A 288,358-nucleotide genomic window follows, 5' to 3' on the forward strand; every position below is an offset into this window, starting at 1 on the left:
GGAAGATTAACTGATCAGTAATGGTGGTATGCAAATGTATTAACCATTTTATCTTAGAATTCCAGAGAGCTCTTTTCATTGCTTTGAAAATGGATGAACAGTTTCTTTTTTAAGTTTCAAGACATTTAAAATGTTATTTTCGTGTTTTATTATTTTCCATTATCACCTTTTTGTAGATGAGCGTTATTTTCTGAATTAAACGTTAACTTCGAATGATTGTTAACAAGAATTCATCCAAGTATAACTGTTGATAGCCGTTGACTGTTTAAATGTTTTATGTAAACAGAAGTCCGTAGTTTTATTAAAAATGGCATCTGCTGCACTCGAAAATCTAATTATAAAATTTGCTTCAACATGCTAAAAAACGGTGTTTTCCATTATCATTTTTATATTCTATTTTAAATTACATTGTAAAATTTGTCTTTTTTGCTGATACTAGCATTGTTTGTACATGTAATATATAAAAAGGAATATTTGGATATTCGTATTTTATGCACTGCCGTACTGTTTATTCGGTTACGATAAAACTTTGACAACTGATTGCTTGCACTTGCGCGAAGGTTATAGGCAGAGAACAATTATTATATCTAATATTTAAAAATGAATTTTTGTTTCTTTGTGCCTTATGCGCTGTCTTACCATTCATCCGATGGTGATAAAATTTTTCCAACTTATCGCTTTGAACCTAGAAAATCCATGTTTTTGACATGGGCATCCAACATATGCTCCGACTCGTGAGCATATGTTGGATGCTCACGAGTCGGACAGCTAAGAAATTTATTTGTTTCCACTGAAGACGGAAAAAAAAATTGTCTATCCTAAAGCACTTGAATAATAGAGTAAAAAATAAAATAATTATTAATACTTCTCCTTTATATGTCATTCAACTTCAATTAATGTATTCAATGTCGACAAGAAAATAAATATAATTCTTTCTACCAATCCTAATTAAACAAGATCAAATTTGAAAAAAAAAAATCAAATTATTTCTTTTGCGGTAGCAACGCGGGTACCAGCTAGTTTTAAATAAAAAAAAACTGTGTATATTGTATCGAAGGGTATGCATATTCTAAAATTATATTTAAAATATATCAAAGTTGCATTTCCCGTATTTCAAAATTATAGGACTTATTCAGCTTGTGTAGTTTAGGAGCGCTAAATTAATGAAAATCAGTTGTTTATTAAACATCTCGCTAGTAGTTTACGTAGTATGGTCATAAAGTATTTCCCTGATTTACTAAATATTATTGTAAAAGAAACATTGAGAAAAAAAATTACTGTAAACTTTTACTATGGGATAGTAGTATTCATAATTTTTTTTAATGCAACCGATAGCGTACCTAATACAGAAATAGTGATTTTACATTTGACTATAATCGTAATGGATTCAACAAAGGAAAAAGTTCGCTGTGTTCTTTGAATCCATAAATATAAATCAACTATGTCAGTTTCGGAGTTAAGTAAAGTAGAAAGTGTTTGTAACGCCAGTTGAAGATATTAATGAGCTCACAGTTAAGATCACAGTTACTGTGTCTAGTGTGATAGTCTAAATGTTGGACAATACCTGGCGAGAATTGGAATACCGCCTTGACATTCCCCGAGCAACAAAGAGTGCTCCCATTGACATTTGCAAACGCATGTGGTTTTATTAAAAATTTTGTATGCATCATTACTATAAATCGAAACAAACATATGTGAAATTATAATAGTTTTTAAAAATATTTTTTTTTTTTTTTTTGTTATCAGACAAAATTTTTGTGTCAACCTTGCGTTATTTTTAAGAAATTATTCGTTATTATTGATGTTATTAGTTAATTAACAAATTATAGTTGAGATATACTATATCTTAATATATTAAACCCTATATATTTACTTTTCATAATATACCCTTCATTATTGTAACTCGTATATAAAACTGGAATAGAAATACCCAACAGTTATTCAGAATAGAATAACTTTTAAGTGATATTATTAAAAATCGAAGTGGGCATTCTAAACTGTCAGCAAAATAATAGATATCATGCATTTTTTGCTACAAACTAAAAATTTCAGAAAATATAAATAATGATTACGTTTTCATGACATTTGATGGATTGCACCTGCATAGATTTTTATAAGCTGCGTGAAACTCTCATCTGTAAACAACGATGATGATTTCTACTGTCGCATTCAATCGATTTATTTTCTTCCGAAATTATCAAGTGAAATAAAAGCTTAAAGACCGTACAGTTAGTTGTTCAGTAACTGCGTTCATAATCTATAATCGTCATCGATTGAAAACAGATTTATTGATCAACGGTTATTGGATAATATATTTTAACATTTAGAGTAGATTCCAAAATTATTTCGAGGTTATAACAAAAGAGCATTTTTATAGGAATCTATTCATCCCATTTTTTGATTGTAAATATTTTAGATCAGTTTTTATTTCAAAATGGTGTATTCAATAAATAATGATATAAATCTATTCATTTAATTTTCTGGATAAAAATATTTTAAATCAGCGTTTATTTCAATATAATGTATTCAATAAGTAATTATTTCTGTGGTTATGTCGCTGAAAACATTGATCATGCCTGACTAGTCTATCAACTTAAAATTTCTAAATAAAATATAAATGGAGACTCCAGCTGATTGGGTCTACCTGAAAGGATGTAAGGCCATAAAAGGGTCAGCGGAGAAGAACTTTAAGTCCAAAATTACAGAAAAAAAATATTTTATAGTTCTTAAACCTGAGAATGTTAGCATTTATACTGAAATAGAACAAAGTAAAATCATTTTATGAACAATGCCCGAAAACAAAATAAATTAAATTCTCATTTCCTCAAATAAAATAACATAAAGTCTAAAGATGTAAATATTTGTGGAAATCAAGTATAAAATAACAAATAATTTACTAAAATGAAGAAGCTCGCCGTAAAAAAAATAATAAAGTGCCAAAAATAAAATTTGAAATAAACTCGCACCTCAAAGAGTATAAAAAAAATTACCTTAGGAAAACTTTATGTCCTTAGAAAGTAACGACTAACATTTGAAGGATGTTTAGGTTTACTGAAACAGAGAACAGTTCTCCGTGTTGGAAGCAAAATTTCAAATTCTTGAAATTTAATTGACATTATTTTACCGTTTTGCCTATGATCCCACACATATGATTACGAGACTCTCTCTGTAAGAATTCCTACATCTAAACTAAGAAGTAACAGGACTGAATTGAAACAAGATATAGGCATTACAGCGATATACTTAAGTAACAGGACATAGGCATCTAAAAAATATGTCCTGTTACTTTATTAAAAAGCTGTGAATCTTATATGTCTTGTTAATCTTATAAAATATGTCCTGTTAATCTTATAAAACATTATTTATATTATATTAAAAAAAACTAATTGTTAAATTTTAAATTTTTATTTAAAAAACTTATTTGATAAAATTACTTTTGCACTCTTTCATAAGCGATACATAGAACAGGACATAGGCATTTTACAGCGATATACTGAAGTAACAGGGCATAGGCATCTAATGACATTACTGGAATGTTTTTAGGATATAACATCCTGATGCAGGGTTACATTGTCTTCTGATGTTATAATTACGATGTCATTTATCATATTACAGAATTAAGGTTACATATCATCATCATCACTGCGCATGCGCACTTACGCTATAATTATTGCCATAGAGTGGATCTTTCTAACGCACCTAATGTAATAAAGCTAGATTATTAAATAGGGAAAGTAGGAAACTGGCTAAGAAACGCACTAATTGTGTGTGGCCATAAATTTCGATGTATTTTTATAGTACTTTGGAAGTCATTTAGTCCTGTGTATTTATTTAATTATATAGGCTTTACAATTGTGGTTATTTAAATTAAATATTTCACAAATTAATTTTGTAATATTATTCTAGAAGTATTCCTAATTATTTCTTATTTCTAAGTTTTATATTATGCTGTTTCATAATTCTAAAAAAAATATCATATCCTATTATAAAATATTATTTATATTGTATTAAGAAAAAAACTAATTTTTAAATTTTAAATTTTCCTTTAAAAAACTCATTTGTTAAAATTACTTTTAAATTTCAAATGTGTACTCTTTTATAAGCGATATACTGAATTGAAATCAACTTTTTAAAAAATAATTTGCACCTAAATGCTTTGTTATTTCATTTCTTATAAATGTGCATTTTAAAACTTCTTAAACAATAAAAATTATATCAAAATCAATTTTGAAATTTTTTTTGGGAAAACGAGCTTTGAGATTCTGGAAGGCATAATTTGGCCTAATACTACAAAATATCAGTTTATTTCTACAAAATAATCAGTTTCATAGCACCTTAATTCCTCATTTCCTCTCTTTTTATTTTCGAAACATTTCTTTTGTGATAAATATTTAAAATACCGAAGGAAAAACATCTTTTCTATTCAATAAAATAGAAATAAATGTAAATTAATAAAATTAGAAACTAATTCACCTTAATATATTTTCATTCATTCTCTAAATAAATCGTTTGCTTGATTTTTTTTGTTAAAGTGATATAAAAAAATGAAATGAGGCCAAATACTGAAAACATCTGGCGACATTCATAAGTATAATAATATAAACAAATGTGGATGCAAGTTAGAAAATTTCGAATATTCTTTATTTTTATAAACTTGTTTAGTCAGCGCTCTTTTCGCGAAAAAGTATTTTTTTAAATTACACACAGAATTATTGATTGAAACTTATTGATTGAAATACAGTTCATAAAGAAACGCATGTATAATTTTATTTAATTTTTATGAAATGGTTTCTTTCCTTTTTTTATCAAAAACTTTATTCTATACGTTATATCTGACTTTTTCTGTTAAAAATATAAATTTTAATATAAGCTATTAATTTTTAACTTCAATTATAAGTAATACTGGTTAAAATATTATGATCAAATAAGAAAATTCAAAGGATATGAAAAATTCTATCATTAAATGAATTAAATATTTCAACACCGATAAATGATACCTTTTTTTTCCCTTTAATTAAATATAAATCAAAATGAATAATCATTGAAAATTAATTAATTAAATTCATTAAAATTAATTCTTTACTTAAACTAATTGTTTAAAATCTTAAACATCCGATTTTGAAATTCTGATTTAATTTTCTGATTTTGAAATTCATCAGGTTATTTTCATATCTCATTATTTCCAGTAATCTGAAGTGATAATTAAACAATCATTAAGCGCTTTTTTCAATGAATAAATTATTTCTGATTCAGCTTTATTTTGTTACTGAAAGTAATAATGCAGTACATCATTAAGGAATTTATATATCTCTGATTACACGTTATTTAATAAAAGAGAAATTTATTAAATAATCTTCAATTAATAAATATACAGATTTCAAATCGTTCAAGAAATCATTCTGATTGCAAATGTTTTAAATACCTATAAATATTTCATTAAATGGACCGAGGTATTCAAGTTGGATTTTTTATACATTTTTACTTTCTTGTATATGCAGTATAGAGAAAGTATAGTTATCTTCAAAATATTCGAACTCGAAATTTTGACGATTCTCCACTTTTTAGACCCTTCTGAGTTAGAAAAACATATTTTTAGAAAATGTCTGTCTGTCTGTCTGTCTAACAAAGATAACTCAAAAACGCTCTGAGCTAGACGAATGAAATTTGATATATGTCTTTACACCAAATATCTATCAAATTTTGAGTAAAATCCGTTCAAAGGAAGTCCGTTTTTCCGGCTGTTTGTTTATAAGTAAACATGATAAATACAAAACGAAGAAAGCTAGATAGATAAAATTCTGTAATTCAGATTTGACATATATATAGTGCAGACACTTTCCAAATTTTGAGCCAAATTCAACCACGGGTTCACTGTCTGTCTACTTTCAAACATATGTAAACATAATAACTAAAAAACACAATGACTTAAATATATCAAATTTGGTATGGAAATTTGTGACTACAAGTATAGTTTTGCATCAAATTTTAGTTCAATCGGTTGAAAAAAAATGAGTCTAAAAGCCAAATTCGATTTTCGGATACTATTAATGCATGCTGGGGATTAATCGCCAAATAAGTCGCCAAGGATGATACGATATATTTATTTAAAAAACTGAATTCCCGCCAACAGTTAATATTTCGTAACTATTGTCCACCAATGCTATGTAATTCGTTCTATGGCATGACATCATTTATTTGAGAGTATGCGAGAAAGGTTTTCGGAGACCACTCCCGCTGGTTTGGTAACATGTGAACTGGAACTATTATTTCCCCCTGTGGAAACAATAGCAAAAAGTAACTGAAATATGCAATTCGATAAAATATACTTTCAAATGAAAGTTAATTTAAAAAATTAAACATGCTTATTGTTATTTTTTAAGTCAAAATTTCTGATTTATTCAAAAAACCCAATTTAATAAAAGGAAATGTAAGTGGTTTGATTACAATTTTTTTTTTCATACGTTTACAAAAAACAGTAAAGGAAAAATTATTATAAATGGTGAAATAAGAAATTGATATAAAATAACAAACTTTTTAATTGGCAAATACTAAAAAGTTATTATTAAACATTGTTTGAGGGCAGATACTAAGTAAGTAGGACATATGCAAAATATCTGCGTGTTCTTAGAAATTTTTTAATAAAATAATTCTTAAAAATTTATTTCAATTATTACGTAGAAACAATTGTACATGAAGACAATGCTTACAATATCCATATAAAGATCTGTAGTTGCAGATCTCCTTTAAGAGCCAATAAAAATTCATAGTTTTAGAGCAACCGTAAAAGTGAAGTTACGTTTAATTATATATTACGTTTAACGTTTAATTATACAAATACGTTTAATTAAATATTCCTTACTAATTTTTCAGCATACATACTTTTCTAAATAAAATTTTGAATATTTACATAATTTTGTTGCTAAAACTTTGAATGGTGGTAAAATAAATTCGGCAACACCGAAATAGGGAAAAGAGAAATTCAAATCTCTCTTTTATTAGAAAACGTCCGAATGCGGTTTCGGTGAATTTAATGGTCCATCGTTTCATTCACAAACTCTCTTTCGCCTCTAGAGTGTTTTAAATACAAACGATTGATATTACCGACGGTACTTAAGACGATAGTTGCCCTGATTCGCTATTTCCCGCAGGCACTTATGGGTGCAGTGCTCTAAATTGAGCATTGCAATCAACTCATCAAATATGCTTTCTGCAACTTTCGTGGACTGTAAATTAGTCTATTTTCAGGAGCATTCTGTGATTTCTGCGGTCTAATGTGTTTATCTTTTATTCTTTCAGAATTAGCTACATTAAACTGTTATATCATTGTATATAAATGCTTATTCCATTTGTTTTGAAACATGAACCCAGGAGCAATTGTTGCATATAAATAAAGATCTTAAAGATTCTGCAGTTGGGGGATTAAGATTTAGCAATGGCTCTAGTGTGTTCCTTTCAAAAATTATTGTGTTTCGCATAAAGTAGAAAATGCTCGAATTCCTCAAATTTTGACTGGCGAGAACTCTGAAATGTGAACAAATTTATGCTGCTGAACTTATCATTCAAAAAGGGGTATAAATTTTAAACTTTCTAACTGCATAAATAGTTTTCTTCAATAGTGATAGTGTAGTTATACTAGTTGTTCTACAAAATGAAAGAATAACTATTAGAAAAGAAAATGTAAAAGTTGCAATTCTATAACTTCATCCCTTGCACCTTTAAAAAAAAATCAAAATACAAATAAGTCAATTGTGGCAAGTAAGTAATAATAATTCATACCAGATAAGTAATAATAATAAATTTATTTGTAAGTATAAGGATTTTTGCTATACTTAAGGCTATTTAAGTGTAGCAAATAATTTTTTAAATGATGAAGTAAAATATAAATTAATTTTTGATAAGTAAAAATATATTTGCATTTTGCTTCGCCTGTTAAATAAAATGCATAAATATAAATATATGTTACAATACCCTTTGTTATGTGGAAATAGACTGCATTTTTAATTTTTCGTAGCTTTCAGGTTTTTTGAAATGGAATTAGCTTTCTTCTGCTCTTAGTTTATCTGAAGAGCTACAGCTTTAAAGCCTTTCAAAATATAATTAATTCTGATTTTCAACAGCAGATTTTTTTTCGTTTATATATTTTCAAAACTATATCAGATTGTAAAAAGTTATGTTAAATTACTATTCGAGGTACTTAAAAGTATAAAGAATTTTGAATTTCAAATACAATTGACAAGTTTAAAAATAAAACTTTCATACATTCTTGCGAAGTCAAATTTGCCATAGTTAGACGTTTACTTCACTTTATTACTTAATAATACTTAATAAATTTGTTTAATAATACTTTAACACTTAAGTTTAATTTGAATATAAACTGAATTATTCATTTTTTATATATGAAATGCAACTCGTATGTTTGAAATGAAATAATTCACTTCTTATATCGCGTATTACTAACCGCCTGCCAGTGTCCTCGATTTGTTTAAACATTTGGTAAAATTATGAAATAAAATGCTCATAATATCAATGAAGATATCACCATTGGAGTTGGTAGAATTACATTAGACGAAGCTCGAACTTTTGTCTAACAGAAATCTTCAATGAGCCTAGTATGTTCCATCGCAGAACTTTCTAAACATTTTCATTCGCTCTCTCATTTCTATTAAAAATAAATACATAAATGAATATCATGTTTCGATAAACAAAAAGAATAAAGATTTTAGTGAATGTCAAATAAGAAATATTTCTGTATATTCAATATCATTTATTGAAATTAGACTTAAGTATCAAAGTATTAAATTTCTTCATATACTTTAGAACCCAACTGCAATATCCAATAAAGACTTATTACTATGTGGGATGCTTTATCAATAAGCAATAAAAGTCCTGTAAAGCAGTACTTAAACAGCAAAAAATTTATCAATAACTTTACTTTTCACATTCTTTTTCCTTAAGAAAAAATCGTAAAGAAATCCATATGGACATGAAGCATGTTAATAAAAGTTTCTAATAAAAGGGAAATACTTTTTATTTTTCATTCTCAATACATAATACTTCTTTTCTTTTTTTATTTTCAAATTTTGTTGGTTAATTAAAATATTTTTTGATTGAAAGTGAGGTCACTATGTTTATAACGCCTTGTAAAGAACCTTCTGATCACGCTCTAGATTCATGTCATATGAATTTTCAAGCTTTGTCTAACATGAAATCCCTCGCATGCAGCTCTAATTATGAAAGTTTCATTATGGTGGTTCTTGAATTTACCTAATAAATAAACGAGCAGAGAACATTTGCTGAAAGGGGACAGAAATAGTATGCATTCGAATTTGCAGTAATATTTATTTTCTTTAGAAAGCAACTGCAAAATACAATAGAAAAAGACTTCTTACAAATTTGTTGTTTCCCCAACAGTAGTCATGTAGTACAAAACTAAGATCGCAAAAAAAAAAAAAAAAAAAAAAAAAATTCGCAGCAATTTTGTTTTGAATATCTTTAATTTCTCTAAAAGAAAATCACAAAGAATACCCATATAGGCATGACATATATTAATAAATGGTGCTGAAAATACTGAAATAATTTTTATTTACCTTTCATTAAATTCTTTATTCTTCTTATTTATCAAAACAGGATATTTATTTATATCTTTATTTAGAATGGCAGCGAGACAACGAAAGAAAAATGTTTAGAAAATTTTGGGATGGAACACCTTAGGCTCTCTCAAGATTCATGTTAGACGAAATTCATGGTTCGTTTAATGCAAATCTTTCAACGTTCAGCTCCGATAGTGAAATTTTCATTCATATCATGTCCGTTTTATTTCATAAATTTATCAAATGTTCAAACAAACCGATGCCACTGGCAGGTAGGCAGTAATACGGTATATAAGAAATGGATTCCTTCATTTTCCACATATGAGTTCCATTTCAAGTAAAAAAAATGAACGACTCAGCTTATATTTAATTTAAAATTAAACTCAAAGTATTAGTTATTTATTTTCAATAAAGCAAAAACATGAAAAGGCTTTCAGTATAGAAATTGATCTTTTGATTGTCGAAATTAATTCTTCTGTAAAAATCCACGCTTTGATAAAAATTTAAATATTATAATTTTTTCGTTGTATAAAAACTATAATTACTATTTTAAAGCTCATTGAATATATTTGAATTAGTTAAAAGATACAACGTTGGGCTATTCTGTAACAGTTAAGTGAAAACAAATTTATATACAGTATCAAAAAAAAATTACATTAGAGGATTATTAAATGATTACAATATTAATCTGAATATTCAGAAAGATCTTATATCTAGAGAGAAGATTTCGTTAATCCAGAATTTTCAAATTTACTGGACCATAATATTGGTACGCTTTAGGAATCTGAAAACCCTGCATATCCCTCAAATATATATAAAATGATTTGATGTTTAAAAATATTTTCTTGTGATAATAATGAATATTTAATTATGTATAAGAGATTTAATTAAAAATAAATGGAATCAATATTCCGGGCGGTCCAGCTGGACGCCGAAGGCGGCTAGTTATGCCTTATTGTAAATGAAGAGCCAGAATATTTAACAATGATCGATTACTAGTTTTAGTGAATCGATCAACGTAAGCGAGATCCAGTGCTGTTCTGGAGGCAAAAATTCAATGATCTCAGAATGCCTAATTTTATAAATATTTATCATCCATATTTAAAAACATTCATTAAATGGTTTTTGAAATTACCTTTTTGTTTGGAAGTATTTATCGACACTTACCATTATTATTTACATGTACGAAGTGAAATTAATTTCTTATCAGAAACGGAATTACTGAATTTCCTCTTAGCCAGTTTTGAAATTAATTGCTGCAAGCAAAATATATTCCGAAACAGGAAACATGGTCGAAGAATGAATGTCAAGTGATAAAGAGAAAATATTAACTTTCCCATAGTTCTTTTTTACGCTTTTTTTATGAAATAAACTTGCATTTTTATAAAAATTGACATCTTTTCTTTCTTTTTTTTTCCTTAATGACTCTCATAGATGTAAACCATGTTTATTTGGTTCTCGATAGTATTTGAATATAATACCTTAGCTGTAACACATGAAAGAAATGAATTAATATGTGAATCCTATAAAATGATTAAAAGCGCCGTAATAAAATTTTATGAATGAAATAATGATAGCATTAATATCATTCAATTCAATATTTTATTAATGAAACGATAATAGTATTATAATCATTTCAAATCAATATTTTGTGAATGTAATCATAATAGTGTTATTTTAATTTTATTGTGATATTTTATGAATGGAGTTAAAAAAAATTATTTTCATTTCAATTCAAGGACCAGGTGAATGCATTTAAAACACGTCGCTTTTAACTGAGTGACTGTTAGGCAACTCTAGACAAAATTTGCTATAAATAAAATATTTTATACGCGTTTTGAGACTGATGTATTTGTTAATAAATTTTAAATATATATATGATATTAAAAAAGCAGCAATAAAATTTTATGAATGAAATTATAATAGTATTATTATCATTTCAATTCAATATTTCATGAATAGTGAATTATAATAGTGTTATTTTGATTTTATTCCGATATTTTATTAATGGAACTATTATAGTTTATTTTCATCTCAATTCAAGCAATATGAATGCATTTAAAACATATGGCTTTTGACTGAGCCACCGTTCGCTGACTCTAGATAAATTTACTATAAACAAAATATTATTTGCGAATTTTGAGGCTGAAGTTTGAGCTAATAATTTATTAAATATACAGTTGACTGTAGCAGTTGAATTCTTCATTTTATAGAATTGTTAACGAATAAAATATTTATATAAATCAGCGAGATTTTTGATCCTTAGTCTCTTAAATGTTTTTCTTTCCTAAGTTTTTTTTTTTTTTTATAACTAATCTAATAATAATCGATATTCATTGGCATTATTCATATAAAGATTTCGCCAACGAGCCAAGCATAAGATTTATTTGAATATTTGCAAGTTATTTATTGAAGGGTTGCTTCAGATATTATAATTACAATGTTTTGAAAAAGAACATCACGAGGATGTAAAGATAACTTTAATATGAATATTAGTTTGCATTTAATGGAAAAAAAACTATTGAAATGTTATATACTTTTTAAATAAGTGTTTTTTTTTGTTGTTGTTATTTAGCAATTATAATTTAAAATTCTCTTTTGTATAGCTACAATTTATTGATATTATTGTGAATGAAATTTCATGAACTTTTAGTAAATACTTAAAAAAATTTGAATGATTCAAGGTTTAAAGATTACATTTCTCTAATATTCTTTTTTTTTATTCTTTTTTAAATAATTTCTTGAATGTTTGGGAAATATTTTAATATTTTTTTTAATAATAAGTGATTTGGCAGATTTCTTTAAAACTTTTTAATGGTTTATTTTATGTTTAAATGCAAGATTTGTTAATCCTGGAATTCATAAAGGCAAAATAACAAAAATATTCAAAATATTGACTACGTGGAAAAGTCGATTTTTTGCGAAACTATGAATGCTTTTTTACTTAATATTCTTAATGTTTAAGCAGATTTCTTAATAAAACAGTTAGAATTTTACTTCTAAGTCCGTTTTTTGGGAAATTGCACTCATTTTTATATTTGTATTTACATACATTTTAATACTGCTTTACATCTTTAAGATGCTTTTTTCTCAAATATAGAATACGATAGATTTGTCTTACTAAAAACTTCATAAACGAAAATCTAATGCATATTTTTTTGTTCAAGTTTGGTATAACTTATCAATATGTTCTGCAATTCCTAAACTAGAAAAAAAGTAGCCATTTAGGAGTATTTTATTTGTTTTAGTGCTTCACATTGTGGAAAAAAATTGAAAATTTCATGTTATTTATCAGACGAACGCCAATGTTTAAAGAATAGATAGAAATACAACTTAACTTTTTGTTCAGGAACCAGATAATATATTTCTTAAGCTATCTGTAAAATTTTAAGCAGATTACTTGATAAACCTCTAAAGTAGAAGATTTTTGCTTTATACCTATTTTTAACAGAAAAAAAAATCTCCAATTTTTGAAGAATTTTTGCCATTTAATTGGTATATTTTGGTTTCATAGATGTTTATTCAATCTTTTTTAAGCAAATATTCAAAAATATAACTATTTTGTAGCGTTTTTCAAAAAATTCATCCCGAACTTTACCTAAGCTACCACGTACTTTAAACCTAAGCTAATTTAAATATTTGATATTACATTATAAATTATTAAACGCTTTATTTAAGGTAGAAATTTAATTCATTATTGTGATAGGGAAACTTGCATGTAACAAACTCTTCTATCTTCAAAAAATATATAAAAAAAATGCCCTTTTCTCCAATTTTTTAAAGCATTTTTGCCATTTAACTGGTATATTTTTTTTTTCATAGATGTTTTTTTTTTCAATCTTTTTATGAAAATATTCGAAAATATAGCAGTTTTCGAACGTTTTTCAAAATATTCATCCCGAACGTAGTCATATATTTTAAAACCAAGCTAATTTAAATATTTGATATAACATTATAAATTATTAAACGCTTTATTTAAGGTAGAAATTTAATTCATTATTATGATAGTAAACTTACACGGAAAAAACTCTTCTATCAACAAAAATTAAAATAATAATTGGGATGTATCAAGAGATAAAAGCAGAAAACTAAACTCACCTGTGATGAAGTCGGATACGTATAACCAAATTGTGAGTACGACATTACAGCATTTGGACGGATGAATAATTATATAGATACACAAAATATAAAAAAAATGTACACGGGCGACAAAAAATTGTCAACTGCTACTCCTCGCTGTCATTTTGAGCATTTCGGCACGCGCCGCGGTCACCGGATACCTGCCGGGCATGCCGGACACTCCCCGCCGCAGAATCGAGAACCGGATAACCGAACGGAGCAACTCATAATCCGACTCCAAAATAAAATAAAAAATGCCGCTTATTCTGAAAAGCAGAACTTATCCTTTACTGACTTCTAGCTTTACCGAACTGAACGCAATTGCAAATCGTAACTCGGCCCTTCCTGCACAGTACTCCCCTCCCACCGGTGATAATCCATCACCCACGTACAGTGGCCACGCCTTCGCGGTCATGATTGGCAACTACCGAGACACGCCCCCATCGTCGCCTTGGATACACAGCGCGTGCAAAAACAACAACAGTCGGACATCGCCGGACATTTGTGGATCTTGCTGGAGAGGCTCTAAAAAGGTGCAGGTTATCGATTACTACGCGCGCGCGATTTGTTCGAAGGGGTGGTCGAGGGGTGTAGCGGAAGATTAATAGCTGTGGAAAGTTCGAAAACAGGTTCGAAGAGGCGAGCGGTTACGAGAATTGACAAAATAGACAGGCTGGTTTGCAGAAGTCTTTACACGCGATCTAACGATGATTCGCTGACATATCCGGGTAGGTACAAAAGTGAACAAATTAGACTTTTCTGGATGGATGTTCGATTTTTATTATGTCATTCGTCAACTAAGCATACAAGAGGCACACGGATAAAGGAAAAAATATCCAATACAAATCATTATAAAATGACACCAAAGATAAATTTAGGTTTTTTTTTTAAAGAAAATTTTGTAACAATGTATTATTTCATGCTAATCACTTTTTCCGACTGGGAAGTCCCTCGGAAATATTGGTTATATTTAATTTGAGCTTATTCGTTTAGATATAACTTTATGCTAATAATTTCGTCAAATTCTCAGCTATAATTCAGTGTTTATTTAATTGTCTTATAAATCTTCAGTTCATTGCAATGTGACATTATATATATGAACCTTTCTAATGGGGACCACCCATCTTCTAATTTTATCGGTATTATAAGCAGTTTTTTTTTTTTTTCATTTTGTAAACAACAAAAATATTAACATACAGTACACTCCCGAGTATCCGGCCTAATATGGTGGAAAGGTAGACCGGGTAACAAAAAACAAAAACAGGATAGATCGGAATTCTATGCACTCATTTATTTACCCATCAATACCAGGAGACAAAGTTTTTATATCAAAACTCACTGTTTCAATACATATTTTCTCATTTCTTATTGAGTACTAAGCTCTCCATTTATCTCAAGCCACGTAGAGCGTGAACGCGAACGCGGCAGGGTGAATCACAGAGGCAGTTGCCGGTAACGTGCTGAATTAAAATAGAAGGCTCTGTACTGTAATGTAAGTTTATATGCTACACTGCACATCTCAAGAATCTTTTTTAGAGAAAAAGTAATTTAAAGGATATAAACAATTCGGATTTTAACACAAATTCTGTAATGCCTAACTTAAATACAGAAAACATTTATATCAAAACACATTATTATAATACATATTTTCTCATTTCTTATTGAGTACTGAGCTCTCCATTTATCTCAAGCCACGTAGAACGTGAACGCGGCCGGGTGAATCACACATGCAGTTGCCGGTAACGTGTCGAATTAAAATAGAAGGCTCTGTACTGTAGTTTATGTATGCTTATATGCTACACTGCACATCTCAAGAATCTTTTAGAGAAAAAGTAATTTAAAGGATATAAACTATTCGCATTTTAACACAAATTCTGTAATGCCTAACTTAAATACAGAAAACATTTATATCAAAACACATTATTATAATACATATTTTCTCATTTCTTATTGAGTACTGAGCTCTCCATTTATCTCAAGCCACGTAGAACGTGAACGCGGCCGGGTGAATCACACATGCAGTTGCCGGTAACGTGTCGAATTAAAATAGAAGGCTCTGTACTGTAGTTTATGTATGTTTATATGCTACACTGCACATCTCAAGAATCTTTTAGAGAAAAAGTAATTTAAAGGATATAAACAATTCGGATTTTAACACAAATTCTGTAATGCCTAACTTAAATACAGAAAACATTTATATCAAAACACATTATTATAATACATATTTTCTCATTTCTTATTGAGTACTGAGCTCTCCATTTATCTCAAGCCACGTAGAACGTGAACGCGGCCGGGTGAATCACACATGCAGTTGCCGGTAACGTGTCGAATTAAAATAGAAGGCTCTGTACTGTAGTTTATGTATGTTTATATGCTACACTGCACATCTCAAGAATCTTTTAGAGAAAAAGTAATTTAAAGGATATAAACTATTCGCATTTTAACACAAATTCTGTAATGCCTAACTTAAATACAGAAAACATTTATATCAAAACACATTATTATAATACATATTTTCTCATTTCTTATTGAGTACTGAGCTCTCCATTTATCTCAAGCCACGTAGAACGTGAACGCGGCCGGGTGAATCACACATGCAGTTGCCGGTAACGTGTCGAATTAAAATAGAAGGCTCTGTACTGTAGTTTATGTATGTTTATATGCTACACTGCACATCTCAAGAATCTTTTAGAGAAAAAGTAATTTAAAGGATATAAACAATTCGCATTTTAACACAAATTCTGTAATGCCTAACTTAAATACAGGAAATATAAACAGAATGTTAAAGTAAATAGTAGGTCTAGTTCTCAAGAAAATTGGCTCAAACTGAATTTATTTTTCACTGACAAATGATTACACAGATATGAAAACTTAATCCTAAGATAAGAGTCAAAACTTACAGTTTTTAGGTTTCAGAAAAGTCTTTAATAGATGACTGCCTCTGCAACGCCTTGCCGTCCTTATTTAATTATTATAAAAGAAAACTAAGCCGGATAGTACAGAAGCCGGATAATCGCGAACCGGATACTCAGGAATGTACTGTAGTTCTTTTTCTTTAGCTTTTAACAATAGCAGATAATAATTAAAATAATATTTTCTGAACAATGAAAAATTAAAATTCAGGGAAACAATATAATGTATTGTTGAAAATTACATTTAAACAATATAATTATTGTTGAAATAAGTACACATTAATTTCCTGACTATATGAGACGCCGTTTTAAATTTAAAGGGCTGAAAGGGTATGGAGTATAGACTTTTATTATTATTATTATTGCAACAACATGTTTAGCAAATAGACATTAAAAGATTACTATTTTTACAGAAATTTTTTATAATTAATTGTTTAGTGGTGTTTTTGTAATTGGCTAAAATTATGTAACGTTCAAGCTACAAGTTAAACGATACTTCAGGCGATAAGTTTGCATTGCCTTCTATTGTGTTGTGATATCGCATCATTATTTCATTTAAAATTTGCAATAAATCCTGAAATTGCCTTGAAACGTTTGCTGTAATTGAAATGAGAGCATTTGTTGAGGAACGCTAATTGCAGACCGTAGCGTCGCAGCATATAGACAGCGTCACTATTCTTGGTTGACTCTCAGATGTAAAAGTGCGATGCCATGTTTTGTAGAAGGGTAGCTTGTGATTCCAGTGATGAAAGCGAATTGCCCATGATAAGAAGAACATTTTATGTGTAATTCTGCCATGAAGTGTGAAAAAGATTTACAATTTGATCTGAAAAAGATATGCAAGTTTATAAGAATATGCTCGCTAAGTGTAGAACTTCGCTTAGCGAAAATAATTTCTTCCAATCTTATTCGTAAAGCGAAGCAATGTTTGCTATGCATTATCCTATTTGTTAAATAAGATAAGGCATTCCATCCCAACAGATAAATACTTAAATATATTTATATTTTAAAAAAATTTTTAATTTTGGAACAGAATAAATAAGTTTTTAGGCAGTAATATTTTTGGAAGTTATTGTAAATAAACGTCAAAATTTAACTTAATTTTTAATTAATTAAAATTTCTCCAAAATCGCATAAAAGTGTATATTTTTATCCTCCAAAGTATATATATGCCAAATTTGGTAGCCATAGGGCAAACGGTCTGGCTTGTAAAACGCCAACACACACACACGACGCACGCAAGCATGCACATTCATCTTTATTATTGGTAGAGATAATGCATGCTTTTCCTTGCAAGAAAACGACTAAAGAACTCTTTTTCATTTGAGGTTTCAAAATTTGGCTTAAACGGGTCATTAAATGCTTAATTTCGTCAAATTAATTTGTAAAATGCAATAGCTATTGTCTTATTAAGGTTGCTTCAGATGACGTTTCTCAAAGTATAATGTAGTAATTTCTCATTCTTTCAGCATCTCCCTTATTGCAATAGGAATTTGAAGTTCTGTCAAGTCTATTATTTTCTCCTTTCCTGATGAAATCCCCTCCGCAGAATTTTGCTGTGACACAGAATTCAAACCCATGAGTGAGTAGTTAAATCTGGCTACATTCATCCATCAACTCATTGATGTCGTTGCCATGCTCCTTTAGCATATAATCTTGGCCAGACGCACAATCTGGTTGATTAACACTTTAAAGGGCCATGTTTTTCTAGTCATATTATGTTAAAATATTTTTAATCTTGAAATTAGAATAAGAAAAGGGATTCATTTAGCTTATTAGATAAATTTAATTTAATTAATTAATTTGGTTAATTAATAATTAAGTAACAAACCAACACACATCATTTCGTATGGGATAAAGAACTGAAGCATCTAAGTTTCTGTTTTTCTAAAAAAATTTGTCAGAACTTACGCCAACCTACATAATTTCATACAAAGATTGATTGATTTGGTGGGAAGCATACTTCCCACGGCCCTAGAAAGGGTTAAAGTTCCACAGGCACTTTTTTAAATCCTTCGAAATCACGTTTGACAACGCTACCCGGCCAATTATTTCTTTCATTTGGAAATAAAGGAATAATCAAGCACTCTTCAAACTGCTCAAATAAACGCTCAACACAGAGTGATGCTGGTCAATTCAACATGTTTCTCCTCAAAATTCATTCTGCGAAACATCGCTCGTTAAGGAGTTACTTTTTTATTTTGGGTTTTTCTCCTTATATGAATCACGTTCCGAGAGGTTCTCGTTGAGCGAAGTTTGACTGCATGTGTTCCCATGGTGGTGAGCTTAAGATATTGAGCTATAAAAAGACAAACTGAATTTTGTATTCAATTCTGCTACGACATCATATCGCCCCCTCATTCGAAATTTTAAGTAGAACCGAAAATTGTCTTGAAGTTGATGGCAACTAATCATCCCCGAAACAAGTAGCGCTGCAAAAAATATCTGTAAAGAAATCGCATTGTGTTTGCAGCCCTTTAACCCTAACTGACGTACCACCACTGCTTATTGTTATGCATCACATGGCAGGGTTTAATGGTGCACTCTAATTGTAATGGTAGCGTCGAAGCATGCTGAAAGAGACATTATCTTCGCCTGACTCTTAATTGTGAAAATATTTCACGGCAGTTTAATGAGTGATTCCAGCCAAGAAGGTGTATCATTCATTATGAGAACATAATGTATGTAATTTCACCACAAAATGCTAAAATAATATGTGTGCCTTTGTGGTGTGTATGCAGTGAATTGCATATTAAGATGTGGAAAGATAATTTAAATTTTTATCAAGACTAAGCTATGATAATAAGCGTTGATTTGATTTGTACTACAACATTATATCCTTTTCTCCTTTTAAAAGTGCTATAAATCCCAAAATCGTCACAAATTACTTTATGCATTTGATTTAACAATAGAAAGTTAACTGATAAAAATTCTTAGAACTAAAATAATATGATCAATTGCCCATATAGCAAGAATAATTATAATATTCTTTATTGCTAATGCGATACAAAAATACATATTTTAACTGAAAGCACAGATTTTTATGAATTTTTGTTTTTTTAAAATGGAATAAATATAAAAATGAATGCATTGACAAAATTAGTGTAAAATCCATCCAAACCTACTGATTAAACAATAAAATAATGAATATTAAAATGAAAATGCCGGTTAACCGAAACATCGGTTCTTCGTAATGCTACTGAAATCGCAAATTCAAAAGAGGCATATTGTACTGCGCTTGAATGATTGCACTTATTCTCTTTGAAATAGAAAAATTGCTGAGTTTTCGATTGAGTTCTTTATATGATATAAGCTATTATTAAATAAATATTTATGTTCTTGCTGTTCTTATTAAATAAATATTTATGTTTAAATATGTTATTATTACATATTATGTTATTATTAAATAAATATTTATGTTCTTACTTATTATTTATGTTCTTATAAATATTTATTTTTTCAGACAACATGCCTGTAGCCCACAGAGTAGGTTTTGATTTTGTTTTACTCTCAAAACATTTCAGAATTAGTTATATAATTTGGTACAAAATAAGAAAAGATATTCATGGCTTAATCGAAAATATCGTTATCCGAAAAAAAAATGTATTTCCACTTCTATTTCGGTAAACTGAAATTATATTTTAATTCAGTTTATAATTATCAAGCATTGTTGTATTTTATGTTTAAATCTTTAATTTTTCAGAAATTATGCACAGTTTGAAGTATTACAAACAGTGCTCAATTTCTCTTTGATGATTTCTTTAATTTATGAAATCTTATTATTAAAGGCAGCTGCACTTAACCTTATCAACCTGCTGCATATAGTCTTAAAGCGACATATAAATACTACTTCATGCTGTTTGATATAAATTCTTGCTTGAAAATAAAATAAATGCGAAGAATTTTGTACTTCTGGAAGAAAGATGCGGATGAAATGAGAATGTACTGGAATTAAAGGACAATATAACTCGGTCATCAGACAAATCGATTGGAAATGATTCATTCTATAGTCAGTAATCAGATCTAATAATCGGTCACTTTCAAGTCATCCATAATACGAACAAAAGATATTATTTCGAATCTGTAATATTGCTTTTTTGCGCATTTAGTCTCAAAAAAAGGAAGATGGTTTTTAAAAATTGCTCTACCTAATGCTGAATGGATGCCATATCAGTGATCCCGACGTTGGCATTAAACTTGACCGCCATTTATGAATTTCAACACGAATTTGGCGACAAAAATGTAGGTTCCCGATATTACAAGAATTTTGGCAATATCGGAATAACCAGGATCATTCTAGAAAATTCAATATCCGATTGCGCAAGCTATATAAGCGGAGGTGCGCACATAAGAGTTACCTAATCGAATGAATTCTCTCTTTGAAATGTTATTTAAGGAGCGAGTTCTTTGAGTACTTTTGTGCTGTGTTGTTATTTAGTTAGAGATTTGATGTTTGTATCTGTATTGTTAATTTCTGAAACTACTGTCTTTGTGAACACTCTTACTGTGCCTTGCTATATTTTTACAGTTTTTTGCAAATAAATTTTATTGAAATCTAAAAATTCGACGTAAAGACCACATAGCAATTTTCATCCATCTAGTTCAAATCGTTCTTGAATTAATATTTAGCAGACAAAATTCTGCCCTCCCCCTTGAAGGATGTCTGTCTGAAACGCTGAAATTTATCAATCTCGAGTTTATATATATATTTTTCCAATTATAATTCTTTCTTTCTTTTGCATACTTCGTGCACAAAAAGAAAATAAAAAAGACTAAATTCACCAGATGACTTAATCCCAGGAGGAAATATTGTAAACGCAGACATTTTAGTTAATTATCTGATGCTATGGTGTGAAGGTGAGTACTTTTTCCTGCCGATGAAATACAAAGTTTCAAAATCAAACAGTGCAACACATGTGATGTATCTTTTGCAAACAAGAATTGACTTCATTGCTCTCTAAACTCTGGAAGGTTGAGAACTTCTTTTTTTTCTAAACGTTGAAATGTGTGCTTCATGCTTAAACGTGATCAATACAATTTCTATCGATCACGTTTAACATTTGGAAAATTTGTGTTTGTTTCATAAGCATGATGATTCATTTGATTCAGATATTTAAAGAATGAAAATGGTTTGATCATGACAAAAACAAAGAAATGTTTTGTATCGGAAAGATTAATATCGGTACAAAGCACGTTTTGTGTTTCATGATAGCAATAATTCCATGTCGAATGCATATAACGAATGCAGAATCGATGTACAGACACTTATTTATTCATGAATAAGTGCTCACATCAATGCGAATGATTTTTTCTTTGATATAAATAATTGAATAAAAGATATGGGAAAATCTTTTGTTTTAGAAATTTTTATATTATTCGCATTGGAATAAAGAACATAAAAGAAAATCGAAATCTAATTAAATACTTAAGACGAATTTCGCGATATTGTAAATTTTATCTATATATCACTTAATAAAAAGCAATAAATAAATAATTAAATTCAGTGTTTGGGTATGAAAATTCGACATCATTACATTATAACTAAATATGATGAAAATAATATATATTTTTTTGTTTAAATTATAAAGTGTATTACTATATATTGGATAAAAAATAGTTAATTCCGGACTTAAATAAACATTCTGAAACCAAACTCATTTTCCAGTTTTGGAAACTCTGTAAAATATCCATTCCATGTGATTTCCGCAAATTTAATTACATTTTTTAAAGTAATTTTATTAATTAGATATCAAAAGCTAATGAATAAAAATTATATTAAAATAAAAAAATAAAAAAATTGGTGTAAAAAGTAAATGAATTATTCGATAAAAAATTAAAAATTTGGCATAAAATGAAACAAAATTATTAGATTAAAAAATAAAAAATTGGCATAAAATGAAACTGAATTATGAGATTAAAAAATAACAATTTGGCTTAAAATAAAGCTGGATTATTAGATAAAAATTAATAATTTGGCGTAAAGTTATACTGAATTATTAGATAAAAAAATAACAGTTTGGAGTAAAATAAAACTGAATTATTAGATTAAAAAAATAATAACTTAGCGTAAAATGAAATTGAATCATTAGATAAAAATTAATAATTTGGCGTAAAATTATACTGAATTATTAGATAAAAAAATAACAATTTGGGGTAAAATGAAACTGAATTATTAAATAAAAAATAATAATTTGGCTTAAAGTTATACTGAATTATTAGATTAAAAAAAAATAATAATTTGGTGTAAATTGAAGCTGAATTATTAGATAAAAATTAATAATTTGGCGTAAAATTATACTGAATCATTAGAGAAAAAAATAATAATTTGGTGTAAAATGAAACTGAATTATTAGATAAAAATTAATAATTTGTTGTAAAATTATACTGAATTATTAGATAAAAATTAATAATTTGGCGTAAAGATATACTTAATTATTAGATAAAAAAAATAACAATTTGGGTAAAATGAAACTGAATTATTAGATTTAAAAAATAATAATCTGGTCTAAAATGAAACTGAATCATTAGATAAAAATTAATAATTTGGCGTAAAATTATACTGAATTATTCGATAAAAAAAAATAACAATTTCGGGTAAGATGGAACTGAATTATTAGATAAGAAAAATTTGGCGTAAAATGAAACTGAACTATTAGATAAAAAAATTCTGTGACATCTTATTTAAAACTAATTTCAAGAATCTTTGTTTTTTTATTTATGAATAATTTAATTGTTTTTTACTTATATCCGCTAACAAAATTTCCATGTTTTTATTTTTAAAAAGGAAATATTTCATCAATTTTACGATGTCAAATGCGATGTTGAAGGAAAATGTTCCAAATCGCAAATTATCAAATTGAATTTAAAGTTAAATTTAATCGATATTGTTCAAATTATCTTATGTAGAAATTCACAATTTTTTTCTGCAATTAATTTCCCTTTAGCAAAAAATCTTCTTCAAAAATAAATTCATAAAAGAAACAACATTCCATATTTTTTTTCAGCTTCTAAATCTCCTTAATAACGATAATAACAATGACTTTATTTAAAAATATAAAATAGTCAAAATATCAAAGGTGAATTTATTAGCTATTTGAATATCATAAAAATCCAAAGAACAGAACATATAAACTAGATATCATTCTCATTTCACAAATTGATAGAAATGCTAATATCCGCTAACGCAAACAAGCCATTTCCTTTCATTTTTCAGCTTAAAACTTATGCTCGCTATTTCGTTTTTGAATTTTATAAATGTTCAGTGAACCATTTTTCCCAAAATAAACATTCAAATGAAATTTCTATTCCCATATTTCTGATATTGCCAAATTTATGCATTCATATTTCAATTATTGCGATCATGTGTACCATAATAATTGAAATATGAATGCATAGGGTCAACGATTTTAACATTTGGCTGAACATTTCAATAAAACGCAAACGACATTGATAAAGAAACCCCTGAAATCTAAAGGAGGCCCCCATCCCCTAAAAATACGGACTACCAGCGGAAACTCTATTATTACCGAGCAATTCATAAATATGGAACAGGATCTCTTAACTGTGACTGCGCCTTTATATAAAAGCCTGGCAAAGAACTCATTCCGAACGCCATTATAAGAATTGATTGAAGTATTTATTACTTCGACATGGTAGAAATCAGATGTTACGTAGTTAGCTTATCATCTGTTAGGAGAAAAGAATGACTCTCCGTCAATTGTTATTACAGTTTTCCGTGAGTGGCAACAATAAGGTTGCAGACGATATGCTGAAAATCACGTGATGATGCTCGGAAGTCGGTCTTTGCTAATACATATGTTTTGGGCGGAGTTGTCACTTCCTTCTGGTAGAAAAAAGTTTATTTGGTGGACATAATTGGAATTGGTAATCAATTCGCTTTGAAAGGTTTTGGCTTTAATTATTCTTTCATGCGATCATGCGAAAATGTATCAACCAATCAACAGAAAGTTTCACCTTTAGAAATAAAATAAAAACATTCTCTTTTTGAAAACGGTTCGTGTGTACAAAGTATTTTTCAGCTTTATTAACAATTGATGTAAATAATATATTTCACTTCTTTTGTGCTAATGAAAATTTGAGCTTTGAAAAATAATTCACTATGAATATTAATATATTTTGGGGGTTTCATTAAGCATTAATAATATTGAATCACGAATATTTAGTGAAAATTGTTGCATGCATTTAGAAAATGTTAATTAGTGCATTAGCAACAAAGTTTCATTTAATGTTAATATGACATTATAATGTTCCATTAATTTTTATGTGGACAATATCCTAAAAGAAATAATATAATCAATTATTGGAAATTTATTTCGACATTAATTGTTCACATAAAAATATTAGAAACTACATGCAAATTAAACAGATTACATTCAAAAATTATTTTTAATAGTTTTATACTGGAGTAAAGGAAAAAATGTTATAATCATGTAAAGCATATTGTTATCCAAGTCTTCGAACTCCATCTCCTTCTCTTCAAACTGTATTTCTATTGATTGAAATATCATGAAAATTTCCCAATATCAATGTGTTTCAGATTAGAAACATTATTTTTACTTGAATAAAACAAATTTATGAAATGGAAATGCTTAATGTTATGTTTTTATTAACAATATTAAGCATTAAAATGTCTAAATAAATGAATTACAAATGCATCAAAAGCAGATATGAGAAAAACATATGAAGCACCGATATCATTTTGAAATTATAATATACAATTTTTTCTTAGAAAGTTTGTCTGTCTGAGAGAAAGTGAAGATGATGACTGGAAAACATGGAAAGCTGGAAAGAAAAAGAAAATGGCATACAATTTTAGCAACTAAAGTGCAAAACTGTTTCAAATTTTTAATCATATCCGTTCAATTTTTATCCATTAATCATATCCTCCTGCATTTTTGCCCCCATGTGTACACTGTAACCATACATTGACTACCCCGGCCAACTCTGAGGCACACCTGTAAAATCTGCATGACCGAATAGCTTTGATATCATTGACAGGAACTAAGGTTGAGTCTTAAGAGCCATCACCATCCACGTATAATTCTTCCCGTCATCGATAGGTTAGTCGACCCCACACCATTTCTGTGCCATCTGAGTGGTGAGAACCAACCACCATGCAGAGAGCTTTTTATTCTCAAATCTGTGGTGAGCAACGATGAGATTTTACACACTCAAACGCGTACCAATTTTGCCGTTTGCTTGGCGCAGTTTAACCAAATATGGTTCTTGCGCCATTAAACAACAACAAACAAACAAACAAACGCGTACCAATTTAGACAAAAAAAAAAAAAAGATGTTATTACTAAAATTATAGTTTTGTGCCAAATTTTGGCTTTGAACGGTTTAAAAAAAAGCATTATAAATGCATATTCAGTTTATTTATCAAGCAGAAATGCTCATAAGTGGGAATTTGGCAATTAAAATTTGAACACTCGGGACGTATCTATATAATCCCAATATCTATATTTTCTATGCAGGGAGATAACAACTTTATTAGGAAGTGCGCAAGTAAGTTTTGGAGGGCTTATTCAAGCTGGTTTATCTAAAATGTAGATATCTGCCTAATTTTTGGCCAAATAAATCAGATCGTTGACTGTCTATTATATTCGAGTGTATATAAACTCTTACTCGGAAGCGTAACTTATAAAAATAACATTTGGTATGTAATCTTGTCATTAAAATTCTAGATTGATATCGAATCTGGATTTCAGTTGGTAGGAAAAAAATCATCTCCCGGTATCAATATTTGGCTTTCTTTACTGTACTACAAAGCTTGAATCTCTTCTATATCCGGCTCTTTCACACTATGAGGATAAGTGTGGGGCACTTTGCTTCTGTGGTCACTCCTTTGCCTTTCCCCTGTTTCTGATTTCGAGGATAATAAAAATCTGAGAACTTTCGGTGTTCACGTCTTTGCCTACGATCTTCAATTTTCATGCAAGTGGAAAGAGGAAGAGACATAACACCTTTATTAAAGAATATATGAAAATATTAAGATACCATTTCTGCTGGTAGTTGTTCCAGTTGACGAAGTATACAGAAAAAGCATATTATAATCATAAATGAATTCCTCCCTAAAGACTTTAACAAATCTCCAAGTTTTGAAAAGAAAAATCCTTTTAAAATTATGTCTATCTTTGAATGCTATATTTCAAAAACGAAATAAGCTAGAGAAATGAAACTCATAATACGGTTTTCCCCTCTAAATTTTTAGATTCTTATAAAATTTGGAACGTTTTTGGTGAAGGAATGTCTATAAATCCATACACATAAGATTCTAATAACTCAAAAACATAAGAATCTGGACGAAATGAAATTCATTATATATTTTTTTGATAACTATGCAAATTTATATCAAGGTTTGAGCTCAATTTATTTAAAAAAAGAAGTCCAAAATGTATATTCGAATTTTCTCTCATTGTGTTACAAAGCCCAACACAAAAAGTATCGCATAGTTTAAATGTACGGGTAAATCGATAAAACACTTTTAATGGTTTAACTGAGGACAAAATTCAAGCTTTTTTTTCAAGGATCAACTAATAAGGTGGAAGATTCTCTCTCTCTCTCTCTTTTTTTTTTCAAAGACTACTGAGCATTTGAAATGTTAATACCACTTTTAAGGAAAACAAAACTTACCCACTTATTTCGTTTTCATATTTTGAAATGGCAAAATTAAGTGTCACTCATGATTAAAGTTTTCTGCTCTTTTAACTAATTTATTTTCTTTAAGTTGGTGCAATTATCAGTTTTAGAAAATTCTAGAAGCTTGGCATGATATATAAATTTAAGCGTAGATTTAACTATCTCTGAATATATTTTATTGTTATCTTTATTTTTGAAGCCAGAGTGTAAGCGTTTTTGCCTTCTGTGAAACAGAAGCATTTGAAAAAAAATAAATTGCATTTTGAAAAAAAATAAATTGTTTTCTAAGATTGATATTTTCTTTGTGATGATATTTGCAAGGATAATTCAGATTTTGCGAAAAACAATAAAATCAACATTTAGTTCTAATGATTTTATAAATGATATGAATTTAATTTTTTTATCATGAGCGATTTAAACTGCAGCTTTTTCTAGAAAAAAAATGAAAGAAAAAAATATAATAATGTTTGTGCATTTTGTCATTTATTAAAAAATAAGAAGAAAAAAACAATAAGAATAACAAAAATTATTATAATAAACGTGACAAAGCTAAATTTTCCACATTGCGCATTTATTTTATTTAGAGCGTAATCTGATAAAAAGTTTCTTATTGCGGTTCACACGATTAAAATGTGCGGAATTCGTTTCAGCGTAGTTCATATTTTTTTAATCTTTTCATTTGTTCCTTTTGCTGATTGAAGACTTTAAATCATTAGAATAATGCCCTTTATTTTCCATGTTAACCAATGATTAACTAATTTTTTTCTTTTACTTAATGCAGCTGTTATCACGCTATAAAGCTTTCATATCCTTGCTTAAAGTTTTTAGGTTATTCACTCTTTTTACATCCCAATTAATAATATTTTTTTTTTCAAAAACTAGTTTATAAATTTAATCATCTAATTTAAATAATCTATAATTATTTTCCCAAATCTTTTAAGTACGAGTCATAATTGCATATAATATGCTGAACTCTTTTCAAACAATTAATATTTGAATCAAATGTATTTATCATTTTTAAATTCTTTTTCAAAACCCCCTTTTTTTATTTGTTTCAGAAAAATAAAAAAATTTTAATCGCGCGAACAGTTTTTATGCGAACAACCTACTATCATTCGAATTATTCCGAATCGTGCTTCAGCTCATTAATCGCCGTCACTTTTTGATACTCGCGATTAACTGAAATCATTTTAATCAAGAGCGCATGTGCTATTAATGACGTCATAACGAGGTTAAAAAATCATCTGCCTTCCAAAATCAGCCTACGGCCATTGAGCTAGTAATTACAGAGTCTCGAATTGCAGACGATTAAAAAAGAAAGATCGTGATAGTTCTTAATCGGAATCGATTACAAGTGGCCAGACCGTAGTACCGGTATGACAGATACAAATGCTGATGAATAATTCCACTAGAACTATAAAACGTTGACTTGCTTGGGATTTCTTAGTTGGATTATATTCCTAAGGATATGATTTGAAAAGGAATTAATAATATCCTGAACAGCTTTGTGTTCAGATAGTTAATAACTTTTGGAACATTAATCGAAAAGATTTATCTTAACAATATATGGGGTCCTTCTAGTCTATATTTATTGTTAATCTTTATATATACAGCAATTATTTGTGAATTAATTTTAATTTTTAGAAAGATATTTTTGCAGATTCTTCTAATTATGCATTTGTATTTAAAATAAAGTTTTTCCAAAAGTTATTTAAAAACCAACTAAATGAAGATTAGAATCGCTTAACTCGAATCTACGCATCGATGCAAGCTTCTTTTTCAGCTGATTTCAGTGATAGAAAGAGGGCAAAAGGGTATACAAGCCAACACACGCAAGTCTAAGGGATACCATGAAAATTAATGTTAATTATGAATGCATTTACGTCGCTTTATAAAGCCGAATATGATGAAAAAACGATAAGTTAGTTTCATATTCCGGACATTATTAACAGTTGTCAAGCTAATGATGACAACTAAGGCTAATAACTCATATTATGTTCCAGGTATCATATGCATTTGCTACGTCGCTGCATATATTCTTTGCGTTTATTTTTCTTTTCTAAAATTTGATTGATAACAGATTTAATAAGTAATTTATTTATCATATTTTTATTTTATATGAAATACTCTTAAAGAATAATTCGAATTAAGGAATTGCAGAATGGGGTATATATTTATTATGGGGAACAATTTAAGCTCAATATCAATGATTTAGTCATTTTTCTACTCACTTTGCATTTATTTATACCAATTTGCAGTGCCACGTTTCAAAACTAATAATAATATTTAATTGTGTAGTGTAAAGTTGGGCTCTTCTCGTTAAAGATTCTACATCAGAGAAACTTTAAAAGCGGTGAAAAAGTATTATGACGTAATTTTTGATTCAGGGACTTTTTTAAATTTTAAGTGAAGGGAAAAGGAATCAAAGTGTATGAATGTAAAATAAAAAAAAATGGATTTTATTACACATAAACATAGTATTTTAAATTAAAATCCGTTTTTCATCTTACTTGCTAATCATAAAGAATCTTCGAGACTGTGTAATACTTGACTCTCAAGAGCTGATGAATTATTATAATAATTTTTCAATTTGGCTGGTAAACTTTTAAAGTAATTTTTGTCACTAAATATTCTTTGTTTTATCTATTAATTATTTTTTTTGTAGTTGTTAGAAGCTGTTTTTTCATTTATAAGAATTTAGAAGCTGTTGAATATTTTTAGAAGCTGTTGAATTCATTTATAAAATGTTAATAAAAACGGTTTTCATAAACAGTTTGCAACAATTTCGTGCATAAACAAACAAAAAAAACCATACATAAACATAATACATAAATAGCTTCATGCATAAACAATTTCATACACATAATACGTACATAAACAGCTTCATTCACAAATACAATACACATATAAACAAATTCATACATAGACATGATATAAACGTAAAAAGCTTCATCCATAAGCATAATACATACATAAACAGCTTCATTCACGAATACATACATAAACATAATATACGCGCAGACAGTTTCATACACAAACTTAATACATAATTAGAAAGCTCCAAGCACAAAAATAATTCATACACAAACAACTTCATACACAAATATAATTCATATATAAACAGTTTCGTACACATACATAATAAACACATAAAAAGTTTCATACATAAATGTAATACATGCATGAAGAGTTTCAGTGTTATTATGTAGGTCTCATTAGCTGCATTGCCTAGGATCACAAAATCCTTAAATCCATCAAGGGGCTTCATCCTGCAGTTATGGTTACAGAGCTCATAAAATATAATAAAAAAATTGCAGATATATAAAATATCTGCAATTTATCTTAACAGAAAGGAATGTCCTTTCGCATTCCCATTTTGCGACAAGAAATTTCGATTATCAGTTTATTGTTTTTATTCACTTAGTCATATATTTCGAAAAAAAAAATTAACTTGAAACGAGGCTTGTGGCATTGAAAGTATTTGAAAATAAATAATTGTCTTTCTTTCACTCACACATACAAAAATAAATAAAAAAAATAAAGTTTATCTCTGAAACTGTAAAGCGCTGTTTATAAATCAAAGCACATATTGTTATTATTATTTGAAAGAAAAGGTTCTCATTTGCATAACACAATAAACTGAATTGAACCATACTAAGGTTGCGCATTTACAAGCATTCGGTACAGAAAATTAACGAGGCAAGGCCATTTGAATATAACATATTAAAACGCAATCTCATTCTGCAGTCAAATCTGAAATTAAAAATTAATAAATAATATACAAATCGAATCCTTGCTGCATTGTAAAATGAACTTTAGAATTATTTGGGGATAATATGAATTGTATGGATTGTTGAATGCATTATAATACACTTAATTCATTTCGAATTCTCTAAACCCATGAAGCAGTATTCCAATAACAAAAGGCTTCTACTTGTTACCGTTGGCTCTATCTATTTCTTAAGCAGAATCAAATATATTTATTAATTAAAATGAAAACAAACAAGCTGCTAATTACAGGAAAACAATTAAAAACAAAGTGCGAAACTTTATAAGCAATTAAAAACTTTCATATATGAAAGCTTGTTTATTGTATTTGCAAATAAAAGCACTCCATCCATTCAAAAGGCAATAATTTGACCGTTGAGAGCTCTGCCATTGAATGTCAAATCCCAAAACAAAGGGCAAAGAATTCTTGGCAGCAAACGGAATTAAGGTCAAACGATTTTCCGTTTTAAGAATTCATGTCTCGCGCGATGAATAGCGGAATTCAAATGATTCCCTTGTGTTCAACATTTAATCTTAAGCCGATAAAGACTATGATTGTGGTTAAAAGATTTTGCCAGTGCAGGTGCTTTTGTGGTAGGCTACCACCTGCACCAACCAGTTTGGAGTATGTTTGTTTACCTTTAACGGAAATCTATATGTCCATATGGAGCAATGCACAGATAAACATCATTAAAACCAATTATTATTTTTGTTGGAGTAGAAAAATAATGACTTTCGCGCTCTCTTAAATAGATTATATTATAAAAAGTTAGAGGAAGCAAATTAGCTCCAAAATTCAGATCAAGAATAAGACCCAAATAAGGGACCGCGAGGTTACAAAGAAACTCGATTCATTTATTGATGGCATGTATTTGCAAATAAAAAATTGTTACATTTAAAGCTTGAAATATTTTACTGTTCAGAATAAATTAATTAAAATTTATTTAAAATAGAATTTTATTAATTCAAAGCTTTTCAATTTTATCTTGTCTTTTAAATTTCCTAATAGAGTAATATTAAAATATCTTATATAATTAGAATTTATTTTTGTGCAATGTATTTGTAGTTTATGAGCAATTTTTTATGCATTTGAATGGTTTCCTTTTGTTACGTACTTTGAGATCTCATTTATCATAAGTAATTTTAAAGTCCCACAAATATCCTTTGAAGAATTTTTTTCTGTGTAATCAATATATTCAATCAAAAATGTTATAACGTTTTTTTTTTTTTTTTAGTTCGCGAAAATTTGTTTGGAGTGAATTATAATGTTTATTTTGATATTTTATTGTATAATTGTTGTATATAATGTAATTTAAACTGCATATTTATTATAACTACTCACTCATTATTTAAAATTCTTCATTTAAAATAATAGAAATTTTTAATTATAATTAATATTTCTTTATTGATAATATTACTCGCAGTTTTTTTATCACTTTTATATTGTTTATTAACTTTGTGAATAATAAAAATAATTATCTACTTTTTTTTTATTTTTCAAAATTTTTGTTATTACACCCAATTTTTCCAAATTCAAATTGTTGGATAAATTGTATTCATATTGTCATGTTGATAAAAAAAAAACTATAATTTTGATTAAAGCGAGAAATACTACTGTACACATATATAAAAACAAATATTATTCAAAATATTATTTTATAACAATTGATAATTAATAATAGCAATATTTTACTCTAGGTTTAATAGTAAATAAATACATTTGACTTTCAAAATAAAAAAATCCTATTCCTATTTTATTTATTGTTATTATTTATGAAAAATCAGATTAATTCATGATACACTTTAAGAGATATTTGATACTAGCCGCCTTTGGAAACCAGCTTTCTCATTAAGATTAATGATCTCGAAATTTTCAATTAAATATTTTACATAACTTTGTCATTTAATAGATACCACAGCAAAACACTTTTAAGTTTCAAATTTTGACAGTCATAATCTTTATACTATAATATATAACCTTAAGCCATTCTGTTCATTGTATTATGCATCTCTCTATTTTCTGCCAGATTCCATAAAATGTGTACTTTAAATTGAAGCGTAAGTGATTAAACTTCCATTAATACTCTTTTCTTGCTGAAACTAAACACGATTTTTAAAAATATAAGTACAGAAAGTTGAATTGTTCACCATTGAAGTTTTGTGCACTAATGCACTACAAAATACCTTTTATAATTTATGCATTATCTCAAAGAATTATTCAATAAAAATGTCTCTGATTCATCAAAAATTTCAATTTTTAATTTTACTTTTAAAAGGATTAAATAAGGTAAATAATAATATTTTATTTTGTTTGTGCTTTTGTTTTGTTTTAAAAACGTGCTTTTGAAAAAATTATGAATTTTATATAGTCCTTTGGTCCTAAAAAATCACATTAAGAGTAAGTGACTTCCCACTCCAACTTTTAAATTAAAAAAAAAAAAAAAAAAAAAAAAGACAGCTTTTATATTTTGTTATGAAGTTCTAAATACTACTATTTTAAGCCAATCAGCAATTTCATAATTCGAAGTTAATTAAACTTGTAGAGACTCCAAGTGTTGATCGGCAAGCTTTCTGTTGTTGTTTATAATGGCACTTGCCATGGACAAGCTCGCTGACAAAGTCAGCGATTTGAAGTCAAAGGAGCATCTCTTGTTTTAGTAGCTCCAACTAGGGCCAAGAGTATGTCTTAGCTACTCACGCATCACATTCGCTTGCACAACTCCTTTTTACAGGGGCGAGGGGGGCATTCACACATCTCACAGATAGAACAGATGAAGAACAACCTTGCCCGAACCGCTGGCGCCAGTTTTCTGTAAGATGTCAATGGAGTGGTCCAAATTCACACGCTTTCATAAATTTTTTCAGAATTTTCACGCTTTCATAAATTCTATTCTCATAACTCACTCAATAGAGTAGATCTTCATTTTTATTTAAAATTTTAGTATTGTAGGAATATTTTGTAAATATGACTCAAAGGAAAGAAGGTCTATATAAATATATAAAATTCGTAAGTCATCCATTTATTGACCAAAATTGCATAAAGTATTATTTCTTACTTTATTTTATTTACGTCATTTATATATACATATTACATGATATATATATATGACTTGGTTTATATATATATATATATATATATATATATATATATATATATATATATATATATATATATAAACCTTGCTTGTATTAAGTATAACAAGATTGTTTGTATCGAACATTCACTTACAAACACATTTTCGCCATTTACGACTGCCTGCTTGTCCGTCTGTCAGTCACTGCAAACATATAACTCAAAAACGCTTTGAAAGAGACGGCTGCAATTTGGTATATGGAATAACCATTGAGTTTGTTGTGGTAATTGAACTAAGTAGACAAAATTTGGTGCGCAGTTTGAACATCTAAAATGTTATTCATCAAATTTTGAATCAAATCCTTAAAGAGTAAACCGTCTGTTGGCAAACTGTTTATTTTTTCTTTTATATGTATATAAAAGCAATAACATAAACGCAATGACTTAAATCAATGAAATTCAGCATATAGTCTTGTGACTACAACTAGAGTTCTGCAACAAATTTGGTGCCAATCGTGTGGCACAAAGGCATCCACAATACTTATTCGCACGATAGATACAGTAAAAATGCTTGTTTCCTGCCTATACAACTATATTTCGAAAATATCGTTCACCAATGCCATGCAAGATATTATGGGCCTTACCTGAGATCCCCAACTTTTTTGTGGGGTGGAGGGAGATGAGATCTTTATTGAAGAGTATACGAGAAAGCTTCGGAGATACCGCTCTCTCTGATTGAGTTATCTTGTTTATATTCTTTTGAAAGTACAGACAGATAGACAGTTAACCTCTTAATGGATTTGCCACCAAATGTAATGCATATCTTTATTTTAGATGTTAAATCTGAGTATCAAATTTCATTCATCTAGCTCTCTTCATTTTGTAGCAATCGTGTCAAATTTTATTCGAATACTCGGACAGACAGACGTCCTCTAAAAAGCTATTATACAAAATTATAGTGTTAATGTCCATATAACATTTATAGTGTTAAATCAAATTTGGTGTTGACGTCCATATACCAAGTTTCACCCGCCTAGCTGAAAGCATTTTTCAGTTATATTGCTCATAGATAGATCGAAAGGACTGACAATTATATAATTAAAAAAAGTGTTTGGTTATCTCAGGGAGTCTAAAACTTAGGGATTCTTTAAAATCTTGATTTCGAATTTTTGTCGATTACGATACTGTGCATATGCAAGAAAGTAAAAATATTTTCTTTGTTGGAAAGTAAAGAAGCATTGATCAAATCATGTACTTGAAAATAAGAATACATATTGAACTATACGAATATCTTTTGTTATGTATAACTCTATAAAAATTAAACAATTAAAAAGTTTGCTTAAAACAAAATATACTGTATAGTACAGACATCTAAATCTACAGTAATGTTAATATTTATCTTAATTAGCTAGCACTAGAAAAATAATCACAGAATTATCTTTAAAAAAATTGTCTCTGTTAGAAAGCGAGGAAACATCGATACATATCATGTCCTTGTAAATAAAAAAAATTATGTATATACATTAAACATATTTTCTTAAGAAGAAACAGCTAAAAAAATCTTTTAAATAACAGGATGATATATATGGCAATAAGAATCTTAATATGCACGAACAGTTTCATGCTAAAGTAACACTAATATTAGTCTTAATTAGGTAGCACTGCGAATGGGATCAAGTTAATGCTGTTGATGTCACAGGTCACAATCGTTCTCAAACTTAATACTCGATCCTCCTTCTAGAAGGCCTTCCTTTAGCAGCGTTTGGGGGCGGGGCCCTTTTCCCAGATCGTGACTTGCCCCAGGGCCCGAAACCGTTCATTCATCGCTGAAATTTTGTTTCTGTTTTTTATTCTTTGCAATCGTAGGGGCGTGTCTGAAGCGTGTAATCGGAGGGCGAGGTCAAATGATGGTGGACACAGGGCACCTGTTGCTTTGCCCCCTTACCTGTGTTTTCTTCGAATGTGTAGGGAGAATTATATGGTGTGAGATGGCAACGCGTTTACTAATCGCCGACAGACGGAGAAAATGGTGACGATAGAGTTTTGCAGAAAGGAATCATGGGAACATTCGCAATAAGTTTTGCTGTAAAAATTTATAATAATAATGTTTTATGTTCGATAAAATACAAAAATATTTATTTATTTTTACTTTATACGAAGTATTTTTCAAGAAAATATTTCAATCATTGAAAAATCCGGTAAAATATTTAAACTTTGAACTTGTCTTCCAAATTTCAAATATTTACTTACAGATTTTATATTTTTACTTACCTGATTTGACATTAAAAAAAAAAAAAAAACGCTGTATATCTGTATACCTAAAAAAAAATTTTTTTCTAAGGAAAAAAGAACAAGCTAAATGGTGAAAATTTGATGTGTGGTTTCTCATTAAAAATTATAAGCCTGCACTAAATTTTATCTGCAATTATAATTCTGCACAAATTTCTAATTTTTACCTATTTATTCCAAATTTTATATCTTTACTTAGCTTATTTGACATTAAAAGAAACATTATATGTTTGTACACGCGAAAATTTAAAAGGGGGGTGGGGTGGAGAGAAAGAACTAAGTGGGGGAAAATTGATCTGTAGTTTCTTATTAATAATTATAAGTTTACATCGAATTTCTAATTTTTCACTATGTTCCGGACCTACTTTGAATTGGAATTTCACTCAACTTAAGTCATAACTCTTGCTAAAACGCAGCTGAAGGACCCCAGTCGGTGGCCAGGTACTGCAATAATCCTTCAAAGCGACGACGACAAATTTTGACATGGCACGTATTACTTCCCATACAAGCCTCATTTCTTCAACTATCGAAAACGGTCACATCAATGGACTGAAGGAAAGGCCTCTTCTACCACCATGATTACCAGGGACAAACCGCGCCGGGGCTTGGCGCCCCATCAACCAAACTCACATTGCATACAGCACGCATTTTGGCTTACTACACTATGCATTTTTCTGTGTCTGTAGGTCATTATATTTACCTGTTATTCCGTTCGATGACAAAAGTTATTTTAGTTATTTGTGTGCAACTTGTCATGTCTACAATAAAAAAAAAAAATTGCATATTAGGAGGATTTAGTAACTGAATATTTTCTCGAGAATGCTTTTTCAGTATGATAAGTTGAATATTGTCTGTAAATTAACGATAAGAGTAAAGTCAAAATCGCTTCAAAACTTCTAAAATAATTTAAGTCACTTTGAACTGTTGGACACAGAGCTGCCAATTCTGGCACATAATTATTTCTGAGGAAAAGAGTAACCAATGACATATAACTTTCCAATATTTTAATTAGGTTTTTAATTAAAAATTTACCAAAATTTTAATGTTTTCCTCCAAAATTTCAGAATAAATTATCACACAGAAAATATTCTTGCACCACTATAAAAATTAGTATTTAGTGACATCAGTTTTAGATTCAGAAAATTGTGAAGCTTGAATGTGTTTTATAGATTTTTAAAAAATTTTACAATATTTTTCTTTTACAGTTAACGTTATTCTTTGCAACGGTATTAAGTAACTTTTGTGTGTGTACATGCTATACTTGTTACAATAAATAGTAAATTTTTTTAAATAATATAAAGTCAAAAAAAAAATCAGTCCTAAAGCATTCATTTGCTTCCATTTTTTGAAATGAAGAATCAAATCTCCTCTAATTTCCCATCATATAAGTTATTTTCGAAATTATCGCTTACTGCTAACTTCCCAATTAAAACACTCTCCGTATCAATGTATATCAAACTCCAAAAGAAGTTTTCAGTCTTTTTAATTATAAAACTTATCTCCACGCATTTTACAGAGCTCTCATCCTCAATTCACAGTCCCTCCAGGCCCGTTCACCCAGAATGTATAGAACAATCAAAAGTCTGATTGGGAAGAATTCACATCTTAAGAGACACACAGAGTAATAATTACTAAATAATTACTAATTAAAATAAGACACTATTATATTCAAACAATATACAACACAATAAATATTACAATACAAAACAATTCAAGTTACAGATATGTTAGAACCCTAGGAATGGTCACAAAATAAAGAAAAAACAATATCTAATAGCAGGAGAAGAGAGAAAAACAATACAGAATATCTCAAGCTTCAGAGGAAAAAAATATTGAAAATGAATTCCAATTATTTGAGACAGCTTACATAAAAAAGACTCGTGAGAGCTTTTAACTATAAGGACTTATGGGCAACTGCTGGACATGAGAGACAGAAATATTTTGTAATAACAAAAACAACATGCTCCGTATCACCAAATTCTTCACAGTGCGCGGTTCAGTCAACTTAATAATTTGAATCTGTTAATATTAACAGGGATAGACCAGGGCTGGTATCAAACCAATGGGATTGGTCTGCCCAAAACCTTTTCGCATACTATCTAATAAAGGTATTATATCAGAGAATGCCTTACTTGGAACTGGCGTACAATAGTTGCGAAATATTAACTTTTGGCGTGAATTTACCATTTTTACTCAATCTATCATGTCGTCCTTGGCGAGTGTTTTGGCGATTAATCCTTGACATGCGTTAATAGTATCCAAAAATCAAATTTATATTTTGGACAAGTTTTTCTCAATATATATATATATATATATATATATATATATATATATATATATATATATATATATATATATATATATATATATATATATATATATATATATATATATATATATATATATATTGGTCGACGAATGATTAGGGTTTTAATATGAAAATACGCATTCCCACCTCGCTCGCACTAAATTACTGAATTATTCCTATCAGAAATCATATTTTCAAATTTGCAGTTTGGAAGGAATGAATATGTTGCTGGAAAACGCAAAAATTCCCCACTCTCTGTAGCAATTTTTATAACACTGGCGACAAGTTCATACTCTAAGTTACCAGCATGGGATCTTACTTACTAGCCACTTACCCTAATATTGTCTCTTCAGCATTTAAAATGAAATTTGATTGAACATATCTCGAAAGCAAAATATCAATCAAAGGGAAACTATGAGGAAAAATTTTGAAGCTGATTCATTCTTAAAAAAAGTCAAAAGCTCGGTTAGGAAAATAGAATTACAATAATTTAATACAAAACAAACAAACAAATCAACGGGGTGTTCTCCCACAAACTTTCTCGCACATTTTTTTAATAACGATTTTATCTCAGTGAACGCCTTGCATGGCATTGGCGAACAATAGTCACGAAATATTAACCTTTGGCGTGAATTTAGCATTTTTACTGAATTGTCGTGTCATCCTTGATGAGTTTCGAGACGATAAATCACTAACATGCTGTCAAAAATATCCAAAAATCGAATTTGGGTTTCAAACGCGTTTTTCCAACCAATTGAAACAAAAAATTTCCATAAAACTGCACTTATAGTCGCAAAACCAAGTACCAAATTTAATATATTTAAGTCATTGCGTTTTTAAATTATCACGTTTAAAAGTTTCTGAAAGAATAGACCGACAAATGATCAATCGCTTGTTGGATTTGGCTCATAATTTGAAAGGTATCTAGACTGTAGATCTTAATTCCCTATACCGAATGTTATCTATCTGGCTCTCTTCGTTTTCTAGTTACCATGCTAAATTATATTTGAGCCGCCGGACTTCCTTTGAACAGATTTTGCGCAAAATTCGATAGAAATCGCTAATTTTAGTATAAAGACCGTACAACACATTTCATTCATCTAGATCAAAGAGTGTGAGTTATCTTTGTCACAGACAGACAGATATTTTCCAAAAATGCGTTTTTCGAATTCAAGGAGATCTAAAAGGTAGAGTTTCGTCAAAATCTCGAATTCGAATTTTTTGACAATTACTATACTTTCTCTACACTTCATATACGAAAAAGTTAAAATAAAAAAAATGTGGACCGAAGAATATTATTTTTGGAGATGAATCCGAAACTCTAGCATTGCCATCAATTCAAGAACCATCGGTAATTTTTTTGATACCACAAGATTCCCGAAAACGGACTGAAAAAAAAAAATCAGGGTTTTGCTTTTTGCAATTAATAATTTTAATACCTCTACATTCATTCAGAAAATCAAAGTCACAAATATGTAAACAATTTTTCAATTCCATTCTCCAGACACTACTTGTTTACACATTATATATAACCAATGAGGGATGTCGAGTTCAGTTACGATTTCCCCCAAAAAAGGATGTCACAATTAATTATTGAGTTTTTGCAACGGTTGACATAACTTAACATTGTACAATATATCAGGGCTGGGCAGACTTTTCCATGGTGCGGGTTACTCCTAATTTTTTCAAGATATTGCAATCCACCCAGTGGCTAAAGTGTAGCGAGCTAAAAATAAAAAATAAAAGTTTACAATATTTATGACAACTTAATAATAAATGCGGAATGTGTACTTACCTACATAACTACAAACATAATAATAATTGCAACTACAATAATAATATCAAATGATGCGTTTAATATCAAACAACTCAAAATACGTTAAAAGAATGAATAATTTTCATCTAAAATTAGTTCTCGTAGTTATAGTTAGTAGAAGACAGTCAGCGTACTGTCCGCCATCTTGAATATCTCTGTGTATAACTACTTGCTGCTAATTTTGCAGTGGATTCTAAGTGGTCATCTGTGAGACGGGAACGATATGTTGTCTTCATTATATCCACCGTTGAAAATGCAGATTCACACAAGTAGATAGAACCAAAGAACAATGTTAAATTATTGCAGAACAATGTTAAATTATGCAGTTTTTTTTTAATTAGGATATTTTACTTTGCCCATTCGATTACAGAATTTTAAACGCGTTTTTAAAATTATGTCATTTTGAAGGAGAAAAAATGCGTTTATCTCAAGAGACAAAGATAATATATAGTTTAAATTTTCAGTTACTTCTTCCAAATTCACATTGCCAAGCGAATAAAATAATCGTTTTCTTTTTAGTATACACATCTTAGGTCTTAGTACATGCGATCACCCCCAAAATGACAGACTAGCTGTTTTTCTTAATGCCTACCTGTGGCACGGCAGCAACTTAACAGGCACAGCCGTCATTCCTATACAGCTACGACGCTCCAAAAACAAGCTGTAAATTCCTATAACTCATTAGCAATACTAAGGAATGCTACATAAGAAATCAAATTTTAATAGAAAAGTGGTGAGCTTAAAAAAAAAAGTTAATTCCCTAATAATTAAATTCTATACATATCTAATTGATAAAAAAAATAAATGCAGAGTTCCAAATATGAATTTTTTTGCATGTAAAATATGGTAATCAAAAATTTTTTAGATTCTACATAGTCTTAAGAAGTAGCTTATATTATTTTCATTGTAGAAGTAGCTCATATAAGGCATTAAAAAAAATTGTCAGTTCATCATTGGAAATTTTTAAAAGGTTCCGCCTGCTGGAGAATTTATTACTAATTCACTAATCTGAATTACTAAGTAGGTAGCTGTTGGTCCATGGCCTGCTTTGTAGAGAATTCTGAACTATTTTTTCATTCTGCATGTTGTAATTTACAGATAATATCCCACTTTACAAGTATTATCATTTAAAAAAAAAGGAAGGTTACACACAAAAGAAAAAGGATAATGTTAGTGCACAAAAAATGAAAACAGTTTTCAATTGATTTTTGAAAGATTATTATTCAGTTCATTAAAGGTGTTTAGCTCCATAATCCATTTTAGGAATCATTTATAATCATAAAAAAAGTCATAGAAAGAGGTTTCAGATTATTTCAGGCTCCTATTAATTTTGAAACATATTTCGCCTGCTTGATATTAATGAGATTAAAATTTTTGCATTAAATGTGTTATGTGACTTACACTTTGTAAAAAGACGAGACTCATTATAACTTCATTATGAAGTTGATGGAAAAAAAAGACGAGTTCCAGAAATGCTTATTTAATTATTTTCTAATTTCCACATTTCAAAAGGCAAAACAAATACGAACACGAAAAATCACGACACTCAGAATACAATCTAATAATGAACCCAAAGAAGGATCATGGGAAATATATCATGATGTTAGTAAGGTAACGCCATCTGATGTATCAAAAGAGAAGTTAGCAGAGTCAAGTAACCACTACAAATTTTATTTATAAGTTAATAAAAGAAATCAAAGTGATCGTACCCTACGGATATGTAAAAATAATAAACAACTGAGGGTGTGTTTTTTTTTGCCCTTGTTTTGAAGTCATTGTTATCATATGACAAAAATAAGTACTTTTTTATTAAATGTCTAAAAGTCAAAAAATCTAAAATATAATGTCAAAAATGTCTCAAAAGAAAAATCTCTGCAATTACTGACAAAATTCCTCAAAGGAGATCTTTTCTGTCTCACCATGCATATACATGTGAGAATGAAATCATAAAAGTAATGAGTTAAAGGAATGAAATCTTTAATATGGTTGAAATTGCAGAATTTCAATTATTTATCAAATTTTAAACAAAATCCGTTTGTTAGATGAATGTTTGTCGTTCATAGATTAGTGTTTATATGAGGATGGTTACATAAACATCAAACAATTTTAAAAATGAAGTTTCGCATGGGATTTCGACGCCAAAATTGCAGATATGTAACAAACTTTGATCAAAATCGGTAAAGTAAAACCAACTGTAGTGGTCACCCCAAAACTTTCTCGCATACTCTCTAATAAACTTGTCATGCCAGAGAACACCTTGCATGACACTGGCGTACAGTAGTTAAGAAATATTAACTTTTGGCGTGAATTTAGCATTTTTTATTGAATCTATCCTGTCATCCTTGGCGAGGTTTTGGGAGATTAATCCTTGGCATGCGTTAATAGTATCCAAAAATGAAATTTGTGTTTTAGACACATTTTTCTCAACCGATTGAAACGAAGATTTGATTTTAAAAAAAACTGCACTTATTGTGACATAATCACATTCCAAATTTGAATATATTTAAATTAATGATTTTATGAATTACCTCATTTATATGTTTCTGAAAGTACAGATAGACAGACAATCAAGCTGTTGTTGGATTTGGCTCAAAATTTGGCAGGTGCTTACAAAGAAGTTAAATTTGTGTGCGGAATTTTATCTATCTAACTCTCTGCATTTCTTAATTGTCGTGTTACCTTTTCTAAGGCCGTGGGAAGTATGCTTCCCATCAAATTTATCTATCTTTGTATGAAATTATGTAAGTTGTCATAAGTTCTGACAAATCTTTTTAGAAAGACAGAAACTTAGATGTTTCATCATCTCACACAAAATGACGAGTCTTGGTTTGTCACTTAATTGTTAATTAACCAAATTAATTAGTTAATCAAATTAAATTTATTTAATAAGCTAAATGAATCCCTTTTCTTATTCTAATTTAAGCCTAAAAATATTTTAACATAAAACTAGAAAAAAAATGTACCTTTAAAGGGTTAACTTATATACAAACAACCGGACAGGCGAATTTCCTCTGAACGGACTTTACTCACAATTTCATACAAATCTGCAAATTTGGTGTAAAGATCGTATACGAAATTTCAGCCGTTTAACTGAAAGCGTTTTTACTTATCTTTGTTACAGAATATAGTCAGACAGATTTTCCAAAAATTTTGTTTTCGAACTCAGAGATGTCTGAAACGTGGGGATTCGCTAAAATTTCGATTTCGAATTTTTAGACAATTGTTATTTGTCTATACTGCGTATACAAGAGCGAAAGAATTGAATAATGTATTATCTTTTCTCCTTATTTTTCAACGACTCAGCACACACACATACAAAATTATTATGTAAGTATGCTATAAATTAGACAGGAAAACCATTCTTTTGATAAACTGAAAAGAGAAATAAGTGCTATTATGTTATGTATCGAAACTACACGATTGATTATGTAGTACACGTATTCTAAATTTGCAACCCATTTACACGAAATTGTGGTATTATACTTTGCATACTCTTTATTTGTTTTAGTTTTCTGAGCAACACATTTTTCTAATTTATTAATTACAATAATCTGTAATGTATATCGTGTTATTTAAGTAATTTTCTTTTAAAAATACAAAAAGTGAGAAGCTAAACATCGTTCTCACTTGACTGAATTCAAATTAACACGTATGTCATGTTATTGAATTTAAATTCAAATCAGAAAATAACAATTTACCCAATTACAAATAGCAAATAGCAATTTCTTCTATGAAAAAGATTCTTTGGCAAATGACTTTTTCTCCTCCTATCCTTTCGATGTCGTGACTTTATTGCTAAACCTTTTCATATAATTTAATTAAACAACAATCAATAAAGTTACAAGACCACAAATGGAAAACAGATTGTAGGTAAGTAATTACAATAATTAATTCGATGATCGCACCTATATTTTTAAAGCAAAAAATTAATTTAATTGTCCATCATGAATAGTTTATTACAAGGGATAAACATTCTTTGTTCTTTCTACTGCATGCAATATTCTGATTTTAGGAAAAGAATCTTGTTTTCTCTAAAAACTTTACAGTTTGAAGCAAAAAGAAAGAAAAAAAATTATCTTTTAACTTGTGAAAGTGTAGTCTTCTGAATTTCAATTAAATCCTTCCTTCCCTAGACAGAAGTGCTACTGAATGTTTAAAAATCTAAATATCACTTTCATTTATGAATTGTTTCTACTGTAAAAAATAATCTTTTGCAATCCAGCCGGAAAATTTTGCAGAATTATATTCAGTTTAATGAAGAAAGTCTTGGAAAGTTCCTGAATTATAAAGCATTCAATCAAACTAATTATTAATCTATTTTGAATCATTAAAACCATCGATTCAAATCACTCACACTCAATTTTCCCTAAAAGTATTTCTCAATATTTCATCCATCTAGCTAGATGTATTTTTCAGTTTTCATATCTACATGTTTACAGTTAGACCGATAAGTTTCGGATAGACTTCGTTTCCAAAGATTTCTGCCAAAATTATCCCGTTTACATGTTTTTGAAAGTACACACAGACAGACGACCAACCCGTAGTTGGATTTGGCTCAAATTTTGACAGATGTCTACATTATCGATGTTAAATCTGTGTACTGAATATTATCTTTCTAGTTCTCTTCATTTTATAGTTATCGTATTAACGTATATTCGAACAGCCTACTTCTGAACAGACGCACTACTTCTGAACAGATTTTACTCAAACTTTGATACCAAATTTCAGCTGTCTGGCTCAAAGCGTTTTTTTTAGTTATTTTTGTGATAGATAGACAGATGGACATTTTCTTAAAATGTTTTTTTTTTTTAACTCAGGTCTATGATGAGAAGATTTGTCAAAATCTCGGTTCGAATTTTTTGACTATTACTATATTTTCTCTACACTACGTATATGACTAAGTAAAAATATAAATAGATAATTAACGCTTAAGTCAGCTTACCTTTTTAACCGTTAGCTAATCATAACTTCTCTTTAAATATTCAATATCGATGGACTTAGAAGTATAACAGCATTGAAAAAGCGAAATGTCATAAATGGTTTCATAAAATTCGTTCCACAGCGCAAATGCAGCAAAATCTCCTTAAAGAATATTAGAAACGTACCCTGTACTGTACTTTGTTTAATAGACATAAATATAGAAACAAACAAACGGCAAGGATTTATTTAATAATAAAAGTTTTTTCGAGCAAGGTAAGACAGTTACAATGTATATTTGTGAAAAACATTGACTTTGCATCACTATTTGTACAATCATGGCTACCATCTACTCTCAAGCTTAGCAGTACAGCTTTGCTCAGTATACACTTTTTTTTACCCAAACTCATTTGTGGCCATCCTGTACTTTCACCATGTATGTTTCACGTAAGAAAAAATTAAAAAATTTGCACTGCAGATTTAAACCTTCGTTCTGATTGCAAACTCGTGCCTGGAGTTCCACCGAAAAAAATCTTTTGGTTTACCATCAACGCGCACAGCAATCAGAGCAACTGATGGATGAGTTCAATTAATTAAACCTGATGCGAGGCAATCTCGAGGAAATAAATCTTTTTCAAGCAGAGTGCCATTTTGAGATCATTTTCCTAATTGTGGGTTTCCATCCAGGTACGAATCGATTATTTCAAGAAAGGGCGGATATCAGTAATCGCGCAATTGGTACGCCCCTTCCTTTCTTCTATAAAAAAACTTTCCTTTTAACTGAATCTTAATGTTATGAACTGTTTGTGGTTGATAGACATGGTTAAAAGAGCCAAGGTTTTTATATACTCAATTACAAATTGGAGTCAATTTTATTTTATTGCTTTGTTTTAATGAGGGAACAAAGCTGTACAGGATATGCTAAAATATTGCTACATTTTAAAATCAAATATAAAAATTAATAGACATGAAGAGTGTTGTTAAGTAGTATAGGATATGACAAAACATTGACATATTTTTAAATTAAATATAAAGTCAATTAATAGACATGAAGAAGAGTGTGGTTTGCACTAAAATACTTCTCAAGGTGTTCAATTCTTTTTTGTCTCTTCTTTTAATTTTTTTATTTTATCGAAAAGTGGCTCTATACTTCAAATACATTCTTATTCCCCCCACCCCACCCCCCAAAATCATAAGTTGACGTAAATACAAGTATTTGTTTACATGTTTCACTTATGTATCATGTGGGTTTTCAAATCAGGGAAGTAACGTGTGCTTATATTAAAGTGGCTATACTGAATTTCTCGAAAACGACCCCCCCCCCCAGTGGCAAAGTAAGGCAGCTGCCAGAGATAACTAAAAAAAGCATAAAGGAAATTAACCAAGTCCAATAAGAAAACTTTTGCTATACCATAAAAATAAAACAAGAAAACATTTCATGGAGTATTCTGTAAAAGTGGAGGAAATATTTGTGATTAAAATATCATGTATTTTTTAAATTTTATTAATTTTGTTTATTTTTCCCACTCTTTACATTTTATTTCGCCGATACGAAACTCAGAAAAACTGTTTGATAATGCCGGAGGATATATTTTTCCATTTAATATGAACCCCTTTTAAAGTTCCAGACAGCTTAGTATTTCCATTGCAAATATTTCCGCCAATTTCTCAGATTTCTCCACGAAAATTTCCCCCGTGTTTATAATATGGTATAGTGTATATTTTTGATTAGAATGTTTTTCTGATAGCTTTTATTTTTGGAGCTATTTTTGTTACTTCTTTATTTCACCGCTAGGGACGCTGTAACCTATCAGAAATAATTCAGCAAAGTCACCTCATAATAGATAAATGTTTCTTTCCTGGTTATATAAGAATGCCATTTAGAATTTAAAATACTTAAAATGATTTTATCGATCATTCTGGATATATATTCTTGAAATTTAAAAAAAAATTTAGGTGATATTTATAAATTTGCCTTTTTGTTTCATCACTCTATATTTAGAATTACGCCTTTTATTAGACGGAGAAATTTCAATTCGCCTGCTTTCTGATAATGTTTAATATAATTTACCTTCGTTTAACTAAAATAATTCATTCCCAAATCTTATTCGTAAAGCGAAAGTTCTTTTTCCATAAGAATCCATGTTAAAATAGGACAATACGTTCCATTTCGAAAAAGAAAGTATTACAATTTATAGTTATATAATTTATTATTTATAGTACATACTTTTGCTAAAAGAAAGTTGTCTAACGATATTTGTGTTTGGCTAAGCTTCAAAATTTAGCGAAAATAAGGTACAGCATTATTGTTAAAGGAATTTGTAGAACTTATAGCCGCTGCCTGATTAGGATAATACTTAACGTCTTGTTTTTTTTTATAACACTTTGAAATCAACATCGGTAAATAATCTTGGTCACATTTAACGATATTATATAAAATATTCTTTGTGATACTCCTGAAAGTTTTTTTTTTTTTTGCCATTTGAAATTAACCATAAAAGCAATCCGTATGCAATTTTGAGTTGATATAAAAAACAGTACGATCAGAAATGACTCACAACACTCACATACACATGGGAAGAAAACTGAACGAAAAAATATTTAAGGCGGAAATCAAAGTCGAAGAATTCTGGAAATGCACTCATCTTTCCACATCTCATCCCTTAGCGATGTAGAATCGTCAGAAACTGGTTTTTTTTGGAATACTAAAACGATCAGTACTAGTTATCATTGTAGTTTGTTGTGAAAACTGCAATGATAAAAATAAATACAGAGTCGTAGTATAGCGTACGATGTTAGGTGACTGATGCATACACATCATCGGGGAGGGTGCGTGGTATCCTCAAAAGCTTTTTACCATGCTAAACTCCTTTATTACAATGATCAGTCATAAATAAATATGACTAAATACAATTATAAAAATAAGATTTCTCTCCAAAAGACCATGCTTACTAGAATCGATTGAGTAGTCAGACTTATAAAATCTTCATCTACAACATTAGTGGTGCATTTTTTTTAGCTTCAAAGCTGAATATTCTCTATGCCTGAAAAGATGATACACATTTCAAAATAATTGTTGTCCGAATTAATGGAATATATTTAGAATTAAAATAATTAGAGAAAAAAATCAAAGGAACAGTCCCCCGACTACAGTCAACTATCAGATTTCGCCAATTTTTATTTTATATGAAAGCTTATAAGCCTCAGATTTGTAATCAGCGGTTGCCTATTCCCCACTCACAACATTTTCGAGAAAAATCTCGAAGATACATTTTCACTGTGTATTTTCCTCAGTTATGCAGATTCCTCAATTCAAATCATTATTTCATTTGAAAACTCATGACATGACGTCTACTAGATCTACATTATCTATGACAGATCAATTGTCTACTGGCCCTATCCTAATTTTTCGACAGAATTGCAAAATAAAAACTTGACACCAGCGCCACATTCAATATTTGGATGGATTTAGCCTATCATTCTCGACAATTTGTGTGCATAGATATCCCGTTAGAATGATCTACGTTTATAATGCATGCATCGATTCACAATTGAGTTAATTTATAATTATCCACATTTCTCACTTCTTGAAGCTGTTACCATGCGTTAAATGGCACTCCGTAATGTTACAGATGGAACTTTTGAGTTTAGTTTAGTCGATACGAGTGAGGATCATGAATTTTCTTGTGATTTTTCTTGAAAGCCATCTGATATAGACAGATAAAGAAACAAGCTGAGTTCTTCTTAAGCCATACTTAGTTGTCATCTGCTGTGATCAACAGTAACTAATTCATCTGTTTCGCTGCTTATATATGTAATCAATGTTGCAATCATGCTACTTACATCATTTTTCTGCATGTCTTCCAAAATTTCACATTCAGTTGTCAACCAATAATTTTTACTAAAATTAAATATTCCTAAGGGGAAAATTCTATCCTATTTCTATTGATATTATTTTTAGCATGAAAACTTAAAAAAAAAGGAAAAAAGCGACCTTACCTTCAAAGTAATACTAAAAAACGTATTTTAATTTTTAAACTTTGGTTTTATTAAAATAATTTCAGGTAAGGTTTTTTTTTTTTTTGCAATAGAGTTTGCTATTGGTCACTATCTGGATTTTTTTCCATTTTGTAAACATAATTCATTAAATTGTGCTTTTTTTTCACGCTCCTTTTATTTTTTAAAAGTTGTATTAGTAGTATCATTGCAACGACTCAAAAAATTATTTCAATACAGTGTTGTCGTTTAATTAAAACCTAACCTTTATTATTTCAAAGACATGATGTATAACTTTTTACAAGAACAAGGTTCTAATCTTTTGCCGGTTGTAACATCAATCATAATGATTTCTTGTTTCAAATTGCATCATACACTCAATACCAGGAAAGAATAACCGATAACATGTGATTTTTACACTGATATCTAGACGACCTGAACAAAGCACTTTCACTTCCCAAGTCGATTAAGTCAGGACACTCAATAGAAATCCACACGATGGATATAAAGTACAGAAAATGTAGGTAGGGGGGGGGGGAGGTGGAATACAGGACGGAGAATTGGAGGGCCGGAACAAAAACGACAGTGGGGATCATGGGGTTTAAGTACTAATCCCCCGAAACAGCTAACGTTCTGTTGCCCTTTTTCGAACTGCAAGAAGTAGGAGTGAATAAAAAATCATCGCGGGAGGAAAGTGGTATTTTTTTATCATTTTTCATTACGTCCTGGTGGCAACGAGGCATAAAGGGAGGAGAAGAGGGGAAGGGAGAAGTAATATTTGTCGCCCCCCGTCGTGTTATTGCGGTTACTGGCGACTCCCCGTGGTCAAAATTCGAAGCTTTTTTTCAGACGATCTCAGCAAGTGCAGACGATTTTCATTGTGTGGGAGTGGTTGTGGGGTGGCTTTGAGGACTACAGACGATTGAACTCCGGAAAGGAAAAATAATCAATACCAGGAATGCGTTCTCCGGTTTTTTTTCCCACATTTTTTTCTCTCTTTTATTGAGAGTCAAAATTAACCGTCGTGTCTAGGGAAAAAGAAAGTTAACTTGGCAAAAGAGATATATTGCTTATCAAAGATGAAATGTGGTTCTTTTGACAAGGAAGACATTTGTTTTTCGTTAGATGAGAGAAAAGCTTTTTTAATTTCCAACTTTACCTTGCTATGATTATATAGGATGGCTATTAAAATGATAGAAAAAAATAGTTGTTTATTATGAAAAATTATGTAACCAAGTATGAAATTCCATATGATTATAAGATAAAAAAAAAACTCTTAAGGTCCAGTTTTTTTTAATAAATATTATATTTATGTAAAAACTTAATAAATGTAATTTAACATTTTTAGAGTAATTATTGGTTATAATTACTCTAAAAATGTCCAGTTGGTCAATCAATCCATGCCATCTATTTACGAACAAGTTCTTGACCGATTAACATATTTATAAATAGCTCATGTCTCGTTCATAATAATGTTTATGTTTTCATAAATAGTTCATAACAAGTTCATGTCCTGTTTATAAATATGAACTAGTAGATTCTCTTTTAAGGAATATTTTTCAGCATTTCAGCTGGAGATTTTGTTACATTTGCATAGAAGACAATAATGCTGAAAAAAAATTTCATTCAGGTATGAAGCTGATAGGCTTGCAAAGTCTGCTTGCAAAGTGTTCGGTAAATATCATAATCTAAATCTGTTAATACACATTTAGCAGTCGATTCCTTTTCAGACATTTTATAACTGCTAATATTTTTATTTCTGTTAAAATATTATTAAAAAGTAAAAGCAAACGATTTTTTCTTTGATAAACATATTTTGTTAATATTATTTCGTTTATTTTTTCTATAATAGCTGATGATCAATTGTAAATCTTCTGGAATCTGGCAACGTTTGTAAGATGTTGTTGTTATGTTGATGAAGTTTGTAAGATGTTATGTTGAAAGAATAAACAAGCCGATGGAATTCTAAATTACTTGGAGTATTATTTTGGTTTTAAGATGTTCTTCAAGCTATAGTTTGAAGCTTAAGAAACCGGGTAGTTTTCTAAAAAGCATGCAGAACAAAGTATACATTACTACTAACCTGCCTATGAACTGGAATTACTTTGCAATCAATATTTCACATGTTATTCACTTACAAAATTGTCCTTCAAATTTCCGCACATTCTGTATTTATTTTTGTAATATTTGAATTATTCTTTTCTTTAAAATAATTTTATCATGACGCTTATGTATGAAGGTGAAAGTTGATGTAAAACCAGCGAGAGTGGTGTCTCCTAAACCTCATCGCCTATAAACTTGCCATGCCAGAGAACGCCTAGCATGACTTTGTCCCACAATAATTAAGAAATATTTTTTGGCGTGAATTTAGTATTTTTATTAAATTTGTTTTGTCATCATTGGCGAGTTATTTGCCAATTAATCTCTCGCATGCAGTTAATAGCATCAGAAAATCGAATTTCTGCTATAGACATGTTTTTTTCCAATCGATTGAAACAAACATTTGACATAAAGCTGCACTTGTAGTCATAAAATCTCATACATGCGATTTTGAATTATCTCGTCAATATGTTTCTGAAAGTACAGACTGACAGACAGGCAATCGCATGATTCAATTTGGCTCAAAATTTGATACATTATAGATGTTAAATTTGTGCATCGAATATTATCTCAGTAGCTCTCTCCTCGTTTCGTAATTATCGTGTTAACTTATTTTCGAACATGAAGACAGGCGGACTTCCTCTGAGCAGATTTCTACTCAAAATTTGATAGAAATCTATAAATGTGGCATAAAGAATGTATGCTAAGTTTCAACTGTAGTGTTTTTGAATTATCTTTTTCAGAGAAAGACAGATGGATATGTTCCAAAAATGTGTTTTTGAGCTCAGGGATGTCTGAAACTTGAAGATTCGTCAAAATCTCTAGCTCCAAATTTTTGACGATTATTATACTTTTTCTGCACTACGTACAGAGAAAGAAAAAAAGGCATTTCTTTAATATAAAGCTTTCACTTTGGACTATATACTTATTCAATAAATTGTTCATGTTCTTGATATAATTGCATAATGGCTGATTGTCCTTTATTTACATATAAATCTTTGATTATATTTAATATATTCGGCTTCAGATTTCAACAATCATAGTAAGAATTTTCAAATTAAGGAGAAAAGAAGTAAAACGGAGCCAATAAAAGATGAAATATTTGAGAAAAATCTTTAGCTCCAATTTGGAAATAATTTTGTAAATTCTATTTAGTATGAGCGGAATTACTTATTGTATAGTTACGATTTAAAGTTGTTTCTTTTTCAAAGATTTTCGAGGCTGAGAATTAAAATAAACTGTTGATTGCCTTATTTATTCAAATTTCTCTCTGTGAAAATACATTTGTAATGACATCTATGGATAAAGCCATTTTATAGCAAAATAATATTTGAAATTTTAGATTTTTCCCGATTAATTATAATTTTACTCACACATTCCTGATCTTCATTATCGCGATTTTCTTAAAATATGTAGAGATCTGTTTTAATTAAAAGATTCTATACGAAAAGTGTAGTTAAAAGATGTTCTGCTTTGAATAACCAGTTAAAGTCTTCTCTCAGCTTTAGGTATAACTTATGCCATATTGTTCGTGCTGGATATAGATATGGAATAAGAAATTGTATCTTTGAGATAGTGAATTCACCTAAACATAGATATGCAGACAAATGCTTATGTCTTTGACAAATTTGGTTCAAAATTTGAATCATATCTAAACTTCTAATGATATTGTATGTTAAATTTCATCCTTTTAACTATTGCTACTTTTGAATTATCTTGCACATATTGTTACAAACCTGTAATGTTGTTTCCCAACACGAATAGTTCCATCGTAAGAAAGACCGTTTTACGGTGGACCCTGTTGGGTGCTGATCAGGTTGCCGTGTCAGTGATCTCAAAGCTTGGCGACGAATTTGGTGACATTGGCGACAAAATAGATATTGGAAGCATCGAGAATTTTAGCAATCGAGCCAATAGAAATCGAGATACTTCTGACTGGTCCAGAAACTTCTCGGCCCGCCTCCCGGGAACTAAAAAAGGCCTACATTCTCAAGCCGAAATGAACCAGAATCGTAGTCAATCGGAATGAACCATCAACCGTAATCAGAGACGGAAGTCGGAATCGGAGTTAGAGTGAGAGTGAAACGAGTCGTCGAGAGGATAACGGAGCAACAGCGGAATAGTCCGACGAAGAACCAGCGTGTTGTGGAGTCCAAGCTATTGCTGAGTGAGCTGTCTGCCGACTCCAGGTATCTATTGTGGAAGCAGCATCGAGTCCTGTGAAGAGTAGCCAGTCTTGTAGTAGTGTGTCGGCAGCTGAATACAGCTAAAGCGAGGAGACAGTGGAGAATTACAGCCGTTTGGAGAGACCATAGAGTGAAGCAACGAAGATTCCCTCTCCTGCTGAATTCTGTCTGGCCGCTTTGTGTGCTGTGGCTGTTATTACTACCGTTTACGACTTGTGGGCTACTGTTTGTTGTAGTGTGCAGCTGTGTGTTACCTGTCTTCGTCTCGGCTGTATATATTTATAGTCTGTGTATTCGTGTCCTTTGTGTTAATAAAGCCGTCATTGTTTTCTACAAAAGGACTATTCATTTCATCGATCAACAAATCAAAAAGAACCCCGAAGGAAGAGTAAATCAGTTACATTATGAACATGGATAGACGAGTAGACTTTCTTCTGATAGATTTCGTTCAAAGTTTAATAGAAATCTATGTTTTTGATGTAAGGACTACATACCATATTTCATGCTTATAGAATATTACGTTTTTGAGCTGCCGTATTAGCAGTCATAATCGGAAAATAAGTTTTAGGATTCAATATGGAGATTCATCAAAATATTAGTGATGGAAATCTTTTACGTGTAAAGCATTTTTCTACGCATATGAGAACATAAAAATTCGTTTTGCTACCATTTACACTGCAGAACATTACAAAGCTGAAAGCGAAATTAAATTTTTTATAAATTATCAGTTTATTAAGAAGATGAAGAACAAACGAGATTATGTAAAGTTGCCACAAACATGAAAGGGAAATTAATTTTTTTTAAATAAATGTATGAGTCTATTAATAAAAAGAATAATAAACGTGATTTACTACTTTTATTCACACTTATACAATAAAACAAAGAAAATCCTTATTTTTGAACTCATAATTTTAAGAAATTTGAGATGAGAAAGAATTTATTTTCTTTGATTATAGTTAATAATGTCTTTTGGCATTTATTCTGGGTCCAGTTATGAATCATCACCATTTATAGATCCATCCAGATATAGATCGCGTGTTTATTTCTTATATATATATATATACTGTTGTTGTTTTTTAAGTTTACTTCTGATTTATTAATATATTTCAACCTTCGATCATTCATTTTATAAATTTTCTTCAAATATATAACGTTTTTAATTCAGACTTTAGATTCAAACCGTAATATCAAAATGATAATCGACTATTTTAAAACGAAAAATTAATCTCTCCATTTTTATATCCTTTCCTTCTTTCTTTTATTTGGTCCGATATCCAGAAAGATGAATAGATGTCTATTTTAGACAGTCTTACATCTGATAAAATATCGTTTGGAGTAAAAAATTAAATTTTGATAATGTTCACGAACATGTATTTAATCTTTTAGGATTGCATATTATGTACAGACAGATAAAACAATAATTTTTCTTGATACATTAACTTATATAAATCAAATAATTAAATAGATAATTGACAGTCTACATTATAACAATAACAACTGACAAAAGATTTTTTTTATATTCAAATAATAATAAAAAAATTTTTAATATAAAAATGAACTAAAATTTTAATTACTAATATAATGCATAAATATTTATCCTAAAAAATTAAACAAAATTATGATGTATTTTCTAAACATAAAAAAAATAAAATCGTTTGCTTTACCATGATAAAAATGCTTTGTTTTATTATTAGATAAAACTTATTATTTGGAGTAACAGAAGTTACTACATTAAAAGCAGGGAATGAAAAGTTCAAAATACGTAGAATAGTCTTTCTATTTCTCGAATACTGAATAACTTAGTCACACGATACTCAGTATGGGGAAACAAACATATACACGCGTTTCCGAAGCCTAAATTTTTTTTAAAAAATTAATTAAACGATATTGCGCAAAATGGACAAAATTTTTGACAGTTGATGCAAAGGTAAATATAATATTAACATATAAAACAGGTGCATTTTGAGAGATCACGCTATCGAGTGATTCATAGGTTCAAACATTAAATATTTAACGTAACTAAAGTAATTATTTAAATTCACTTTTCATTATTAAATTTATTGGAGATTGATATTAACCACAATTCTGTCACACTTGGAATCAATTTAATGGACAAACATCAGTCGGAATCCAAAATTAATAGTTATTCATAGTCCTTTTTATTTACTTGGGGAACTATTGATTGAAGAGCAGTATTAAGTTATTTATTTAATCATTATCCAAAATGAATTGTCACATGAAACAAACTTTAACTTTATTAAAAGAAAATAATAACGATTTTCTTTTTCCAATTTTTTGTTGTTGTCAGAAGCAAAATTTGCATTCCAATTATTGAATTCTGTTAACCCTGAATGAAAACGCGATTGCTGCGAACTTTCACTGCAATTGTGAAGTCAGTTAGATTTATGTTGTCAGATAATTCCATTTTTTAAAAGTTGACGTATTTCTGAAACTTTCCAAACTGTGGTACATTATTTTTATACACTTCTCATTATACTTCTCCCTGTTTTTAGTGGTACAGATTTTTGCAGAAAATATTTAAATGAATGTAGAACGGGGCGCTTTTTAATATTTTGTTTCAATTTTTATTACTCAGATACTTGCTTGTATATCTCAGTTTTTATCACATATCCACTTTTAAATTTCGATCTATGATGCCTGGCCAGACTGGCCATTTACTTACAACTGCTAAATCTCAATTGCAGTGAGGAATGATTCTCAATTGGAACACGAACTTTAGACAGCATATGGTTTTTTTTCTCGGTTTATAGCAATAAAATCTCATTGGAACAGGATGTCTCAACTGAAACAAGGACTTTAGACAGCATATGGTTTTTTTCTTCTCTGTTTATAGCAATAAAATCTCATTGGAACAGGATGTCTGAACTGGAACAAGGACTTTAGACAGCATATGGTTTTTTTCTTCTCTGTTTATAGCAATAAAATCTCATTGGAACAGGATGTCTCAACTGGAACAAGGATTTTAGACAGCATATGGTTTTTTTTCTTTTCTGTTTATAGCAATAAAATCTCATTGGAATAGGATGTTCATCGTCTACAAAATACAATATCCCTTTCTGGACGGGAGGCCTGTACCCTAGACGCACGCGCGGAACGGAGTGTGCGCGAAAGGAATCATCCCACAGGATGGGAGTTTTGCGTCACTAAGCCTAACTTTGAGAAAAAGAAAATCACAAAAAATTAGTTTAAGTCTTAACGTCGTCCTTTTTGCTACGTTTGAGATTATTAGATCATTCATAATACGAGCACATTCGTTCCTCTGACAAATCGCATTTTTTTTTCCATAATAAAACCGAAACCAAGGTTTTCTGTAATAAAAAGAAAAGTGTGCGATATGTATCCTAAATCTAAGCAAAATACAACAGAACTGACTGTAATACTCGAAAAGTCTACAGTTACACAGTAATAACAACAACAAAAGAAAGAATTTGGAGGAAAACCAGAAACACGAATGATTCTATCAAATGGAAATTTACACAACCCAGCTCTGTTTATTTACATTACTCTTCCTCCCCCCTCCCCCAAAAAGCTGATGAGTATAATAACAAAGTGAGGCTGAATATGAACAAACTGAAAGCCAAGATCTAAAACTATATTTATTTCAAAAATAATGGACACAGGGATCTATCTAGTGGTGATTAAAAATTGCTCTAGTTCAAAATGCACATATACATCACCGTCCCATGAGTTCGGTCTCCAGAAATGCACGGGTGGTACGCTCGGCCATTCTTTAGAAAAAAAGCTTTACAAGGCTTTGATTAATTATTTATAATAAAGTTTTCAAATTTTAAATTTGTAAATTTGAAAAGAAAGAAAACGATATCAAGAAAGATTAAAGCTATTGTCTTTGAAATCCCTAGGGATTCTCTGAGAATTCTCAGTCACACAAATACTTGAAAAAAATATAACTGCATTTCTTAAAAAGTAATGATTACTATATATTGGATTTTTTTCCCCATTTTCGGATTATGAGGCCAGAAAGATAATATCTGGGATACATATTTATATAGTTGTAATTAACTAGTACTGTCATTTGATGGCTTCAGCTTTAATTTAGACTTTTATATATAAAAAAAATAAACAAAAAAACAAGTGTCCTTTGTATTGGAATCGAAGTGTAGAAGATGCTGAAGCAGGGAGGCAAGATGAATTTCACCAATAACTTTATCTGAGAATAATGAAATCTATGTTTGTATTACTTTGGAAGGATCGTTCGTTTAATTTGGAAAGATTGTTCTAACATTGATCTCTTTACCCTTTGAAAAGATCGTTTGTTGACTTTGGAAAGATCATTCTTACATTGATCTCTTTACTCTTTGAAAAGATCATTCGTTGAATTTGGAAAAAGATCGTTCTTACATTGATATTTACTCTTGTCTAGTGCTATTAAAGAATAGAAAAAATGCTATTTGTTATTGAACCTGACAACATTCGTAAAGCTCTTTAAAAATATTGAAGAATTTTCTCAAAGCATTTAATGTTCATGCATGAATCGATTCATTATTTTAATAATGTTATTGAAATAATGAAATTCTTGATAAGAGTGTATTTTATACCACCAAGTTGTTATTCTTTAAAGATTTTTTTTTTTTGCTTAAATGTTTATCAATTGTCTTAGACACTTGAAGTTTTGATTATTTTTGTTTGATCTTTTTTTCTTACATTCTAATTATTTTTACATTCGAATACATTTGCAAAAGGTAACATATAAATTCTATTGATAAAATAAAAAAGTTGCTCATTTTTATCTCTTTTTTTTTTTTTTTTTGCTTAGTTGAAATAAAATTTAAGAAAATGATTTTATTTAGAGAAATAAGAATACGAGTCATTTGCTTTCAATGACCATATTATCTTCAAAAAGTTGTCTGCGAAACTTTAAATTCAAATGAAAACATAGGTTCTTAAGAATTTAAAAAGTAGATAGTGGTAATAACAATGTGCTCTTTTATTTTATATTTTTACATTACAAAATCATCATAACAATTCCAGTTAGAAAAAAATGTCGCTCAAGCTTACGATATTTTAATAATAATTAAATTAATTCTCCCAAAAGGGGAGGGTGAATTTTACAGTGCGTTTTAATACTAGGGAATCAACATATTTTATTGCCGAAATTATTTTTTTCACTTTTCTAAAAGTGTAAAAAAGAGAGAACAATATTCTGGATATGCATTAGCTAAGAAGTCATGTCGCCGATGATAACTTTATAGATCCGCAGTGAAGAATTGAGTTGTCATATAAATAATTCTACGCAGTCAGATTGCTCAAAACAATCTTTAAACGAAATCACGCAAAGCATTACGTTTACAATTTAATGCAAAATTTATAACAATCAATTTTTCTGGAATATACTTTGATATGCAAATCAACTGCATTTACTTCTTCGCCGATCGTGGCATCTAGGTACCATATCAAACATGCGATGTTGAATAGTTCCGCCGATTCTTTCTAATTTATAAAACAAAAATTTGAATGAATAAATAAGTAAAAAAAAAAATCATTGCTTCCAACCAATTTGAATGATGTTTCGTGCGAAATCGTTACGTTGTACTTGTGCCATTATACATAATTTATATGTCATAAAACCTGGACACAAACATTCTCGCCAAAACGACAAGTCTTTCTCTTACGCAAATAGTACCATTTATTTGGGAATTCGTAATCAAACTGTTGTCTCGCTCAGGGAGAAAAAACAGGACTCAAAACATTACTACAAACGCCAAACCACAAAAACCTTATCCAAAAACCGCGTGAAGAAACAACTTTGGCGATATCACCGCTTGGTGTCGCGTGCGAAGCAATATTTACACTGTTCCGATAGCAGTTATTCTAAATGAAGAACATCACGCTATGTATATTTCCAGGCTTGTTCTTTCAAAATACAAATCAAATTTTACTGAGAGAGAAAATCATGAGTAGGCTATTATCGGTCGGAGGGGCTATTATGTCCCCAGCGGTTTGTTGAAAAAGAATACGTATATATTTTTTATTCTGTCACCGCCCACATCCGATTCCAACTTTCATTGGTGTTCCCATTTCGTTTAGTAAATACCTGGATATAATTTCTCAAGCTCGTTAACCTGATATTGTGGGCCAATGGGCGATCACTTCATGTTCGTTATGAGATTCAGATCACAATAAATAGCATTTTGTATAAACTGTTTAATATTATTGCTTTTGGAAGTGTTTTAAGACAGAAAATTTTGTTGTTCCATAATTGGACAGAAATGTAACATAGGTAGATACTTTGTACTAGACTTTTATATTTGTTGTCATAGTATTTATTTTTATATGAATATAAAATGGGTCATTTTCATCACCTCATTTTATGAGTCACTCTAATTCTCTTTGAATTCCATTTCTCAACAACGAATGTTTTACATTAAATGTTTAGAATTATTACTTTCGGGCGTGTTTTAAGAAAGAAAATTTTGTTTTTCCATAATTGGACAGAAATGTAACATAGTTAGGTAGATATATTTTGTTAGACTTTTATATTTGTTGTCATAACATTTATTTTTATATGAATATAAATGGGACATTTTCATCATCTCATTTTATGAGTCACTCTAATTCTCTTTGAATTCCATTTCTCAACAACGAATGTTTTGCATTAAATGTTTAGAATTGTTGTTCTTGGAAGGACTTTAAGGAAGAACATTTTGTTGGTCTATAATTGGACAGAAATATAACATAGTTAGGCAGATACAATGTATAAGGTTTTTACATTGGTTATCATAACATTTATTTTCATACGTATATAAATTGGTCATTTCCCTCATCTCAGTTCATGAGCCACTCTAATTCTTTTTGAATTCCATTTCTCAACAACGAATATTTTACATTAAATGTTTAGAATTATTACTTTCGGGCGTGTTTTAAGAAAGAAAATTTTGTTTTTCCATAATTGGACAGAAATGTAACATAGTTAGGTAGATATTTTTTGTTAGACTTTTATATTTGTTGTCATAACATTTATTTTTATATGAATATAAAATGGGTCATTTTCATCACCTCATTTTATGAGTCACTCTAATTCTCTTTGAATTCCATTTCTCAACAACGAATGTTTTGCATTAAATGTTTAGAATTGTTGTTCTTGGAAGGACTTTAAGGAAGAACATTTTGTTGGTCTATAATAGGACAGAAATATAACATAGTTAGGCAGGTACAATGTATAAGGTTTTTACATTGGTTATCATAACATTTATTTTCATACGTATATAAATTGGTCATTTCCCTCATCTCAGTTCATGAGCCACTCTAATTCTTTTTGAATTCCATTTCTCAACAACGAATGTTTTACATTAAATGCTAGAATTATTACTTTCGGACGTGTTTTAAGAAAGAAAATTTTTAGAACGGTTGCTCTTGGAAGCACTTTAAGGAAGAACATTTTGTTGGATAAAAACAATAATATAATTAGGCTGATACAATGTTTCAGATATTTAGATTCATTGTTTCTTTTATCGTTTACACAATCTTCATTTTGTTTAAATCTTTGACCAATATGTGGTTTATACCACAATAAAGAGTATTTATGCTATCTGTTTAGAATTGGCTCTCTTACCTCGCTTATAAAAAGAATATTTTTAATATTTAAGAATATTCTTTTTTAAAAAACTTTTTAATACAATATAAGTGTCATTCTATATTGTAGGACCAGGAATTGTTCTTTATTGTTTATTCTCTAGACTCTAGAAAATGTTCCCCTGAATGTGTATTTCGTACTATCTGTTTTGAATTGGCTGATAACTCTCACTTATAAAAAGAATAATTTTAATATTTCTTTTTTAATGATATATTATTTTTATGTGTATATTTCTTTTTATAATGTAATATTATAAAACCAGGATTTATTTTTTAAAATTGTTGCTCTCTAGAAAATACTTTAATTAAGAATATTTTGATGGGTAGAAAACAATAAAATGCCTCTATTAAATTCCATTCGTTATGGTTGTCATGAAATTTTTTTATTCATAGACATTGCTATATTTCAATTATATAATGTAAGAAAATTCACCAGTCTTCATTTTACATCCTCCTTTTCATTCAAAATTATGAAATAAAGGCAAATCTTTATATACCGGTCTTCAAGGTTTCTGGAAAAGAATTCGATGTTCTGAAATTCTGGTAACCAGAGGTACAAATTGCAATTTTCCGCCATTTTTTTTATTGAAAGTAACAAAGCATATTTCATTTTTCCAGATAATAAATAACATGCATATATATATATATATATATATATATATATATATATATATATATATATGTGTGTGTGTGTGTGTGTGTGTGTGTGTGTGTGTGTGTGTGTGTGTCCGGAGCATCACCCTGATGGCGCCGCTTGCGTCATCACTCAACAGTCAATACAAAGCTATTCCATTCCCGCCAGGAGAATTCTATATTCAGTCATGCAAAAGTGGTCGTCGATGTAAAACGGCGCAGCCGTTTGTCCAGTTCATTAAATTCGGTTGTTATCATTTAGTGTATGATTCTTGTAATATGACCCATCTCTAAGTATTTATCTCAACCGGGCTTTTCCCCCATGAGAGATATTTAATTTAATATATAATGCAGTTAGTAGAGGCCTGTTTTTCGAACAAGAGTTAACATGTTTCTCTCTCTCTATATATATATATAGTGAGCTTTTAACAAAAAGCGAAACATTTTAGCTTAAACTTGTCTAAAATAATAATAGTCTTAAAATATAAAAGGATAAAATAGTCTTTGCATCTTTAAAAAAAAAAAACTTTTGTGGAACTTTTTTCACAACAATTTTATCTATGTAAGAAACTGCAAGTATGTGTCAAAACGGGACAAATTTCTGCAGGAATGTTAGAAATAAAACTTAAGCCATTTAGGGCAGTTTGGAAATCTTCCATTATTTGTTTACTTGATGATTATTAATTCATCTTCGTCGTCATCATAATCAGTGACTCTCATCATTTTGATGAAAGTCATTTTCTAGTAAGCCTTGACGTACTAGATACAAGGTAATGAATTATAATGAAATTTTCATACTTGTAAAAATGACTTGAATTCAATAGCTTCATTTATTTTTGCCTTAATAAAATGATTCGTTTTCACGGTTCTTTTGTAATTTCGGTCTAATTTTTTTCTTCATTTTCTTCAGAAATTTGTTACGCAAAATTAGTTTTAATTAAACATTTCTTTTGCAGGGATTAAGCCACAATTTTTCCATACTTTTCTGTAGATTTTTTTAAATTTTGAATTGCAAAAACCACGCGATTGATTATTTGTTTTCGATAATGCATTTTCAAATTCTTAACTAATCTTTCATTTTAGAATTGTAATTTAGCAGTCATATGAAGCTCGTAAAAATATAAGCTCAGCGTGAATTAATTTTTTTTTTCAAATTCATTAGAATGGGCCCGCAATAATTTACAATAAGAAGCACTTAACTTTTTTTTTTGTTTTAACATATGTTTATCAATCTTAATTAACAACTATTCAAAAAGAATTTTGGATATCCGTGAGTCTTAAAAATCATATTATCTTATAACCATATCAATTTATTTTTTGTTATTATAAAAATATATTTATATATTTGCATGTGGTATAAGTCCAAACGATTATCAGGGTTCGGTCATTTTATTTCCCCCTTAAATATTTATGTTATTTGAAAATACGAGTTTTATTAAATAAGCACTTTGAAAAACAATTTTTATTCATGTTACTTTGTGCTTATATTCTATTAAAATGATGTTCAGAAACTTTTGCTATCGAGAAGCTGTGTGACCGACACTAACCCCTTCCCTCCCATATTGTCTATTCTGTATAACGCACTGTCAGTTTTTGATTTTATTGAGCTGTCTAGATATATTGAAAAGGAGCTTACTTTGAGCTACCGTTTACTTTTTGAACGACACAGGCAAATTCTAGTATCGTTGCATTTTTACCCTTTTCAATAACTCTACATCAAAGTTGATAAATTTTAAGGATTTAAATCATTTCCAATCTTCTTCAATACTTTTAAGAATTTTCAGTGCTTCAATTTTTTTTATTTTGATTCACATTTCTTTTCCCAAAGCAAGTTATCAAATTGATAATTTCGTTACCGCTTAAAAATTTCCATTTAGAGCCAAAACTTACTATAATAAACCAAAAAATTGAATTCCAATAAAAAATTTCGACTTAAATTAACAAAGGACTGTGTAGGAGACAAGCTAACATTAGCATTAAATAAGACGGTAGGTACTTAGTTTTTTCCGCAAACGATTTTCGGTCACCTAGTTTGTAATTAGAGCACAGGTAAGTGTACTTTTTTTTTGGGAGGGGGGAGGGAATTATGAACGAAATATATGAGTGTTTTTTTACTTCAATAGTAAAGCGAAATTTCTTATTCTATGCATTGGAATGTATTCGATTTAGAATAACTTTTCCAATTGAAAATTCAGGATTCTTCAGAAAAATTCAATGTAGTGAGTAGATTGAAGAATTCATTACAGAATATTAAATGTAGAATGTTCGATGTATAGAGATTGTAAAGCATATTCCTTTTCTATGATGTTAAAATAAAAATTTTCTGTTCGAAACTTTAATGATCATTATAAAATCATTTCATGCATTTTGAAGAAATAAATAAAAAAAAATTTTTTTACTATCAGATTCCAATTATCGTTTTCAAAACAGAAATTTGAAAAATGAAGCAAAATGTAATCTATTACAGCAAATCATATTTAGCATATTTCATAGCAAATGAAATTGATTGAATTTTCCCTCTAAATATAAATTAAATTTAGAGTAACACAAATTTAATACTCTAATAAATTAATTTACTCCAAATATAATATTAATTTTTAAATTCTTTAAAAAAAAGGGATTTATTCCAATTAGCAAACAAGTATTTATTGGAAAAATTCGAATCAATTTATAAGTTTGATAAATGTTCCTAAATATCGTACAGGTTATTCATCATTCTGCTTGAAATTGATGTGAAAAACAACGACATCCATATTAAAACAGCTGTGATGACAATATTTCATTGATGGAAACAAAGCCTGCTTTTGTCAGTAGTGTTAAGGAAATGGTCTAACAAAATAAGCCGAGGTCATTCCATTCAATATTATCATTAATATTCACTATGCATGAACGCTGCATATGTTTTTTCACGTACAGGTGACATGTAGGTGGAAATAGATATAAAAATGTAACTTCTACAAAAGCTTATAAGCTTATTTATCATTCCTATAATGACAGAATTCGTATATAAGTGCAAAACAGTTTTGATGTGAAAAAATAAAAATAAATATATAAAAATATTCTGATGTGAGTTATCTTCCTAAATATGAAAACATTTACCATTATTGAAAAACAAAGTTGTTTTCATTTTCTCAATCAGCGTAATGCATGAAATAAATGTAATCATTAAAATAATATAATAATCCGTTTTCAAAAAACTTTTTTTGCAGATGTTTATGACTAATTGATTGCTATCTCTGTTGTTAACCCCGAATTATACGATTAAATTGTTTATTAATATCTATAGTTACTAAGACTGAAGTTACTAAGTTACAGCAGATGCTGTAAGATAGCTTAACATCAATGTTTAAAATTTGATAAATTTACAATTATTTATACTACTTAAACAAAGACTTAAGTTTCTTCATGAAGATTTATATATATTTTTTTCAGTTTGAAAAATTAATAAGAATAATTTTTTTGATAATGAAACACTCCTCAAGCAAATAATGAAGAATGTTCACCGAATAATAGTCAGGAAAATTCTTCTTTAATAAATAAATATATTTCTTTCTAAATAAATGTATTTATCCTGAATTCTTCATCAGAAAATTCTTCAATTTTTTTATAGGGGAAATCCAGTCAGAAAAAATTAATTTTACTAAATTGTTTATTAATATCTATAGTTACTAAGACTGAAGTTACTAAGTTACAGCAGATGCTGTAAGATAGCTTAACATCAATGTTTAAAATTTGATAAATTTACAATTATTTATACTACTTAAACAAAGACTTAAGTTTCTTCATGAAGATTTATATATATTTTTTTCAGTTTGAAAAATTAATAAGAATAATTTTTTTGATAATGAAACACTCCTCAAGCAAATAATGAAGAATGTTCACCGAATAATAGTCAGGAAAATTCTTCTTTAATAAATAAATATATTACTTTCTAAATAATTGTATTTATCCTGAATTCTTCACCAGAAAATTCTTCAATTTTTTTTAAAGAGAAAATCCAGTCAGAAAAAATTATTTCAACAATTTATACAATGCAGCTATTATTTTAGTTTTCAAATAGGCAGATTTTTCTTTGATAAAAATTTTTTATACTAATTATGTTAGAAATTTCTTCGATTTTGGAAAAAATTAAAATTATTTATAGTGAAATCTTTGCCAGGACATTTTTTCAATTTACTAAAGCGAAAATCATAACACGAAAAATTACATCAGCAATTTACACAATTATATTGCTACTCAACTATTATTTGAGTTTTAAATAAAATGTAAACCATTTAATGAAGTCGATTCATTCTTTTGGATTTTACTGTCAATGTATATATAAAATATAAAATTAAAAAAGAAATTGAAATAATTTAAAGTGTGACATTGATCGTGCTCTAATATAAAATTAAATTATATGGAATTAACCCAAATGTTGTTTTGTGAAATATTGTTGCGGGATCCAAATATTTATATTAGAAACAGAAAAAAATAATAGCGCAGAAACTAATTTTAATCTTTAGAATGAAATAAAGGGATAGAAATTAAATATAACTTCATATTCTATACAAAATACAGTAATGTAAACACAATAAATGCTGATTGCATCTGGTAAATCTTCTGATTATGAAGAGCATGGCTTAAGAACGGAGACAAAACTTTCAGGCAGTGATCTTTTAAACGTCTCATCTTACGGATGAAATTTAATATCACAAAAGAGATCTCAGTAAGCCTTTTAAAGAGCAATTAGGGATTTTAAATTTCAAAGCGCTCTTTCAACATCGTATAATTTTTGTTGATTTTAGCTTAATCTCTATATAAGCAATTTTTACGTAACAAACATCATGACAAACTGAAAATACAAAACATTTAATTGAGAGTCACCTTCAAGAACAATAAATTACTCGATGCAAAAATACTCGAGTGTATAAAAAGATATATGTGGAATAAGATTTAGTTTAACATAATGGCAACACGCAGAATAACATCATGGCACTTATATTATCAACCTAGATCGGCAGAGTGCGAGAGGAGAATTGGAAGGGACTGACGCTTTTCGTTGTTCATATGACGCCTAATTGCTTAATTTGTGTAAAAGGCAGCCACTCTTCCTTATTTTTTTATTATTTAATCATTGAGCTTGTTCTAAATGTTGTGTTGTCCTTGAACAATTAAAATATTAAACCTTTTGTTATTATCAGTTTCGAATATCGCACTCAAAACTATATACACAATTAAATTTAATTTGTAAAAATACAGAAAAAAATTATAAAACTTTTTTGAATAAATACTATAAACTCAAATGCTATATTGACTTGTGAATCAAACAGCTTTCTGCGTAAGAGATTATATCTCATTAACCTGTAAACGAAATTTAAAGGCATAAAAATAATATCTTAAATTTAAATCATTCTTAATTTTAATTTGAGTCATTTCAAATGGATGGCTACGTTAAATAAAATAAAAGGAAAATTTTAATTACTATGTCTTTAAATAAATCGAGGACTCTCAATTTGTTAAGCTAAAAGGCAATTGCCTTTGTCACTTTCCTGATCTAATCCTGAGAACCAGGGTCAGATATTTAGTAATGGAGATCATATAGAAGACGATACAACATTTATATATTATTAAATATTTATAGACCGTTGATGCAGTTACTATCGTTGTGTGAAATTTGTTTTCAGCTAAGCAAAACATATCTGAACCATGTCAATTCAATTTATAGCTAGGGTACTGTGGTCTACTGCTTTCAGAATTTCTGCAAAAGCAGCGCATGCCACGAAGTTTTTCCATTTGTTGAATCAAACCTAATTTAATGGGCTTAAATCTAGGTCGAAAATTTTCAGCTTTAGAGGGGAATTAGTAAGAATCATTCACAGGTTGTTGTGGAATTTTCTTTATACTTTTGCAAAATAAGCAATAGATTAAAAGATTAAACTAATGCAACTCACTTAATATTTGATAACTATTCATTTGTGAAACTTTTCACACTGAAAGATGCATGATTAAATTTCATTTAGGATAAGAAAGGGACTTATTTCGATAGTTTATCAGTTGATTAGATTTTAGTCATCAGGGAAAAATCTAATCAGAACGTTATAGCAAACTGAAACTGAACAATAAAATTTAATATTGAAATTTTTCATGCATAATTTACACAAATAATTTTTCAAGGACTTTTTTTTTTAATAAAAAAAAATTTCGTTCTTATTCTTTTGTCTCTCAGAATCGCCATTTTTTCAATTTAAGATTTGAAAAATATAATATTTTCAAATAATACTAGAGACTGCAATAAAAAAAAGTAATATAAAACAAATAAATGAATGAAATAAGACTTACGAAAACCTGTAAGAGTATTTTAAAAAATTCAGCCTTCATTTATGAGCTATTCGTTTTTTAGTTAAAAATGTCATATTAATCGATATTAAATTACTTTATTACTTCCACTTAAACTGCTTATAGAAGCAGAGAAAAGATAGCTTACTTAGTTGCAGGAAGAATAAAATACCGATTTCTTGTGATAACGAAAATTACACATTTATTTTTCAAATATAGTTAGATGATTTAAATATTAAAACTTCATTGTATTTCTAATTTATACATATTAAACAGCGCCACTTTAAACAAATTTCTTTAACTGATATTAAATACATCTGCGCCATCTGTCAGCTGCTTGTTTGCATGAAGAATTGTAGCTTACTCAGATGAGTTTCAGAACGCATAGCGCGCCATCTATTATCCAATTTTAGAACTATATTCTACGTGGTAACTAAATTTCCGATTTCCATTTTAATATTCTAAAAATTAGGTGGATTTCTTTAGGTTATCATAGCTTTTTATGCAAGGCATGGATAAAATAATATTTATGATGAAGTTTATAAAAATTGTCTTATGAACAATCTTCAATAACAGCAAAGGAATGTTCTTTTTATACTCTTTAAAGTGAATAATGATACATTAGAAATTCGCTACTTCCAAGCTTAAAAGTGCACATTAAAAATTCGATTCATTCGAAAATTAAAAATTAATAAGAGCAAAGCAAAAGTAAGATTACAGAGAGAGAAAGAAAATTGTTTTGATATGATCATTATAATGATGGTAAAGCTTTATTTTTATATTTAACTTTTTTAATAAATAATATAATATTAATAATTAAACAATGTGTAAAATTTCTGTATATAAAAGAATTATAATTATAATTCAAACTTTTGATGCACTTCAAAATATTAATTACGTACAATATAATACAACTCGAATACCACAATTCTGTAATAAAGTATGAAAATAAGCATTGAAATTTGTATCAATAGTAATCGAAATGTAATAATTAAAAAAAGGCATTTTTTTATGCTTTTTTTAAAGAATTCATTTTTATTGAAAAAGATTTAACCGGCTTTATATTTAGACATTATCAATTTTTTTTAACAATCTGTTGATTATTATACAAAATATTCAGTCAACTATAATCATGCCTCGAAAATTACATGCAAATTTTCTTTGATAATCCGTTGCTTATAATATGAATTCATAACTTTATGAAACAAAAGGTTAAATGATTTTCCATCACTTCTTTTTCTCTTGTGCATAAACTAAACGTTCGAAAATATTATTGTCGTTAGAGGCGAAAGGTGTTAGGCAAAATCGTTTGCAGATTTTCTGTGTAATTTGCAAATTAATGCAAGAAATTTGTCCGGAAATTCTGTATAGGTGTTAGTGATAAAACTCTGTATAGTGATAAATGGTTTAATTTTCTGGTCTTCACAGACCGGCATAGTTGATATGCAAATTGCCATCGTAATATGGGTATTAAATATATTTCGCAAATTAATGGCAGCATGTTTATATTTAATTTGCAAATAAAAAAATTGCACTGCTTATAAACTCCATATCCATACTTCTTTTTCTACACAAATCTCTATGGTTATTAAATTGACAAATAATGATGTACATTTTAATAAATTATTAATTAATTAATTATTATTTATTTTTTGAATACTACGCTTTGTGATGAATTAAAAATTCCTTGAAAGTGAAAGCTTGCTTAGTTATGCTTTTCAATATTTATTTTCATAGATTAATTTTTTAAAGATGAAAGGAAATACATTTATCATCAAATGAATCAATTTTTAAATGCCCCTCCTAAATTAATGTACTCCTCCCAAATATAATTAGAAATTATTTACCATCTAATTCTATTAGCTAATCTTAATGTAATTAGGAACCACAGAAATTTTAATCATCACTTTGACCGCACAATTTGATTTTAATAATCAAAATAGTTTTTATTGTTTATAATCTTGAGATATTAATATGTTTATATTTATTACTAAATAGGCCTTTGTCAAAATTTTTAATGAAAAAAAAATTTGATGTTTTAATTTACCATAATGAAATATCTTGATTTGTTAACTAATTATCAATTAATGAATTTAATTATTAAATAATTAATTTTTAATAATTTTATCTAAGAAAATCTAAATAAATTGATTTTAAATAATAAATGTTGATCTCAAAAATATTGTAAAATATCATTAACAGTAGAAAATGACTCTTTGTAAGATTAATACATAGTATTACAAAATTATACTTACATAGAATTTGTTTTTCGATTTCTTAATGGGAATATGGAACTTTTCTGAGCTTATGGAACTAGAAGAAGTTTCAAATTTTTCCTTCCATTATAACTAAATTAAAAGGAAATTTTATTTTTAAAAACGGATTCAGGGGCTGTTTTAAAATTCAGTCTCTTAACCAAATAACTACTGATTGAAAATCGTTTATAATTTTTTTTTTTAAAAACTACCAGGATTTCTAAAACTTTTTCTGCTAGTTCTTTCAAATTCTTTATAATAGTAAGCGAAAAATTATTAAGAAATTCATATTGTCTAAAGTCTTTTTATTAAAATCTGCTCATTTCAGAGAGTGTTTTTTTTACAGCCAGATAAATAGCCCTAAAAGTATCTTTATACATCTCGAATGCAATGGATATATTTAAACGGAATTTAACTACAGAAATTTTCTGTACAAAAAAACCAACTTTTCAAAATATTTTTTTTAAACATCACACATTTAGGTTTCTCCCCCCTCCTCCCCATATGTAAAGTCACACACGTGGATTAACCTCGAAACTAGTGGATTAACCTTGATGCATTCCAAGTTCAAGCATTTTGTCTTGTCCTTGATATCTTGGGTTTGTATCAAATTCGATCTCGAAGTCGCCAAATGAAAGTCGATTGAACAATATGTGTAAATGAAAATTTCTGATGCATATCGATTTATTTTTTATTTGATTCAATTAGGGAATATGGTCAATACAATCTTAGCCTTTGTTCAATGCAGGTATTATAATTACATACTTTATAACTGACACAAATAATATTTCGCTTTTGTATATTCAAGAACTCTTTGTATCCTCTATACCAAAGTAAGATATGAGAAAGCGATTTTTATATTTCCTTTCAATTCCATTCTTTCATTCCCTTAACCCGAATTTTCAGGCTTTGTACAGTTTAAAATTTTTGATTCTTTTCAATATGAATAGTTTCTTTTGTGTTTCTACGAGTGGTGTTTAAATGAAAGGTACTAAATGACACTGTGGGTATAAATAAAAACTTTAATCAAACTATTCACCATAGGTCTGAGCACAACGATCCCATTGATTACCGATCCGGAGGATTCCTTGTTCCCAGAATTGTTGTGGCCGAGGCGAGACCCCAGTCCTTCACAGCGGTTTTGCGTTCACCGTCCGAGTTGAAGCGCTTCCCTTTCAGACGTTTTTTCGGGGAACCAAACACTTGAAAATGGCAGGGCGACATGTCCGGGCTGTAGGGCGGATGGTCGAGGTGCTGCCACGTGAACTTGGCCATTTCCGCGTGTGTGAGCCTGGAGACATATGGACGCGCGTTATCATGGAGCAGAACTATACCCACCGTGAGTAACCCCGGTTTTTTGTTCTTGATGGACCTGCGTAGTCTTCGGAGTGTCTCACAGTACACATCGGAGTTAATGGTTCTTCTGTGCTCGAGGAATTCAACAAATAACGTCAATTGGAGGCGTTCTTTATAAGAGCCTCTGCTGTTCCCCTGCGCATGTGGGTGACCGAGCACGCTCTGATCTACGGCAGGGACTCCAATCGCATCCCTAAATGTCTCGCTGCATTGTCCCATAGCGACATAGGCAAATATGTTAACGGTTATGTTGTTACGACGTTTCGTACCTTTTCATTTGAACACCCCTTGTATTTAAATCGGAATTACAAAAGACTTTTGAAAAAATTGTCTCAAATTATGCATTTGAAATTTATTCCGAAAAAATTTCTCCACATATTAACAGTTTTCCTTTTGTTTTGATATAGAGAAGTACGTGATAAATTTGACAACTCAAAAAACCCCGTTTCTGATTGTTGATTACATTCAACAACGAATAAGCAAAAGCCATGTCGAAACAAATTGCTTCTTTCATTAGTGAAATGGTTAAAAACAATCAAAAAGGTATCCAAACAATCTTATTCATCGTAATTTATAAAAGCTAAATGTCATTTGTTTTGGAAGTACGTCTGTCCTCTTTAAAAATATACAAACAGACTGTTTCCTCATGGAGGGTTATCTACATATTTATTATTTTTCATATTATTTTTATTGCAGTACTTAGTTTTTCATATTTAAGATGATTGCTAATTTATTAAATTTCATGCTTAAATGATGATAAGAAATCCGCCGATATAAAATTTTAGATAAATAGATTCAAAATAATCGATTATATTCAATTAAAAAAGATTAAGAGGGATATTTCTATTTACGTAAATGTTGTATATATGACGCATTAAGTATATATAAACCTACCTCGAGAGTTAAATGACGATTTTCCGATGGCAAATCCAGTATATTGGTAAAATACCGGCAAGCTTAGTGTTAATACTCTGCTACATTCAGATTTTCGTTTCAGACACATTTTTACTCGATAATATTTTTGTTATTTTTTACCTTCTCGTATATTCAATATACAGAAAGTATGGTAATCGGTAATCGTCAAAAAATTCCAACTCGAGATTTCCATGTTTTATACCTCCATCAATTCGAAAAATGCATTTTTGGAAAATGTCCGTCTGTCTGTGACAAAGATAACCCAAAAACGCTTTGAGCTAGATGGATGCAATTTGGTATACGGCTTTTACATGAAATTTTTAGATTTTTATAAAATTTTGAGTAAAATCCATTCAAAGGATGACTGTCTATCCGGCTTTTCGAATATGCATTAACTTGATAACTACAAAACGAAGAGAACTAGATGAATAAAATTCGTCATACACATTTAACGTTTATAGTATAGACGCCAATCAAATTTTGAATTAAATCTAACGAGGGGGATGACCGTCTGTCAGTTTGTACTTTCAAGAATATATAAACATGATAACTCAAAAGCGAAATGAGTTAAGTAAATCAAATTTGGTATGGGATTTAGAGATTATAAGTGCAATTTTGTGTTAAATTTTCGTTTGAATGGGTTCAGGAAAACATGACTAAAACACAAGTTCGATTTTTCAATACTAATAAGGCATATTAGGGATTAATCACCAACTAAATCGCCAAGAAGGAAACGATAAATTCAGGAAAAGATGTTAATTTCCTGCCAGAGGTTACTATTTCGTCCATTTACTGTACGCCAATGCCGTGTAAAGCTTTATCTGGATGGCAAGCTTATTAGAGACAATGCGAGAAAGTTCTACGAAGACCACTTTTTTTTTTTAAGTTTAGTATTATCAGAGAAGATAACTAAATAAAGAATCAAAATGTATGACTTATTTGTATATGTAATTACAAATAAATAGTAGTTAAATAATACTTTGAAGGCACATCGTTTTAGGTAATCAAAAACTCTAGATAAGTTTAGTTATCAATATTAATAAAACAAGCTTATCTTTAAATGTTTCTGAGGTATAGATTATGCACGAAATGTGCTCAAGGAATATTGAAAAAATAAAATTTATTTCCAAAATGTTCACCAGACGGCGCTTTTTCGGAAAAACCTTAAACTTAACACAATAAACGACCAAAACGCAATACAGAAACAATATTAACAATCCAGAACAAGAATTATGAGTAATAAAATGCAAAACCGGGAAAAGCTGTATGTTCTAGGAAAAAAATGTCGAGATTTGCATGCTTGCGATGGTGGCTAGCGCACATATAAATCTGTCGTGGTCACAAAGTCCTCCATGTCGAGAGTAATACCACTGGGTACTAAATAAGGTGTTATCGTTCTCTGATTCAGGTCTAATTTATGATTTGTGAATGAAATGCGTGAATAAATTCCGCCCTCTAGAAAGGGTTATGAAGCGTGAGTAGCTTCGACTCTTACTCCTAGATGGCACTACTGATAAACAAGAGACGCTCGCTCGGCTTCATATCGCTGATTTTGTCAGCGGGCTTTTCTTTGAGAAGTGCCATTAAAAACAACAAATCTACATTTGTATTTGTCCAAAGCAAGTTTTCTCTTGAAATGTAAGCGCAGTATATTACTTACATCGTTTTTTTTTTTTCTTTTTGAATGCTGAATTATTTCAAGTAGAAAAAAATGTATATTAACCTGATGAAAGACTGAAAACGCTATGCTCTACATCCCATTTTAATGACTTTTTATTTAATTTCAGCAAAAGAAACCTTTTATACAATTGAAATGGCCTGAAAGAAAGCAAAAATCATGCTGTTCTGCTAGATTTTGTTTTTCTGCTTTGTATTTAAAAAAGTATTTGAACTGTAAAGGATAAAATTTGTAACAATAACATTTTAGGTTACCCGCTAATTACGGATAAAACATTTTTGAGTGCCTATTAAAAAGTTTTAACTTGTGAATTGGAAAATTGATAAAAATATATGTATATATTTATAAAATATATTGTTTGGCAACGGATTCTAAAACCATGCGCGCTTTTGCGCATGCTTTAGGATTTGTTTAATTCGTCAAAATAGGGGTGAGAGAAGCGATGAAAGAAGGGAATGTTTACATTTAACAATAAAATAAACTACTCGCAGACTGAATTAAAATAATACGGTCAGAACCGACACGATACTCACAAACACGTAAAAAAAGAAAAAAAAAAAAATTGAACAAAAAAAGTATCTAATAGGACGAAAATCAAGGTCAAAGAAGAATTCCGGAAATGCGCTCATCCTTCCGCGTCTCTAGCCTTATTTGAGATAGAATCGTCGAAAAGGGGTCTCAGAATACTGAAACGAGCAGTAGTTTTATATTTTTAAAAGTGCATAGCTTTTGTCTTTTTTATTAATATTTATCCAAAAGTAGAATCATTTTGTAATATCCAATATATCTTGAAATAGATCGAAAAAGCAAAAACTCTCTTTCAGCATTAGGAATTGAAAATTTCATCTGTTTATAACAAATCCCCCGTTTATTCAAAATTACAAAAGATATTCCCCTTTTTTTTAATCTGCCGATTTGAGGGGAGCTCTTGAACTCAACCTCCGGACATAACAGGTGAATGGAGTAATGGCATACAGTGAGATTACTTAATAAGTGGTTGTGCTTAGAAAATAAAGGGTTTACTTAGGAGATTAACATATTACTAATAAATCGGGGGAAAAAAAAGAGAAAAAATTGAAGAAAAAAGATTTTATATGAATGTTTTTCGGCACATTCGGTTCAGAGTCAAATCGGTGTGGTAAAGCTATGATGATGAAGGGATGGCGAGGTTTCTGCATTTTTTGGCAGTGAACGGTCGTGTTTTTCTATTTCTTTAATTGTAATGTTATCGCTTCTGTCGATTTTTACAAAGAACCTTCTTGATAGTTCCTTGTGAAAATCCTAAAAGTTTGAGAGGCTAAGGTTCTTTTGGATGTCTTTATTCCTAACAAACCATGTCATATTATTGATTTGCCTAATCGTCATATTTTAATCTGGAAAATTTGCATATGAATTCCAAATAATCTATTGTTATTTCAAAAAAACCAAGTTATAAATAAGAAGATTACCCCTTGCTTGAAAAAGTATTTCATACACTTGCAAAGAATACATTTTAACAGCGACATACACTTGAAGTCTTGTTATTAATTAGCTTTTGAATAATGAGCTATTTTCGGATACTTTTTGACATACTGTACAACCTTTACCATTCTGCGAAGTCAAACTTTCTATCCATTAAATGGAACTTATTAATATTCTATCATGATATTTCATTCCAATTTCTGAATGGCAACAATATTTCTGGAATAAAAACACAACACACAAGAATATTTCTGGAATAAAAACAAAAGTCTCGAGATTTTTATCCTTCTCAAAGAATTGTTGCCAGTGGTCAGAATTAAAAAAAATATTGGTTTTTGTCAGCGATTATAGATTTAATCAAATAATGAGCAAATTTATGGGATCTGTACATCAAAAAACTACGCCACATACACTGTTGTCTAGATAAACAGACATTACTTACAATAATCTGAACCTCACAACATTGATACAAAATAGAGGATCTGCTAAATCTATATAGTAAATGTTATTATGGACCTACTTATTTAAACTTATTTCGTAGCAAATCATTATGTTTCAATTGAATGAAAATATTACAGTTAATCCGTTGAATAGCAGATCCTTATGCTGATTTGTGTGTTATGGTATTTCGGTCAAACATCGAATTTTCAGCAATTTAATCTCGGTAATGTTCTCAGTGTTATTGCAGATATAATTCATATTAAAAATTCAAAAACTCTTGTGAACTTTGCTGTAAAAGTTGGATGAAAATGGGAAACAAAATTCATTAACTGAGGTTAATATAATATTTCAAATTCCGCAGCTATTTAACTTATTTGAGTTTGACTCAGCGTTTGCTTTCAATCATAATACAAAATAAGCTTTATTTGATATTTATGAATTGACATCTAAATTCTTTGATAATATTACAGGATCAAAGGGAGGAAGAATTTTCAATCTGGAGTGAGTATTAAATTTGAATACCTTTAATTTGAACTTGATTATACTTGAATCTGTTGATAACTTATTGCATGAGAAGTGATGAGAAAAACTGATAATCTCAATTAGAAAATTTGTTTCGCCAATGAAACTGTACAAACTCGTCACCTAAAATTGCTCAGAATATCTTTATCCAATTGGCATAAGTTATGATAATATATCATAAATCGATACACAATCTTTGATCTTATGCATCACAGCGACGAAAGACAATTTATAAACAAAAACCAGTGGGCGTGGTCTTCTCAAAACTTTCTCGCATACTCTCTCAGAAAATGCCTTGAAGGGCATTCGTATACAATAGTTAGGGAATATCAACTTTTGGCGTGAATTTAGCATTTTTGGATAGTGATGATAAGGATGGCAAGATGATTTTATCTTGTCATCCTTGACGAGTTATTTGGCGATTAATCTCTGGCATTCTTTAATGCCAGGGATCGAATTTTGTGAAGATACGAATTAGATGTGTTTTTCTCAATCGATTGAAATAAAGATTTGGCACAAACTGCACTTGTAGTCAAAACATCACATACCAAATTGAATATATTTAAGTCATAGCATTTTTTCATTATCACGTTTACATGTTTCTGAAATTACAAACCGACAAATAGTCAATGCGGCCTGGTGGTAAGGTCTCGGCTCGTGAGCCGTAGAGTTTCAGGTTCGAGACCCAGTTCCACCGAAGACCCATCATGTAAGGGGGTCTGTTGCAGGTTAAATCCGTCAGGGCCAAACGTCCTCCCGTTGATGAGGTGTGGAGAGGGGGTGCCGTTTCAGGTGCCGTCCTCCTTATCTAATGGCAGTTCAAAATTACGAGGTCCTACTCAAACTAGACCTAGTGTTGCTTTACAACGGGACGTTAATATAACTAAAACATACAAACCTGTTGTTCAGTGTGACTCAAAATTTGACAGATGTCTACACTATATATGTTAAATCTATGTTCTGAATTTTATCTATCTAGCAATCTTCGTTTTGTAATTAGCGTTTTAACTTATATTCAGACAGACGGACTTCCTCTGAACACATTTTACACAAAATCTGATAGAAATCTGCAAATTTGGTGTAAGACCGCATATCAAATTTCAGTTGTCTAGCTCAAAATATTTTTGAGTTAGCGTTTTCGTTCAGCGTTGTCGCAGACAGACAGACGGATATTTTTCAAAAATTTGCTTTTCAAAATCGGGGAAGTCTGAAACGTGGAAATTCGTCAAAATCTCGAGTTCGAATTTTCCGATGATTACTATACCTTCTCTACATTACTTATAAGAGTAAATTAAAATGGGCATATAAATTTGAGTATGGTGATTTTGACAGGAAATATTTAGAAACTTACGTTCAAAAGATTTTGCTCTTTAAGAAGGAAATATTATCAAATTAAATAAATCATAAGCAGGAATTACGAGAGCAGATTTCTTATTATTTTCCATCATTATCATAACTTTGGTATCCTTTAGGTGTTTTATATATTCTATGGATGATATAGTTTATGAAAGTCGTCAGACTCAAATGTTATAGCTCATTCTATTTCGGATATGTAAATTTTAATACTTCGCCCTAATTGATTAAGGGGTGCAATTATACAGCAACGGCTTGTCAACATTTCTCAAACTGCTTGAAAGGTTCACTTTCTTTCATAAGTGTGTGAAGCAATTTAAAATCATGTAAAATGATAATATGTTTCCTGTAAAATCAATAACTTCTACAATTCATTACATACACTTATGAAAAAAAGTTCTCTTTAATTTAAAAAGGGTTTGAGATGTGTTAATAGGTTTTTTGCTGTTAAACTGTTTCTCTTTAACCAATTAGGGTGAAGTAATTATGAAAGTTGCTCTTATTAATATCTTTTTTTTTAGTTTTATTCTTTAAAGCGGCGAATTATTTCTTCCTAAATGGGGTTTTAATAGTCTGTCAGTCCAACTTTAATCGTTTGATTTTCTCGTCTTTTTTAAGTATACAAAATAATTAATCAAATTTTCGAGAAAAAAAATGCCAGAATTCATTATTTTTTATTCCAAAAATTTATGAAAATACAGAAATCTTTATGCTTTTTTATTCGATTTGGATATAAATATTGAGTACCAGAGCCAACACACTTCTCAATTTGAGGAGTTTTTAAAAGTTCCTGAATTAAAAATTTTTTTTAAAAAACTCATTTAATTTGTCGAAAAAAATTTTAGAATTACTCTTGGAGATATGACATTCGATAGTTTACTGTTAAAAGATTATTATTAGTTTAGGTTATTTGAATTTAATGTAACTGAGATTTTAATGACACTAAAGTTTATGATTATTTTTATATTGCATATTAAGCCTAACAATTATAGTCTGTGTATTTTCTGTAGGTGGTTCAAGGTCACATTTTCTACCTCGTTATTGGTTGTCTGGTACCAGTAACGCGGTAGAAAATGTGACCTTGAGCCATCTACAGAAAATACACAGACTATAAATATACTGTTAGTATGCTGGTTTTTCACCAAGTTCAAGTCATAAAGTATTGTTAAAAGTTCCCAATCATCTTGGCAAATGGCAATAAATATTTCCTCCAATTTTCATAGATCAATTTCTTTAATATATTTCAGGTCTGAAGGAACAATATATATTTCAGTATCTATCAACTAATCAGTTCAGGAAATAAGAATCCAAAAATCGAATACTGCGATCTGATTAATTAGATTATGAAAACACGGCAGAATCACATACATTCATCAAAAGATAATTGATCATTTATCTAAACGTCTTTTCAATCAGACTTTAAGTTCACCTTAGTGCTTTTCTTACATTTAGAAGAGGAAAAGTTAATTCATACAATTGAAATGAAACGGATGAAAGATAATTTTTACGTTCTCGCATACGAACTATAGAGAAAGTACAATAATCGTCAAAGAATTCGAACTCGAGATTTTGACGTATCTCCACTTTTTAGACCTGTCTGAATTCGAAAAACACATTTTTGGAATATGCCCGTCTGTCTGTCTGTCTGTGACAAAGACAACTCCAAAACGCTTTGAGCTAGGTGGATGTAATTTCATATACTGTCTTTACACCAAATTTGTAGGATTCTATCAAATTTTGAACACATTCCGTTCAGAGGAAGTCTGTCTGTCCGGCTCTTCGAATATAAGTTAACACAATAACTATAAAACGATAAGTGTAATTTTGTATCTAATATTTGTATCATTCGGGCAGGGAAAACGCATTTAAAACACAAGTTTGATTTTCGAATAAAATTAACCGCATGTCGGGGATTAATCGCCAAATAAGTCGCCAAGGATAACACGATAGATTTAATAAAAATGTTAAATTCACGCCAAATATTAATATTTCGTAACTATTTTACGCCAATGTTACGCAAGACTTTCTTGGGATGAAACCTTTACTGCGAGAAAGTTTTAGGAAGACCACTGGTTTAAGATATTGTTGTTTCCTTCCAGTTATATTATTTCTTCTTATGAATGGGGTAAATTAGAATCAATAACTACGTCAAGAAAGCTAATAATTACTGAATCGCAACCAGGGAGTTACTATAATTAAACGACGTGTCTCTATGCATCTATAGGATATAATTAGAGCAACAAGTAAATTAATATTAAATGTTTCAAAAAATACAAGTGACTTTTTAAATCTAAATTGATTTATAATCCAATTTTATTTCAAAAATTTCGATTGACTTTTAAATGCAACAGTAACATACGTAGGATTATAACTGACCACATCCATATGTCTTATTATATTGTCAGTTGATAGTTTCTGATTATAGATGCATATATTTTTTCTTAAATAAAGCAAAACGCAAAATGCAAAAAATTTAATTCACTAGATGGCGCTGCGCCTATCTACCTCTAGAAAATGACGAAACACAGCAAGCGGCTTTCATCTTTCTGCGGGAAAACTTTTCAGGGAGCGAGAAGCAAAGAAAGAAAACTTTTTGATCCGGCAACGGAAGAGAAAGAAATAGGAGAGTTTCTCTCTCTCTTAGAAGATAAAATCCGGCTCCCGGACGTTCAGATGGGGAGCAGCCGTCATTCATCAGGCGGTATGACGTCACCGAACAAGCCAAAGGCGTGCACCAATCAGGCGGATGACACAGAAAAGGAGGTCCGGCCATTTACATTCCGGGCGAATCCGGCTGGGGATAAGGGGGTGGGGGAGGACAAGGATTGACAGATGGCCGCGAAAGATGTCGTTTTCAAGAATTTCCCCTTCTCCGTTATAAATAAAATAAAGATAATGCTGGGGTGATGGGGAGGAGGAGGGGGGAGGGTAGAATGTCGTCAACAGTTTTCCGACTTGGATGACCCCCCGAGCGGTAACAGGAATAAGAACTGCTGATAGAGTGCCGGTTTCAGTTAAATCTTTATCGGACGAGGAACCTTATTCACCGTCTTTTACTGTTGTTTCTCCTTGGCAATGTTTGTTTACTTTCATTCCAATGGGTTCGTAAATCCTAATTGTAATGCTTACTGGAATTCATAGATAATGGCTAGAGACTTATCTCGGATATTTGTCTTGAGTGGAAAAGTTAGGTTACACATTTCTTATATAGATGAAATCGATAAAAATCGAATAAGTTATCTGTAATGAATCAATAACATATACAAAATGTCAGCAGGAATTAATTAACATTGTACAGTCATTTATTTGTACAAATATGTCTTTGGAATTTTTTTTAATGATTGAACAGATTGGAATGTTTATTTAAAATTGTAATATTTGGAATATTATTTATTATAGACCTCTTCGACACTTTTTAAATTACTGACTTTTGGGGAAATTGATTCATTAGAAGGTTGCGGAATCTTATAACTTTAAACGAGCAATTCTTGCATATATATATATATATATATATGCACTCACAAAAAAAAAAGGGAACTAACTGTTAGAATAAATATATTTAAAATCCGCTTTAAAGTGTGAGCAGCGCAGTAGAATACCCAGAACAACATAAATAACGCATGTGTTGCAGGTCTTCGGTTCGAGTCTCGCTTTTTTTTTTTAACTTATGTATTTATGTTTAATATTTTCGCTTTTTAAGTTTATTTATATAAGTGTGTTTCCTGAAAAAATGCAATTTTACACACATACACACACACACAAAAAAATATATATTTTTTATAACTTTTAGAACCTTTTTCTATCTGCTCTCATGCTGACAACGTCACATAGCGTCATCTCGGACCCGATTTCACCATGGTAAAACCGAGTGTCAGTCCAAAAATATAAGTAATGATAGATAAACTGTCGTTTCGTCGTTTAGTGTGTTACAATTAATGTTTTTTCGGAAAAGGCGCCCTCTGGTGGACATTTTGGAACTTTTTTTTTTTTTTTTTCAAAATTCCGTGAGCGCATGCCGTGTATAGTCTCTATACCAAATTTCGTTGCAATCCGTTCACCCGTTTGCGTTGTAGGATGCTGTTTATAGGGGAAGTTTAATTATAAACACCCTGCTTTATTCGTACTCTTTTTATAAACTTGGTGAACGATGAAAGGTGCCAGATCAGAAGTTAGAATAGGCATGTCTCATTTCGGCATTCAATGGTGGATTTTCTTCACACATTCATCCCCGCCGCATTCATAACCATTTATGATTAGCGGTCTTACTCACAAAATGTTTTGCACTTTTCAAAATTATACAAAGAGACAGTAGAATTTACATTTCTATTCAATCTTTTAAACTAAATTTTCATACCTATTCAGAATTTCAATTTCGCGTTGAATACTCGAGACAATTAATTTTTTTTATCCATTTTGCATTCATTATTCAATCGCTGTCAAGAGTGGTTTATAACTGTACAAAAGATTTTATACTAGATTCAGTAGCTCAACGTTTAACCCGATCCACATGACTCTAGTACAGACAAAAGAATATAAACTCCATCCCATGGGATCTGACTCTCAGATGCTTCTTTACAGGTGGAACAAAAAAATTCCATGGGCATCAATCATTTACTCTGGTTGAAAATGAAGGATCAATTATTTATTTGCTTCAAAATTGATAAAATTAATCAAGGAAGTGATTACATTAAATTGCGTATGTAAAAATACATACTTTTAATTGTATTGCATAGTTTACCACTATTATTAAAAGTAAAAGTTATATTACTTCATTAAGAAATACCGAAAAGAACCTATACAGTATTTAGATATATACTCTGAAACGGCAGTATTACAATGTAGTTTGTAATGTGGTTATTCTTAAGTTGGAACAATGTTCTTGAAACTGCAGTAGTGAAACATATTCGTTAAGTTGAATACTGATTCTCGGAAGTTAAATTTTTCTTCGGAAAAAACTCCAAAAATGGCATATGACAAGGCTTTTGCAACAATCAAGATATCGGTGTAGCATTCTTTGATGTCATTAAAGTATTCGACAGAGTTTGGATACTTATCTAATAAACAGTTCATGATATGCGCCAAGAGCCCATTTAACATCCATGTGGAGTAATTTAGGATCCAACTTCCACCCGTTTAATATATATATATATATGTATGTAATGATATTTTAAAATCTAATTTCAATTCTAATTAATTTCCAAATTTTATTTTAATTTAGCCCATATTAACTTCATTCCAAATGTTCTCTTATTTTTTGATTGCTTTCCACTTTTTTATTTAATTGATTCGACAGTAGCATTGTAACAATGCTGACGTCGAAGAGTTCCCACACTCAGAGTGAAGAGACAAACAACTGTCCAGCCAAGTACATTCTTTTAAAAGATACCCAAGTTCCCCTAACCTAAATCGACACGTGTAAAGAAATCCCTGTCAGAATCTCACAGTATATAATTATAATATAATAATTTCTTTCTTTTTAAGCTTTTCCTTATAAAAAAAACTATGACTTTTAATTTTTTTATTCTTTTACATTTTGGAAATTATTCTTTAATAACATTTTAAACAAAAAAAAAATCCACATTTTAGCCGAATGAGTTATGAAGATGTGAAGACTATTTTAATTGGCCTCCAGTTTAATTTAGCTTTAAAGCAACACTTTAATTGATTTCAAAGAAAATCTACGAATCATGCACTTTGTTTCCTTGATGGTATTTTTTTGGTCTAATATAAAAAAATCAAACAACGTTGCGTATTCAAAAAATTATTAATTCATTGATTTATTAAATTATTCTTTAATAAAATTTTAAACATAAAAAAAATTACACACTTCTGCCGAATTTACTGAGTTATGAGGCTTTGAAGACTACTGTAATTGACTTCAAGGTTAGTTTTCAAACAACACTTCGTAGATTTCAAAGGAAATCTACGAATCATGCACATCGTTTCCTTGACACGCAGTTAGTTGGTTTAAAATAAAGAATCAAACAACGTAGCGTATCCAAAAAATTATTAATTCATTGATTTGCTAATTTAGTCTTTAATGAAATTTTAAACAAAAACAGTTCCACGTTTCTGCTAAATTTACTGAGTTATGAAGCTTCGAAGACTACTTTAAGCGATTTCAAAAGAAATCTATTATGAATCATAAACATCGTTTCCTTGACACTGTATTTGTTTGGTCTAAAATAAAGAATCAAACAATGTTGCGCATTTTACTAGTTAAAATACAAGAAAAAACGACATTTGTCTACAATATTAGTCCGCAAAATATTTTTTCATTCATTAAAAATATGGTTTCTAAAACTTGAAATACTACTAAATGTAAAAATTCTTATATCGGTAAATATTCAAATAATCCCTGCTGTTTTACAATAAATCACTGAACAGAATATCAGATATATTACCATAATTTAATTGCTACAACTTGTTTTCGGAGTGTTACCATTATGCTGATAATTATACACACAGCGAAAAAAAAATGTATAATCATATTGCAACAAATACAAGCATTAGGAAACTGTAATGCTCCTTTCATAAAACATATCAAGAGAAGTGTGATCTGGTGACGGGAAATTGGAATCGAATAATATTTATGTTATATTTCTTTTTAATAATGGTGATGGTAATAATAACAATAAATAAAATTATATCAGCAGGCATAACCACTGTTAAAATAATAGTGGTAACCAAAGTCGTGTTTTAAAACATTTTCCAAAGTCCTATAAAGTATTTTTTTAATGTGAAATGGAGTCTCAATTAATTAGAGTAGAGAATTTCGTACAGTTGATTTTCAACTACGATTTCACGAGCTAAAAAGATGTAGCATTTGTTAAATCTTTGGGATACATTATCAAAGAAATTCATTATACGAGATTTTTAAAATTTGCAGCTTAAAAACAATCATCAATTAAATCTTAAAAATCTTACAGCCTAACCGCTTTTGCAGAGGAGTTGTTCTCTAGAATTAGTGATTACTAAAAATTTCAGTTAAATATTTTGTTAAATGTGTTCGTAATGGCTCTCTCAGGAAAATGTTTTTAATCTTCATAATTTGACCATACCATTTTATCCATTAAACCATGCATTTTCCTGATTTTCTATTCGCTTACTTAAGCAACCAATCCTGCAACAGAATATGTCAACAGTGCTTAAAAATGGATGTCTTTTAGAAATGTTCACCATTGATTAAATCACCCTTCTGAAGTTAAATTTTTATTTTAAATACAAAAAAAAGCTCAAAGTTTTTAAACCTATTAAGCATAGAGATTAAAACTTTGCAACTTGTAATAATGAGAAAAAATTTGCAATAATGGAAAAAAAATGCCAGAATGAAATATTATTAGCAACAATAAAAGATATTTCAATATCAAATTAGGAATGAAATATATTGTTTAAAATATGCTAAAAGTTCTTTTAAAAATTTAATTAATTGCTTTAAAATATTATACAGGACAAAAATTGACATTATTGATAAAAAAAAAAGTTAATAGAAATTATTATTGAAAATTCTTGGAGATATCGAATAAATTATTTTAAAAAAATTATTCTGTAGTGCACATAATGTAAACACAATTCTGTAAATCATTAAGCAGCTCAACAATGTATATAGTACAATGCCGAGAATGATTCTATTTTCTGTACTCATATTTTTAAAAAAATGCTTGGTTTCAGAAAAAATATTTTAGTATTAGTTGAAATTTGATCAATTCAGTTTTTAGGGGAGATTATAGAAAATAATGGAAATCCGCTATTTTCTATAAAGATGGAAGTCTTCTAAAATGGTATGAATTATATTGCTACAAAACTTTGAAATTTAAAATATTTTGTTGAAGAATACCACTAAGCAAAAGGTAACAAAACATTTAAATCAAAATCTATAAACCACGTTAAAAATGTCCCAGAAGGAACGCTGTTATTTCGGTCTGCGAAAATATTTACTTTTTTTTTTTCTGGGAATTATCACTGGTGTGTATATATATATATATTCAAAATGAAGTGCTATTAATTCCCTATAGTTGCTACAATGATTTCAAAATAGGATTTGTTTGTTTCTCTTTATTTTCAAAGTATATTTATTGTATTCATGTTACTTATGTTTCGTTTCAATATTTCATGAATCATATATCTAAACTTTCTATTCAAAAATCATAATTTCGAAATTTTAAAGCAATACGAAAATATCACTGATATAAAATTCGGTGTCAAAAGTACCTAGATGCAAGACCACCATGTAGTTTGAGCGAAAGACATCACATATCAATTAATTAATATTTATGATGTGAAAACTGCTGACTTCCGGGGGGTAGGGGATTCTACACCTGCCTCGACAGCAGCTGATTTCAGTCCTAATTACGTCATTTATTCTAACGAGTTCTCTCTTTCTCTCAGACGACATTTTTTTTTTTTTTTTTTTTGTGGGATTTGCACAAGTAGGAGAAAGCAGCCCTTTTTCGTTTGCAGTTTTGGAGGCATGCAATTACTAATTCCACTACAATGTCATTACAGGGTCTTGATAAGGGTGAGTCGGTCGCTGGGGGTGTGCCAAAGCCGTCTGATTTGTCTACCTTGTAGGCTGTAGGTTTGTTATCGAACAATGTGTTTGGAAGGAACTGGAATCGATTCGGAAATGAAGGAGTGGTGCGAAGTAATGCCATGTAATAAGGGAAAAAAAATAATATTATGAGATTAATTATTGGGTTTCAAATGCCTGCTGGGGGAAAGAATAAATATTTATGAAAGAAATCTGGTGTTTTGATGAAACCTCTTTTGATAACTTTGTTATACTTTATTAAGTAATCAGCTGCAAATGAATTTGACTTGTCTTATTGCTGTTGTTCAATTATTTATCGATATTTTTTCAAGCAGAAATAAATCTGTTTATTGTTTACGGAAATATTTTGTCAGTCACAAATTACTCTTTAATAAAAAAAAATTAAAAAGGCATAAAGGGAAGAATGAAGTAAAAAATAGGAAAGGAATAAAGTTTTAAATTAAGAATAATATTTAAATATAAATATTATTATACCATATTAAAATACCGCTATTTATTTAAATGTACAGCATGGGATAAAATAATATTTAGTGGTATGAAAGTAGTTCTCTTTTTTTCAATAATTTTTTTTTTTAGGTTTATGAACATAAAACATCAAAATAATTTGAAATAAAGTATATTCAATTCCTTATGAGCGATGATTTCTAGCAAATTTTTATTGCCAGTTGAACCAACTTTTTATGCCAATTACCATTCTATTGGTATAGAATTTTTAAAAAATGAAAAAACCCAAGTAATATTCTAACAAATATTCAACTGGTCCGGAAACCGGCTGCTATGAGAAAAAAATGACAGCTATCAAAACATATAGCAAATCGATAAAACCAAATCTGAACAATATAATATGTGAAATAAAAATTCAGTTAATGTTATCTCTTTTAATTTGTCTTGAATTATTTGAGACATGACAGATGTAGTATCATCCTATTGGATAAAAACTTATCCTCGACTGACCAAAGAATGGATTTTTTTCTTGCATCCTGTCCAGCTATATATTCACAATAGAATGCAGAAGAGACAAATTGTCCAGCTTGTAGAAATTCAATATGAATAACTCATTGAAAATTTTACTGACCAGTAATCATAAACATTAAAAACAAAAGCTTTCTTGCTTTGGTAATTCCGCTAGACATCCATCCATGCTTTTCTATTACCTGTGTTTTGCTGGTGTTCCCATTTTTTTTCTTCTCTGTTTAAGATCGCTATTGTCGAGAAAACAAAGATCCCATGGTGCTTCTAGAAATTTTTTTTGGCTTCAATTTATAGGCTTTTTTTTTAAATCTAAAAATCAGTTCGTAAAGAATTTCTCTAGATTTCCTGTATTTTTTTACAGCTTATATGATATCCAGCATTAGTTGGATATTTTTAGAATGTTCAGGCTTTCTTGCAATTGAATTAATTAGTTCAATTACTAATCTTGTCAGACGTTTCAACTCTACAAATTCTGATAACAGTTTCACTGATTTAAGATCAAATTTTAAATGATAAATCACTTCCTAAATATCACCAACATTCTTATTTAAAAATGAAAGACAGAAGTCAGTGAGAAGGAGTTGACGAAGTACTTAGGCTAAATCATCCTTATCACCGGAAATAAAGAAACTGCAGAAGGCTTACATTTGAAGTATGCACCTGAATAAGGATAGATTATAGGTCTTATATAAATTTTCGGTTCAATATAATGATGAGCAGGTACAAGTTATGATACACAAATAAATGGAAGGCGAAGGCATGTTTTGAATTGTCAGGTTATGTACAGGGTTATCAAGAAATAACAGGATGTGTTCGGAGCCCTGTAGCATGTTATGTACTGGACGAAATATAGCAAAATTTGGTCACCATACACATTAAGGCACGCGATTTCGATTTATCAAGAAAAAAAAATTAGTACCAAAAATGTCGATAGGGAAAATTGTGGCGCTGCAATCGAAAACTTCATTATGTAATTTGCATGTACAGGTACTTAGTGATACGATATCGATGATAAAAGGAAGGGTTGCCTATTGGTACTATTTAAGAAACTGCCATGGACATTCAAAGTTGATCATGTCAACTACTGAAAGCCAGGTCTTATGCAAGTCTTTGATCTACGGGAGATTAAACCCCATGCCAGGGGCTAGGAGCTCCTTGATCCATGTCATTACCAACAGAGCCTGACTAAGATAGGGCATACGGGGCAGTTGCCCCGGACATCCACTTAAGAGCTCCCCCCCCCAAAAAAAAAAACGAATAGAAAGTTCATTTTTCGTTTACTTCTTTAATGAACGCTCTTCATTACTGACTTCAGTAGTGAAGCAGAAGGGGAGCCCCAAAGAAGTTTTTTTCCCGGGCCCCAATTAGGCTAAGTCGGGCCCTGATTATCAATTCAAGTCATTGTGCAAGAATTCGCCCGTAGATGATGCTGTCACTACGTGAACGCGCCTTATTAGTCAAGCTGTTTTATCAGCCAGATAAAAATGTTAGTGCTGCTCTTCGTGAATACTGGCGGTCAAAACAGTTACGTAGGAAACCAATGACCATAACTAACTTACGAAGAATGATAGAAAAATTTGAAACAACAGAAATTCTTGGTGTGCAACCAGGCCGAGGACGATTTCTGGTTGTGGGGCTACTTGAAAACTTGAAAGACATTGTGTATCAAGGTCATGTTCCTGACATTCCTACTTTAACAGAACAAATAAAGTTATGTCAGACGAAGAAATGCCGATATGATGTTGTTGCGAGCTACCATCGAAATCCTCGTGTACCAAGTGCAATTAATTATCGGAACTTCAGTCTGGTGGTCACCTTGAGTCATATTTGTAAGTTGCTATAATAAACGTTTTTTTATTGATATTTGGGTGTTGTTATTTATTGTTTCCATTGGCAGCTATGTATTCTTTATTCTCACATTATGCGCTTGCAAAGCCAGGATTTTCCCTATCGGCATTTTTTGGTACTATTTTTTTTTTTTTTTTGATAAATCGAAACCGCATAGTTTTACGTGTATGTGGCCAAATTTTGTTATATTTCGTCCAGTCATAACACGCTACAGGACTCCGAACACCTCCTGTTATTTCTTGATCACCCTATACATGAGTTTAATGCATATCTCTTTTATCTGTTGTTCCTAATGGTGTTTCTAAATTAATCTTCAATAGTTTTTCTATCTGATATTCAATTGTCTTCTTCTACAATTGAAAATAACTCTGATAGCAATGCATTTTGGATTGAATGAAACCAATAAAGCAAAAAAAAAAAATGTCTTTAGTTTTATTAAAAGAAATTGTATGGTACTTCAAGAATTATTTCAATTCAAATATTATCTTAGCGATCAAAATCTCTTCTGGGTATATCTGGATATTTCGATTTCAAACCATACTCAAAGAATTTACTGTATTTTTGCAAATGCAATAAACGGACATATTCAAAGAAATTCAATAAAATTTATGCGAGGTGGTTTCTTAAAAAAATTTTTTAAGGAAGCAATTAAACTGAAACAATTTATTTCAAATTAAATAGCTGAAAATCTATAAAAATTCAAAACATTAAGTCCTGCCATCCTGTTATAAATTCAGAAACGAATATCAGTATATTAGGAAAACCTATTAAATTCATTCATTATACTTCCAGTATATACAACGGTGCCCTCTTTGAAAATTATCAATAATTACTCTCCAATGGTGAATCTATATGAGTTACGCCATCTGGTGATGAGTTAGAAAATGAATTAATTAATGATTTTTAATTTATAAATCATAATTATTAATAATGATGATATTTATACGATAAAGACTTAAAAATAGAAAACAATTAAAATAAAATTATTTTCCAATTTTTAGGATATTAATAAAAGTGTATTTAAAAATTATTATACATATTAATGTTTTTATAAGAGCAATTTGATTTTTTTTTTCGTTCCTATTAACCTTATGTTTTGAAAGTATGAAATGTACCGTTTCATAAATGAATATAATAATTACAAATGTTTTTAATCAACAAATGAAGGATTTAGTTTTTAGTTAAGGTTCCAAGTATGTAACTAAAGCGCAGATTCCATTCAAAATGGAATTCGCTTCGAGTAATCGATATGCAGTGAAATGATTCTAAATTCAAAAATTGTGTTTTGTGAGTCTTTTTTGTGTTTTGTTGTCTTTATTTACTTATGCGGGGGATGTACAGTCGCGCAAATGAAAAAAGGGGCCGCCCAGGTACCATTCGAGACGCATCAGTGAGATACTTTATTCGCAGTTGTTCATCGGATAATTATAAAAAGAGTATCACTCGAGATACATTAGTATAGTCTTAAAGATTTTTGAATTAAAAATTTATGGTCCCATCCATGTATTAAAATAAGAACAAATTTTAAAATTTCCAATAGTAATATCTCCTTTTCATCAAACTACTTTAAAAGTTTTTCCTGAAAACCAAATTTTATTTGTCTAGGTATTTATTTAGAAATCATAAGCTAACAAAATTTTGACCTTCTAATGTCAAAATTAAATATCGTAATTATTCATTTCGCTTCTCTTTGCAATGAAAATATAAGGTAATTTTAAACAAATATTTATCATAAAATAGTAAACTTTAATATGCGAAAAAAAATCAGAATTAGAGTTTAAAAATTCTTAAATGACAACACATTTAAATTTGGACAAAATCGAAAGCCAACATCATTTTATGGCAATATGCAAAATTTTAGGTCATTCCTATGATTAGTTTTTCGTTGCATCATGTTTGGACTTTAAACTGTTTGGACTTTAAAACAATATTTTTAGGGATACATTCGCAAATTTAAAAATGCTGATTGCATTTTATTTGACATTCAAATACACCTGCTAATGCATTTTGTAAAACAAACATCATTCAACGTTGTTGTAATGTAAGAATATAAACTAAATTCGTTAAGAGGCAAGGAATACGAAATTAAAAAAAAAAAAAATGTTTTTAAGTTTTCCTTTCTCATCATATTTTATTAATAGTCGATGCATTAAACGTGAATGATAATCTTTGTTCTTGTGACAAACTAGAATTTTCACACTTTGAACTCGAATAATGTCTTTTACAGACTTTAAGAAACTAAGAAAAAGGATATTTCAGTTCTTTATAAATACTTTGTAAAATTAAATTGTTACAATCCTTCGAGCATGCAGACCAAATTATTTCTCTTTATAATTAATGTGTAACGAATCCCAAATTTTGTAACAAGAAAAGTGTCATTTTAGCTCCTGATATTTTTTCATGTGCTTAATATTTCACACAAAAGTAATAAATCTGATGTAATTGCAATTATTATAATTGTAGCAGTTGCATTATTTTATCTTCTCTTTTGGATAATAGATGGCGATGCCTGATTAGATATGCATCTCATAGTGCATTGCGATTGTAATTAGAATGAGATAATATGCCGCTCTTTTAAGTTACGCGCTTGAATGTCTTGTCTTTGTGTTTGTGTTTGTTTAGTGTGTGAATGTGATTCTTAAAGAAATATTTCCGAAAACATACGTGCTATTGCTTCCTGCACGGATCATAATAATCTACATTCCACCACATAATATTGTATGTAATCATAAATGGTATAAAAAAATGCTTGCATCAGAATGTAACAAGATAACGCATTTAATACTAATTTTTGGAATACAAATACTTTAATACTAATTTTGGAAAAATATCTTACATTTATTCCGTACACACGTGAAGACGAAATTTTTTTAATAATTTTAGATTCATGTAGCATTAATTGATATTTTAATTTACCACTATTGTTGTTAAATAAAGTTGTGGATTGTTTTTCTCAGTATTTAAAATGTGGTACAAATGAATCAAGTAAAATTTTTAAATAATAAACTTTAGCTTATTTGAATGTTGAAATGAATAACCTTTTTGAAAAATAAAATTTTGTATGAATTACTCTTTGTAATCAAAAATAATTCATAGCAAAAAATTTACACTAAATTTCAAATGAAATTTATTTTTATGCTAATACTTATAAAAAATTGATACTCACAAAGAAGACTAGAAATCATAAATGCCTTTTTTTATAATATATTTGGGGTCATTTTTTATTTGACCTCAGTTATATGAACAATTGCAGTTTGGCAAATAATTCTGTACAAGCGCATTAAAGCGTTAATTCTTTTATCACTATGAAAAAAAAATTATAATTTTAAAACGAATGTAAATATCACGCATTCTAATATAAATTTTCGAGTCTTAAATTACATGTTTCTCAAAAACATCCTATGAAATAAATTGCTATAATAATTACATAAATATAATTATTTCCATAATTATATAAATTGTAATTATTCCTATAATTATAGCTGCGTTTAAATTTCTATTCCTCTCAGAAGCAGCAAAATATGGGACGAATAATAGAATTAAAATGTGCAACAATAATGGAAATTAAAAATCCGCAGAATAAATTATTAAGCATTTGGAATGATGTTCTCTAATTTGCGTCCCACGCCTGTGACAAGTGTATTATGCCCTGTACATGTCTTCAAATAATGAGTTCTTTAACAGTGAAAAAGCATACATTAAGTTGTAGTTAAAGCATGTAAGAAAACTGAATTTTAGTGAATTTAATATGATAAAGGAATATGATTTATTTCTCCATGAATAAAATGCAATTTCTAAATAATCAATTTACTTTAATAATTAATTTACTTTGACAATTTATTTTAATAATTAAATACTAACAATATTAATCAGTGCTTCCTTTTCAAAACAATTCTACTGCAAACTAGTGGGGATAGGCACCTCGGCATTTTCTTCCATACTTTCTAATAAAGGTGTCATCGCCTCCCACATAAATTTGTAAATCTTGGCATGGCCGGGAACTCAACGAGTGTTCAGTTATTTATTTTCACACATAACAGTAAAGAAAACGAACGCTTGTATATTAACTATATACCACTGGGGAAACAATGATTTCTAAAAAATTATTCGTGGAGGGATTTGTTTCTACTGAATCTATTATCGAGTAGATCATTGACAATTAATCGCTGACAGTGAGAGAATCGATTTTTCTGATCGACAAAAACCAAAATTTAACTTAGAACCACAGATGTAACCAGATGATCACATATTAAATTTCAATTTTTGAAATCACTGACGTTTTGAGTTATATCATTTTCATTCATGAGAAACTGTAGGTTAACTGACAGTTAGTTGCTACAAATTTGATACAAATCTCAACTTTAGATGGTAAACCTGTGCGCCAAATTTTATCTATGAAATATTTTTTTTTCTCTATTTAAAGTTACTTGTACGCGGGCAATTCTGATTGCATTCTTCTGGTTAGATTTCATTCTAAAAATTTTTGAAATTAAATTTTTTTTTCCATATACCAATTTTATCCATTTATCTGAAGGTTTTTGAATTATCCTCTTCACAAATAGGCGTACATATGGAAAAACGTGATACTTGAAATATGTTTTTTTAGAGCTTATGGAGGTCTGAAGAGTGGAGATTCGTCAAAATCTCGAGTTCTCGAATTTTTTAATACTTAGAATACTTTCTCCTTGAATACTTCGTATATAAGGGTAAAAACAGAGAAAATTATAAAAATATATTCGATTCGATTAGCATTTTAATATATCAGGAAAGATGCTAATTGATTAGTATATCAGAAAATTTTAGGAAATCCATTATTAATAAAATAATAAATAGAAATTTTTGAAAATCAGATTGAAAGAGGTAAGAATATACAACATTGTAAAAATATTTTTAAAAAATGATTGAATAATGTAAAATAATAAATCTAAGAAAAACAAATCCTTTTATTGAAGTCATTTGGAAATGAAATACAAATTGACAGCCGCCACATTAAATTTTACATATAAAAATCTTACCGTATATTTTCTATTTGTATCCTACCGTATATTTTCTTACCGTATATTTTCTACAATAATTTTTTTATTTATTGTTTTGTTGATCTAGAAATAATTTTGATGAAACACTTTTTATTTCATATCAACTTTTTAAATATTTCAGGATATTCATCACTTTTTAAAAGTTTGTGTTAGCTCCATCTAGTCCAGACAGTTTATACTACCATTGTTTAAAACGTGGCAGTTATATATTATGAAAGGCAAGAATAAGTACTTCGGGACGATTTTTCGGTATCTGTTTTAAATAAAAATTAAGGAAACTTTTGATGAGTTTTCTCCTTGACTTCCGATAATATTCTACAAAACTGATTTTCGCAAGATTTTAAAATTAGTTTAGTACAATAATACTTTCGGAAGTCCCATCCAAAATTTCCTAAAATGTATCAAATGTAATTCCTATAAGTTTCTAAAATATTAACAAGTAAATTGTTTCTAAGTTTTCAATTTTTTTTAAAAAGTATTTTTTGCACAACTTTATATTATAGATTTGATTGTTGCATAGGAATTAATACCGTCTTCATTATTTCATCAAATCTTTAATGGTGTAATTTTCTTAATTGTTGAAAGTTGGGAAAAAAAAGATTGCTTTAATTTATAATATCTGTGTAAAATGAAAATTAGAAGGTAGCCGAGACAAAGAGTTATGTTTGGAATGGCACAATGTTCGACTCCGTTTGGATGTATACATGTGCACTGATATTAAAACTAAACATTTTAATATCATTGATAATTTGCTACTTTACAATAATTCTTTACTGAATCATGAACTGGAATTTATGGATAAGAGATTTAACTGAAATTAAACAATCAATATTTCAAGCGAACCAGCTGGTCGTCAGAAACGCTAATAATATATATAGACATGAAATATTGAGATATCAAATCATGCTGTCTTTGTAAATTTGATTTTATACATCCAGAATAATGAAGCGAACTTCACCTCAGTATATTTAATGTTTATTTACGTATAAGAAAATGAAAGTAACGAAATTTTATTAATAACTTTGTTTTTACTTCTTAATTTTCTTTTTATGAAATAGGAATTTATAAGTGAGAATATGTAATTTGTAAATGCATAAAAATAAGAATATGTAATTTTGGAAAAATATTTTGGAATAGTAACAAATATAAAAAAAAATAGGTAAGAAATCTAAAGATTAATGGTTTAATCAACAAATAAAATGCAAAAAATGAAGGAACCAGTTTTAAAAACAATTGCCTTTCTATATTTATGCGTATTGAGACAACTATCAGAAATTTTTTCTTGCATGTTTCTTGTTACTTCGCTTTTTATTATTCAAAATTTTATATTCTGAGGATCCGCATTTTGATAAATCGTTTGAAAGATTGTAGGTGGTTTTAAAATAATATGAAAAAGTGGAATGATGCTCGAATTTTTTGATTATTTTATGAATTTTTTTGTATCGCTTCCAGTCTAAGCGAATTTGTTCGAGACCATTAAAGATTAATAGTTGACTACAGTTATTCATATATGACAATTTAAAAATATAATAACAGATATCTATTCATAATGTATTCTTAATATATTAAATTATCTAGTGGCAATCGATTTTACAAAGAAAAATATAAATAAAAGTGTTTAAGATTATTCATATAAAGTTGTTAAAAACAATGTATAAATAAGATTTCTTTTTCTGCATATTCAGGGAAAAGATTTAAAAAAACTACTTTTTTTTTTTAAGCTTTAAAGGAATAACTCAATAGAATCTACATTAAAATACCATATCAATCCTGGCGCCATCTACAGGTTTACAATTAAAGCAATCATAAGAAATACGCCTTTTTCATCATATGTTCATAATACTCTAGGTATATTCTTATAAAACAAATAATATTAATAATATGGGGAAAATATACAGTGAAAAGATATATTGCCCAAAGATAGTATAGTTAAACAAATACTCAAAAATCAAAATTAGCAAGCAATATTTTTCCCCACTAATTTCAAGCAATTAAGGAATGATAAATAAAAATTGCATGAGACGTAACTTTTACAAAATTCATAAATTTCTGCATGCAACGAATGTATATTCTAATATATACCAATTTAAGATAATTTCAAAGCATTTCATTTATTTAAACACAAAATAAACATAAACATATAAAGTCATATTTAAAAGAAAAGTAATATCTTGAAAATATTTTTAAATTAAACCTCATCTTAGCAGCATTGTTTTAATAGTATTGCTACAAATATATCATAAAAATATTAATAATGTAAAAATTAGTTAATAATTTGCATTGTCGTAATTTTAATGGTATAAATGCATCCACTGGAATTATATATCTCATTCTATTAATAGGAGTGAAAATTTAAATCAGATTTCTAACTTGACTACGCTGATTTAATAAATATGATCATGTCCTTTAAATTAAAAAAAAATGGAAATTCTTTTAATAACAGTAATATACTTATAAATGAAATCCATATTTAATATTGTTGCAAAATATCAGGTAAATTTTTAATACCCATGCATACTTCGGACAATTGTTTGCCAAATGTATTAGAAATTCTCGCTTTGAAAATCTGTGTTGAATATTGTGGTTTCTGGCTTTAAGTAAAATTGCCATTTTAAGTCAGAAATTTTTTTAAAACCAGAAGTAGTTTATTTTTCTTTTATTATAACTAAATTTTTAAGAATAATTTAAAAATCATTTATGTTTTGATAGACAATTAACTTTGATAAAGGAAAAGGCATGACATTTTATGTTGGTACTTCCGACGAGAAAAATAGAATTTAAAGAACTGAAAAAATTCTTACATTCTAATGGTTAGAAACTCTGAAAAAAATTTCAAATCATCTTTAACAGTGAATAAATTCGAAGCTATGTTTAAAAATAGATGAAATTCAAAACAGAAACACGCATTAAAATTCAATTTAAAAAATAAAATTACTGGAAAAGAAATAAAAATATTAAAAGATTAGTTAAAATGCGATTGCAAGAAATTTGTTTTCAACAAAGCATTAACAGACTTTCTGGTGGAAAGACTTTAAAAAAAATTCATTAAACATTTCAATATAATTTTTGAAAAATTTTAAGTTTTCTGACATAATTATGTTCTACCGTGCTTTGAAAATTTTAATAAAATTTCTCCAATTGCAGTTTTATTCTTTTTTTTCCCCCTTAAGAATGTTTTAATCTGGTTTTCCCAAACCTAAAATTTGGGCAGAACTTTAATTACTATTTTCGCTTAAATAGATATTATTGTATACATTACATATTTGAAAACTTCAATACTTCAAATTGTTTAGAAAAATTGTATAATTTTGACATTGGACTGGAGTGTATGGCTTTTAAATCGTATCCGATTCGCTTTTCGGCACCATTAGAATATGCACTATGAAATGCATAATTTTGCAATAACAAAAAAAAGTGGTACTTAAGAATTTTAATTACTGTTTCAAATTGTTCGTTATTTATATAGAACTGATATCAATATATTTTGCATTAAAATATTTAAAGTAATTAAGTAATTTTCCTCTGCTTTGATAGCTGATAGATTTTTCATATTTTCTATGAGAAAGAATTCCAGGTCCATTTCTTTATTATTTCTCAAGATTTGAATATTTTCAATCAATAAAATCTAATCAAAGAAAAATTTCCAAAAAGTTTGATCAAATATAAAAAAATAATATATTTGTCAATAGTCTGTTTAAATGTACGTGAACACAATAATTATAAATATACTAAAAGCTGGATATCTATTTTAATATTTGGTCTTCATGCTGAAATTACATATCGGCATCTAAGTTTGGATACAAGTTTGTCTTCTGATGGCGCTATGCGCAACTCCATGATTTTTTAAAAATATATTCTTATATTAAATAACTTTTTAACTCTTGCTGTGGCAACAAATATTTAAATAATATAACTGACAGACGGATGCATCCTCTTCCGACAGGTTAAAGCAAATTTTAAAAATATATGAATTAAAATTAGGTATATGAATTGAAAATATTATCACAATATAATTTGTATGAGTAAGTGAATAGTGCCCTGGTATCATAAAAACTAATTTCGTAAAAAACATAATTATTAAACATGAAAACATTGAAGTCTTTAAGTGATGCACAGGCATACATCTAGATTCAAATGATTCAGATTTGTAATTGGAATACAGGAAAATTTAACATTTCTATAATGAACTTTTATTCGTTATATTAATAAAGCATTGTATAAGATTAGAATACCAATATTTGTTTTTGTATAAAAATATCAGTCATAAGAAATACGCTTAAATCAAACAATTGCTAAGTTGTAACTGAAGTGATCAACTTGTATCAAAACGTTAAAAAAAATTCGATGATTTATCTGTGTGTTTGTAATTCGTGTGTCCATCAAATGAGATAAATCTGGATAGCTGCTCTGCAAGACGATTTTAAAACGCGCATTTCGGTGTTGCACCATTTGATTTCAATTAATAAATATAAAATATTCTAGTTTAATCATCTAAAATTTCATTTCAATTCTTGCAAATATTATTAGTTTGGCAACTTTTTACTATATGAAATACAGAATATAATATGGCAAATTTATTTTTACTCCATTGTTTATAAGTGGAGTACACGAGCAATTCGATTCGTAAAGAGAGAGATTTTTATTTCTTACTTTAAAAAAAAAAGAAAGAAAGAAAGAAAGCTTTTCTAATGCTACTGATGCATAACAATACTCTATTTCACACTTTGAACAGAGGATGAATGCACAGATCTAAGATATTTTCAACAGCTGACTGACAAAAGGAATTCTGGTTATCCAGTAGAGATCGACGATATTGCTGGAATACAGTGTTCCGCTCACACTAGAAAATTCCCCCTCTCTAGTTCTGGAATGGCCTGTTCATGGAAAGATGAAAGGTAATGTAAAGGTTTAGAGTGGGCCGCCATAATTTCTACCATTCCGTAATAATCTGTCTGATAAATCGCTGTAGTCAGAATCAGTCAAATCTGAGACTTTTTATTTCATTGTTATATAATCGCGTTTAGCATGATAATTATATATCATGCTTTGCGTTTTGACACGATTTGGCTTGTTCAGCATTTAATTTCGGAAGTTGTAATCAATTCTGAACTCATTACTTTTTGTTGTATTCTCGAGTTTTCATACTTAGAAAGTTTATTTCTCGAGGGTCAGATACCATGTTAATATTTTTGAAATGCAATGATCAGATAATTTAATGTAATCTGATGTCATTGGCGTAATACTGTTATTTTTTAATTTGAGAAAAATTAATTGTAAGATTCAATAGTATTTATAGTAATTAGTGAAAGAATAAAAAGAAAGAAAGAAAATGACTTGCCACTTTTTAGTATAAAGAGTTTTTTTAAAAACTGTTTTCAGAATACATATACAGGTTTTTTTCCTCTCTGGACCTGACGGTTCTATCGACTCACAGCAAAAAATAAAACTAATATTTAAGAATTGCCAGAAAATAAAAAAATTCTTTAGAAACCGTCCTTTCCTTTGAATCACATGAAATTCTTATTACATTCAATTTAATATAAATGAAATGCGCTAGACAATAGTCGATTTAAATTGCCTGATCAAAACTTTGTTAAATGCTATGGCACGAAGTTTTAACTGTAGAATTAGTAATAAAATATAATATATTTTTGACTTCTATATAAATTAAAAATATTTATAGAATTGTTGGTAAGAAATTAAAAATATTTATAGAATTGTTGGTAAAAAATTAAAAATATTTATGGAATTGTTGGTAAAATATTATTACAATGTTATCGGGACATGAAAAAAATGAAAACAACCCAAATGCTATTTTAGTTCTGAATCAATTCTGTACTTCAGATCATTTTTATCCGAAAAAACAACCGAATTTCACACATTTTTTTCACATTTTTAGACAATTAAACTAAAATATACTTTAAAAAACATTTTACATTTTTTGTTAACATTCATTATTAAATGTCTGAATTAGCTAATACAAAGATCAGAAATCTTGAATTTTGAATGTTTTCCACTTGCAATTTGAATACTTCAAAAGGGATTCGTTGAAAAGAATCGAGGGAGTTTCTTTAAAAAACGAGGGAGTTTGTTGTGGATGATTTTTGATTTCTGTAAAGTGTTAAGAATGCATTGAATCTTCATTTCATATCAATTTGAAATTTATTTGAGTAACCATAGCTAAGCCTATACTAATAAGGAAACTCAAACTTAAAAAAGCAGATTGAAATTAAAAAAAAAACAGCAATAAAATTAAAAGCCAAATTGGAAAAAACAAACTTCGTGTAAAAGCTGCGTGTGAAGAATGCTATCTATCAGCAGCCGGTAGTCATTATTATCAGAACATTAACTAATTTACACATAGTTGTTTAGAGATGATAATTTTTTCATGTCTACTTATTAGAAAAAATACGAAAAAAGAATCAATTTTGCATATTTTATAGAAAACTACCCGTTTTCTTAAGCTTCAAATTGTAGCTTGCAGAGCATCTTAAAAATTAAAATAATACTCCAAACATTTTAGAATTCCCTCGGCTCGTTTATTCTTTTAACTCAACAGCAAATATTACAAACCATTGCCAGATTCCAAAAGGTTTACAATTGATCATCAACTATTATACAAAAAAAAAACCGAAGCAATTAATAGAATATATTTACCAAAGAAAAAATACTTTATTATAAGTGAATTTAATTTTTTGATTTAAAATAACAGAACAGATTAAAATACCGTGAACAAAAAAAAAGCAAAATAATAAAAGATCTTAAATTATTCAGTATTAGGAAATCCAGTAAATTCAAAACTGGAAATTCAAATGAAGAGAAAATTTAAAAGACGTTAAATCAAGGCACCAAAATAAAATTTTAAAAAATATAGGTCTTTATAAGTTATTTTTTCACAAAAATTTAAAGATCATTTAGGAAATTTCTGCACGAACAAATCCAACGACAATCTGTCCCAACTTTATAACTGAAATGCACTGGTGACATCGGAAGTTTTAACCTTTTAATATTTAAAATCCAGTTCTCAACATAAGTTTAATTTGCACAATATTTGCAGCGGATGCTTGTTAGGTACCCTTGTAATGCCTCTGTTCCTTTTTTTTAATTGGATTTGGAAATAGAAATAACAAATATCACTTTGTTTGTTGACATCAATTTTAAGATAAAAACCTAATTTTTTCATTGGTAAATTATTTATCATTTTCCCAACGATGTTTATTTTTTAAAAATTTTGATATCCTTTCTTTCATTCTCAAAATATAAAAATTTTCCTGGTGATTAAATAGATATTACTAAGCAAAACACTAATAAAAGTGATCTTTCAGCGAAGCAACTTTTAATTACTTAACTAAAGTTTTACTTTTCTTCCTTCTTTCAAAGTACTGATTAAAATTCCAACTTCAAGCATGAATAATTGATAAGATACTTCATTTGCATTTCCTTCACTTTACTCTGAACCGATAGACGACGATCTATCCTCTTTTAACTAAAGCAAAACTTTGGTAAAAAAAATCGAACAAAAGAATCTCGCAGACGATAATATTCTAATGAACTAAACACTTCAAACAATTATAAGCTAATCCCCCTTCTTGTCCCAAAATACGCAGATTTATCTACAAAAGAAGAGTTCAATTAGCATATTTTTCATCCTAACCTATTAACCGCTCTTTGGCAATCAACCACCCTTTGCTCCACCCTCCTAAAGAATCGTCTGCGTTTGAGGTTCTTAATTTAAAGATTCGTAGCGTGACATTGATTATATAAAATGCCAGCTCTATTTGCATTTTACATGTGACAATCCACCCTCAAAACCGAGCGACTTCTTTTTTTAATCTGCCAAACGAAATTACTTCCGAATTTTCGATTAATTAGATTTGGCAATGACGCGAATGAAGCGACGGTTACGGATAACTGGAAAATTCTCAGACTTCCGGAGACGCGCTTTTTAGCGCCTTATCAAAATGCCGCCCCTTTCTCGTCTGCCGCTCCCTAGCAGGCCTCCGCTCCGATACTCCATCCCCGCTTCGAGTCAAAATCGTTTGCGAGATGTGAAACCTTCTATTTCCACCCGTTTTCGATCCCCCTTCCTCTTCTGATCAGTATTCATTGCTATACTCAGTCAGCCAAACGATTTTTTTTTCTTTGCGCAGTTTATAAATGGGATTTAATTTTTAATTTAATTAAGGCTTTCTGTTTATTGTCAAATTTTAAAATATAAAGACGTAAACAAAAAGACGGTTGTATTACTATAATTGAAAGGATTTGCAATGTTGGAAATAGATTAACTAATTTTATATAGGATGGTAAATTTTCCAGTGGATAATTCTTTTCCAAATCGCTCCAAATAAATTTTTGGAGCGGTACTCCTTTTTCCTCCTTTCATCAACTCCTTTCTTTCACAATAATAGCTACGAAATAAAGCGAGCAAATTCGCCATTGTATAACCCGCAACTGAAGATGGCAGTCAAAACGACTCCGTGTTATTCAATAGCTCTAATTATCATGTGGTATTTTGTCCTTGAATGCAAGCATCTCCTCAGTTCCTATACATTTATTTCCTATATTAAAGTATACATTTTACCTGTATAGCTTAGACATCTATCAAATGAACCAATTCCAGCAAGGAATTTACCATCTGTCGGTCTGTAATTTCAGAAACATGTAAACGCGATAATTCAAAAACTCAATGACTTAAATATATAAAATTTGGTACGAGATTTTGTGACTATAAGTTTTGAGTCAAATTTCGTTTTCAATCGGTTGAGAAAAACATGTTTATAGACACAAATTTGATTTTTGGAATACTGTTAACAGCATGCCAGGGACCAATCGCCAAAAAAGACACTAAAAAATTCAATCAAAGGGCCGAATTCACACCAAAAGTTAATATTTCGGTTTCAATCGGTTGAGAAAAACATGTTTATAGACACAAATTTGGTTTTTTGGACTACTATTAGCAGCAGGCCAGGGACTAATCGCCAAAAAACTCGTCAAGGATGACACTAAAAAATTCAATAAAAATGCTAAAATTCACGCCAAAAGTTAATATTTTGTAGCTATTATATGCCAATGCTATATAAGGTGTTCTCACGGATGACATCGTTATGAGAGAGTATACAAGAAAGTTTTGGGGAAATCATTTCCACCGGTTTGATGACGTACCGGTTTTAAGGCTGAAATGTAAGACTTGTCCATATAGCAGAAAACAAACTTTAATTACGAAGTTTCTGATGAAAATTAATTTCTTCATTATAAACTGCCATGCAGTCTTTTGAACTTAAATCGTTAGAAATATTCTCATGAAATTTTGTTATGATTTAGATTATTTTCTTTGAATTACTTTATTTAAATATTAAGTGTAAACAAACAAAACGAGATTAGTACATGGCTGGTACTTTCTCCCATGTTCTTCTATAAGGGCCTTACCTCTCTTCTTAATCATAAATTTTGGATCTTGAGTTGAAAATTCGCGAATTCCTTGCGTGATATTAATAATAATAGTTACAAAATATGGATTTTTCTTGTGAATTTAAAAGTTTTACTGAATATATAGTAAAAAAATATATATTTTCCGACACTTTTTTTGCATTCCGATTTACATTAAAATTCTATACAAAATTACAATTGTAATTCTATTCGCAAAGTAATAAACCAAATTTCATCGATTTAAGTCATTGCATTTATGAGTTGCTGCGTTCACACATGCGAAAGTACAGTAAGTGTAAGTAAGGGTTGACATTCGGTCAACCCTTTGATGTATTAGGTACAAATTTATCAGGAATGTAAGTTTTAGATGATGTGTGTACCATAATTGTACCATGATTGTGTACCATAACTGTACCATGATTGTGTACCATAATGTGTAGCATGATTGTGTACCATAATTGTACCATGATTGTGTACCATAATGTGTACCATGATTGTGTACCATAATTTATATACTTAGCTGTTTACGTCTTATGGTTATGAAATCACTTGTACTCGAACTTGACAGATTAGGTACAAATTTCATAGGAATGTGTACTTCAGATGTTAAACTTGTTTACCATCTATACTTATAATAAAGCTCAGTGTGTGTGTGTGTGTGTGTGTGTGTGTGTTGGCACTCTACAGGCCAGGTCATTTGACATAAAGCTACCAAATTTGGTACATGTATACCTTAGAGGTCGGGAATGTGCACCTGGGGTCCCTTTTTTGAAATTTTAATTAGAATTTTAATTATTAATTAAAAACTAACTTTCCCGCCAAAAAAAATCTTCCATTTTCCCCGCCGCCAACTTTTCCGCCAAAAAAATCTTCCATTTTCTCCACCGCCAAATGAGTAAGGGTTTAGTTTTTTTTTTCTCCCAACAGAAATAAGGCTAGGGTTAACATTTTACGTCGGATTATTTCAAACGATTCTGTTTATTTTCTTAATGTTTTATGCATTTAAAATTAAACATTGTTAATTAATCCATGTTTCAGATTCATTTTGAAGTACTTTTGAATTAAAATAACACAGAATAAAGGAAATTAAAAATGTATAATCTGCATAGCATTACCCCAACTGGCGTAAAAAAATTCACGCATTTGCGTTACCGTAAAAGGCGAAGAAAATTCACGCATGCGCACTGTGTTCTGATTGTTGGCATGGCAACCATTATCAACGGACGATTTAAATTACTTTTAGGTTAGTTGTATGCTTTTGTAATTAAATTGTATTTATGTGAGTTATATATTTTTTTATATATGCTTATAGTTTTAAGTACATCGTTTTTTAAGTAGTTTTTTTAAACCTGTTTTCGACCGATTATTTTAAACGATTCATTTTAATTTCTTAGTGTTTGATGCATTTAAAATGAAACATTGTTAATGAATCGATCCGTTCATGATGAATCTGAGAAAATTTTGTTGACAAATTCTTGAGATATTACATAAATTAAGAAAGATATTCTTTAGTGCCCATAAAGTTTAAACGCTCAGGGACTCTGTTATCAGTAATCATATTATTAAAAAAAATGCTTTGTTTCAGTAAAAAAATATTATTATATTAATTGCAGATTAATCCTTTACACTTTAATTTAAAGCATAAATTCTACGAGGGGTAACAGAAAATGAGAGAGATACATATCGCGTTATGACTGAAGGCCTTTATAATATTATGAGTGAATTATATGACTATCAAAATTTGAAGTTTTAAAATATTTTGCTGAAGAATCTATTAAAGTTGGAATTGCATAAAATATTTAATTATTAAAATTTTAACGAACATTAAAATTGGCGAACCGGCTGGTCGCCAAAGGCGGCTAGTATTTTATATACCTAACTCTTTATGTCTTATGGTTATCAAGTTCATTTGTACTCGAACAGCGAGACAGAGAGACAGACTTCTGATGAAAGGATTTCATTCAAAATTTGACGGAAAGCTACAGATTTGGTACACATATACCAAATTTCAGCCATCTAGCTTAAAGTGTTTTTTAATTATCGATTCACAGACAAACAGATATAAAACCAAAAAAATCCAAATCCAAATTTTTTGATAATTACAATATATACTTGATACTCGATACTTGATATACGAAAATGTAAAATCTTCACTGATCAAAAGATCATTTAAAATAAAAAACAAAATAGAAAGGTATAAAAGTATAAAAATATATTTGATTCATATATTTTGTAAACGGAATGATAGTAAGAACTTTATAATTTTAAGATAAAATCAGAAAATAAAAATTACGATATTTCAGTTTGAAATCCAAAGCAATTTCGATTAGATCTCTTAATTTTGAATTAAGCCCTATGAAAAATTAAATGAAACAAGGGAAGAAAAAAAAAACGCCCTACAGATATAAAGCTGTCTTAAAAAGAAAAACAATCGCATCTTAAATTCCAGTTTTAGAATTGACGAATCCATAAAAAATCTTTAATAGAAAAAAAAGTGCCATAAACATAATAAAGAATACTAAGATACTAATGTGCTACAACTATATAAAGGAACATTTTCTATTTTTCCTGTAAAATAACAGTTTCCAAGATACGGAAGTTGTTTTCATAAAACCAGTATTTCAAGCATGTACTTACTTCTAACAGCCTGTTGTTACACGGAAATTACACAGCCTGGTATGTAATCATAAGCAGCTGTTGCCTGTATTCCTGTGAGAGCAATGATTGTATGTTTTCCTACAAGAGGAATGGTTTTATGTTTATTGAACTTGTTGTTCCAAAGTTCCATTATGTTACGCACTAATATTCAACAAAGCAAAATTCATCTGTGTTATTGATCAAAGAAACAAAAATTTGCTAATGAATTTTGTCACGTGCAATTACACCCCAAAAAATAAATAATAAATATATGAAATACAACGATCTCGAAGATGAAAGCAGTATTGAAACAAACAAATTAGGGTTACTCATGAGATTATGTCTAAAATTAAATTAGCTTAAGAGTGCAGCATACAAGTTTTTAATTAAACACGCAATGCTAGTTCATTATTTCACCAAACATCTTTTTTATGTATTCTTTAAATCCATCGATTTTTGCCGTACCAGTCGCTTTTCTATTAGAACTTTATGCCGTTATTGTCTGTCAGTCTCTGTGTTTATTGATCATCAATCAATTCATATATGAATCATATAAATAACCAATGTAATAATCTCCAAAGGATTCGAACCCGCAAATCGCCACCTGCCTAAATTCGAAAAACGCATTCTTCGAATCATACATGCCTGTTTATCTGTGAATACGATAGCTCAGAAATGCCTTGAGCTAGATAGATGAAATGTAGTACGTGGCCTTAAAACCAAATATGAAGATTTCCATCAAATTTTGAATGAAATCCATTCAGAGATAGCTAGTCTGTACTACTAGTCGTTGTTGTTGTTTCGTATGGCACTTGCCATGCACAAGCCCGCTGTTCGAAGACAGCCGGTTTAAGCCTGAGGGGGAGCGCCTCTTGTTTCTATAGTAGCGCCATCTAGGGTCAAGAGAACGACTTTAGCTACACACACGTCACAACCCTTTTTACGGAGCGGACTTCATTCAGACATTTCATTCACTCATCCACAGATCGTAAAGTAGACCTGAATCAGAGAACGATCACCCCGGATCCAGTACCCCCAGTGGTATTACTCTCGACATGGAGGTCTTTGTGACCACGACAGATTTATACGGGCGTCAGCCACCAAGCACGGGGGAATCTTCGGCCGACGGGGTTCGAACTCGCAACCAAAGGGACGCGAACGCAAAGCTCGACAAACCAGGCTAACCCGGTCGCCTGCTAGTTGATTACACATTAGCGGGATATCTACAAACCGAAAGAGTAAGATGAACAAAATTTGATGCATGGATTTAACATCTAAAATGTAGATATTTTTAAGTATTTGGACAAAAGCCATGAATGGGTTGTTTGTCAGCTTATACTTAGTAACTCAAAAGCGCAATACTGTGATAACTCAAAAGTGCAATACCGTGATAACTCAAAAGCGCAGTACTGTGATAACTCAAAAGCGCAGTACTACGATAACTCAAAAGCGCTGTACTGCAATTTCAATATATTAAATTTTGGTTTCAAACGATTCTATGAAAAAAAAAGGCCAAATTTGACATTCAGTTTTCTGGTATTACTTGGGCATCAACCCTATTCCTACAATAAAATCAACAAAGATCATAGATAAATATGTTCTTTGGTAACTATTGCTCGCCCATGGCACGCAGTTATTAATGCATGAATACATTTATTATAGAGCACGCGAAGATGTTTTTAGGAAACCATTCGTGCTGGGTTTTTTTGCTACTTTACACATAATAATTTTATATTAAACTTCACATTAAAAGCAACAGTTTTATTGATCTTTTTTGAGTTTCTTTAATATATATTTTATAATGTTTGAATTAATAATAAATTTCTAAAAATTAAGAATTCTGAACTTCTGTGGAGTTATCGATTCTATAGTCGCATTTAGACATTAAATGCTAACATTTTAGAGAGAAAAAGAAAAACCTCCATACTTGCTGAAAAAGAAATACAGTGTCATACTTTTTACTTTTGTAATGTCCTGATCTAGACTGATCAAATAATTACGCAGAATTTCCAGACAATTCTTTATTTTACAGCCCTATATATACAAAGAACAACTTGTTCTAATCTTGTTTAAATAAATTGTTATTTACAACACCTGTAGTAGGAGATACAACAGTCAAAATCGAAGGTTTTTCTTTAAACTCAGTTCTTCATCTCGTCAACACGACCATTCCAGGGGTAGTTTCTCAGACTCCGAACTCGTGGGCGTAGTCCAACAGTTCCTGCAATTCGTTTTTTCTCTCCTCTCTAAAAAAAATCCCCGCGCTTTATTTCGGTGACAATCTCCGCCTCTTAATTTACATTGGTCATTGCTACTTTGGCACGATTATGCCTTAAAAATAAATTTCCAAGTTCTGATACACTTGCAAGAGAATAAAATGAGTCCACGTCTACCATTGCCAGTCCCAGAATAGTTCTCAGAAGGCTCTGTGAAGCTCATTACAAGACACAAATACATAGAAAAAACTAGTACTGCGGAAAAAACGATTGGAGTGGGCCAAGGTGCACAAAAATTGGAGTATTTCGGAATGGAGATAAGTTATACTCGGCGACGAAAGTCGCTTTTCTTTAATGTCTGACAACCCTGGCTACGTTTGGCGTAAAGCAAAGGACAGCAAGAGGCCAGAATTCCTAGTTCGTACATCAAAACACCTAGAAGACGTAATGGTGTGGGGGTGTATTTCGTATCAGTCAATTGTATGACTTCATTTTGTACAGGGAACCATGAATGGTGACAAGTATGTTGGGGGGCTGAAGAATCAATTGCTTCGTAGTGCTTGTGACATGTTCCCAAGGCACAAATGAATATTTCAGCAAGATCTTCGATACATCGAAAAGGTAAGACAAACCCAATCATACATCGAAAAAGGTAAGACAAACTTTATAATTAATTTTAAATTTCATTTCATTTCAATTTTGACCTCTCTATAGAAACATTCATTATTTTAGGTTAATGCTGCATTTTCAGAACGTGGTATTAATGTTCTCACATGGCCTGGAAACTAGCCATATTTAAGCCCTATTCAGAATCTGTGGTGTATAATGGGAAAGATAATACCTGAGAATCATCCCAGAACAAAACGAGAACTTCAGGAAGCAATAATTAAAGTTTGGCACCATGAAATATCGTAAGAAGTGTTACAAAACCTTTTGGATCCCATGCCTAACAGAGTGTCTGCTGTGATCGAGGCCAGAAGTATAATATATTTGTCAAGCTGTTCGAATATCAGTTAACCCTTTAAAGGGCCATTTTTTTCTAGTCATATTATGTTAAAATATTTCTAGGTTTGGAATTAGAATAAGAAAAGGGATTCATTTAGTTTATTAGATAAATTTAATTTGATTCATTAATTAATTTGGTTAATTAATAATTAAGTAACAAATCAAGACACATCATTTTGTCTGAGATAAAGAGCTGAAGCAAAAAAAGTTTCTGACTTACTAAAAAAATGTGTCAGGACTTATGCCAACCTACATAATTTCATACAAAGATTGATAAATTTGGTGGGAAGCATACTTCCCACGGCCCTAGAAAGGGTTAACATAATAATTATAAAAAGAAATAAACTAGATAGATAAAATTCGGCAAACGCACTTACCATTAATAGTGTAAAAACTTATCAAATTTGAACCAAATCTAATGAGGGGTTCACCATATGTATGTCTGTATTTTCAGAAACATGTAAACATGTCAGATATTTCGGAAATATTATGAGTTAAATATATTATATTTGTCATATCATTTTCTGACTGCACGTGTAGATTTTTAACCAATTTTTGTTTCAATCAATTTGTAAAATTGATTGAATAGCATACCACGGATAACACAATAGATTCTATAAAAATACTAAATTCACGCCAAAGGTAAATATTTCGTAACTATTGTACGCCAGTGCCATGCTAGGCGTTCTCTGGATATCCTTTATTAGAGAGTATGTGAGTAAGTTTTAGGGAAACCACTCCCATTGGATGTTGTTAGGTCTCCTCTATAATCCGGACCCCTCTTGTAATCTGGCGTTTTTAGACGAGTTACAGGTCCGGAAATGAATTCCGGAATGGAGTATTTATAGTGAAATTTCAAACTAAGAAACAAAAGAAAATTTGTACTTCTTTCAGAAATCATTCTTCTATAGAATATTACAAATATAATTCCCTTTTTTTTAATTTTATTTTTTTTATAATATAAAAGCTAATGGAAACTTCGTTAAGATATATAAATTACAGAAACATTCAATGTTTCTTCATTTAATTTTTTATAGCACTAAATATTTTATATTTTTTCATGCATATAGTTTAATATACTTTGTACAATAAAAATAAGTTCTATTAAAATATATTCATTAATGTGACTTCCGTTAATCTGGTCTTTTCGTTAATCCAGCAGTTCCCTGGTCTGCCAGTATACTAAAGGATTATAGAAAAAAAATTCGTATTGAAATTGCTACCTCATTTTTTTTCATCATTTATGTTGTCTTGCTTTAAAAATTAACAAATGCAGGTATTGTTTTTTATTATGCAATTCTTTCATCCATTTGTAAGAGAAATTGATAAACCAAATGCTAATAAAAAATACCGATTTTAACATTTTTGTGGTTAAATACGCTTTTTGAAAGAAAAAAATGACTGTGATTTAAACAAATAGTATATTATTCAATCCTTTTTCATCGCTCAATCAGAATTTAAATTAATAATTAACATTAAATAAAATAAATTTAAATTAAATTTAAATTTAATTACTGGAAAATTTAAATTTATTCCTTAAATTTAAATTTATTGGAAAAGGATAAATGAGTTATGTACTGATTATCTGTCTTTTAAGGCGAATTATGTAACAACAATTAATATCTTGATGAAGTATTGAAAGCACAGCTTATACTTATGAAAAACAATTTCATTAATTACCACTAGATGCAAGAATAGAAACCTTTTATATATCAATAGATCTATTTTTTTGCCTGTTTTCTAGTGCTTCCTCCATTTTTGCATACTGTTCCTAAGAAATTTGGAACGGTTTTAGTAGAAATTAATTTGTGGTTACAACGCGTTATTAAGCACGTGATTGTAAAACGGGGAAGGTTAATAAAGGGTTATTTGTTATCATTTAGTTAATTTTTCACACAAACAGATAGAAGAATAGGATAATAAAAAAATACCAGCATTTGTTTATTTTTTCATCAAGATCAATCTAAATAAGGAAAAAAGATTTGAAAAAAATCTATCAAATTCTAGACCTAATCTATGAATGAGAAGTCCAAACTCCATATTCAATATTTTTTTAAATACTTCGAAGCTGCACATAAATCACTTGGTATTATTTAAATATACAAGAAAGTCCATTAGAGAATTTTCTCTCTAGTTTAAAAAAAGAAATTTCTTGAGAGACACACTTCAATATAATAGAAATCTATTTCAATGAGTTTGTTGTCAATATGGTAATCCAAACATGAAAGCGAAGAAGTTTTCTTAGCAACCCTGTTTGGCTGATTTGTTGGCGAATTTTTATCTTATTGAACTGTGCATCTGCTACTTTGGGGACTTGGTATTGTTGACATTCTAGGCGATGTAAAGAACACATTAAAATAAATCTTAACCGAAAATTTAATTCCTCAAAGAAATAGATCTTAATCACCAATTATAATGAATAAATAATCCGATTATTGATCTGATTGATCACTTCTGTTTTCACTCGGAGGGTAAACTGATTTTCCGTGATAAGTTTTCTTTTTTATTATTAACGTTTTCATCCTTTTTCAACACCTGGCGCTTTAAAAGAAAAATTGAGCTTTGAAGCTAATCGAATTTGCTTCTTCAAAAGGGCTGGGCGTGTCAATAAACTTGAAACAATCGTTCAGCTATTATCATTTCCGCTTTTTTTTTTATTCTACTCATCGCAACTTTGTGGTAACTATTGTTTTATGAACGCCATTTGAGGTGTGAATCAGTTTTCACCTGTTCTAGGTCTTATCAGGTGTTATTATTTCAGGAAGTTCTAAAATTGTGTGATCATAAAAAATTTTCGATGCAAAAAAAAAAAAAAAGCAAATAAGAAAAAACAGAATAGAAAGTTCAAGTGTGGAAGTTGTTCATCATTACAAAAAAGAAAGACAGTTTCTGTGAACGGTTCAAAACACACGATTTCCCTTTCTTTTAAAATATTTTAAACAATTATTTTATTTGCAGCAAAGAATGTAATTATTTCATTCATATGTAATGGCATTTGAGAAATAAGAATTTGTAATACTCTTCATAAAGAAAAATATATTTTGATAAAAAAATTAAAGCACTTCTGAACATTTCTTCGGAAATATCGAAGCATGACAAAGGTCTAGATTTGATTCTTGATTTTTCTTCCACTTATAAAACATTCTAACTATGGCAGCTATAATGCACTCAAAAATTTATTTTATATTGTTGCAAAGTGGATTAAGTATTTATCAAGTAATTCAAATAATAAAAAAAAACCTAATACAAAAGATTATCAGATAAAATTTAAATCATTACATCATTTAGTGCTAAAATGGTACATAATGGTAAATGGTGAGGGAATTTAAAAAAATTATTGAATTAGAAAGAAAGGGAAAAAATATAGGCCTAATATGAAAACTGCGTATTATTAGAAAGAAATGTACCAGAAATGTTCTCAAATGTTTTCTTTATTACTTCCTAATCATCCTTGGCAATCAACTGTTTGCTGGAATTGATTATCGTGAAAAGTTTTAATTAAGTAATTTATATTTCTTGATCTTAATGGCTTTTTCAGTAAATTATTTTTAATCTTCAAATTTTGATAGATATATAATTCATACTATTTTAGAAGCCTGTTCAATTCATGTTGTTATGCATTTTCCTTATTTTCTATATGCTGTGCTAAGTATTCGTAAAAAAAATGAATGCACTTTACTACTTCTAGCCTTTTAACAATATACTTAACACTTTGTAACATTTGACATTTTATATGATTTTTAATAGTATTTCATGCATAATTTAAATATTCTAGAATTTTTTTTTCAAAATTAAGTAAATATATCGCTTGTTTTCCTGAAATCTGTTTCGCCAACAATGATTTGTGTTAAGGACAAGATAATAATTCGGATTGGGTGGGGGGAAAAAGATATTTACAACTTTAATAGTGACTTTTATCAATAAATTTGGTGTTCTTTCAAAATTCTTATGTCTTAGCCTTATCGTTCGGGATACATTTAATATTCTATCAGAATTCTTAGAATCGTCTTAAGAAATATTCAGAATATATTTTTTTAATTGATTAAATGTAGAAAAAATATTTACACTGCAAAAAACTTACATGAATAAAGAGAAAAACATTTAAATTTTTAGATGATATAAAAATCAATTTTTATAATAATATTTTCTGAAATTATCGCAAAAAATACGAAATTTTTTCTGAATTTTTAATTAAAATTTCAAAAAAAATCACTCCGAGGTACACATTCTCACTCTCCAAGTGCCTTTATTATAATTAAAGATAAAAATATAAAAAAACTAATAAAAAATTTCTCCATTTGTAAGGATATACGAAAAATGCAATTTTGCAAATCTCAACGAAATATTTATCTTAGTAAAAGAAACATGAGAGATCTGGATTATGAAAACAATTGTTTAAATCAATTCAAATTATTTTAGAAATTGAGGAAGTAAGATAAAAAAAAGGTATATTAAGCATATATTAATAACATTCATAAGGTTTTCGTTTGCCGTTCATAAGGATTCATAAGATAATGAAGTTAAACTGAAACTGACGGTCCACATTCGGTGTTGATTCTGGTTGAAATTAAAATGCAAATAATCAAATAATCAATATATCAGACTAAATAATGTCAGTTAAATTTTAAAAATATATCTTAAATGATTCAGCCGTTAAGAAAGCTAAATTTTCTATAAAATAATGTTTGGCATTTGGAAAAAAGAAATTTGAAAACTAACTTTTATTACTGCAATAATAAATAAAAAATATTTTTAATAAACAATTCCAATTCATAAAAGCATCAATCATATATAATTCCTTAACAAACAATTCGGTATCAACTAGATTTATGAAAATATAAACCTTGTATAAGCAATTAACAAACAATCGAGAATCAACTAGCTTTATAAAAATATAAATCTTGCAAAATAGAACTCATTTCTGATGTTATGCTGTTTAATAATAGAAGCCAAGATATTTCATTAAATAAATACATTCATGCTAGTATTAAATTATGAAAGAAGACAACTGAATAAAAATTACCTTTGAATATTTTTTTTCTTATTTTAAGGAATTTCACTGTGTTCACAAACTGTAAGTACTATATATATATTTTTTTGTTTAAACCTTGTCTATTTAAAGGAATTAATTTATTTGCTATTTAAACAATATATATACATTGATTTGAAAGTAAATTCTACATGTGCCTTGAAAAACGAGCATGAAGAGTCAATAAACAATTAAATACATCTATGTAATATAAAATATAAAAACAGCGGCAATGATATATCCGGAACTTTCTCGCCTACTTTGATAAATCTACTTGTGTATTATTAATCATATGCCATTGGCGAACAGTAGTTATGGAAGAGTCTATTAGAGTTCTAGTTTTGGCGGTTAAGCGCTAGGATGCGGGTAATATAATTATTAAAAAGTCAAATGTGTATCTTGACTGGCTTCTTTTCAGCCGATTCAAACAAAAATTTAACACAAAACTACAACTGTAGCCACAAAATCATATTCCGAATTTCATATATTTAAGTCATTGTGTTTTTGAGTTGACGTATTTACATGCTTTGTGTAAGTACAAACAGACAGACAGTCAATCCCTTGATGGATTTGGTTTTACATACAGATATCTAAATTTTAGATCTTACTAAATATGTGTACCAAAATCTAAAAATTAACAGAAATCTACAAATTTGAAGTTGAAACAATATACCAAATTTCACCATTCTAGCTCTAAACATTTTTGTGTTATTATGTTTATATTCAGACGGACATAAATCTGAAAATGTGGAATGTCAGGTTTGAAATGCAGAGATTTTTGACGAATTTTTTGATTCGAATTTTTTGACGATTATAATATTGTCTCTTAGTGTACAAGAAAATAATGATAAAAATCTTCAGAACATTAAAGAAAAAAGTAAAGAAAATGTCAGCCTTTAATCTGTAACATCTTAGCATGATAAGGTTTTAGATAAAAAACAATTTAATATTATTGTTTTTTTATAATAACGATTACATTAATCGTAATCTTAAATATTATGTCTCTTTTCAGGATTAATATTTATGTTATCGTCTGCTCTTATCTTCGTTTTAATAATTCTCTCCTAATTATAGAAAAGGAATTAAGTCCATAAATTGATATATGTATTCAATAACTTTGCAACTCTCCTATATATATAAGCTCAGTCACTTAAATAATAAAAAAATTTATTTAAAATATAACATAATCCATTCAACTAAAACAAAGGAACTTTTGCTATAAAATATACTTAAAAATAGATTGAAGAATTCTCTAAAATCATAAAAAAAGATTTGAATAAATCTAAAATTCATATCAAAGAACCACAATTTTTTTTTAAATTATAAAATAATGCACAAAAGTTTTTTTGTGTAATAATATAACAATACTTGTAAAAAAACGTTAAAATTATTTTTCCTTTTAAAATTGTTTTTCAAATTTTTAAAAAAATACTTTCATAGTGAGTACCAGTAACTGATGAAGCAAAAACTTGCCAAATTTGGTAGCTTTAGGTACAATATTTTTGATTCTGTGGAGAATTTTGTACGAGAAAAAATTATGCATATAGCATTACACATTATCCAGATTGTATGCCATTTTATAAACATTGTTATGTTAAAATTCCTTTCTGTATGCATCAGATTCAACATCAAATAAGAATCTAATTTTTTTTTATCCTAATTTCTAATTTTTCAGCTTGCACTATCTAAATAAATCCCCATCTAAATAGAAAATGAAAAATTGTTCTAAACTTATAAATCACTGAATCTTATTGCACGAGAAATCACAGCATAACGTGAATTTAAATAATTGGTGTAATTTTCAGGTTTTTGCAAATAAATGACTAAAAATATTGCTGTCCTTTATCTACTTGAAACCCTAAAATCTATGATTTATTACAAGTTGGCATAATGAGCGAGAGTTTGCTTATAGGAAGTAGCGTATAAATAATAGATTACAACAAAGCATTTGGCGGCAAGCAATTCACAAAATGCAACTAGGGATTGTGGAATAGGTGCCAAAGATATGGTTAATGTGACCGTCAAATCTCCTATTCAGCATTTATGGATGATTATTTCTCTCCCTGGCACTTGGTATCAGATGATTTGTACATAGAGTAGGCATAGGAAATGCTGCTGAGCTGCGCATGACCAAGATCCAGATGCTTTTGTCGGAATAAGTTAGTCTATTTTTCAGAATAATTCATGGGTTATATTTTGGTAATATTTATTGCTGAGATATTTTAATTTTTGAAAACTCATTAAGTATTAATTAATTAATTAAGGTACATAAATTTATCGAATTTTGTATTATAATTATTTACAGTTTGATTCTTAATAGATAATCAAAATATATCGTTTGGATAATGATTTATACGATTTTTTATTTGAATTTCATTTTTAAGATCAGCAATAAATAAAAACACTGAAAAAGGGCAATTTATAAAATACCAAGAAAGAAAATAGTGATTGAATTTTATTTAACTCCTCTATTTTCTAATGTAAATTATATTTACTTATTTATTATGCTTTTGTCATATATAATATGATTTGGTTTAGATAGAAGGTCAGTGAGTTCTACAAAAATATAAATAAATACTACGTATACTGTACGATTTTGGAGTCACTTGCATATTGCCTTTTCTTCAATAGACCGTTTCAGTAGAGGGAAAAGTGTTCTGCAGAATTTGTGCAAAGCAAGTGTAATTGTTAAACAAGAGTTAAGTATTATCTGTATAAACGATGTACAAGTAACGTTAACATTTTAAACATTTATCCATTGAGATACGTTAAGATAAGACTACAAGACTTCGAAATAAATACTACTAGTGTACTGTAAGATTTTCGGGTCAATTGCATATAGCGCTTTCTTCAATAGACCGTTTCAGTAAAGGGGAAACTGTTCTCCAGCATTTGTACAAAGCAAGTGTATTTGTTTAACAAGAATGAAGTATTATCTGTATAAACGATAAACATTTACAAGTTTTATTTTTAATACAATTATCCATTGAGATAAGTTATATAAAACATAGGTAAATTCATAGTTGCATAATAAATCTCGTAAATATAAAGCTATCTTATATATATTTATTATTTATATATTTATACTTTATTACTTTACTTTACTACTTTATTATATATTTATTTTTCATATATTTATACTTATGTCATTAAAGTTTTTATATTAATTAAATTTCTGATGATTCAAAATTCTGATGAATCACTCTCAAGAGATTTTATTTTAACTAACAGTATTTTTTTTTTATCCCTAATCTTACTAAGAGCGGTTTTTACTTTAAAATCGAAACAATGATCTTATTGTTTAAAGATTTCTCATTTTTGAACTGGATTCCCTACCATTTCAATATGAACATGTTTTTATTTTTTGTTCAAAGGAGAAACTAATATATTTCTCTTAACAATAAATTTTTTTAAAAGCCTATTTTGCGTTATATCATGAATATTATCAGAAGACATCGCCATAAACATTTCACACTTTTGAACTGGATTCTCCACCTTTTCAATATGAGCATATTTTTATTTTTTGTTCAAAGGAAAAGTAGTGTATTACTTTTAACCATACATCTAGGGAAAAAAAGCAGCCAATTTTACATTATATAATGAATATCGTCAGAAAATGTCGCCAAAAACATTTCACACTTTTGAAGTGGATTCCCCACCGTTTCAGTGTGAACACGTATAAAGAAAAATGTGGGCATTGAAAAATTCTAATTGAATAGCTCATAAAAGCATTATGTTGGGGGGGGGGGAGCATTTGGTACAAAAGTTTTCAATTTAATGTTTAGCATTGACCGAATTATATGAATTAAAATAGTGAAAGGAAACATTTATGACGCTTGCGCAAAGCGACAATAAATACTCCCTCGTTTTATTCGAATTTCCGCAGCGTTTTAGAACTAAAAGCGAAGGGTTAATCTCCCTAACTTCCAAGTAATTGCCACCTTTGCATGCCACGTTGCCAGATCCCTTTCAGATATCAAATATTTAATAGTCTGCAGAGCTACTTTTGCTTTGACAAATGAACTCGCATGAGAAGCCCACCCTACTCTCCTGCAAAAAGGGGTGGGTGGTCGGATGCGTAATGAATGGAATAGTGGGAACGGAAGAGTTAAAAGTGTTTGCGGTCGACTGAATGTGCCAAACGAAAGTTATTTGGTAGGGAGATAATAGGGGTGGACCACTGGGGAGGGGCAACTGTAATCAACTCAACGGAACTCCGCTGGATGAGTGAACATGGTTTCGGAAGTAGAACAACCCATTTTACAAATGGTTCGACGCGTCGTAAAATCTATTTCTTTTGATATGATAGAAACTGGATTTTTGTTGAGTTACTTAAGCTGTTTCAGGTACGGTGGAAACTTCTTTAATTTCACATTATCAAGACTTTAAAAAAAATGAAATTTTATTGTGAAAATTGTATTGAGTAAAATCAATTTTAAAAATAAATGCAGCAAAAAACAAACAAAAAAAAACAGTAATTTTTAAATTAAAAATGAGAAGTAAGATTTATTTGTAGCAATTAACAATTTCAATAGATAATTTATAATTAAATGTAAGGTTTCGCTTTCGCTCGCCAACCCAATGGTATTCGATATCGTACGCCAATTCCTGTTTGCAAGTCTTTAAACTCCACAAGCCATTCGTTCAATGATAGAAGCTTAATCTTTCCATGATGAGAACATACATTTTCCGATCGGCGTACTTCCGATTTAAAATTCAAAGTTCCACGGTGAGAAAATTCTTCGCCTATATCTGCGAAATCTAAAAATACCGGAGTCCTGGCCTAGGGATAGCGCGTCTTCCCCGTGATCTGGGGGGCCTGGTTTCGAATCGTGGTTCGGGCCTCATCCTTCATGTGTGGTGTGTGAAAGAACCCCCCCCCCCCATAAAAGGGGGGGGGGGTGCAATCGAGTGTGTGAGTGTCATCTTCATATGAGGTAGAGTGAGTAATCTTCATATGAGGTAGAGTGAGTCATCTTCATATGAGGTAGAGTGAGTCATCTTCATATGAGGTAGAGTGAGTCATCTTCATATGAGGTAGACTTCTGCCCTCAGGTGCTCATGGGCCTTTAACATCAGAAGCTGCTGCACAAACTCGGCTTAAATCGATGACTTCGTCAGCAGGCTTGTCTTTGACAAGTGCCATAAGTAACAACATATCTAAATATTGAATAAATTTTTCACATTTTGCCACCAACTTAATAGCTTTACGATAAGCTTTTCTTTTCAAACCGCCTCATTATCGTTCGCTTTTCCTTCACATTTTTTTTTTCTTTATTTGATATCGCTGTATGTCCCATTACTATTTTTAAAAAACAATACAAGCTTAACACGTGTATTGCTCAGATATTCACACGATTGCCATCCAAGTGGCGAAACATTTCCGTTGTTCGAAAAAGGTAAACAAACTGTAAAGTTATTCATTAATATTACCACAAACGATGTGTTTAAAAGCAGATTCACCAAATAAAATTGTTTTAAACACATTTACTGTTAATTTGGTTTTAATTAAAGCTTCATTTTCCCCTTTTTTGTCACCATTTTACCGTTGCGTGCAATATAAACGGTTTCTATAACGTAATAACGTAATTTTCATTAAATATTTCAAACAATACTGGCAAAACAAACCTCAAATGACATGAATCAGGTGATTCTCTATCTACCAATCACAAAGGGAATAAAACGCAATGTTCACATAAGAAAATTATATAATAGATAAATTAATTAATAGTAGTAATTTCACTGATAAAGGGAGTGACTATTATAATTGAAGTCTTTAAATTCTTTTTTTTTATTTTGTTAAATAACTATGTAATTTTATTAAACAAATGTTATGCAGCAGTTTGATGCAATAAATGTAAGATAAAATTTTAAATAAACAATATAATTTTCAATTGATATGTGATACATATTATTTATGAATAAGAACATTTCATTTGTTTCTATTGTTAAAAACCTGATACATTAGAATGGTCATCAGATTCATTTTTATGCATTTCATCAACAAAAATATTCCAAAAATAAAAACAATTCTTCGCATTCTTTTAATCTGGTGAATTAATCAAAATAAATTCGAATTATTTACAGTATTTCAGCAGTATGTTTATGGAAAATTGAAGCTAGAGAAAAATTCAAAGAATTTTAGGGAATTAAAACTAAAAAAACATTCAAATTATTCAACCTCCACAGCATTTCTGTACAATTTGTTTAAATGAGTTGAAATTACGCGACTTTAATTCTTTTGCAGGAAAGTTCTATGTCTTTTGAAAATAATGATAGAAAGTCCCCCCACCCCCACCCCCACCCCCATCATAAATTGTATTTTATACAAAACTGTGAACTACATTATTGCTTCCCAATTCCGTTCCAGTCTCCAACGTTCTATGTTTTCTTTTTTTTCTGTCTCCAGATTTCTGCAGTTTTTACTGTGCAAGTAAATTCCTTTAATTTAAAATTTTCCCTCATTTACACCAGTATTTCTGAAGTCCTTCAAAATATCTGAAAGAGGGAAAGCCAGGGACAGATACAAGGGAATGGATCATGGAAGTCACAACCCCCCTCCCCGAAGAAAAACCTAACATAGGCAATATTTTGTAGTCTAGAAGAAATAGTTGTTGATTTTCTTTTTAGCTGTTGTTTCAGCTATATATGAGTAGTTAATTAGAAGCTCTGATTAAAAATAGTTAAGTTAAAAAATCGAATATATTGGCTTAATTTATAATCCATCTTTTTCGCCCTTACATATCCTCTCTTCTATTAATAAAAGAAACCCTTCATTGATAAGCAGTTAAATCGCCGTCATATAAATTCACTAGGTATAATATATACGATATAATCGCTTGCAGATGCACAAATGAATATTTTATGTCATACATTATCAAAGAAATTGTATTCTTCTCTATATGTTTTAAAGTGAGTATTGTGTAATTAAAGTTTGGGACAAATTTAATATCGGAGATTGGCTTAAGTAATAACAGAAATTTAAAGTAATGCTTGCTCTACTACTTCCTTTTATTTCCTATGAAAATAATTAACTAAAGTTTTAACATACAAGCTATAATTTTGCATTTAAAATAAAATCATAACCGCACTGTTTCGCAGCGGTTAAATAGTTACGAAGGTCGCGGGTTAGCCCTAAATGGCCGATTTGGTGCTTGTTATTAATTCCCAAATTTGACCAGAAAATTTTAGCATATTCTTGACATCCTTCCACAAAGTGTTAATCTCTGTTCTCCCCTGCGGAAAGTATTATGTATATAAGAAAGTCAAAAATTCGCACTGTGCATTTGTAATACAGTTATTCAATTGTGGGATATTTAATTTTTATATATTTCATTACTGTATTCCGATATATCTCAAATGCAACTAGCAATAGCGAATAGAAACTTTTAACATTCGTAGCAATATTGACTGCTATCAAATTTTTGGCATTAATATAAACAGGTTGTTATTTCATGTAACTATAGGCTCTGAGGTTTGGGGATGCAGATGTTAATGGTCATTCCTTTCTTTATTGTCCAAACTTTTACTGTTCTCCCACGCACTGATTAAATATTTTATTCATTTCTTTAAATATTTGTATTTAAAGAAATCATAATAAATGTCCCATTAATGTGTTTATTTTCTTATTCGTATTTAATTCCTTTAGTTTAGACAGAAAGAATATGATATGCTGAGTTAATTAACATTAGACAATTTGTTATATGAAAAGTATACAACAATAAAAATAATAAGAAAAAATGTTTATGATGTCAGTAAATTAACCAATATAGTACAATTTCACACTTTGATTCTACTAGAGCACTTCCTTGAATACCGCTTTTTTTCCTTTATACATCCTGGTAGCAGTTAATTTGTCCAGAAAAATTTCACCAAAGACGATCTCTCAATTACGGCGCCATCGAGTCACAAAATTCACATGGTCTTATTAATTGTCAATGTATACGCAGACACCAATTTTTTTTTATTTAATTAGAAGCAAAGTTTATATCTGATTAGATAAATAATTTTTTGCTAGAAAAGTGTGAATATAAATAATGTAAAAAAATATTATTATTTTCAATTCTTTCAAATAATATTACCAATTAAAAAAAACGATTTAATTTTGTCTCTCCTCATATGGAGAGGTACATCACAAGGTCCTGTTCCGGAGATATTAAGAACCTGATGTAAGCAATGGCAAAATTTTAAAATTTTAAATTGCTATTCGATAAACTTAGCATTGACAAGATATTAAATATTACAGATATTTCAAAGTAATTATTAGTGGTAGTTAAGAATTTTTCTGTGTGTGGGCTAAACTTTAATTTATCATACTCTACATCAATATTAAAGATTTCTCTAAACCAATAAGTTTTATAAAAATTTCTGCTCCCTCTCTTTGTTTCAAAAATAGCATTTCATTGATAATATAGAGTAAAAATATATTGCCTCAAGAGCTATAAAAATAATTAAATAAATAAGACAGGAAACATTCTCACGAATTGTTATCAATTCACTTCAAAAGCATCCATATTTATATTTTATTTGGCAGTTCATTTCGGACTTGCAAAATTGTAATTTTGCATTCGATTTCCCATTTATTTGCCAAGGTTTTAGAATGTTTAAAATTCTCCACATTTTCACACTTTCGATTATGATACAATATTTTAAAATTTCATAATTCAACTCTTAGTTAATCGATTAATAAAATTAAATTTTGAATGCAAATTAGTAGAAGTAGTAATGAATTGGAGAAAAAAATAGATTTCTAAATCCCATTTTATTTAATAATATATATAGTAGTGAATTTGAGAGACAGTTGATATCAAGATCACATATTATTTAATTATATACTTAGTAGTGATGTACACAATAGTGAATTGGAGAGAAAGGAGATTTCAAGATCAGTTATTATTTGATTATGTACATAGCAGTGAATTAGAGGAAAAATTGATTTCAAGATTCCATATTATTTAAATATATACGTAGTAGAGAATTATATAAATAATAGTGAATTTGAGAGACAGTTGATACTAAGATCCCATATTATTTAATTATATACTTAGTAGTGATATACACAGTAGTGAATTGGATAGAAAATTGATTTCAAGATCCCATATTATCTGATTATGTACATAGAAGTGAATTTGAGAGACAATTGATTTCAAGATCCTATATTATTTAAATATACACATAGTAGAGAATTATATAAATAATAGTGAATTTGAGAGACAGTTGATACTAAGATCCTATATTATTTAATTATATACTTAGTAGTGATGTACACAGTAGTGAATTAGAGAGAAAATTGATTTCAAGATTCCATATTATTTAAATATATACATAGTAGTGAATTATATATATAGTAGTGAATTTGAGAGACAGTTGATATCAAGATCCCATATTATTTAATTATATACTTAGTAGTGATATACACAGTAGTGAATTGGATAGAAAATTGATTTCAAGATCCCATATTATCTGATTATGTACATAGAAGTGAATTTGAGAGACAATTGATTTCAAGATCCTATATTATTTAAATATACACATAGTAGAGAATTATATAAATAATAGTGAATTTGAGAGACAGTTGATACTAAGATCCTATATTATTTAATTATATACTTAGTAGTGATGTACACAGTAGTGAATTAGAGAGAAAATTGATTTCAAGATTCCATATTATTTAAATATATACATAGTAGTGAATTATATATATAGTAGTGAATTTGAGAGACAGTTGATATCAAGATCCCATATTATTTAATTATATACTTAGTAGTGATATACACAGTAGTGAATTGGATAGAAAATTGATTTCAAGATCCCATATTATCTGATTATGTACATAGTAGTGAATTTGAGAGACAATTGATTTCAAGATCCTATATTATTTAATTTTATATATAGTAGTGAATTTAAGAGACAATTGATATCAAGATCCTATATTATTTAATTATATGCTTAGCAGTTATATACATAGCAGTGAATTAGAGAGAAAATTGATTTCAAGATCCCATATATACAAGATTAGGATATATACTAATATCCCATATTAGTATATATCCTAAGGGTTATATACTAAAGCATTTAATCCAAGGACTGATACCGAATTATATTTTAGGTGGGGATGTAAGGGTCATACTCAAGAATAGTCTTGGGTGCGGAAATTTTCTAGAGACATTTAGGGGTCAGTAAAAAAATAAAATCCAAATTGGCCAGGAAAAAGATGTTTAGGTTTAAACTGTGCCGTTATACGCGCATGACTTTATTTTATATGAAATTAAAGTCAACATTTTCAAACTTTAGTTAATTAATATCGTAGGGAAATAAAATGCAAAAATAATACAAATCACTTCTTAAGTTTTCACGACTGCCAACCACCAACTTTAAATTTATCCCAAACTTCGACCATATAATGTGTTTAATATGTATAATATATAAGGTATTTATAAATTATATAGAGAGTATATTACAATTCCTTTTGAATGCATAATATATAGTATACTCTTCAATTGACGCGCTATCTTGTCCTAGCTACACAGATTGTATTACGCTTGGGGTTCATAACAGTAGCTTTACATGTTGCCTGTTGATCAATGAAGTAATTTTTTTTGAAAAAAACATTTTCCTGGAGGTGTAAAGTAAAAAAATAAAACGGATTATAAAAATAAACAAATTTATTTAATTTCTTTTCTTTCTTTTGGTTTCGACCCAAGATGTTTTTTTAAATCAAATAATCATATACAACTTGCTCAACTTCCCAAATGTTATAAACTTTTTATCAGCATTTTCCCCTGAATACAAAATAAGGTCTGGAATTTGAACCTCTTTATATCTGTCTTGATTTAATCATTCCATAATATAAATATAAATCCTAAATTAAACTGAACTTAGAAATCATCTAATCCTGTATCCATACTGTTCTCCAAATTATATCATTAAGTTCAATTATATAGTTAGATTGAACAATAAATGAACTCTTCTTTGCATGATGATGGAAATTTCCATCATAACATTTAGTGAAAAAAAAATTCTTTTCAAACCAGGTGTACTGTAAATTGGTTGTTGCTGGCTACATTTTTCATGACTAATGTGTAATAAGAAACGTAGTTGTTAAAAAAAATCGAATATTACAATCATTATAGTTAGTTTGAACTTGTCATTTTTCTGTTTGTTGTGGTTGGAAGGAATGTGCGATTTCTTGAATATTTTTTAAATAATCTGAGATTTTTTTGCTAATAAAAGCAATAATGAGGGGAAAAAAGGTTTGTTTTCTTGTGTTTCTGTTATTTTCTGCACAATTTATATCGAATACCCCAAATAATCTTCCCAAAACCATGAGACAGAAATTTACATCACAATGCAGTTGTTTCACTTCTAATGTATGACGAAAATGTTTACTATATGTTTGTTTTATGTTAGTTTTTTGGAAAATTTAGACGAGAGGGACATTGAAGATTGGCCAAAAGTATCATCCTGATTTATTTCTCAAAAAAAGAAGAAAAACCATGCAAAGAAGGGTTAAAAATTAGCAAGCAAAAAATAATTACATTCCTTAGAAAAACAACCAGATTTTTAGCATAACATAAAATTTTTCTTTTAAAATTGCTTAATTAAATTTATTTTAAAACAACAGAAATAGTTTCATCGAAATTACTTCTAATTAAACCAAAGAAATGAAACTCTCGACATGATTTGCCGCGAAAATGGAAATAACCGAACCGGTAATAACTCTCTTCTCTCGGTAGAAAAATTCGATCGTTTCGCATATCTCTATTATTTTAGGGTTCGTACTCTTCTCGCCGAAGTGTATCGACAAAGTATCGCCAACACTAATTACGTTTATGCGGCAAGTAGCATAGGTTTCTTCTGCATTAGGCTGACCACCTAACCGGGACACATGCCTTGCACCCCAGGGCCCTCGGTCGAGAAAGCAGACATGGGCTATCGTGCCGCTGAGTTTAGTTGTTTATTTTAGTATAGGTTTCAATATATAATCTCAAAAAGTGATAGTAATTGGAAAATGGTGACTTAGTTAAATGATTGAAGGAAAATAAGTCCCGTTTTTCCTTACTTTAACCTTAGTTATAAATTTCAGTGCCAGCTTTATTAGATTATTTAGCTCACGTGAATATTTATTAAGCTTAAGACGAATCTTGCTATCGAAATGATAGAGAAATAATCAAAGCTAAAACGATTCTCTAAATTTTTTTTATCAGCCTTAACTATTTAATTTTATTAATTCAGCAGTTGCACATCTTGCAATTTCTTTGAAAGAATGTGATAATCTTTATCATTATAAAAAATGAATTTTTATGTATTGCAAAATTTAATATAAATAATAATCCGTTTCGTTTCCGAGGTGAGGTTGCAAACTTACCTTTAAACATGGATTTAAAAATTTTCAACTGTAGGTATAAAACTTACAACAACCCTGTTTTTTTAGAATCATTTACTTTTATATAGTTGAATTGTTACTTATTATTATAGAATCACATGTAATTGAAAATTCATTTCGAAATTTTATGTATTATTACAAAATTGCGTATAAATAAAATTTCGTTTCGTTTCGGAAGTGAGACTGCGAAGTTACATTTAAATATGGATTTAAAATTCTGCAATTGCAGACATAATAGACTTAACAATGATCCGGTACTTTAAGAATCATTTATTTTTATATAGTTGAATTGTTGCGCATTTTTATAGAATTGCGTATAATTAAAAATTCATTTCGAAATTTTATGTATTATTACAAAATTGCATATAAATAAAATTTCGTTTCGTTTCGGAAGTGAGGTTGCAAACTTGCATTTAAATATAGATTTAAAATTCTGCAATTTCAGGTATAATAGACCTAAAAACGGTTCAATTCTTTAAGAATCATTTGATTTTATATAGTTGAATTGCTATGCCCCATTATAGAATTGCATATATTCATACATTCGTTTCGAAATTTTATGTATTATTACGAAATTGTATATAAATAATAATTCGTTTCGTTTCTGAAGTGAGGTTAGAAACTTACATTTAAATGTGGATTTAAAATTCTTCAATTACAGGCATAATGCACTTATAGCAATCTGTTACTTTTAGAATCATTTATAGAATTGAATTGTTACATATTATTATAAAATTGCATATAATTACAAATTTGCAATTCGAAAATGAAGTTACAAACTTGCATATAAATATTTATTTTAAAAAAATCTGCAATTGGAAGTGCAATAGAAACATAGCAGGAATCCGGCCTCTCATATAATCCGGCCTTTCCAGAATAGCGAGTGGAAAGCATTTAAGGAAAAACAGTACATCACATGAAACTTTGCGCAGAATCACCTAAAAGGCTTTGAATAATATTTTTCTACATTCATTGTTAGCAGTTTTGGCACTCAGCTAGTTTGCATGAGAATTAATTGTGTTTACTTTCAGTTAAATTTCATATGCATAACTTAATATTCACGATTCCTTCATGAAAATATTTTTGAATACCAAATTTGACAGATATAAAAGTCGTGTTAGTTTAATACTCTTAACAAGTGCTGTTCATTGTATACATGAACCATCCTAAAAGAGTCAACCCCCATGGCATTGCAATACTTAAAAGCTTAATTGCCTGGTTCAAATATTTTGTAGCATTAACGACATTGTAAATTCATATTCTTATTCCCGTGTAACCTGCACAGATATTAAACAGACCTCTTTTTCTTCAGCTTTCAACAGTGAAAAAAATAGCGTTTAAATATTTCATGAAACAATGAAAATGATTTAAATTTCAAAATAACATTGCAATCTGCTGTTGAAACTACCAAACGAGTAATGTTCAAAAAGATTATCAAAATTCAGGAGAAAGTTGCACGTCTTTTAGATTGATTAATTTTTGCACGTTTTACTAAAAGTATAATTTTTTGAGCTTTCAGATGGTATAAAAATCTTTTGTGTGCTACAGTATTTTCGGGAAATAGCTAGAAAATAACATTAAATTATTGCCAAAATAGAATTAGAAATAAATATTAAGTTTATAGTCAAAATTCAAAAAGAAAGATAAAATGAATCCGGCCCGAAGACTTTTTCAAGGGTCAACCTCAGGCAAGGATTCAAACCAGGGATTTTTTTCTGTGAAGGGTCTGACTCTCGTCCAACAAACTGACCCCTCGTGACCCGAATATCCCAGAAAATTGAGGTTTTGGAGACAAAATTAGTATCATAAGAATAAAATTATTATACCAAAACAAGTAAAATCAAGCCAGATAAAAAAACAGCAAATCAAATCACAAAATACCATGAAAATAGAGTTTTGGAGAATGGAGTATATAGATTCAGGAAATTTTATATAGATAATTTTCATATTGTTTATTTCTGGATTGAAAGTTGTTTTGATTAAATTATTGCTTGATTTTTAATCAATTAAAAGTGTAATTAAAATTTCAAAAAGAATCCACCCTGAGGTGCACATTTCTACCTTCCAAAATATAACTTTGCCAAATTTGGCAGCTGTATCTAATGGTCTTTCTTGTAGAAAAACGCAAACGAGCGCTCAGACAGTCATCTATTAATAATAGAGAGTAAAATTTTCTGTAAATTTTGATACAATTTGTTATATATTTTGAGCAATAAATATAAGTTTTACTATTAAAACGCATTTTTCTATTAGAAAAACAAATATCAACTAATCCTTCAGATCTTTGATTTGATATCAGCCTGATTAAAAAGGGTCTACTGCATCTTTACATTATATTTTGATTTAAATTTTTAGGCTATCTTACATAAAAATAAATATAATGCATTACGTTTGCATACAACTTTCCCAAATTTTTAGATTTTATTGAATCCAAGATAAATTCTCAGCAGTAAAACACCCTTTCTTTAAAGGTTGTTGTTTTATGTTGAAAAAAATGTGGCAGTATGCGCCTTATTATATTTTGGAGAGATTTCAGACTGTCACACACAACAGCTGCTTGAAGAAACGAAGTTTTGTTCCATCAAACACTCGCCGTCTTTGACCATGCGAAGGCCAGAGATAGTGAGGATTGTTCAACATGGTGCAGGAGAGATAATTGAAAAAAAAATTGCATATCTAACGATAGAAAAAATAGTAACATGCACAGAAAACTCATATCTTGGTAGTTTGGTGATGATATCTCGACATTAAACCGTTGCCTCCAGATTTGAAACCCAAATCTACCAAAGTTCTTATGTGCATGTTGGTCTGAAACAGGTTAATTGTTATTTTGAATGTGAATGACGTCACACATAAGTGATCATGTATCTTTTACTGAACCTACAAAGATGGTCTCTTCTCTGACAATTACTTATTCAATAATTGCACGCATATATTGTACAATATTGTATGATATTGTATGATATATTCGCAATATTGTGTGTTATTGTTAAATATTGAATAATATAATATCACACAAAATTGTATAATGTTAAATATTGGATAATATAGCATAATATCGCCTGATATTGTATAATATTGTTGAATATTGAATAATATGGCATAATATCGTACAATATTGTGCAATAGGCTGTAGTATCTGAATTTTTATTATTTTTTCATTCCCATAATGATTCTTTTTCACCACTTACGAGAAAAGTACACTTTTCTTCTATGGAGTTTTAACAAACATTATTTTTGGAAATTCGATTAAGTAAAAAAATAATTTTTTAATTAAGTATACCAATGAAAAATGCTATAGGGAAATTCTACATCTCTGTAGAAAAGACATTTAAAATACAATATTTATTCTAATTTTTTTTTCTAATTGTTAATCAAACACAAAAAGGTTTAATCTTGATTTCTTTCTTATTTACATAACTTATCGTACTAAACCGTTATTTAGTTATTATTATTATTATTATTATTCAATTTCACCTTGTCTGTTCTTATTCGCATAGTGAGGCTCTCCTCGTTATGGCAAAAAAGTTAAACGTCTCCTGTTGGTGTAGTTTGGAAGTTTGGTTATGAAGGTGCTAGCTTATGAGAATCTTCATCACCGAACGAAACAAAAACACCATTAAAGTTGCCAGGACAAGTAAAATATTCTTAGTATTTTTTCAAAATTTATTTTAAATAACATAAGCAAACTTTGAAATTGGATAGAAATCTTATATATCCCATAAATTTTGATTTTACAATTTTTATAATAAAAGTGCAAACAGGTAATAAATTTCCAGTTAATTGATTTACTGCTCATAAAGTTCAGAACAATTAAATGTAAAAAAAAAAAAAAAATATGTTTTATTTTGTTCCATTTTCTCTATCCTTTATCTGTAATTTAATCGGCAGTTAGAAAAAAAGGAACAAGTGCCAATAAATCGAAATACACAAAACATAATTGGATAGTTAATTGAGAATCTTTCCAAAAATAAATTCGTAATTTCTCATTCTTTATATTACTTTGAATTTAGGAGCCTATTTTATTTACCACTTTCCGGTCTTTTATAACCTTTAATGGCCACCAACACATTATTTTTTTTCTACATATTTTATGTCTTTAAGGACATTTTTATAAATGATTCAAAGGCGAAAGCGAAAAATAAATTATGAATCCTGAGTATGATTTACCTACTCAACGCTACAGTTATTTTTCTCTGGATTTCCATTCAAACACCTTAATGAGTGTTTGTCAGAAAAAGTTGATCTGTGGCGTCATCTATTGAGGTAATGTAAAATTAAAAGTATCCCATTCTTAAAAGCAAGTGGGTATTCTAATCAGTACAAATAACTGTAAATTGCCAATGTTGTTTCATCAGACATTTAAATATTTATTGTTTATTCTCTTTGTATTTTCTGTTCATTAATTTTTTTTTTCTGCATTATAAGTAAATTAGTAATTCAGAAGGGGTGGGGGTTAAGTATTATTTTTCGCCTAAAAATGTTGCTAAAAAAATGCATTCAATACTTGGCTGATAATTATTAATAAATTTTAATTTGATGCTATACAGAATTTTGCAATGTATATTTTCTTAATTTCACAAAATATAAGAAATTTTTAAAATATAACATTGTATTTTGAGAAAAAATATAAATACCAAAATAGTTTCTTAATATATGTACTAAAATAGTTTATTACATCATATTAGTTGAAAAATTTATTACCCGTACTTAAGGCACATTTGGGAATGACCTTGTTATACACCAAATGTGCTGCAAAAGTTATATGCTCATTTCTCTAGAAGTTAATCAACATGAAAAATGCATAGTCGAGCGTTTAATTACATTTTTAACTAATTACTAATCACATTACTAATTAATTAATAAGAAATTAATAAATTGCATTTTTCATCAAATTTATTTAAAATTTATTTTGAATCGTTTTATTTTTATTTTTGAAAATACCTCAGGGCTCTTAAAGATTTGTTATGGAAAAGTATGGTCCTGGATTTTACAGAACTGAGCTAAGATTATATAGCGTTCTGAGATGTCTTCCCTTCAAAATGACTTATTTTCAAGTCAAAATGACTCCGCGTTTTTCATTAGCTCTGATTTTGTATTTGGTATTTTGTCCTCGAATGCAATCATCATAATACCTTCAAACTGTTCATTCAGCAGTATGTTGGCAAAAGTCTAAATATGAACACGTAAGAGTATGAGTTATACTTTTTCAGAGTTTTCTTGTTATTTATGGAGTCATTGATTCCATGTCTCTGAAACTACTCTTAGTTAAAATTATGCAAAAAAAAATTAAAAAAAATCTTAAAATAATTTTTTAAAATATTGTATTCTTCATTTTTTTGTTAAATTCTAACAGTTTTTAACATCAGTGTAATTCCGTAACATCTGAACGAAGTAAATACTCATTAAAAGATTATTTAGGTTTTTCTTATATTTTTCCAACATTTAATATTAAAACATTTTAATATTAATATTTTTAATATTTTTGTTAATTACATGACTTTCAGAATGAATTGTGTTTGCAAAATAAATCCCCATGCTTTTTGCAAAAAAATAAAATAAATACCGGAGTCATTTTGACTCCATGTCTCTGGTCACGCGAGGAAATGCTTGTCACCAGTTACGAGTTAATTCATCCAATATCGAAAATTCTACATCACGAAGCATACTTTAGTCTGTCAAAATGCTGCGAAATTAACATTACCTAGCAAAATAACATTACATTTTATTGATAATTAAATAATAATTATAGTCTAGAGAAGAAAAAAAAGGGAATAATAGTCCGAAAAGTTCACTGAATGAATAATAATTTCCACAAGCTCTTATACAAAACTTACAATAATTTGCATTATTAGTAAATAAATTACCTCAAAAAATTAATTCTAAGTAATGCTAAAAAACGCCTGTAATTAAAAATAGTAAATTACTTTAATTAATAATACAATTGTTTAATATTAAAAGTTACATTCAAAACTTTGATTAAAAAATTTAAATTATTAATAATGTAATTAATAAAAATTAAAATATTGGTAATAGCATTTACTAACTCTTGTAAACTTTTTAACAACTAAAAACTTAAGTAACTTTTCCCTAATTAAAAATGTGGCGTTATGCCCTAATAGTTTAAATCGAAAAACTGTCTGTAAATTACCACTATTTTCAAATATAGCTGAAAAATAATATATATATATATATATATTTTTTTGCTTACTTTTTAGCATTTTACTGATCCTTTTATTTAAATTATGTCATCCATTATACATAGAATGCAATTCTAAGATCAGGCTCTTGGATCGAGGTGTATAAAATATGGTACACTACCCAAAAGTACTGTGAGGGTTGGATTGTACAACGATGAGGAAATTAATTATAGTTTAAATGAAATTTTTATATTTTCGAGAATACTATAGCAAAATAATAATTTTTGCATTGTCTCAAAATTTTAAAAATATCTTTTCAACGAAACTAATTAAAATGATATCAATTAATTTTTTTAAGAATATTTTAATGGTAATAAGTCGCTTTTATAAAAGGTGTCTTAAAATTAACGCAAGATTTGAATTTGCTACCATTTCTGCAGTAAAGTATTGGCAAGCCTACTGAAAACCCATTGGACAGATTAACGTTTAGAGTTAGTAAAAATGGAACCTATCACAATAGAACAATGCTTTAACGCAAGATTTGAATCAAATAAAAAATATGGATTTTTTTTCAGTTGTTAATTTTTATTGAATAATAAAGTACATAGGATAGGGTTATGTATGAAATAACACATAAGGCAAATCGCCTAAACGGCTTTGCTATCACATACGCACTCTTTTATCGAAATTTTCCATAAATGTTTCTGAATTTCGTTGATGCAGAGTTGAATTTCCTCCTTCAATGCACAGGTGCTTGTGGGCTTGATAGCATAGATCTGTCATTACAAATAAAGCCATTAAAAGAAATCCAATGGTATTAAATCACACGATCTAAAGGGCTTATTCTCAAATTTTCGAACTGCGGCCGCCAGACTCATTATTTTTGAAATATTGCTGAACATTGGGAACACGTTGTTCTATCCTGTAATGCTCCATTTTTACTAACCCTAAACTATCAGCTGTCAAATGGATTTTTTAATAGGGTTGCCAACACTTTACTGCATGAATGTGGCAAATTCAAATCTTGCGTTGATTTGGGGACACCCTTTATTTATATGCAAAGACATATGTGAAAATATGTTTCAAAATCCTTGCAGGCTCTTAGAAGATATATATAAAAGCCGATTGATTCTCGCTGATTCAGGAAATTAGTATTATTTCCTCATTAAATTAAATAATAAATTTATTTTATTTTAAAGGCAAACGTAAAATAAAACATTTTCTTGTTAAGATATTACGAACTAAATGTTCCAATTACTATCTCTACTTTTTTTTTCACTAATTTTTAACGCATACTGTAAATGAGTTTAAAAACTCACTAACAATAAATGAAAATTAAATGGGTGCTATCCAAGACGTAGGTTGTATATCATAAAGTCACTTATCTCACATTAAAATCAATGAAAGGAAACTAAATACAAATATAATTTCCCGAACTAACTATTTAAAAAAAAACATCAAAGACATGGTAGAAAATCTCACATCATCCTCCAAACGTAACTTTCACCTTACAACCACGCTAGGCAGACTCAAAACACTAGCGCGTTAATCAAACAGACTGTACAGAACATGACGACATCGAGCACATGGAATGCTTATTTTTAAATGCATATATAAAAAATAAATCTCCGAAAAAAGTGGTGTACCTTGTAAACTATTTTTATTTTTTATTAAACAAATTAAAGAAATATCCAATTCTTTCATAAAGATTTAATTCAACATTTTCTTTAAGTTCTTTCAGTTTTTTTTTGTTCAATATTTGTGCTACTCAAACGTTGTTTCTTCTGGGTCCTAATTAAACCAATTTGAACTCCTCAATATGGAAATAATTTAATTTCCATATTGAGGAGTTATTTTTGAGGCTGTTATTTTTAGTGTCTGCAGAGTTCTGACTTCAAGAAGTAAAATTCAAGAACAAAAGGATGACAGAAGGTCTAGTTAAGGGATGTAAACTCAAATAGGGACATGGATCAAATAAAAGAATATATAAATTTATGGTCTGTAAAACAAAATGAAAACAATTTTTTAAATGTAGTTTTATTTTGAAAGCAAAATATTAAAAAGAATAATGTCAAGTATATAAGTTTAATGTTTTCTTAATGACTTCTGCCCATACCATCTTTGGTATCATATTCCTTAAGTTGAAGAATCTCTTTATTTATTTCAGGATCCTCTTTCAAACAGATACACGTTGATATCAGAAATATTGATAAAACGGATTTCGTCCCTGTTATAAATGATGAAAATAATTGCTTGCTCCGTTATATATTTTCAAATGATGTGGGAAATTAACTCTAGTAGTAAATGGTCATTGGTGAAGCAACGGTTCATTATTTATAATTAGAAATTCCAAAAGTAAGTAAGATTTTTATTAACAGCTTTGCAATATGTATTTATGTTGGCTTCAAAAAATATTGCTAGCTACGAATTTGACATGTTTGTATTAAAATAATGGAACTCTCGGAAACTGAGAAATTCATCTCTCCTAATTGCCTCAAATGTTTAAAGAATTTTGTCTTTCATCTAAGATGGAAAATACTCTGCATGAGATTAATTGCTTAACAACACATTGCAAATCTACTCAAGCACTAATAGATGGTTGTCGTAACATAGTTGTTATTGCGAAATTTGCTATGTCTTTCTTCTTTTTGAACTTATTTTGTAAGAAAATTAGTTTGTTTTTCCTGAAATATGAAAATGTTTATAAATATAAGAGTAATAAAAATTATTCCCAGTACAGGGTGTTTTTTTTAAACTGACGGTTCTCAGAGATCTCTGTAGCTCGAACTATCAGTTGCAAAGCTACTGAATTTTGTATGAGGACTATTGACGACATGGGAAAAACACAAAACAAACGACTAACACAAAAAAAGCGACTAATGACTCTTTCTTCTGTAAAGTGATGGCGCAACAGTTGCTGTACGGATGTACCAATATTTGGTGGTGCTCCATCCTGCATAAAGACAATTTTATCTAAGCATTGCCTTTGCTGAAGTTGTGGGATAACAAAACTACTCAGCATATCATGATATCTTTGAGCGTTTACGGAACATGTGTGCGGTTCTGCTTGGATAATAGTCTCAAAAAAGTATGGTCCGATGATAAAATCTTCTGTAAAACCACACCAAACAGTTACTTTTTGAGAAGGAGTGGGATTTCTTGAAATGCAGGAGATTGTTCAGATGCCCAAAATTTAGAATTCTGAGTGTTAACTCCTATTGAAATAAGAATCGACCTCATCTCTCCTGAGAATTGTCAAAGGATAAGCTTCGCCGACCTCCATCCTGGCAAGACATATCAAAGCAAAGGTTAATCGAAGTTCATAATATGTAGGTTTTAATTCATGCAAAAGGGATAATTTTATGTGGATAAAATTGAAGAATTTTTCTTAAAACTTTCCGTACTGTTGAAGCACTGACATTCAATTGTCTGGCAACTCCACGTGTGCTGCTATTACCAGCGGTGCTGGTCTGATTTCTTTCGACAATTGCAGTCGCAACATCTTTGACCGTAACCTCCGATACCGGTTTCCATCCCCTACCAGGCCGATTTGCGAGAGAACCTGTTTTTTTTCTCAAATTTTCTACTCATTGCTTTCTCTGCATTAGTTAATAGAGGTCCTTCATGTAAATTGTTTCAACTTCGAAATCGCGAAAAGCGGTTTTATAAGATAAAAGAACATCACAAGAAATGCACGCTGTGCTAATGTTAGACGCATTTTGAAAATCAACTGATAATTGAAATGATTTTCAATCCCCCGCTTCTCTTTCATAACTCAAAATACTTGCGCTGATGTCAACTAAATAATCGGGATTTTGCAATTTTTTCCTGCGCTTTTTGCAAAATTTTAACTGCCTTAAAGTGTAAAGCGCCATATTTTCCCCTATCGGAAACTTATGGAACTAATTGTTTTTTCGAGGATTCCTTTTTCCCATGCCATCAATAGTCCCCCTACAAAATTTGGTGGCTTTGCGACTGATAGTTCAAGCTACAGAGGCCTCTGAGTACCGTCAGTTTAAAAAAACACACAAAAAAAAACATACAGTAATTATTGACTGTATATATCTAATTTAGAAGTAATTATTGATGTAATCATTAGATAATGTTTTAAACAGAAAATATGGTGCCTTTCATTTGAATAAATATTTTTTTCAAAATCGCATTTTCTTACTTTTAACCCGAGTATTTTTTTTCATTTGCATTACTATTTTCTTCATGTGAATGTAAAAAAGAGCCCATGGTCATAATTCTACTTGAAATTTTGATTTTTTTTTTCTTTTTAAAGATTATAATTAAATCAATCATTTTAATTGGATGAATGGATTTATATTGTATTTTAAAGCAATGTTTCTGTATGATATTTAGTTTAGTAGGTATCATTTGAATCCCGCGTATTCACATTTGTTTGTATTTTCTAGCGCAACTCATTTTAGGATTGGGACAAATGTGTTTTCCTTTATTTTATACCTTTTTTTAAAAACACTTGATTATACAACTTCGCATCGATAACCGTAAGCAAGAACTGGAATTGTGAAACTACCATCTTATACTTTCAGGCTAAGCTTTCTCCATAGCCCAGCGCTTACGTGAAAACAACTACTTAATAATGTATCATCAGCGACTCCATGTACACTTAGGTTTAAATACAAATTAAATATCAGAAAAAAGTGGTGCAGCTCAATATCTACTTTTATTTTAAATTTAAAAGAAATATCATTTTTTTTTCATAAGAATTTATTCCAACATTTTCTTTACCACTTTCGGACATTTTTTTTATTTTTATATTTAAACAGAAACAGACAGAAACATCTTTGCTTTTGTCCTTAATTAAACTGGTTAGACCTAGCTAATAGTGGAACAATTTAAACGGGATAATTTTTTTTACTGTCTTCAAAGTTCCAATTTCAGGAAATAAGAATCCAGAACAAAAAGATGACAGAAGATGAAGCTGCCAAGGGTTATAAATGGCAACAGGGATCAAATAAATAAAATATAAATTTATTTGAACCGTTAAAAAAACCCTATTTTTGTAGAAATATAGGTTTATTTTGAAAACACGGTATTAAAAAGTGACAATGACATTCACAATGATAATGTTTTCTTCAGGACTTCTCTCATTTTCTTCTATCCTACCATCTTCCCTAAGTTGAAGAATATCCTTTTATTTCAGTAATTACTTTCTAAACTGATTCACAATGAATATCAGGAATCATTGATAAGACAGATTTCATCCCTGTTATAAATTAAAACACTTGTTTGTTCCCTTTTATATTTTCAAACATGGAAATGATAGCTTATACTTATTTCCGATTTTTCTAATATCTTGCTAACATATTGTAGATAAAATGCCGGATTTTCTTTAAAATTTTCATCGGCATTTTTTCATTTAATTTTATTATATTTTCAACTTTTTAAAATATAGGTAGATTCAATGGCAAGCTCTAAAGAAAAAACACATTTCAATTCTGAACGAGGTGAAAAGTTTGAATGAGCTCGCGAAATGAGAAAACGCAAGGAAACCTCGTTTTTGAATACTGAACGAAAGCTAAAAAGAATAATTTGAATGTTCATTATGAAGGAAAATGGTGTGAGAAAATAACTCAAACAATAAATGGTCATTGGTGATGTAGTGGTTCGCAATTTATAACTTACAAATTTTAAAAGTAAATTTGCGAAAATTTTATTTATAGTTTTACAATATATTGTATTGTTGGTTCCACAAAAATATTCCTTACACCATATTTGGGAGCTTTATATTAAAATAATGCAACTTTCGGTGACTGAGAAATTCAACCCTCCATGTATGATGAAATCTATATTCCTTCTGAGTTGAAAAATGCTTTGAGTGAGATTAAACGCCTAAAACAACAATCCACAAATTGCACTAAAGCATTAATAACTGGTAGCAGTAATTTGTCTGCTGTTATATGTTTCTAAAGATTGGTGTGTTCTTTTACTGTTTGTACTAATTTTGTTAGAAAATAGTTTGTTTTTCCTGAATTATCAAAAGATTTTTTTTAGTTAAAAGTAATAAAAATTATTCCAATGCGTATGCTGTGTTTCCTTGTTTATAAAGAAGAATATCTATTTCTTAAGTAATTGTTGATGTAATCATTATATAATAATATGGAATATCTGGTACATAAAATTAATAAATATTTTCTCAAAATCTTATATTCTTAATTCTTGCCCGAATATTTCTTCATTTATTTCATACTGGACTTCATATGATTGCATGAAAGAAGATATAGGCATATTTCTGCTTCACGAAATTGTGATTTTTTTTCTTTTAAAGATTTAACCTATAGCAATAATTTTAAGATGATGAATCGATTTATTTGGTACACTAAAAACAATCTTTTTCTAACATATTTAGTAAAAATTTATTATGTATCGGTTGGGTTTTGCATAACGGGATTTTAAATGTTTTGTCTCGCATCTCATTTTAAGATTGAGTGAAATGGATTTTGTTTTAGTTTATAAATTTTACTTTGCAAGAAATATTAAAAAAATGATATATATATATATATATATATATATATATAAGTATTATTTACCATTTAGTATAGAGTTTTTTTCGAGTTCATTGATAAGATAATTTGATTTAGACTGAAGATCAGTAAAGCTGGGCATTCGCTTAACGACTTTGCTTGACAGCAAGAGTATTGTATAGCCCTATCTCTAAATGAAAATGTGTTATTGTCTCCAGGAATATATAAAAAAACCCAATCCGAAGTTTGGTTTGGTTATAATAACGTCCCATTTTAAAGCAACACTAGGGCTATTTTGTCGAAGTAAAGTATAGACGAAAACGGAGTGTGAGAATTAGTATACATTGGAAAGTTGAATGAAAATGGTAAAAATTTTCTGCAAAATATTTGGCAGTAAATTAACATTCAGATGTTAACATCTGCTGGCTTGAGTTATAGATCATCATTTTTTGTGTTCGATGACAAAATGACTGTTTTGTGAAATTTGAATATACTACGTTGCTTTAATATTATATTTCTGGAAATCTTATTGTCTTTTTTTTTTTTCCATTTCCCATACAAGAAACTAAATAATGTCCTTTTTGTTTTACCAAAATACTTTTGGCAAAACAAAAATGATTTATTTTTTATTAGAAAGTGGACGTACTTGATGCATTCGCAAAACATCAAATACCAGAGAAAAAAAATATACAGTAATTGAGTAAAATAGGTGGAAAAAAAAGAAAGAAAACGTCAATAACATAATAAAGCAACAAAACTAAAAAAGTCGAATTGCAATCTTATCATTGTTACTATCCCGCCAGGTTCATTTGGAAACCAAGCAGTCCTATAAAACCAGCACATTTTTCATAAAAACTGTTCCTGATTTCATGGACTTAATTTTAAATACAAAAATTTTCTCAGAAAAAAAGTAGTGAAACTCATTATACTCTTTCATTCTAAATTGTTAAGACATTATGAAGAAAATGTGAAATCTTTTCTTAAGAATTTAATTCAACTTTTTCTTTAGTTGTTTGGTATTTTATTGAAACATTTTTATTTGGACCTCAATGAAGCTAATCGCCAATAGGGAAATAATTCAAACGGGATAATTATTTTTAGTGTGTCTTGTTGTGTATTAAAAGTAATAACATAACTTCAAAACAAGTAATTATTCTTTGTTAATCTCCTTTAATACTTTCCTTGCTCGTTTACTTTAAGTAGAAATATATATCCTGATATAAAATTTTAAATAAGATATTGCCTAAATTTAAAAGACGGCATCTATTATCATGAAAACTCATTTTTAATTTATATTATATTGGGTCTTTTTACTATATTTTTTAATACATTATATATTTATATTTACTGACAGAGAAGAGTTAATCACAAAATTTATCACTTTTGATCCATTTTTTAAGGATAATCACTACTGCATAATAATAATGAAGATGAATGTATGAATATTACCTCTCAACAGGCCAGATCATTTGATCATTGTATGAAATTAGGAACAGGGTGCTTATAATTAAAGTTACCATTTCAAAAATCGATAATTTTAAAACTACTGCTCAGAATATCTTGATATTTTAGGTAAATAATCGTTAGGCAATGGAATTTTGCTGAGCAAAAAAGAAAAAAAACAGTTCCAAAACTTGAGGATAGATGGCGCTGTCATGGTTCATATTGTCTGGAGATTTGCGAATTACTTATAAGTGACATGCGCACCGCAGACATAGGTGCCATAAAAAGGCAGAACACCAGCTGTTTGCCTGAATCTTTCATCATGACTCTTATTATGAAGGATCGCTCTTCGCTCTTGAAGCACGTTGACCGTGCATTTTCAGCCATCAGGAAGTTTCGAACATTAAAATCTAAAAAATCGGGTCTAACAACCACAAATGGTCTGAGAAAAATGATTGCTAAATTCAAAGAGACCGACTCATTTGACGTAAAATGGGTTACAGAAAGGAAACCAATTTGACTGCGGCTGTGGAAGACGTGGCTACAGCATTACAATGATGCTGGAATCAGCAGTGCAAGGGAAGTTGGTCGAATGCTGGATATGCCGATCAGCACGGTACGTAAAGTCCCAAGGAACATCTCGCACTGTTATCTGTACAAAATAACTCATGTGCAGAAGCTGCTACCTACTGAACCGGAAGCACGTGAAACTTTTGAGCTACGATTTCAAGCCTGGATGGAAGTAGACAGCTGACGACCATGGCACATTATGTGGTCTGACGAAGCTCTCTTTCGTTTGCACGGTTCTGCAAATACACAAATTCAGGATATGGGCGACTGAGAATCCGTTCCAGTTACAGCCATTACCTCTTCAGTCTGAAAAGGTCACTGTGTGGCGCGGAAGAAAGGCAGTATTTATCGTCGGTTCGTTTTTCTTTGAGGAGATCACACCTACAGGTCCCGTTTCCTGCATCGTTACTGGTAAGAGGTATGAAGCACTTTTGCCTAACTATGTCCTTCCGGCACTTCAGCAACATAGTGTGTGTATCGCACAATATTCATGCAAGATGGCGCTCCTCCACACATTATTACTCCTGTGAAGCAGCAGCTGATTGCTCATTTCGGGGATGATAGGATCATAACCCGCCAATTTCCAGTCGGATAACGTGGCCATCACGCTCTCCCGATTTAAACCAGTGTAATTTCTGTTATTAGAGGTACTTGAAGAATGTTGTTTACAGCAGGCGGATAGAGAATCTAGCAGACTTGAAGGCAAGCGTCACACACCACACCCTTTTATCAGTACAGATACCCTTTGATCTGTTGTGAAGTATGCCGTTTTGCGCTTCTAGGTAATAGCGGAAAGAGACGGAGTGCATATTAAACAATTTATACCTTAACCACCCATCAGAAAGGTGTTTGTTCCATGAAGCTCTTCTTTTGTAATTATTACTGTTGTCGCTATAAAAATGTATTCTTGTCTTATCGCTAATAAATTTATAGGAAACTCCTGAACTCTATTATTTCCTTTTGGCTAACAATATAACTCTATTTAACGAATCCATTTGTATTCTTCCCCTGACTTCGCCATCTACCGACACATTTTGGAATTGCTTTTTTTTTTCTTCGCCAAACAAAACAACATTGCCTCACAATTGTTCTGCTAAAATATCACGTCATTCTGACCAGCAGTTTTAAAATTATCGATTTTTGAAATCCTAACTTTAATTGTAGTCACCCTGTACTTTGACATGTAAGAATGTGCATCTCTTAGCGAATTTCTGAATGAAAAATTTCAATAAATTAAAAATTAGGATATATCTGAAAACAATGTAGCGCAAAAATAATTCTAGGACATTTTAAAATTCTAAAAATTATCTTTTTTATTCATACCAATCTAATAATTGAGCACAATTTTAAGGAATTAAATATTATTATTATTATTAGCTTAATTTCTAACAATAGTTTAAATTGCATCTCTGAGTTTGAAACTACTTTCATTGTTTCATTAAATAATGTTGAAACCTGAGCAAAAAGGTTTATTTTTATTTTCTGCGTAATTTACAAAAAAAAAAAAAAAAAAAAAAAAAAAAGTTACAATAATCCTAAAGTTCGAAAAGAGATGTCCAGACAATCATGCTTTCAATAGCATGATGCCATGAAATTGATCTCTGTAAGGAAAGTTCAAGTAGACCATGAACAGAGCATATGAAGGATTATTAAAATAACATGGCAATGCCTATGACAAGCAGATGCTTAAAATTATTTTGGTATGGACATAAAGTAATGAACATAAAATATTGCATAAGAGATTTTATTGAAATTAAATACAACCAACATTTTAACGACCAAAGAATGTCAAAATAAACTATAAAATTGATAATTTATAAATTCTGACATATATTTTTTTTTACTTGGTATTTTTGTACTAAATATTGATGATCTTTCGTTCTAACATTCATATCTTCAAATTAATATTTGTAATTTACATGTTTTTAATTTTATAATTATCAAATTCTTATCAATATTTTAGAATTCTAAAACAGGACCATAAGGTTCTAAATTAATAAATTTTATCAACAAATAAACATATTAAAAATTATTATCATTAATAAAAGTTAACATTTGCGTTTTAAAGCGTACAATATTACTGTTTTGCATACCTAAATTTTTGTATATTTCAGTCATGCATATTAGGAAATAAAAAACATAATGCATGGAGATAAAAATAACGGAAATTTATTGAAATCTTATTAAAGAAAGTTTGATTATTTCTTGATTATGAATCATAAATGGTATAGCTTAAGATAATTATTAAAGATATTCTTTCAAAATTACTTCAATATTAGTACACTTAACATTTTCAATAAGAAACCGTGTATAATATTTTCAGAAATTAAATAACTAGAGTACATAGTGACTGTTAACTCTTGTATTTTTAAGATATAAATTAGGATCTAATTATTTAAAACGAATGAATTCAAAACTTCATATTAAAAGATAAGAGACCATCAAATCATGTTTGGACTAAAATACATTCTTATCGAAAGATGAAAGTAATTATGTACCTAGTTCATAAACAAAGTTTGATAATAACTTTGATTAAATATTAATTTAATAATGTGGTTAAATGAAATTTAATAGTTGAATGAAATAGATGTCAACATTAAATATACATGTATTCAATACTGTTTAATACCAATTTACTGTTTTATGCGAATTATTAGTAATATGAATGACTTAACAATTTTTTTTTATAATGTCATTCTTCCAAAGTTGGTCAAAAATTAATTTGAATCATGCAATTAAGAAATTTTTTTAATTGGTCCATAATTTTTACCTTATTATCATTTTACTAAAAATAATGTGATAAATTTTTAACAAAATAGCGTTTAAATCTGATGTTGAGTTCAGTAACACCAACTTGAGTTCAATGACACCAGCACGTTAAAATATCTTGCAAACATTGTAGCACCAAAACTAACTAGAAACGGGCGAAAATGTCGTGTTCAAATGTAATGTTCCGTTGTGTGCAGCTCCTTGTTTTATATTGTTTTATCAGAGTAATTAAGATAATACATTTGGTAATTTACATTGATTTAGTTTTTCTACCCCTTATTTCATGTGTAATTAATATATTTTAAGTTTTTAAATAATTAATAATAATAAGTTTTACAAAAATGAACATTTATTTGTCAATGTGCAGCAATGAATATTTTTATTTTGAATTAATAATAAATAGCTTTCCAAAAAATTCATAATTATTTTTATCCCGTATTTTTTCTATTGAATAAGTCATTAAAATGTCATTTCTTGTATTGGGCGGTGGTAAATATGTTACCAACCTTGTTATAAAAAACAGCCACAACAATAAAATTTTTTAAAAACATACTTTTTTGGTCATAAATGAGTTTTATTTCTCTAATTATGGCGTAAAATGTAAATTTTGAAAGAAAGCTAAATGTTTAAAATGAAATACATCCACATTTCTTCTTCCAAATTATCTTCATACTTTAGCAACACAGTGCTGGAAACTTACATAAAATTTTATGAACTAAGAAAATTCAGCTGTCTTTAAACACTACATTTTTCACTTACAACAAAATTTTAGTTCTCCCACTGCCCTCCCAAGTATAATACCTAACAAAAGATTTCAGAACAATTTTCAAAATTCAGAGATGCGCTAAGCCTTTCAATTTAGCCAAGCACTTACTTGAAAAGAAAAATAATCACTTTTAATCGACCAACGTTAGCGAAGTTAGATCTAAATAAAAATCTTATCTTATAAAAAACTGGTACTAATCATTATCTAATTTTGCTCTGAAGTAAGCAAATTAAAGAAAGAAATATTGAATTTTTTCATAAGAATTTTACCAAACATTTTCTTTGTTCTTTCGGATTCTTTTTCGGTATTTTTCCTATTCAAACATCATTACTATGGTTGCCAACTATACCGGTTTGAACTCACCATTAGGGAAATAAATGAAATGGGATTATCCTGTTTTGTGTATGCGTTCACAAAACTCTGACTTCAGGAAATAAGAATCAAGAACAAATGGACGGCCGAGGGCCAAGTTCTTGAGGGATGTAAATATAAATGATGATATGGATCAAATAAACAAAATACAAGTTTATACGGGCCATAAAAAAACACAAAAACGATTTTTCTAGGAAAACAATTTTTTCTCGTTTTATTTTGGAATCGCAGTATTAAGAAGAACAATGGCAATGATAAATTTAATATTTTCTTCAGTACTTTTCTCCATGTCATCTCTGTTACCATCTTCCCTAAGCTGAAGAATATCGATTTATTTCAGTAACTGCTTTTAACAGTGACCCACGGTGAATATCGGGTATCGTTGATAAGACAGAAGAAATAAACCTAACCCTGTTATAAATTAAAATTGTTGTTTGGTGTTATATACAGGGTGGTCAAAAAAAAACTTCCCCTATATGTGAAACCCTAGCGGCCTATCCGCTCAACCAATCGAACCAAAATTTCAGACATGGTTGTTTGAAGGTATGCGCTGGAATTTGTGATGATTCTAAACAAAACAGGGTTCACGGTTACGGTTACAGTGAGAGAATTTTGAAATTTTCGAATGGCAACACCCATTTTTTCCTTGCGCAAATTGAGCAGCGTATTGAAAAACCACAAATGGCGTTGGAACGATTAGAGTGTGACGAAAATTGCCGCCGTAAAGCATATGCAAAGAAGAGCATTATAAAGGACTAATGACAACACAGACAGGAAAGAGAAAAAAAGTTTTTATTTGAATGGAAAGTTATAATTACAGGTTTTCAACGTGTTCATCTTCGCAGGCGACAACGCATTGCAATCGGGAGATTGTGGACAACAATGCCGAAAGTAGCGTGAAAGGAGGAATCTGCATAACTTCACGTGTTATCGCATCTTGCAATTCTGACACAGTTGCGGAATTCCGTTATTCCTGAAGTGCAGAAATGTCATTAGGGACATTGTATAGATGCAAGATGGGGATCCTCCACACGTCGCCCAATGTGTTCGACCAGTGCTGCAACAACACTTTGCTGATAGAGTCATCTCTAGTAACTTTGCAGTTTCGTGGCCACCGCGATCCCCCGACTCACTCCTATGGATTTCTGGTTCTGGAGTTATCTGAAATCTAAGGTGTACATGCCTGGTCCACGAGATGTGTTCTATTTCTATTTTTTTTATGTATATTTATATGTATATTTCTATTTTTGCGTAATTGTTGACATAATTATTACATCATGCAATAAACAGAATATCTGGTTCCGATAATTAATAAATATTTTTCCAAAAATTTATATTTTTATATATATACAACGAGGATTTCTTCATTTACTTTAACATGTACTTCGTGTAACTGTACACAAGAGCATATAGTCCTAATTATACTTCTCGCAATATTGATTTTTTTTCCTCTTAAAGAATCCATCTGCAGCCCTAATTTTAAGTTGATGATTTATGCTGTATACTGAAACAGTTTCCTGTGAGATGCATAGTGAAGGAGATTAGGTATCGGTTGGATTTCACATATTCACTTTTATAAGTACTAGTATTTTAACGCGCAATTCGTTATAAGATTGCGTCAAATGAATTTTCTTTTAGTTTATACTTTTTATTTTGAAATAAATATTATAAAATTAATATATATAAATATTGTTTACCACATATAGTTTTATTCGAGTTAATTGATAGAATAATTTAATTTAGACTGGAAAATCTGTAAATTTCGGCATTCCCTTTTCGACTTGTCTAAAGGTGCGTAAAGCCAGTCCGAAGTTAGAAATATGCAAAAAGGAAACAAAGAAATTAGGACAAAATGAAAATAGTTATTATTTTCTGCAATACGTTTATCACTTAAAGAACATTAATAGTTTAATATTTGCAGGTTTCAGTTGCAGATCATCGATCTTCTTTCTTCGGTTCCACTATGATTGTTGTGTGAAATAAAATTTTAAAGCATGTTGCTTTAATATTTCCATAATTGCATTTTTAATAATTTAATGTTGCTTTTATGTTTTAATCTAATTTTTCTGAAAAGTTCAGTAATATTTTTTTTTTCATTTCCCCTGTAAGAAATAACTATGATTTCTTATTTCGAAATTTAATTATTTTCTTATGTTAAAATACTTTTGTTAAATCACACTTATTTACTTTTCATTTGCTGGTAATTGAGAAACCGAACATATTGGGAATACTCCGCACTCTTACTTCAGAAATCTGACTTTCAGTATAAACAATTGGGAATACTCCGCACTCTTACTTCAGAAATCTGACTTTCAGTATAAACAATTGGGAATACTCCGCACTCTTACTTCAGAAATCTGACTTTCAGTATAAACAATTGGGAATACTCCGCACTCTTACTTCAGAAATCTGACTTTCAGTATAAACAATTGGGAATACTCCGCACTCTTACTTCAGAAATCTGACTTTCAGTATAAACAATTGGGAATACTCCGCACTCTTACTTCAGAAATCTGACTTTCAGTATAAACAATTGGGAATACTCCGCACTCTTACTTCAGAAATCTGACTTTCAGTATAAACAATTGGGAATACTCCGCACTCTTACTTCAGAAATCTGACTTTCAGTATAAACAATTGGGAATACTCCGCACTCTTACTTCAGAAATCTGACTTTCAGTATAAACAATTGGGAATACTCCGCACTCTTACTTCAGAAATCTGACTTTCAGTATAAACAATTGGGAATACTCCGCACTCTTACTTCAGAAATCTGACTTTCAGTATAAACAATTGGGAATACTCCGCACTTTCAATAGAAACAATTGGGCATACTCCGCACTTTTACTTGATAAATCTGACTTTCAATATAAATAACACTTTACCGAGAAGTGCACACATATCTTTATTTTTACGCATAACTAATAATTTAATTCAAAGTAAAAGCAAAGAATCAGCGAAAAATTTCTAAATACAAAAGTTCCAGATAATAGATTTAAATAAACATATACAGATTTTTGTAACATTTCATTTTCCTGCAAGACAACGACCTCAAATACATTCCAAATAACGTCAAAATGTGGTGTCTATTTTATTGCAAACTGTAGTTACACATACCACAACAGTACTCCGACATCAATGTCACACTCGAAAGAGTGGTTCAAAAATACAAAATTAGAAACAAAACCCATTTAAAACAAGTGTTGCAAGAAGAATGGTGTAAAATATCTTTAGATACCACCAAAAAATGATCGCATAAGTATGACGACGTTTAAAGGCCATAATAAAAACCAAAAGGCATGCAACTAAATACTGACTTTATTTAAAATGCTTCTGGAATTTCTCAGTTTAGAAGTTTTTCGTTGATTGATCTTTATTTTTACTTTAAATTAAACCATTTGTTATGTGTAAAAATAAAAACATGTTTGCACTTCTCGGTAATGTGTTATTTATATTGAAAGTCGCATTTATTACGTAAAAGAAAGATGTACTCTCAATTGTTTGGCCACTGTACATGATGCACTCGCAAAGCATTGTACATCAGACAACAAAACAGAATTCTATTCATACAATAGAGTAACCCAATGAACTGTGATTAAAGAAAAGGAAAAAAACTCTTAATAACTCAATTTTGTAACTAAAATCGTACATTAAAATCAGCAACGTAAAATTTTCTCCTTTTTTCATTGTCGCGCAAAGATTTATCTAAAACCAAGCACTTACTTGAAGAGAAACATAGGTAAATGAAGGGACAGAAAACATTCAGAAAAAAAAACTGGTGTAGCTCACTATCTAATTTTGTTCCAAAGTAAACCTATAGAAAGAATTAACAAATTTTTTTCATAAGAATTTAATCTAACATTTTCCTCACTCCTTTTGGATTTTTTCTTGTTCGATATATGTGCTCCGGAAACATTTTATTTTGTGACCCAAATGAACCACTTTGAACTTAACACTAGAGAAATAATTTAAAATGGAAAAAAAAATTTAGTGGGACTTAAAAAATTATTTCTTTATCCGATATGTATAACACCGGATATTTACCAGATTATATTGGAACGATTGTACAAAAATATAAATATTATTGAATTATACACTGATGCATTTTCCTAAGCATGGGAAACTAGCCAACAGAATGTTAAAACAAAAAACACTACTTTAAGGTGTTGAGTAGAAGCTCGTTAAGCAGACAAATCATAACTCACACAAATCATAATCATATTCTCTTGCAAAGAAATTTATTTTAATAAAAGCGGTGCAAGTAATAAAAATCTAATTTAAAATTTGAAAAATGTATTAAAGGAACAAAATAAATTTCAACTCTTTTTAATAAGAATTGAATCAAACTATTTAATTGAATTTTTCTGTTTCATTGATTTGGTATCATTCATTCACTCTGGTTTACTAACAATAATTTAGGCTGAGATTATTCAGAATTTTTGAATGACTGCAGTAACCCTAGTTCGAGAAATAAAAATCAAGTGTATAAAATAATGAAAGTAGCTAAAATAATTTCGTTTTCAGAGATTAGGAAATTCATCTCTCCAAGCTGCTTGCGATATTTTAAGATAATAATGAAATTCGTAGAATTCAATCTCACAATCTTTCTCAAAGTTGGAAATTATCTGAAATGAAGGTAATTGTCTAAAACGGCAAGCTGCAGAATATGTTCAAACACTAACATTACAATAAACCATAGTTTCTAACTCATTCACAGTGCAGTTCTAACTCATTCATCATGATTTACAGGTTATACGCCTGTGGCCTGAAATACGCTGCATCACCTATGGGCAACATCCGTGCCTTAGCTAACAGGTAAATGATCATTCATTAAAATGCTACAAAATCTTATATCTTAGTGACAATCCCCGTTCTTCGATTGGCACTTAAAGTGATAAATCTTTTTTTTTACAAAAAAGCATGCAATTTTTAATGTTTGCTTATTTCTGTATAATGCAGTTAAAAGGAAGTAATAATTTGATCACAATAAATATATTTCTGAAGAATGTGTCGTTTTCCTTGAAACCCAAACAAAAAAAACTTCGTAATACTTGAATTTTATTTTTTATATTTCAAAGTTTTAAATTTTATTATTAAATAAGTAAATCGAATACATTAAATGGCAAATTAAGGACAGAGTTTTCACTTAGCAAAGTTACAGATTCCACTTCAGCGCCAAATTTAAAGAAAAAAAAAACAAGTACTGCCATTTTAATAACGAACATCTAGCATTACATTTGCTAAAACAATGTCCTTACATTTAAATAAAAATTACATCTCAGAAAAAAGTGGTGCAACTAATAATCTAATTTTGATCTCAAGTAAACAAAAAAAAAAGAAAAATCCAATATTTTCATAAGAATTTAATTCAACTTCCTTCTTTCCGATTTTTTTGTTAGATAATCCTGCTATTTGAACATTATTATTTTGGACCCGAATTAAATCAGTTTGAACTCATAAATAGGGAAATAATTTAAATCTTGGGGTGTATTTTTTCATATGCACGTGTGTGTTTATACAGAACTGATTTCAGAAAATAACAAAAAAGAACAAAAGTTTGATAAAGGTTAAGTTGTTGTGGGAAGTAAATGAAATGGCAACAGGGATCAAATAAACAAAATAAAAATTTTGGTCCTTAAAGAAAGGTGAAAACTGTTTTTCTAAAATTGAAGGATTATTTATAATGATTATTATAAATGATGGCTTATACCAATTTTCGATTGTCTTAATACCTTAATACAACTTTGGTAAAATGCAAAATTTTCTCGGTATTGTTTGGCAGCATTTTTTTTTTTTTGGTTAATTTTATTTTTAGCTATTTTTAATGAAAGCATAGAATTCGAGGAACAAAAAGAAAAACACATTACAATTCTGAATGAAGTTCAAGGTTAGAAGACTGGACCGAATGACAAAATGCAAGGACACGTCGTTTTTGACTTTTGGCCGGTCGCTAATAAGAATACTTTGAACGCTAATGGTAAAGGGAAAAGTTCTGGGGAAGTAACTCAATCGTAAATGGTCATTGATGAAGCAGTGTTTCATTATTTATAATTAGAAATTTTTAAAGAAAATCTATGAAATTTTTATTAAATGTTTTGCAGTATGTTGTTAAGTTGGGTTCTCGAAAAAATTCCTATCCACGAATTTCCTACCCCTACATCATCCTGGATACGATAAACAACTGCTTCTGTTGTGCAATTTCGTCTTAAACTCTTCTTTTTCAGCAAACTGAACTGGTCTTTTGTTTTCCTCAAAAAGTATACTATAACTATTTCCTTACCTTTACTTAATGTGGTTCGATGACAAGGTGATCAGAAACTTCTCAATAAATGTTAACATGGTTTCTGCATTCCGTTTTAGTCGTTTATTGGATTAAAATTAATGTTTTTCATGAAAAAGCACTCTTTGGTGGATATTTCGGAACTTTTTTTTTTCAAAATTCCGTGAGCGCAACTCGTGTATAGTCTATATACGAAATTTCGTTGCAATCCGTTCAACCGCTTGCGTTGTATGACGAGGGGGAAATAGGGCAAAGTGACCTCAATTTTTATCTGGCCGGATGCTAAATTGAATACTTTGAATGCTAATGGAGCAGGGAAATGGTGTGGGAAAGTAACTCAAATAGTAAATGGTCATTGGTCATACAGTGGTACGCTTTTTATAGTTAAAAATTTTAAAAATTACTATGAGACATTTTTATTAAAAATGTTGCGATATTTTACTATGTTGGCTTCAAAAAAATATTCCTAGCTACGAATTTGACAGATTTGTATTAAAATAATGAAATTCTCAGAGGTTGAGAAATTCATACCTTCTAACTATCTCAAATGTTTGAAAAATTCAATCTTCCATCTGAGTTGAAAAATGTTTCACATGACATTAATCTTCAAAAACAACAACCCACAAAATCTACTCAAGCATTAATAATTGATAGCAGTAATTTGTTTGCTATATATTTGTAAAAGGTTGCTGTGTTCTTTTTCTGTATGCCCTTATTTTGTTAGAAGATTAGTTTGTTTTCCGAAAATATGAAAAAAACTTTTCTTAGTTAAAAATAATAAAAATTATTCTATATAATATATAAAATAATATTTAATTTTATATAATTTTTATAAAATTTTATAAAAAGTTAAAAAGTATATATATATATCTATTTTGGAAGTAATTATTGATGTAATCATTACTAAATGTATTAAATAGAAAATCTGGTGCCTAAAAATTGAATAAATATTTATTCAAAATCTTACCTAATCATTATTTCTTGCCCGAGTATTTCTTCATTTATTTCACCATATACTTCACGTGATTATAACAAAAAAACCTATGATCATAATTCTCCTTCCTGCAATCTCAACTATTTTTCTCTTAAAGATTCAACTTACAGAATAATTCGGAGAATGGATCAATTTGTGTGGTAAGCTGAAACAGTCTTCCTCTGAGATATTTATTGAAAGTTTATTAGGTATCGATTGGGTTTCGCATATTCGCTTTTAAAATTTTTCCTCGCGCAACTCATTTTAAGATTGGGTTAAAAGCGTTTTCTATTAGTTAAAGTTTTTTTACTTTGCCAGAAATATTAGAAAGTCTATATTAATAAGTATTGTTTACCATTTGGTACACAGTTTTTTCGAGGATGCTTTGTTTTAGAACGAAGATCAGTAAATCTAGGCATTCCCTTAACGATTTTGCTTGTTAACTAAATTATGCTGTAGTCCCATGTGGAAATAAAAATTTCCTTTTAATGTCTGAAAATGTATATAGAAAACCAGTCCGAAGCTAGATTTAGGCTAGTGGAAAGCTTGTGAATTAGAACAAATTATGAATTTTCTGCAAAATATTTAGCAGTTAATTAACATTAACTTGTTAACTTTTGAAAGCTTGAGTTACAGATCATCATACGTCTGCGCTTGATTCCACAATTACAATTTTATGAAATTTGTATATTATACTACGCTGCTTTAACATTATTTTTTCTGAAAACCTTCTTGTCGTTTTTCATTTCCTTTGCAAGAAAATTTTGAGCCCTAATTTCGAAATTTAATTATTTTTTTTCGCCGAAATGCTTTTGGTATTAGAAAATTATTTATTTTTAATTTGCTGATCAATTGGAAATTGGACAAACTTCAAATATTCGCAAAGCATCAAATACCAAAGAAAAAAAATAAAAGTATATTGTAATCCAAACAATTATGCACGTAAAAAAAGTGTTATGAAATCTTTAATAACCTAAAAAGAGAACGAAAATACTATGCTAGAATTGGAGTCATATCGTTACAGCAACGCTAGGGTCTATTTGAAAATGCAGCACTCAGGGAAACAAGTTCGGCCAATTTCTTACACAATTTAATAGAGGTCTCTCGATCTCGATGGTAGCTTATCGGGGCACCCGTCCTTGGAATAGGACTATCCCCTTAAAGACATAACTGGTGGAAAACATGACTTTTAGTATATTGCCATGATAACTGTGATGGGTCTTGACTCTACGGTGGAAGAAAAGAAACTTCCTTGGAACTTCGAACGAAATTTGGTCTTTTCAGGTGAGGGAGAGTGGGTGAGATGTCTCGGCCAATAGGTAAGCAGGTTGTCAGGGGAGTAGGAGTGGGTGATAGAGGTACATCCACTTATTTCTTATAAATACATATCTTCTCCATAAAAAGTGGTGCATCTCATTATCCACTTTAATTCCATATTTTTTAAAAGTTAAAACGGAAATATCAATTTTTTTTCTTAAGAATTTAATATAAGTTTTTCTTTAGTTCTTTCAGAATTTTTTGTACGATATTTGTGCTATTGAAACATTTTTAGTTTGAACCGAATTAAACTAGTTTGAATTCGTCAATAGAGAAACAATTTTAGCGGGATAATTTCTTTAATGTCTTCAGAGTTCTGACTTTAAGAAATAAGAATAAGAGAATGACAGAAGGTCAAGTCAAAGGATGTAAATTCAAATGCAGCATAGATCAAATAAACAAAATATGTTTAAATGGTCTGTAAAAAAAGACAAAAGCGATTTTTCTAAAAACCTTCTAAAATTTTTAGCGCATCATAATTTTACTATAAATAATGTGGTAAATGTCAAATAAAATCGAGTTCAATAAAACCATCTTTAACCCTTTTTAAGACGGTGATAAATATTTTAACACCGCCTTAAAATATCTTGCAAATATTGTAGCACAAAAACTAACCAGAAACAGGCAAAAGTGTCAGGTTCAACAAGTAATGTTCCATTGTGTGTAAGTCTTTATTTTATGTTGTTTCATCAGAATAATTAAAAATAAGGCATTTGGTAATTTACTTTGGGTTTGGTTTTTCTATCACTAACTCCATGTGTAATTAATATATTTTAAGTTTCAATAATATAAATAACAATAAATAATTATACAAAAATGCATATTTATTTCTGAAATTATTTGTATTCTATATTTTTTTCTATTAAATAAGTCAGTAAAACGTCATCGTCTGTATTGGGCTGTGTTATGTTACCACCCCTGTTATAAAAAACAGCCTCAACAATAAAAATTAAAAAAACTTTTTTTTGTCATAAATGAGTTTTTTTCTCTAATTATAGCGTAAAATGTAAAAATTGGAAGAAAACGGCTTTTGCTCGTTAAAATCAAAAACATCCACATTTCTTATTCCGAATTATCTTCATACATTAGCAATACAACGCAGAAATCTTACAAAGAAATTTTGTGCTCTGAGAAAACTCAGTTCTCCTTAAACATTAGAAAATAATTGTATTTCGCGCTAAAAACTAACAACAAAATTTTTGTTCTGATCCTCCAGACTTCCCACGAGAAACATCAAGAAGAAAAAGCAAGAATACTATCATATTTCAAATCAGCGCAAGGCCCTTCAGTAGACCAAGCACTTACAAGAAAGGAAAAATAATTACATTTTAGTCACAGAAGTTTGTGAACTTACTTTTAAATACAAATCATTTTCCAGAAAAAACTGATACAACTTATTATCTAATTTTGCTTTGAAGTACACAAATTAAAGAAAGAAATATTGAATTTTTTCATAAAACTTTAACCCAACATTTTCTTTAGTACTTCCGATTTTTTTTCAATATTTGTGATATTCAATCATCTTTACTTTGGTCCCCAATTAAATCAGATTGAACTCACAAACAGGGAAATAATTTAAATGGGATCATCCTGTATTTTTTACTTCAAAAATAGATATATGAAATATGAAATGAATCGGGTGAATCAGATCAGAAATGATTCTAAGATCTGACTTCAGGAAATAAAAATCAAGAACAAATGGACGGCAGAAAGCAAAGTTCTTGAGGGAAGTAAATTCAAATGAAAGCATGGATAAAATAAAACAAAATATAAGTTTATGCAGGCCATAAAAAAAGTCAGAAACTATTTTTCTAAAAATATAGGTATATTTGAAAATAAAATCATAAATAGAACAAAAACAACGATAAATTAAATATTTTCCTCAGGACTTCTCTCCCTCTCTTCTCTGCTACCATCTTCCCTAAGATGAAGAATATCTATTTATTTCAGTAACTACTTTCAAAACAGACGCCAAAAGAATGCCAGAAATTCTTGATAAAACAGATTTCATCCTTGTTATAAATGAAAACAATTGTTTGCTCCTATATTAATTTTTGAATATGTAAGTGATAGCTTGTACTTATTTTCAATTATTTTAATACCCTGCTATATTTGGTAAATTTTTTTCGATTCTATTTGCACCAATTTTTCGGTTAATTCCACTTTAAGCTTTTTTAGACAGAGGCACATTGAATGCACGAATCTAAAACAACATAACACTTCAAGTTTATATGAAGTTCCAAGTCAGAATGAATGGACCAAATGAGAAAATGCAAGGAGAAAACGTTTTTGACTCCTGGTCTGAAGCTAATAAAAATAATTTGAATGCTAATGGTGAAGGAAAAATGATGTAGGAAATTATTTTCGTATTTCGAAAACACGGTATTAAAAATAACAATGCCAATGATCAATTTAATATTTAGTTCATGACTCCTCCCTATATCTTCCTTGGTACCATATTCCTTAGGTTGAAAATATTTATCTTCTTTCAGGAACTGCCTTTAAACGGACTCACGGTGATGTCGGGAAAAATTGATAAGACTGATTTCGTCTCTTATAAATGAAAATATTTTCTTGCTCCGTTATATGTTTTCAAATGATGTGGTAACTCAAGTAGTAAATGGTCATTGGCGAAGCAACGGTTCGCTATTTATAATTAGAGATTCCGAAAGAAATCTATTCAATTTTTATAAAAAGTTTTGTAATATATCGTTACGCTGGCTTAACAAAAAACATTCCATTGTATTAAAATAATGGAAATCACGGAGACTGAGACTTTCATTCCTCATAAGTGACTCGAATGCTTGAAGAATCCTACCTTCCACCTCAGTTGGAAAATGCTCTACAGGAGATTAATCGACTAAAACAACAAAATGCACATCCACTCAAGCACTAATAGCTCATTGCCGTAGCTTGTTTGTTATTTTGAATGTCGTTGTGTCCTTTTTCTGTGTGTACTTATTTCGTAAGAAAATTAGTTTGTTTTTCTTGAAATATGAAAAGATTTTCTTAACTAAAAGTAATAAAAATTATTCCTAGGCAGTACTACGTTTCCTTATTTATAATGAAGTACATATCTATTTTTACATAATTATTGACGTAATTATTACTTAATGCAATAAATAAGAAGATTTGGTGCCTTTAATTAATAAATATTTTTTCAAAATTTTATTTTCTTAATTTTTGCCCGTGGATTCATAGTACTTCTTACTGTACTTCAAGTGACTGTATGCAAGAACCTATAGTCCTAATTCTACTTCTCGAAATTTCGAATTTTTTTTTCTTTCGCAGATTCTATCTATAGCAATAATTTTAAGTTGATGATTTATATTTCATTCTAAAACAGTTACTGTTTGGGAGACTAAGTGCAGTTTATTAGGTATGAGTTGAATTTCCCATATTCGCTTTTATAAGCATTTTAACGAGTTTTGTTTTAGTTTATACTTTTACTTTGAAATAAATATTATAAATGAATTATATAATATTTGAAATTAAATATTATTTGAAATAAATATTATATTACTGTTTACTATTTAATGAGTGACTCGAATGTTTGAAGAATTGGATAAGCACAAGATGGAAGGAAAAAACAAAACAAAAAAAAAAGATAAAAAGAAAGAGACGACAGACCATCCAGGGTTCTCCAGAGAGAATCACACTGGTGTCAAATCCTACATGACTATATTCAATTTTTTGGTGATGTAATAACTGGATAGAGGGGACAAGAATATTTAAACGAATGGTGACTTTGAGTTGAATTTACAGGGAAATGAGATTACTAACTGAAAAATTGATAAATTACATTGAGAATATCTGTATGACATATATTAGCATATAAGTAATCACTAAAGAGTCAGAAATCTGTGGCGTCCGTCTGAATCCTGTGGTTTTGATTTCCTTCGTGAGAACTGCACTTTTGAGGGACTTTTGAAGTTATAATTGCGGCTGATTTTGACATGTGGTATTTTGGTCTCAACTATTGTGTAGTCTTGAATAGGTCTTGGTATTTGTGAATATGGTTTACTATGGAGTGGGTCTTGCCACGTGAAAGGGTATTCGATGCAACTCTCTTGTACCATTCTTCTTCGAGACTTGTTTCTGGCTTTCTCATGTGCCATGAGAGAGTCAGTAGGCATTCGGTGGCATAGTGAATTGGGTTGGGGATCCTATCTCCCCACAGCTACAGTAAGGAGAGTTGGCCAGATGGAATATGTGTAGGTATGTCGGGAATGGACCGTGTCCAGTGAAGAAAAGGACATCCGTTCTGTTCCAATTGGCCGCGTATAGAGAAACTTTCGGTATTATATTGAATGTGGAGCGGCATGTTACGCCTTCTTCCCATTCCTTTTGCCATATTGTTATCATATCGGTTTGGAGGATGTTCTTCAGGTGACATCTTGGGAGCTTCATTATATTCCGATCTTGATTAGCATTAGCCGCTGTTTTGGCTAGTTTGTCCGCCGCTTCATTCCCTTCATAGCCTACATGTGCCTTGATCCATGAGATTTTAATGTGAGGGTTTGCAAGAAGAAGGGTAAATGTATCTCTTGCTAATTGGCTATTGGATTTTGGAGAACTTGAGGCTTGTATACTTGCTTTATTGTCGACGTAAATAGTAACTGGATCTGATGTAGGAAGAGAGGTTGCGTATTTGACTGCTCTATTGAGTGCTAGTAATTCAGCTTGGAAGACCGTGTTTTCTTTTAATAGGCTGGTTGACCATTGGTGTATAGTCACTGCATCCTGCATGACACAAAATGCAGCCCCAACTCCTGCTGAGGATTTTGATCCATCTGTATAGATCCCGAGTACTACATTCTGATACCCACCGTCTTCCAACGAAATTTGATGTGTTTGGAGATGTTTGGAAGGATGTGACGTCCAGCCCACATAGCTGTGTATTCATACTCGTGGGCTGATATGTGGCATATCATGTACGATTCCACGGAGTCTGTACAGTTCAGTCATTCTTGCCATCATTTGAAGCTGCAGATGTAGTGGTGGAAAGCAAAGGATAACCTGAAGTGCTGCAGTAGGCGTGGTCTTGTATGCTCCCGTAATTGCTAACAGAAAGCTTCTTTGGATGGATGAGAGCTTTCTTGCTAATCTAACCGTTGGGTGAAGGCACCAAACTCCAGCTCCGTGTGCAAGCATCCTTTCAATGACTGTCCTGTACAAAATTTTTCTGTGTTGAAGTGTTATCCCCCAAGATTTGCCAGCTATTTTGAGAAAATTGAATTGTTGTTGTTGCGCTTTCAATGCTAAATGCTTGAGGTGGGTATTCCAATTCAATTTATCATCAATATGGACACCTAGGTATTTAATGGCATGCGTCTGCTTTATTCTTTCTCCCTGCCAATAGATTCTGGGTCCTGCTACCCATTTACTAAACAGAATAAAGTTGGATTTCCCCGTGGACACTTCTAGATTGTTTATGTCAGCCCAGGATATAAATTGTGCTATTGATTCTTGGGTATTTTGTCTTAGATTTTCTTTTGTTTTGCCTTTAATGACCAGAACAAAATCATCGGCGAATGCTTGGATAGTTTTATGGGCAGGCCAGATTTTATTAAGCAGATCGTTCGCCACCAAGTTCCACAGAGCTGGACCACTGCACGATCCTTGGGGGCAGGCTTGCTTCTGTTCTCTGATGACCCAGCCTTCTTGTGTGTTGAGGATTATTTTTCTGGCATGTAGCAAGTTTTCAAAGATGTTTCTTAAATTTTGGGGGCATTGGAGTTTATCTAGATATTTAACTATTGAATGGTGTTGGATATTATCAAATGCCCCTTTGATGTCCACTGAAAGAGCCAGAATATTGTCTTTTTCCTTTTTTCCATCATAAATTTTTTCTACAAGCTTTTTAAGAGCAGCATCTATGGATTTTCCTTCACGGAATCCAAACTGGTTATTGTTGATGAGTTTATTTGATTCTAGAAAATAAATAAGACACTGTGTGAGTAATTTTTCTAGAACTTTTCCTATAGTAGGCAAGAGAGCTACTGGTCTGTACGATGTGGCTAGTTTAGGGTCCCGTCCAGTTTTTTGAAATAGGATGATATTGCTTATTTTAAATGGATCCGGGAATTTTTCTAGTGAAAGACATTTATTAAAATATTCTTTGAAGAGGATCGGGAAATTTTTGTTTATTGTTTTTAGAATTAGATTATCAATGCCGTCATATCCTGGAGCTTCTCCATGAGGGAGATTATCAATGACCTGTGCTAGTTCTTTTTCAGTGAAAGGGCAATCATTAGGAGTGGTAGTGATTTCATATGTTAAAAATGGAGTTGAATTTGGGAATGGAAAAATTTGTTCTAATATATCCTGAGCTATTTTTTGGTGTCCTCCTTCTGGATTGATATTGTTCAAGACTGTTAGTTGAGATGGATGAATTGTTTTCCTAAAGGCAGCTTTGAAATGTTTCCCATATGGATTTGCAGCTTCCGTGCAAAGATCTTTCCAACCAACGCTTTTGGCTCTCTTGACTTTCTTTATATATTTTTTGGCCTCTGTCTTCCACTGCAAATATTTTTCTGGTCTTTCCTCCGAACTTGATCTTTGGGCCCTTCGTCTCAATGCCTTAATTCTTTTCTTTTCTATTTCTAATTTATCTGTCCACCAAGTTGGGTTTTCAGTCAATGGCTGTTTTTTTATTTTAAATGCTTTGTTGCAAGTTTGAATTATTTTTGCTTGAAGAAGGGAGGTAAATTCATTTAGTTCTTGTTGGGTATTGCAGTTCTTGATTATGTTAATTAGTTCTTCGACATGAAACTTAAATTGTTTGTTGAATTTGTTATGGTTTCCATGGAGGGTTTTAAACCTATTGAAGATGTGGCTAGTAATTATTGTTCTTACTGTTATCTGAATAAAGTGGTGATCGCTAAACGATGGTTCTTCTAGAACTTCCCAAGAGGCTACCTTTGTGATCATTTCCTGTGAACAGAATGTCAAATCGGGCCAACCCACATCTGTATTTCTTGTGAAGGTAGGTGGGGCATCTGACGAATTGTTGATATAAAGGTTGTTAGTCAGTAGGAAATCCATTATTGCAACACCCCTGATGTTTGTGTGATGATATCCCCAAAGAGGATTGTGGCCATTCAGATCGGCTCCAACAAGGAAGTTTTCATTTGGTATCATTCTTATAATATCCTGGATCTCTTGTAAAGTTTGATTGATATCCGCTATTGGGGATGAATAAGCCGAAATGAGTGTTATAGGTTTGTTGTCAGTGTGAAGTTTGACTGCTATTGTATTTTCCAATTTAGCTACTGTAATTACTTTATGGATGGTTTGGGGAATAAAAATTGCAGCTTTATTTGATGTGGATGTGAAGATGTTCCAAGACACCGGCAAACCTTGTATTTTGTGTTGTACACATATGGCTCTTGTACCAAGAGAATGTCCGTTTTCAATTTTACCACGGCAGGGTGAAGCTGAGTGGTTGCTGCTTTAGTTCTGCCGAGGTTAATTTGGACAATATTTAAATTTTTGTTGCTGGAGAAGGACGAATTCAAAGTGATATTAGTTGTCATTAATAATCCCTAGTCCGTTTAAATGCTGCTAACGCCTTTTGGTAGCAGGGGCATCGTGGGTCTATGGCCATATGGTAGATGTGCAGGTTAGTTCCATTGAGTCTGTTCGACTCTGAGCAGTTTATACAAAAGTGCTCATTAGACATGCACTTCCAGGTGTGATGTCGTCCACTGCAGCGACCGCAAAATGGAATATCATTTTTGCACTGGCCCGAGTTGGCTGTATGGGTGAAGGCCTGGCAGGTTGAGCAACGCTTGACATGATGAAATTCCATCAGATGAAACATTTCCCAATTGATAGCAATCCTTCTCAAGTTTTTAAGACGATGAAATGTCTCACTAGGAGCTTCGAGAATGAGATGTGAGGTGTCTTCTGTTCTGCCTCTCATTTTAAAGCGAAGTTTTAGATCTTCTGGATTTTCCGTGTGTGCACGAATTGCCTTTTGAACATCTTCCATTGGTACATTGTTGGGTATATTATATATTATTATGCTAGGATGCCTCATTCCAGGTCTTTTAGTTGTTATATTTTCAGTAATGGTTTCTTTTTCTTTTAGGGTTTCCGTAAGCTTCTGCAGGTCTTCTTCCCTCTTGCATGTGATAGCTAGCCCTCCTTTCTGGATTCGCCGAACTGATTTGATTTTAACAGTAGTTTCTGACTGTTGGAGTTCCTTTTTAAGGAGGTCCTCTACGTTTGTATTCGGCTTTTCTTCTTTTGGATATAAAAGAATTGTTGCCTTGCTTTTAGGTCTTTTCCTTGCTATTTCTGCATAGGATGGACCTTTTGGGTTGATACGATTTGATTTCTGTGAACTGTTCAGCATTATCAGTTTGAGCAGATGCTTCCGCTTCTGGTTTTTTGTGCGATATTCTAATATCCAACACATCCAGAATGCTGTTGGCTGTTTGTAGTAGAGAGGTTGTTAAATATTTCTAGACTTTGTTCCCCTTTTTGCGTTTTTGCTCACTATTGACTACTTCTCTCAGTTTATGAAGTAGTTCCTTGATCAACACACGTTCATATGTTTGTGGTAGAACAGATTGGGACCCAACCGATGATTGTGACGAAATCGAGTTGTTTCTTTGTTTCATAGAGAGGGGGAAGTTTCCACTCTCTTCTTTGTTGGAGCAGGTTTGAACTGAGTCTATAATAATTTCTGGCATTTCGACACTATATAAAAATTATAACTTATTATTATTATATTATTACAATAAACAATGATTTTACAGGCTGTAGGGGAAGATTTTCCCCTGTACTCGATCCACCGCCCTCTATGCCGTGCAAGCGTAGAAATTTTATCTAAATTAAAATAATAATAAAAAAAAAATCGCACACACACACACATTGAAAACCTAATGTTGTTGATGGGGTTGGCTAAAAGTCTTTAACCAAATCTACATTTTGTTACTGGATCATAGTTAAAAGATTTCTTTTCTTCCCTCCCCCCTCTTTTCCTCCCCTTTTGACGTCATTAAGAGGAATATACGTCTGTTTCTGATTGCCGAATGTTTGAAGAATTCTATCTTCCACCTGAGTTGGAAAACGCTCTACAGGAGATTAATCGACTAAAACAACAAAATGCAAATCTACACAGGCACTAATAGCTGATTGCCGTAGCTTGTTTGTTATTTTGAATGTTGCTCTGTCCTCTTTCTGTGTGTGCTTATTTTGTAAGAAAATTAGTTTGTTTTTCTTGAAATATGAAAAGATTTTCTAAGCTAAAAGTAGTAAAAATTTTTCCTATGCAGGTTTGGTTTGGTTATATTAACGTCCCGTTTGAAGCAACACTAGGGCTATTTTGGGAATAGATTTATCATATGAAAAACATTAACAGGTTGATAATTACAGGATTCAGTTGCAGATCATCAATATTCTTTGCTCGGTTCCACAGTTATTCTTTGAGTGAAATTCAATTTTAAACTATGATGATTTAATATTATTTTTCTGAAAATTTTCCTGTATTTTTTTCATTTTGACACTGAAAAATAATTTTGTTCTTTTATTTCGAAATTCAATTATTAAAATACTTTTGCTAAATCAAAATTATTTACTTTTCATTTCCTGGTCAAGTATAAAACCGATAGGCATGATGCATTCGTAAAGCACCACATATCACAAAAGAAAACAAAAGGCGATTTTTAAATTAACCCAATCAATTGCGCATAAAAAAAGGAACAAATACTAATTCAAATAATTCTTACGCCTGGCTTTTTCAAAAGCCGAGCACTAAAAAAAAAAGAGGAATATATTAATTACGAAACAAAACTATATCCACGGGCCTTTTCTTTAAAAACAATATAACAATAAAAAATAGTGGTGGAACACAAAATCAAATTTTACTCTACATTTAATAGAAATTATGAAAGAAATGTCCAATTTTTTAATGAGAATTTAATGCAACATTTTCCCCAGTTCTTTTAGATATTTTTTGTTCGATATTTGTACTATTAAAATATCTTCTTTTTTTTACCCCAATTAAACCAGTTTGAACTCGCCAATACGGAAATGAATTAAATTTCATAATCTTGCATTTTATATTTTAATGCCTACTAGGTTCTGACATCAGGAATTAAGAACAAAAGGATAACAGTTTGCTATGATGTTAAGAGGAGTAAGCTCAAATTTCAACATAGATCAATTAAACAAATTATACGTTTGCATGATCCGTAAAAAAAATAATTGAATTTTCTAAAAATATAGGTTTATTTTAAAATTACAGTACTAAAAAAAGTAATGACAATGATAAATGTAATATTTTATTCAGGACTTCTCTCCTCGGCTACCTTCTTCCCTCAGTTGAAGAATATCTTTTTATTTCAGTAATTACAAGGGTGTCCAAATGAAAAGGTACGAAACGCCGTAACAAAGTAACTGTTAACATATTTTCCTATGCCGCTAAGGGAGAACGTAGCGAGACATCTAGAAATGCGATTGCAGTCCCTGGCGTAGATCGGAGTGCCGTCCAATTGACCTGGTATGTTGAATTCCTCGAGCCCAGAAGATCCATTAACTCCGACTGTAGCGCTGTACTTTGAGACACTCCGAAGACTGGGGTAACTGACGGAGGGTTTGGTTCTGCTCCATGATAACGCGCACCCACTCGTCTCTTGTGTCAAACACGCGGAACTGGCCATGTTGAAGTGGGAGCAGCTCAACCATCTGCCCTACAGCCCGGACATGTCGGGCTGCGATTTTAATATGTTTCTTTCCCTGAAAAAACATCTGAAATGGAAGCGCTTCAACTCAGACGGCGAACTCAAGGACACTGTGAAGGAATTGGGTCTCGTCACCGCTGCAGGAATTTTAAGAACAAAGAATCCTTCGGCATCAATGGGATCGTTGCGCTGAGGCCTATGGTGTATACTTTGAATAAAGTCTTCGTTTATTACAACAGTATCGTTTCCTACCTTGTTATTTGAACATCCCTTGTACTTTCTAAACAGAACCCAGGTGAATGTCATTCAATTCTGAATGAAGTTCGAAGTCAGAGAGAATGTGCCAAATGAAAAAAAATTCAAGGAAACCTCGATTTTTACTAAGATGTTCAGCGGAGCACTCGCCTTGCTTAGCAAGGCTATCTCCAATACGTAGTAACGGCCCTGAGCTGGGGACCTCGATTTTGACGACTGAACTGAAGCGAATAAGAATAATTTGAATGTCAATGGTGGTGGAAAATGATGTAGGAAAGTAATTCAAGTAGTAAATGGTCATTGGCGAAGAGTGTTTCATTATTTACAATAGATTTCATTTATATATTTTTAACCTAATTGAAGGTAATATCATAATTTGAAAAGGAGTAGCGATTTTTTTGCCAATCTCCTTTGATATTTTACTTTTATAATTTAGGCAACAAAACATACGCTGATATAAATCTTTAAGATATTATTTACATGTTTAAATAAAAGACATTTAATACAATAAAAATTCATATATTATTATATTTTATCGGTTCTTTTATAATCTGCGAGTAAGTATCGTTTGATTTAAAATAAATATTTTTAAAAACATTAGAATTCTGTCTTCCGCCTCAGTTGGAGAAAGCTCTGCATGAGATGAATCGCATAAAACAACAAAATGCAAATCTACCCAAGCACTATAGCTGATTTCCATAACTTGTTTTTCATTGTGCAGATTGCTATGTCCTTCTTCTGTGTGTACCTATTTTGTAAGAGAATTATTTTGTTCTTCCTGAATTAAGAAAATATTTTCATAGTTCAGAGTAATAAAAATTATTCCCATTTGATACAAGTTTCGTAAATTAAAAAGAAATATATACCTATTTTTGAAGTAATTATTGACGTAATCATTACATAATGCATTAAACAGAAAATCTGGTACCTTCCATTTAAATAAATAATTTTTTCTATATCTTTTCTTATTTCTTGCCCGAGGTTTTCTTCATTTACATTGCTATGTACTTTATGTGAATGTAAAAAAAAACTTATGGTCATAATTCTGCTTCTCAAAATTCTGATTTTTTTTTCTTTCAAAGACCTTAATTTTAAGATGATGAATCGATTTATGTTGAATTTTAAAACAGTCTTTCACTGAGATACCCATTTGTACAGAACAAAAACCCATTTCAAACAAGCGTTGCAAGAAAAATTGAGTGAAATATCTTTAGATACCACAAAAAAAAAATAATCGCATCGATACAACAATTTATAAAGACATTTAAAGGCCATTCTAAGAATCAGAAGACATATAACTAAATGCTGACTATTTCTTTCTATGTGAGGTATTACAAAGATTCCATTGATGTATTCTCAATTTTGCGGGGCAAAATATGCATATGTTTATTTAAAATGTTTCTGGAACTTTTCCATTTAGAAGTTTTTTGATGATTGCTCATTATTTTTATTTCAAATTAAACCATTTCTAATGTGTAAAAATAAAAACATGTTTGCACTTCTCGGTAATGTGTTATTTATATTGAAAGTCGGATTTATCAAATTAAAGTAAGATGCACTCGCGAGACATCGTATATCAGAAAACAAAACAAAAGCCTATTTATCTAATAGAATAACCCAATCAAATGCAAATAAAGGAAATGAAAAAGTTTAATGATTCTATTTTGCAACGAAATCGTGCGCAAGAATCAGAAACGTGAAATTTTCATCTTATTTACTATCTGGCAAGGCTTTAAAGAAAACCAAGCACTTACTTCAAACATAACGTAGGGAAATATTCTTACTACTTTAAATAAATATTTAAAAAAAAAAGCTGGTATGGCTCATTATCAAATTTGGTCCTGAGGTAACCAAATTAAATATTTATTTAATTTTCAGTTAATTTTTAAAATTCTGTCGAATTTTTTTTATAAAAGTTTAATATAACATTCTCCTTATTTCTTTTGGATTTTTTCTTGTTTGATATTTGTGTAACGCAAATGAAGTACTTTGAACATACCACTAGGGTAATAATTTAAATGGGATAATCCTGATGTTTTTCTTTTGCTTTGCATTTGTATTGTCATTATAATTTATTCCGAGATAATTTCCGAAACTATAACAGCAGAAAAAAAATATTTTTGGCTCTATCTTTAAAGAAAATCGTTTCATTAGGAATTCAAAAAATTATTTCTTTAATCGATACATATGGTACAGGACACCTGTTAGATTATAGTGAATGTTCGGATTATACAAAACTATAAACATTATTGAATTATATAAGGATACATTTTCCTAAGTATGGGAAAAAAGCAAACAAAATGTTAAAACAAAAAATACTACTTTAAGGTCTTGAGGAGGAGCACATTAAGCAGACAAATATTGTTCTAAAAGGATGAAGGTGTCAATTTTTAAATGTAAAAAAAAAAAAAAAAAAAAATGGCGCATTGCCAAATAGCATGTTCGAACATGTATGCATTGCACTATAGGAATGTCAGTTTCGAATATTAGATTAGAAACATTCTACTATAAATGAGTTACATCAAAAAATCTTTCTGTAATTTAAATTGGTTTTTGTAAAATATTTTAACCATGATGAATCGTTATTTGCAGTTACATGTAATTTTACTATTTTTATTATATTGGTTTTAAATTTTAACATAATTCACCCTTCAACGACCAGAGGCTTTTAATTCAGATTAGTTATATCAACGTCCAGTTCTAAAGCAACACTAAGGCTATTTTGGGACGAACCCCGCAATTTTAAACCACGGCCAGATGACAAGTACGACACCACAGTTGACAGCACCCGTCCCCACACCACACCAGTGGAAGGACGTTTGGCATGACGGATTTAACGTGCAACAGAACCCCTTACACGCCGGTTCTTCGGTGCAATCGGGTCTCGAACCTGAAACCCTACGTCCCGAAAGCCGAGACCTTACCACCAGGCCACCGCGGCCTCTCAACGACCGGAGGCAAGCACACCACATTAAAATAGAAACCATTTTACGGAAGAACAGAACTATATTAGAACCAAATTGCTGACACATTATATTCGGTTAGATGTCCCATGCACCTAGAAAATCTGATGACACACAAATTCTCCAAACCGTTTCAAAAAATGCATATTTATTTATAAAAGAGTTTCTCTTAGAAAAATTGGTGCTAATAATAAAAATCTACTTTAAAATGTGAAAAAAAAATGTATTAATGGGAAAAAATAAATTTCAACTTTTTCAAAAGAATTGAATCAAACTTTTTTTTCCCCGCTTCATTGATTTGGTAGCATTCAAAATTCACTCTCATTTACTTGCAATAACTAAGGCTGAATTTTTGAACGACTGCAGCGCCCCTACTTCGGGAAATAAAAATCTAATATATATAAAATAAAATTTGTTAAAATTATTTAGTTTTCGTAGATTAGGAAATTCATCTCAAGAAGCTGCTTGCGTTATTTTAAGATAATAATGAAATTCTTAGAATTCAATATTTCAAATAAGTTGGAAAATACATGCCATGAAAGTAATTGTGCAAAACAGCAAGCTACAGAATCTATTCAAGCACTAACGTTGCAGTCAGCCGCAGTTTACAGAAGATTTTAACTATGGAAAGATGGTGAATGAAGAAAGTCAATTATACATTAGTTCTAAACGTCCTATTGTCTAGTCTCATATCTAAGAGACAAAAACAATCTACTTATGATAATAACAATCATTTTGTTCCATCTCTCCAAGCGGCTTGAGATATTTTAAGATAATAAGGAAATTGGAATAATTCAATCTTTCGCCGAAATTGGAAAATACATGCCATGAAAGTAATTGTGCAAAACAGCAATCTACAGAATTTATTCAAGCACTAACGTTGCAGTCAGCCGCAGTTTACAGAAGATTTTAACTATGGAAAGATGGTGAATGAAGAAAGTCAATTATACATTAGTTCTAAACGTCCTATTGTCTAGTCTCATATCTAAGAGACAAAAACAATCTACTTATGATAATAACAATCATTTTGTTCCATCTCTCCAAGCGGCTTCAGATATTTTAAGATAATAAGGAAATTGGAATAATTCAATCTTTCGCCGAAATTGGAAAATACATGCCATGAAAGTAATTGTGCAAAACAGCAATCTACAGAATTTATTCAAGCACTAACGTTGCAGTCAACCGCAGTTTACAGAAGATTTTAACTATGGAAAGATGGTGAATGAAGAAAGTCAATTATACATTAGTTCTAAACGTCCTATTGTCTAGTCTCATATCTAAGAGACAAAAACAATCTACTTATGATAATAACAATCATTTTGTTCCATCTCTCCAAGCGGCTTCAGATATTTTAAGATAATAAGGAAATTGGAATAATTCAATCTTTCGCCGAAATTGGAAAATACATGCCATGAAAGTAATTGTGCAAAACAGCAATCTACAGAATTTATTCAAGCACTAACGTTGCAGTCAGCCGCAGTTTACAGAAGATTTTAACTATGGAAAGATGGTGAATGAAGAAAGTCAATTATACATTAGTTCTAAACGTCCTATTGTCTAGTCTCATATCTAAGAGACAAAAACAATCTACTTATGATAATAACAATCATTTTGTTCCATCTCTCCAAGCGGCTTCAGATATTTTAAGATAATAAGGAAATTGGAATAATTCAATCTTTCGCCGAAATTGGAAAATACATGCCATGAAAGTAATTGTGCAAAACAGCAATCTACAGAATTTATTCAAGCACTAACGTTGCAGTCAGCCGCAGTTTACAGAAGATTTTAACTATGGAAAGATGGTGAATGAAGAAAGTCAATTATACATTAGTTCTAAACGTCCTATTGTCTAGTCTCATATCTAAGAGACAAAAACAATCTACTTATGATAATAACAATCATTTTGTTCCATCTCTCCAAGCGGCTTCAGATATTTTAAGATAATAAGGAAATTGGAATAATTCAATCTTTCGCCGAAATTGGAAAATACATGCCATGAAAGTAATTGTGCAAAACAGCAATCTACAGAATTTATTCAAGCACTAACGTTGCAGTCAGCCGCAGTTTACAGAAGATTTTAACTATGGAAAGATGGTGAATGAAGAAAGTCAATTATACATTAGTTCTAAACGTCCTATTGTCTAGTCTCATATCTAAGAGACAAAAACAATCTACTTATGATAATAACAATCATTTTGTTCCATCTCTCCAAGCGGCTTCAGATATTTTAAGATAATAAGGAAATTGGAATAATTCAATCTTTCGCCGAAATTGGAAAATACATGCCATGAAAGTAATTGTGCAAAACAGCAATCTACAGAATTTATTCAAGCACTAACGTTGCAGTCAGCCGCAGTTTACAGAAGATTTTAACTATGGAAAGATGGTGAATGAAGAAAGTCAATTATACATTAGTTCTAAACGTCCTATTGTCTAGTCTCATATCTAAGAGACAAAAACAATCTACTTATGATAATAACAATCATTTTGTTCCATCTCTCCAAGCGGCTTCAGATATTTTAAGATAATAAGGAAATTGGAATAATTCAATCTTTCGCCGAAATTGGAAAATACATGCCATGAAAGTAATTGTGCAAAACAGCAATCTACAGAATTTATTCAAGCACTAACGTTGCAGTCAGCCGCAGTTTACAGAAGATTTTAACTATGGAAAGATGGTGAATGAAGAAAGTCAATTATACATTAGTTCTAAACGTCCTATTGTCTAGTCTCATATCTAAGAGACAAAAACAATCTACTTATGATAATAACAATCATTTTGTTCCATCTCTCCAAGCGGCTTCAGATATTTTAAGATAATAAGGAAATTGGAATAATTCAATCTTTCGCCGAAATTGGAAAATACATGCCATGAAAGTAATTGTGCAAAATAGCAATCTACAGAATTTATTCAAGCACTAACGTTGCAGTCAGCCGCAGTTTACAGAAGATTTTAACTATGGAAAGATGGTGAATGAAGAAAGTCAATTATACATTAGTTCTAAACGTCCTATTGTCTAGTCTCATATCTAAGAGACAAAAACAATCTACTTATGATAATAACAATCATTTTGTTCCATCTCTCCAAGCGGCTTCAGATATTTTAAGATAATAAGGAAATTGGAATAATTCAATCTTTCGCCGAAATTGGAAAATACATGCCATGAAAGTAATTGTGCAAAACAGCAATCTACAGAATTTATTCAAGCACTAACGTTGCAGTCAACCGCAGTTTACAGAAGATTTTAACTATGGAAAGATGGTGAATGAAGAAAGTCAATTATACATTAGTTCTAAACGTCCTATTGTCTAGTCTCATATCTAAGAGACAAAAACAATCTACTTATGATAATAACAATCATTTTGTTCCATCTCTCCAAGCGGCTTCAGATATTTTAAGATAATAAGGAAATTGGAATAATTCAATCTTTCGCCGAAATTGGAAAATACATGCCATGAAAGTAATTGTGCAAAACAGCAATCTACAGAATTTATTCAAGCACTAACGTTGCAGTCAGCCGCAGTTTACAGAAGATTTTAACTATGGAAAGATGGTGAATGAAGAAAGTCAATTATACATTAGTTCTAAACGTCCTATTGTCTAGTCTCATATCTAAGAGACAAAAACAATCTACTTATGATAATAACAATCATTTTGTTCCATCTCTCCAAGCGGCTTCAGATATTTTAAGATAATAAGGAAATTGGAATAATTCAATCTTTCGCCGAAATTGGAAAATACATGCCATGAAAGTAATTGTGCAAAACAGCAATCTACAGAATTTATTCAAGCACTAACGTTGCAGTCAGCCGCAGTTTACAGAAGATTTTAACTATGGAAAGATGGTGAATGAAGAAAGTCAATTATACATTAGTTCTAAACGTCCTATTGTCTAGTCTCATATCTAAGAGACAAAAACAATCTACTTATGATAATAACAATCATTTTGTTCCATCTCTCCAAGCGGCTTCAGATATTTTAAGATAATAAGGAAATTGGAATAATTCAATCTTTCGCCGAAATTGGAAAATACATGCCATGAAAGTAATTGTGCAAAACAGCAATCTACAGAATTTATTCAAGCACTAACGTTGCAGTCAGCCGCAGTTTACAGAAGATTTTAACTATGGAAAGATGGTGAATGAAGAAAGTCAATTATACATTAGTTCTAAACGTCCTATTGTCTAGTCTCATATCTAAGAGACAAAAACAATCTACTTATGATAATAACAATCATTTTGTTCCATCTCTCCAAGCGGCTTCAGATATTTTAAGATAATAAATAAATTGGAATAATTCAATCTTTCGCCGAAATTGGAAAATACATGCCATGAAAGTAATTGTGCAAAACAGCAATCTACAGAATTTATTCAAGCACTAACGTTGCAGTCAGCCGCAGTTTACAGAAGATTTTAACTATGGAAAGATGGTGAATGAAGAAAGTCAATTATACATTAGTTCTAAACGTCCTATTGTCTAGTCTCATATCTAAGAGACAAAAACAATCTACTTATGATAATAACAATCATTTTGTTCCATCTCCCCAAGCGGCTTCAGATATTTTAAGATAATAAGGAAATTGGAATAATTCAATCTTTCGCCGAAATTGGAAAATACATGCCATGAAAGTAATTGTGCAAAACAGCAATCTACAGAATTTATTCAAGCACTAACGTTGCAGTCAGCCGCAGTTTACAGAAGATTTTAACTATGGAAAGATGGTGAATGAAGAAAGTCAATTATACATTAGTTCTAAACGTCCTATTGTCTAGTCTCATATCTAAGAGACAAAAACAATCTACTTATGATAATAACAATCATTTTGTTCCATCTCTCCAAGCGGCTTCAGATATTTTAAGATAATAAGGAAATTGGAATAATTCAATCTTTCGCCGAAATTGGAAAATACATGCCATGAAAGTAATTGTGCAAAACAGCAAGCTACAGAATCTATTCAAGCACTAACGTTGCAGTCAGCCGCAGTTTACAGAAGATTTTAACTATGGAAAGATGGTGAATGCAGAAAGTCAATTATACATTAGTTCTAAACGTCCTATTGTCTAGTCTCATATCTAAGAGACAAAAACAATCTACTTATGATAATAACAATCATTTTGTTCCATCTCTCCAAGCGGCTTGAGATATTTTAAGATAATAAGGAAATTGGAATAATTCAATCTTTCGCCGAAATTGGAAAATACATGCCATGAAAGTAATTGTGCAAAACAGCAATCTACAGAATTTATTCAAGCACTAACGTTGCAGTCAGCCGCAGTTTACAGAAGATTTAACTATGGAAAGATGGTGAATGAAGAAAGTCAATTATACATTAGTTCTAAACGTCCTATTGTCTAGTCTCATATCTAAGAGACAAAAACAATCTACTTATGATAATAACAATCATTTTGTTCCATCTCTCCAAGCGGCTTCAGATATTTTAAGATAATAAATAAATTGGAATAATTCAATCTTTCGCCGAAATTGGAAAATACATGCCATGAAAGTAATTGTGCAAAACAGCAATCTACAGAATTTATTCAAGCACTAACGTTGCAGTCAGCCGCAGTTTACAGAAGATTTTAACTATGGAAAGATGGTGAATGAAGAAAGTCAATTATACATTAGTTCTAAACGTCCTATTGTCTAGTCTCATATCTAAGAGACAAAAACAATCTACTTATGATAATAACAATCATTTTGTTCCATCTCCCCAAGCGGCTTCAGATATTTTAAGATAATAAGGAAATTGGAATAATTCAATCTTTCGCCGAAATTGGAAAATACATGCCATGAAAGTAATTGTGCAAAACAGCAATCTACAGAATTTATTCAAGCACTAACGTTGCAGTCAGCCGCAGTTTACAGAAGATTTTAACTATGGAAAGATGGTGAATGAAGAAAGTCAATTATACATTAGTTCTAAACGTCCTATTGTCTAGTCTCATATCTAAGAGACAAAAACAATCTACTTATGATAATAACAATCATTTTGTTCCATCTCTCCAAGCGGCTTCAGATATTTTAAGATAATAAATAAATTGGAATAATTCAATCTTTCGCCGAAATTGGAAAATACATGCCATGAAAGTAATTGTGCAAAACAGCAATCTACAGAATTTATTCAAGCACTAACGTTGCAGTCAGCCGCAGTTTACAGAAGATTTTAACTATGGAAAGATGGTGAATGAAGAAAGTCAATTATACATTAGTTCTAAACGTCCTATTGTCTAGTCTCATATCTAAGAGACAAAAACAATCTACTTATGATAATAACAATCATTTTGTTCCATCTCCCCAAGCGGCTTCAGATATTTTAAGATAATAAGGAAATTGGAATAATTCAATCTTTCGCCGAAATTGGAAAATACATGCCATGAAAGTAATTGTGCAAAACAGCAATCTACAGAATTTATTCAAGCACTAACGTTGCAGTCAGCCGCAGTTTACAGAAGATTTTAACTATGGAAAGATGGTGAATGAAGAAAGTCAATTATACATTAGTTCTAAACGTCCTATTGTCTAGTCTCATATCTAAGAGACAAAAACAATCTACTTATGATAATAACAATCATTTTGTTCCATCTCTCCAAGCGGCTTCAGATATTTTAAGATAATAAGGAAATTGGAATAATTCAATCTTTCGCCGAAATTGGAAAATACATGCCATGAAAGTAATTGTGCAAAACAGCAAGCTACAGAATCTATTCAAGCACTAACGTTGCAGTCAGCCGCAGTTTACAGAAGATTTTAACTATGGAAAGATGGTGAATGAAGAAAGTCAATTATACATTAGTTCTAAACGTCCTATTGTCTAGTCTCATATCTAAGAGACAAAAACAATCTACTTATGATAATAACAATCATTTTGTTCCATCTCTCCAAGCGGCTTGAGATATTTTAAGATAATAAGGAAATTGGAATAATTCAATCTTTCGCCGAAATTGGAAAATACATGCCATGAAAGTAATTGTGCAAAACAGCAAGCTACAGAATTTATTCAAGCACTAACGTTGCAGTCAGCCGCAGTTTACAGAAGATTTTAACTATGGAAAGATGGTGAATGAAGAAAGTCAATTATACATTAGTTCTAAACGTCCTATTGTCTAGTCTCATATCTAAGAGACAAAAACAATCTACTTATGATAATAACAATCATTTTGTTCCATCTCTCCAAGCGGCTTCAGATATTTTAAGATAATAAGGAAATTGGAATAATTCAATCTTTCGCCGAAATTGGAAAATACATGCCATGAAAGTAATTGTGCAAAACAGCAAGCTACAGAATCTATTCAAGCACTAACGTTGCAGTCAGCCGCAGTTTACAGAAGATTTTAACTATGGAAAGATGGTGAATGCAGAAAGTCAATTATACATTAGTTCTAAACGTCCTATTGTCTAGTCTCATATCTAAGAGACAAAAACAATCTACTTATGATAATAACAATCATTTTGTTCCATCTCTCCAAGCGGCTTGAGATATTTTAAGATAATAAGGAAATTGGAATAATTCAATCTTTCGCCGAAATTGGAAAATACATGCCATGAAAGTAATTGTGCAAAACAGCAAGCTACAGAATCTATTCAAGCACTAACGTTGCAGTCAGCCGCAGTTTACAGAAGATTTTAACTATGGAAAGATGGTGAATGCAGAAAGTCAATTATACATTAGTTCTAAACGTCCTATTGTCTAGTCTCATATCTAAGAGACAAAAACAATCTACTTATGATAATAACAATCATTTTGTTCCATCTCTCCAAGCGGCTTCAGATATTTTAAGATAATAAGGAAATTGGAATAATTCAATCTTTCGCCGAAATTGGAAAATACATGCCATGAAAGTAATTGTGCAAAACAGCAAGCTACAGAATCTATTCAAGCACTAACGTTGCAGTCAGCCGCAGTTTACAGAAGATTTTAACTATGGAAAGATGGTGAATGCAGAAAGTCAATTATACATTAGTTCTAAACGTCCTATTGTCTAGTCTCATATCTAAGAGACAAAAACAATCTACTTATGATAATAACAATCATTTTGTTCCATCTCTCCAAGCGGCTTGAGATATTTTAAGATAATAAGGAAATTGGAATAATTCAATCTTTCGCCGTAATTGGAAAATACATGCCATGAAAGTAATTGTGCAAAACAGCAAGCTACAGAATCTATTCAAGCACTAACGTTGCAGTCAGCCGCAGTTTACAGAAGATTTTAACTATGGAAAGATGGTGAATGCAGAAAGTCAATTATACATTAGTTCTAAACGTCCTATTGTCTAGTCTCATATCTAAGAGACAAAAACAATCTACTTATGATAATAACAATCATTTTGTTCCATCTCTCCAAGCGGCTTGAGATATTTTAAGATAATAAGGAAATTGGAATAATTCAATCTTTCGCCGAAATTGGAAAATACATGCCATGAAAGTAATTGTGCAAAACAGCAATCTACAGAATTTATTCAAGCACTAACGTTGCAGTCAGCCGCAGTTTACAGAAGATTTTAACTATGGAAAGATGGTGAATGCAGAAAGTCAATTATACATTAGTTCTAAACGTCCTATTGTCTAGTCTCATATCTAAGAGACAAAAACAATCTACTTATGATAATAACAATCATTTTGTTCCATCTCTCCAAGCGGCTTCAGATATTTTAAGATAATAAGGAAATTGGAATAATTCAATCTTTCGCCGAAATTGGAAAACACATGCCATGAAAGTAATTGTGCAAAACAGCAAGCTACAGAATCTATTCAAGCACTAACGTTGCAGTCAGCCGCAGTTTACAGAAGATTTTAACTATGGAAAGATGGTGAATGCAGAAAGTCAATTATACATTAGTTCTAAACGTCCTATTGTCTAGTCTCATATCTAAGAGACAAAAACAATCTACTTATGATAATAACAATCATTTTGTTCCATCTCTCCAAGCGGCTTCAGATATTTTAAGATAATAAGGAAATTGGAATAATTCAATCTTTCGCCGAAATTGGAAAACACATGCCATGAAAGTAATTGTGCAAAACAGCAAGCTACAGAATCTATTCAAGTACTAACGTTGCAGTCAGCCGCAGTTTACAGAAGATTTTAACTATGGAAAGATGGTGAATGCAGAAAGTCAATTATACATTAGTTCTAAACGTCCTATTGTCTAGTCTCATATCTAAGAGACAAAAACAATCTACTTATGATAATAACAATCATTTTGTTCCATCTCTCCAAGCGGCTTCAGATATTTTAAGATAATAAGGAAATTGGAATAATTCAATCTTTCGCCGAAATTGGAAAATACATGCCATGAAAGTAATTGTGCAAAACAGCAATCTACAGAATTTATTCAAGCACTAACGTTGCAGTCAGCCGCAGTTTACAGAAGATTTTAACTATGGAAAGATGGTGAATGAAGAAAGTCAATTATACATTAGTTCTAAACGTCCTATTGTCTAGTCTCATATCTAAGAGACAAAAACAATCTACTTATGATAATAACAATCATTTTGTTCCATCTCTCCAAGCGGCTTCAGATATTTTAAGATAATAAGGAAATTGGAATAATTCAATCTTTCGCCGAAATTGGAAAATACATGCCATGAAAGTAATTGTGCAAAACAGCAAGCTACAGAATTTATTCAAGCACTAACGTTGCAGTCAGCCGCAGTTTACAGAAGATTTTAACTATGGAAAGATGGTGAATGAAGAAAGTCAATTATACATTAGTTCTAAACGTCCTATTGTCTAGTCTCATATCTAAGAGACAAAAACAATCTACTTATGATAATAACAATCATTTTGTTCCATCTCTCCAAGCGGCTTCAGATATTTTAAGATAATAAGGAAATTGGAATAATTCAATCTTTCGCCGAAATTGGAAAATACAAGCCATGAAAGTAATTGTGCAAAACAGCAATCTACAGAATTTATTCAAGCACTAACGTTGCAGTCAGCCGCAGTTTACAGAAGATTTTAACTATGGAAAGATGGTGAATAAAGAAAGTCAATTATACATTAGTTCTAAACGTCCTATTGTCTAATCTCATATCTAAGAGACAAAAACAATCTACTTATGATAATAACAATCATTTTGTTCCATCTCTCCAAGCGGCTTCAGATTTTTTAAGATAATAAGGAAATTGGAATAATTCAATCTTTCGCCGAAATTGGAAAATACATGCCATGAAAGTAATTGTGCAAAACAGCAATCTACAGAATTTATTCAAGCACTAACGTTGCAGTCAGCCGCAGTTTACAGAAGATTTTAACTATGGAAAGATGGTGAATGAAGAAAGTCAATTATACATTAGTTCTAAACGTCCTATTGTCTAGTCTCATATCTAAGAGACAAAAACAATCTACTTATGATAATAACAATCATTTTGTTCCATCTCTCCAAGCGGCTTCAGATATTTTAAGATAATAAATAAATTGGAATAATTCAATCTTTCGCCGAAATTGGAAAATACATGCCATGAAAGTAATTGTGCAAAACAGCAATCTACAGAATTTATTCAAGCACTAACGTTGCAGTCAGCCGCAGTTTACAGAAGATTTTAACTATGGAAAGATGGTGAATGAAGAAAGTCAATTATACATTAGTTCTAAACGTCCTATTGTCTAGTCTCATATCTAAGAGACAAAAACAATCTACTTATGATAATAACAATCATTTTGTTCCATCTCCCCAAGCGGCTTCAGATATTTTAAGATAATAAGGAAATTGGAATAATTCAATCTTTCGCCGAAATTGGAAAATACATGCCATGAAAGTAATTGTGCAAAACAGCAATCTACAGAATTTATTCAAGCACTAACGTTGCAGTCAGCCGCAGTTTACAGAAGATTTTAACTATGGAAAGATGGTGAATGAAGAAAGTCAATTATACATTAGTTCTAAACGTCCTATTGTCTAGTCTCATATCTAAGAGACAAAAACAATCTACTTATGATAATAACAATCATTTTGTTCCATCTCTCCAAGCGGCTTCAGATATTTTAAGATAATAAGGAAATTGGAATAATTCAATCTTTCGCCGAAATTGGAAAATACATGCCATGAAAGTAATTGTGCAAAACAGCAAGCTACAGAATCTATTCAAGCACTAACGTTGCAGTCAGCCGCAGTTTACAGAAGATTTTAACTATGGAAAGATGGTGAATGCAGAAAGTCAATTATACATTAGTTCTAAACGTCCTATTGTCTAGTCTCATATCTAAGAGACAAAAACAATCTACTTATGATAATAACAATCATTTTGTTCCATCTCTCCAAGCGGCTTGAGATATTTTAAGATAATAAGGAAATTGGAATAATTCAATCTTTCGCCGAAATTGGAAAATACATGCCATGAAAGTAATTGTGCAAAACAGCAAGCTACAGAATCTATTCAAGCACTAACGTTGCAGTCAGCCGCAGTTTACAGAAGATTTTAACTATGGAAAGATGGTGAATGCAGAAAGTCAATTATACATTAGTTCTAAACGTCCTATTGTCTAGTCTCATATCTAAGAGACAAAAACAATCTACTTATGATAATAACAATCATTTTGTTCCATCTCTCCAAGCGGCTTGAGATATTTTAAGATAATAAGGAAATTGGAATAATTCAATCTTTCGCCGAAATTGGAAAATACATGCCATGAAAGTAATTGTGCAAAACAGCAATCTACAGAATTTATTCAAGTACTAACGTTGCAGTCAGCCGCAGTTTACAGAAGATTTTAACTATGGAAAGATGGTGAATGCAGAAAGTCAATTATACATTAGTTCTAAACGTCCTATTGTCTAGTCTCATATCTAAGGGACAAAAACAATCTACTTATGATAATAACAATCATTTTGTTCCATCTCTCCAAGCGGCTTCAGATATTTTAAGATAATAAGGAAATTGGAATAATTCAATCTTTCGCCGAAATTGGAAAACACATGCCATGAAAGTAATTGTGCAAAACAGCAAGCTACAGAATCTATTCAAGCACTAACGTTGCAGTCAGCCGCAGTTTACAGAAGATTTTAACTATGGAAAGATGGTGAATGCAGAAAGTCAATTATACATTAGTTCTAAACGTCCTATTGTCTAGTCTCATATCTAAGAGACAAAAACAATCTACTTATGATAATAACAATCATTTTGTTCCATCTCTCCAAGCGGCTTCAGATATTTTAAGATAATAAGGAAATTGGAATAATTCAATCTTTCGCCGAAATTGGAAAACACATGCCATGAAAGTAATTGTGCAAAACAGCAAGCTACAGAATCTATTCAAGTACTAACGTTGCAGTCAGCCGCAGTTTACAGAAGATTTTAACTATGGAAAGATGGTGAATGCAGAAAGTCAATTATACATTAGTTCTAAACGTCCTATTGTCTAGTCTCATATCTAAGAGACAAAAACAATCTACTTATGATAATAACAATCATTTTGTTCCATCTCTCCAAGCGGCTTCAGATATTTTAAGATAATAAGGAAATTGGAATAATTCAATCTTTCGCCGAAATTGGAAAATACATGCCATGAAAGTAATTGTGCAAAACAGCAATCTACAGAATTTATTCAAGCACTAACGTTGCAGTCAGCCGCAGTTTACAGAAGATTTTAACTATGGAAAGATGGTGAATGAAGAAAGTCAATTATACATTAGTTCTAAACGTCCTATTGTCTAGTCTCATATCTAAGAGACAAAAACAATCTACTTATGATAATAACAATCATTTTGTTCCATCTCTCCAAGCGGCTTCAGATATTTTAAGATAATAAGGAAATTGGAATAATTCAATCTTTCGCCGAAATTGGAAAATACATGCCATGAAAGTAATTGTGCAAAACAGCAATCTACAGAATTTATTCAAGCACTAACGTTGCAGTCAGCCGCAGTTTACAGAAGATTTTAACTATGGAAAGATGGTGAATGAAGAAAGTCAATTATACATTAGTTCTAAACGTCCTATTGTCTAGTCTCATATCTAAGAGACAAAAACAATCTACTTATGATAATAACAATCATTTTGTTCCATCTCTCCAAGCGGCTTCAGATATTTTAAGATAATAAGGAAATTGGAATAATTCAATCTTTCGCCGAAATTGGAAAATACATGCCATGAAAGTAATTGTGCAAAACAGCAATCTACAGAATTTATTCAAGCACTAACGTTGCAGTCAGCCGCAGTTTACAGAAGATTTTAACTATGGAAAGATGGTGAATGAAGAAAGTCAATTATACATTAGTTCTAAACGTCCTATTGTCTAATCTCATATCTAAGAGACAAAAACAATCTACTTATGATAATAACAATCATTTTTTTCCATCTCTCCAAGCGGCTTCAGATATTTTAAGATAATAAGGAAATTGGAATAATTCAATCTTTCGCCGAAATTGGAAAATACATGCCATGAAAGTAATTGTGCAAAACAGCAATCTACAGAATTTATTCAAGCACTAACGTTGCAGTCAGCCGCAGTTTACAGAAGATTTTAACTATGGAAAGATGGTGAATGAAGAAAGTCAATTATACATTAGTTCTAAACGTCCTATTGTCTAGTCTCATATCTAAGAGACAAAAACAATCTACTTATGATAATAACAATCATTTTGTTCCATCTCTCCAAGCGGCTTCAGATATTTTAAGATAATAAGGAAATTGGAATAATTCAATCTTTCGCCGAAATTGGAAAATACATGCCATGAAAGTAATTGTGCAAAACAGCAATCTACAGAATTTATTCAAGCACTAACGTTGCAGTCAGCCGCAGTTTACAGAAGATTTTAACTATGGAAAGATGGTGAATGAAGAAAGTCAATTATACATTAGTTCTAAACGTCCTATTGTCTAGTCTCATATCTAAGAGACAAAAACAATCTACTTATGATAATAACAATCATTTTGTTCCATCTCTCCAAGCGGCTTCAGATATTTTAAGATAATAAGGAAATTGGAATAATTCAATCTTTCGCCGAAATTGGAAAATACATGCCATGAAAGTAATTGTGCAAAACAGCAAGCTACAGAATCTATTCAAGCACTAACGTTGCAGTCAGCCGCAGTTTACAGAAGATTTTAACTATGGAAAGATGGTGAATGAAGAAAGTCAATTATACATTAGTTCTAAACGTCCTATTGTCTAGTCTCATATCTAAGAGACAAAAACAATCTACTTATGATAATAACAATCATTTTGTTCCATCTCTCCAAGCGGCTTGAGATATTTTAAGATAATAAGGAAATTGGAATAATTCAATCTTTCGCCGAAATTGGAAAATACATACCATGAAAGTAATTGTGCAAAACAGCAAGCTACAGAATCTATTCAAGCACTAACGTTGCAGTCAGCCGCAGTTTACAGAAGATTTTAACTATGGAAAGATGGTGAATGCAGAAAGTCAATTATACATTAGTTCTAAACGTCCTATTGTCTAGTCTCATATCTAAGAGACAAAAACAATCTACTTATGATAATAACAATCATTTTGTTCCATCTCTCCAAGCGGCTTGAGATATTTTAAGATAATAAGGAAATTGGAATAATTCAATCTTTCGCCGAAATTGGAAAATACATGCCATGAAAGTAATTGTGCAAAACAGCAAGCTACAGAATCTATTCAAGCACTAACGTTGCAGTCAGCCGCAGTTTACAGAAGATTTTAACTATGGAAAGATGGTGAATGCAGAAAGTCAATTATACATTAGTTCTAAACGTCCTATTGTCTAGTCTCATATCTAAGAGACAAAAACAATCTACTTATGATAATAACAATCATTTTGTTCCATCTCTCCAAGCGGCTTCAGATATTTTAAGATAATAAGGAAATTGGAATAATTCAATCTTTCGCCGAAATTGGAAAATACATGCCATGAAAGTAATTGTGCAAAACAGCAATCTACAGAATTTATTCAAGCACTAACGTTGCAGTCAGCCGCAGTTTACAGAAGATTTTAACTATGGAAAGATGGTGAATGAAGAAAGTCAATTATACATTAGTTCTAAACGTCCTATTGTCTAGTCTCATATCTAAGAGACAAAAACAATCTACTTATGATAATAACAATCATTTTGTTCCATCTCTCCAAGCGGCTTCAGATATTTTAAGATAATAAGGAAATTGGAATAATTCAATCTTTCGCCGAAATTGGAAAACACATGCCATGAAAGTAATTGTGCAAAACAGCAAGCTACAGAATCTATTCAAGCACTAACGTTGCAGTCAGCCGCAGTTTACAGAAGATTTTAACTATGGAAAGATGGTGAATGCAGAAAGTCAATTATACATTAGTTCTAAACGTCCTATTGTCTAGTCTCATATCTAAGAGACAAAAACAATCTACTTATGATAATAACAATCATTTTGTTCCATCTCTCCAAGCGGCTTGAGATATTTTAAGATAATAAGGAAATTGGAATAATTCAATCTTTCGCCGAAATTGGAAAATACATGCCATGAAAGTAATTGTGCAAAACAGCAATCTACAGAATTTATTCAAGCACAAACGTTGCAATAACTCGTAGTTTCTAACTCATTCATCAGGATTTAGAGTTTGTATTCCTGTGGCCTAAAATACGCTGCATCACCTATGGGCAACATCCGGCTTTAGTTAACAGGCCGTCTAGGTTTACAAACCGTCAAATTTTGATCAGTCATCAAAATGGTACGAAATCTTATATCCTATTTACAATGCCTGCTCTTAGATTAGAGGGTCTTAAAGTAATGAATCTTTTTTAAAAGAGCATTCAATTTTTAATTTTTGCTTTCTGTATAATACTGTTAAAAGGAAGAAATAATTTGGTCACAATTATTACTACAACCCTAACGTTTTTCTTACTACTATTAGCAGTTAGCATTCTATAATAATACAAAATTTTGTAACGCAAGTATTATACCAGAATAACTATCGCTATCTTATCATCTTTAATTTATTACAGTGCTCAGTTTTTTTTAAACCTTGCACTTCCATAAACAGAGAGCATGGTTTAAAAAAGACAAAAGACTTTCTCTGCACTTATTCTTAAATACAAATTATGTCTCAGAGAAAAGTGGTGCAAATCTATCTACTTTTACTCTCAATTTAAGAAATTAAAGAAAGAAATCAATTATTCTCATTAGAACTAAACACAATATTTTCTTTAGTTCTTTCCGACATTTTTCTTCGATACTTGTATTATTCAAACAGTGTTACTTTCTACCCCTGTTATATTAGTTTGAACTCCACAAGAAGAAAATAATTTAAGCGTGATATTCCGGATTTCTTTTATTGCCTACAGGAAATAAGAATCTAGAACACAAAAAGGACAGAAGGAAAAGTGAAGGGATGTAAATCAAACAAAAACGTGGATTATATAAACAAAATATAAGTTCGTAAGGTACGGTTCGTGAAAAAAAAAGTAATATGTGTGTATTAGTTGCCGTGTCCTTTTTCTGTGTGTACTTATTTTGTTAGAAAAATAGTTTATTTTTCCAGAAATATCAAAAGTTTTTTTAGCTAAAATTATTCCCATGCAGAACGATGTTTCGTTATTTAAAAAGTGATATATATGTGTTTTTAATCGTTGACCTAAATATTGCATAATGTAAGAAATCTGAGATGTTAGGTGAAATATATTAGGCATCGGTTGGATTTCGCATATTACTTTTTATAAGTATTTTAAAGAGCAATTCGTTATAAGATGACGTCGAATGAGTTTTCTTTTAGTTTATAATTTTTACTTAGAGTTAAATACTATAACATTTATATATATATATAGAGAGAGAGAGAGAGAGATTATTTACCATTTAATATACAATTTTATCCGAGTTGATTGATAGCATAATTTGTTTTAGAATGAAAATCTGTAAAAAGAGCATTCACTTATCGACTTCGTTTGGCAACAAAAATATTCTATAAACCCATCTTGAAACAAACAAAAAAATATTAGTGTCTCATGGTGTATGCATATAAAAAAGTCCGAAACAAAATATAGGCGCAAATGGCAAGAATTGGGATAAATTGTGAAGTTCGATGACAATGCTGCTATATAATATCTGTGACATATTTATCATATGAAAAACATTCACAGGTTAACAATTACGGATACACTTACAGATCAATTGTGTAAAACAGCAAGCTGCAGAATCTATTCAAGCACTAACGTTGAAATAAACCGCAGTATACAGATTTTACCCATGGAAAGATGGTGAATGAAAGTCTATTATACATTAGTTCTAAACGTCCTATTGTCTAGTTTCCTATCTAAGATATTTAAAAAAATCAACTTATAATAATAATCATTTTGCTTCTCATTTCTCCAAGTTGCTTGTGATATTTTAAGATAATAAGGAAATTCGAATAATTTAATCTACAGAATCTACAAGTTACAGAATCTATTCAAGCCGAAACGTTGCAATAGGTCGTAGTTCCTAACTCATTCATCAAGATTTAGAGTTTGTATTCCTGTAGCCGAAATAAGCTGCATCACCTATGGGCAACATCCGGCCTTAGTTAGCAGGCAAGTGATCAGTTATCAAAAAGGTATAAAATCTTTTATCTTAATTACAGTTCTGGCTCTTCGATGGGAGGGTCTTAAAATTATGAATCGTTTTCATAAAAGCATTCAATTTTTAATGTTTGCTTGTTTCTGTATAATGCAGTTAAAAGGAAGTAATAATTTGGTCACAATTAATATAAATCTAGAAAATATATCCTTTACTTACAACACGAAATAAAAGAACATTTTCATTTTTGAATAATTGTTTTTTGTATTTCGAATTATTTTTTTTAATAAATAAAAAAACTGTATACACTAAGCAGCATATAAAGAATAGAGTTTTGATTAATAAAACTTATCAACTTATTTCATTTTCTCGCTAAGTTTTATAGAAATCGCAACACAACTTGAAAAAAAATGAGTACCGAGTATAACATAAACTCAAACAGACACAAAGACATAAGGAAAACGATTTGGAGCGCCATAACCGGTAGACTTTAACTTTGGATGCAACGACTCGATTTCGTCTGCAGTGGCGTGTGTCAACACGACAACTGAAGTGACTTTAATAAAAAGTGGTGCAACAAATAATCTATTTTTTATTTCAAGAAGATAAAGAAGAAAAATATCAAATATGTTCATAAGAATTTAATTCAACTTTTTTCTTTAATTCTTTCGGATTTTTTTTTTTGTACGGTAGTCATACTATTTGAACATTACTATTTTGGGATCAGAATTAAACCAGTTTTAACTCACTAATAAGAAAATAATTTAAATAGGATAATTGTGGTTTTTATGTTTGTGTGTGTACAGAACTCTGATTTCAGAAAATTAGAAGAATGAACCATAGGATGATAAAGGCCAAGTTGTTAAGTGAAGTAAATTCAAATGGCAACATCGATCAAATAAACAAAATAAACATTTTGGTCCTTAAATAAAGGTAAAAATGATTTTCCAAAAAATGTGTTTTTAATTTGAAATCAAAGCCTTAAAAAGAACAATTTCAACGATAAATTTAATGTTTTCTTCAGGACTTCTCTCCATCTCGTCTCTGCTACCATCTTTCCAAAGCTGAAGAATATCTATTTATTTCAGTAACTCATTTCAATACGGGCACACGATGAATGCCAGAAATCATTGAAAAGACGGATTTCATCCCTGTCATAAATTAAAACAATTGCTTGCTTCAATATATATTTTCAAACACGAAAGCTCTAAAAGAAAAGCACACTTCTATTCTAAATGAAATTCCAAGTATAAATGAATGGGCCAAATGAAAAATTGCATGGTGACCTCGTTTCTGATTCTTGACCTAAAGTTAAAAAGAATTATTTGAATGCTGGAGGTGGAAAAAAAATGCTGCGGGAATGTACCTCAAATTATAAATGGTCATTGGTGAAGCAACGGATCATTATTTATAATTAGAAATTTTAAAAGTAAATATACGAAATTTTTATTAAATGTGTTGCCATATTTTGTTATGTTGCTTGCTCTCAAAAAATATTCCTAGCCAAAAATTTGACAGATTTGAATTAAAATAGTGAAATTCTAGGAAATTACAAAATTCATACTTCCTAACTGTCTGAAATGTTTGAAAAATTCATTCTTCTATCAAAGTTGGAAAATGCTTTGAGTGAGATTCATCTCCTAAAAAAAGAAACTAAAGAAAATTATCAAGCACTAATAGCCGGTTGCAGTAACTTTTCCGTTGTTATATACTTGTGAATGTTTCTGTGTCCTTTTTCTCTGTATACTTGTTTTGTTAGATAATTGGTTTATTTTTTCTGAAATGTCAAAAGATTTACTTAGTTAAAAGCCATAAAAATTACTCCTATTCAATTATATATATCATTATTTATTAAGAGTTATATATCTACATAATGAATTAAATACAAAGATCATGGGCCTTTAATTAATAAATATTTTTTTCAATATCTTATATTCCTAATCTTTGCCCGAGTATTTCTTCATTTACTTCATACAGGCACTTCAAGTGACTGTATACCAGAACCTACATTCATAATTCTGTTTGTTAAAATTTTGATTCTCATTTTCATTTTGAAGATTTCAACGGCAGCAGTAATTTAAAGCTGATGGATCGTTTACGTTATATAATAAAACAGTCTTTCTCGGAAATACTTAGTGAAAGTTTATTAATTTTCGGTTGCATTTCACATATATATATATATATATATATATATATATATATATATATATATATATAATACTAGCCAGGATAAAAATATTAACTATTTTCTGTCACATATTTATTAATTAATGGAAATTAAAAAGTTAAAACTTGCATGTTTCAGCTGCAGATAATCAATCTTTATTGTTCATTTCGTCATTTATTGTTTACATGAAATTTGAATAATAAACTACTTTGCTTTAATATGATTTATCTGCAAAACTTCTTGCATTTTTTATTTTTCATTTCCCTATGTTAAAACTATTTTGTAAAATCAATATTATTTACTTTTCATTTGTTGGCCAGTAGAAAGCGGATATATATAACGCATTCGCAAAGCATGATACTTCAGAGAAGAAAACAAGTTTCTGTTTATCGTGACCCAATCAATTGCACATAAAAAAAATTGAAGATTCTTTAATAACATAACATTGTAACGTTTGCAATATGCCAAAATATAAATAGCAACATTAACATCTTTATATTCTTACAGTGTTAGGTTTTTTCACTACCTTGCATTTCCAAAAAGAAAACTCGAGAGAAAGCACAACAAAGAAATTTCATGCACTTATTTTTAAATAAAAATTATGTCTCAGTGAAAAGTGGTACGACTCTATTTACTTTTATTCTAAATTAAAAAAATTAAATGAAAAAAATCAATTTTTTACATACGAATTAAATACAATAGTTTCTTTAGTTCTTTTGGACTTTTTTCATCGATATTTGTATTAATCAAACAGTGTTACTTTCTACCCTGGTTATATTAGTTTCAACTCCACAACAAGAAAATCGTTTGAGCTTGATAATACGGATTTCTTTTATTGTCTACAGAGCTATGCCTTCAGGAAATAAGAATCAAGAACACAAGAAGGAAATGTTAAGGGATGTAAATCAAACAACAACGCGAATCATATAAACAAAATATAAATTCGTAAGGCAAGTTTCGTGAAAAAAAAAAGTAATACACATGTAAAAGTTGCTGTGACCTTTTTCTGTGTGTATTTCTTTTGTTAGAAAATAGTTTATTTTTCTAGAAATATCAAAAGTTTTCTCAGATAAAAGTAACCAAAATTATTCCCATGCAGAAAAATGTTTCGTTATTTAAAAAGTGATATATATCTGTTTTTGATTGTTGGCCTAATTATTGCATAATGCAAGAAATCTGAGATGCTAAGTGAAGTATATTAGGTATCGGTTGGATTTCGCATATCAGTCTTTGTAAATATTTTAATGTGCAATTCATTATAAGAATACGTCAAACGTGTTTTCTTTTAGTTTATACTTTTTACTTTGAGTTAAATATTACAATATATATATATATACCGTGTACGGCAGAAATTCGCGCAAATTTTAAAAAACATAATAAAAAAGTAATGCTTGAAACAAATTGCGGTTTGCGGGAATATGTTCATAGAGCCTTTGCTTTTCGTTATTTCCATTATGAAATGTATTCAAAAATGACAAATAGATGGCTCTCACACGGTCATACCGAGACGGTTTATGCAAATCAGTAAAACAGAGTGTAGTGGTAACATTATAAGCCAGATAACAACTTCCGAAGATGAGAGTGCTCTTTTGTCTAGTGGTTATGTTACTCGGCTATGAACCCTCACGTTGCCAGTTCGTACCGCTACCCGCACATTGGTGACCCTGGTTCTGAATAACCGCATCCTTCATTCAGCTGTCGTTGCTCCATCTACCGGCAGCGACCACTCACACACGCTCGCCGTCGCCCGCCATAACACTTGGCGCGATATCAACGTTCGTCGCTGGCCATAACGCTTGGCGCGATAATCACGTTCGTCGCTCGTCATAACTGGCGCGATAAACTCTACCGACTCACTGGTGGGGGACTATTGTAGTGGTAACATTATAAGCCAGATAACAACTTCCGGAGATGAGAGTACTCTTTTGTCTAGTGGTTATGTTACTCGGCTATGAATCCTCACGTTGCGAGTTCGTACCGCAACCCGCACAAGAGCATAGTAACATTATAGTACATTTTATTTGAAAGCAAAAGATGCTCAACATGACCACCACCACAAGGTATTAAGCAAGTGAGGCGCGTAACTACGCCTATTACAACTGCGTGCAATATGTCGGCATCGATGCCACTAACGACCAATTGAATGGCATCTTTCAGTTCCATCAAAGTGGCAGGAGGGCCCCTGTAGACACGAGACTTCAGATATCCCCACAACCAAAAGTCCGCCGGAGAAACATCTGGCGATCGTGAGAGCGTATTGACGTCACCATGCAATGAAAAGTGAGCTTCATCTGTCCACATGATGTTCAGTAACCATTGTGGGTCACGTTCCGTTTGTGCGAGCTTCCATGTTGCAAAGGCTTGTCTTTTCTCGCAATCTGCTGAAAAAAATTGGAGAAATGCCTCTATCTTGTACGGATGCAGATTCAAGATTTAATGCAGAAAGCGTCTGATCGACCTTTCCGGAATTCCTGTTATTTTACCTGCTTCACGTGCACTAGAACTTCCGTTGAAGTCTCGACTTTATGCTTTTAAGCAGTCATCTTAAAGTACATAACATAAAATCAATATATGTTTAGTTATTTTTATATCTATAAGATATAAAAATAACAGAGATCATTCTTTCTGGCTCAGATCTATGTTCTGAGTTAATATAAATTTCATTTTTTTTATTCCCCTGATCAGAGGAATTTTTTGAATCAGAGCTTTTTATGTCATGAATCCACATTATAGATTTTACCAATTTATACTATACATCGTAATAATGTTAAGTTGAACATATATTAATAGAAATGGTTGATTGGCCACGTTAATGTACATAATATGAAATCGTTATACTTTCAGTTATTTATATCAATGAGATATAAAAATAACTGATATCATTCTTTCTTTACTCAAATTTATGTTGCGATTTTCACAAAATCTTAAGTTATTTTTTTTTTATTTCCATGATCCGAAGAATTTTTTGAATCAGAACTATTTCTCTCATGAATCTACTTAATAGATTTCATCGATTTATACTATACATAATAATAAATTAAAGAACAGATATTAATAGAAGTGGTTGATTGGACATGCTAATGTACATAATATGAAATTACTATACCTTCATTTATTTTATATCAATGAGATATAAAAATAACTGATATCATTCGTTTTTACTCAAATCGATGTTGCGATTTTAGCGAAATTTTAATTTATATTTTATACTCCTATGATCCGAAGATTTTTTTGAATCCGAGCCTTTTCTGTTATGAATCTACATAATAGATTTTATCAATTTATACTCTGCATTATTATAACTTAAAAAACAGATATTAATAGGAATGGTTGATTAGCCATATTAAAGCACACAATATAAAATCACTATACGTTCAGTTATTTGATATCTATGAGGTATAAAAATAACTGAGATCATTCTTTTTAACTCAGATCTATGCTGCAAGTTTCAATAAATCTCATTTTACTTTTTTTATTTCCATGATCAGGAGAATTTTTTGAATCAGAGCCATACTTGTCAAGAATCCATATGAATGGATTTCATCAATTTGTACTATGCATCAGAATAAATTATAGCTGAATAGATATTAATAGAAAAAATATTCATAAATGTCTTTCAGTCGATACGTTTCTTTATACAGCACGGCATTGACTTTGAAGACCTGAAAATATGAATGAAAAAAAGTCGTTTCAATGCCGTTATTATGTAATCATGAAAATTTAACAAAATAAGGAATACTTAAAATGCACTTATTACTTTATTTTTTTTTAATTTGGCTTACGTTTTTGTGCTTAAAAAATGCAACATTATCAATTAATTTTCGCTGTAATTCAAATATTTAACAGATCATGTTGCAGTCACTACAATTCTAATAACCACTATTTTAATAAAAAAGGGGTTTATATATATAACTAATCTAGTAACTTTGGTACATTTATATAATCGGTCTGCGATTCGAATGACGGCGAGGTATGGTATTGTTCCTACTTCGTCATTGTAACGGTTGAATCAGAAGTGTTATGCGATATTGCCTTAGGAACTAATGTGGTACTGCCATAGTGAGAAAATGCTGCTATTGTGGAGTTTCTGTTTTGAAGTTTCGTAAATGATCGCAATGGCAAATACCAGTAGGAAGCGTTTCTTGGAGAGAAAATATAACAAAGCTTTGTTGAATCTTCTTTTTGGTAATGATGAGCGAATAAAATTTTTTAACGTCATAGTGACAGTTGAATCAGAAGTGTTATAAGGCTTATTGTCTTAGCAACTAATGTGGTACTGCCATATTTAGGAAGATGCTATCAGTATGGAATTTCTGCTATGGCGCTTCATAAATGATCACTAAGGCGAGTATCAATGGATACCGTTTTTTAGAGGTTAATATAACACAGCTTTGTTCATTTTTTTAGTGATGGTGAATAAATAAAAATGTATAACTTTAAAATGTGTTTTTGCATATAAAATAATAAGCGTGAGTTGATTGTTATCCTTAAAAGTGTTACTTGTCCTATAAACTGACACATTTATTATTGTATAATATATTTAATAATCTAATAATACATTACTATTTAGCATCAAATGTTGTTATTGTTATTACCTCTATAAAGTTTCAAGTTGTAATAAGCTCTACTTAAAAGCAGGATACTGCAGGTTGCGTGGTAAATTTTCATAAAAAATTTTCACTCAATCCACAACGCAAACTGAAAACTCCAAATCAGTTTTGTACTATGGAATAAACAAATTTTGCGTAATGTATTGTTAGACTAATAATTCCTATAATATCATAACACACCAAAAGAATTATTTCTTAGGTATCAAAAAGGAAAACAAGAAAATAAGGTTTCTATATTCAATTTGTTTTGGATTTTAAAAATTTTTAACAAATTTTATAAATATAATCAAAGAATGCAATTTTCAAAATAGAGGATTTCAGTTATTTAATACTTTATCGTCACACGTGTTTCTTTTGTTATTTCCTTCAGTAGATAAAGATATTGAATGGATGATAGATATGTATGATAGGTAATGTATATTGAATGCTTACAATGTACTTACCATTGCCAAAAAAACTCGTTTGGCAAGATACATCAAGGCGCATTTTCAATAGAACTGTATTGAAAAAGAGAACACGTATAAGAAAGAAAAATATCTTTTGTACATTTTTTTTTATTTGGTAAGAATAAGAATAGTAATAATGGTTTGAATAGTTTGAATGGTTTAATAAGAATGATATCTACAGTGATGGAACTGGTATTTTTTAATTCCTTAAAAGAACGATAATAATTTTCTCCAACTTCTGCATTTTCAGAGGTTGGCTTTCATATTATGTCGACATTCAATCTACAGCGTAGGTTGTGTGGATTTAAATAAATTGCCATCAATAAATAATTTCAATGATTGTCATTTGGACAGCTTAATGTGTGGAAAAAACCAGAAAACCACTTTAAGCTTGTATAATTACGCAATGGCAATTATAGTACCAATACCTTGTATTGTTTACTATCTCCAAAGTAATTTATTTAAGGTTTAGCTGTATTCACAGAGCAAATAATAATAATAATAATAATAATACTTCCTTTAGTTAAAAGTATGCATTGCATAAGAAAAACTAAAACGAATTTTGCACCAAGCCACCAAAGAGCTACACTTCACACAGACTTATACATTAAGAAAAATTGTTACTCATCAAACAGAAAAGAGTTGAAATTTTACAACCAGAACAAAATTATCTTCTCCAAGGATATTAAATTCTTTTGTTTCACTTTCTCCAAACACAAAAAGATTTTCTTTTAAAAAAGGTCTTTCGAATTTTCTCACATAACTAAAATTTTAATGCTAAAGGCATACTCAAATTTCATTAGACGGAGTGGCTTCATTTTGAACTTAAATATTCGCAGAAAAATATAATTCCATAAATAATTTTAGAGAGATATTTAATGCTGATCTATAATTCTAGAGATAAACCAACATGACGTCAAATTTCATGCTTCTAGTTCTGTTTCTTTTTTTTTTCCCCAACAGTTACTGAGTTTCTACACATCTGGCCCACTATATTAGCACCGATGTATTTGGCAAAAGACATATTTCCTTTATAAATATTTTGTCCAAAATTTGGGAGAAATCTACAGTTTTGATATGAAGACTCTAATGCTAAATTTCGACTGCCTTCGTATTTTTGAGATATTTGTGCTAATATGCATTCTGAAAAATAGACAAAATTCCATTTTTTTTTTTTTTTTTTTTTTTTTTTTTTTTTTTTTTTTGCGGAGAAGGGAGATGATTGAAGAACGTATAAAACGAGAAAAATTCTTCGTAAAAATCCTCTCTCAATTTTTTTATTACAATATTTTCCCATAATATATTTACTTTTATGAACATTGTAAACGCGTTCCATTTCAACGTCAAAAAAAAAAAGCCACGACGCCTTTTGTTCATCCGAAAGTTTTCTCTTTAGAAGTGTAAATAAAGAATTAAAGCTTAAGCTAATACTTAATGATAAATTTATAAAGTGAACCCAGTTAAACCTAGTGATAAATTTATAAAGTGTCGATTTTAAATTCTTGATTTAAAACACCAATAGAATGAATTCGTATGACACCACACTCACTTTTATATAACTGCGGATATTATCTGACATCAACATTCGCATTCTCTTTCATTGTGATATCACTTCATTTTTCCACCTATGCAAGGGATTCCGAAATTAATATGCAATGGCAAATTTTATCTGATACATATAAGTGTGAATTTTCTCCATTATTAGTAACACAATATCGTGATTTCTATCATATATTCTAAACAGAATGATGCATTCCTACAAAAATTCGCTGTTTAACATATAAAACCAAACAATTCAGTTTTAGCATACTGAATGAAATATATCAAACACATACTGAAAATACATCCTCAAACAAAGCTAAAACTCTATTACCACAATTAGTATGATGTTGCGTTATATTACAGAACTTCTTTCACTTTTGCAACGGAGTTATGCTACTGCTAGTAGAACAATTTTAGCAATAGTGCACGGCCCTAAAAGGAAAATACTGAACCAAATGTTATCGAACTTGGTAATATTTTAAAGGAGGTTAGAGAAATTTCTTATCAACTAAAAAAAGTTCAAAAACTCACCACCAGGGAGGAAATGGCGCTGTATGCAATATTGTTTATCAAAATACGACATAAAAACTCCGGTTTCAAATGTGTTTAATCACTTCTCAAACGGGTTACAAATCCGTTGAATACTTTTTAACGTGTTACGATGAAACACATTTGAAACCATGTCGTATTTTGATTAACAATATTGCATACAGCGCCATTTCCTCCTGGTGGCGAGTTTTTGAACTTTTTATTATTATTATTATTATTATTATTTTGGTGGAAAAGAAATTTCTATGATTGTTATTCAACTATTGCCAAGTTTGATAATATTTAGTCCAGTCTTTTTCCTTCTATAACCATTTCAAAGTGGAACTTAATTATAACAGCCCTGTATATTCAAATGAATATTTTTATAGCGCCATCTATTGATGAATCTTGGTACAATTTTTATTTAATAAATATCAAGCGCTATATTTAAATTAATTTGAATGCCAATTTTGTCTCGTTTAGATCCACAGTATGCTTTCTTGAGCTCACTAAATAGAAAACATTATAACTAATTCTGCACTTTGTAGCAATTTGGAATGATGAATTCTTCATTCGTAATTAAGACTCTAAATTTGTCACCGTTACAATAGTTGTATAGTTATAATATGAGATTGCCCATATGTCGCTAAATTGAGTTCATTGCTCAATATCTCAAAACAAAATGATGGAGAATGTCAATTTGCAATCGCATTCACTTTTTACATACTATTTTTACACCAAAGCTACAAATTCTTTGCTGGAATTTGGAATGATAAAATTGTTAGTACTCGTAGATGATAATACTCCAACAATGTCGCAACGGCTTGCGTAACTTTTTAATTATAAAGATGTTAACTATTATAATGGTAATCTTTGTTGGATCGTTTATAGACGAGTTTTTCTCATTGAAATTTCCATTCCATCTTTGAATTGCACATGTGTATTTTTGAGAATTCTTGGTAATTTTTAACAGTAGCCTAATGGTGAGGATTTCATCCGAGTTCTATTGCCCATGTTCCCATTCGAAACTTTTAATATAACGCTTCATCCTATATAGCAGATATGAACATTAAAGTATTTTTTTTTCTATTTCTGAAATGCTTACATTATTAAAAATATAAACGACATGAGAAGAGAAACTCCTATAAGTATATAACTAACTCAGCGATTCTCAATATCTGGGGCGCGCCCCCCTAGGTGGGTGAGAACACACTAGAAGAGGGGGCGCAAGAATATCCAAGAGAAAATATTATTAAAGAAAATTGATTAACTGATTGAAAGGAAAGCACACATACACATAGAAAACAAAATACATTTAGACATATTTAATAACGTATTAAAGTAAAACAACTTACTAAATCAAAACATACTAAATTAAAAGTAAATTTAATAATGATTAGTGACTTCTTGGGCCTGTCTTGCAAAGGTAAGTTTTTCGAAGACAAGCTTAATATTAGAAATAGCCACTCTTAGTTCTGTAACTATATTTAGCCGAGATCTATATTTTGTCTCCAAAGACGCCACAGCAGAAAATCCAGTTTCACAAAGGTAGGACTTTGAAAATGGTAATAGAATGCGAAACGCCCTTGTTTTTAGTGCAGAAAAATCATCCTTTACTCCTGCCCAAAATTCAAATAGTGATTTATTATTAAATTGTCTTTCAATTTTGCCACTTGCCGTGAAGTCTATAATTTTTTTTTCCTCATCAATTGAGATTTTTTCATCAGTTTTAGGAAATGGATCCTTAACCCACTCGTAACTTACTATCAGTTTGTCGTCAGCAAGAAAATACTTTTCAAAATTCTTTGCCAGCATGGCTAAATGATTTTCAGTGGTTACAGGAACAACTTTTACATGTTCTTCTTCAGCCTTGTAAGTTTTAGTACGATTTATCTACATTTGCAACATTGTTAGTTTTTTTTTTTTTTTTTTTTTTTTTAAATTTCAGTTTTACAATTTTCTACTAAATGCATTAACTTTATCACTCGTATCCAACATATGTATATTTGCTCCTTGGAGTTAAAGATTCAAGGTATTTAATTTCTCGAATATGTCGACCAAGTAGCTCAATTTCATTACAAATAAACCATCTCGAAAATTCTCGGCCTCCGGTCTGTTTTCTTCTCCTAGGAAAATGGCGATTTCTTCTCTTAATTCATAAACACGTTGCAAAAATTTCCCACATGATAACTATCTTACCTCGCAATAAAATACTAACGCTGAATGTACTGAACTCATATCTTTACAAAGTGGGGAAAAGATTTTCGATTTCAGGGATCTCATTTTTGTATAATTTACTAAGGTTACAACCGCAGTTAACACAATATTCAGACCAGGACTCATTTCTTTCGAAGCCAAAGCTTCTCTGTGGATCATGCAATGTGTCTAGACGCACTGAGGCAATTTTTGTTTTACAAGTGCTTATATACCTTGGAATCTTCCAGACATTGGAGCGGACTTTAATTTTAATTCGAAGAATTCTCTGAGTTTGTTGACGTACTCGCTATGAAGCGTTTCCAAACGTCGTTTAAGTTTATTAAGTTTCAGGCTTTCTGTAGCCAACATTTTTGAGCAAATGATACACGGGGGCCTTTCTTCTTCATTTACTTCAGTACTGGTAAACCCAAAATTTAAGTATTCTTGAGAATATTTTTTTTTATTTTATTTTCGGAACCAAGCTCGTCTGTGTACTTGTTGATGCTTGACTATCGTCTAATGCTCCTCCCTAATCTGGAGAATATCTCTTTATTTCAGTAATTACAAGGGGTGTTCAAATAAAAAGGTACGAAACGCTGTAACAAAGTATCAGTTAACATATTTACCTATGCCGCTTTGGGAGAACATGTCGAGGCATCTAGGAATGCGATTAGAATACCCGGAGTAGATCGGAGCATGAGCGGATGCTCGCATGCGCAGGAGAGAGCAGAGGCTCTTATAAAAAGCGCCATAAAATTGAAATGTCATGTTGAATTCCTGGAGCCCAGAAGAGCCATTAACTCCGATGTGTACTGTTAGACACTCCCAAGACTACTCAGCTTCATCAAGCACAAAAGATCGGGGTTACTGATGGTAGGTGTGGTTCTGCTCCATGATAAGCGCTTCCACTTGTCTCTAGAATCAAACACGCGGAACTGGCCAAGTTGAAGTGGGAGAAACTCGAACATCTGCTGTACAGCCCGGACATGTCGCCCTGCAAATTTCAAACGTTTGGTTCCGAGAAAAGTCATCTGAAACGGAAGCGCTTCTACTCGGACGGTGAATCGTGTTTCATTGGTTCCACAAATATTATTTGTGTGAAATTAAATTTTAAACTTTGTTGCTTTAATAAGAGTTTTCTAAAAGCCTTCCTGATTTTTTTTTTTTTTTTTTTTTTTTTTACATTTCCCCTGTAAGAAATAATTATGTTCTTATTTCCATTTTTTTTTTTGTTGTTAAAATACATTTGTTAAATCACAATTATTTACTTTTCATTTGCTGGCAATTTAGAAATCGAACATATACAATGTCTTAAATAATTCGAAATGCACTTTACTTTTACTTGATAAATCTGACTTTCAATATAAATAACACGTTACCGAGAAGTGCATACATATTTTTATTTTTACGCGCAACAAATGGTTTAAATTAAAATAAAAACAAAGAACAATAAAAGAAAAATTTCTAAATTGAAAAGTTCCAGAAGCATTTGAAATAAACATATTCAGATTATTTTTAACATTTCCTTTTTCTGCAGGACACCGACCTCATAAACGCTGCACATAACGTCAAAATGTGCTATCTTTTTTATTGTAAACAGTAATTACGCACATCACACAGTATTCCGACATCAATGCCATTCAATATCAGTGAGTCACATTCGAAAGAGCCGTGCAAAAATATAAAATTACAACAAAACCCATTTAAAACAAGCGTTGCAAGAACAATGGGATGAAATATCTTCAGATACCACCAAAATATTAATCGCGTCGGTACAACGACTTATAAAGACATTTAAAGGCCATTCTAAAAGCCAGAAGACATGCAACTAAATGCTGACGATTTCTTTCTATGTGAGGTATTACAAAGATTTCATTCATATAATTTCAATTTTCCGTGACAAAATATGCATATGTTTATTTAAAATATTTTTGGAACTTTTCCATTTAGAAGTTTTTCGTCGATTTTTCTTTATACTTAATTTAAATTAAACCATTTGTTATGTGTAAAAAATAAAAACATGTTTGCATTTCTCGGTAATGTGTTATTTATATTGAATATCGGATTTATCAAGTAAAAATAAGATCTATTCTCAATCGTTTGGCAACTGTACATGATGCACTCTCGAGACATCGTATATCAGAAAACAAAACAAAAGTCTAAAAGAATAACCCAATCAAATGCAATCTAGGAAAGGAAAAGAAAATAATGATTCCATTTTGAAACGAAAGCGTTCTTGAAAATCAGGAACGTAATAAATTCATCTTATTTATTATCGTGCACGGTTTTATCAAGAACCAAACACTTAAACGTATAGTAAAAATGGAGAGTGAAATGAAAAGAAATACATGCACTTTCTTTTAAATACATATTTTATTTAAAAAAACTGTTATGACTCATTATCTAAATTTGTCTTTAAGTAATCAAAAAACGAATTGTCGACTTTTTTATAAAAATTTAATATAACATTTTACTGATTTCTTTTTGATTTTTTCTTGTTTAATATTTGCGTAACGCAAATGAAGCAGTTTGAACGTACCACTAGGGAAATAGTTTAAATGGGATAATGGTGATGTTTTCTTTTGCTTTGCATATTAAATAACCGTTATAATTTCTTCCGAGAAAATTTCCGAAACTATAAAGCATAATTTTTTTTTTTGATTCCATCTTTAAATAAATGTCGTTTCATTAGGAATTCAAAAAATTGTTTTTTTAATCCATACATATGGCATCAGACACCTCTCGGCTTATAGCGAATGTCCGGATTTCACAAAACAATAAACATTATTGAATTATACACGGATGCATGTGAAATCGGCCAACAAAAAATTTAACGTAACAAATGCTACTTTGACCCTTTCTAGGGCCGTGGGAAGTATACTTCCCACCAAATTTATCAATCTTTGTATGATATTATGTAGGTTGGCATCAGTTCTGACAAATATTTTTAGTAAGTTAGAAACTTAGATGCTTCAGTTCTTTATCTCAGACAAAATGATGTGTCTTGATTTGTTACTTAATTATTAATTAAACAAAATAATTAATGAATCAAATTAAATTTATCTGAAAAGCTAGATGAATCCCTTTTCTTATTCTAATTTCAAGTCTAAAAATATTTTAACATAATATGACTAGAATAAAATGGCCCTTTAAAGGGTTAAGGTAGAGAGGAGGAGCACATATATTGTTCTAAAAGGATGAAAGTTGCAATTTTTAAATAGAAAAAATGGCGCATTGCGAAATAACATGTTCTAACATGTATGCATTGCACTATGGGAATGTCAGAGTTTCGAATATTAGATTAGAAACATTCTACTATAAATCAGTTAAATCAAAAAAATCTTCCTTTAATTTAAATTAATTTTTGTAAAATATTTTAACGATGATAAATCCTTACAACTACATGCAAGGCAATGCGCTTGAAATTATGTTTCCAAAATTCCTGCACGAGTTCGAGACTTGGACTAGAATAAGCAAGTAAGTTCGGCTGACTTTGAAAGTAAATATTTTGTTCATCATTAGGATTGAATAATGAATCCGTTTCGTTTTGTAGAGTAAAAGCAAGCTTAACATGCCGAGATACTTTTGGAATAAAACCTGGACTTTTTTTCATTATTTAACACATGCAGCGGGTAAGCTTAACATCATTCTAGCAAAAAACATAATTTATCAAAATCTAATATATTGGTTGTAAATTTTAACATAATCTCCCCTTCATAAAATTCAACGACCGGAGGCAAGCCCGCCACAATAAAATATAAACCTTTTTACACAAGAACTGTACTATTTAAGAATTAAAATTGTCCGACACATTATGTGCAGTTAATTTTCCCTTGAAGTGAGATAATCTGACAACACAGTAAATGAACAAAACTTTGCAATAAATGCATTGTTGTTTATCAAAAAGTCTCTCTTAATAAGTCGTAGTTTCTAACTCATTCATCAGGATTTAGAGTTTGTATTCCTGTGGCCGAAATACGCTGCATCACCTATGGTCAACATCCAGCATAAGTTAACAGGCCATCTTAGTTAACAAACCGTCAGGTTTTGATCAGTCATCAAAATATTAGAAAATCCTTGTATGTACTCTTAGATTAGAGGGTCTTAAAGCGATGAATTTTTTTTTTAAACAGCATTCAATTTTTAATATTTTCTTGTTTCTGTATAATGCAGTTAAAAGGAAGTAATCATTTGGTCAGAATTATTACTTATAACCCCTAACCCTTTTCTTGCAACCCCAAAGAAAAGAACATTTTCATCTTTGAATAATTGTAGTTTTCTATTTCAAAATATTTATTTTTATTAATAAATGAAAGAACTGTATGCACTAAGTAACATATAAAGAACATAGTTTTGACTATGCAAATATACCAACTTTTTTCATTTTCTCGCTAGGTTTTTTCATAGAAACCCCATCACAACTTTAAAAAAAAATGAGTGTCGAATATAACATAAACTGAAACAAAGACACACACACAAAAAAAGATTTGGGGCGCCATCCCAAATGACTTTAACTTTGGATGCAGGTAGTCTTTGTTTCGTCTGAAGTGGCTCTAAAAAAAGTGGTGCAACAAATAATCTAATTTTCATCTCAGGTGAATAAAGAAGAAAAATATCATAAGAATTTAATTAAACTTTTTTCTTTAATTCTTTCGGATTTATTTGTACGTAGTCAAGTTATTGGAACATTACTATTTTGGGATCAGAATTAAACCAGTTTTAACTCACTAACATGGAAATAATTTAAATAGGATAATTCTGGTTATTTTGTTCGTGCTTGTACAGAACTCTGATTTCAGAAAATTAGAAGAATGAACGATAGGATGATAAAGGTCAAGTTGTTAAGTGAAGTAAATTCAAATGGCAACATCGATCAACTAAACAAAATAAACATTTTGGTCCTTAAATAAAGGTATAAATGATTATTCTAAAAATGTGTTTTTAATTTTGAAATCAAAGCCTTAAAAAGAAACATTTCAATGATAAGTTTAATGTATTCTTCAGGACTTCTCTCCATCTCGTCTCTGCTACCATCTTTCCCAAGCTGAAGAATATCTATTTATTTCAGTAACTACTTTCAAAACTGGCACACGATGAAGGCCAGAAATCATTGAAAAGACGGATTTCATCCTTGTTATAAATTAAAACAATTACTTAAACCAATATATATTTTCATACACGAAAATGATAGCCTATACCTGTTTCAATTTATTTAACATTTTACTAATGTATATTTCGTAAAAAACGAACTTTTTAAAAAAATCTTCTTCAGTATTTATTTACTTTTACAATGCAAGAACATTGAATGCCAAGCTCTAAAAGAAAAGCACATTTCTATTCTAAATGAAATTCCAAGTCAAATGGAATGGGTGAAATGAAAAATTGCTTGGTGACATCGTTTCTGATTCCTGAACTAAAGTTAATAAGAATTATTTGAATGCTAGAGATAGAGAAAAATGCTCTGAGAAAGAACCTGAAATAATAAATGGTCATTGGTGAAGCAATGGATCATTATTTATAATTAGAAATTTTAAAAATAAATCTATGAAATTTTTATTAAAAGTGTCGCGATATTTTGTTATGATGCAATCAAAAAATATTCCTAACCACGAATTTGACAGATTAGAATTAAAATAATGAAATTCTCGGAAATTACAAAATTCATACCTTCTGGTTGTCTCAAATGTTTGAAAAATTCATTCTTCCATCAAAGTTGGAAAATGCTTTGAATGAGATTCATCTCCTAAAAAAAGAAAGTAAAGAAAATTATCAAACACTAATAGCCGGTTGCAGTAACTTTTCCGTTGTTATATACTTGTGAATGTTTCTGTGTCCTTTTTCTCTGTCTACTTGTTTTGTTAGATAATTGGTTTATTTTTCCTGAAATATCAAAAGAGTTTCTTAGTTAAAAGCCATAAAAATTATTCCTATTCAGTTCTATATTTCGTTATTTATTAGGAGGTATATATCTATTTTTGAGTAATTATTGACGTAATTATAACATAATGAATTAAATAGAAAGATCATGGGCCTTTAATTAATTAATATTTTTTTAATATCTTACACTCCTAATCTTTGGCCGAGTATTTCTTCATTTACTTCATACAGCACTTCAAGTGACAGTATACCAGAACCTATAGCCATGATTCTATTTCTCAAAATTTGGATTCTTTTTTTCATTTTAAAGATTTTTAATACGACAGCAGTCAGTTTACGTTATATAATAAAACAGTCTCTCTCTAAAATACTTAGTCACAATTGGTTATTAATTTTCGGTGGGATTTCGCATATCCAATTTTATAAGAGTTTTCTCGTGCTAATCATTTTGAGATAGTATCGAATGTGTTTTCTTTTAGGTTATATTTTGTTTTACTTTGAAATGAATATTATAACCTATATAAGTATTATTTGATATTTAGTATATAGTTTTTTTCGAGTTCATTCACAGGATATATGTCTGGTCATTCTCTTAACGACTTGGCTTGACAACAAAAATATTCTATAGCCCCATCTCTAAACGTCTTTTAATGTCTTCAAGTGTATATATATAAACCAGTCCGAAGCTAGAATGAGGCGAAAATAAAGTTTAAGAATCGGGATGAATCGCAGGTTTTGATAAAAATGCTAACTCTTTTCTATCGCATATTTATCAGTTAATAAAAATTATAAAGTTAAAAATTGCATGTTTCAGTTCCAGATCATTAATCTTTATTGTTCATTTTCTCATTTGTTATTTACGTGAAATTTGAATAATGCACTACTTTGCTTTAATATGATTTATCTGTAAAATTTCTTGCATTTTTTTCATTTCCCCTATGTTCAAATATATTTGTTAAATCAATATTATTTACTTTTCATTTTCTGGTCAGTAAAAAGGGGACATACAAAGCGCATTCGCAAAGCATGATACTTCATAGACAAAAACAAGATTCTGTTTATCGAGATACAATTCATTGCCCATAAAAAAAAGAAAGATTATTTATTAATATATTATTGTAAGGTTAGCAACGCGCCAGAATAGAAATCGCTATCTTATCATCTTCATATTATTACAGTGGTCGGTATTTTTTTCATAACCTAGCACTTTCAGAAACGGTAAAGGTCAATTAAAGATTGTCAAACAAATTCTATGCATTTATTTTTAAATATAAATAATGTCTCAGAGAAAAGTGGTGCTAATCTATCTACTTTTATTCTAAATTTAAAAAATTAAAGAAAGTCTTTATGCACAATATTTTCTTTAATTGTTGGTTATTTTCTCCTAATTTGTTGTTTTGTATTTCCTTTCTATTAAAATGGTAATCTCTTGGGCCTAATTTCAGGGGATTTTCGGGTCACGAGGAATCATTATTAGACTTATGCCTGCATTTCCTCACAGAAAAAATCCCTTTCCTTGAATCCCAGCCTGAGGGTAACCCTTGAAAAAGTCTTCAGGCCGGATTTTTATATATATATTTTTTGGTTCAATTTTTATTTGGTTTTTTTATTTTCCTTTTAACTTGATTCTAATACTTTTGTATCAATTCATCTGTGTTTTAGAAGTAGCTGCAGTTGCGCTCTCTAAAAGTTCTTTTTCGGTTTTAGTTTGAATAGGTAATAATTTTTAGTTGCGATTTCGAAACTGTTTTGTTTTGTTTTCATTTTCGTTTCTTTTTTTGCAAGTTTGGATAAAAATACTAACTATTTTGTGCCACATATTTATCAATTAATGGAAATTAAAAAGTTAAAACTTGCATGTTTCAACTGCAGATCATCAATCTTTATTGTTCATTTCCTCATTTCTTGTTTTAGAGAAATTTGAATATTACACTAATTTGCTTTAATATGATTTATCTGCAAAACTTCTTGCATTCTTTTTTTCATTTCCCCTATGTCAAAATTATTTTCTTAGATCAATATTATTTACTTTTCATTTGTTGGCCAGTAGAAAGCGGATATATATAACGCATTCGCGAAGCATGATACTTCAGAGACGAAAACAAATTTCTGTTTATCGCGACCCAATTAATTGCCTCAAAAAAAAAGAAGATTCTTTAATAACATAACATTGTAACGTTAGGAATATGCCACAATAAAAGTCGCTACGTTATCATCTTTATTCTCTTACAGTGCTAGGTTTCTTCATAACCTGGCACTTCCAAAAAGAAAACTCGCGAGAATACACAACAAAAAAATTCTATGCACTTATTTTTAAATACAAATTATGTGTCAGTGAAAACTGGTGCAACTCTATCTACTTTTATTCTAAATTTAAATAATTAAAGGAAAACACTTTTTCTCATACGAATTAAACACAATATTTTCTTTAGTTCTTTTGGACTTATTTCTTCGATATTTGTATTATTCAAACAGTGTTACTTTCTACACCGGTTATATTAGTTTGAACTCCACAACAAGAAAATCGTTTCAGCTTGATAATACGGATTTCTTTTATTAACTACAGAGCTATGCCTTCAGGAAATAAGAATCAAGAACACAAGAAGGAAATGTTAAGGGATGTAAATCAAACTACAACGCCGTTCATATAAGCAAAATATAAATTCGTAAGGTACGTTTCCTTAAAAAAAAAGTAATATACATGTAAAAGTTGCTGTGACCTTTTTCTGTGTGTACTTATTTTGTTAGAAAATAGTTTATGTTTCTAGAAGTATCAAATTTTTCTCAGCTAAGAGCAACCAAAATTACTCCCATGCAGAAAAATGTTTCGTTATTTAAAAAGTGATATATATCTGTTTTTGATTGTTGGTCTAATTATTGCATAATGCGAAAAATCTGAGATGCTAAGTGAAGTATATTAGGTATCGGTGGGTTTCGCATATCAGACTTCGTAAATATTTTAATGTGCAATTCATTAAAAGAATACGTCAAATGTGTTTTCTTTTAGTTCATAATTTTTACTTTCAGTTAAATATTACAATATATATATATATACCGGGCAAATGCGGCATAAATTCGTGCAAATTTTGAAAAATCATCATAAAAAAAAGTAATGCTTGAAAAAAATTGCGGTTTGCGGGAATATGTTTAGAGAGCCTTTGGATTTCGTTATTTCCATTAAAAAATGAATTTAAGAATGACAAATAGATGGCTCTCACACGGTCATACCGAGATGGTTTTTGCAAATCCGGAAAACAGAGCACAGTAACATTATAGTACAGCAAAAATGCTCAACATGACCGCCACCACAAGGTATTAAGCAAGTGAGGCGCGTAACTACGCCTATTACAGCTGCGTGCAATATGTCGGCAACGATGCCACTAACGGCCAATTGAATGGCATCTTTCAGTTCCATCAAAGTGGCAGGAGAGCCCTGGTAGATACGAGACTTCAGGTATCCCCACAACCAAAAGTGTTATTACGGACAAAGGGAATATATTCTAACAAATATTGTTCTCGCAGCAGAAGTGTAAATGCTTGCGATATGACAGAATTTACTTCTTTTAAAGAGATAAAAAAAAACACTGAACCAGATTTCTTTATGCCTTTAAGCAGTCATCTTAAAGTACATAACATAAAACCAATATATGTTCAGTTATTTTTATATCTATGAGATATAAAAATAACAGAGATCATTTCTTCCTGGCTCAGATCTATGTTCTGAGTTACAATAAATTTCATTTTTTTTATTTCCCTGATCAGATGAATTTTTTGAATCAGAGCTTTTTATGTCATGAATTCACATTATAAATTTTACCAATTTATACTACGCATCTTAATAAAGCAAAGTTGAACACATATTAATACAAATGGTTGATTGGCCGTGTTAATGTTGCTTGTTCAAATCACGTCCGGGTCACCAATGTGCAGGTTTTGAGGTTCGAACTCACAACGTTAGGGTTTGTAGCCGAGTAACAAAGTCACTAGACAAAAGTGTACACGCCTTTGCGCAGGTTGTTATCTGGCTTATGAAGTTACCACCACGACATAATATAAAATCACTATACGTTCAGTTATTTTATATCAATGAGATATAAAAATAACTGATATCATTCTTTTTGACTCAAATTTATTTGACTCAAATTATTTATTTATTCATAAATGTCTTTCAGTCGATACGTTTCTTTATACAGCACGGTTTGAAGACTTGAAAATATTAATGAAAAAAAGTCGTTTCAATGCCGTTATTATGAAATCATGAAAATTTAATAAAATAATTAATACTTAAAATACACTTATTGATTTATTTTTTTTAATTTGACTTACATTTTTGTGCTTACAAAAATGCAATACCAGATTTATTTGATTCAGAGATAACATTATCAATTAATTTTCGATGTGATTCAAATATTTAAACAGATCATGTTGCAGTCACTAGACAATTATAATGATTTTACCACTATTTTAATAAAAAAAGGGTTTATATATATAATTAATCTAGTTATATCTGCTTTTTGACAAATTCGTCTTACTTTTCGAATGACGACGAGGTATGGTATTGTTCCTACCTCGTCATTGTAACGGTTGAATCAGAAGTGTTATTCAAAATTGCCGTAGCAGCTAATATGGTGTTGACAAATTTGGAAGAATGGCGATATTGTGGAATTCCTGGAATGACGCGTCATAAATGATCGCAAGGGTCAGTACCAATGGGTACCGTTTCTTCAAGTGAAATATAATACAGCTTTGGTCAAGCTTCTTTTGCGTGATGACGACTGAATAAAAATTTGTAGAGTCGTTGTAACACTTGAATCAGAAGTATTATCCGATATTGCCTTAGGAACTAATGTGGTACTGTCATAGTGAGAAAATGCTATTATTGTGGAATTTCTGTTCTGAAGTTTGGCAATGGCAAATACCAGTAGGTACCGCTTCTTCGAGAGAAAATATAACAAAGCTTTGTTGAATCTTCTTTTAGGTGATGATGAGTGAAAAAATTTTTTAACGTCATTGTAACAGTTCAATCAGAAGTGTTATCAGACTTATTGTCATAGCAACTAATGCGGTACCGCCATATTTGGGAAGATGCTGTCATTACGGAATTTCTGCTATGGCGCTTCATAAATGATGGCAGTGGCGAATAGCAATGGATAGCGTTTCTTCGAGAGAAAATATAACCGCTTTGCACAAGCTTCTTTTTAGTGGTGATGAGTGAATAAAAAAATTTTAACGTCATTGTAACAGTTGAATCAGAAGTGTTATAAGACTTATTGTTTTAGCAACTAACGCGGTACTGCCATATTTGGGAAGATGCTGTCATTATGGAATTTCTGCTAAGACGCTTCATAAATGATCTCTAAGGCGAGTATCATTGTATACCGTTTCTTAGAGATTAATATAACACAACTTTGTTCATTTTTTTTAGTGATAGTGGATAAATAAAAATGTATAACTTTAAAATGTGTTTTTGCTTATAAAATAATAAGCGTGTGTGGATTGCTATCCTTAAAAGTGTTAGTTGTCCTATAAATTGACACATTTATTGCTGAATAATATTAGTTTATCTAATAATCCAATAATACATTACTATTTAGCAACAAATGTTGTTATTGTTATTACCTCTATAAAGTTTCAAGTTGTAATAAGCTCTACTTAAAAGCAGGATACTGCAGGTTGCGTGGTAAATTTTCATAAAAAATTTTCACTCAATCCACAACGCAAACTGAAAACTCCAAATCAGTTTTGTATATAAAATAAACAAATTTTGCGTAATGTAATGTTAGACGAATAATTCCTATAATATCATGACAATTCAAAAGAAGTATTTCTTAGGTATCAAAAAGAAAAACAAGAAAATAAGAGTTTTGTTTTCAATTTGTTTTGGATTTTGAAAATGTTTAACAAATTTTATAAATATAATCAAAAAATTCAATTTTTAAAATAGAGGATTTCAGTTATTTTATACTTTATCGTCACTCTTGTTTCGTTTGTTATTTTCTTCAGTAGATAAAGATATTGAATGGATGATAGATATGTTTGATAGGTAATTGATATTGAATGCTTACAATGTAGTTATCATTGCCAAAATAACCCGTTTGGCAAGATACATCAAGGCGTAATTTCAATAGAACTGTATTGAAAAAAGAGATTGTAAAAAATAACACATACAAGAAAGAAAAATATCTTTTGTGCAATTATTTTTTATTTGGTAAGAATAAGAATAGTAATAAGGGTTTGAATAGTTTGAATGGTTTGATAAGAATGGTATCTACAGTGATGGAACTGATATTTTTAAATTCCTTAAAAGAACGATAATAATTTTCTCCAACTTCTGCATTTTCAGAGGTTGGCTTGCATATTATGTCGACATTCAATCTACAGCGTAGGTTGTGTGGATTTAAATAAATTGCCATAAATAAATAATTTCAATGATTGCCATTTGGACAGCTTAATGTGTGGAAAAACCAGAAAACCACTTTAAGCTTGTATAATTACGCAATGGCAATTCTAGTACAAATACCTTATATTGTTTACTAACTCCAAAGTAATTTATTTAAGGTTTAGCTATATTCACAGAGCAAATAATAATAATAATAATAATAATACTTCCTTTAGTTAAAAGAATGCATTGCATAAGAAAAACTAAAACGAATTTTGAACCAAGCCACCAAAGAGCTACACTTCACACAGACTTATACATTAAGAAAAATTGTTACTCATCAAACAGAAAAGAGTTGAAATTTTACAACCAGAACAAAATTATCTTCTCCAAGGATATTAAATTCTTTTGTTTCACTTTCGCCAAACACAAAAAGACTTTCTTTTCAAAAAGGTCTTTGGAATTTTCTCACATATCTAAAATTTCAATGCTAAAGCCATACTCAAATTTCATTAGACGGAGTGGCTTCATTTTGAACTTAAATATTCGCAGAAAAATATAATTCCATAAATAATTTTAGAGAGATATTTAATGTTGATCTAGAGATAATAATTCTAATTCTAGAGATAAACCAACATGACGACAAATTTCATGCTTCTAATTCTGTTTTTTTTTTTTTTCCCCCAACAGTTACTGAGTTTCTACACATCTGGCCCACTATATTAGCACCGATGTATTTGGCAAAAGACATATTTCCTTTATAAATATTTTGTCCAAAATTTGGGAGAAATCTACAGGTTTGATATGAAGACTATAATGTTAAATTTCGACTGCATTCGTATTTTTGAGATATTTGTGCTAATATGCATTCTGAAAAATAAACGGAATTCCAAAAAGGGTTTGGTTTTTTTGCGGAGAAGGGAAAGGATTGAAGGACGTATAAATCGTGAAAAATTCTTTGTAAAATACCTCTCTCAATTTTTTTTATTACAATATTTTCTCATAATATATTTACTTTTATCAACATTGTAAACGCGTTCCACTTCATTGTCAAAAAAAAAAAAGCCACGACACGTTTTTTCCATCCGAAACTTCTCTCTTTAGAAATGTAAATAAAGAATTAAAGCTTATGCTAATACTTAGTGATAAATTTATAAAGTGTCGATTTTAAATTCTTGATTTAAAACACCAATAAAATGAATTCGTATGACACTACACTCACTTCTATCTAACTGCGAAATTATCTGACATCATTCATTCACATTTTCTTTCACTGTGATGTCACTTCATTTTTCCACCTATGCAAGGGATTCCGAAATTAAAATGCTATATCAAATTTTATCTGATACATATGAGTTTGAATTTTTTCCACTGTAGTAACAGAATATCGTGATTTCTATCATATATTCTAAAAAGAATGGTGCATTCCTACAGAAATTTGCTGTTTAACATACAAAACCAAACAATTTAGTTTTAACATACTGAATGAAATATATCAAACACATACTGAAAATACATCCCCAAACAAAGATTAAACTCTACTACCACAATTAGTATGATGTTGCTTTATATTACAGAACTTCTTTCACTTCTGCAACGGAGTTATGCTACTGCTAGTAGAACAATTTTAGCAATAGTACATGGTCCTAAAAGGAAAATACTGAACCAAGTGTTATCGAACTTGGTAATATTTTAAAGGAGGTTAGAGAAATTTCTTATCAACTAAGAAAGGTTCAAAAACTCACCACCAGGGAGGAAATGGCGCTGTATGCAATATTGTTCATCAAAATACGACATAAAGACTCCGGTTTCAAATGTGTTTAATCACTTCTCAAACGAGTTACAAATGCGTTGAATAATTTTTAACTTGTTACGATTAAACACATTTGAAACCAGAATTTTCATGTTGTATTTTGATAAACAATATTGCATACAGCGCCATTTCCTCCTGGTGGCGAGTTTTTGAACTTTTTATTATTATTATTATTATTTGGTGGAAAAGAAATTTCTATGATTGTCCTTAAACTATTGCCAAGTTTGATAATATTTAGTCCAGTCTTTTTCCTTCTATAACCATTTCAAAGTGGAACTTTAATTATAACAGCCCTGTATATTCAAATGAATATTTTTATAGCGCCATCTATTGATGAATCTTGGTACAATTTTTATTTAACAAATATCAAGCGCTGTATTTAAATTAATTTGAATGCCAATTTTATCTCATTTAGATCCACAGTATGCTTTCTTGAGCTCACTAAATAGAAAACATAACTAATAGAAAACATTATAACTAATTCTGCACTTTGTAGCAATTTGGAATGATGAAACTTTCTACATTCGTAATTAAGACTCTAAATTTGTCACCGTTACAATAGTTGTATAGTTATAATATGAGATCGCCTATATGTCGCTACATTGAGTTCATTACTCAATATCTCAAAACAAAATGATGTGTAATGTCAATTTGCCATCGCATTAACTTTTTACATACTATTTTTACACCAAAGTTACAAATTCTTTGCAGGAATTTGGAATGATAAAACTGTTAGTACTCGTAGATGATAATACTCCAACAATGTCGCAACGGTTTGCGTAACTTTTTAATTATAAAGATGTTAACTATTGTAATGGTAATCTTTGTTGGATCATTTATAGACGAGTTTTTCTCATTGAAATTTCCTTTCCATCTTTGAATTGCACATGTGTATTTTTGGAAATTCTTGGTAATTTTTAACAGTAGCCTAATGGTGAGGATTTCATCCGAGTTCTATTGTCCATGTTCCCATTCGAAACTTTCAATATAACGCTTCATCCTATATAGCAGATATGAACATTAAAGTATTTTTTTTTTCAATTTCTGAAATGCTTACATTATTAAAAATATAAACGACTTGAGAAGGGAAACTCCTATAAGTATATAACTAACTCAGCGATTCTCAATCTCTGGGGCACGCACCCCTAGGTGGGCGAGAACTCACTAGAAAGGGGGGGGGGCGCAAGAATATGCAAGAGAAAATATTATTTAAGAAAATTGATTAACTGATTGAAAGGAAAGCACATATGCACATAGAAAACAAAATACATTTAGACATATTTAATAACGTATTAAAGTAAAACAACTTACTAAATCAAAACATACTAAATTAAAAGTAAATTTAATAATGATTAGTGACTTCTTGGGCCCGTCTTGCAAAGGTAAGTTTTTCGAAGACAAGCTTAATATTAGAAATAGCCACTCTTAGTTCTGTAACTATATTTAGCCGAGATCTATATTTTGTCTCCAAAGAAGCCGCAGGGGAAAATCCAGTTTCACAAAGGTAGGACTTTGAAAATGGTAATAGAATGCGAAACGCCCTTGTTTTTAGTGCTGAAAAATCATCCTTTACTCCTGCCCAAAATTCAAATAGTGATTTATTATTAAATTGTCTTTCAGTTTTGCCACTTGTCGTGAAGTCTATCAATTTTTTTTCCTCATCAATTGAGATTTCTTCTTCAGTTTTATGAAATGGATCCTTAACCCACTCGTAACTTGCTATCAGTTTGTCGTCAGCAAGAAAATACTTTTCAAAATTCTTTGCCAGCATGGCTAAAGGATTTTCAGTGGTTACAAGAACAACTTTTACATGTTCTTCTTCAGACTTGTAAGTTTTACTACGATCATCCACATTTGCAAACATTGTTAGTTTTTTTTTTTTTTTTTTTTTTTTTTTTTGCTTTAAATTTCTGTTTCACAATTCCAATTTTCTACAAAATGCATTAACTTTATCACTCGTATCCAACATATGTATATTTGCTGCTTGGAGGTGAAGATTCAAGGAATTTAATTTCTCGAATATGTCGACCAAGTAGCTCAATTTCATTACGAGTAAACCATCTCGAAAATTCTCGGCCTCCGGTCTGTTTTCTTCTTCTAGGAAAATGGTGATTTCTTCTCTTAATTCATAAACACGTTGCAAAAATTTCCCACATGATTATCTTGCCTCGCAATAAAATAGTAACGCTGAATGTACTGAACTCATGTCTTTACAAAGTGGGGAAAAGATTCTCGATTTCAGGGATATCATTTTTGTATAATTTACTAAGGTTACAACCGTAGTTAACACAATATTCAGACCAGGACTCATTTCTTTCGAAGCCAAAGCTTCTCTGTGGATCATGCAATGTATCCAGACGCACTGAGGCAATTTTTGTTTTACAAGTACTTATATTCCTTGGAATCTTCCAGACATTGGACCGGATTTTAATTTTAATTCGAAGAATTCTCTGAGTTTGTTGAAGTACTCGCTATGAAGCGTTTCCAAACGTCGTTTAAGTTTATTAGGTTTCATGCTTTCTGTAGCCAACATTTTTGAGCAAATGATACACGGGGGCCTTTCTTCTTCATTTACTTCAGTACTGGTAAACCCAAAATTTAAGTATTCTTGAGAATATTTTTTTGATTTTATTTTCGGAACCAAGCTCGTCTGTGTACTTGTTGATGCTTGACTATCGTCTAATGCTCTTCCCTAATCTGGAGAATATCTCTTTATTTCAGTAATTACAAGGGGTGTTCAAATGAAAAGGTACGAAACGCTGTAACAAAGTATCAGTTAACATATTTACCTATGCCGCTTTGGGAGAACATGTCGAGGCATCTAGGAATGCGATTAGAATACCCGGCGTAGATCGGACCATGAGCGGATGCCCGCATGCGCAGGAGAGAGCAGAGGCTCTTACAAAAAGCGCCATCAAATTGAAATGTCATGTTGAAATCCTGGAGCCCAGAAGAGCCATTCACTGCGATGTGTACTGTTAGACACTCCCAAGACTACGCAGCTTCATCAAGAACAAAAGATCGGGGTTACTGACGGTGGGTGTGGTTCTGCTCCATGATAAGCGCTTCCACTTGTCTCTAGAATCAAACACGCGGAACTGGCCAAGTTGAAGTGGGAGCAACTCGACCATCTGCTGTACAGCCCGGACATGTCGCCCTGCGAATTTCAAACGTTTGGTTCCCAGAAAAGACATCTGAAACGGAAGCGATTCTACTCGGACGGCGAATCGTGTTTCCTTGGTTCCACAAATATTATTTGTGTGAAATTAAATTTTAAACTTTGTTGCTTTAATAAAAGTTTTCTAAAAACCTTCCTGATTTTTTTTTTTACATTTCCCCTGTAAGAAATAATTATGATTTCTTATTTAAATTTTTTTTTGTTGTTAAAATACATTTGTTAAATCACAATTATTTACTTTTCATTTGCTGGTAAGTTAGAAATCGAACATATACAATAACTTAAATAATTCGAAATGCACTTTACTTTTACTTGATAAATCTGACTTTCAATATAAATAACACGTTACCGAGAAGTGCAAACATATTTTTATTTTTACTCGCAACAAATGATTTAAATTAAAATAAAAACAAAGAACGATCAAAGAAAAATTTCTAAATTGAAAAGTTCCAGAAGCATTTGAAATAAACATATTCAGATTATTTTCAACATTTCCTTTTTCTGCAGGACACAGACCTCATAAACGCTGCATTTAACGTCTAAATGTGCTATCTTTTTTATTGTAAACAGTAGTTACGCACATCACACAGTATTCCGACATGAATGCCATTCAATATCAGTGGGTCACATTCGAAAGAGCCGTGCAAAAATATAAAATTACAACAAAACCCATTTAAAACAAGCATTGCAAGAACAATGGGATGAAATATCTTCAGATACCACCAAAATATTAATCGCGTCGGTACAACGACTTATAAAGACATTTAAAGGCCATTCTAAAAGCCAGAAGACATGCAACTAAATGCTGACAATTTCTTTCTATGTGAGGTATTGCAAAGATTTCATTCATATAATTTCAATTTTCCGTGACAAAATATGCATATGTTTATTTAAAATTTTTTTGATACTTTTCCATTTAGAAGTTTTTCGTTGATTTTTCTTTATATTTACTTTAAATTAAACCATTTGTTATGTGTAAAAATAAAAACATGTTTGCATTTCTCGGTAATGTGTTATTTATATTGAATATCGGATTCATCAAGTAAAAATAAGATCTATTCTCAATCGTTTGGCAACTGTACATGATGCACTCGCGAGACATCGTATATCAGAAAACAAAGCAAAAGTCAATTTATCTAAAAGAATAACCCAATCAAATGCAGTCAAGGAAAGGAAAAGAAAATAATGATTCCATTTTGAAACGAAAGCGTCCTTCAAAATCAGGAAAGTAATAATTTCATCTTATTAACTATCGTGCAAGGCTTCATCAAGAACCAAACACTTAAACGTAAAGTAAAAATGGAGAGTGAAATGAAAAGAAATACATGCACTTTCTTTTAAATAAATATTTTATTTAAAAAAACTGGTATGACTCATTATCTGAATTTGTCTTTAATTAATCAAATTAAAAAAAGAATTGTCGACTTTTTTATAAAAATTTAATATAACATTTTACTGATTTCTTTTTGATTTTTTCTATTCAATTTATCTAATAGAATAACCCAATCAAATGCAAATCAAGGAAAAGAAAATAAAATAATGATTCTATTTTGAAACGAAAGCGTCCTCGAAAATTAGGAACGTAAAATTTTCACCCTATTTATTTTCGTGCAAGGCCTTATCACGAACCAAGCACATCAAAGAAAAGTAAAGTAGGAGAGTAAAAGAAAAGAAATAAATGCACTTTATTTTTAAACAAACATTTTATTTAAAAAAACTGGTATGACTCATTATCTAAATTTGTCTTTAAGTAATCAAATTAAAAAAAGAATTTTCGACTTTTTTATAAAAATTTAATATAACATTTTACTGATTTCTTTTTGATTTTTTCTTGTTTGATATTTGTGTAACTCAAATGAAGCAGTTTGAACGTACCACTAGGGAAATAGTTTAAATGGGATAATCCTGATGTTTTCTTTAGCTTTGCATATTGTATTACCGTTATAATTTCTTCCGAGAAAATTTCCGAAACTATAATAGCAGAATTTTTTTTTATTCCATCTTTAAATAAATGCCGTTTTATTAGGAATTCAAAAAATTGTTTCTTTAATCGATGCGTATGGTACACGACACCTATTGGATTATAGAGAATGTCCAGATTTTTACAAAACTATAAACATTATTGAATTATACACGGATGCATGTGAAATCTGCCAACAAAAAATTTAACGTAACAAATGCTACTTTGACCCTTTCTAGGGCCGTGGGAAGTGTACTTCCCACCAAATTAATCAATCTTTGTATGATATTATGTAGGTTGGCATCAGTTCTGACAAATTTTTTTAGTAAGTTAGAAACTTAGATGCTTCAGTTCTTTATCTCAGAAAAAATGATGTGTCTTGATTTGTTACATAATTATTAATTAAACAAAATAATTAATAAATCAAATTAAATTTATCTGAAAAGCTAGATGAATCCCTTTTCTTATTCTAATTTCAAATCTAAAAATATTTTAACACAATATGACTAGAATAAAATGGCCCTTTAAAGGGTTAAGGTATAGAGGAGGAGCACATATATTGTTCTAAAAGGATGAAAGTTGCAATTTTTAAATAGAAAAAATGGCGCATTGCGAAATAACATGTTCTAACGTGTATGCATTGCACTATGGGAATGTCAGAGTTTCGAATATTAGATTAGAAACATTCTACTATAAATCAGTTAAATCAAAAACTCTTCCTTTAATTTAAATTAATTTTTGTAAAATATTTTAACCATGATGAATCGTTATTTGCAGTTACATGCAAGGCAATGCGCTTGAAATTATGTTTCCAAAATTCCTGCACCAGTTCGAGACTTGGACTAGAATAAGCAAGTAAGTTTGGCTGACTTTGAAAGTAAATATTTTGTTCATCATTAGGCTGAATAATGAATCTGTTTCGTTTTGTAGAGTAAAAGCAAGCTTAACATGCCGAGACACTTTTGGAATAAAACCTGGACTTTTTTTCATTATTTAACACATGCAGCGGGTAAGCTTAATATCATTCTAGCAAAAAACATAATTTATCAAAATCTAATATATTGGTTGTAAATTTTAACATAATCTCCCCTTCATAAAATTCAACGACCGGAGGCAAGCCCGCCACAATAAAATATAAACCTTTTTACACAAGAACTGTACTATTTAAGAATTAAAATTGTCCGACACATTATGTGCAGTTAATTTTCCCTTGCAGTGAGATAATCTGACAACACAGTAAATGAACAAAACTTTGCAATAAATGCATTGTTGTTTATCAAAAAGTCTCTCTTAATAAGTCGTAGTTTCTAACTCATTCATCAGGATTTAGAGTTTGTATTCCTGTGGCCGAAATACGCTGCATCACCTATGGTCAACATCCAGCATAAGTTAACAGGCCATCTTAGTTAACAAACCGTCAGGTTTTGATCAGTCATCAAAATATTAGAAAATCCTTGTATGTACTCTTAGATTAGAGGGTCTTAAAGCGATGAATTTTTTTTAAACAGCATTCAATTTTTAATATTTTCTTGTTTCTGTATAATGCAGTTAAAAGGAAGTAATCATTTGGTCACAATTATTACTAATAACCCCTAACCCTTTTCTTGCAACCCCAAAGAAAAGAACATTTTCATCTTTGAATAATTGTAGTTTTCTATTTCAAAATATTTATTTTTATTAATAAATGAAAGAACTGTATGCACTAAGTAACATATAAAGAACATAGTTTTGACTATGCAAATATACCAACTTTTTTCATTTTCTCGCTAGGTTTTTTCATAGAAACCCCATCACAACTTTTAAAAAAAATGAGTGTCGAATATAACATAAAATGAAACAAAGACACACACACAAAAAAAGATTTGGGGCGCCATCCCAAACGACTTTAACTTTGGATGCAGGTAGTCTTTGTTTCGTCTGAAGTGGCTCTAAAAAAAGTGGTGCAACAAATAATCTAATTTTCATCTCAGGTGAATAAAGAAGAAAAATATCATAAGAATTTAATTCAACTTTTTTCTTTAATTCTTTCGGATTTATTTGTACGTAGTCAAGCTATTTGAACATTACTATTTTGGGATCAGAATTAAACCAGTTTTAACTCACTAACATGGAAATAATTTAAATAGGATAATTCTGGTTATTTTGTTCGTGCGTGTACAGAACTCTGATTTCAGAAAATTAGAAGAATGAACGATAGGATGATAAAGGTCAAGTTGTTAAGTGAAGTAAATTCAAATGGCAACATCGATCAACTAAACAAAATAAACATTTTGGTCCTTAAATAAAGGTATAAATGATTATTCTAAAAATGTGTTTTTAATTTTGAAATCAAAGCCTTAAAAAGAAACATTTCAATGATAAGTTTAATGTATTCTTCAGGACTTCTCTCCATCTCGTCTCTGCTACCATCTTTCCCAAGCTGAAGAATATCTATTTATTTCAGTAACTACTTTCAAAACTGGCACACGATGAAGGCCAGAAATCATTGAAAAGACGGATTTCATCCTTGTTATAAATTAAAACAATTACTTAATCCAATATATATTTTCATACACGAAAATGATAGCCTATACCTGTTTCAATTTATTTAACATTTTACTAATGTATATTTCGTAAAAAACGAACTTTTTAAAAAAATCTTCTTCAGTATTCATTTACTTTTACAATGCAAGAACATTGAATGCCAAGCTCTAAAAGAAAAGCACATTTCTATTCTAAATGAAATTCCAAGTCAAATGGAATGGGTGAAATGAAAAATTGCTTGGTGACATCGTTTCTGATTCCTGAACTAAAGTTAATAAGAATTATTTGAATGCTAGAGATAGAGAAAAATGCTTTAGGAAAGAACCTGAAATAATAAATGGTTATTGGTGAAGCAACGGATCATTATTTATAATTAGAAATTTTAAAAATAAATCTATGAAATTTTTATTAAAAGTGTCGCGATATTTTGTTATGTTGCAATCAAAAAATATTCCTAACCACGAATTTGACAGATTAGAATTAAAATAATGAAATTCTCGGAAATTACAAAATTCATACCTTCTGGTTGTCTCAAATGTTTGAAAAATTCATTCTTCCATCAAAGTTGGAAAATGCTTTGAATGAGATTCATCTCCTAAAAAAAGAAAGTAAAGAAAATTATCAAACACCAATAACCGGTTGCAGTAACTTTTCCGTTGTTATATACTTGTGAATGTTTCTGTGTACTTTTTCTCTGTATACTTGTTTTGTTAGATAATTGGTCTATTTTTCCTGAAATATCAAAAGAGTTTCTTAGTTAAAAGCCATAAAAATTATTCCTATTCAGTTCTATATTTCGTTATTTATTAAGAGGTATATATCTATTTTTGAGTAATCATTGACGTAATTATTACATAATGAATTAAATAGAAAGATCATGGGCCTTTAATTAATTAATATTTTTTCAATATATTACATTCCTAATCTTTGGTCGAGTATTTCTTCATTTACTTCATACAACACTTCAAGTGACTGTATACCAGAACCTATAGCCATGATTCTATTTCTCAAAATTTGGATTCTTTTTTTCATTTTAAAGATTTTTAATACGACAGCAGTCAGTTTACGTTATATAATAAAACAGTCTCTCTCTAAAATACTTAGTCACAATTGGTTATTAATTATCGGTGGGATTTCGCATATCCAATTTTATAAGTGTTTTCTCGTGCTAATCATTTTGAGATAGTATCGAATGTGTTTTCTTTTAGGTTATATTTTGTTTTACTTTGAAATGAATATTATAACCTATATAAGTATTATTTGATATTTAGTATATAGTTTTTTTCGAGTTCATTCACAGGATAATTTGTTTTAGACTGATGATCAATATGTCTGGTCATTCCCTTAACGAAATGTCTTGACAACAAAAATATTCTATAGCCCCATCTCTAAACGTCTTTTAATGTCTTCAAGTGTATATATAAACCAGTCCGAAGCTAGAATGAGGCGAAAATAAAGTTTAAGAATTGGGATGAATTGCAGGTTTTGATAAAAATGCTAACTCTTTTCTACCGCATATTTATCAGTTAATAAAAATTATAAAGTTAAAAATTGCATGTTTCAGTTGCAGATCATTAATCTTTATTGTTCATTTTCTCATTTGTTATTTACGTGAAATTTGAATAATGCACTACTTTGCTTTAATATGATTTATCTGTAAAATTTCTTGCATTTTTTTTCATTTCCCCTATGTTCAAATATATTTGTTAAATCAATATTATTTACTTTTCATTTTCTGGTCAGTAAAAACGGGACATACAAAGCGCATTCGCAAAGCATGATACTTCATAGACTAAAACAAGATTCTGTTTATCGAGATACAATTCATTGCCCATAAAAAAAAGAAAGATTATTTAATAATATATTATTGTAAGGTTAGCAATGCGCCAGAATAGAAATCGCTATCTTATCATCGTCATATTATTACAGTGCTCGGTTTTTTATTCATAACATAGCACTTTCAGAAATGGTAAAGGTCAATTAAAGATTTTCAAACAATTTCTATGCATTTATTTTTAAATATAAATAATGTTTCAGAGAAAAGTGGTGCTAATCTATCTACTTTTATTCTAAATTTAAAAAATTAAAGAAAGTAATTATGCTCATAAGAATTAAACACAATATTTTCTTTAGTTCTTTCGGACATATTTCTTCGATATTTGTATTATTCAAACAGAGTTACTTTTTACCCCGGTTATATTAGTTTGAACTCCACAACAAGAAAATAATTTAAGCGTGATAATACGGATTTCTTTTATAATTATTTCAAAGAGCAATTCGTTATAAGATGACGTCGAATGAGTTTTCTTTTAGATTATACTTTTTATTTTAAATTAAATACTATAAAATTTATATAGAGAGAGATATTATTTACCATATAATATACAGTTTTATCCGAGTTGATTGATAGCATAATTTGTTTTAGAATGAAAATCTGTAGAAAGAGAATTCTCTTAACGACTTCGTTTGCCAACTAAAATATTCTATAAATTCATCTTGAAACAAACAAACAAATTTAGTGTCTCATGGTGTATATATATAAAAAAGTCCGAAACAAAATATAGGCGCAAATGGCAAGAATTAGGATAAATTGTGAAGTTCGATGACAATGCTGCTATATAATATCTGCAATATATTTATCATATGAAAAACATTCACAGGTTAACAATTACGGATACATTTACAGATCAATTGTGTAAAACAGCAAGCTGCAGAATCTATTCAAGCACTAAAGTTTCAATAAGCCGCAGTTTACAGAAGATTTTTCGCATTAAAAGATGGTGAATGAAAGTCAATTATACTTTTTTTCTAAACGTCCTATTGTCTAGTTTCACATCTAAGAGTCAAAAACAATCTGCTGATAATAATAATCATTTTGTTCCATCTCTCCAAGTTTCTTGTGATATTTTAAGATAATAAGGAAATTCGAACAAATCAATCTTTCGCCAAAAGTGGAAAATACATGCCATGAAAGTAACTGTCTCGAACGGCAAACTACAGAATCTATTCAAGCACAAACGTTGCAATGAGTCGTAGTTTCAAACTGAATCGTCAGGATTTAGTGTTTGTATTTCTGTGGCCTAAATTCGCTACATCACCTATGGGCAACATCCGGCATAAGTTAACCGGCAGCTTTAGTTAACAAACAGTCAGGTTTTGATCCGTCATAAAAAAGTTAGAAAATCCTTGTTTCTACAATCCCGGCTCTTAGATTGGTGGGTCTTAAAGATATGAATTTTTTTTTTAAAGAGCATTCAATTTTGAATATTTTCTTGTTTCTGTATAATGCAGTTAAAAGGAATTAATTATTACTTATCACAATCATTACTTACAATGCCTAACCATTTTCTTACAATCCCAAAGAAAAAAACATTTTCATTTTTGAATAATTTTTTTTGTATTACAAATTATTTATTTTTATTAATAAATGAAAGAACTATATACACTAAGTAACATATAAAAAACACATTTTTTACAAAGCAAATTTACCAACTTATTTCATTTCCTCGCTAGGTTTCATAACAATCCCAACACACACACAAGAAAAAAAAAAAAAAAACCCGGAGCTTATCATAAACTGACACAGACACAAAGACACAAGGAAAAAGATTTGGGGAGTCATCCCCGGTCGACTTTCGCTTAGGTTGCATTTCGACTTAGTTTAGTCTAAAGTGGTGTGTGCAGAAGCCAACTGAAGTGGTTCTAAAAAAAGTGGTGCAGCAAATAATTTAATTTTGATCCCAAGTAAATAAAGAAGTAAAATATCAAATATGTTCATAAGAACTTAATTCAACTTTTTTCTTTAATTCTTTTGGATTTTTTTGTACATTAGTCATGTTATTTGAACATTGCTATTTTGGGATCAGAATTAAACCAGTTTTAACTCACTAACAGGGAAATAATTTAAATAGGATAATTCTGGTTTTTATGTTTGTGAGTGTACAGAACTCTGATTTCAGGAAATTAGAAGAATGAACAATAGGATAATAAAAGATAAGTTGTTAAGGGAAGTAAATTCAAATGGCAACATCGATCAAATAAACAAAATAAACATTTTGGTCCTTAAATAAAGATAAAAATGATTTATATAAAAATGTGTCTTCATTTTGAAATCAAAGCCTTAAAAAGAACAATTTCAATGATAAGTTTTATGTTTTCTTCAGGACTTCTCTCCATCTCGTCTCTGTTATCATCTTCCCACAGCTGAAGAATATCTATTTATTTCAGTAACTCATTTCAAAACTGGCACACAATGAACGCCAGAAATCACTGACAATCACCAATCAAAGACGGAAGGCACACTTCTATTCTAAATGAAATTCCAAGTCAAAATGAATGGGTCAAATGAAAATTGCATGGAAATTGCATAAAAATAATTTGAATGCTGGAAGTGGAGAAAAACGCTGTGGTAAAGTACCTCACATACTAAATGGTCATTGGTGAAGGAATGGATCATTATTTTTAATTAGAAACTTTAAAAGTGAATCTACGAAATTTTCATAAAAATTGTTGCGATATTTTGTTATGTTGCCCTCAAAAAATATTCCTAGTTGCGAATTTGACAGATTTGAATTAAAATAATGAAGTTCTCGGAAATTACGAAATTCATACCTCCAAACTGTCTTAAATGTTTGAAAAATTCATTGTTCCATCTAAGTTGGAAAATGCTTTGAGTGAGATACATCTCCTAAAAAAGAAACTAAAGAAACTTCTCAAGCACTAATAGCCGGTTACAGTAACTTGTCTGTTGTTATATGCTTGTGAAGGTTTCTGTGTATACTTATTTTATTAGAAAATTAGTTTATTTTTCCTGAAATATCAAACTCTTTTCTTAGTTAAAAGCCATAAAAATTTTTCCCATGCAGTTCTATATTTCTTTATTTATTAAAAGGTATATATCTATTTTTGAGTAATCATTGACGTTATCATTACATAATGAATTAAATACAAAGATCATGGGCCTTTAATTAATCAATATTTTTTCAATATCTTACATTCCTAATCTTTGGCCGAGTATTTCTTCATTTACTTCATACAGCTCTGTATGTGACTGTATACCAGAACCTATAGCCATAATTCTGTTTCTCAAAAAAAATTTTCTCTTTTTCATTTTCAAGATATAAACGACAGCAGTAATTTTAAGCTGATGAATGTTTTACGTTATATAATTAAACAATCTTTCTCTGAAATACTTAGTGAAAGTTTATTAATTTTCGGTTGGATTTCGCATATATGTATATATGTATGTATATATATGTATGTATATACATGTATGTGTATATATATATATATATATATATATATATATATATATATATATATATATATATATATATATATATATATATATATATATAAGAATCCGGTTATATTATTACATTAATAGATAAATCAGCAAATAATTTCTGTTTAATTTGTAAATATTATTATAAAGAACTTTTAATTAATGAATTTAACTCTAATGCAACTTATATGTTAAAAAACCCCTTGAAAATGGAATTAGATAAAATAATTCTAGCTTTTGCAAAAAAAACACAACCAAAACTAAGACTTGCTGTCTTAAATATCCTTATTTATTCCCAACAGTTAAATTTCATAAAAATCCATTAAAATTCAGATTCGTAACCTGTAGCACTGGCAGTTATAATTACTATACGGGTAAACGTTTCTTTAAATACTTAAAAATTATCCTGGACAAAATAAAAAATGAAGACAACTTTATTGTTTCTAGTAACAAAGAAGTACTGGATTTTCTTAAAGATAACAACATTAATAAACTTAATACTTTTGATTTCAAAAATTTATGCACTGATCTACCTCATGAAAAATTAATAAAGGTCTGCACTTTTATATATGACGAATATTTAAATGAAAATATCATTCCTAAAAATAACTGGCTTGAGTTATGTAATTTTAATATTACTGAAAATTTCGTTTTTAATGGTATTAATTTTTATAAACAAGTCAAGGGCATTCCAATGGGAACAGCTTTCTCAAGTGCTTTAGCTAATATTTTCCTACATTACTATGAGAAAAAAATAATTAAATATAATTTAATAAACGGGTGGAGATATATTGATGACCTACTTTTGATTAACTTCGACAATACTAATATTGTTACTAACTGCTATCCAAAAGATTTAATTCTAACAGATACAAATAAAAATCAACTTGAGGCTACCTTTCTGGATTTAAAAATCGAAATTGCTAATGATAAAACAATAGTTAGTATATACGATAAAAGAGATGAATTCAGCTTTAAAATAACAAAACTATGTAACTATCATTCCAATCTAAACTCTAAAATATTCAAAAATCTAATTTTCTCACAAGTTAACAGGATCAAAAGGGTTTGCAATAATAAAAATTCGTATATTGAAGCATCAAACAACCTCATTAAAAATTTAATTAAAAATGAATTTCCTAGAAATTACTGTAATGTCAATTTTTTATTTAAACAAGGTATGGTTTGGGATTAATCCTTTGGCTTAAATAAAAATAGAACTTTACTTGCATATTAGATCACTCAATAGATGGTGCTGGGAGTCTACAATTTTTTACCTAGTTTAGCGTTAGAATTTTTACAGGTATTGTTTTTAAAAAGCGGGCATCACAATCGATAGCTTAAAAATTCCTTGACTGCTAAAGGTATGTTCTGGCCTTTTCGTTTATTCCTTCAGTTCTATTTTGTTTTTATTGTTATTTTTTGTTATTGTATTTTTACTTTATAGTGGTTATTTTCTCCTAATTTGTTGTTTTGTATTTCCTTTCTATTAAAATGGTAATCTCTTGGGCCTAATTTCAGGGGATTTTCGGGTCACGAGGAATCATTATTAGACTTATGCCTGCATTTCCTCACAGAAAAAATCCCTTTCTTTGAATCCCAGCCTGAGGGTAACCCTTGAAAAAGTCTTCAGGCCGGAGTTTTATATATATATTTTTTGGTTCAATTTTTATTTGGTTTTTTTTATTTTCCTTTTAACTTGATTCTAATACTTTTGTATCAATTCATCTGTGTTTTAGAAGTAGCTGCAGTTGCGCTCTCTAAAAGTTCTTTTTCGGTTTTAGTTTGAATAGGTAATAATTTTTAGTTGCGATTTCGAAACTGTTTTGTTTTCATTTTCGTTTCTTTTTTTGCAAGTTTGGATAAAAATACTAACTATTTTCTGCCACATATTTATCAATTAATGGAAATTAAAAAGTTAAAACTTGCATGTTTCAACTGCAGATCATCAATCTTTATTGTTCATTTCCTCATTTATTGTTTTAGAGAAATTTGAATATTACACTAATTTGCTTTAATATGATTTATCTGCAAAACTTCTTGCATTCTTTTTTTCATTTCCCCTATGTCAAAATTATTTTGTTAGATCAATATTATTTACTTTTCATTTGTTGGCCAGTAGAAAGCGGATATATATAACGCATTCGCGAAGCATGATACTTCAGAGACGAAAACAAATTTCTGTTTATCGCGACCCAATTAATTGCCTCAAAAAAAAGAAGATTCTATAATAACATGACATTGTAACGTTAGGAATATGCCACAATATAAATCGCTACGTTATCATCTTTATTTTCTTATAGTGCTAAGTTTCTTCATAACCTTGCACTTCCAAAAAGAAAACTCGCGAGAATGCACAACAAAAAAATTCTATGCACTTATTTTTAAATACAAATTATGTGTCAGTGAAAACTGGTGCAACTCTATCTACTTTTATTCTAAATTTAAATAATTAAAGGAAAAAATCACTTTTTCTCATACGAATTAAACACAATATTTTCTTTAGTTCTTTTGGACTTTTTTCTTCGATATTTGTATTATTCAAACAGTGTTACTTTCTACCCCGGTTATATTAGTTTGAACTCCACAACAAGAAAATCGTTTCAGCTTGATAATACGGATTTCTTTTATTGTCTACAGAGCTATGCCTTCAGGAAATAAGAATCAAGAACACAAGAAGGAAATGTTAAGGGATGTAAATCAAACTACAACGCCGTTCATATAAGCAAAATATAAATTCGTAAGGTACGTTTCCTTAAAAAAAAAGTAATATACATGTAAAAGTTGCTGTGACCTTTTTCTGTGTGTACTTATTTTGTTAGAAAATAGTTTATGTTTCTAGAAGTATCAAATTTTTCTCAGCTAAAAGCAACCAAAATTACTCCCATGCAGAAAAATGTTTCGTTATTTAAAAAGTGATATATATCTGATTTTGATTGTTGGTCTAATTATTACATAATGCGAAAAATCTGAGATGCTAAGTGAAGTATATTAGGTATCGGTGGGTTTCGCATATCAGACTTCGTAAATATTTTAATGTGCAATTCGTTAAAAGAATACGTCAAATGTGTTTTCTTTTAGTTCATAATTTTTACTTTCAGTTAAATATTACAATATATATATATATATACCGGGCAAATGCGGCATAAATTCGTGCAAATTTTGAAAAATCATCATAAAAAAAAGTAATGCTTGAAAAAAATTGCGGTTTGCGGGAATATGTTCAGAGAGCCTTTGGATTTCGTTATTTCCATTAAAAAATGAATTTAAGAATGACAAATAGATGGCTCTCACACGGTCATACCGAGATGGTTTTTGCAAATCCGGAAAACAGAGCACAGTAACATTATAGTACAGCAAAAATGCTCGACATGACCGCCACCACAAGGTATTAAGCAAGTGAGGCGCGTAACTACGCCTATTACAGCTGCGTGCAATATGTCGGCAACGATGCCACTAACGGCCAATTGAATGGCATCTTTCAGTTCCATCAAAGTGGCAGGAGAGCCCCGGTAGATACGAGACTTCAGGTATCCCCACAACCAAAAGTGTTGTTACGGACAAAGGGAATATATTCTAACAAATATTGTTCTCGCAGCAGAAGTGTAAATGCTTGCGATATGACAGAATTTACTTCTTTTAAAGAGATAAAAAAAAACACTGAACCAGATTTCTTTATGCCTTTAAGCAGTCATCTTAAAGTACATAACATAAAACCAATATATGTTCAGTTATTTTTATATCTATGAGATATAAAAATAACAGAGATCATTTCTTCCTGGCTCAGATCTATGTTCTGAGTTACAATAAATTTCATTTTTTTTATTCCCCTGATCAGATGAATTTTTTGAATCAGAGCTTTTTATGTCATGAATTCACATTATACATTTTACCAATTTATACTAGCAATCTTAATAAAGCAAATTTGAACACATATTAATACAAATGGTTGATTGGCCGCGTTAATGTTGCTGGTTCAAATCACGTCCGGGTCACCAATGTGCAAGTTTTGAGGTTCGAACTCACAACGTTAGGGTTCATAGCCGAGTAACAAAGTCACTAGACAAAAGTGTACACGCCTTTCCGCAGGTTGTTATCTGGCTTATGAAGTTACCACCACAACATAATATAAAATCACTATACGTTCAGTTATTTTATATCAATGAGATATAAAAATAACTGATATCATTCTTTTTGACTCAAATTTATTGCCATGATCAGGAGAATTTTTTGAATCAGAGTCTTTCTTGTCAAGAATCCACATAAATAGATTTCATCAATTTATACTATGCATCTTAATAAATTAGAACTGAATAGATATTAATAGAAAAATATTCATAAATGTCTTTCAGTCGATACGTTTCTTTATACAGCACGGTTTGCAGTCTTGAAATTATTAATGAAAAAATTAGGTATTATGTAATCATGAAAATTTAACAAAATAATTAATACCTAAAATACACTTATTGATTTATTTTTTTTAAATTTGACTTACATTTTTGTGCTTACAAAATGCAATACCAGATTTATTTGATCCAGAGATAACATTATCAATTAATTTTCGATGTGATTCAAATATTTAAACAGATCATGATGCAATCACTACAATTCTAAGGATGTGACCACTATTTTAATAAAAAAAAGGGTTTATATATATAATTAATCTAGTAACTTCGGTGTTTTGACAAATTCGTCTTACGTTTCGAATGACGACGAGGTATGGTATTGTTCCTACCTCGTCATTGTAACGAATCAGAAGTGTTATTCAAAATTGCCGTAGCAACTAATATGGTGCTGACAAATTTGGAAGAATGACGATGTTGTGGAATTCCTGGAATGACGCGTCATAAACGATCGCAAGGGTCAGTACCAATGGGTACCGTTTCTTCAAGTGAAAATATAATACAGCTTTGTTCAAGCTTCTTTTGCGTGATGACGACTGAATAAAAATTTGTAGCGTCGTTGTAACAGTTGAATCAGAAGTGTTATCCGATATTGCCTTAGGAACTAATGTGGTACTGTCATAGTGAGAAAATGCTGTTATTGTGGAATTTCTGTTCTGAAGTTTTGCAAGGGCAAATACCAGTAGGTACCGCTTCTTCGAGAGAAAATATAACAAAGCTTTGTTGAATCTTCTTTTGGGCGAGGATGAGTGAATAAAATTTGTTAACGTCATTGTAAAAGTTGAATCAGAAGTGTTATAAGACTTATTGTCATAGCAACTAATGCGGTACTGCCATATTTGGGAAGATGCTGTCATTACGGAATTTCTGCTATGGCGTTCATAAATGATCGCAGTGGCGAGTAGCAATGGAGACCGTTTCTTAGAGATTAATATAACACAACTTTGTTCCTTTTTTTTTGAGTGATAGTGAATAAATAAAAATGTATAACTTTAAAATGTGTTTTTGCTTATAAAATAATAAGCGTGTGTGGATTGCTATCCTTAAAAGTGTTAGTTGTCCTATAAACTGACACATTTATTGCTTAATAATATTAGTTTATCTAATAATCTAATAATACATTACTATTTTGCATCATAAAAAAACTTAATGCTGTTATTGTTATTACCTCTATAAAGTTTGAAGTTGTACTTAGCTCTACTTAAAAGCAGGATACTGCAGGTTGCGTGGTAAATTTTCATAAAAAAAATTAACTCAGTCCATAACGCAAACTGAAAATTCCAAATCAGTTCTGTACTATAGAATAAACAAATTTTGCGTAATGTACTGTTAGAATAATAATTCCTATAATATCATAAAACCTCAAAAGAAGTATTTTTTAGGCATAAAAAAAAGAAAAAAAGAAAATAAGAGTTCTTTTTTCAATTTGTTTTGGATTTTCAAAATGTTTAATAAATTTTATAAATATAATCAAAAAAGGCAATTTTTAAAATAGAGGATTTCAGTTATTTAATACTTTATCGTCACACGTGTTTCGTTTGTTATTTTCTTCAGTAGATAAAGATATTGAATGGATGATAGATATGTTTGATAGGTAATTGATATTGAATGCTTACAATGTACTTACCATTGCCAAAATAACCCGTTTGGCAAGATACATCAAGTCGTATTTTCAATAGAACTGTATTGAAAAAAGAGATTGTAAAAAATAACACATACAAGAAAGAAAAATATCTTTTGTGCAATTATTTTTTATTTGGTAAGAATAAGAATAGTAATAATGGTTTGAATAGTTTGAATGGTTTGATAAGAATGGTATCTACAGTGATGGAACTCATATTTTTAAATTCCTTAAAAGAACGATAATAATTTTCTCCTACTTCTGCATTTTCATAGGTTGGCTTTCATATTATGTCGACATTCAATCTGCAGGGCAGGTTGTGTGGATTTAAATAAATTGACATAAATAAATAATTTCAATGATTGCCATTTGGACAGCTTAATGTGTGGAAAAACCAGAAAACCACTTTAAGCTTGTATAATTACGCAATTTCAATTCTAGTACAAATACCTTATATTGTTTACTAACTCCAAAGTAATTTATTTAAGGTTTAGCTGTATTCACAGAGCAAAAATAATAATAATAATAATACTTCCTTTAGTTAAAAAAAATGCATTGCATAAGAAAAACTAGAGCGAATTTTGCACCAAGCCACCAAAGAGCTACACTTCACAAAGACTTATACATTAAGAAAAATTGCTACTCATCAAACAGAAAAGAGTTGAAATATTACAACCAGAACAAAATTATCTTCTCCAAGGATATTAAATTCTTTTGTTTCACTTTCGCCAAACACAAAAAGACTTTCTTTTCAAAAAGGTCTTTCGAATTTTCTCACATATCTAAAATTTCAATGCTAAAGCCATACTCAAATTTCATTAGACGGAGTGGCTTCATTTTGAACTTAAATATTCGCAGAAAAATATAATTTCATAAATAATTTTAGAGAGATATTTAATGCTGATCTATAATTATAGAGATAAACCAACATGACGACAAATTTCTTACTTCTAGTTCTGTTTTTTTTTCCAACAATTACTGAGTTTCTACACATCTGGATCACTATATTAGCACCGATGTATTTGGCAAAAGATATATTTCCTATATAAATATTTTGTCCAAAATTTGGGAGAAATCTACAGTTTTGATATGAAGACTATAATGTTAAATTTCGACTGCGTTCGTATTTTTGAGATATTTGTGCTAATATGCATTCTGAAAAATAAACAGAATTCCAAAAAAAAGTTTTTTTTTTTTTTTTGCGGAGAAGAGAGATGATTGAAGGAGATTATAAAACGTGAAAGATTCGTCGTAAAAATCCTCTCAATTTTTTTATTACAATATTTTCTCATAATATATTTATTTTTATGAACATTGTAAACGCGTTCCATTTCATTATCAAAAATTTTAAAAAAAAGCCATCACACGTTTTGTCCATCCGAAACTCCTCTCTTTAGAAATGTAAATAAAGATTTAAAGCCCTTGCTAATACTGAGTGATAAATTTATAAAGTGAACCTAGTTAAACTTAGTGATAAATTTATAAAGTGTCGATTTTAAAATCTTGATTTAAAACACCAATAAAATGAATTCGTATGACACTACACTCACTTCTATCTAACTGCGGAAATTATCTGACATCAGTCATTGACATTTTCTTTCACTGCGATGTCACTTCATTTTACCACCTATGCAAGGGATTCCGGAATTAAAATGCAATATCAAATTTTATCTGATACATATGAGTATGAATTTTTTCCACTGTAGTAACAGAATATCGTGATTTCTATCATATATTCTAAAAAGAATGGTGCATTCCTACAGAAATTTGCTGTTTAACATACAAAACCAAACAATTTAGTTTTAACATACTGAATGAAATATATCAAACACATACTGAAAATACATCCCCAAACAAAGATTAAACTCTACTACCACAATTAGTATGATGTTGCTTTATATTACAGAACTTCTTTCACTTCTGCAACGGAGTTATGCTACTGCTAGTAGAACAATTTTAGCAATAGTACATGGTCCTAAAAGGAAAATACTGAACCAAGTGTTATCGAACTTGGTAATATTTTAAAGGAGGTTAGAGAAATTTCTTATCAACTAAGAAAGGTTCAAAAACTCACCACCAGGGAGGAAATGGCGCTGTATGCAATATTGTTCATCAAAATACGACATAAAGACTCCGGTTTCAAATGTGTTTAATCACTTCTCAAACGAGTTACAAATGCGTTGAATAATTTTTAACTTGTTACGATTAAACACATTTGAAACCAGAATTTTCATGTTGTATTTTGATAAACAATATTGCATACAGCGCCATTTCCTCCTGGTGGCGAGTTTTTGAACTTTTTATTATTATTATTATTATTTGGTGGAAAAGAAATTTCTATGATTGTCCTTAAACTATTGCCAAGTTTGATAATATTTAGTCCAGTCTTTTTCCTTCTATAACCATTTCAAAGTGGAACTTTAATTATAACAGCCCTGTATATTCAAATGAATATTTTTATAGCGCCATCTATTGATGAATCTTGGTACAATTTTTATTTAACAAATATCAAGCGCTGTATTTAAATTAATTTGAATGCCAATTTTATCTCATTTAGATCCACAGTATGCTTTCTTGAGCTCACTAAATAGAAAACATTATAACTAATTCTGCACTTTGTAGCAATTTGGAATGATGAAACTTTCTACATTCGTAATTAAGACTCTAAATTTGTCACCGTTACAATAGTTGTATAGTTATAATATGAGATCGCCTATATGTCGCTACATTGAGTTCATTACTCAATATCTCAAAACAAAATGATGTGTAATGTCAATTTGCCATCGCATTAACTTTTTACATACTATTTTTACACCAAAGTTACAAATTCTTTGCAGGAATTTGGAATGATAAAACTGTTAGTACTCGTAGATGATAATACTCCAACAATGTCGCAACGGTTTGCGTAACTTTTTAATTATAAAGATGTTAACTATTGTAATGGTAATCTTTGTTGGATCATTTATAGACGAGTTTTTCTCATTGAAATTTCCTTTCCATCTTTGAATTGCACATGTGTATTTTTGGAAATTCTTGGTAATTTTTAACAGTAGCCTAATGGTGAGGATTTCATCCGAGTTCTATTGTCCATGTTCCCATTCGAAACTTTCAATATAACGCTTCATCCTATATAGCAGATATGAACATTAAAGTATTTTTTTTTTCAATTTCTGAAATGCTTACATTATTAAAAATATAAACGACTTGAGAAGGGAAACTCCTATAAGTATATAACTAACTCAGCGATTCTCAATCTCTGGGGCACGCACCCCTAGGTGGGCGAGAACTCACTAGAAAGGGGGGGGCGCAAGAATATGCAAGAGAAAATATTATTTAAGAAAATTGATTAACTGATTGAAAGGAAAGCACATATGCACATAGAAAACAAAATACATTTAGACATATTTAATAACGTATTAAAGTAAAACAACTTACTAAATCAAAACATACTAAATTAAAAGTAAATTTAATAATGATTAGTGACTTCTTGGGCCCGTCTTGCAAAGGTAAGTTTTTCGAAGACAAGCTTAATATTAGAAATAGCCACTCTTAGTTCTGTAACTATATTTAGCCGAGATCTATATTTTGTCTCCAAAGAAGCCGCAGGGGAAAATCCAGTTTCACAAAGGTAGGACTTTGAAAATGGTAATAGAATGCGAAACGCCCTTGTTTTTAGTGCTGAAAAATCATCCTTTACTCCTGCCCAAAATTCAAATAGTGATTTATTATTAAATTGTCTTTCAGTTTTGCCACTTGTCGTGAAGTCTATCAATTTTTTTTCCTCATCAATTGAGATTTCTTCTTCAGTTTTATGAAATGGATCCTTAACCCACTCGTAACTTGCTATCAGTTTGTCGTCAGCAAGAAAATACTTTTCAAAATTCTTTGCCAGCATGGCTAAAGGATTTTCAGTGGTTACAAGAACAACTTTTACATGTTCTTCTTCAGACTTGTAAGTTTTACTACGATCATCCACATTTGCAAACATTGTTAGTTTTTTTTTTTTTTTTTGCTTTAAATTTCTGTTTCACAATTCCAATTTTCTACAAAATGCATTAACTTTATCACTCGTATCCAACATATGTATATTTGCTGCTTGGAGGTGAAGATTCAAGGAATTTAATTTCTCGAATATGTCGACCAAGTAGCTCAATTTCATTACGAGTAAACCATCTCGAAAATTCTCGGCCTCCGGTCTGTTTTCTTCTTCTAGGAAAATGGTGATTTCTTCTCTTAATTCATAAACACGTTGCAAAAATTTCCCACATGATTATCTTGCCTCGCAATAAAATAGTAACGCTGAATGTACTGAACTCATGTCTTTACAAAGTGGGGAAAAGATTCTCGATTTCAGGGATATCATTTTTGTATAATTTACTAAGGTTACAACCGTAGTTAACACAATATTCAGACCAGGACTCATTTCTTTCGAAGCCAAAGCTTCTCTGTGGATCATGCAATGTATCCAGACGCACTGAGGCAATTTTTGTTTTACAAGTACTTATATTCCTTGGAATCTTCCAGACATTGGACCGGATTTTAATTTTAATTCGAAGAATTCTCTGAGTTTGTTGAAGTACTCGCTATGAAGCGTTTCCAAACGTCGTTTAAGTTTATTAGGTTTCATGCTTTCTGTAGCCAACATTTTTGAGCAAATGATACACGGGGGCCTTTCTTCTTCATTTACTTCAGTACTGGTAAACCCAAAATTTAAGTATTCTTGAGAATATTTTTTTGATTTTATTTTCGGAACCAAGCTCGTCTGTGTACTTGTTGATGCTTGACTATCGTCTAATGCTCTTCCCTAATCTGGAGAATATCTCTTTATTTCAGTAATTACAAGGGGTGTTCAAATGAAAAGGTACGAAACGCTGTAACAAAGTATCAGTTAACATATTTACCTATGCCGCTTTGGGAGAACATGTCGAGGCATCTAGGAATGCGATTAGAATACCCGGCGTAGATCGGACCATGAGCGGATGCCGCAATGCGCAGGAGAGAGCAGAGGCTCTTACAAAAAGCGCCATCAAATTGAAATGTCATGTTGAAATCCTGGAGCACAGAAGAGCCATTCACTGCGATGTGTACTGTTAGACACTCCCAAGACTACGCAGCTTCATCAAGAACAAAAGATCGGGGTTACTGACGGTGGGTGTGGTTCTGCTCCATGATAAGCGCTTCCACTTGTCTCTAGAATCAAACACGCGGAACTGGCCAAGTTGAAGTGGGAGCAACTCGACCATCTGCTGTACAGCCCGGACATGTCTCCCTGCGAATTTCAAACGTTTGGTTCCCAGAAAAGACATCTGAAACGGAAGCGATTCTACTCGGACGGCGAATCGTGTTTCCTTGGTTCCACAAATATTATTTGTGTGAAATTAAATTTTAAACTTTGTTGCTTTAATAAAAGTTTTCTAAAAACCTTCCTGATTTTTTTTTTTTTTACATTTCCCCTGTAAGAAATAATTATGATTTCTTATTTAAATTTTTTTTTTGTTGTTAAAATACATTTGTTAAATCACAATTATTTACTTTTCATTTGCTGGTAAGTTAGAAATCGAACATATACAATAACTTAAATAATTCGAAATGCACTTTACTTTTACTTGATAAATCTGACTTTCAATATAAATAACACGTTACCGAGAAGTGCAAACATATTTTTATTTTTACTCGCAACAAATGATTTAAATTAAAATAAAAACAAAGAACGATCAAAGAAAAATTTCTAAATTGAAAAGTTCCAGAAGCATTTGAAATAAACATATTCAGATTATTTTCAACATTTCCTTTTTCTGCAGGACACAGACCTCATAAACGCTGCATTTAACGTCTAAATGTGCTATCTTTTTTATTGTAAACAGTAGTTACGCACATCACACAGTATTCCGACATGAATGCCATTCAATATCAGTGGGTCACATTCGAAAGAGCCGTGCAAAAATATAAAATTACAACAAAACCCATTTAAAACAAGCATTGCAAGAACAATGGGATGAAATATCTTCAGATACCACCAAAATATTAATCGCGTCGGTACAACGACTTATAAAGACATTTAAAGGCCATTCTAAAAGCCAGAAGACATGCAACTAAATGCTGACAATTTCTTTCTATGTGAGGTATTGCAAAGATTTCATTCATATAATTTCAATTTTCCGTGACAAAATATGCATATGTTTATTTAAAATATTTTTGATACTTTTCCATTTAGAAGTTTTTCGTTGATTTTTCTTTATATTTACTTTAAATTAAACCATTTGTTATGTGTAAAAATAAAAACGTGTTTGCATTTCTCGGTAATGTGTTATTTATATTGAATATCGGATTCATCAAGTAAAAATAAGATCTATTCTCAATCGTTTGGCAACTGTACATGATGCACTCGCGAGACATCGTATATCAGAAAACAAAGCAAAAGTCAATTTATCTAAAAGAATAACCCAATCAAATGCAGTCAAGGAAAGGAAAAGAAAATAATGATTCCATTTTGAAACGAAAGCGTCCTTCAAAATCAGGAAAGTAATAATTTCATCTTATTAACTATCGTGCAAGGCTTCATCAAGAACCAAACACTTAAACGTAAAGTAAAAATGGAGAGTGAAATTAAAAGAAATACATGCACTTTCTTTTAAATAAATATTTTATTTAAAAAAACTGGTATGACTCATTATCTGAATTTGTCTTTAATTAATCAAATTAAAAAAAGAATTGTCGACTTTTTTATAAAAATTTAATATAACATTTTACTGATTTCTTTTTGATTTTTTCTATTCAATTTATCTAATAGAATAACCCAATCAAATGCAAATCAAGGAAAAGAAAATAAAATAATGATTCTATTTTGAAACGAAAGCGTCCTCGAAAATTAGGAACGTAAAATTTTCACCCTATTTATTTTCGTGCAAGGCCTTATCACGAACCAAGCACATCAAAGAAAAGTAAAGTAGGAGAGTAAAAGAAAAGAAATAAATGCACTTTATTTTTAAACAAACATTTTATTTAAAAAAACTGGTATGACTCATTATCTAAATTTGTCTTTAAGTAATCAAATTAAAAAAAGAATTTTCGACTTTTTTATAAAAATTTAATATAACATTTTACTGATTTCTTTTTGATTTTTTCTTGTTTGATATTTGTGTAACTCAAATGAAGCAGTTTGAACGTACCACTAGGGAAATAGTTTAAATGGGATAATCCTGATGTTTTCTTTAGCTTTGCATATTGTATTACCGTTATAATTTCTTCCGAGAAAATTTCCGAAACTATAATAGCAGAATTTTTTTTTATTCCATCTTTAAATAAATGCCGTTTCATTAGGAATTCAAAAAATTGTTTCTTTAATCGATGCGTATGGTACACGACACCTATTGGATTATAGAGAATGTCCAGATTTTTACAAAACTATAAACATTATTGAATTATACACGGATGCATGTGAAATCTGCCAACAAAAAATTTAACGTAACAAATGCTACTTTGACCCTTTCTAGGGCCGTGGGAAGTGTACTTCCCACCAAATTAATCAATCTTTGTATGATATTATGTAGGTTGGCATCAGTTCCGACAAATTTTTTTAGTAAGTTAGAAACTTAGATGCTTCAGTTCTTTATCTCAGAAAAAATGATGTGTCTTGATTTGTTACATAATTATTAATTAAACAAAATAATTAATAAATCAAATTAAATTTATCTGAAAAGCTAGATGAATCCCTTTTCTTATTCTAATTTCAAATCTAAAAATATTTTAACACAATATGACTAGAATAAAATGGCCCTTTAAAGGGTTAAGGTATAGAGGAGGAGCACATATATTGTTCTAAAAGGATGAAAGTTGCAATTTTTAAATAGAAAAAATGGCGCATTGCGAAATAACATGTTCTAACGTGTATGCATTGCACTATGGGAATGTCAGAGTTTCGAATATTAGATTAGAAACATTCTACTATAAATCAGTTAAATCAAAAACTCTTCCTTTAATTTAAATTAATTTTTGTAAAATATTTTAACCATGATGAATCGTTATTTGCAGTTACATGCAAGGCAATGCGCTTGAAATTATGTTTCCAAAATTCCTGCACCAGTTCGAGACTTGGACTAGAATAAGCAAGTAAGTTTGGCTGACTTTGAAAGTAAATATTTTGTTCATCATTAGGCTGAATAATGAATCTGTTTCGTTTTGTAGAGTAAAAGCAAGCTTAACATGCCGAGACACTTTTGGAATAAAACCTGGACTTTTTTTCATTATTTAACACATGCAGCGGGTAAGCTTAATATCATTCTAGCAAAAAACATAATTTATCAAAATCTAATATATTGGTTGTAAATTTTAACATAATCTCCCCTTCATAAAATTCAACGACCGGAGGCAAGCCCGCCACAATAAAATATAAACCTTTTTACACAAGAACTGTACTATTTAAGAATTAAAATTGTCCGACACATTATGTGCAGTTAATTTTCCCTTGCAGTGAGATAATCTGACAACACAGTAAATGAACAAAACTTTGCAATAAATGCATTGTTGTTTATCAAAAAGTCTCTCTTAATAAGTCGTAGTTTCTAACTCATTCATCAGGATTTAGAGTTTGTATTCCTGTGGCCGAAATACGCTGCATCACCTATGGTCAACATCCAGCATAAGTTAACAGGCCATCTTAGTTAACAAACCGTCAGGTTTTGATCAGTCATCAAAATATTAGAAAATCCTTGTATGTACTCTTAGATTAGAGGGTCTTAAAGCGATGAATTTTTTTTTAAACAGCATTCAATTTTTAATATTTTCTTGTTTCTGTATAATGCAGTTAAAAGGAAGTAATCATTTGGTCACAATTATTACTAATAACCCCTAACCCTTTTCTTGCAACCCCAAAGAAAAGAACATTTTCATCTTTGAATAATTGTAGTTTTCTATTTCAAAATATTTATTTTTATTAATAAATGAAAGAACTGTATGCACTAAGTAACATATAAAGAACATAGTTTTGACTATGCAAATATACCAACTTTTTTCATTTTCTCGCTAGGTTTTTTCATAGAAACCCCATCACAACTTTTTAAAAAAATGAGTGTCGAATATAACATAAAATGAAACAAAGACACACACACAAAAAAGATTTGGGGCGCCATCCCAAACGACTTTAACTTTGGATGCAGGTAGTCTTTGTTTCGTCTGAAGTGGCTCTAAAAAAAGTGGTGCAACAAATAATCTAATTTTCATCTCAGGTGAATAAAGAAGAAAAATATCATAAGAATTTAATTCAACTTTTTTCTTTAATTCTTTCGGATTTATTTGTACGTAGTCAAGCTATTTGAACATTACTATTTTGGGATCAGAATTAAACCAGTTTTAACTCACTAACATGGAAATAATTTAAATAGGATAATTCTGGTTATTTTGTTCGTGCGTGTACAGAACTCTGATTTCAGAAAATTAGAAGAATGAACGATAGGATGATAAAGGTCAAGTTGTTAAGTGAAGTAAATTCAAATGGCAACATCGATCAACTAAACAAAATAAACATTTTGGTCCTTAAATAAAGGTATAAATGATTATTCTAAAAATGTGTTTTTAATTTTGAAATCAAAGCCTTAAAAAGAAACATTTCAATGATAAGTTTAATGTATTCTTCAGGACTTCTCTCCATCTCGTCTCTGCTACCATCTTTCCCAAGCTGAAGAATATCTATTTATTTCAGTAACTACTTTCAAAACTGGCACACGATGAAGGCCAGAAATCATTGAAAAGACGGATTTCATCCTTGTTATAAATTAAAACAATTACTTAATCCAATATATATTTTCATACACGAAAATGATAGCCTATACCTGTTTCAATTTATTTAACATTTTACTAATGTATATTTCGTAAAAAACGAACTTTTTAAAAAAATCTTCTTCAGTATTCATTTACTTTTACAATGCAAGAACATTGAATGCCAAGCTCTAAAAGAAAAGCACATTTCTATTCTAAATGAAATTCCAAGTCAAATGGAATGGGTGAAATGAAAAATTGCTTGGTGACATCGTTTCTGATTCCTGAACTAAAGTTAATAAGAATTATTTGAATGCTAGAGATAGAGAAAAATGCTTTAGGAAAGAACCTGAAATAATAAATGGTCATTGGTGAAGCAACGGATCATTATTTATAATTAGAAATTTTAAAAATAAATCTATGAAATTTTTATTAAAAGTGTCGCGATATTTTGTTATGTTGCAATCAAAAAATATTCCTAACCACGAATTTGACAGATTAGAATTAAAATAATGAAATTCTCGGAAATTACAAAATTCATACCTTCTGGTTGTCTCAAATGTTTGAAAAATTCATTCTTCCATCAAAGTTGGAAAATGCTTTGAATGAGATTCATCTCCTAAAAAAAGAAAGTAAAGAAAATTATCAAACACCAATAACCGGTTGCAGTAACTTTTCCGTTGTTATATACTTGTGAATGTTTCTGTGTCCTTTTTCTCTGTCTACTTGTTTTGTTAGATAATTGGTTTATTTTTCCTGAAATATCAAAAGCGTTTCTTAGTTAAAAGCCATAAAAATTATTCCTATTCAGTTCTATATTTCGTTATTTATTAGGAGGTATATATCTATTTTTGAGTAATCATTGACGTAATTATAACATAATGAATTAAATAGAAAGATCATGGGCCTTTAATTAATTAATATTTTTTCAATATCTTACACTCCTAATCTTTGGCCGAGTATTTCTTCATTGACTTCATACAGCACTTCAAGTGACAGTATACCAGAACCTATAGCCATGATTCTATTTCTCAAAATTTGGATTCTTTTTTTCATTTTAAAGATTTTTAATACGACAGCAGTCATTTTAAGTTGATGAATCGTTTACGTTATATAATAAAACAGTCTCTCTCTAAAATACTTAGTCACAATTGGTTATTAATTATCGGTGGGATTTCGCATATCCAATTTTATAAGAGTTTTCACGTGCTAATTATTGTGAGATAGTATCGAATGTGTTTTCTTTTAGGTTATATTTTGTTTTACTTTGAAATGAATATTATAACCTATATAAGTATTATTTGATATTTAGTATATAGTTTTTTTCGAGTTCATTCACAGGATAATTTGTTTTAGACTGATGATCAATATGTCTGGTCATTCCCTTAACGACTTGGCTTGACAACAAAAATATTCTATAGCCCCATCTCTAAACGTCTTTTAATGTCTTCAAGTGTATATATAAACCAGTCCGAAGCTAGAATGAGGCGAAAATAAAGTTTAAGAATTGGGATGAATTGCAAGTTTGGATAAAAATGCTAACTCTTTTCTACCGCATATTTATCAGTTAATAAAAATTATAAAGTTAAAAATTGCATGTTTCAGTTCCAGATCATTAATCTTTATTGTTCATTTTCTCATTTGTTATTTACGTGAAATTTGAATAATGCAATACTTAGCTTTAATATGATTTACCTGTAAAACTTCTTGCACTTCTTTTTCATTTCCCCTATTTTCAAATATATTTGTTAAATCAATATTATTTACTTTTCATTTTCTGGTCAGTAGAAAGGGGACATACAAAGCGCATTCGCAAAGCATGATACTTCATAGACAAAAACAAGATTATGTTGATCATGATACGATTAACTGCCCATAAAAAAAAGGAAGATTATTTAATAATATAGTATTGTAAGGTTAGCAATGCGCCAGAATAGAAATCGCTATCTTATCATCTTTATATTATTACAGTGCTCGGTTATTTTTTTCATAAACCTATCACTTTCAAGAACAGAAAACGTCAATTAAAAATTATCAAGCAATCATTATGTACTTATTTTTATATATAAATAATGTCTCAGAGAAAAGTGGTGCTAATCTATCTACTTTTATTCTAAATTTAAAAAATTAAAGAAAGTAATTATGCTCATAAGAATTAAACACAATATTTTCTGTAGTTCTTTCGGACATATTTCTTCCATATTTGTATTACTCAAACAGTGTTACTTTTTACCCCGGTTATATTAGTTTGAACTCCACAACAGGAAAATAATTTAAGCGTGATAATACGGATTTCTTTTATAATTATTTCAAAGAGCAATTCGTTATAATATGACGTCGAATGAGTTTTCTTTTAGATTATACTTTTTATTTTCAGTTAAATACTATAAAATTTATATACAGAGAGATATTATTTACCATTTAATATACAGTTTTATCCGAGTTGATTGATAGCATAATTTGTTGTAGAATGAAAATCTGTAAAAAGAGCATTCCCTTATCGACTTCGTTTGGCAACAAAAATATTCTATAAACCCATCTTGAAACAAACAAAAAAAATATTAGTGTCTCATGGTGTATACATATAAAAAAGTCCGAAACAAAATATAGGCGAAAATGGCAAGAACTAGGATAAATTGTGAAGTTGAATGACAATGCTCCTACATAATATCTGCAATATATTTATCATACGAAAAACATGAACAGGTTAACAATTACAGAATACATTTACAGATCAATTGTGTAAAACAGCAAACTGCAGAATCTATTTAAGCACTAACATTGCAATAAGCCGCAGTTTACAGAAGATTTTGCCCATTAAAAGATGGTGAATGAAAGTCAATTATATTTTTGTTCTAAACGCCCTATTGTCTAGCACAAACGTTGCAATAAACCGCAGTTTCTAACTGAATCGTCAGGATTTAGTGTTTGTATTTCTGTGGCCTAAATTCGCTACATCACCTATGGGCAACATCCGGCATAAGTTAACAGGCCGTCTTAGTTAACAGACAGCCAGGTTTTGATCCGTCATCAAAATGTTAGAAAATCCTTGTTTCTACAATCCCGGCTCTTAGATTGGTGGGTCTTAAAGATATGAATCTTTTTTTTAAAGAGCATTCAATTTTGAATATTTTCTTGTTTCTGTATAATGCAGTTAAAAGGAAGTAATTATTACTTATCACAATCATTACTTACAATGCCTAACACTTTTCTTACAATCCCAAAGAAAAGAACATTTTCATCTTTGAATAATTGTTTTTTTGTGTATTTCAAATTATTTATTTTTATTAATAAATGAAAAACTATATACACTAAGTAACATATAAAAAACACAGTTTTTACAAAGCAAATTTACCAACTTATTTCATTTCCTCGCTAGGTTTCATAGAAATCCCAACAAAAAGTTCAAAAAAAAAATCGAGTACAGAGCTTATTATAAACTGACACAGACACAAAGACACAAGGAAAAAGATTTAGGGAGTCATCCCCGGTCGACTTTAGTTTAGGTTGCAGTTCGACTTGGTTTAGTCTAAAGTGGCATGTGCAGAACGCCAACTGAAGTGGTTCTAAAAAAAGTGGTGCAGCAAATAATTTAATTTTGATCCCAAGTAAATAAAGAAGTAAAATATCAAATATGTTCATAATAACTTAATTCAACTTTTTTCTTTAATTCTTTCGGATTTTTTTGTACGTTAGTCATGTTATTTGAACATTGCTATTTTGGAATCAGAATTAAACCAATTTTAACTCACTAACAGGGAAATAATTTAAATAGGATAATTCTGGTTTTTATGTTTGTGTCTGTACAGATTTCTGATTTCAGAAAATTAGAAGAATGAACAATAGGATGAAAAAATCCAAGTTGTTGAGGGAAGTAAATTCAAATGGCAACATCGATCAAATAAACAAAATAAAAATTTCGGTCCTTAAATAAAGATAAAAATGATTTATCTAAAAATGTGTCTTTATTTTGAAATCAAAACCTTAAAAAGAACAATTTCATTGATAAGTTTTATGTTTTCTTCAGGACTTCTCTCCATCTCATTTCTGCTGCCATCTTTCCAAAGCTGAAAAATATCTATTTATTTCAGTAACACATTTCAAAACTGGCACACGATGAATGCCAGAAATCATTGAAAAGATGGATTTCATCCCAGTTATAAATTAAAACAATTGCTTGCTCCAATATATATTTTCGAACACGAAAGCTCTAAAAGAAAGGCACACTTCTATTCTAAATGAAATTCCAAGTCAAAATGAATGGGTCAAATGAAAAATTGCATGGTGACCTCGGTTCTGATTTTAGACCTTAAGCTAATAAAAATAATTTGAATGTTGGAAGAGGAGAAAAATGCTGTGGGAAAATACCTCAAATAATAAAGGTTCATTGGTGAAGTAACGGATCATTATTTATAATTAGAAATTTTAAAAGCAAATCTATGAAATTTTTATCAAAAGTGTTGTGATATTTTGTTATGTTGCCCTCAAAAAATATTCCTAACCACGAATTTGACAGATTTGAATTAAAATAATGAAATTCTCGGAAATTACAAAATTCATACCTTCTGGTTGTCTCAAATGTTTGAAAAATTCATTCTTCCATCAAAGTTGGAAAATGCTTTGAATGAGATTCGTCTCCTAAAAAAAGAAACTAAAGAAAATTATCAAGCACTAATAGCCGGTTGCAGTAACTTGTCCGTTGTTAATATACTTGTGAATGTTTCTGTGTCCTTTTTCTCTGTATACTTGTTTTTTTAGATAATTGGTCTATTTTACCTGAAATATCAAACGCTTTTCTTAGTTAAAAGCCATAAAACATTTTCCCATGAAGTTCTATATTTCTTTATTTATTAAGAGGTATATATCTATTTTTGAGTAATCATTGACGTAATTATTACATAATGAATTAAATACAAAGATCATGGGCCTTTAATTAATAAATATTATTCAATATCTTACATTCCTAATCTTTGGCCGAGTATTTCTTCTTTTACTTCATACAGCACTGTATGTGACTGTATACCAGAACCTATAGCCATGATTCTATTTCTCAAAAAAAAATTTCTGTTTCATTTTCAAGATTTAAACGACAGCAGTAATTTTAAGCTGATGAATCGTTTACGTTATATAATTAAACAGTCTTTCTCTGAAATACTTAGTGAAAGTTTATTAATTCTCGGTTGGATTTCGCATATAAGTATATATAAATGTATGTATATATATGTATGTATATACAAATGTATGTATATTATTTATTCCCAACAGTTAAATTTCATAAAAATCCATTAAAATTCAGATTGGTAACCTGTAGCACTGGCAGTTATAATTACTATACGGGTAAATATTTCTTTAAATACTTAAAAATTATCCTGGACAAAATAAAAAATGAAGACAACTTTATTATTTCTAGTAATAAAGAAGTACTGGATTTTCTTAAAGATAACAACATTAATAAACTTAATACTTTTGATTTCGAAAATTTATACACTAATCTGACTCATGAAAAATTAATAAAGGTCTGCACTTTTATATATGACGAATATTTAAATGAAAATATCATTCCTAAAAATTACTGGCTTGAACTATGTAATTTTAATATTACCGAAAATTACGTTTTTAATGGTATTAATTTTTATAAAGAAGTCAAGGGCATTCCAATGGGAACAGCTTTCTCAAGTGCTTTAGCTAATATTTTCCTACATTACTATGAGAAAAAAATAATTAAATATAATTTAATAAACGGGTGGAGATATATTGATGATCTACTTTTGATTAATTTCGACAATACTAATATTGTTACTAATTGCTATCCAAAAGATTTAATTCTAACAGATACAAATAAAAATCAACTTGAGGCTACCTTTCTGGATTTAAAAATCGAAATTGCTAATGATAAAACAATAGTTGGTATATACGATAAGAGGGATGAATTCAGCTTTAAAATAACAAAACTATGTAACTATCATTCCAATCTAAACTCTAAAATATTCAAAAATCTAATTTTCTCACAAGTTAACAGGATCAAAAGGGTTTGCAATAATAAAAATTCGTATATTGAAGCATCAAACAACCTCATTAAAAATTTAAATAAAAATGAATTTCCTAGAAATTACTGTAATGTCAATTTTTTATTTAAACAAGGTATGGTTTGGGATTAATCCTTTGGCTTAAATAAAAATAGATTTTTACTTGCATATTAGATCACTCAATAGATGGTGCTGGGAGTCTACAATTTTTTACCTAGTTTAGCGTTAGAATTTTTACCGGTATTGTTTTTAAAAAGCGGGCATCACAATCGATAGCTTAAAAATTCCTTGACTGCTAAAGGTATGTTCTGGCCTTTTCGTTTATTCCTTCAGTTCTATTTGTTTTTATTGTTATTTTTTGTTATTGTATTTTTACTTTATAGTGGTTATTTTCTCCTAATTTGTTGTTTTGTATTTCCTTTCTATTAAAATGGTAATCTCTTGGGCCTAATTTCAGGGGATTTTCGGGTCACGAGGAATCATTATTAGACTTATGTCTGCATTTCCTCACAGAAAAAATCCCTTTCTTTGAATCCCAGCCTGAGGGTGACCTTTGAAAAAGTCTTCAGGCCGGATTTTTATATATATATTTTTTGGTTCAATTTTTATTTGGTTTTTTTTTATTTTCCTTTTAACTTGATTCTAATACTTTTGTATCAATTCATCTGTGTTTTAGAAGTAGCTGCAGTTGCGCTCTCTAAAAGTTCTTTTTCGGTTTTAGTTTGAATAGGTAATAATTTTTAGTTGCGATTTCGAAACTGTTTTGTTTTGTTTTCATTTTCGTTTCTTTTTTTGCAAGTTTGGATAAAAATACTAACTATTTTTTGCCACATATTTATCAATTAATGGAAATTAAAAAGTTAAAACTTGCATGTTTCAACTGCAGATCATCAATCTTTATTGTTCATTTCCTCATTTATTGTTTTAGAGAAATTTGAATATTACACTAATTTGCTTTAATATGATTTATCTGCAAAACTTCTTGCATTCTTTTTTTCATTTCCCCTATGTCAAAATTATTTTGTTAGATCAATATTATTTACTTTTCATTTGTTGGCCAGTAGAAAGCGGATATATATAACGCATTCGCGAAGCATGATACTTCAGAGACGAAAACAAATTTCTGTTTATCGCGACCCAATTAATTGCCTCAAAAAAAAGAAGATTCTTTAATAACATAACATTGTAACGTTAGGAGTATGCCACAATATAAATCGCTACGTTATCATCTTTATTTTCTTATAGTGCTAAGTTTCTTCATAACCTTGCACTTAAAAAAAGAAAACTCGCGAGAATGCACAACAAAAAAATTCTATGCACTTATTTTTAAATACAAATTATGTGTCAGTGAAAACTGGTGCAACTCTATCTACTTTTATTCTAAATTTAAATAATTAAAGGAAAAAATCACTTTTTCTCATACGAATTAAACACAATATTTTCTTTAGTTCTTTTGGACTTTTTTCTTCGATATTTGTATTATTCAAACAGTGTTACTTTCTACCCCGGTTATATTAGTTTGAACTCCACAACAAGAAAATCGTTTCAGCTTGATAATACGGATTTCTTTTATTGTCTACAGAGCTATGCCTTCAGGAAATAAGAATCAAGAACACAAGAAGGAAATGTTAAGGGATGTAAATCAAACTACAACGCCGTTCATATAAGCAAAATATAAATTCGTAAGGTACGTTTCCTTAAAAAAAAAGTAATATACATGTAAAAGTTGCTGTGACCTTTTTCTGTGTGTACTTATTTTGTTAGAAAATAGTTTATGTTTCTAGAAGTATCAAATTTTTCTCAGCTAAAAGCAACCAAAATTACTCCCATGCAGAAAAATGTTTCGTTATTTAAAAAGTGATATATATCTGTTTTTGATTGTTGGTCTAATTATTACATAATGCGAAAAATCTGAGATGCTAAGTGAAGTATATTAGGTATCGGTGGGTTTCGCATATCAGACTTCGTAAATATTTTAATGTGCAATTCGTTAAAAGAATACGTCAAATGTGTTTTCTTTTAGTTCATAATTTTTACTTTCAGTTAAATATTACAATATATATATATATATACCGGGCAAATGCGGCATAAATTCGTGCAAATTTTGAAAAATCATCATAAAAAAAAGTAATGCTTGAAAAAAATTGCGGTTTGCGGGAATATGTTCAGAGAGCCTTTGGATTTCGTTATTTCCATTAAAAAATGAATTTAAGAATGACAAATAGATGGCTCTCACACGGTCATACCGAGATGGTTTTTGCAAATCCGGAAAACAGAGCACAGTAACATTATAGTACAGCAAAAATGCTCAACATGACCGCCACCACAAGGTATTAAGCAAGTGAGGCGCGTAACTACGCCTATTACAGCTGCGTGCAATATGTCGGCAACGATGCCACTAACGGCCAATTGAATGGCATCTTTCAGTTCCATCAAAGTGGCAGGAGAGCCCCGGTAGATACGAGACTTCAGGTATCCCCACAACCAAAAGTGTTATTACGGACAAAGGGAATATATTCTAACAAATATTGTTCTCGCAGCAGAAGTGTAAATGCTTGCGATATGACAGAATTTACTTCTTTTAAAGAGATAAAAAAAAAACACTGAACCAGATTTCTTTATGCCTTTAAGCAGTCATCTTAAAGTACATAACATAAAACCAATATATGTTCAGTTATTTTTATATCTATGAGATATAAAAATAACAGAGATCATTTCTTCCTGGCTCAGATCTATGTTCTGAGTTACAATAAATTTCATTTTTTTTATTCCCCTGATCAGATGAATTTTTTGAATCAGAGCTTTTTATGTCATGAATTCACATTATAAATTTTACCAATTTATACTAGCAATCTTAATAAAGCAAATTTGAACACATATTAATACAAATGGTTGATTGGCCGCGTTAATGTTGCTGGTTCAAATCACGTCCGGGTCACCAATGTGCAAGTTTTGAGGTTCGAACTCACAACGTTAGGGTTCATAGCCGAGTAACAAAGTCACTAGACAAAAGTGTACACGCCTTTCCGCAGGTTGTTATCTGGCTTATGAAGTTACCACCACAACATAATATAAAATCACTATACGTTCAGTTATTTTATATCAATGAGATATAAAAATAACTGATATCATTCTTTTTGACTCAAATTTATTGCCATGAGCAGGAGAATTTTTTGAATCAGAGTCTGTCTTGTCAAGAATCCACATAAATAGATTTCATCAATTTATACTATGCATCTTAATAAATTAGAACTGAATAGATATTAATAGAAAAATATTCATAAATGTCTTTCAGTCGATACGTTTCTTTATACAGCACGGTTTGCAGTCTTGAAATTATTAATGAAAAAATTATGTATTATGTAATCATGAAAATTTAACAAAATAATTAATACCTAAAATACACTTATTGATTTATTTTTTTTAAAATTTGACTTACATTTTTGTGCTTACAAAATGCAATACCAGATTTATTTGATCCAGAGATAACATTATCAATTAATTTTCGATGTGATTCAAATATTTAAACAGATCATGATGCAATCACTACAATTCTAAGGATGTGACCACTATTTTAATAAAAAAAAGGGTTTATATATATAATTAATCTAGTAACTTCGGTGTTTAGACAAATTCGTCTTACGTTTCGAATGACGACGAGGTATGGTATTGTTCCTACCTCGTCATTGTAACGAATCAGAAGTGTTATTCAAAATTGCCGTGGCAACTAATATGGTGCTGACAAATTTGGAAGAATGACGATGTTGTGGAATTCCTGGAATGACGCGTCATAAACGATCGCAAGGGTCAGTACCAATGGGTACCGTTTCTTCAAGTGAAAATATAATACAGCTTTGTTCAAGCTTCTTTTGCGTGATGACGACTGAATAAAAATTTGTAGCGTCGATGTAACAGTTGAATCAGAAGTGTTATCCGATATTGCCTTAGGAACTAATGTGGTACTGTCATAGTGAGAAAATGCTGTTATTGTGGAATTTCTGTTCTGAAGTTTTGCAAGGGCAAATACCAGTAGGTACCGCTTCTTCGAGAGAAAATATAACAAAGCTTTGTTGAATCTTCTTTTGGGCGAGGATGAGTGAATAAAATTTGTTAACGTCATTGTAAAAGTTGAATCAGAAGTGTTATAAGACTTATTGTCATAGCAACTAATGCGGTACTGCCATATTTGGGAAGATGCTGTCATTACGGAATTTCTGCTATGGCGTTCATAAATGATCGCAGTGGCGAGTAGCAATGGAGACCGTTTCTTAGAGATTAATATAACACAACTTTGTTCCTTTTTTTTTGAGTGATAGTGAATAAATAAAAATGTATAACTTTAAAATGTGTTTTTGCTTATAAAATAATAAGCGTGTGTGGATTGCTATCCTTAAAAGTGTTAGTTGTCCTATAAACTGACACATTTATTGCTTAATAATATTAGTTTATCTAATAATCTAATAATACATTACTATTTTGCATCATAAAAAAACTTAATGCTGTTATTGTTATTACCTCTATAAAGTTTGAAGTTGTACTTAGCTCTACTTAAAAGCAGGATACTGCAGGTTGCGTGGTAAATTTTCATAAAAAAAATTAACTCAGTCCATAACGCAAACTGAAAATTCCAAATCAGTTCTGTACTATAGAATAAACAAATTTTGCGTAATGTACTGTTAGAATAATAATTCCTATAATATCATAAAACCTCAAAAGAAGTATTTTTTAGGCATAAAAAAAAAAAAAAAGAAAATAAGAGTTCTTTTTTCAATTTGTTTTGGATTTTCAAAATGTTTAATAAATTTTATAAATATAATCAAAAAAGGCAATTTTTAAAATAGAGGATTTCAGTTATTTAATACTTTATCGTCACACGTGTTTCGTTTGTTATTTTCTTCAGTAGATAAAGATATTGAATGGATGATAGATATGTTTGATAGGTAATTGATATTGAATGCTTACAATGTACTTACCATTGCCAAAATAACCCGTTTGGCAAGATACATCAAGTCGTATTTTCAATAGAACTGTATTGAAAAAAGAGATTGTAAAAAATAACACATACAAGAAAGAAAAATATCTTTTGTGCAATTATTTTTTATTTGGTAAGAATAAGAATAGTAATAATGGTTTGAATAGTTTGAATGGTTTGATAAGAATGGTATCTACAGTGATGGAACTCATATTTTTAAATTCCTTAAAAGAACGATAATAATTTTCTCCTACTTCTGCATTTTTAGAGGTTGGCTTTCATATTATGTCGACATTCAATCTGCAGGGCAGGTTGTGTGGATTTAAATAAATTGACATAAATAAATAATTTCAATGATTGCCATTTGGACAGCTTAATGTGTGGAAAAACCAGAAAACCACTTTAAGCTTGTATAATTACGCAATTTCAATTCTAGTACAAATACCTTATATTGTTTACTAACTCCAAAGTAATTTATTTAAGGTTTAGCTGTATTCACAGAGCAAAAATAATAATAATAATAATACTTCCTTTAGTTAAAAAAAATGCATTGCATAAGAAAAACTAGAGCGAATTTTGCACCAAGCCACCAAAGAGCTACACTTCACAAAGACTTATACATTAAGAAAAATTGCTACTCATCAAACAGAAAAGAGTTGAAATATTACAACCAGAACAAAATTATCTTCTCCAAGGATATTAAATTCTTTTGTTTCACTTTCGCCAAACACAAAAAGACTTTCTTTTCAAAAAGGTCTTTCGAATTTTCTCACATATCTAAAATTTCAATGCTAAAGCCATACTCAAAATTCATTAGACGGAGTGGCTTCATTTTGAACTTAAATATTCGCAGAAAAATATAATTCCATAAATAATTTTAGAGAGATATTTAATGCTGATCTATAATTATAGAGATAAACCAACATGACGACAAATTTCTTACTTCTAGTTCTGTTTTTTTTCCCCTATAGTTACTGAGTTTCTACACATCTGGATCACTATATTAGCACCGATGTATTTGGCAAAAGATATATTTCCTTTATAAATATTTTGTCCAAAATTTGAGAGAAATCTACAGTTTTGATATGAAGACTATAATGTTAAATTTCGACTGCCTTCATATTTTTGAGATATTTGTGCTAATATGCATTCTGAAAAATAAACGAAATTCCAAAAAAAAGTTTTTTTTTTTTTTTTTTTGCGGAGAAGGGAGATGATTGAAGGAGATTATAAAACGTGAAAGATTCGTCGTAAAAATCCTCTCAATTTTTTTATTACAATATTTTCTCATAATATATTTATTTTTATGAACATTGTAAACGCGTTCCATTTCATTATCAAAAATTTTTAAAAAAAGCCATCACACGTTTTGTCCATCCGAAACTTCTCTCTTTAGAAATGTAAATAAAGATTTAAAGCCCTTGCTAATACTGAGTGATAAATTTATAAAGTGAACCTAGTTAAACTTAGTGATAAATTTATAAAGTGTCGATTTTAAAATCTTGATTTAAAACACCAATAAAATGAATTCGTATGACACTACACTCACTTCTATCTAACTGCGAAATTATCTGACATCATTCATTCACATTTTCTTTCACTGTGATGTCACTTCATTTTTCCACCTATGCAAGGGATTCCGAAATTAAAATGCTATATCAAATTTTATCTGATACATATGAGTTTGAATTTTTTCCACTGTAGTAACAGAATATCGTGATTTCTATCATATATTCTAAACAGAATGGTGCATTTCTACAAAAATTCGCTATTTAACATACAAAACCAAACAATTCAGATTTAACATACCGAAATGAAATATATCAAACATATACTGAAAATACATCCCCAAACAAAGCTAAAACTCTACTACAACAATTAGTATGATGTTGTTTTATACTACCGAACTCTTTTCACTTCTACAACGGAGTTATTCTACTGCTAGAAGAACAATTTTACCAATAGTACATGGTCTTAAAAATAAAATACTGAACCAAATGTTATCGAACTTTGTAATATTTTAAAGAAGGTTAGAGAAATTTCTTTTCAAATAAAAAAAGTTCAAAAACTACCCACCAGGGAGGAAATGGCACTGTATGCAATATTGTTTATCAAAATACGACATGAAGACTCCGATTTCAAATGTGTTTAATCATTTCTCAAACATGTTACAAATGTGTTTAATCATCTTTCAAACGTGCTACGATTAAACTAATTATAAACCGGAGTCTTCATTTATTTTGATTAACAATATTGCATACAGCGCTATTTCCCCCTGGTGGCGAGTTTTTGAACTTTTTAAATTTTTTTGGTGTAAAACAAATTCTTATGACCGTCTTTAAACTATTACCAAGTTTGATAATATTTAGTCCAATTTTTTTCCTTCTATGACCATTTCAAAGTGGAACTTAATGATAACAACCCTGTATATTCAAATGGATATTTTTATAGCGCCATCTATTGATGAAACTTGGTACAATTTTTATTTAATAAATATCAAGCACAGTATTTCAATTAATTTTAATGCTAATTTTATCTCATTTAGACCCACAGACTCTTGAGCTGACTAAAATAGAAAACATTTCTAACTAATTCTGCACTTTGTAGCAATTTGGAATGATGAAACTTTTTTCATTCGTAATTAAGACTTAATTTGTAACCGTAAGTAATTGTAGTTGCATAGTTAAAATATGAGATCGCCTATATGTCGCTACATTGAGTTCATTGCTCAATATCTCAAAACAAAATGATGGGGAATGTCAATTTGCAATCGCATTAACTTTTTGCATACCATTTTCACACCAAAGCTACAAATTCCTTGCAGCAATTTGGAATGATAAAAGTGTTAGTACTCGTAGATGATAATACTCCAACAATGTTGCAGCTGCTTGCGTAACTTTTTAATTATAAAGATGTTAACTATTAGAATAGTAATCTTTGTTGCATCATTTATCGACGAGTTTTTCTCATTGAAATTTCCGCCCTGTATATTGATAACGAAAGTCGAGGAAAAAGCGCAAACAGATTAAAAATCAGTTACATTTTTCTCTCCCTCTATCGGTAAGTAATATTAATTTTGTCAGTAAAATTAATATTTTCTTTAGAGAATAAAAATATATTCAGTTTTATTCCATTCGCTCTTACAACAAAGCTTTCTATTTTGATGCTTTCAATGTAATGGCAATTCAGACTCAGATGCAATTAAATATAAAAAAATCGTTTCTTTCCTTCTATTGATAAGACATAAATTTCAACACTAAAATTAGTATTTTTTAAAGGATAAAAATATATTCAATTTTATTCCATCCGCTCTTACAACAAAGCTTTCTATTTTGATGCTTTCAAAATAATGGCAATTCAGATTCAGATGCAATTAAATAAAAAATTTCGCTTCTTTCCTTCTATTGGTGGGATATTAATTTCAACACTAAAATTAATATTTTTTTAAAGAATAAAAATATATTCAGTTTTATTCCATTCGCTCTTACAACAAAACTTTCTATTTTGATTCTTTCAATATAATGGTGATTCAGACTCAGATGCAATTAAATAAAAATTTCACTGTTGTATATTTCTTTTGCTGGATGAATTAAATTTCTCTCAGCAATTTTCATTGTATATATTTTATCATGCATGAAATAGCAAACGATTTTACTACGTAGATTAAATTTTAAAGATACTTTCAGAGTATAACAAAAATAAAGAAAAAGAATTATTGCCGATATCCAGAGAATTTATAAACCTTACACTTCTAAAATGGATATAAAATATATACAAAAGGTAATATATCTAAATATTGAAACGCTTTGTTAACAGAAAATATCAAAGATCTCTTGATGTAATTAAAGTAAATTGAGCAAAATTTGCACATCGGTTAATATTCGCATGCGGAACCTAGTCATGACATCTAAAAAAAAAAAAAAAAAAAGGATTTGCCTTTGAAATTTAACGCTGGTACAATTTTAAATACATAAATTCTCCTCTGAGAAAATCTACGCACCTAATTTTTTAGTATAGGCTGATTGCTTTAAAAAGATGTTTTCAGTTTTCATATGCAGTAATTGGAAATAGAATAAATTTTGGTGGCTCCTTTTCTCTGTCTCTCCTTCTCTATTTATATTCAATTTTTAGGCACTTGAGTGTTAACGACATTTCGGTGATTTATCGCTGAAAAATTTGACAATTTTGTGATAAATTACTGAATCTCCACTTTTTTTTTTTTTTTTTTTTTTTTTTTTGTGCGTGCGTGTTGAGTTAATGCCCAAATATCTAAGAAAAACAAACTAGTGAATGTCGCATTTTAAATATATCAAAATCCCCAACTAACTACTGCAATCCAGAACCATTATGTAATGTTAAAATTCTGCCAGAACTAAGAAAGGCACCATGATATTTTAAAACGTAATTCTGATACTGTTCTAGTAATAATCCTTATTATACCATTTCTTAAATTGGATTTAGATTATTTGAATGTACTTTCCATTCTGGAGTTGGCTAGGAAGTTGTAGAATAACGATGAAGATTGCATTCCAGACTTCTTCAACAGGCTCCTACTGCAAAACTGTGGGAGGACTTTTAACCGCGTCGTAACAATCGAACTTATTTCAAATATTTAGAGTTTGTTTTAACCACTGAAATTTTTAATTTTAAAGCAATATAAATGAAATTTAATGCCGATCGAGTGCGCATTGACCTTGCAAGTATTCAATTAAACTAAGAAGCTGTAATGCTTCTTCAGTAGTAAACGAAGTTTTTTTTAATAGTTTGTTTCATTTTGGTATAGTTACAAACTGCCGCCTTCGAAACTTGATTCATAAAAAAGATGTATCATTTATATAAATTCTGTACAAGATCTGCCATTGAGATTCCAACGTCTTACTAAAAGTGTGGTAAAAAGTTTTGGAGAAAGGATTGAAGGCCCAGGTATCGCCCTCGTAATCTGATTACGATTCAAATATGCGATTTCTTTTCTCAAACAACTCTCGTGCGATTTTAAAATGAAACCTTATAATATCAGACTCGAATTGGTAACAAATTCAATTAAAAAAACAAACAAAAAAAAGTATTTTTCATCTTTATCTAAACCAGAAAGTAAAATATGTTTTTCAAACCAAGTTATTTAATAAAGCTAATGTAAAGACAGAAAAAATAGGAAAGTTATAACTATATAATAATAATAATTAATACATTCATGTTTCTATCATGTTATTCATGCTTCATTTATTAAATATGATTATTTATAATACTTTTTTTTTATTTTATGAATTTATTTATTTAAAATTATTGTAAAAACAAGACGTATCTACGTAAAGTAAATGGTATAAATTTTTGGTATAAAAATGATCTGGCATATGTAAATATAACTATTTCTTAATTATTATTTATGTATTTAGTTGTAGTTGTTTTTGTTGTTGTTCAGTTGTATCGTTATTATTTTTTATCTGACAAAAAATAATTTTTATTGTCTTTCTAAACACTTTTTCACATGCCTATAGTAACAAGATTACTATGAATATAAATGCCTTTTTATAAATTAAATGTTAGAAACATCTATATTTTCTGAAGCAGAGACGACAGAGAGTAGTTCATTTTATTTTTAATTTTGAATAAATTAGTGTTTCATGGAATATCCTCTCAGAGTTACTAATATAGTTTTCAGAAAACAAAAATTTTTCGAAAATAAATATTATCGAATTGTTATCATTTTTTCGTACATCATACATTTTCATTTATCCAATGAAATATTTTTTTAAAATTTTATTATCTGAAAATTCATTATAATATCTATGAAGGCAATCTGCAAATTCGTATAGATCTAACAAAATCAATCATTCACCAACAACATAATGTTTTTCAAATAATGATCTGTTATTTAGAGAAGTTGAAACGTTACTGCCATCTATTGTAGGAGAAACGTACTACATAGTTGAATTTTTTACACAACAGATGGCGCAGGCATCTTGTTATTCATTCAAAAAATGGAGCTGATTGATTTGTTCAATATCCAAGTCGATTAAAAACTTCTCTTTGATATTAATAGGATTTGCTATATATTTTGATTTCTATTTAAAATATATTTTTCTAACGTTGAAATAACTCTAAAATTAACGAACTCATTGTTTGATCACTTAGAAAAGTGCTTGCAATTCTTATGAATTTTTGATCAGTGACGAAAATTTGTCATAAATTTTTAAAACTTCCACTTATCGCTAAATATTTTACAGAATTTGAACGAATTGCGAACAGAAGTAAATATAACTGGTTCATTCCAAAATTATTAGACTTTTAAAATATATTTTTAGAAATTAAAAACTGATCGTCTTTTATGTATAAGGTTTTAAATGGTATAGGTTATTAAAGAAAATTAACATTTTTTTTTTTTTTTTTGCTGATATAACCGTTTAATTCACAAAATCATTTTATATTAAATAATAGTGAATAAGAGAAAGCAATTACATACGGACAGCATTAAATTGTAAACGTCCTCCTGGTAACAAACTTGTTAGGTTTCGATGACATTTCGTGTTATGCAAAACTAGCAGTTAATAATGGAAGTTCTAAGAATTGCGAGAGTATATACCGTTCTTTTATATTGATAAGAGATCGATTGATCTTTCAAATAAAAAAATAATTCGGAATTTGATAATAAATAATAGTAAATAATTTTTTACGATCTCTAGAAAGTTTAAAAACACTCTAAATTTTTATAATTACATTACTTTCTCTTTGCATATAGAGCTCTCGCGTGAAAAAATTATTTAAGAAATCATTTTAGATCGTTGATCATTATTTGATCAGAGATTTCGCTTTCTTAAAAATTCTTTTAATAATTAAATGTCTGCAAGCACTAAGTTCACTAATAAATAAAAGGGCTGTCTGACTAGATTGATGTTTTAAAATGATAATTCCTTCAGACAAATTTCTAGTACAACTTTTAAGACTTTTCTCCTTCCAGATGAATTATATGGAAAAAGCAACAAAATGTAAAATTAATCAATGTAAAATAGTCAGCAGCGTATTTTTAACTTCTTTTTAAGCAATTTTTATTTGAACAGTTCTGTTATTAAAGATAATATACAGCATTTCTAATTTTTAAATCAAAGTTATTTGAATTTGTAAAAAAAAAAAAAAAAAAAAAAAAAAAAAAAATGTGCATTGTTCGGCAAACAACATTATTTAAATCTATTAATAGACATTTAGCAGACGATTCCTTTTCAGAGATTTTATAACTGTTACTATTTTTATTTTGTTAAAATATTGTTAAAAAGTAAAAGCAAACGATTTTTTCTTTGATAAACATATTTTGTAAATATTATTTCGTTTATTTTTTTGTATAATAGCTGATGATCAATTGTCAACCTTCTGGAATCTGGCAATGCTTGTAAGATACACCTGTTATGTTGAAAGAATAAACAATATGTTGGAATTCTATATTGCTTGGAGTATTATTTTAGTTGTAAGAATTTAAGATGCGCTGCAAGCTAGAGTCAGAAGCTTAAGAAAACGGGTAGTCTTCTAGAAAGCATTCAAAAGTGCATTAAAGAAAAAAACCAGTATTTTGTTATTCACCTCTTTGTACTTTAGTGTGAGGATTTTAGTGAACTTGCGGATACTAGAATTAATGGGAATGCCATTTTAGATATTATTCCCTACTAAACGACTCTGAATATAATCCAAACATTTTTAAATCTGTACAATGTATTTAAATAGAATTCGGTTTTTAACACCACTAAGTAACAACCTTTCATAATAAAGCTATGTAAAAAGAGTGACGGTTGTTAGTAATTTTTCACATGTTGTAAGCTTAAATATATTATTCTTGTTCAACTATCTTCCATTTTATCCCAAATTGTGCAATCAGAATTGTCATAAATGAAGCAATAGTTCAATTTGGGGGATTTCAGTGAGCTTATGAATCCTAAAATCTGCGTTAACGCTAAAAGTGGGTAAATAGTTCTGAATAAAATTCAAATACTTTGAAAACTCAGAGTATAAATTTTGGAATTAAATAATAATGTCTGATTATAAATGCTATTGTTATGATCTAGAGGGTGCACGGAGATGCAGAAATGGCAAGATAATCTGGAGTGGAAATTATTTCCTTTTCACTTGGATACGTACGTATGTAAGTTCAGTTCCATATGAGCTGCTCGAACTTTTTACTAATTATACAGCAGCGCCCTCTACCAATTCGCAAACCGTTTCGAAAATTATCTGCATTTAGCAGATATTTAGAGCATCGATGACAATATATGTAAGAAGATAGATTTATCTGCCATTTCAGCATACGTAAGCAGTTGAATGTTCCGCATATGGAATCAAAATTTAAGTCTTGGGTTGAAATTAAAATACAGCAAATGCAGGCAGTTTGATGCTTATATTCATTCATACTTTCCAATTCACATTTGCATTTTCTTATTGCTAATAAAATAAATAATTTAATCGAATTTTCAATCTTCCGTATAAAGCAAAAACTGCTTGACTTCATTTATTCATTGTCAAATTTCTATGACAAGTAGATATGCAAATTACGCCATACAAAAATACTGACATCATTTGCAAATCGAGTTGTCACAAATTGTGGAATTTATTATATCATTTGGAGATAGGAGGTGTTATAATTAACATATAATTATCTCAGCCTTTCCCACTCTACACTACATATCTCACATCAACCAGCAGAGCGTAAAGCAAAATAATAATAATAATGAAGGTCTGAAAAGAAATCTTCTCACTATACCTAGGCATCTAAGGTTTAACTGATTGATAGACGTCTTGGCAATAATTGGCGAACTGTGGGTATAATTCCACGGACCATTACCATCTGCGGCGCAATTCCTCTCAGAGTATATAATCCCGTTATTAGAATGGAAGTAACTCGACCCCAAATCACTACTTTATCCCCAGCAGAAGCGAAAATTCGATTGCTTATTCGATGATTTCTCATCTATACTCGAGGAATGATTGGAAAGTGAAAGTTCTCAATGTTAAAACAGAAAGCTGATGGAAATTCGCTTTGCCTGAAGAAGGTACGGAAACTTTGATTGAAACAAATAGTAGTTCTTTACATAATGGTAGAACTAGTACTTTTCTACTACTAATTCTATAGCTAGTACTTTATTACTACAAATGCTTTAGCACTTTACTATTAGTGCTAATGCTACAACTACTACTGTTCTACTAATACTTTGATACTTATTTTCAAATTTACTTAAATGTAGAGACTACTATATTCGATAAAATAGCACGTGATTTACCCTTGGTACCTAAAACGATAATCAATAACTTGTGAGCATGGGGGGGGGGGGATTTAACAAAATTAGTTGGACCGAGAAAAAGCATGAAAGAATTTGAAATAAAAAATTCCGCTAATAACTAAAAACAAAGCTTAATATATTCTGATCTAATTTCGCTGTTAATCTCCACTAATAATATATATATATATAAAATTTTGATTACAATTTTAATTTATGAAATAAATACCAAAATCTCACTGTTTTTCGGTGATAACTACTGAAATATTGCCACGCAAAAATTATGCTTGAAATCGATAAATTATAGAATTTTTTTTTTGCACATAACATGGAAGGATGTTTTAAATTTTTTTTTCAGAGAAATTAAATTATTTGTACTTTTTTCCCCCTCGAAATATCCAATATCATGTTTGTCTTTCATTATTACAAGTTAAGAAATGAAGCTTCATTTTATTTATTTATTTATTTTTACATTCTTTGACAATATTATGATGTATTTTATTTTCTGTAGAGTACAATTAAAATGATTCTCGCCATTTTTTTTTTGTTAGAATCAACAATTAATTTTACATAACGGAAAAAAAGGTGAAGTAACAGCATTGTTTAAGACAGCATGTAATGAGATATTTGATGGATCAGATTACATTTCCACTCAACTGTTACGTTATGTTACTCATCTGCACTGCGCGCCATGAACTGTACCAGTATAAGGATAATCAAACAACATGGCTTAAATCTCTGCGCAATTTGAAGTTCAAAAATATTTCGTTAAGACTCTCATGGAGATCAACTTATAAATAACAGATTTCATTGAAAGTAACGATAGCTAATACTCCTAGCGAGCAATCCGGTTGCCAAAGGCGATTAGTCACAAAGTAGACTCTTTTTTTTTTTTTTTTTACTTTGAAGTTTGTCTAACCATTTGGGTTGTTGAATTACACCTTTAAAATAATCATTTTGGTTTTTACTGATGTTCATCCAAATAATCTATAAAATACCGGGCTGAAGGTGTCCGAACGGTTATTATTTTAAACAAATTAGCTTAAATGGTTGAGTTAAAAATTTTCCTTTTTATAAAAAGAGGATTTCTTTAAGTTTCTTTGCATATTAACCTTTTTCCATCTGATTTTTTTTTAAACTGCATCTTCATCTACTATAACATAAAAAATGTGAACACAGATTATATGTATATTTTTACAAACTTTATCTCTCAATATGCATTATATTTCTAAGTTAATTACTACAAATTATAATTCTAAGTTGAAAAATTATGTAAACGGTCTCATCATAATATAATTTTTTATATAATTGTAAATTTTGTAAATAGTTATTTTTGTTTCGTTTTCCTACTGTAAATATTTTATTAATTAAATAAAATTCCCGTAACATGCCTACCAAACCGTTCAGTGACCAGAATGGTCACGGATACGGGGGTATGAGACGGCGTTCTGTTCTGCATATTAACCTAGTTTTACATAAAAATAGAAAGAGGGGCAATTGAGGAGTCTGCAGATGATTAAAGATGTAAAAGTCTACTTCTTATGTAGAATATCGTTTAGTATGCTAAGAAAACAACAATTTAAGAGATAGAAAATTTCAACAATGACTTATCAAGAATTTATTTTGACTTAAACAAAGTGATTCCTTTAATTTCGCTGGAAGTTAAAGTAATTTTATGTGGGCACTATTAATGATGATTTTACAAACGTTTAAGGTTTTATCTATATTTTGCGAAGGATGCTACTTAAGAAATCGCGAAAAATACCGAAAGTGAGATGCACAGTTTTAGATATAATTGGTTAAAAATTTCTCTTGTGTTAAAGAGGACAACTCCTCACGTTTATATGAGAATAAATGCAATTCATTTATGTAATGGAATGCAATTATGCAATGCAGCATAATAAGTGGCTAAATATATGATTTATGGTTTATGAAATCAATGAGATATCGACTTACTGTTTCTCAATTAGCAAAATTTCTATTGGTCCGCAATCATTTTGAAGAGACCCTTAAGAATTAAAGGTATTTCCTTAAGAAATGCATGAAGGCAATCAATAATTTGCATGCGCGTTTTTGTTATGAAACTTAGATTATAAAAGGGAGGGAATCAATCTCCAATCCTTAGCGCAGAACATCTATAACTAGTCAGGCGTGGTATGCTCAGTTTAAAATACTTATTTTTTTGAAAATCTTTGTTTCTGGAAACCTATACATGTAATACAGACGTATTTTAAATTTAATTGTTGAAAATTTCAAATTCATTGGAAAAAACAATAATTAAACTTGTTGTGGAAAGAAAACATTTAAAAAACTTTAATAACACAAACATCCTTATTCTTGTGAAGAATTCTTTCAGTAATAATCCTGATTTTAAAATTGTTTCCCAGAATTAAACCTTTTGTATTTACTACATATCTTAACAAGAATTCTTATCTTTCTGAGTTGGAATAAAGTTAAATACAGTTTTATACATCTCGATGAGAATCGTGTATAATACAGTTATTCAATAGAGCATTAGAATGTCTTTTTCAGAATGTCAAACTCCATTGGCTTTCTTGGTATAAAAAGTTTTATCAGATTTTCTAACATCACCGTCAAGCACTCATAATCCTACATATGATGCATTCCAGTATGCAAAAGTCTAGTAGTTTAAAATTTTGATCTGTTATTAATGTTGAGCATATATTCCACAATATATTTTCGGTCTTAGCTTATGACCTAGCGCCACCTGGTGCCGAAAAAAGTCTACGCTATGTTTTTTTTTTCCTCCCCTGAAGGGTTAGTCTCGCAAGAGGGGGGGGGGTACATTACAAAAGAAGCCTAAGACAAATTTTCCATAATTTGAACTCAAACCCAGCTCTCTAAATTTAAAAGTGGCTGAGATACAACCGTTCTAAAAAAGCATGCATTCTACAAAAAGATGCAAAACTTGTAAGAAGTCTTCGGTTTTTCTGGAATTCTTAAACTAAAAGTTAATGATAATTGCATAGAGCAAATCTCATAGAGAATAGTTTCAAAGGGAGGGGGGGATAAATTTTTTTTATAAATAAAACATCAGTCCATTTATATGAGCAATATTGCATGATATACATTTTTCAAGAAACAGTTTTTTTTTTTTTAAATAGTTACATAAACACAAATGTAATGCATTCAATTTTATTTCCGACTGGCATTCATTATTATTATAAATTTAAATTTTCACATCATTAAACCATAAAATACATAAAAATAGTCTTAAAAACTATATTTTAATTTTTTATGATAAAAGTTAAGAATCGGAGATTATTTGTTAGATTATATATATATATATATATATATATATATATATATATATATATATATATATATATATATATATATATATATATATATATATATATATATATATATCCTTTTTGACTGGCCAGGAGAGATCTTTTCAATGCTCTTCATTGTCCTTCACCAATTCAATATGCAAATGCACATCTCCATATATAAATGCAGTTGTTCAAAATGGCGTGTCGACTTCATTTGCAGGACTAATTTCAAGTTGAATGCTGTTTGTCGCATTGACTCAAACTTCTCTAAGAGAACACATGCACATATAAGACCTGCTTCCTGCAACCACAAGAATCCTTTTATCGCTTTTTGACATTTGCTGCTTTCAGATTATGCTTCTTAGATTATGTAGATTATGCTATATGTTTGAATTTGATGCAACTTAAATGCTTTCTCTATCATAGGTGAATATAACGGCGAATATAGTGTTACTTAGCTAAATAGCATATGAAATATCATATGCTATTATTATATTATCCTATTTCTAATACTGATTGACTATTAAATTGATAAAAACTTAAATGTTTTCTTTGGAGTACCAAAACCAATGAACAACATGTAATATGTAATATATCGGAGTTTTAACTTACATTTTTCTTTAAGTGAGGGAAATATCGAAAATTATAAAATGAAAAAATCGTGCCACATATTATGCAGATGCAAGATCTCAAGATTCGGTCTTAGCTCTATGGAGTTATGCAGTCTTTTCTCAATGGAAATATTTTATAGCATTTATATCTTTATCTTTATGCAACTTAAATGCTTCCTTTATCACAGTATAATGGTGAATATAGTACCTAGATAATAAAAATCAAACCGAAGTTCCATATGTCACACAGCTTGTAAATATAGGCTCTCTACAAGGACACCAAGCGATCCCTGGAAATGTCAATCCTCAAGTTCGAGAAACCCTGATATGGGTCATAACATTTGTGTTTTATTTATTTGATAAAGAGCTATTTATTTCCTGCAGCAAACCGTTATCCATTATTACGGCACCAACAGGAAAAGCCTGTTAGTAACTTCCCTTTAAAATAGCAGCCCTGATACCTCGCTGACTGATGGCTTGCTATTTTCAGGGCAGGTGAAGGCATTCGCACAACAAACAAACAAGGCTATCTGGATCCAAATTATGCTTCCTGAAACACATTTTGAGCGTTAAACACTTCGCCTCATCCATCATAGTTGCGGGATGCCACCCACGGGCGAAAAGGGGCCTTTCTTCTTCTGGGGTAAGCAGGGGTGTTCGATGACTTCCGACGGGAAGGTTGGGTGCTAATCAAGAGAACAAAGATGGAATGGAATCAATTTTCCGACCCCCAGATTTGTGGACGGGTGCCAGTCACCAGACGTCCTTTTGATTATCTTCTGCTAACTGGTAGGGAGGGGGAGGCTTGGATCAACTCTTGGAATTCATTATCGTCTGAGATTGAGTGGCATATGATAATGCCCGCAGTGTATAAAAACAGTGGTTGGTTAAAAAAAAAGTATGGGGAAACAGGGAATCAGTTTGGATCAGGAATGGGAGGTCTATGGGTGTGGAGAGAACATGCTTTTCAAATTGAGATTTCAAGCATCAAGTGGCCTTGAGTTTAAAGTTGAAGAATAATAGAAGTAATAATAGAAGAAGTAGTTGTAGAATAATGGAATAAAATTGTAGATTAATGCTTTGAAGAAGGAATTATTTCATAATGATTGCACTGGTTGTTTTAAACTCCAGCTGTGAACAATTTCTAGAGGGATTTTTTTATCAATTTATATTTACCTTACTAGGAAATTCAAAGTAATCAATACTATTCTAGAAAAATTAGGCAAATTGTTTGAAAATAAAAATTTAAAGCATATATTAACTGAAATAATTTGTTCAAATAAATGCATTGTTAACTAGTAAATATGCTTTTTTCCCCCTTCAAAACTAATTCTGCAGTTTTAAGAATTAAAATTAAACGATTCAGGATAGTTGCCATCAGTATTTTTAATGAGTAATTTCATGTAAAGATGCCCTAACGCCCTGCCTCTTCCTTTTCACAGCACATATTTTCTTTCTAACATTAAGTTATGTTGTAGAACAGAATCATTATTTTATCGACTCAGTAGCAGTTAAGAGAGCTCTAAGTTAATTTACAGTTTTGTCAGCCGCCGAACATTTGTCAAATTTTTTAAAGATCAGATGTCCTTCTGCTGGTGCAGTGACAAAAAGGCATTCGTTCCAGTCTTCTGACTATGGTTTAAAACACTGAATATCCTTCATGTGGATTCGAAAACAGAGTTTTAACGTAACTAAGTTAAAAATATTGTTTGAATGATATGAATTTAAGTTACTCTAAGAGAGAACTTCTACCTAGCTGCTATCAAAATACTTCAAGCCTCTTATAGATTCTTCGCATTTTGCAGCTAAGTATTTTTCTGACACAAATGGCACATGCATGTACTACATCAGGTTTCAATCTTAGAAGTTACTTCAGAATTTATTCAGATACCGAACATAAGTCAAATTCTTCAAAAATCATATACTTTTATACTGATGCACTGACAGAAAAATGCCAGTTCTAGACTAATTTCAGTTTTCTGATTACGGCTCAAAATATCAAAGTCATCCCTCATGTACATTTGGAAACAACATTTAAACTAACTAAGTTAAAAGTATTCTTTATATGCTGTGAATATAATTTGTAACTGTTTATAATTTTATTGATTCATTAAAATGACAACATTACTTCAATTACTTTCTATTAGAACGAGATTTTTTTTTCCCGAAAAGTTCTTCAATGATAAAAAAAAAAGAGCAAAATTGTAGAACTTATGATACACTAAGCTCCAAGATACCGCTGACATTAGTTTAGGAATCTAAAAATGCAATATAAACAAAGCAATATATTAATATGCAATATAAACAAAGTAAAACCTCTTTAATACGTCATCTTGTTTTCGTTTGAATTCATTTCTATAGAAATCAGTGCCAAAAATATCTTAATAAAGTAGTAAATGTTCCATAGCATCGAACAATATTGGAAAAAAAGAATTTTGAGAATAAAAATTCAATTCGCCGTGGTACAATCTTTTCCCTTTAGATCACCCATATCCACATAATCCTTGTCAACTTCTATTGGTTTATAACAATGTTACATTTATACGTAGTATTTCTTCACAAAACTAGAAAGTGATACTTTCTTTCATCTCCTCATTATGAATCTCTTTCACATTATTCTGATTTTCTGCCATTGCTGTTAAAATCTTCGCAGAATGCATATCACTAATAATAACTAGATTTTCTGTGAATGTTTATTTCTTTTTGAGATCTCTCTTGGTGTTATCAATTTGCCTGTCTGCTGCATTCAAAACTGAGCAAAAATTTCAAAAAAAAAAAAAAAAAAAGCCCTAGCATTGCTGCCATATACATAAACAAATCTTTATCATTAAAATCAGTTATGAAATAAAATGTCACAATAATCAAAATTAATAAAATTTTTACCAAATTTGAATATTTTTTGTGAATTTCGTAAAAGAGGAAAAAAAAAATCCATATATCACAGTAGAAATAATCCTTTTCATTCCTATGCATTGTAATAAAACGCTCTAATACATATCAAAGTATAGCCGAAAACGAGAATTTTATTTGGATATGTACTCTATGACAAAAATGCAAGAAAGAAAAGTATCTGTATCTGGTTATTTAAAAAGAATTATTTTAATAATTAAATGTGCTACTATTATTGATTGCAGCTTAATTCTTTAAAAAAGTTTGAATTTTTAAAACTTTATTCTAAATTTTTTTTCAATACTTTCTGAAACAATAAGCTTAAAAATAAACCGATTTAAAATTTTTATTAAAAGGAACATTTTATTGAATGAAGTATAAGTTGTCCATAAATAAACTTTCCCTATTTGAAGACATTAGCCACTAAAACAAAAGAATAGAAATGAAACCAAATTTCATATACAGACAACGAAAGGTATGAACGGAATCAATGGCTTGTGCACTTGAAAGGACATTGAAAATGTTACAAATGGACCAAGAACCTCTAGTGTTGATTATTGAAAGTTACTTTTCTGTAAGTCTCATATCTCATGTCATTCATTTACTGTCATATTGTTCATTTTTTATCATGCGGACATTAATAAAGTTTTACATAATCCATTTTCCATGAATACATTATAATTATTCACTCATTTCCTAAGATTTCATCTATTGGTGACATTTGTTGCATTTTTTTTTTTTTTCAGAATTCATCCTCTCACAGTGTGCATATGAAATTGAGTATCATTCTAATTACTAGTTTTAGTTACAAATACCTTTGAATTATGGCAGTTATTTTAGCTACAAATGCCTTCAAATAATGGCAGTTATTTTAGCTACAAATGCCTTCAAATAGTGACAGTTATTTTAGCTTCAAATGCCTTCAAATGGTACCAGTTATAGGCAACCCTGTATAGCATATTTTACCTCTTTTGAATATGTATTTCGCAGTATATCGCACTAAGGTGATTTTACTATACTTAGGTTTTTGTTATCCCTTCCGATCACTTTTACAAGCTGTTTAGAGCGAATGCCTAAATATATCTCTAGTCGTAAAAACAATAGCAGCATATGAAGCGTTCTTACCACATAAGAATTAAATCATGCTTAAAAACTTTGATAAAAAAAGATATAACTGGTACTTGTTGATAGTTATGGCCCTGGTTTATTTGATGATTTTCAGAGTACTCCATGCTCTATTTTATATAAAATAACAAGATTTCTCCAAAATAGTTGCAGTATAGTTTCATTTGTTGGTGGTTTTTCACGGGCGACTTCATTTGGCGATGCTTTTGATTTTTTGGCGACCTATCGCAAGGACCATAAAGTCATTAAGCATGGAAAATTTTGACTGAATATTTATTATAAGAGAAGTTTACTGAAATCTGAAATCTTTATTTATATTGTTGCATCAACATCTAGTATCAACAAAATATGATACACAAAATATACAACAAATACAAATACAACAAAATATGAGACGTTCATTCAAATACTATGAATGAACTTCTCTAATTACCAAAATCCCGGACACATCAGATTCTTTTAATCCGTAAAATTGATACTGGAAATCGATAAATTTGCTTGTGTAACAAAATAACGCTCACAGTGGCAAGAAAAGAATTTTAATGAAACTAATATACAAAAAAAAAAAAAATGTTCGGAAAGAATTTTCTTCGATTATAGTTTGGTTTTTTTTCCAGAAATCGTTAAATTGAGTTGTTTAAATTAAATCGCGTATGCGACATATACTATAATAATAAAAAGAATAGATTTCTTTTTTGTTCTTTATTATTAGAATAATAAAAAAGAAAAAATCGTACATCTTTTGAACTTTAAAGTGGACTTCAAAACGAATTCTTAAGAAAGAATCGAGGGGACAAATGACTTCCAATTTAATTTGCCTGAAATTCAGATAAGATTAGGAAAACAATCGAATAAGTCATATTATTATAGAAAAACTCTTTTTACAACACTTTAGAATTTAAAAAGATAAGTTATTCAGTTATAGTAATTTTTCAATTACATTTTTATAATTAAAAAATATTTTAAGCGTTTTTTACAATAACTTTTTTTTATTTTTTAGTTATTTGATCTATCCTACTTTTCTTTGCGATGATATTAAATACTATTTTGTGTGCATGTTATGGCGGTTGCATTTTGGCGATAAAAAAATATGGAAATTCTACCATAAAACAAAAGGTAAAATTTTATTTGTCAATATTTATTGCATCACTTACAAAGTAATTTCAACCTGTTGCAATTGCAGTTTTTCCAACGTTTTTTCCCACTCCTTAAAATATGCATAAATCCGTTTTCACGAAAACCCCTTCTTAGTTCAAAGTAAATTTATTTTACTGTATCAATCGATTCACAGCGATGAAAGTGAAGGTGAAGTTTAAACAGCTGAAGCAAGAAAACATTGCTTGATTTTATATCAAGTTTGAAGAAATTTTAACGTATTCGTTTTAAATTCGGCACAAATTCATTAATAATAATAGCATTCCGAAACACACATTATCATGGCGCAAAAACCATATATCTCAAGACTTTCAAAATATATTCTTTATGAATAATCGATAGAAATCATAATGTATGAAATCGAGATAATAATAATAACAATAAAAATAATGAACCAATATTACCTTGATTTTTGAGTAACTAGATGTGGCGCTTTGAGTACCTTGATCACTGGTTTCGCTTCACTTTTTCCAAGTTACATTCACTTTAATTTTGAGTTATTTCTAAATCAATTTTTTTAGCCATTTGTATCCAAGTTTCATCACCCATTACAATGTATTTTAAAAAGGAATAATTTCAGAAATCTTAATTAGAGGGTTTAAAATGCAAACAGTCTGCCTCAAATCTAAATTATATTTCAAAATTGCTTGACAGAAACCAAAATATGTAAAAATATACTTAACGAGGTCTTTAATTGTTAAAATAAGTTCAATTATGACTTAACACCAATTATCTGATTTGATCGATTTGTCGAAGATTATTCGAATTAAGTGAATCATCACAGATGATTCATTTATGACAGATTGGCTAATTTCTTGAAATATTTTATGCCACTCAAATCTTCTGTTTTTAATAAATAATTTTGTTTAAAGATGTTTAATTAATATTTTTATTGCAAAAATTGCATTATGGAAACGAAATTCAATGAATATCCTTTGTTCAATTACGTTCTCCCTCCTGGAAATCGAGGAAGTTAAAATTTTATCTCATTACAAATCAAATTAATTTTCAGATAATAAAATGGCTAAATTAAGTTGTATAAAGCATAAAAATATTTGTTGAAAGTTAACAAGCATTTTCTAAAAAAAAGTATTCTTTTTCGTAAATTGTAACTAAAATCCTATCTTATGGCTCATTTAAAGTTATAAGCAAAATCTAATTGAATTGCAAGCACGGGATCGAAAATGAGAAAAATACATGCGAGTCCGAAGTCCTAACCACTAACACCATTTCGGTTACAGTTATGCCGGTCACGTATAGTCACATGTCAATATTTAATTATAATTTGTGTGTGTGTGTCTAAAATCGCACAGGAAAGTTTTCTATTTACCTTAAATCTCACCTTATGAAGCAAAAAAGCCTTAAAAAGCACAACCTTATCTAAATGTAAAATTTGATCCAAATCATTAGAATCGTTTCCTAGATACACGAAATAGATTTATATTTATGCAAAAATTGGTCATTTAAGATTATAAGATTTAAAATATTTTACTGGAAAACAATTTAAAGCTTGTTTTTAGCTCAGTTCAGTTCACCATTCTGAAAATCAACGGAGTAAAAATCCTTATATAAATAAAATCCTACTGATTTGGATTCGATAATATAGAAAGGAATACTGTGTTATTATTATATAAGGCATAAAAATATTTAATAAAAATTTGCAAACGATTTCTAATATATCCGTATTTAAATTAAAGCATGCCTGATGCTTTTTTATCATCGTAGTATTATTGAAATCCAAGTTTAAAAATAAATAAATATCAGCAAAATTTAGCATATTACAATGCTTCTTACTAGATATTCGAATCTCCTTTAAATTTTTTTGCTTCTTTAGAAATCTGTTGCCCAATTTAGAAATATTTAGCTTTTAAAAATAAAATAAAAGCCGAGAAAATTTATCATATTACAATATTTCTTACTAAATATTCAAATCTCCTTTACATTCTTTGCTTCTTTAGAAATCTGTCTCCTAATTCTGAAATATTTAGCTTCTAAAAATAAAATAAATGGCGCCAAAATTTATCATATTACGATGTTTTGAACTAGATATTCGAATATCCTTTAGATTTTTTTGCTTCTTTAGAAATCTGTAATACTTCCGGCTAGAAATCTGAGTCTTCTTTAAACTTTTACTTTCTTTAGAAATCTGTTCAACAATTTAGTAATATTTAGCTTCTACAAAGAAAATAAATGTCGAAAAAATTTATCATATTACAATGTTTCCTACAAGATATTCGAATCTCCTCTAAATTCTTTGCTTCTTTAGATATCTGTTCCCGAATTTATTTAGCTTCTTCAAAGAAAATAAATGTCGTCAAAATTTAGCATATTACAATGCTTCTTACTAGATATTCGAATCGCCTTTAAATTTTTTACTTCTTTTACTTTTTTACTTCTTATTTTAGAAATATGTAGCTACTGAAAATAAAATAAATGTCGACAAAATTTATCATATCGCAATGTTTCTTAGCAGATATGTCCTTTAAATTTTTTGATTTTTAAAAAAACCTGTCAAGAAAAGTTATTATACTTTTCAAATAAAAAATTTATCAAATAAATGTCAACAAAATTTATCATATTTTTATGTTATCCTACTTCTTACTAGATATTCCAATCTCATTTAAATTTTTCGCTTCTTAAGAAATCTATTCTTCCTTTTAGAAATATTTAGTTAACTAGAACAACATTCAAATGTTAAAAATCATGTATAAAAAACATATTAAAACCTGTATTTTGAAGATTATCAACTGGCAATAAGTACAAAAAAATAAATCATATATTGAAGGGTTTGGGGGGGAGGGGTCTAGTTACTGATAAAGTAATATTATGTTCTTTATTTTGGTTCCCCGATAAAAGAGCAGTGGCAGCAAATTGATTATAAGTGTAAATGCTTGTAAAAATTAAAGATAATACTCTAAAAAAATGAAAAGGTCAGACCAATTCATCATTTCATATCTGTTTGTGCAGATGAGAGCATTACAACCGGATACGAAAGAGTCAAAACAATCAGATATACCAAATAAGAACTCGAATCCAAAATATCACAACCTATTAGCAGCGCGATTCCAATTACAAATGTCCTTGGATCGAGAAACCAGTGTCCAGCAACTGATTATTAGAAATTCGGACATCTGTGAATCCAAACAATGGTTAACGTTTACAATGGTCCTCACCGCGAATTTGGCATGTTTCCAAAATTAATGAGTCTTGTTCAATTTTCCTTCAATTCACTATCCAGGAAACACGGTTATTGTGATTTAGAAAATGGCATCTCCTTAATGAGAATTTTTTTGGAAAGGGGGGGGGGGAGGTTCATTATGTTTGTTGTCGTTTGGCCTCTCGTGATTGGTCACGGGCTTCCTCGGGCCACCGGACACGGCCTGCATAAATATGTCAGGTGGGGGTGTGGCTTTTCACAGGTGAGTTCCTACGTTAATGACGTCAGCGGTGAACGACCCACCGCTTACAGGTTCGTTTACGTTTGTTGTTATGAAAACGGAACGGGCAATTATCTTGATTGGGGCCCGGATAGGCATAATAAGGATACTTAATTGAAAATCTTTCCTATTCAGAGAAACGCCACGGGCCGATGAAACTTATTGATCCATCTGAGGTAGCTTAATACATCTGATATGTAGATGGTTCTGAGATAAATATTTCTGATTTTTCTTTCCGATAAAAATTATATTATAAATATTTTTATATCAGTTAATTCTGATTGTGAATTTCTCAAACAAATATATTGTTTTATTGATCCCTTATATTTTGACTGGGGTCCGGATAGGCATAATAAAGATACTTAATTGAAAATCATTCCTATTCAGAGAAACGCCACGGGCCGATGAAACTTATTGATCCATCTGAGGTAGCTTAATACATCTGATAGGTAGAGGGTTCTGAGATAAAAATTACTAATTTCGTTTTTCGATAAAATAATAATATTATTATAAATACTAGAGCCTTTTGCGACCAGCTTACTCGCCAAGATTATTGACTTTTTAAACAACGATTAATATGATATGCATTTTTGAAATTTCAGTTTTATTTTATACGACTTAAAATTAAGACTTTAACTTAATAATCCTGCAACAAATTAAAGTGGGCATAAATTAAAAGTAAGGAATTAATGAAAAAAGGATTTTTTTAATCTTATTTTTAATACTGGTTAAAGTGCGCGATTGAATATTTTGATGGATGTGTTTGAATTTCATAATATTAAAAGCATCGTAACATTGTAAAATAAACTTGAAAAATTTATTAAAAGGAAAAAAAAAAAGCTGTACAAAAGAGAATTTGATATAATTAAAGAGTTTTTTTTTTAATTTTAAAAATAATGCACAAACTTTTTTGGGAAATTAATAGTTTGGGAAATCCTGTATTTTCATTAGGTAAGTCATACTAGCATCCATAATGATGGTTAAGTATGTTTTCACTTTCGATAATGAAACTTTCCGATTACTGCTTATTTCTTAATTTCTTTTACATCTTCTAACTGAATGAAATGTTTGACACGGTGAGCAACATTTATACTATAATAATTTTATTTATTTTATACTATATACTATAATAATTTTATTTATTAAATGTAGCTGAAAAAACGCTGAATAAAGCAGGCAGCTGAAACTTTCGTACATCGATATGCTTACATTTTATTACTGCCATTTCGTAATAAATAATAAGAACAATTTCTGTGCCACGTGCGTTAGTTTTAAATATATATACAGATAGATTTTTTTATATCAGTTAATTACGAATTTTACGTGGCAATGAACTAGTTATTAATTAATTCTTAAGTGAAAAAAAAAAAAAAGACAGAATATTTCAAAAGATAAAAGTATTTTATACATAAATCTGACTTGAAGATTATTTTGAAATAATTAAATTAGATTCAGTTTTTTTTTTATAAAACCGTATTAAAAATTCTTCGTACTTAAATATATTTTGATTTTGAATTTTTAATAAAAATACATTGTTGATGTCAATGTAGGGAATGAAACAGGGGAATGAAGCAGCATTTTTTGCTTTTTTAAATGAAAAAAAAATAAATAAAATAAAATAAAAGCTATTTTGATCAATAAAATAATTAATAAAAAAAAATTTATGTACTGTACTGATACAAGTTTGGTTTTTAAATAAAAATAAATAAAAGAAAAAAATAAAAACTCTTTTGATCAATAGAATAATTAATAAAAAATTTTATGCATAAATTTGATTTGCAGACTGTACTGATACAAGTTTAGTTTTTAAATAAAAATAAATAAATAAATAAAAGAGAAAAAAAGCTATTTTGATCAATAAAATAATTAATAAAAAAATTTCTATATAAATTCGATCTGTAGACTGTTTTGATATAAGTTTGGTTTTACGATTAATTTGCATTGCAAATTTTTTTTACATGAATTAATTATCAAAATAAATTCTTCATGTTGATATGAAATCGATATTACTTGACAAAGAACTATTATTATTTGATTCTTAAATCGTTAAAAAAATGCACAAAGCTTTACAAGCAATAAAATAATTTAAAAAAGAAATTTATTTATACATATTTAGATAAGTACTAGTTTTAATTTTTTTACATAAAATTACTAAAAGAGAATAGAATTTTACAGAGAAAAATAGATGGAAAATGAAACTTATTGATTAATTCGAGCTAGATTAAAATATACTTTTTATGTTATTTAGAAATTGGCTTTTATGACTACAATTTTCGATAAAATAATTTTATGAATTTTCTTAAATAAAAAAAGATAAAGAGTTTGATGATCTTGTATTAAAGAACCATTATTATTCCTTTATAAATAAATGAAAAATATTTATAAATAATTCAAATGACATGTCGAACGATAGAGAAAATTTATTTATATATTTCTAAGTTAGAACTATTAATAAATAATCAAGATTTCTAAAAAATAAAAATGTCTGAACAAGCATTAACAGGTATTTCAGACCTTTGCCTTTTACTGCTGATATTTAAGATTGGTTTTTATTGAAAAAGTATTTTTATGATCTAAATCAATATTAAATAAAAATATGGCTCAAAAATACGCTCTATATTTTAATTTTAATATTCATACAGATTTGAACTAAATTATCAGATATATTAGATCTTTACAGTGATTTTTAAAATTTGAGTAGCTTGAAGGATAATTTGGTAGAGAAAAATTTGCATAAGGATTATAAGTGAAGAACAGGAAAGAACTTTCTTTTTAAAAAATCTAAAATTTAATTCTAAGAACTTTTTCTTATCTGTTCGTAATAAAGGCAATTTGTAAACAATTCAAAATCTGATTCCTCTGCCCAATTTTCCAAAACTTCCTTTTACATATTAGTCATGAAAAATGAACATTCGTTAATTTTCATAAGAATCATGAGCAAAAACGTTGTAAAATTCTAAGAACTTTTCTTAAAAAAAGAACTATTCGGAATAAAGCCTTTATTAATTCAAAATCCGATTCCTCTGCCTAATTTTCAAAAAACTCTATTTTATCTATTGGTCAGTGAAAAACGAGAATTCTTTAATTTTCATAAGAATTATAACTGAAGAATATATAAAATTCTAAGAACTTTTCTTTAAAATAAAGGCTATAAAGGCAAGTTATTAAAAATAAATTTTTTCCAATTCTACTGTCCAATTTTTAAAAATACCATTTTTCATATTAGTCAGAACAAAACAAACATTCATTAATTTTCAAAAAAAAAAAATGTAAGTGAAAAATATACAAAATTCTAAAGACTCCAAAAAAAAAAAAAAAACTATTTGAAATAAAGACAAGTCGTCAATTTTTTAAAACTCTATTTTACATATTAGTCAGGGGAAAAGAAACATTCGTTAATTTTCATAAGAATTATAAGTGAAGAATATGCAAAATTCTTGGAACATTCCTTTAAAAAAAAACTTATTGGAATAAATACAAGTTGTTAATAATTCAAAATCCGATTCCGCTGCACAATTTTCAAAAATTCCATTTTACATATTAGTTAATGAACAGCGAACATTCATTAATTTTCATAAGAATTAGAAATAAAAACATGCAAAATTCTAAAATCTTTTCTTCAAAAAAAAAAAAAAAAAACTCTGTGTTCGAAATAAAGACAATTTGTTAATAACAATTTTTTATTCTATTGTCCAGTTTTCAAAAACTCCATTTTACATATTAGTCAGAGGAGGAAAAAAAGTATCCCTGAATTTTCATAAGAATTATATATGAGAAACAAAATTCAAAAATTCAAAAGACTTTTCTCTATAATAAAAAAAGGAAAACTGTTCAGAATAAATACAAGTTGTTAATAATTCAAAATCTGATTCAGCTGTCCAATTTCAGAAAACATTTTACTTATTAGTTAGTGGAAAATGGACATTCCTTAATTTTCATTGGAACTATAACTGAAGAATATGCAAAATTCTGAGAACTTTTCTTAAAGAAATGTTTGGAATAAAGACACGACGTTAATCGTATGAAATCCGATGCCTCTGCTCTACTTTTGAAAATTCCAAAGAAAAACGAGCATTCGTTAATTTTTGCAAGAATTATAAGTGAAGAATATGCAGAATTCTGAGAACTTTTCTTTAAAAAAAAAAAAAAAACGTTCAGAATAAAGACAAGTTGTTAATTATTAGTATTTTTTTCAATTCTGCTGTTCAATTCTCAAAAATTTCATTTTACATACAAGTCAGAGAAAAAACGAACATTCGTTAATTTTCATAAAAATCATAAGTGAAGAATATGCAAAATTCTAAGAACTTTTCTTTATTTTTTTTTAAAAGAACTGTTCATAATAAAAACAAGTCGTTTAATAATTCAAAATCCGATTCCGCTGCCTGATTTTCAAAAACTCCATTTTACATATTAGTCAAAGAAAAACGAACATTCGTTAACTTCTCATCCGGTGCCAATCCCCATTTTTCACGATGTTGATCTCTCGTGTAACATCGGTATGATCGATGTAACATTGACCGGGATCATGTGTACCCTGTTGTTTTCTTATGGCCCTTTGGAAAAAACAAAATCGGCGCAACTGACAAAGATAACTCTATTCCACTCTTCAACCCTGCGCCAGGTACAATTGTAATAAACTGGTTTCTTACGTCTCCTCAGTTGAGCGCTTCATTTGGTGAACGCTGTAATTTATGTCTGCTAATTCGACGAGGGGCAATTCCAGCGGGGAAGAAACAAGAACAGATAAATTAAAGTAAAAGAGTGTGATTAGGACTAAGTTGGTTGGTTTCTTTTTCTTATTTTTCTATCTCTCTCTATTTCATCCCCCCTTTTTTTCCGCACTTTGTAGAAGATTTGGAAGGGAAAAAAAAGAAGAGAGAGAAAAAAAAAGTCAGTCGATAGAAACGGAACTTGAAAAATAAAATACGTTTTAGATGAAACCAGTAAATCAGATTGCAGACGATTTTTGTTCATTTCGAAAAGAAAAAAAAATTCCCCCCCCCCCCTCTTTGGTTTTATTATGCAGCTGAAAGAGTGAAGAGTGATTGGAAGAAATGAATTCGTAATAAACAAATGCGGGAAAGTAAATTTTGAAAACGATTTTTTTTTTTTTTTTCGAGAATAGAATTTGAAAAAAAAAAAAAAAAAATGTCACTCAATAGAAACGACAAAATAAAATACATTTTAGACGAAACCACTAAATTAGAATACAAATTATTTATGTTTATGGTTTATTTTTAGAATTGGCACATTTAAAAAAAAATGTAGTTGAAGTAGTGAAGAGTAGTTTGGATAAATGAATCCATAGTATTCGAAATATAAATATGTTAAAATTTTATTTTTTGAGAATGGCAAAAATGGAATTATAAAATAATTTTTTGAATCTGAAAATGGCAGTCAATAAAAACAAAAGGTGAAAAATAAAATAAATCATTGACTGAATCTGAAAAGGAATGGTTTATGTTTATTTTTATTGCGATGATTGATTTAATTTGCTTTATTACTTAGTTAGAGAAACGAAACACGATTTCAAGATATGAATCCAAAATAAACAAAATCGGGAAAAACAGATTTTCAAAAAAAAAAAAAAAAAAATTGTTTGTATTTTCAAATGCTAACGAACTTTTGAATCAACCAGGGAGGCATCTTTCCCGTGATCTGGGCGTCCCGGGTTCGAGTCTTTACCCTGTGTTCTGTATGCGAGGTGTGTGAAAGAGCCCCCCTGTAAAAAGTCAGACTTCTGTCCTCTGGTGCTCAGGCATCGTCACCTCCAGAAGCTACTGCATAAACTCGGATTACAGCGGACTTGTACAAGTTACATAAGTAACAACAACATATATTAACATTAATTCCGAATTGGAATGAGTTGATTAAGGCAATTTTACCATACTTCCACCACCAAACTTATAGATAGCCGTAATTTTACAGCCATTTAATATAACATATTCTCTTCACTTTGTAACAAAGCGTAAAACTCGTTTTATTATTTTAATAGATAAAAAAAATCGAGGGGTAAACACATTTGCTGGTTTATTTCGATATTGAATAAACGTAACAAAACTCGTCTGCTGATCATTCGACCACTCCACCGCACTTGCAGCACAACCCCCCTCTCACCTGCAAATAAAGAGTTATGTTCTTCGAATGTCAATCGTCGACGCTCCTACTTAGGAGTAAGTGAAATTTAGAGAGTTTTCCCCACCCATAACCGTTGGATAACGAACTTATAAAACCTTACAGCGCCCTCTCATTCCACGAAGGGCGGCGAGGGCTTTTAAATTTGCGCCCCATCCAAATGCCCCTCTTTAAAAGTCCGTTGCTTTATCCCGGCACTCTTAAAAGTTTATGACGCTGCCAGCCGAAGTGCTTCCGCCCGATGTGCTTTTTATACGACTGTTAAACTCTTCCCAGTGAGGGAGTGCTCAGCCAGCAAATGGGTTGTCGTGTATTCACCCATACCTGAAGGCAATAAGGGCCTGCGATGGAAGATTGCGGTTGTTTGCTGGTGTTATCTTGCACTTAAATTTGTTTACTGTTTTTGTGTGCGTAGATGAAGATGTAAATTACTTAAGTGAATGTTGGAGGTTTAAATATGCTTATTGTGGTGAGCTTTTTTTAAAAACAAATATGACAATGCTTCGTTCTTCTGCTGCAGAAATAGGCATTTTCCAAAAAATTATTTTTTTAATTAATTTTATTATTCACTTTCCTTCTATTGAATAATCTGTAATGCTGTGTTTGGAAGATTGCGGTTGTTTGCTGGTGTTATCTTGCACTTAAATTTGTTTAATGTTTTTGTGTGCGTAGATGAAGATGTAAATTACTTAAGTGAATGCTGGAGTTTAAATATGCATATTGTGGTTTTGTTTTTTTGAACAAATATCTGGTACAGAAATAAGCATTTTCTACATAAATTATTCTTTTGATTAAGTTTATAATTCTCTTGCCTTCTATTGAATAATATCCAATACTGTGTTTGGAAGCTTTCGGTTGTTTGTTGGTCTTTCTCTCATACTCTTTAATAAGCTTGTCCTGCCAGAGAATGCCTTAAATGGCACTGGTGTACAATAGTTGAGAAATATTAACTTTTGACGAGACTTTAGGATTTTTATTGAATCGATTCTGACATGCTTGGCAAGTTATTTGGCAATAAATTCCTGGTATGCGATTAATAATATCAGAAATTCGAATTTGTGGTTTAAAAGCGTTCCTTCAAACCAATTAAAACAAAAATTTGACAAAAAAATTATACTTCTAGCCTCAAAATTCCATACCAAATTCGATGCGTTAAAGCTATTGCTTTTTTTTAATTAGGACGTTTATTTGTTTCTGAAAGTACAGAACGACAGACGGTCCACCCCTTGTTGGATTTGGCTCCACACTTGACAGGTATCTACGCTTTAGATGCTAAATCTGTGCACCGAATTTTTTTTTTATCTCACTCTTTTTTTTGGTTATCGTGTCAACTTATATTCGAACAGCTGGACAGACGAGCTTCCTCAAAACCTATTTCACTAAAAATTTCATAGAAATCTGCAAATTTGGTGCAAAGACACTATACTAAATTTCAACCATCTAGCTCAAATCGTTTTTGAGTTATCTTTGTCATAAAAAGACAGACGAACATTTCCTAAAAATGTGTTTTTCGAACTCAGAGAGGTCTGAAACGCTATGATTCCTCAAAAACTCAACTTCGAATTTTTTGACGATACCTATTCTTTCTCTGCACTATGTATACGAGAAAGTAAAAACTAATTAAATGTTCAAAAATAATTTTATGAAAAAAAATTGATTCCAATTAAAAGTTAATTTTAGAATATTAAAACGAAATGAAAATATTAATTACGGTATTACTTTCTGAAGTTATTGCAGAAAACCTTTTACCACCATTTTTCAAAGAATGGATCTTTGTTGACATTGACACTTTTGAATTGAAGACTGGTCCTGCTTGCTAAGGATTTTACTGTCATGCTTCTGTGCTAAATTAAATATGTAGTGAATTGTATACGACCCAAACAAACAAACTAACTAACACGCATTCCGTTTAATACATGTAGATAAAATTTTTCAGAAACCAAGAGGAGGACTTTTTAACTAATCAAGTATTGCAATTGCTTTCTCAAGTTCATAAAAGAACAGCAAAATAAATGTTTTGAAGGAAAATGAATAAAATACAATTTGGTCGTTTGCCATGTATTTCTGCATTCGTATTTCTTTTGGATATATCATTAATTTCCTTATAAATATTGAAAATCTTGATTATTGCTGCAACTAATTTTTATTTTTGAGCCCTATTTTCCTTACAAATTTTTGTTTCCTGCATGTTACTGGTGTTCTATTTCATTAAATGAATAAACTAACTGCACATTTTCATGTTACACTGAGACCGTGAATTTAGCAAATGATGCTTTTATGGGTATTTTACTAATTAAATATTCATATTGACATGAGCAGAAAATTACGAAGGATATATTGGTGATTATAACTTTTGCATAGTTAATTAGTAAAGTAATAAAATCCATGGACTAAGTAATTACGTATCTAACTAAAGCCATAGAAGTTTTACTTGCCACTAAATCCATCAATTATTAAACTTTCACGGTGAACGATTACCAAATTACCGTTTTTTGATTCCATCATTCGTTAACATGAACTTTGTTATTTCATAACGAATACTTTTGGTAAGAAATTTCTTTTGCTTTCACACAATTTTTTTTTTGTCATTATAGATTAAAATTTCTGAAATAAAATGGTACTGTTTTTATAATAATATTTAAAAAATAATTTTGTGCATGTACAAGTGCTCACAAAAATTTTCCTAGCTTACAAAAATTATAGTGAGAAATTATTATATTTTGGTATGATTATCTTTATATAAAAAAAACGTTTATAAAATTTCGAATAAATCCACTCATATGTCAGTAAATTTCAATGTAAGTACCCTTGGTTGGTTGAAGATATCAAAGCCATATTCCAATTTTCGTCTCGTATTGTTCAACATTTCGGATGTCACACGAGGCACAGCACCTTTGAACCTAACTTTGAGAGTATAAATGTCTTCAATTGACGTGTCAAAAAACTTTGTCTTTTGTGTAACCCCAAAATTGACATTAAACGACGATGGTCAAGTTGAATTTATTAAACCAAGAACATGAAAAAACGCATCGAATTTTTTTCCTTCTTTGATTCCAATTTAATAATAACCGAATGTAGAATCAATTAACAAAAACAGGGTGATCGATAAAGTATGTAATCCTAAGTGAAATTAAATTAAAAGTCTAAAGAGTATACAATAAAGACAATGAATCAAATTAAATCCTTTTATATATAAAGCCAGATGCAATCAGATTCAGTTTAACTATTTCTGATGTCAATTTGACTTACAATGATATAAAAAAAACACATATAAACCGAAGTACACCAGTGATACTTAACCCTAAACTGCCAGGCGAAGTCTGAGTATACTTAAAATCATAAGGTTCTCTCCCGTTCCAGAAGTGGTGAAATTTTAGTTTCTTGTATTTTCAAGCAGCGTTTTACTAAGAGAGTTTGAAAATACATGGCGCCATCAATCAATGAAAAATCAATCAATCAGTGAAGTATTATGACAGAAATAAAAGCTTTTAAACTTTTTGAGATCTCAAGGATCTTTCTGTAATGGCTTGATATAACTTACAGTATTCTTACGATATCTTCACAGCTTTCAAAATATCGAAAATCATGAAAATACCGCATAATTTTCTTATACTAAAAGAGTCATAAATAACAGGATCCTATTAAAGGTTGAGATTAAGGTTTGAATTGTTAAATTCCGAAAATTTGGTTAAAAACTATAGCTGAGAATTGTTTCAACAAATTGCAAAAATGAGGTGCATTCATATTTTATAAAGTTCATGCAGTGAAACTTTACGATTTATGGCTTAAGAGTCATAAAGTTGCCTCCGTTATGCCAATCAAAAGTTAAAGTCATATACGTGTAAAACGATAAAATAAAATATCGTTAAATACTGTAAAAAATGCTCTAAAATAAGAACATAATTCAATTAAGTAGATAAAAAAATTTTTACATTATAAACAGAAACATGTGAAAATTCTAACAGTATATGGTGGACAGACATATGACAACTGCATTGCGAACACGTTGGTGCTTGTTGTACTATTAAAAGTGAAAAGAATAAATCTGATACTTCTAATATGTAAACAAGTTAAATCTGTGTTTATTTATTTATTTTTTGTTTGCCAAGGAAAACCAAAGTTATACAGAAGAAATGTCAGAGTGGAGTTCGTTTTTTGTTTCAAAGTGCTTCTGCAACTACAGTATTTTAGGGAGCTTTTTATACTTTCGCGTTAATATTTGTTGGATAGTCGTCCACAGTGAGACATCACGGTAAAAACGCTAATTATCAAAATCTTTGGTTCTTCAGGCTTTTCTTTTTAATCCCATTTAGAATAGAAAATTCGTAGTTTAAGCTTGAATTAGACGTCAAGAACCTTAATAATACATAATAAAGAAGAACCTTAATGATAATAATAAATGTGAAGAAATAATGCACCATTGGTGCGTCAGTTGAGTAGAAAAAATATTGCTTATATTCCCTTAACGGGTAAACTGGGGTAGTTCTTTAGGTGCAATTTAAATTTCCGAAGAAGCTGTGGAGGTTTAAGTGACTAAGTTCGTTTAGTAATAGAGTAAGGAAAGGCGTATTTTCCATTGCAGTGGACATAGTTAATTTGTTCTTTGATTGTGGGATTTTCATGAGTTTTGAGTTGGTTAAAAAATTTTCTTGAAAGTTCTTTGATGAAATCATCGATTTTTGGAGGGAGTTTTAAGATCTCTGTGTAAAATATCATTTCGGATAAACCAGAGAGCATTGATAATGAAGCGAAATGTTTTATTTTGTAGATCTTGAATTTTGTTTCATTTGGTCTTTGTTTAAGAAGATCAAGATCATAGTTAAGTAGTGTATACAATATTATTAAGTAGTTTATTAAGTAGTATTATTAAGTAGTTTACAGTTACTTAAGTAAGTTAGTTATACAGTTACAGTTAGTTAAGTAGTATTATAAAGCAGTTAAGTAGTATTAAATCATATTATTAAGTAGTTTACACAAAATTACACAATATTTATTAAAGAACACGTCAAAAAAATTAATCTACACTTTTTATTCTTCGCTTCTGTATAATCTTACTTGAAACTTTTCAGATAAAATTCCTTTTGGAATCATGATCTGTAGTTTAAGAAAGTCAAAATCATTCTTAAGTAGTTTGGAAATGCAATGCATCAAACAGTATAGATATCGGTCATCCAATGTTTATTAAAAAGTTACTTAAAGAATGATCTTTGAATCTGTACTTTTTATTATTGAATCTTTACTATCTATACATGTTGCTCTTATTTTCTATACAATTCTTCTTCAAGCTCTTCTGTGCAATTCCACTTCAAGCTTTTCTGCACAATTCCGTTAAAATCTTTTCTGTACAAATGCACTTCAAGCTTTTCTGTAATCTTGGAATCAAGATTCTGAGTTGAAGAAGATCAGAATGATAGTTAAGGAGTTTGGAAATGCAATGCATCGAACAGTACTGATATCGGACACCCAATGTTTATTAAAGAGTTCTTTCAGAAAATGAATCCATACTTTTTACTCTCCTTTTCTGTACAATTCCACTTCAAGCTTTTCTGCATAATACCACTTCTGTACATTTAGTTTTTCAATACATTCCCACTTGAAATCAAGATCCATAGCTTAAGAAGATCAAAATTATAATTAAGTAGTTATAGCTAAGTAGTAGCATCAAATAGTACAGATATCGGTCATTCAATGTTTGTTAAAGAGTTCGTTAAAAAAAAGCGAATCTATACTTTTTATTTATTTATTTATTTTTTTTCTGTACAATCCCACCTTAAGCTTTCCTGTAGAATACCAATTCTGTACATTTAGCTTTTCAGCACATTCCCACTTGGAATAAAGATTCGTAGTTTAGGTATCACAGTTAAGTAGTTTGGAAATGCAATGCATCAAACAGTACTGATATCGGACACCCAATGCTTATTAAAGAGCTCCTTCAAAAACTGAATCTATATATTTTTTTATTCTTCTGTGTTGAGTTGAAATTGATGATCGTATCCAGAGGCATTTCTTCCCCACCCAGAGACACGAAGACGAACACGGCGCTGCCGAGTGCAGTCGCAGCGAAATCATAAGTTCTGGAGAGAGCGATCTGTCATCGGGGGACCACGTGTTGTCGGTATAATCAATTGGGCGGGTGGGGAGCTCCGATATTTATTCGCATGAGAAAGGGGACACGCCTGATAATTGCGACCGCAATTACACAGACCACCGCAATAAATTCATTTGGCCGCTTCATCATCGACTAAGTGTCACCTACAGGAGATAAGCGGAAAGGGACCAACACGTTTTTTCCCATGGAGAATCAGATAACGTCTTGAGACTGTTTCCAGATATCTTCTCATTACATCCAATAGAAATCCATTTGCTTCATCATTAGCACTGGTTATCTTGAAGTAAATTATCATCATTAGTACTGGCTTTTTCAATGATGTACAATACAAAAAAAAAGTTTGAAATTGTTGTTGATGGAAGAGTAATCATTAATAACAGAAATTATATTCAGCAAAGAAAGAATTTATTTAAGTTTTGTTACATAAAACTGACTTTTTGTATCTTGAGCAGTAAGCTACAATTGTACAGTGCTCTACTTTTATAGTCTACTGAGAAGAAGGGTAAAAGTTTCTGGAAATTTCCCTATACCTCCAGGCTTCACATTTGCCAAAAAAAAAAAAAAAAAAAAAGAATATGGCGCCAATTTTGATCGCCATGCCGAAATCACCACAACAATACATTGGACATATGTAAACATGTATAATTTCTTATTTCTATTGCAAAAATAAATATTTAAAAGAAATGTATTAGTGTTTGTTACATAATACTGACTTTTCGTATCTTGAGTAGTAAGCTAGAGTAGTACAGCTCCCCAACTTTTATAGTCTAATGAGAAGAAGAGTTTAAGCGTCTGGACATTTCCCCATACCTTTAGAAACAAGCTTTGCCAAGCCTCGAGGCTTAACATTTGCCAAAAAAGAATTTGGCGCCAATTTTGGTCACCATGCCGAAATCTCTATAATGATACACTGCACTTATATAAACATGTATAATTTTTTTTCTTTTGAAGAGGTGACTATTTAAAACAACAAGAAAACATTAATTTATTTTTCCTTTTCTATAAACTCTCCAAACCCATTTTTCAATGTGAACAAGTTTTCTATGGGCTTTGAGGAGCTCAGAAGATTTTCTTGAGCTTTCTGTATAAGTTTGAAGCTTCGTCAAGCTTGATATATTATATCTTGCCACCAACAGAAATTAAAATTCTAATTAAATTTTTTTTAAAATAGTTTCAAGGTGTACATTTCGATCCTCCAAGTTATATACAGTAGACTCCCGATTATCCGCGGGCGGGTTATCCGCGGTGCAGATTATCCGCGCCTGCCGCACAAAGTTTTTTTTTTTTTTTTGACTGATTTTTTCAAAAAATTGCAGTTTTACAGTTATGCTTTTGTAATTACATAATACATTACAGTATTAAAACAGTACATATGTATTAATTTTTCTGTGTATCCTTGACGCCTCTCGTAAATAGAAAGCACTTTTCTGTTTTCATTAACAAAATGCATTTTAGGTTAGTTTTGAGTGATATACTAAAATATTAAGCGTTAGTTAAACATTTCCTGCTGTTTATTTTACGTTTTATTGTACATAAAACGATTTTTCAAAGTTGGAATAACTGTTTTCTCTTTTGCTATACCCGTTTTTAGCTTTTTTTCGGATTATCCGCGATTTTTGTTATCCGCGGCGGCCACGCCACCCAATCCCGCGGATAATCGGGAGTGTACTGTATGTGGCAAATCTAGCAGCTTTTCATTGAATGGTTTGTCTTGTAGAGCGCTAACCCATACACATACATCTTTATTAGCCGTATAGATTACTTTAAATAGTATACCGTGGATATATCATTGAAACGAGACCGTCATTTTCACAAGAGTTTTCTGCATCGTTTTCAATTCTTAATACCCTTTTTAGTTTCAGTAAATATCTTATGACTTCGGATTTTGAAAAAAATTTCTCAGAAATCCTCGACATGAACAAATTTATAAATGTGCTAAAGGAAGAATGGTTAATAATAAATACAGTAGATTTTTCTTATGGGGATAATCAATGGCTATTCAAGAACAGGGATGAAGTAGTGCAAACCCAACAATAGCTCTAAAGTGACTGACAATGTTTCCGCGTGCGTCTCAAAATACTAGCGCTGTTCAGGTAACTGCGCTATTTCTCTCCTTAGCGTTAAATACGTTTGCGAAGCATTTGTTCACCCTCGAATTTTCTTGATTTATATACTGAATGTTCGACAATTCAGTGGTGTTTATTATTTTGGCCATTTGTTTCGACTGCAATTATTAAGGATTAGTTTTAAGGATGCGAAATTAAGTGATATATATTTTGATTGAGTGAAAACTATATTTTATCATATTAGCAAATGTCAACAATCCAAAGTGACAATATTTGCTTACACTATAATTGATCATAAAATAGCCTTATAATCTTATATTGAACAGGATACATTATTATCTCGGAGAATTTAACAAATACCTGCAGATCAAGCCATTCTGGTTTTTCATCCTTTACATGATTATCATTTTTTAAATTGTTTTTAAGAAAGTGTTCGTTTCATAACTAAGAAAACTTGTCATTACCATGTTCTTATAAGTTAATTGAAACATAAATTGCACTTCACCATTTCATTGATGTGAAATAGTAATACAAGCATTCCCTCCGTTCCCTTGTTCGTGATGTACCTGCCACTATAAGAGCGCTCTATGTTAACACAGCTGTCTTTTAGAGCCAGCTTGGCGACATATGTAGTATGTTTGCATGCCAAGTTTAAAATCAAATTTTTTATTTGTTTGTTTTTCCACTTTCCTGTGGATGATGTCATAGATTGTAACATAGCTATGATCACATAATCATCACTCTGACTGTAATAATTCTCGATATTAACAAAATGGTGCCACTTGCCATATAATTCTCCGATACATTGTCAGTTTACCAAATTTTATATCCATTCGCTTTTCCATATTTCTATGCTTGAGCTAATCTTAGATTGTAGCATCTATATGATCACAAAATCGCTATTGTAACAGCTCTCGATATTAACCAATGATGGCACTAAGCACACAACTTGCTGATATTTATTCTGTGCTTTTGAGTCAAGTTTAAAAATCAAATTCTATATCTATTTGTGTTTAAATATTTCTGTGCATGATGTAATCGTAACATTAATAATAATGTATAACATATATGATAATAATGTATTAATAACATGTATTAATAATAATGTATAACATTTTTGTGATCACA

The sequence above is a fragment of the Argiope bruennichi genome, chromosome 11 (assembly GCF_947563725.1).
Source record: "Argiope bruennichi chromosome 11, qqArgBrue1.1, whole genome shotgun sequence".
Taxonomy (NCBI): domain Eukaryota; kingdom Metazoa; phylum Arthropoda; class Arachnida; order Araneae; family Araneidae; genus Argiope; species Argiope bruennichi.